The sequence below is a fragment of the Bactrocera neohumeralis genome, chromosome 4 (genome assembly GCF_024586455.1).
Source record: "Bactrocera neohumeralis isolate Rockhampton chromosome 4, APGP_CSIRO_Bneo_wtdbg2-racon-allhic-juicebox.fasta_v2, whole genome shotgun sequence".
In the NCBI taxonomy this organism is placed as follows: Eukaryota; Metazoa; Arthropoda; class Insecta; order Diptera; family Tephritidae; genus Bactrocera; species Bactrocera neohumeralis.
Window position 1 is genome coordinate 27,070,196 of NC_065921.1, and position 266,439 is coordinate 27,336,634.

General features: G+C 36.6%; 6 protein-coding genes across 16 annotated transcripts in view; 4 read left to right on the top strand and 2 right to left on the bottom strand.

Annotated features, from left to right (window-relative positions):
- The first annotated feature begins 110,968 nt into the window (after window positions 1–110,968).
- LOC126756004 (ran-binding proteins 9/10 homolog) lies at window positions 110,969–120,068 on the top strand. 6 transcript variants are annotated; one of them, XM_050468787.1, is made up of 13 exons: window positions 110,969–111,160; window positions 112,563–114,168; window positions 115,505–115,675; window positions 115,750–115,949; window positions 116,013–116,200; window positions 116,268–116,380; window positions 116,452–116,603; window positions 116,776–117,005; window positions 117,075–117,187; window positions 117,389–117,451; window positions 117,520–117,659; window positions 118,615–118,726; window positions 118,982–120,068. In XM_050468787.1, the coding sequence occupies exons 2-13, from the start codon at window positions 112,614–112,616 to the stop codon at window positions 119,116–119,118; spliced, it is 3,174 nt and encodes a 1,057-aa protein (XP_050324744.1). In that variant the 5' UTR covers window positions 110,969–111,160; window positions 112,563–112,613; the 3' UTR covers window positions 119,119–120,068. The 6 variants fall into 6 exon arrangements, with proteins under 6 accessions (XP_050324744.1, XP_050324741.1, XP_050324747.1 ...); XM_050468784.1 differs by having other exon boundaries at window positions 112,581–114,168; XM_050468790.1 differs by having other exon boundaries at window positions 112,581–114,168; window positions 116,830–117,005.
- Window positions 120,069–121,681: 1,613 nt separating this feature from the next.
- Window positions 121,682–232,083, top strand: LOC126756006 (G protein alpha o subunit). Of its 3 annotated transcripts, none has more exons than XM_050468794.1 (8): window positions 121,682–121,872; window positions 126,647–127,315; window positions 173,775–173,959; window positions 177,101–177,261; window positions 224,225–224,353; window positions 224,463–224,592; window positions 228,053–228,206; window positions 228,301–232,083. In XM_050468794.1, the coding sequence occupies exons 2-8, from the start codon at window positions 127,198–127,200 to the stop codon at window positions 228,486–228,488; spliced, it is 1,065 nt and encodes a 354-aa protein (XP_050324751.1). In that variant the 5' UTR covers window positions 121,682–121,872; window positions 126,647–127,197; the 3' UTR covers window positions 228,489–232,083. The 3 variants fall into 3 exon arrangements, with proteins under 3 accessions (XP_050324751.1, XP_050324750.1, XP_050324749.1); XM_050468793.1 differs by having other exon boundaries at window positions 121,682–121,854; XM_050468792.1 differs by lacking the exons at window positions 121,682–121,872; window positions 126,647–127,315 and adding exons at window positions 150,567–150,760; window positions 154,726–155,343.
- On the bottom strand, window positions 179,818–209,123 carry LOC126756005 (probable cytochrome P450 49a1). Its single transcript, XM_050468791.1, has 14 exons — window positions 208,246–209,123; window positions 197,506–197,682; window positions 197,339–197,433; window positions 197,099–197,264; window positions 191,873–191,953; window positions 191,608–191,724; window positions 189,791–189,867; window positions 189,456–189,651; window positions 189,118–189,286; window positions 187,200–187,369; window positions 186,976–187,054; window positions 183,169–183,271; window positions 182,779–182,903; window positions 179,818–180,410 (listed from the first exon to the last, which is right to left on the bottom strand). Exons 2-14 carry the CDS (start codon window positions 197,673–197,675, stop codon window positions 180,297–180,299), a joined length of 1,662 nt encoding a protein of 553 aa, XP_050324748.1. The 5' UTR covers window positions 197,676–197,682; window positions 208,246–209,123; the 3' UTR covers window positions 179,818–180,296.
- An 11,699-nt stretch (window positions 232,084–243,782) lies between the features above and the next one.
- On the bottom strand, window positions 243,783–253,006 carry LOC126755133 (flotillin-1). 2 transcript variants are annotated; one of them, XM_050467481.1, is made up of 8 exons: window positions 252,821–253,006; window positions 251,825–251,900; window positions 251,402–251,756; window positions 250,404–250,415; window positions 247,889–248,359; window positions 247,676–247,819; window positions 247,447–247,611; window positions 243,783–244,867 (listed from the first exon to the last, which is right to left on the bottom strand). In XM_050467481.1, the coding sequence occupies exons 1-8, from the start codon at window positions 252,870–252,872 to the stop codon at window positions 244,850–244,852; spliced, it is 1,293 nt and encodes a 430-aa protein (XP_050323438.1). In that variant the 5' UTR covers window positions 252,873–253,006; the 3' UTR covers window positions 243,783–244,849. The 2 variants fall into 2 exon arrangements, with proteins under 2 accessions (XP_050323438.1, XP_050323439.1); XM_050467482.1 differs by lacking the exon at window positions 250,404–250,415.
- A 359-nt stretch (window positions 253,007–253,365) lies between these two features.
- Window positions 253,366–261,901, top strand: LOC126755149 (mediator of RNA polymerase II transcription subunit 23). Its single transcript, XM_050467523.1, has 22 exons — window positions 253,366–253,545; window positions 253,631–253,724; window positions 253,806–253,956; window positions 254,021–254,153; window positions 254,211–254,378; window positions 254,441–254,956; window positions 255,024–255,110; window positions 255,177–255,278; window positions 255,345–255,445; window positions 255,506–255,754; window positions 255,822–255,949; window positions 256,018–256,186; window positions 256,249–256,424; window positions 256,489–256,801; window positions 256,876–257,199; window positions 257,294–257,517; window positions 257,605–257,687; window positions 258,833–258,980; window positions 259,051–259,495; window positions 259,577–259,783; window positions 259,857–259,997; window positions 261,079–261,901. The coding sequence occupies exons 1-22, from the start codon at window positions 253,507–253,509 to the stop codon at window positions 261,545–261,547; spliced, it is 4,467 nt and encodes a 1,488-aa protein (XP_050323480.1). The 5' UTR covers window positions 253,366–253,506; the 3' UTR covers window positions 261,548–261,901.
- A 253-nt stretch (window positions 261,902–262,154) lies between these two features.
- Window positions 262,155–266,439, top strand: part of LOC126755150 (uncharacterized) — a 4,999-nt gene continuing 714 nt past the window's right edge. Inside the window, exons 1-3 of one of the 3 annotated variants that reach the window (XM_050467525.1) lie at window positions 262,155–263,738; window positions 263,783–264,731; window positions 266,028–266,245. In XM_050467525.1, the coding sequence (XP_050323482.1) occupies window positions 264,687–264,731; window positions 266,028–266,245 (263 nt within the window). In that variant the 5' untranslated portion in view covers window positions 262,155–263,738; window positions 263,783–264,686. Of the gene's footprint in view, window positions 264,732–266,027; window positions 266,246–266,439 lie in introns of all 3 variants that reach the window. The other 2 variants (XM_050467524.1, XM_050467526.1) reach the window with 2 other exon arrangements.

Sequence of the window (266,439 nt, forward strand, 5' to 3'; positions counted from 1 at the left end):
TATTATATTTTAAAAAATTTTGAAATTTGTTCTTTTTAAATCTCTAATTCTTAAAAACATTTTTTTTTTCAAATTCAATATAAAATATCTGCTGTGCTAATTTTTTATGCATTTGTAATATTTTTTTGAATGTATTTTAAGAAATTTAAAAATTTTTTTCTATCAAGTTTTAATTATTTTTTTCTTTATTTTTTTACTTTTTTTAAATTAAAAAAAAAAAATTATTTTTTATTTTCATTATAAAATATATGCTGTGCTGACTTTATATGAATTTGTAATATTCGTTTATTAATTTTAAAAAATTTTAAATTTTTGTCTTTAATTTTTTTAATTTTTAAGTTTTAAAGACATTTTTCATTATTATGTTATGTTATTTTATTCAAACATTTTTAAAATTTTTTCTTTAATTTTTTTTTTAATTTTAACTCTTAAATTTTTTTTCACTTTCATTTTCTAATGAAGCTGTTGTGCTGATTTTATATAAATTTATATAATCAATATAATTAAATTAATTTAAAATTTTTTTCAATTTTTTCCTTTCAATTTTTTATTATTATTCTAATTTTTTTGTTTTTTTGTAATTTATAATATCATATATAAATCTTTCGCAATTTTTTCGCGTGTTTACAATTACGCTAGCTCCTTTTACTACCTTTTCTCCGCACTTTTTGCGCAATATTCGTTTCTTATTTCACCAAAATAAGCTCATTTGCGAAAATTTTAATTTTTCTTTGCTATTTCGCCATTTTGGCTGCTTTCACACGCAACTTTTGCGTTTTTCTGCACTTTTTCACGTCTTCAACGCACTTAAACACACTAAACAGGCAAGTAACGGTACACAACGCACGGAGTGAGTGAATATTTTCACTACAAAAAACTGCTTACGCATTCACCGTCAACTAGTGTATAGCTTTAAATGAAATTCGTTCATTTTTTTCGACTAAACGCCCATGGTGAGACCCCACCCTTCCAACAGAGCCACCAACCACATGTGGCCAAGCCACTTTGTCACTTTATACAAAGCACAGGTTCACCATTAGCTAAAAAAAAAAACGCACACAAAAAATCATACACTTCTTAATGCGTGTATGTATGTGTGTGAGCGTGTATTGGAGCGCCCTCAGCGCTTTCGTTCCAACTGTAATTCGCTTGGTCGCACGCTGATTTTCACTTTCGCTCCGCGTTTGTGTGCGCATAGCGCGTTTGCTAAGGACCTACTGCTACTCGCTGCTGCGCCGACTAGCTACCAAAGTGGCAGCTGCCGTTGCCACGGCTACTCAGCGCGCTACACGGTGAGCACATTTTGGCCACTGTGCGTGTGTCTGTTTGTTTGTTTGTGTGTGTGTGTGAGCGCCTTGTTCCTTTCACGACTTCACTTGGCATTGACACGGACGTTGGCTGCGAGGCATGCTGATTCCTGCTGCCTGCGTTTCTTCGCTGCTTCACAGCATTTTGTCCGGCCTTCACTTGTGCACAAAAAGTTACTCATACGCATTGGCACACTCACACACGCAGTTAATACAGCGCGCTTTCACTGCGCTGCCCTTCTTCAGGCAAACACTGTTTCAGTTTTGTTTTGCAGTTTTCAACTACTTTTTGAGTAGTTATTTTGCCATTTTAAATACTCTCCTCTTATTTTTTCATAACATCTTCATATTCATGTTTCTCCATTTGTTTGTCTGCCAACTCGCTGGCAATGAAATAGTTTCTGTTATTTATTGCAGCATATAAAGTTAAAAGTGGCTGTATGTGTGCTACTTTTCTAAAAATGTTGTGTGTATGAGTGTGTGTGTGTGTGTGGCTTTATCCCATTAACATTGTGTGCATAGTTGTTGTTGTTGTAGTTGTACATTTTTGTGTACGCTGTTCTCTTATCAGTATCTGTCTTATTTCCTTATTCGTTACTCTGGCATTTTGAGCAGAGCAGCGCAGCTGATTGCTATTCAGCGTGAGCAACTGCCATTGAACGGCATTGCCAGCATGGAAATTTGGGAAACTTAAATTTTAAAATTAACAGGTTATGTCAGTGTCAGTACTACAACTTTATTTGGATGCAGTATTAAAAGTACTGTTAAACTACTTTGACTTTCTTATAAATGCGAAATTGGCGTCTAAAATATGCTGGATACCGGTCCAGGTGAAAGTTATCAGTATAACAAGGCAGAATCGGCTTCATCTCGTATGAATTCACACATATTAAGGGAACCGAGTTAGCAAGGCATTTAGAAAAGTGGTAGCCATTATCCGTTAGAATTCCAACCAGTTTTTATAGTGGATCTACACACCACCTTAAAAAGTATCGTTATGGCTACAAATGATCGGAATTCGGCAAGCGGAAGGTTTGACTACTTAAAGTCTAGTTCTTGCCTGCTTGCATAACAAGAGTTAGTCCTAATATCCGCTTAGCTATCCACTATAAGGTTTATGAACTTACTGCGGCCTTAAAGTCTGAATTGTAGCCATTTAGTTCGAAATTACCTTCTGTGTATGAATTACTACAGAGGAAGTCCATTCCTGCTTCACTTTTTGATCCGTCGATGAACATCTAGATTTCTCTAGAACTCTCGATCACAGAAACATTAATTCATTCTTCCCTATTGGCGAATGAAAACGTTGTGTTTGTCGCATTTCCAATTTAGCTCGAGTTAATTAACAATATCAAGTTTGATAGCATGCCCGTAGTGACTCCAAGTTTGACTCGAAAGGTCAAAAATAATGAGCCAACTAACCGTCATACTTCACTTATATATGTATTGGACGGATGTCGTGGAACTTTTTGGCAAAAAAATCGGCCCTGTCGTGGATGATCCCCACTGTGTTCACGTAGGTTTCTTTTCCGTAATCATCAACAAACAAGCCATGTTGTATTAGTACGTTGAAATACTAATGTTTGAATTGATTGCTTTATTGAAAAGAATAAAAATGGTTCGAAGCTTTCCTGGAACTGTTTTCCTTTTAAAGTGAAAATCAAAAAACTGAAGGTGAAGAGAAAAAGTTGGATGTGATTGGGAACTACTAACTGGCTAACTTATGACTTTGTTGTTCTGAAAAAAATTAACAGGTCAACTGCCGAATGTCCCAAGACGCTGAACGCAGTCAAAGAGGTTTCGATTACAATAGGTGTACATTTTGGAATTTTTAGGGAGAATTACTTAGTTATTAAAATCTAGAAGCCGGAATCCGTCTGTAGTTAATTTATTAGTTGGAACTATATATGAATCGAATTTAACATTTATAAAATCTGAAGCGAATTTACCGACGAAAGTGCCCAAAAAGTCCACAAAATAAATTTGGATGACCGTAAAGTGAAGTTGTTCGAGGTGTACTGCATTCACATATATGTGAATATATATTTGGGTATGAGAAGGCTCTGTGCAAAGTGGGCGACGCGCAAGCTAACCTCTGACCAAAAATAACAGCATGATGATGATTCAGAGCAGTTTCTAGAGATGTTCAAGTGGAATTTTTGCATCGATATGAAACAACGGATGAAACAAGGCTCCATCATTTCACCCCGTGGTACAATCGACTGTCATCCAAGTGGACTGCACACGATGAACCCATTCCAATGGGTCGAAAAACGATACAGTCGGCTGACAAGGTTATAGCTTCTGTAATTGGAATCCCCATGCAATAAGTTTTATTGACTAAAAAAGGAAAGGAAGGTCAAAATTGCAACTATTACATGGCGTTATTGGACCGTTAGAAGCACGAAATCGCCGAAAAAAGCAGCTTTGGGAAAAAAAGAAAGTGCTGTTTCAGCAAATCAATGCACCGTATCACAATACTGTGAAAACTAACTAAAACTATTTCTTCTGCATTCACCGTGTTCCCTAGACCTGGCCAGCGACTACTTTCTGTTCTCAGATCTGAAAAGAATACTCGCTGGGAAGAAATTTCCGTCGAATAAAGAGATAAGCGCCGACACAACGGCCTATTTTGAAGCAAAGAAAAATCGTAGAACAGAAATGGTAGCGAATTGTTGGGGGGTCGCTGTAATCAGTGTATCAACCTTGAAAGGGAACTATTTGGAATAAAAAATAGGATTTTTTTCCAAAAAAAAGTATTTTTCTATGGTAGGCCGGGGACTCTTCAATTATTTAGTTACTGTAATTTTATCTTTGGACATAAATAAATATTTAAGAACTTTCAAAACACATTTGTAACCCACATTTTAGGAAGAGTTATTGAACTTAAGCACAAAAATTGTATGAAATATCCTAATTTCTAAAATCGTTTCCAATTAAATGAAAAAATTCAATGCCAACTCAAAGCACAACATCAATCCAACTATCGCTCATATGCTTCACAGCATCACAACCAACTGCTTACTACAAAGAACACGTGTTATATAACACAACAAAAACTACCAGCCAAAAAAAAAAACAAAAAGTTCCCACAGATAAGCTCAATGAAAAGCAAAAACGGATTGATGGAGACCCAGTAACCCAGAAAAGAGTATGTAGAGTCGAAAGTAAAACCCACAAATACAAACACACACACACTCATATGAATGCTCGTGACAGTGTGACTCAATGCGAAGCGAATATTGAGAGAAAAGTGTAAAAGCATTTTGGCGGGAAAATCTTACAACGCAAATACACAGAAACTTTCTACTATGAAATGAAAACAAGATGCAACAGCAACAACAACAACAAGAAACACTAAAAACTGACAGAGTCAGGCCAACAACAACAAATATATTTACGCATAAAAAACTTGTGATTTGTGTGACTGAGAGCGGTAAAGAGTTAAAGTGTGAGCCAGAGAGAGATGGTGTTGCCTTAATGGCGGTGGGACAAAGAGAGCGCACGCAAGCTTTTCTATGACGTCATTGATTTCCAGCGCACGCAACAGTGGGTGTGCACAGAAGGACATCGCACTGGAAGCAAAACATTTTCAAGGACTCGCGGAGAGAGAGAGCGAGTGAAGGTGTTTGGAAAGAGCGTTAACGCTTTGACAGGCTGTGAGCGACATCTGTTGCTAGATTTTGGACTATGTTTTGATGCACTTTCAAACAGACGCGAGTTACACAAAATTGAATTTGAAATTGCAAACGTGTGGAGTTGATGGGCGCCAGTTGAGGTTTACAATCTAGTGAAAACATTGCCTGAAAGACAAGCCTTTATGAACATGAGACTCCAATGCCAACACGTGTGAATAAATTAATTATTTATTTCGATATTCACGTATATTATTCGAAGCTATTTTTAGACTTTCTACACGAATATCAGGCAGACAGTCAAACACGTCAAACATATTCAAAGAAACTAACGGTATCTTCTATGTGCGTAAGTGTTGCTGACGCGTAAACTTTATCAACTATGAGTAATGTACGACAAAAGCAAAAAAAAATCGAAGAAAACAACAAAAAATACATATTTATATATATTTTCGATATCCCATTGCCTAGCAAAGGTGACTGATGGCTGTACCTGTTTTCTGTTTCTCGCTATCGTGGTGCTAATATGATTGATAGCGGCGATTAGTTTAATGATTTTTGTATGGACTGCCTTTGTTCGGCATTTCCGTTGATTAGACAGTCTATTTGTTCATATAAACAATGCTTTTGTGAGTTCAAAAATAGATACTTCTTCGTCTTTACTGGCGTAGATACCGCTTAAGCGGTTATAGCCGAAAACAAAAATAGGTTAGCGTCAGCTAATTCCAAATATCGCTGAAAATATGTCTAAATTAGATATGCTCCTAAATGTAGGCAACCATATACATTGGCACCAAAAAGCTTCCGGAAATTGTATTTAAAATCCTCGGGTAAATGACATCTCAAAAAAATTAATTTTGTTAATTACTATGCCAAATATGAGCGCGATCTGTCGGCCAGTTTGTTTACAACAGCTGCTTAAGTCGGTACGCATCAGTAGTGCGTTGCGATTTTTACAATGAATAAAAATAGCGAACAAAGATTTTGTCTGAAATTTTGTATTTTCTAACCAAATTCCGTCCGAGGAATCATTGCGAATGTTGGAAAAAGTTTACGGTGACTAAGTTAGTTACAAGCACAAGTCTACGAGTGGTACAAAAGCCTTCAAAGACGATCGACAGAATGTTGAAGATATGCCTCGTTTTGGAGGACCTTTGACACCTTCAACTGATGAAATTATTAGAAAAGTGCAGAATATGGTGCTTGAAACTCGTCAGGCAAGCGTTAGAGAGATGGCAAGAGAACTCGGCATCTCTCGCAAGTCCGTTCAAATGATTTGGGTGGATAATGCTCAGAACATACTGAAATTATGGCGAAAACACTTCTCCAACTTGCTGAATTGCAGTGAAAGCATAACACCAGAAGATGTCGAATCCGATTCCGCAATCGATGACGACCACTGCCTCACCTTGAAGAAGTTCGACGAGCAATTACACGTCTGAAGAATAACTAAGCGGCTGAATGGACCCTATCAATTTCTTTATGCGCAAAATCCTGGAAAAAATCCGTGAAAGGAAGATCGACACATACCACCGCTTCGTCGATTTCAAAACTCATTTTGATAGCACAAAAAGAGCTAACTTTATGCCGCTGTGTCTGAGTTTGGTATCCTCATAACAGCGAAGGAATTGATGAGTTCGTCTATCTTGGAAACAAGCTTTAGCACCAACAAAAATGTCATCTTCGAAACCAATTGCAAACAAGTGCTCCTTCGGACTGACTAGGCAATTGAGAAGTAAAGTCCTCTCTCGACGAACAAATGCCAAATTGTACAAGTCTCATCCCCGTCTTTCTATATGGTGCAGAGACATGGACGATGACAACATCTGATGAGCCGACAGTACGAGTTTTCGAGAGAAAGGTAGATTTCTGCTGAAGATTTATGATCATTTCCGCATTGCCAACGGTGAGTATCGCATTCGATGGAATGATGAGCTGTACGAGATCTACGACGACATTGACATAGTCCAGCAAATCAAAATATATCGGCAGCGCTGGCTAGGTTATGTTATCTGGATGGAAGAGAACACTCCAGCTTTGAGATTATCCGACACAGTACCCGCCGGGGGAAGCAGAAGAAGAGATCCACTCCATGTGAAAGACCAAGCCAGGTACATCGGCTGCACATGGTAACCCGAAATGGCGCCAATTGTGAAAAGAGGAAACGATTGCCGCGCTCTTGTAAACTCGGCTATAACCGCGTACGTGAAAGACGTAGCTATTGTGAAAACTTTTCCTTCGTGAAAGTGAAAAGTAGGGGTGAGAAAAATAAGGATAAATTATACACGCCAAGGGCACTGAATGATACAAATGTGTAAGTTTTGGGGAGTCCAAGTGAAACACGTATTTCTGCCGCCACAATGTAATCAAAGCAAATAATATCAAAATGGTTAAAGCAGCCGAAACCACGCCCATTAAACGAACAAACTGTCAGTCAATCAATCAATCAAGCAGTTATTCAACGTTGCTGCTAAATTCTCAATTTTTCCAACTGAACGATTCACACAGAAAACTTTGAGTGATGTGTCTAGATCTGGAAACCAAATGTGTAATAATTATTATGATTTGCTATTGATTTATTTTACGAGCGCTACTACACTTAACCCAGAAATTTACGTAAATCTTATATACGCCAAACAAGTTACATACATTCGACAATAGTCAATGAAACAGTGACCTGATTTCTTTCCCCGTGTCACTGCCAATTCTCTAACGGATAATGGCAAAACCTCAAAGTTCTTTGCACTCTTAGAAAAGGCAACTCAGAAAGCTTAATTTGGTATTTTAGTGATACAGTATTATGACTAACGGTATTCAAGCGCAACACGATGAATATTTGAACTTAGCTATTATGTATGTTTACTTAATATTAAGCATTTGATAGCAATTTGAATTTGATAGTATCTGAAATTTGTTTGAAATTTTGCCAATTACAATTTTCCTGCATAGTAACGGGTGACCCAAGCAGAGCTACATTTTTCAATAGCCTTTTTTCGACAGATGATGCGGGAGTCGTTTGAAGCTGTGATGTTATTTTTGTTCAGTATTGTTTGGCATTTGATCATGGAAAGACTCACGTCTTCAACAACGTTTACAAATCGTTCAACTTTATTACGAAAATTCATGTTCTGCAAAAAATGTGTTTTGCGTGCTTCATAAACATATTGAGACCAAGCATTCATTATTGGATAATATTCGGCGAAATAAACCACGTCCAGCACGCAGTGAAAAAAATATAGCAGCCGTAGCTGAGAGTGTACACGAAGACCGTGTGGAGTCGATTCGCCGCCGTTCGCAATAACTCAAACTGAACTGTGGAAAAGGCTTTTTAAAAAGTTACCTCTTCTGAGATCACCCGTTAGCTTCAGAGGTTCTCATATTCAGTATCTTTCCATATAACATCTGAACTAGTTTTTACAGCTATGTAAGGTTTCACACCCTAAGAGAAGTGTTTTTATTTTTTCCATATCTTAACTGGTGCTTTACTTGTCTGCTGTTAAGTGAGAGAATCAGATAAAACTTTTAATTTTGTTATAAGTTAAGTAAGTTGTCTGATATCATACTGTAACGTAAAGAGATGTAGATAATATTATGCAAATGTTCGCTCAGATTGGTTGAGTTACTGAGATATGAGGTTTCACCTAATATTTATATATTTGTTGTCAAATATCTCCCTTCCGCCTTTTTGTCTTTTGAATTTCACGGCTATGTATAAAGCGCTACAAAGCTCGTATCTGGCAATACTATACATCTTTGAAAGGTCTTGACATAACCTACAAAACGACGCTATGCATGATTAGTTTGGATATTGCGTTCAACAGTTATAGACGTGTAAACATGGAGTTCACTAACGCCGAAATTCGCGCTATTTTAAAGTTTTCTTTCGTTAAAGGCAAATCCGCTGGAGAAACGTTCCGTGAGATTAATGGTGTTTTGAGGGATGGTACTCTATCACTTCAAACTGCGGAGGAATGGTTTCGACGATTCAGAGCGGGTGAAAACGACACCATGGATAAGCCAGCCGGCGGAAGACCTGTGACGATGAATACCGATCAAATCATGGAAGACATTGAGTTAGACCGACATGTGGCATCTCGTGACATCGCCCAGAAGATGGTACTTAGTCACCAAACCATTTGAAACCATCTGCAGAAGGTTGGATACACAATAAAGCTTGCTGTTTGGGTGCCGCATGGTTTGACGCAAAAAACCTTCTGGACCGAATCAACGACTGCGATATGCTACTGAAATGGAACGAACTCGACCCATTTTTGAAGCGGATGGTGACTGGCAACGAAAAATGGATCACATACGACAATATCAAGCGAAAACGGTTGTGGTCAAAGGCCGTAAATCGTCCTAAACAGGAAGATTTTGCTGTGTTTGGTGATATTGAGAGGGAATCATCCACTGTGAGCCAGACACATATGGCCAGACGTTTAATTCTATATTCTATTCTTCTGGACCGCTTGAAACAGGCGAGTGACCAGAAGCGTTCAGAATTGGCCAACAGAAAGGGTGTAGTGTTCCACCAGGACAACGCCAGACCACACACTTCGTTGATGACTCATCAGAAACTAAGGCAGCTCGGATGGGAGGTTTTATCGCATAAACCATATAGCCGGGACATAGCGCCAAATGATTACCACCTGTTCCTGTCCATGGCGAACGCTCTTGTTGGTGTAAAATTGAACTCAAAAGAGGCTTGTGAAAAGTGGCTGTCCGAGTTCTTCGCAAATAAGGAGGTGGGCTTCTACGAGGGGGGTATTATGAAGTTGCCGTCTAGATGGAAACAACTTGTGAGCATTTTAAGCTTGTGAAAAAACCAATAAACCGAGTCTTAACCTAAAACCCTAAAATAATTTACTTGTGTTATTTTTTTTTTTCTTTTAAGGAAACTTACACAACGGTTACACTATTGTTTTAAGATGGGTTTATTCCACTCTAAGCAGACACACCTACCGATAATCTCGACGTTGCTTTTTTAGGTAAGGCTGAGCGCGAAGAGAGGTACTTCGGTCTCCATAACTACGAAATGGGTACGGATGGAAGCTCTAAACGCTTCAGAAAGCGTTGGTCAGCAAACCAGTAGCTGTGCAGTCACAATGTATTCGCTTTCTGCACGGTGCAGATTTGTGATATGTTCAGAACGTTTTTGCCGATAGCTGATATCCGACTACAGGAGTTTTTCGTGTGGCTACGCAAAGGATTATATGTACATAGCAGTCTAAGTGTGATAGACCGCCTTATTAAGGGATCAGCCTGCTAACCTAATTTCTAGTATGTATTTAGCTTCTTCTAAAAGGGATAACAAGAGTTAGAACATTAACCATAGACTCAGCTGACCCTACCTGCTGAGTTATGTAAGGTGGACTTTTACATCGTATACTCGTATCTCGCTATAAACCCTATAATCGGATCTCCTCTAAAAAAATATGTTTGGCCATTTTGGCATACCTCAATATTTAACCCTTCCTTTTGAGAAGCAATATCCATAAGTACATTTATTTTTCAAAATTTTCATTTTTATTAATTAATCAAAAATACGTCATATATACTATATACATATGTGTATATAGTAGGTATTACAATTATTTACTTAAATTAGACTTGGCTAAGCTCCTCCTCCGAATGGCTTTGGCGGTGTCGGCACACTTCATGGTGATGGCCTTCCGGATTTTGTGTTCGGGAAAACTTTTTTCAGTTTTAAGAAAATATATAATATCAAACACTTTCAGTGGGTCTAGTTGCGCCTTCAGCGGGAGATCGCGGTCCAGAAAAGCGGACGAGGGTTTGCCACTGAGAGTATGTGTGGCTAGAGTTTTACGATCGAAGATCAAGCTCATAAGTTGTCGTGTGGCAATTGATACTTCAGTCTCATTTATGTTGGCCAAATCCTTTTCGGATACACGTGTGCCATGTGGTCCGATTTGGACACCAGACAACTCCTCTAATGCTGGAGTTGCATTATGATGATCTATGTTAAAATCTATGGAAGATATGTTTTCCTGATCGGTCGGTTCCTGTTTAATATTGACGCCCTCACTGCCATCTGAAGTATGAGCTGTAGCTGACACCGAATGTGCTGATGAAGAGGATGGTGGCTGGATGAGCGAGTTGCCTGTAGTTATGGTATCTGGTGCGACTAAATTCTCATGAACCGCTGGCTCCTTTTTAATAGCTGGAAATCGTATTACTCTATAAGAGCTCTTAACACTTAAGGGACGTCTTCGATAAGATACCACTGATCTAAGATTAGTGGAAACGGGAACTTTCATCATACGTAGTAGTAGTCGTACATGTCTATCAAGTGTGGCAATATTAGGTGGTGTCTGTGCCTGTGATATTTCTACCATAGGTCGTGGTGCTTCTTCTCTCGCTGCCAATATGGGATCGTTCAATTTTAATTTTTTCACTTCACCATTGAATTTTATTTCAAATTCTCGTCGGCGTTTTAATTGCAGATCTGCTGCCGAAGATCGCTCGGTCGCTTCTTGTTGGTGATTTCTAAATTCGGGCAGATCTTGTATTGCCTTTCGTTCAACACTTACAGTTGAATTTGTCGTAGAATGACTTAAATCAAGTGCGCTTTCTGTCAATTCGTTCACGTTTTCTAAATTCATATTACTGTTCCTGGATAAGTCCATAATTGTAAGATGTTCTGAGAGTAGATGTTTCAGAGTCGGTAACTTGTACTGTTATGATGATGGCAAGAAAATTTCGCCATATTTATACTAGTTTTCGTCAGACAAAGGATACTAGTCGAGCAGGTAGAATATTTAAGATTTTTTCAGCTTTTATTATTTTTACCTAGGTAGAGTTCGCGGGCCTATTATTTGTTAAGGTTTGAATGTTGTACCTTTATTGTGGGTTATTGTATGGTTCTGTATTAAGTAGTTTGTTAGAGTGCTTTCTTACGCCCCGTTTATTATCATCCTTTTACTAATGAGGTTTGCTCATTTTACTTAGTACTTTCTTTGTTCGAAAAGGATTTCCATTTTTACAACAAGGCAATTCATTAGCGCATTTTAAAAGTTATACAAAATGGGAAACAATAAGAAAACTAACGCGACAGTTGACGCAACCGACTGAATTCAATCATATGTTGTTGTTTTCTGGGAATATTGAACGATAAAAACGTTCATCCCATGATATATTATACCGTATAAATAGCTACAAGATCGTTTTTCATTCGCATACGCCAATGTTGGAAAAGTTTTCTTCTAGAAAGCCCTGCATCACATTCAGAACTTTGGGAGAACTCTCAAGGCCATTTCTACAGCATTGCATTAAAGCAATTGCAGATCAGGACCTTCCCCCAAATAATTAGATTTTTTTTCGTTTTCTCTTTTAACAAATTCATATATACTTATGTATGTAGGTTACATAGAATGCGAGGAAATCGAAGAGATGCGGACAATGTATAACGTTAAATTATACGACCTTGAAAATAGGAGTGCCCTGCTATATTATCGAAATTCATGAAGGTTTCCAAAATGAAGAATTGAAGGAAGGCTTTTTACCAGCGTAGCTAAAAGATGAAGGTTATTTTCCCAGCATCTACACTCGTGGCCACGCAAACCGTACCACTATACTTTCTTAAATTTTAACAGTTGAAAATTTTGAGTGGTAAGGTTTGCGTGGCCACGAGTGTAGACAACAGCTAATTCAGCTTTCTAAGTAAGGATGGTTATTTAAAGAATTTCAGACTACTTAGAAAAGAGAGGCTTTAGGGGTATTCATCATAATGAAATAATTAGTTGTAGGGCTGATAAGATCAAAAATATTTGCATATATACATATAAGTATGTAAGAACCATTCGCCGTTACATCCTCAAAACGTTATTGTTTGCTCTGATCTCTATCATTTATCCATATTTCTTCAAAAGTGAAGCCGCCCATACTGTTACAGTCAATGGAAACGCTATAGAGCCAGTATTAGAGAATTTTATTTTCTGATTTGGACGACTTTTGATTCCATCAAGCCGGCACCAAATGCTAGACAGGCAACAAAACAATCAATTTATTGAGGGAAATTTTGGTGTATGCATTATCTGATTATTGCTGAAACCCGGCCCCAATTGCTGCAAAAAGTGATCGATAGTTGTGACTCTTGCCTGGATATTTGAGCCAGGCACAGCGGAACTTGCCCTAAATCATTTTTTCTGACTAATTATGCATTCTTTGGAAATTTAGTTCCAATCCTTTGTTACAAAATGTTTGACGGAAATGCCTGAGGCAAGTCTAAAAAGTTTTCCATGCAAGTAAAAATATTTTGAGCAGTGAGTTTGTATCGCAGGCAAAAAGGGCGTCCGCAAATTTTCAACAAAAAAGTGCGATAATGCACCATTTCATACTACATTGGTTATTCATGATCCTTCCGCCACATTTTCAACTAATATCGTACCGCAATAACCACATTCACCTGATTTACCATTGGGTAACTTCTGGCGTTTTTTTTGACTCAAGGATATAAAAGCTGAATCGAAGAAGACTCTGATGGCCATCACGACGGAGGTTTCTTCCTATGCTATGATAACTGGAAAATTCATAAAATGTATTGCAGTGGAAGGTATACTACTGTGATCAAGTTGAAAGGTGAATTTTGTCCATTTAATTTCCTTCAAAGTAATCCCATCCCGCTGCAATACATTTATGCCAATGAATTTTCCAGTCATCATAGCACTTGGAAAAATCCTCCGTCGTGATGTCCATCAGAGCCTACTTTACATGGCCTCCGATGTGCTCTTACGGGCCTTACAAAAATAAGCTAAGCTTAAGATACCCTGTTCAGGGTATAATCACATTACTCGCAGTATATTAAATAATCTTTAAGGCCTCACTATACACACACCAATTGCTTACTCCTTGCTATCTAACTTTTCTACAAAGAAACACACATATACCCTCAAATATATATTTACTGATATTCATTGTCAATTTGGCTTACAATAACAATTCAATTGAAATAAATGAAGACTATTTACTTTTTATGTATACCATTATGAATGAATCACCCTTTTCTTCTTACTCTCTGTCTCTCACTTAATTTCGGCAAATTTGCAACATTTCAGCTTGGTCCTGCAGCTTAAAGTGGTTAGCTGATTAGAAAATGTCTTATACGAAAAGAAAATTGTATGTGTGTGGTTCTCTAGGTAATTTCTTCTAAGGTTCCAAAACTCGATAATTGAATTTCAATTCATTTTTTTATGATTAAAGCTAAATGTCAGTATTTCTATGAGTGTTTTGCGTCCAAGGAAATAGTCTTTAGAAATAAATATTTTTTTGGTAACAGTCACATTTGACAAATCAATATAAAATGTGCTGAAACGGTTCTTTTATAAGCGGCTACCTTAGATAATCTTATATACTACTTATAAAGCACTGCTTTGACCGTCAAATCACCTATTTCAATCATCAATATCAATTTAATTTTTCACTGTAAGTGAGCCCATAGCAGTGATCCTCTCACCAAAAATAACACAGGTTAGCAAGAGCTGTGAACTTTGCTTCTTTGTGATTTTCAAAACTGCTAGAAATATGAAACACCAGACCCTTAAAGACCAATGAGTTACTTGAGCTTATCTGAAATCTGTTTAGGCCACTTACCTATATGTATAAAACTTCCCTACTAAGAAGCTATACACTACTATACATGTGTAATATATGTATATGTATTCTTTCGACAATTTAATATTTTTTTATAATCCTGCAACAATCATTTCCATGTATCATATCTTACAAATATTTAAGGTATTACTACTATTTAACTAAATTAGCTTGGCGTAAGCTCTTCCTTCGGATAGCTTTTGCGGTGTCAGCACACTTCATTGTGATTGCACTATGGATTGCATTTTCTGAACAATTGAAAAGCAGTTTGAAGAAATACAGCACATCAGCCACTTTGTGGACATCTAATTGGCCCTTGAGTGGGAGATTATGGTCCAAAAAAGCGGCCGAGGACTTACCACTTAGAGTGTGTGTCGCAAGTGTTTCACGGTCAAAGATCCATAATTGTAAGTTTTTCAAAGCGTCGATGTTTCAGTGGCGGAAACTGATAATGTTATGGAGATGAGTGGAAACATTCGCGGTATTTATACTGGAGCGTGAGGTGAGCAGGTATTACGCGATTACTTATTTATACTCAGTTCGATTTGACATTTCATAATGAGTGGACTTACTCCGAAGACATTGTTGCTGGTGTGGAGTATAGTATCGAAGACGTCCGTCATCTTATCGCAGCAATTGGAGCTGTGCCCATCAACTTTATGGCAAATTTTGTGGAAGGATCTTGGTTTGCGGGCTTTAAAAACTCAGCTTGTGCAAGAATTGAAGTAACACCATTGATGAATAAATCCATAACGAGATGGACGCCGATCCCACCTTTCACAAGAAAATTTTGTTCAGCCATGAAGCTCACTTTTAGTTGAATGGATGTATAGGACTGATTTTCTCCCGCCTCGGCTGTACTTCGGAACTTGCGCGCACCGACTGGATTCAGTAGAGGGCGTTCCTGGCTAATGAACGAGCGGCTGGTCAGTTGTCTACGAGAACCTAGATAGTCAGGACAAACATTTTCGCGAGACGTGTTTCTCTGAGTGGTGCAAGCCGAAAATGTAGCGTTCGTTGGAGCAGAGGTACGCGTTTAAATTCTGTGTGAAACTCGGGAAATCTGCGACAGAGATCAAGCAGGCTTACCCAGATGTTGCTTTAGGTGTGTTTCGGTGGCACCAGGCCTTTTTGGAGGGCCGGGTGGAGGTCGCTGATGAAGACCGGAAGAATGAGCAAATCCAAAGTGAAAACGATGCCCATTGTCTCCAAGAGTCTCAAGCGAAGGGACAATCCACCGTGAATTTGTTCCTCCAGACAAACGCAACGCCGAAGTTTTACGTGGAAGTCCCGGCTTCAAGAGTCTTCCATGCTTGGAAATCTCGGGCAACGAAGGAGGAGTCTATTTTGAAAATTTCTAAAGAATTGTAACGATTGGTTCAATAAATTTTTTTAAATCGACTCAGCAGCTGATAGCCTCTGAAGCTAGCGCTGCATGTTTTAGGTTGTAGATATGTTATTAACATTGTATAAGCTTTTATAAATAAAAAAATAAAAAAAATCGACTCAGTTCTATTACTTTCCGGACAAACCCTGTACAGCCAACCACATAATCAATTTATTGAAGAAAACTTTTGGTGGTCGCATTATCTTGCCTCATAGGCCTGTGGCGTGATCTAAAAATTCTTGCGATTTAACACAGCTGTAGTATTTTTTGTGAGGTTATGTGAAGTTTCTTGTCCAGACAAATAAGCTCGAAACGATTGACTACTTGAAAGCGAATATTCGTTCCCTGACATAAGTCCGCAAAAAGCGATCGAGAATTATGCCTCACGCCCGGAATTTATTCGACCCAACGGCAACGGTCTCTTGCACATTACTCTAAATGCATTTTATTTCTTCTCAAAAACCACATATCTTAAAAAAAACACCCTTTATATGTGCAAATCCACAGGCCAGCATTGTAGGCAATTAAGCGATTTAAAAATTTACACATTTTTATGAACCCTCACCGGCATTCGCATACATCTAGAGAGCACAAATCAAAGCGAGCAGCCAATTTACCAACACCAGCAACAACAACGTAACGCTTGATTGCCTCCAAAATGAAATTAATACATAACATAGCTGCAATGGCTGGCCCTCGACACAATTTAATAACAAAATGCCGATGCTTTGCTTTACGGGGGCTTTTAAAATTGATTAGTTGTGGCTGAAAATGTGTGTGTGTGTGTGTGTGTGTGTGTGTGTGTGTGTGAAGTGAGTAAGCAAATTTGTGAAGGAAGAAGGAAGCAGGTAACCATATATGTATGTGAAATTGAAAACCTAACTGTTCTGTTATTTCCAAAAGCTGACTGCGGGCACCAACACACACAAGCCAACATACACACACACACGAGAAATGAGTAAGCGAAATGAAAACAAATCAAATAATGACGGAAATATAAGCGAATAAAGGTAAATACAAACACAAAACAGCGAAATAACTGTAATTTGTTTCGCTTTAAATTAACAAGACCGACTGAATTTGTGCGTGAGTGGCGGTGGGTGAGCATGGCGTATACGCAACAATTGTTTTCATGCATTTAAAATGAACAATGGTCTTGAAAGACTGGAAAGAGTGGAAGATGCGAGGGTGTACATATGTATGCTTGGGTCCTTTTATGTACGCGTGTACATATTTGGGTGAAAATATGATTTTCCAAAACCAGCGCAATTTCTGGCTGCTACAAGCTGATATTTTATGAAAAAATATTCACATGACAGCGAAAGACTTCGCTCTTTTCAAGGCTACATTTGTAATCATGCATGCTCACATGTCAGTGTCCGAAAGCAGGTAGTTCTTAGATATGAAATTTATTGAAAATATGTATAATTCGAAAATATCAAATATTTTAATTATTTATAATTGAGTTTGAACGTTCAGTTTGTATGGCTGCTATATGTTATAGTAGTCCGATTTGAATAATTTGTTTGGAGTTAATACTATTTTTTTAGGGAATGATCTGTACTAAATTTCGTAAAGATGTCTCGTCTTGTAAGAAGCTTTTCCATACAAGGACTTGATTTTGAGCGGTCAGTTTGTATGACAGCTATATGCTATAGTGGTCCGATCTAAACAATTTTTGTGGAGATTGTAGCGAAGCCTTAAAAAATAATCTGTGCCAAATTTCCTGAAGATTTCTCGTCAAATAAAAGACTTTTGCATATAAGGACTTGATTTTGAGCGGTCAGTTTATATGGCAGCTATATGCTATAGAGGTCCGATTTGAACAATTTTTGTGGAGATTGTAGCGAAGCCTTAAATAATAATCTGTGCCAAATTTTCTGAAGATATCTCGTCAAATAAGAAACTTCTCCATAGAAGGACTTGAGTTTGGTCGGTCAGTTTGTATGACAGCTATATGCTATGGTGATCTGATATCAGCGATTCCGACAAATTAACAGCTACTTGGTGAGAAAAGATCGTGTGAAATATTTCAGATCGATATCTCCAACACTAAGTGACTAATATATACATAGTGGGTGTTCAAGGTAATAAAATAAATTACAATTTTTGCTTTTATATAATATAATTTTTTTCACCACCCTAGTGTGCATAATAGATATTCATAAATAATGTATTTTTTGTTAGCAATTTCATGACGGAAATGTGATTTGTGCGCCGCTAATCGGCATATGTAGAAAGTTAACTCCTTCCTTGATGAACGTCACAAAGCGCAAATGTGTGCGTGAGTGACATCACTTTCGGTTACAAATTATTTTTCATCAACTTAAGAGTTGTAAAATTCCATAAAAACGAAACAAAGGCAGCTCTGGACAAACACATATACACAGATATATACATACACACATACATATGTACATGCCCATCAACGTAATTTATGTATACGTCAAGCTCTTTTTTTGCCCCCCCACTCGCTGCACGCAACGCAAATGAAATCTGTTGTAGTGAGATTACCGCAAATAAAAAAGGTCATGACCCTCAAAGGTTCAAAAGGTAAAGCTTAAAGGTCTTAATGGCAGCTTGAACGCCAACAACGCCCTTGAACTGACACGCCTACACACATGTCTTTTGGTTAAGCGCATACGCTTTATTATTGTTATTATGTAAAGTAATTCTATAACGGTCTTTGTAGTTGTAAAAAAAGATTTGTGAATGGCATTTGCGAAAACTTACTTCAATAGTTTGACAGCAAGACTTTATTTTAAGAGAAAGCAGACAAAAAATGGATTTAACCCTTTTCACTCTAGAATACATACATACATATTTACACATGTGATAACAACAAAACAAAGTTGTTTTTCAATTCATGCTATTTGCGACTTATTTCAATGGAAAGACATTTCAACAACTTTTCACATACTCGAAATATGAAGTCTGTATATTTCTTTTGATCTTTTAATTTAATTTAATTTACAAGTCAGATGTAAACAAAGCTATGAACATATGGCAGCTTCGCGAAAAATCACTTTACCGTCTATTCAAGCTGTAAATTAAGTAAAAATTACGATATCAAAAATATTATTAGACGAAAACGTAGTTACAAAGTTACTATAAAGTTTGACAAGCTGGCCGACAGGGATAATGCTCGAAAATTATATGAAAGTTTCAAGACCAGAACATACTCTTTTAGAACCCCCAGAGGTGATCTAGTCACTGATTCCTAGAGCATAATGGATTTATGGAGGGAACCCTTCTCCAGCCTGCTGAATGGCAGTGAAAGCATAGTACCATAGGAGATGGTAAGTCCGATTCTGCACTCGATGACGATAAAGCAGACGCTCCATTGGTCGAGCATGAAAAAGTTCGAATAGCAATTACCAGTCGGAAGAACAACAAAGCGGCGGGGATCGATGGATTGCCGGCCAAGCTATTAAAATACGGCGACGAAGAACTGTGTGCAAGTGTGCTCTGAACAAGCCACAAAAAGGGAGACCCTACGATCTGCGCCAAATACCGTGGGATAAGCCTCCTCAACATCAACTTAAGGTTCTATCGAGCGTACTGTGTGAAAGACTAAAGCCCACGGTCAACAAACTTAGAAGTGTGGCTTCAGGACGGGAAAATAAACAACTGATCAGATATTCACTAAACGTCAACTCTTGGGAAAGACTCATGAAAAGAGGATCATCGAATTTGGTATCCCCGCAAAACTAATACGGCTGTGTAAACTAACGTTGAGCAAAACCAAAAGCTCCGTCAAGATCAGGATGACCTCTCCGAGCCGTTCGATACCAAACGAGGTTTCAGACAAGGTGAATCCTTATCGTGCGACTTCCTCACTGTACTGCGACTCCCTCACTGTACTGCTAGAGCAAATTACAATCCTTTACAAGAGTGTACTACTTCGGACTGAGTAGGCTATAGAGAAGTAAGCTCGTCTCTTGACGAACAAAGACCAAATTCTTCAGGTCACTCATCATCCCTGTCCTGCTATATAGCGCAGAGGCGTAGCCGATGACCAAATTTCATGAGTCGACGTTGCGAGTTTTCAAGAGAAGAGTTCTGCGGAAGATTTATGGCACATTGACAATGAAGAATGGCAGTCGATCGAGCAGTGAGCTGTACGAGATATACGACGATATTGACATAGTTCAGCTAATAAAGAGACATTGATTACGCTGGCTAGATCATGCCGTCTGAATGGATGAAAACATTCCAGCTCTGAGAGTATTCGGCGCAGTACCCACCGGAGGAAGCAGAAGAAGAGGAAGACCTCCACTCCGTTGGAAGGACCAGGTGGAGAAGGACCTGGCTACGCTTGGAATATCCAATTGGCGCCAAACAGCGGGAAGGAATAACGAGAGGTGCGCTGTTGTAAACTCGGCTATAACCGATAAACGGTGTATGCCTATAAATAAGAAGAAGAAGTTACAAAGTACAAGCCTAAGGTCCCCCATAAGCTAAAAACGCTATTATTTGATTCAACGAATCGCGTTAGAAAGGGCTTCTGAGGATTGGAAATTTTATTGATCCCGGAACCATTCCTTAACAAGTCTATGGGTAAAACAGTCTTATTACGATATCGAATCAAAATGTCATTAAATATTTGGTATCTGGCTCTTTCCTGCTCCCTTTTCCCGTAGTGTCTTTAAAATGAAATGGAGAAAACAGTTTTTTTGCAGAGCAGTGCATCAATTCAACGATTTCCCTTAAATTTTTTCCTCCGTGTTTACTTTTTTTATAATATTCCATTCTACAGTGCACTCCGCGACACACTCTGAAAATAAAAGTGGAAATATGTAAAGTATTCATTACGAAAATTTACGTTCTGTAAAGAATAATCGGCCTACTGAGCGTACTCTCCACAACACCATCATCCATCTTGAGATGCAGCATTCATAATTGGATAATATTCGACCGGATCGATCACGAAGACCGTTTGTCTGACATATAAAAAGCCAGATTGTACGTCGAGATCTTAAATTAAAAGCGTAGAAAATACGGCTTGTGCAAGAACTGAAGCTGCTCGATCTGCCCAAGCGACATCGCTTCGCTCTATGGGCTCTTGAAAACTTCCAAACAGATCCGACGTTTTCGAGCTAAATTTTGTTCAACGATGACGCCTATTTCTGACTCAATTGGTATATAAATAAGCAAAATTGCCACATTTGAAACCAATAGCAACCTGAAAAGAATCAAGACTTGCCATTTCATCCAGAAAAAACAACGGTTTGGTGTAGTTTGTAGGCCACTGGAATCAACGGTTCATATTTCTTCAAAAATTATGCCGTTGGGAACGTAACCGTCAATGGAGATCGTTATCGCGCCATAATAACCGACTATTTTATGCGTGAAATTGAATCTCGTCATCTCTGTGACACTTGGTTTCAACAAGGCGACACCACTTTCCACACCACGCAGCAATCAATGAATTTATTGAGAGAACACTTCGGTGAGCAGATAATTTCACGTTATGGGCCGTTCGATTGCCCAACAAGGTCGTGTGATATGATATGTGAAGTCTTAAGTATATGCGGAAAATCTCGCTTCAAATCAAACAAAATGCTAGAACAACCATCTGAGACGTAGCCGCGGCCAACTTGTGAAAGAGATAATCTTTAAAAAATAAATGCCAAAGAATGTGCTTTCGAATGATGATAAACATTCGCCATTAAATTTGAAGTCTCTGTGTTTTTTCTTTAAAAAAGTAGGAAACCTCAAAATGGATCACCTTTTAAAAAGCGATATCGACAAAAAAGGAGAGCAGATTAAAGCATCATTATCAGGGCTTTATATAATGTATGTATATAATTTTCATACATAATTAACGATTTTGTTTTAAGCACAGGAGTGGATGTTATTTCTATTAATTTTTCCAACATTGTATATTCACAGCAAGTATTATATTCAGAGCAAAGTCGCAAAACTAATGGAAAAGTTAGCCATATTTCAAAAAAAAAAAAAAATACTGCAAGCCTGTAATTAGCGCGTACACTACCATACCCCGTTAAATTGACTCTTACCTATCGGTATTTGCACATTTCCACGGCTCTTTCGCGCTGGCTTTTCCAGGTTGAGATTTATCTTAGTTAAATAAATCCCAGCACACGCTAATGGCTTTTATATGCTATGCACATACAGATGTTACGGTTTTTTTTATTGCAACTGTTATTTGTTGTTATTGCTTTCTAATACATGCCCATACCACACACGCCTCACCGGTGTGGTACTAACTTATTGGCCTTTTCTGTTTTCATTGTTTCCCTTGCCAATACAACTTTATCTTCAATCTTTGGCAAATGCATATGATAACTGTTGCTATTATGTAGTTATTGTTGTTGTAACTGTTATTTCATTGTTTAGCGCTGGCAGTGCTTAAGACAAAAGCCTTCAGCTTCAGTTTCACGTGTACTCGTATCTCTCCATTTGTCTTCAGTGAAGTGGAATCCCTTTGTGCTAAGCCGTCTTATGTTCAAACAGTGCGCTTGTGTTTGAGTGCGTTTGCATGTGGCTGACAAACGTTAATATGACGGTAGCGTACGTCTTTTGCTTTAATTAAATGTTAAAGTTCCTTTATTGTTCGCTGTGGGAATCTATTAGTTGAAGGTGTTTCTTAGTGAGCGCAAATCAGATTTAATTTCGAAGTTTTGCGCGTGAGTACGAAGTCGGTAGGGGAGCCAAGTATTACCAGACATATTTATTGTTAATGTGAAATATGAACTCAGATTGAATATAAATTCGATTACGTAACATTTTGCCAACAAACAACGTTTCATATGTGGTCAGTGAGAATTTTGGAAAACACTAACCGACGAGTTGAAAGTGTAGTTGCCACCTATCTTGAAAATTAAACTCAACAAATTTTCTAATTCTAAATTGATTAAATGAAAAAAAAATTTACAAATATAATTTACAGTTATTCGTAAAACAGGGTTGCCACCTTTTTTAATTTATTGAGATATTCTATATAATTTTATGATATATTACATTATCACAAGAACTTCAATAATTAAATTTATTTAATATAAATTCATATATGTATTTCATAATAAATTCAGCTACATATTTAAATAGAGTTGCCACTTATTCTTAGGCAATCAAATCAAACGCAATCAGTTATATAACATACATAGCACAGTATTATACCAGAGTTATTTTAAGATTACAGTAAAACATATATTATTCGCGAATAGGGTTGCCAAGTTTTCAAAATTTACTATTAAACAAGTAAGCAAGGGCTAAGTTCGAGTGTAACCGAACATTTTATAATCTTGCAACTTACAAGAATCAAAGTCCGAGAAATTCCTTCAGGAAAAGATGGGGTTGGGGGTAGTATTGACACGATTTTAACTATTTTTGCCAGTAACAATGTTATTGAAAGGATTTCATTAAATCATAGAGTATGAAGTCATATGGAGTAAAGTCAACCGGATGCTCGAAAATCCTGATATTCGTTATACGGGGCCCGAATCAAATTGTCTCCACATTTTATTTATTTAAGGTACAATGATACACTGTTATGAGTAAAACACGTTCTCTCAATTTCATTGAGTTAACTCACATATTGGCCGATATATTCGGTGCAAAGTTACCCCGAAGTTCGAAAATCTTTATATTCGCCATATGGGTCTAAAAGAAGTATTGACTCGATTCAAGCCATTTTTATACACAGAATTATTATTGCCAGGGAATGAGTATCCCTGAATTTCAATTGTATATCTCACACATTGACATAGGTTTTCAGTCAAAAGTCATCTATATATACTGGTCACATTTCCATGCTAAAAAAACAGAGTTGCCACCATGTTTCAAATTTTAAAAATATATATTTCTGAAAAAACTTTGACATAATGTTAATAATTTGTACTTTCTGACATTCCTTTCAAAAAAATATGTAAAAAAATAGAAAAATAAAAAAGAGTTGCCAACTATTATTGCTTTATTTACAGTTCATAAAATTTTGATTTTTTAAATTTTGAAAATTCAAATATTACAGCTAAGCGAGCATGTTTTAACAACATATTCGTAGTATAGCCACCATTTTTTAAACTATAATATAATTTGACATTTCAGTTATCATAAATACTTCTTAAAAAAATGTCTTCATAATGATATTATTGGCATTATGAAAGAAATGATAAAGGGATTATGATCACAAAAACAGCTCAGGTATACATACATTGAGTATTTCGGTACTCAAATCTAAGTCATGATTAAACCTTATCGGGCATTGTTAGTAAAGGGAGTATTTTCATTTTACTCCATTGTAGAAATTATTGCCTACATTTGGGCTCATTATCAAATAGTTATCCAAGTCACATACCTATTACTATTATAAATATGCGTAAATGGCCCATATTTATTTTTAGAATATATAATAGAAAGAAAATGTAAGCTAAGCAAACTCATCAAAGTTTAGAAATTAAATTGAAGACTACTACCACTTCAAATATTCTGCTGGTAACCCAGTAAAAGAAAATGAATAAAAAACTTAACAATTCAAGCAATCATAAAAATTTTATTTTATAAACTGGCAAGTTGAAAACATGCATTTTTATCTTTCTCCATACATATTGACTACCATTTTTGCCTACATTTAGATACATCTCACTTTCCATTCTTTTTATGAACCCGGCAAGTTGGAGCGAGTAGATATTAGCCGCTTCAATAAATTTGTGACAGGCTCTAAGCGTTTTGTCAATATCCGACGGTCCTTTTGATTCATACCTAGAAGTTCTAGGCATCTCAACGGACAGGCGTCAATTGCAGAGCAAATGGAGCTACCCGTGGTCTGCCGTCTAAGCAGTATATTTACCTAACCTAACCATACCTGGATACACAAACAAAAAAATTTTCGAACACCCACATCTAATTCAAAATAATAGACCTGGATTATGGATAAAAATACTATTTCTAAATGCATACTGATAGAAAGTTACCGAGTTCAAGATCATTCCAAACGTTGTCAGTTGCATTTAGGCATTTGATGTGACCAATCAAAACGACTAGTCATCGAAAGTGAGACTTGAAAGCGTATTAATATTCAATAAGCATTTAACTTTTATCACAACCATTTTTATTTAAAATTAACATATTAACGTTGCCTACATTTAAGCGCGTTGCATATATATTATCCAAGTCACACACTTGGCCTCTATTTTCTGCTTAAGCGAATTTTTTACCAAGAAATCTTCAGTTTTCGTGCTTTACCACCATTACAGTTCATTTGATTTTCCATTTTCTTCACTTCAACTAATTTTTTTTATTTCTTTGCTTTGCATGAAACCTACAAACTTTACAACTGACTAAAATATTCAATAGGCAAAAGCTGCAGCAATTTTATGCTAATTTGCTATAAAATTATTTAACAGACTTGACAAGAAAACCTCTACTTCCCTTACATTTCCTTGCCGGTAGTCGAAAACTTAAAATATTTTCCAGTGATTGCTTTAACGGGCTCTGCCGGAATTTCGAACTAAACAAAAGTGATTTGCCAGCAAAGTGAAGAAAATAGAAAATAAATGTAGAATGAAGCAGACGGTAACAATAAAGTTGATGAGTAATTTTAATTGCAAAACTCAACAAGTGCAAATGTCGAACTCAAATAGAATGCGCTTGAATATGCTTGAAATAAGTGAAAACTGTAGTTGGTTGAACCGCACTTCAGCCAACATATGCACACTGCCAGCTGCCCAGCAATTTCATTGGTATATATGTATATTAAGCCTAGAAACTGTGTGTGGAGGCGAAACTCTGACGAGAGTTAGTTGTTTTAACCGGCGGGAAGCCGAAAAGCATGAAGGTTATGTGAGAATATTTGCATTTCGTGGTGATAAGATGCTTTAGCTGTACTTTCAAGTAGTTTTACTTATCCGCTTTCGTTCGCATATTGAGACATACTTTTTGGCTGGAGAGCGAACTACATTTTCTGGCGATCGATAATTAAATTGATATGGTTGTAGCAAGTATTTTAAGGTTATGTTGCATTTGAAATTGTGTCTATCACATAAATTTAGTTCGATGCTGTACAGAGATTCTCAGTGCATTTTTTTGCACAAAATTAATATTTTGAATATTTAATGGATATTTTAATTCAGTATTCTATACGAACTACAGGAAACGATACTGAGTTCCTTGCATCAATGTTGAAATTTAGAGTAGAAACTAACTGACATAAAACTCCAGAAGTATTAAAGAATTCCTGTAAAATAAGAATACCAAGCCATCTGAGAATGACTATATAAACTACTAATTTCTCAGCGGTTTTGTCATTACACCCGGTAAAGTACTACAACTTGTTGCCTACAATTAGGCGCAATTTTAATATTATCAAAGACATACACCAATGTTGGAAAATATTTTTAGCGCTTATAAAAACATTTCGATATTAACTAAACTTTTTTTCTTGAATTCTAGACCGATTTAAATGAACTTTTCGAAGAATATGTGCTTTTCAATAATATTTTTATATTCTATTTTTCAAATACAAGGATGCTCTAAAGAATACAGTATCAATATACTATTAACTACCTCAAACTGTTAATGTCTTTCGGTTTGGCTAGCGGTTCTTTGATATATCTTGAACTCGCTATAGCCAAAGTAGCTCTTTGATTAACATCTCTAGAATATCGAAGCATACAAGAGTATTTTAAAGAACAGTTTGTTACTTAATATCCGAAAGGCATATGTATAGCGGGCGATTCGAGTAGAGGTACTTTTTTCAATAGCCCATTTGACAGATTACGCGTGAGTCGTATCAAGCTGCTATGTTATTTTGTTCAGTATTGTTTGGCACTTCTTCATGGAAAGACTTACGACTGAACAACGTTTACAAATCGTTCAACCTTATTACGCAAATTCTCTTTATATACGAAATACAGATTGTGCATGAACTGAAGCCGCTCGACCTTCCCAAACAACATCGCTTCGCCCTATGGGCTCTTGAAAAGTTCCAAGAAGATCCGACGTTTTCGAGCCAAATTTTGTTTAGCGATGAGGCCCATTTCTGGGTCGATGGGTAAGTAAACAAGCAAAATTGCCGCCTTTGGTACGAAAAGCAACCTGAAGAGATTCAAGAGCTACCATTTCATTCAGACAAAACAACGGTTTGGTGTGGTTTGTGACCCGGTTTGAACGTAACCGTCAATGGCGACCCTTATCACACCATGATAACCAACTATTTCATGCCTGAAATTGAAGCTCGCGATCTCGATGACATTTGTTTTCAACAAGACGGCGCCATTTCCTACATATCGCATCAGTCATTGGATTTATTGAGAGAACATTTCGGTGAGCAGATGATTTCACGTTATGGGCCGGTCGATTGCCCACCAAAATCGTGTGATATCACACCGTTAAACTTTTTCCTGTGGGGATATGTAAAATCTAAAGTCTATGCGGACAACCATAGGCCTTGGAGCAAAACATCACGCTTATCGTTCGCCAGGACCATCTGAGTCGTAGTCGCGCCCAACATTTGAATGAGATAATCTTCAAAATATAAAAGCCAATGAATGATTTTCGAATGATAATAAACATTCCCCATTCAGTTTGAAGATTAAGTATGTGTTTTTTCTCAAAGAAAATTAGGCAACGAAATGGATCAGATTAAATTAGTTTAGAGTTTCAGTTTCAGTCAGAAGGTCACACAATTCAAAAACATGGCCACGTGACCAGAGATGATTTGGACCTTTCGAACCCACCACAAACTTGCTAAGGCAATTCATTCCGACTCCCGCTAGTTTACCTCAATGAGAGATCAAGCATTTAATCTGAATCTTATGAATGCAGTGCTATCAAAAAGAAGGCACTGAATTGATTCTGCATCGCATTCTTTCGGATAAAGTCTATAGTTGGCTTCTGACCAGATATTTTGCCTTAGAGAATAGGGGACAATGAACAACGACCAGTCAGTTTAGCTAAAACTTGAAATAAGTAAATGCTAATGAGAGCAAAAGTTGCTTGGGGTTCATTTTATGCCACTCTGAGACAGCAAAAGCTTGCGACCGCACAAATACTGTCGCCGGACCAGCGCTCGCTGAGCTCGGGCGAAAATCAATGGTCTAGCAGTAAATAAAAAGCTCAAGGCCTCCACCAATTAATTTTCTTAAAATAAGTATCATACAAATATACACGGTCTTAAGATTCACTTAGTAGAACACTGCAAAAGTTATTGTTTTTTCTCATCCAAATAGAATCCTGATTTACGCCTCCATTCACCTACATACAGTAAAAGTTTCCCAAGCCATACAGTATGCTACATTTTATATCGACGAAGAACTTTTCTCATTTCTTAATTATCCGTTAATGCATCCCTACACACGTTCAAACCAAATACTTTATTTTGTTTTCAGAGAGAGCGCATTTCAATTTGGTTTCTTCTTGCTCCTCTTTGTTTTTCTTTCTCAGATTTTTCAACCAACTTTTTGTTCCATTTGTTATTGCACTACTTTGCCATGCAAGCATTTGAAGTAGATTTTTCGCTTTCGCTGCAGAAAAACTTTATCGACGAAACTAATGAGTGGAGGGCTATTGGTGAGCCAGTAAAAGGATGGTGGTGTAAGAATAATATATAGATAGAAGGAAAGAGAAAAGAGTTGAAGAAGCAGACATTGGTTCCAAGAGCGAAAAACTAGAAGAGGGAAGCAAAGGAGAAAAGTGCAAATGCAGCGGGAGAGTGGTGTTTTGCATATGTTTGTCTATTCAATCGGAATCCGAGTAAACAACGAATAAAATTGAAATGAAGTTTCAACAAATTAAGCATGCATCTTTAGTAATCGTTATTAAGCAAAATATTAATATTTTCAAAAAGTCCGAGTAGCACGAGCGCCGTGCCGAAATATGTTCAAAAAGAGCTAACCGTGCAATTGTTTCGTCCAACAGCAATTTTTGTCACGATAGATCGGAAATACTCAAAAGAGCATTAGCCGAACTTCTCGTCATTTTCACTCATTACTTAAACCTCTTTGCTGAGCCTTTACACTTATTACTTAACTTACTAAAAGATCTCCAGATCTTCCCGAGTTGGATCTTCGTTTCATAATAGTACTGGATCTAAGAACGCTTAGCAGGTTGACGACGATAGAATGCCTAAATACATGGCAATAAAGCTCGTAAATAATCAATACGCAGCAACTAAATGATCTTAAATAAAGCCATTCGTCTGCAAGTTTAAGTGTTGCCCAAAGAACTTTTGAATTTAGCTTAAAACTAGGGGAAGCGAGACATTCAATGTGAAGACTACGAAAAACAAACATCATGTGAGCAAATAAATTTCCGCTAATATTGAGTATATAACTAACTACATATATAACCATGCAGTTTAAAATGAAACTGGAAGCATTACCCGATAAAGATAGTTGCAGAATATTAAGTAATCATTCAATCAGCCACTTCAAAACGTTTAAAATGATTCAAAAGCTAGGAAATCGGCTGTCTTATGAATTAAAGTCAAGAGACCTTGAAAGGCAATTTTTCATATCGGAAATGCTGCTTGAATACCTGGCAAAGCACAAAATGCAATGGCAAAGCTGAATATCCATGACGGCAAGTTAAAGCTTTGTTTGGACGTGCTATATTATGAGCTTTGAATCCAATAATGGAGAACTCTACCGAAAACAATTTATCAAATTGCAACAAGCGATTGCCAAAAACAACCGAAACACGCCAACGTTCCGCCTCACGACCTGTGAAAAAGTGCTTGGAACAGCGGTTGGAAAGTTTTGCCCCACCCGCCTTGTAGGCGATACCTTTTCCGCTTTTGACTACTATTTGTTCCGATAGATGTAGACCGTCCTCATTGACAGACGGTTCACAACAAAACAGGGTATCAAAAATTTTCGCGTTTCACTTTTTTGGAATAGTATCCACAAATTGTGCAATATCTAGATACAATTTATATATTCTTGCAACATGCTGCTCCAGTTTTCTTCACCTGACTGTTGTATGTATTACCTAAAACTAATTGAGATAGATATATAAATGATCAGGAGTTGAAATGTGGGTGACTGTCGGTCTGTACGACCGTCCGTCCGTCCGTCCGTGCAAGCTGCAACTTATTGAAAAAGTGTGCCTGGCCTCACCCCCTAACAAGTTTAATATACATATCTCCTACACCACTAAAGTTAGTACCCATATAACGGTACCATTAAAAACTACTAAAAGCGCGTTAAATCAATAATTCAATACGCCAGAGACCCGAAATAGTATGGGAAGGTTTTATAGCAACTGGGGTCCAAATAAGACGATAGGCACGGCACTGCCCACATTTAGGTTAAATTACATATATCGGGACCTACCCGACCGATGTCAACCAAATATGGTACGTCACATTCTTCTGACATTCCTTTGTTACAATGGAAATGGACAAAATCGGTCTTCAACCACGCCTACTTCCCTTATAGCATATATATATAGAAATAATTAATAGAAGGGGATAAAATTTTGCTTTAATAATTCTTATAAAGTATGCCACCTTATGACCGGAAATTATTCAAATCGAAACGAACAATGTTCAAGCCCCAAGGTTCCGAATATGTGGATCCCATTGCCTATACTTGACTTTTGAACGAAAATATCGGTCAATGCGGGAAATATGCAATTGAAATTCGGAGAGAATCCTTTCCTGATAATAGATTGTCTGTGTATCAAAAATGGGTTGCATCGGGTCAATACTTCCTTTAGCTCCCATATACCTAATAATAGGTTGTTATAAAGATTTTCGAACTTCGGGGTGGCTTTATACCGCATATTTCGACCAACATAAGAGTTTTTTCAATGAAAATGAGGGATCGGTATTCACTAATAACAATGTATCTTTGTGTCTAGAACGGATATAATCGGATAAAAGCTTGTCCTAGCCCCCACATAACTAACATCAGAATTTTCAAACATTGAATGACTTTATATTAATGATAAGTTTACTATAGTGAAACTCAGGGAATATATTATTAGTATGTGGTATTAGATTAAATCAGGTCAATACATCATTTGGGCTTCATATACCTAATTTATAATTTTCAAACTTCCGATTTGCCTTATACAATATATACAGTTAACCCCACTCTCATGTACCCCATATAATGAACATCGTTTTTCTAACAAGCCTTGTGAGGAATATGTCGATTGGTGTGTCATAGAATCACCCTTATCGTATACTTGAATGGCATTTCTTTCTCTCGACCAACCGACACGAGCCTTTTTTGAGCGATTCAAAAATTGTGTGATAAAAAAGTTTTCCGCAATCGAATGCCTTTCGATTTTTCTTTTCATTCAGCAACATTATTTGTGAAGATAGATCAAAATCTATCAAAATATCATTAGCAACACTTTGTCCAAGCTGTTTCTTCTTCATTACTTTGGATCAAATCGTTGAGCTTTTACTTCTATTACTTAGCTTAACATAAGCTTGGATATGATCAATTGTAGATGCTTCATGATTCTATGAACAAAGGGAATGGGTAAACCAGATTTTTTTTTTGTTAAACCAAATGTCTTCTGCTAGAACTTAATATACCATATGTACATACATACATGTCATATAACATCTGAAATATTTAAGTCTCCTTCAAAACGTCGGAGGTCCTGTAAGAGACTCATATAAACGATCAGCGTTTAGGATCCTCAGTTGTTAAGATATTGCTCTAAAATTTTGCACACGCCCTTTCCTCACGTAGAAGGTGTTTAATTATGGGAACCGCCGATATCGAACCACTGTATCATATAGCTATCATACAAACTAAACGAATAAAAGTAAGTACTTGTATGAAACACTTCTTTGTTTGTTAAGATATCTTCACGAAATTTAGTCATATTCAAGTCATTAACTTCTAAAAAATTATTGAAATTCTATAACATATAGCTGTCATACAAAATGAACGATTAAAATTAAGTACTTGTATGAAACATTCTAAAAATCTTCATTATTGAAATCGGCCAACTATAACATATAGCTGTCATACAAAATGAACGATCAAAATTAAGTACTTGTATGAAAAACTTTTTTATTTGTTAAGATATCTTTACGAAATTTGGTCTAGGTCATTATTCAAGCTATCGCCGCAACAATTTCTAAAAAATTATTGAAATCGGCCAACTATAACATATAGCTGTCATACAAAATGAACGATAAAAAGTAAGTACTTGTATGAAACACTTTTTTGTTTGTAAAGATATCTTCACGAAATATGGTCTAGGTCATTATTCAAACTAGCGCCGCAACATTTTAAAAAATTATTGAAATCGGCCAACTATAACATATAGCTGTCATACAAACTGAACGATCAAGATCAAGTTTTTTATAGAAACCTTTTCATTTGTGAAGGATATTCGACTTCGGTGCAACCGCAGCTAACGTCTTTTCTTGTTTTTATAAATTTTTTACACTAAAATACAAAACATATCTCTTATTTGTATCAAAACGCTTAATAAAGCGATGGTCATTAAAAGTTATCCAATTTAATTTTCTTCAGATACAAGAAAACTTCGTTTGCACCTTAGTTGAGCATTCCCAAAAGTTGTCTTTACAACACTTTTCTTCCATAACTCTTTTTCATACACACATACACACACAAAACACATTTACTGGCAACGAAATGTCATTACCGCGCACACACTTCAACGGTGTAAAGTGCCGTTAATGGCAGGTCTCAAATATATACAATATGTTGCAGCAACATACATACATAATATCTTACGTACATATACATACACATATGACTTGCTTTTGTTGCTCATTTTTATTGAGTGCCAATATATGCGCTATGGTCATTGATTACTCAAGTTGCCATGCACTTGCGTTTGCTTGCAATTTCTCAAACTCACCACATGAGTGACACCACTACATACTTATTTACAGCACACGCACACATACACACATGCGCTGGCCATACAAAAGCAGCGCGCTATCATTTTATGCTCCTTTACTTACACCTTTCCCTCTTTCACTTACCTTCCTCTACTGACCGCTTCTTCTTTATGTTTTTTCTTTGTCAATTTCTACTTCTTTCCTCCACGCTTAGGTACTTACTGCACTAAAATATATTATTATCGATCGTTCAATCAATTTCATTTGCTCTATGTCAAATACTTTAACGATTACTTATGGTTTGGACGCTATTTTAGTCGGTCGCTGTCTCCTCAGTCTCACTTGCGGGCCGCCCGCAACTACGTATGTGTGAGAGCGCGGTGGCATGACCTCGAAAGTAAATAAAAACCGGGCACAAAAGAGGTAAAGAATGCGCGCACGAAGAATACTTCGGGAAAGCTATCGCCTAAGTAAATAAATAAATAATTAAGTTTGCGTACACTTTCGGTAATCGAAAGTTGAAAAACTTGTTCTATCGACCAACTACGCCCACAATCCGCGCACGCGACACTCTCACACATAAATGGACAAATACTTTTGTGTATATTTTTACCTGTGCACTTGTCATGGCTTATGGTCAGCAGAGGGGAGGAGAGTTGGTCGTCGTAAGCAAAATGTTTAAGGAAAATATTTATTTATACCCGAGCACAATGTGGTTATGTACAGGCATATTTTTTTATCAACTAACGGCTTTTTAAAGTAACGTTAGTTCTTAGATAAATTCTTAAATGCAGTTATTTTAGTTATGTAGATCGCTGGTGAAGACCAGATAACTCCCAAATACCATAAAGTCATACCATCGTTAACTCCTAAAAACCATAAACTCAGAACCCGAGTATCATACACTCGGTACCTCCTAAGAATACTAAACTCAGAACCCAAGTAAGCTTCAAACGAAACAAGATATGAAAATATCAGATGAGCCATCGGTCGCTAAACTCTCTCGCAGTCAAAATATGCACAAGAGCTAGAAGCTAATCATATCTCATATACATAGCTATTTTTCATTTTTGATTTCTCCAGAGATAGATAGCCTCTGGCAGTCTTATTCAGAAATGATTATGCTACAAAGTCCTGGCACTCATAAAATTTCAGCTCTGAAGACTTTGGGAACAACTTAAAGTAAGTTTTGCATCATCTGACTGCACTGAATGTGGTCTGAGATCTATTTAAGGCCGGGTTCCCGGAGTAAAAGTATATCTCAGTTCTACAGATAAGATCTACAGAATTTGTTTCTGATGCAGCTCGAAAACAATTAAAAACAAAACAAGCAAGCTCGGACTACACTCGCTCTCTCTTGAAACTCTTTTTGACTCTTTTAGTTTATAGATCATTCTTAATATTATACAACCCTTTAATAACATCTTCTAATCTTCATTCATTAGTAGGTTAAGTCAAAAAGTCAATCCAAAAAAGGATACCTTTTGAACTGTTAGAATAGAGACATGTGTCAATTATCGTGTTTGTAAAATGATATACCTTATAAGGACTTTTAAAGAGAAGAACGTAAAGAATTTTAGAATCGATGGTATTCCTGAGATCCCAGACATATTAGTCACCTATTGTGACTCGAGTTCGCGATATAACGATGAACGTATTTCTACAGATCTCAGTTCTACAGGTAAAATCCAGACAAGTAGGATCTTTGGAAGCACGGAAGCAATCAAAAACAAAACAAGCGGGCTTTGACTACACCCGAGCTCTGTAGGCACTTTTTTTGACTCCCTAAGTTTATAGAACCTTTCTAAATATAGCCCTTTGGTGAACATTTCCTAGACTTCATTCATTAGTAGGTTAAGTCAAAAGGTCGATCCAGAAACGGATCCCGTTTTAACTGCTGAAAACGCCGGTTCATTCTAATAAGGACCGTTGAAAATGGGGACGGTGGAATAATGGCATATATCAGTTATCGTGATTCCAAGCAAATCTGCCTTAAAAGGAATGAAGGATCTGGATGATTTTAGAATCGATGGGTTTCAGTGATCCCAAAGTGCCATCCGACATGCTCTGGTAGTATTCGACGCAGTACCCGCCGGGGGAATAAGAGGCAGAGAAAGACCTCCACTCCATTGGAAAGACCAAGTGGAGAGGGACCTGTCTACGCTTGGAATCTGCAATTGGCCCGCTGTTTAAAACTCGGCTATAATCGGAGAGGTGGAAGAATTTTCAACGAAAACTTGAACTGAAAGATGTTTGCCTTTTTTCTTTCAATTTATACAACAATTATTGTACAGTGGTTATAAAACTTTCGACTCTATGCATAATTAACCATCCTTACGTCTATTGTTTTTTACTTCTACCCACTTGTCCTTCATTTCCATACATATACATAAATTTCTGCCTTATCTCTGCATTTAACCGCACTGTTTTCCCCCTTTCTTATTTCCATTGTTCAATGTTGATGTTTGTTTGATGTTTTTGTTAATTATCCCTTTTATGCCTTATTTGCTGTAATTTGTTTTCTTTCTTTTTCTCCATTTCTTATTTATTTGCATATTATTACACTTAAACAAGTTATATTTTTTTCGGTATTCCTTTCAGGTAAATAATCTACTTAAGCACGTGGTAAATTGGTGTTTCTCGGCGGAATTAAAGGAAAAAGTATTGTGGCGTCGCGCAAACATTACTTCTTGGCGATTTCTTATTAAATAAGTTCAATTGAGCAACTTATTGCCTTGGTGGGCTTAATTGCGGCACATAAAAGTAATTTACCGATTGAAATGATATTGTGGGAAATGAATTTACTTTATGGATCAATTGCTGAAACGTTCAGGTGATGTGACTGGCATATGTGGAAAGTGTTCGACGTAGCTACAAATTTATTCTCACAAAAGCATCAATATATTTTCATATATAAAAGGTGTCTTCAAACCCTTAACAGTATTTATTTTTAGCAATAATTTAGTAAAAAGTAATAAACCTTCCTTTTAAGTTCTAAAATACGGAGAGTATATTCACTGCAACTGCACTTCACTTCATTAACCTGAAATATAAAGAGAACTCTAGACCATAAAGAATATGTCCTGATCGTCTCTCTTGATATAAGTGGACACAACCTTTAATGTGTACTCTGAAAACAGCCGGAAAAGAGCCTCCCATTATAACATAACAGCAATGAAGCTGCAGGAAGATTAATGCAGAATAGAATAAAGTCAGATTGTTCAGATTGGTGCAAACAGGAACTTCTCAGGAAATTATAACGTGTCTTCTCCTATGGTCACTCCATGAGCTTCTAGGGAAACTTGAAAGAAGACCACCCAATCTGACAATACAGACAACATAGCTACAGAGTTTGTTCGGAAATTAAGAGGACTGATTTTCTTCCGCCGCGATTATACTTCGGAGCGCGCGCGCATCGACTGGATTCGGTAAAGAGCGTTCCTAGCTAACGAACGAACTGGTCAGTTGTCTCCGAGCACCTGGAGAGTCAGGACAAACATTTTCTCTCGACGTGTTTCTGTGAGTGGTGAAACTCGGTAAATCTGCGACAAAGACTTTAATTTGAACAAGCAAGCTTACCCAGATGTTGCTTTAGCAAGAAGTGATGTGTTTCGGTGGCACCAGGCCTTTTTGGAGGGCCGATACGTGCGACCTTGACACACACCGACAAAGTGACTCGAGTGCACAAAGTTATGAACTCAGACCGTCGATTAAGTATTCGTTAGTCGGGCAATCCCAGATGTTAAATTTATCAAAATCTATGGTTCATGACATTGTGACGGAGCACTTTAGCATGCGCAAGGTATACACGAAGATGGTCCCAAAAGTGCTCACTGACGACCAGAAATTGCGGCGAGTGGAACTGTGCCAAGAAAATTTGAACATGTGTGAAAGTGACCCCCAGTTTTTGAATAACGTAATTTCAGGTTTTGTTTGTTTCCTTGCCTGAAAAGGCCGATGAAAGGCAAACATTTTGAGACGACAGAGGGGATCCAAGCAGCATACTCCTCGGCTCTCAAGGCAATTCCGGAGAATGTCTTCCGTGATGCCTTCAATGCTTGGAAATCGCGCTGGCAGCGCTGCATCGACGCAGAAGAAGTCTATTTTGAAAGTTTTTAAAGAATTATAACGATTGGTTCAATAAATTTTTAAATCGACTCAGTTCTATTACTTTCCGGTCAAACCCTGTATTCATATTTCCACTCATTTACTTATAAGACTATAAGTATTACACCATATCAATATTTTCATTCGTTTTTATACGACTATGTACATATGTACGCGGGTATTGAGACATCCATTTGTAGGCAGTAAAAACTTTTCAATGCTTTTCATGACCCAATTTTAATTACGACCACATCAACATCCATAAAATAAGAGCATTCAAATGTACGAACATAAATTCTGCGCCATTTGAGAGTCACGACTCCTTAACATATTGCCCCTTTATAATAACAAAAACACACACATAGTATAGCCTCCCATATAAGCTCATTTGAATACAAATTTAAGTAGTTAAAGAGTAAAGTAAATTTAGAGCAACAGGCAGCACAGGAACACAGCTGAGCACATATATAATGGCGGCATATGTATGTACATAGAAGGGAGCGTAAAATGTGAGTGACTACCAGGAAGGATGATTTATTATAAAAAAACGAAAGAAAATATTTACCACACCACACAGAAAATGTATAAACTGGTAACAAAAGTAACTAGTTGTGGACTAGTTGTGGACTAGTTGTGGACTAGTTGTGGACCAGTTGCACCAAAACTGGTATATAAGTGAAAAATGAATAAGATTTCAAAAATAAATGTTTATTATATAAATAGAGCTAAATGAGGTTATATTGACATCATTAAAAATAAAGAAAATATTGTACCACACCACACAGAACTGGTAACAAAAGTAACTATTTTTGAACTAGTTGCACAAATATTAGTATATAATTAAAAATTAATAGGATTTGAAAAATAAATATATAGTATAAAAGTAACTAGTTTTGGACTAGTTGCACAAATATTAGTATATAATTAAAAATTAATAGGATTTGAAAAATTAAATATTTATTATAAAAAATGAAGCTGAATAAGGTTATATTAAACACTTTTTATAATAGAATAGTCTTTACCAATTTGTTATCTGAAATATTGAAATTATTCTACCACACTTCTTGAAGAAACGCCGTTAAAGTACTAGCCGGGCTCGGATACGGAAACAGTTTCGTTTGAAAGTACAAAGCAGTGTTTAAAATAATATAAAGCACAAGGACTACAAATAATATGTTTACTTCTTAAAGCGTAATCTCTCAGTAGCTAATGATAAGCCACTTGAGTTTTTGACTTTGAAAAGCCTCTCATAAATACTTCTACCAACCTTCGATTAGCAAATTTCATTATTTTTCGGATAAAATCTGAACTACTGAAATAGTTTTACAAAAACCCAAACTCGGAACTTCTAATCAAATTTTTTTTTGCACGCTATAACACAAATTTTTATGTTTTAACAAAGACTTTAATAAAAATCAACTAGTTACAAATGTAACTAGTATGTAACTAGTTAAATATATATTTACTGAAAATAGTACAAATAAGTTGTTTGTTTTAACAAAGACTTTAATAAAAATTAACTGGTTACAAATGTAACTAGTATGTAACTAGTTAAATAGATTTACTTAAAACATATAAAATAATTTAAAGTGCAAAAAACTTTATATCTTAGACATAATCCATATTAACTGACACATATGCTCCTGCAAACGTCTATACATATGTAATTTATATATACGATACTGTTTAATATAGTATACGGGGATATTCGTATGTATGTATATAATATAGTATATGTTATATGTATTTACTTCTCGCAAAGAGATTTGTCATTTTGGGTTGCCTTTAAAAGGGACTGAAAAGGATTTCTTTGCAAATCTTTTGAAATTGACACGCCAAAAGACGGCACTTCAAAGCGAGTAGCAAAAGAGGGTAAACAAAATATTAAAGGTGTCACTAAAATATTCACTCTCAAAGAAGCTTACTAGCTTCAAATAAATAATTAAACACAAAACCTTTTGAATAGAAAGATTTTAATACTTTCAAATGCGAGTTAGAAATTATAGTGTAGCAAAAAGCATAGAAAATCAAAAAGAATACAGTAAAAGATTTAAAAATACTTTTCTCAGAAGAAATAACCAAGGACTTTGCGGAAGTCATAAGAAAATAAAGTCTATTGAAAGTCGCTAAATTAGTTGAAATCAGGTCAAATTTTCATATTTAAATAGCAACTCATAGCACTATCCTCTTCCAACCTACCTAACGAGTTAACCTTGTTAATATTTTTTGGGTATTGGGCCATGTTTGTTCACGGACTTATGTCAAAATTTGTCAGTGTATTCGCAAATTCACGCTCTCCGGAAAATCCTCCGGAAAATCATCTTCTCAGATGAGGCCTATTTCTGCCTTATTGCTATTTGGGATGAGTCTCCGACGAATCCTCCCAAGTTTAAATTTCAATTGTCATTTTGAGATGAGGATTCTCTCTATCCGTGAATAGAGAAGAGCTATAGGAAAGGAATAAGATTCTGACACCTTTATTTTTATCCGCCTAACTCAGCTCGTATCCTTCAAGCTAAAGTACTAGGTATAGAGAATGCCTGTAAAGTTCTATTGAATGACTGCGGGAGGATACAGAAAGCAAACATATAAAAGGGCAGACAAGAAGCATTGTTCGTCTTGTCGACACCGTAGGAAGAGGACTTTGAGCTCACTGCCAAGTCAATTCCAATTGTCTAAAACTTGGATTCCCGGCCACAGGAAGATTGTCAACAAACGAAAAGGCAGACGAATTAGCAAAGCTAATAGCCTTTTTAGGCGAATACGAGACGGAGCCAATACTATGCCCACTAGGAACGATCAAAAGAATGCTTTATATGCATTATGAACAAAACGCACAGAGTAAGTGGAACACAACAACAAATACACACAACGATAACAAAGCAGACATGGCCGAAAGATGACAGAAATAGAACAAAGGATCTAAGTATACAAATAGCATACAGTTACTAAAACGGAGCGCTGTCTTATTGCTGCCAGCAAGAAAGGAATAAGGAAACGGTTTTACACTTTTTCTGTGAAACTTCATTTCGAGAAATAACCCGGTCAAATGGCTGCCAAGATTATGCGATTTAATACCTCTGGATTTCCTTTAAAGATTCAAGCGGAACTATTTCTGAAAATTTATGTTAAGTTTAATAAATAGTTTTTTAATGCTAGATTTCTTTGGATGATGATCATGGCTGAACGATGACGTGTTGATGATTCGGAGCAGTGTTTGGAGATGTTTAGGCGCAATAAACTCGAGGTTTCTTACCCTGATATGTGACAATGAATGAAACATGGCTCCATCATTTCACTGCGAAGTCTAATCAACAGTCATCCGAGGCACCCGCTCCAAAGCATGGAAAAATGCAGCAATCGGCTGACAAGGTTATGGCGTCTGTATTTTGAGATGCGCATTTTTTATTGATTATCTTCAGAAAGAAGCCACCATCAACTGCGGCTATTAAAAGCGACGGTCTAACTATTTGGCGACTATTTATTGTGCTAAGATCGCAAAAGCATGCTCGCTGGGAAGAAATTATCGTCGAATGAAGATGTGATCGCCGAAACTAAGCCCTTTTTGCAGCAAACAAAAATCCTACTAAAACAAGTAAGGAAAGGCTAAGTTCGGGTGCATCCTAATATTTTATATACTTGAAACTTGCAAAAATCAAAGCCAGGAAAATACTTTAAGGCGTAAAACGAATCATATAGAGTAAAGTCACCCGGAATATCGAAAATATTTACATATATGACCGATTCAACCCATTTTCGATATACAGACATACCATTGTAAGAGAAAGATTATCCCTTAATTTCAGTTATATACCGACATTTTCGATCAAAAGACAACTGTAGGTACCGGAGTCTATTGGGGCATATTTCCTTAGAAAATTTTTGTTCCATGGAATTTAGTTATTGGTTTTTTTATATTTAAATAGATTCTAAATATATACATACGAGTATTCTAAATAGAGAATCAAATTACGTCTGTTATCAAAAGAGTCCATAACCGTCAGGATCTATTTAGTACTAAAAAAGCGTCACAAGCACAAGCATTAGCATTTTTTTCCATAAACCAAACAGACATTTCACTATTTCCATAACGTCAAAAATCATTTCCGAGAATTCGAAATTGCGCACCAAATTCAAAAGCGGAAACAAACACGCCGCTCACACACATATGCACATAGCTAGCTGCAAATAAAAGCATTAGCGCAGTCATTTGTGCTATATGCAACGAACTGCTGGTATCAGACGCCGCCAAGCCGTTTAAATCAAGCGGAATGCGCGGATAAAAAGCCAGTACTTTTGTGGCAGCCAGCACAGAAAATCGAAAAAAAAACTCAAAAGCGAGCAAAAAGAAGAGAAAATTATTTATAATGTATTTGCCAAGCATAAATTGAATTTAAAAGCCGTTTAGAGCCGGCTAAAGCTAGTTGGATATAAGAGATGTGTGGATTCGTTGGAAGGAGACGGTGCGTATGAGTAACAAAAATTAAAAGGGGTGAGAAGTGAACGCTGAGCAACTGGTAAGCATTTAGATATATGGTTGTGTATATATATATTTATTTATATATACATATATACACAGCCCGAAAGGCAATTGCTTTTAAGTAAATTATTTACAAAGCCAACCCTCGTACTCCGTCATGCTGCCGTAATTTAATAAGAACGATAAATTATATATAATTGTATATAATTTTCCGGCCTTAGGCATTTTAATTACACGTTTTCAAGTGACTACAAATATAATAAAGACATGAGCATAAGTTTGGCTTTGAAATCAATTTGCTAATGCGGCGTGTGGCTTTAAGTAATTTTCAGTAATTAATTTAATGCTGGCTTACGTATTATTAAATTTAATGCCGGCATTGGCGAAAAGCCAACGGAATTTTAATGTAAGACAGTTAAGCAATAACTGCGGCAACTTAAATATTTAACAGTACCGACGCTCGCTAATAGACTGATAACATTCACCCGCAAGCTTAACTCAATTAAAGTCATACGAGTGCATATATATTATAATAAATACCAGCAGAACGGAAGTAACTAATAAAAAAGCGGGCCTTTGCTACTCCGCCGCTGCCACAATGCGTATTTATAAGTCCCACAAGCGCATTGCGGCTCATTCGTTATTGATTAATTCCGCTTTCAGTTCATCCATTATTTTCACTTTTCACCGTTACAAAGTTGTACACACACACATACAAACAAACATATGTGTAATTTGACTCTGTTGTACTGTGCATATTTTATTTATTTATTTCATTTCTTTCGCTTTTATGTCAGTCAAGTGGCTTTGGCATGTCGGTGGCAAAAGAGCACCGTTGCGTATGAGTAACTTCGCTGGATGAAAAGCGCAATTCGAAACAGAAATATTTATGCGCGCTAAAGCAGAAGTTACAAATATAAGCGTGTGTGTTAAGAGTGCATTTGTAGTATCTGCATTGCGCGACGTTGCTGCGGAGCGACAGGTGGGCGGAAAATGCTTAAGCCTCTGTTTATGTAGACTGATTTACAAGAACTGATTTACAAAAAACCTTATTTCGGTAAATTACGAGATATATGAGTTAGGTTTGATGAGTAAATAGTCAAAGTTAGTACGGCGCTCTGAACCTGATTTTTCCACGAAATTCGCATTTTTTTGTGTATATCTCGTAAATGACAAGAGCTATAGAAAAAATGTATATGCCAAACTTGTAGGAAATTTTATTTGCTACAAAAAAGATCTGAGGTCAAAATCGCTATCATTAATACTTCTCGAGATATTCGGCATTTTCATAGATGGTATGTAATAAAAAAGCTATGAAAATTCCATGCAGCCTTAATTAAAAATTCGCCACGAATGTGCAAACTTTAAACACAAGATAGTCTTCACAATATATTAGAAAAAAGGTTTTAACCACATTTTGAAAATTTAACTACTTTCAACAGTGCCTTATACATGTAAAGAGATCTTTCGATGAAGTTAATGTGGGCAAAAAATAGTAATACTTTTTAATTTAAATTTCGCTCGAAAATCTAATGGTCGCAATAGTATTTTTTCTACGTTGGTACGACTGTTAGTAACATCGGTGCCAAAAATAATCATTAATGTTAAGTATACGCTTGTCTTTCCGACGAACATGAAGTGCATTCGGCGAACGCTACAGTTGAATGCAATTATTCAACAAGGCAGTTCCATGAAATTTTCATCATGTGTCAACACACGATTTTCTAACGGAACTAACACCCAAAACAGATGGCATAATTTTTCATTATCATACTTGAAATCATCATATGGACCAATCTGTTAATAGCTGCTTACCTTAAAAAATGTATACCAATTTAATTTTTTGAAATTCGTACATACCTGAAAGAGAAAGAAAATTATTATGAAATAGAGGCATTTCAATTATTTTGATTACTATTAAATGCATTGATATAGTTTTAGATTGACGTTGCATATAAAATATGAGTAAGTTGGGAAACTGCAATCACAACAGACAGCCGAACGATTTTCTACTCGGCTTGTACTCCTGCTCTCTGAGAGCACTCGTCAACAACTCGGTATAAGGGAACTGTGGGACGCCATTTCAAACTCCTTACGTACAGCTGCTACCGAAACCATTGGTCTTCGGAAAATGCAAAAGAACAACTGGTACGACGAGAAGTGTCGTGTCGCAGCGGAGAGAAAACTCTTGTTTTGCCGTCTACCTCGCAACGTTACGATCGACCACTACACGTGCGGGATGGGATAGATTTACCGAGAATTGAAGAGGACAAACAAAACGAGACGCATTTGTAGACAGAAGAAGAAAGAGGCTGAAATGCGTGAGTACGAAGAGCTTGATAAGCTGGCCGTCAGAGATAATGCTCGAAAATTTACTTTGAGGAGGAAAAAAATGCGGCGGCTTTTTGCTCACAAGGTTTCAAGACCGGAGCAATTTTAAAAAATTATTTAGTAGAACTTAAAATGGTTTCTTCATCTAATATAAAGAGATACTTAAATTATGCAGGGAACATATCTCCAGCCTGCAGATGGCAGTGAACGTTCAACGCCAGGAGAAGGCGATCATCGATTCCCCAATCGATGACGATGGAGCAGACGTTCCTATTTTCACCTTGAAGAAGTTCGTTTTTATTACCCGCCTGAAGAACAACAAAGCGGCGGGATTGATGGATTTAGCCGGCCGTTTTTATTCAAATACGGCGGCGAAATAGAAAAATTTATTGATAAAATTAATGCATCAGCTTTATTTGTAAAATATGGTCGGACGAAAGCATTCCCAACGATTGGAATCTAAGACATGTGCTCTGCCCAATCCACAAAAGGGAGACTCCACAATCTGGCCAACTTTGGGATTAGCCTCCTCAACATTAGCATATAAGGTTCTATCGAGCGTATTGTGTGAGAGATTAAAGCCCACCGTCAACAAACTGATTGGACCTTATCAGTGTGGCTTTAGACCTGGCAAATCAACAATATTGATATCATCGGCCTCAACATCCGCGCCGTTAGTGCTGCTTTCTACACACTGGACAAGGAAGCAAAGCAAATGGGTCTGGCAGTGAACGAGGGCAAGAAGAAATATCTCCTGTCATCAAACAAACAGCCGTCGCATTCGCGACTTGGCACTCACGTCACTGTTGACAGTCATAACTTTGAAGTGGTAGAAGTTTCGTATATTTGGGAAATAAAGACATTTCAATTATTTTGATTACTATTAAATGCATTGATATAGTTTCAGATTGACGTTGCCTATAAAATATGAGTAAGCTGGGGGCAAGTTTTCATTTGAAATATTACAAAAGTGTATGTTGTATAGTTATAACGTCCAAGATACTTTCAAACACTAAAAATTATGTATATAACCTTGGAGGATCTCCTCTTGGTCATAAATTAAAAAAACAATAAATTAAAATAAAATATGGAAAATATATAATCCTCCAAACCTTCTATTAAATTAACACTTTATGTGAGGCTATAACCATACGGTTTGCCAAGAGATGACGTCATTTGATTATTATTCCATTGTGGCGCTACACCGAGCTTGCGTTGAGGAGCTATTGTGCCTATGCGACATTATTAGTATAGAAGGTCAGTTGAAAAGTCCACGCCCTGACGCACAGACAGCGCGTCTAGTATCAATTGACCTGTTATTCTTTCAAACAGCGTAAATAACTTAATCGCCTGATCTGACAGCATTTTTTTTTTTTGCATCCTCATCAAATCTTATCTGAAAACAAATCGAAAAAACCATCCTTGAGCAAGACTTAACAAATAATGCTAATCCATTAAATCTCTTATACAATTCTAAATCGATTCGAGCTTTGCAATTACTCTAGTACTGTCTGCAATGCCACTCATAATTGAAATATTCGAATCACTATTTACATATTTTCTCTTTGCCATTTTATATGTATTTACTTTACAAATGAAGAAATATTTAATTAAGAATATTCATAACCGATATATATGCGGAATTCCAGCTGCTCCGCAGCTTTGTTACGCGCTAAACCTCATTAAGCTGAGAATTTTATTGTCTTGTCACCTGCAGACAATGGCTTCATGCACTCAAAAGCGCGAACAAAACTCGCGAATAATAAGAAATGAGTGCGAATAAATAAGAGACAATTTCTGTAAATGTGCCGCGTCGCTGTCAATCAACAACAACAACAGCAACAACAATATACCGAATTCGCTTTCCCATCGTTTTCAATTGTCACTGAACTTTATTGGAAATGCAAATATTGACGCGACAAATGGCACACATACACACACACGAACACTTTGGTATTAATTCTTGTGAATGTTGGAAAAATATGAGATGTTTGTGTGTTTGAGTATTTGCTGGAGCTTAATAAATAAATAAGTGCTTGTTCATACATACACAACGCTGACTGAATGATTGCTGAAAATATTAAAATTAACAAGTAAGGAAGGGCTATATTCGGGTGTAACCGAACATTTTATACTCTTGCAACTTGTGAGAATCAAAAACTTCTCCGATCCGATCGAACAATACCGTTATATAGAGAGTGAGTGGGATTATCTTTCGACTGTATTCATTTCCACACCGTCGGTAAAGGTTTTTATAGGTTTTACCACAAGCAAATTTAGTTATTTTGGCTTATGCGGCTTGATATATACAATAAACCTATCAGAAGGCAGGGACACGCCTATTTTCTCATAATTTTTAGCCCACAAGTATCTTTACTAATAGGTAATGTTAATAGGTTTTCTTTAATGGCGTTTTGTGGGCGTGTCAGTGGTGCGATTACACATTTACTCGACCTTTCTTTATAGCCAATGAACATGTGTGCCAAGGAGCCATCAAGATCTCTCAATTCCCATCTCAAACACGGACGGACAGACAGACAGTCACCCGGATTTCAACTCGTCTCGTCATCCTGATTATTCATATACATATTTAAGCCGTAAATTGCTATGGACTTTTATTATAGCTCACAGGCCATAATAGACGCCGACTTCCTCGGACACCATAGTCTATTTATAGACTTATAAAGGAGCTGCCTTGTCGATCGCACCACTCTGCTTAATACATAGTGCCCAATAACATTTCCGACTTCCTTAAAGAGTTTACTGAAATTATATGTCCGATGTCTACTTATACGACGTTTGTATTACACCAACGTCCCTTGACGAGCCTAAGCTACATTTTCTTTAAGTCTTCAGCCGTTTGAGAGACTACAACTTAAGCATCAACGTCTTGAAATCAAAGTTTGAAGTTTCCGAGCTTGAATTCTTGGAATCACGAAAGATGGGATCTGCCCAATTCGTAGGCTCATGGAAGCCTTAACGCAGATTCCACTTCCGATTGTCGCCAAGGAACTTAAGCGTTTTTTAGTTATGCTGAAGTTTCGGTTATTATCGACGAAAACATCAAAACAGTCCAGAAAATAATTTTGGAACACCGTAAAGTAAAGTCCACTCGATGAAATCACAAAAGAATGATCATCAACAGCCATAAAACTGTCGCATTTGAAGAAAACGAAAGCGCTGTTTCTTCAAGACAATACACCGTGTCAAAAGTCAATGCAAAAATTCATGAATTGAGCTTCAAATTGCTTCCGCATCCACCATATTCTCCAGATCTGGCCCCCCGCGATTATTTCTTTTTTCCAAATTTTAAAAGAATGCTCGCTGGGAAAAAATGTATCGTCCAATGAAGAGTTGATCACCGCAACTGAAGAAAACAAATCAAAAAATCGTACTAATACACTCGTGGCCACGCAAAGCTTACCACTATACTTTCTTAAAATTTTTTCGGACTTTTTCGTTCCTTCGGCATTTTCTTCAATTTTGTTTTTTTTTTAGTTTTTGGTAAGCATAAGTAAACTAAATTATATTATCTATAATAATAATTTTGCTTATGTATAGGGTAAGAGAAAATTGAGATATTCTGAGCAGCATGTGTCACAGGAAAATATAAGAATAATGGTAACAAAAACTAGTCCTAACTGGAGTCTTCTACGATTATCCCGGTCATTTCAAACATCTCGGAAGAGAAATATGCCTAGTAAAATATTCACCTCCATATTTCTTAATTTTAAAACCAGTTTTCGGCTTTGAAAACTTTTATTGTTATATATATTTATATTATTGGATCCCAAGTGGCACCATTTCGGAGAAACTACGATCACGACCTATCTTTTAGGCATAGAAGAAATTACATTATTTATTATACCCTGTGGTATACCATTCCAAGCAATTTGTACCGCTTCAAAAAGTTGATCCTTGGTTTTACAGTTTTCCTTATTTATTTTAGAATTGACGATCTCCCATTAGTTCTCAATAGGGTTGAGATCAGGTGATTGCGCCGGCCGAAACATCAACTCTGTTTCTTCGCAACCAAGTTTTGCAATACCTTGCGGTATGCTTAGGATCATTGTACTGTTGAAAACTCCAGTTTAGTGGCATTTTTTCTTCAGCAACAACATTTTTTCTTCGGTAACATCACGTTTTTTAAAATGTCTGTGTAAACAAAGCGGTCAATTATTCCGTCTATTTTATGAATAGGTCCAATCCCGAGCCCAGAGAAACAGCCTCAGACCATAACATTACCACCGCCATATTGAATGGTCACAACACAATATTTAGGATTGAGTCTCTGCCATTTCGGCATTCTCACACGCCTTACGCCATCCGAATCTTTGATGTTATATTTTGATTCGTCTGAGAATTAAATTGTATTCCATTTTGGAATGCTCCAATCGAGATGAGTTGGCGCAAAGTCGAGTTTGGCCTTTCTAGTTTTTGCTGAAATAAAAGGTTCTCTAGCTGGACGTCGACAGAACAACCCGACCTCAACAGCTCGTCTTCTTATTGTTCGTTCACTAACTGGTAAACAAAACTCTTTCTTTATTTTACTGGAAGAGGCTGTGGGATCAATTTGGATGGCGCTTTTGGTCAGCGAATCATCTGATCTATTCACTGAATACTTTTCACTTATTTTATGTCGAGATAAACCGTTTTGCCAATCACTTATTATTTTATTTTTAAAGTCAGATGAATAAGTTTTTCTCGCCATTTTTGATTCTTGAACCCTAAATAGCTTCATAGATCGTTTCCGTTTCCGTTTTATTTAAGTAATGTTCGATATCTCGCGAGAGTACGTTCGAATGCTTTTGGTGGATATTTTTAAAATGAAACGCGTTTTAGTCGACTCGTCCCAAAAAGCCGTTTTGTTTTTTTTTTAAGTGTAGCGTAATGGACATGCTTGATCAACATTAATCGGAATCGAGGGAAAGAACGAGCCAAAAAAAAAAAACAAAACAAGCCAAAGCCGCTCAAATATTGTTTGTTTTTTTCGATATTCGTGATTTGCTGCATCATGAATTTTTTCCGCAGAGGCAGACGGTCAAGAGTTCTCTTTGGTCGCACTATGGCGTTTCCTGGTTCCATCGAAGAGGTATTGTATATCAAATGTTGGGACCAACTTAGAGAAGTGGTTTTCACAATACACTGTGATAGCTTTTTTCAAAAAAAAAAAAAGACAAGACCAAATTCGACGGTTTCCCCCTATTTCGGGTCCTACGAATCGAACTGCATCATTACTTTTTTGAGTTACAATCATGGTTTCATACAAAAATTTTTGTTGAAGTTTTTCATCAAAGGTGCCCATTGTAAGAGAAAGGCACATTTTTCTTCGGTCTCTAACTTTTTTAATGTTGACTTTTTTGGTAAACTGTCTTTGGCAAAGCTTCTCATAATAAGTCCGTCTTTAAGTTCTTTGATGACTGTAAACCCCAAAATCAATGTTTTTTGTGTCCTTATAGCCAATATGTCGAAAAAACTGAAATTTAATCCATTTTTTTTAATGTTTTTCCCTCACGTTTCGTCAATATTTTAATTTACATTGACATCTTGTAATACTAAGAAATTTAAGCGAAGACAACGTTCTGAGCAAACTACCCATTAGAAAAAAACTTAACAAAATTTGTATTTTTTAAAAAGGTACACTAACTATGTTTGTGTGCTGTTTTATTTTTTTGTATCTTATAAGTGTTATCAATAAGTATCATAAATTTGTTCACAATATTTAAATTAAATTTAATAAGACTCATCTATCAATGTCCAACACAAATCAGCAAGCAACGAGTCAAGCTTTTTGCCGCTGTACCAATGCTCAAGGGGGGCGGCGACACACATGCCACATTTAAATGAAATTCTGTGCGAAGCTTCCAATCACGCATTCTATATTGGTCTCGCGGTACCTTGTGTCCCAATGACAAATGAAGCACATATTTTTTGTGTATCCTGTCTGCAAACCAGTAAGCAAGGCGATACTTTTAACTCCGCACATATCTTCCATTGATGCTGCTGATACTGAACTCTGTCCAAAATTAATTTCATTTCTTCGTATGTTTCCTTTGTGTTGGAGCTTATGGCGATTGGAACCGAATTTTTTGTGTTATCCACATATAGCAATACTGCTTTTAAACTATTTTTCGACGAGTCAATAAACAAGCGCCATTGCTCTGGTTTGTACTCACAGTTCATAAGACCAGGAATATTTTTACTATACGAAAAAGTATTGTCGCCATTAACCTCAAAGAAATCTAAAAGCTCCTCCTGTCTTTTGCGGTATCCATACACCTTCACATCTTTAGACAATATATTTACCGATCGAAGATGATGTGCTAGGCAAATCGCTTGTCTTTGCGATAATTTCAGCTGTCGTACCATCGTATTCAAACAGGCTTGGGAAATCTCCAAGTGACGACATGGGCTTTCAACTTCGGTTGGGTTATACATTGAGAGTAGATCTGTAGGTCGGAGTGAGATACTGGTAGCTGTGCAGATTGAACACTTTTGTATACTGTGTTTTTTTTGTTGAGTCTTTCAAATTTTTTCTTGCACGCGTAGCAGTTACTAGTATGATGCCCTTGTGGATCTATCCAAATCATTAGGATGCCGAACCCCATTTTTAGGCACAGTCTTCCAATATAGAATGCGTGACTGGAAGCTTCGCACAGAATTTCATTTAAATGTGGCATGTGTGTCGCCGCCCCCCTTGAGCATTGGTACAGCGGCAAAAAGCTTGACTCGTTGCTTGCTGATTTGTGTTGGACATTGATAGATGAGTCTTATTAAATTTAATTTAAATATTGTGAACAAATTTATGATACTTATTGATAACACTTATAAGATACAAAAAAATAAAACAGCACACAAACATAGTTAGTGTACCTTTTTAAAAAATACAAATTTTGTTAAGTTTTTTTCTAATGGTTAGTTTGCTCAGAACGTTGTCTTCGCTTAAATTTCTTAGTATTACAAGATGTCAATGTAAATTAAAATATTGACGAAACGTGAGGGAAAAACATTAAAAAAAATGGATTAAATTTCAGTTTTTTCGACATATTGGCTATAAGGACACAAAAAACATTGATTTTGGGGTTTACAGTCATCAAAGAACTTAAAGACGGACTTATTATGAGAAGCTTTGCCAAAGACAGTTTACCAAAAAAGTCAACATTAAAAAAGTTAGAGACCGAAGAAAAAAATGTGCCTTTCTCTTACAATGGGCACCTTTGATGAAAAACTTCAACAAAAATTTTTGTATGAAACCATGATTGTAACTCAAAAAAGTAATGATGCAGTTCGATTCGTAGGACCCGAAATAGGGGGAAACCGTCGAATTTGGTCTTGTCTTTTTTTTTGACTATCACAGTGATATCAGGAGTATTACCAGATTCTACCGGAGTCTCACTTAATCAGCAAAATATCAAAGAAAATCAAGGAGTAATATCGGATATCTTCAATTTAATTAATTGGTTTGTTAAAATCCAGCTAAAATTCAAAAGAAACCACACAGTACAATTGTTGCGCTCGTCGCAAATTCAAGGTATTCTCGCCGACTTAAAAGCGTCGAAGTGTGAATAAACACGCCCAGCCAACCTAACCAAACCGAATAGTGTTTCTACAACTATATTTTTATTAATGAACGAATAGGAATGACAGCAAGCAGTTGCTACAGCAGTTGCTCATTAGAAGTTCTCAGCGGCAGCACAGAAGGTGACCGGCGCACAGGCACTTGTAGCGCCATTAATGTCACTCAAGCTAAACGAAATCTTCTGCGTGGCACGAACACACACCGACAGCGCTAAAATCTAAAATTAAACAAGACAGTATCTGCTAAATTGTGCTTCATGGCATTACGTTTGCTAATGCTGCTGACGGGCGGCACACAATTGGCCGGCAGAGCTTCCTGGCGCCGTCTTACCGCGATCTACTCCGCCCCGTCTTCCTGCCAGCAATTGTCGGCCGCAGTAACATTTCTACGACAGCCACAATTGGCATGGCTGGTGACGCAAATGGATTTAGTGCACTGTTATGGGGCGGGCAATACCGTTATTCACAATGTACGTTAGAGGAAAGGTGTGTGTCCGCTTGCCGCTTAATTGAATCCAATAAATTAAATGTTTATTTCGCTCGACCATATTTTAATTCGTTTGCGCCGGTGAAACAATGAAATTTTAATCAAAAACACGAATTTTAAACAAATTACCAGCTAAGAAGATGGCCAGCAGAAATATGTCTGTGGGAAGATAAAGCGAAGGCAGGAAGAATAAAATGTGTAGCATACTACAAGGCGCAATGAGTAAAGCAGCATTTAAGTTATTTACCTTAGGCGCCAAGCGGAGGCAATTTCCAAGAGTCACAAGAACAAAGTGATAACTGCAGGCGAAAACAAAATAAGCGTGAGTGAAACAACCACAACAACAACACTAAACGCCACAATGATAGTGCAAAACATGCAAAATCAGGCGCATATTTGTGGTTGGCGCAAATTAGATGCCCCACTCGCCAAGAGCCAACGTTAATTTGCCACAACTAGGGGATGAGCGAGCAGCGTGTTGCAATTTCTGGGCGCGTGGCTGTAATTTAAACTGCCACTTTTACACTTCCGCGAATTTCGAATTCGTACAACACCTGGCAGCTTAGCGGCTGACTGCGAGATCCGAGCACGTAAATAGATGTGTGTATGTGTAAATACGTGTCAGTGCATGTGTATGTGTTTGTGTGTGTACACAGACCTTGCAGGGCACACAAATCGGCTTATCAAGATACAAAATTAAATCTAAAATTCAAATTGACAAACAAGCGCGTACTACAAATAAAGCTATACAAATGGCGCGGACTCCCCTGTAGACATGCAGGCAGGCATGTAATTGTACTCTCGCAACATGTTGTAGAGAGTATTTAATTTTTTTTTTGTTGCACCTAAGATTATATAGATATATAAAATATATACACATATATATATATATATATAGAATAATATATCCTGTTGTCGCTCTGTAAGCACTTCCTTCTGACATTTCATCATACGATGTGAAAATTATTGGAATCAGATGATACACATTTCGGAACTATTGAAAACAGTATAACTTTTTTTATTCTTCTTCTTCTTCTTTTTCTTCATCCTCTTCTTCTTTTGCACTGCAACCGTGGATCGACCAAAACCAGTCGCCAGTTGCCTCTATCCTTTTCGAGGTCACGCCAGTTGTACATAACAAGCACAGACAGATCGCTATATATTTGGTCCTTCCATTAAGTGCTTGAAATCCTTGTTTACATTATCAATCCATAATGCTCGAACCGAAGAGGCTTTTCGCTAGAACAAAATCTTCCATGTAGACAACTTGGCCTAACGAGCACATTCGTTTGATTTTTATGTCCTCGCCGTAGAACTCTTGGTTCGTGTTTCCATCTTTTTCGATATTAAACTCTTCAAATGGATGGCTCTAAAGACCTTGCGAAAAACAATTACCTCCAGTGCCACACATGCTTTGTCATCTCGGTTCAATATCGTCCATGATTCTCCGCAGTTTAATAATTCGGAAATAATGGCAGACTTATAGAACGCCTTTTTATCGTCGAGAGCGGAAACTGCTTCTCAATTGCCTACCGATCCCAAAGTAGCACCTGTTGGCAAAAGTTATTTTGCGTTTGATTCCCAGGCTTGTTGTTGGTGTGCGCTGTGTCCGAGATATAGAAAGTCCTTAACATTTTCAAATTTATGGCTGCCAACAGTGATGTAATTCAAGACGAGAGAAATCTTTGTGTGTAGCCTCCAGGTACTTTGTCTTGTTAAGGTTTCCCACAAGATAAACCTAGGTCACCTCTTTTTTAGACAAAGATGCCTCCTTCGGTATCGAACGGCTCTTTTAGAATAGATAGTGCAAGGTCTTTCCCCAGATTTTGACAGAACTGAGGGTTGTGCTCAATGTAGTGCTGCACAAGCTTAAGAGCTTCACAGGAAAACCAAATTACGACATGACATCGACCGGAGCTTCGTCTTATCAGTGCTGTCGAAATGGTGTCATACAAGGTTTTTCGGGAAAGTAATAGGGCTAAGTCGATTAAAAAAAATGATTGAACCAATCGTTCTAGTTCTTTAGAAACTTTCAAAATAGGCTCCTTCTGCGTCGAGACAGCGCTGCCAGCGCGATTTCCAAGCATTGAAGACGTCACGGAAGGCATTCTGCGAAATAGCCTTAATAGCTGAGCTGCATGCTGCTTGGATACCCTTTCATCTAGAAAGAAAGACGATGTGAGCCGGGGCGTTTTCGTGGTGCAACTTCCAATCCGCTGCCATGTCTTTTCGGACCCGATGGACCCTTCGTTTGAGTCTCTTGAGGGCGTCCACGTAAAACTTGAGGTTGACGGTTTGTCTAGGAGGAACAAATTAATGGTGGATGTTTTTCACGGTCTTCATCAGCGACCTCTTCCCGGCCCTCCAAGAAGGCCTGGTGCCACCGAAACACACCACTTCTTACTAAAGCAATATCTGGGTAAGCCTGCTTGATCATATCAAACGTCTCTGTTGCAGATTTACCGAGTATCACTCAGAATTTAATCGCATGTCCAATTGTTGATAGTACAGGGAGAGTTTTGTAGTATGTATGTTATTAGGCAAATCGAAAATTCAGCATAGTCTTAGACTTTGAATGAGATGCCTTCTCATGAAAAAATCTGAAGTTTATGCAACAAATGTCACCAGTCATTGAGTTTGATGGTTGCTCAATAGAAAAGCTAAAAGGTCTGATCGGAGGCTTAAATTTGATACTACAGTGAGCAGATAGCTTTTGGATTTCGCTCCAATCTTTAATGAGCAGATTTGGCCTTTTGGGGAGATACGTGGTGGCTGTAATTTAAACCTAAAGGCAGTTAGAATTCAAAATTCAGTTCCGTGTGGAGTCGCACTGCGGTCGTTTGCCGAACCCACAGCACGGCAAAGGTTTTAGGTCGGCCTCGAACTCGACCAAGCTGGAAAATATGTCTCTTCCACATGACCAATTGGAATCAAATAAAACTTGCAAAAAGCATACATGTATTATTTGGGGCGCTGATCATTTTGATATGTGTGCTTTTAAACACCGTGGGGTAAGGCCGTCGTCGCCAAATACTCACATTGTTTGTGAATTATTTCATATTGAGTGAAGCAACTTAAATTAAACAAAAAATATTAAAAAGGAACTTGGGAATCAGAAACTGAGGCCTATTTTAAAGTCAAGGCAGACTAAAATTTTTCCGTTATTTACTATTTTGTCAATAACTTAGCCAAAGCATTTTCATGTCCTCGCAGAAAAAAAGTTATTTCTACTTTGTAAAATTGCGAGAGCATAAAATTTTCCGTTAGCACCGAACTTTGCTCTCCCTTACTTCTTCTATATTTGCATAAGTTTGCGTGGCGTAAAAGTAATGCAAATGTGCATGTAATGCTAAAAATAAATAAATAAGTGAATTAAAAAGGAACAATTGCTAAATAAATAATAATAAAAAAATTCCAAATAAGAGATACGCTGACTTTGCCTTACCCTTATTGACGACACAAACAAATATACACACATTTATTTGATATGTAAATAACAAATAAAATTTGTATGCAACACCGCACACGTGCTGCGCCGAAAAGTATACCTCATTCACATAGATATGCTACTAATATGGTTATATAAGGATTTGTGCGTAAATATTCACGCCACAAACGTATTTCCTCGCATTTATTGAAAACTAAGGCTGCCGCCTTTAATTTTACGTCTAAATGCTCGCTCGTACGCGCAAAAATTCTAAAACGGCTTATTTACAAGTTAACAGCTGTATGTAGCATACATCTGTGAGCAGAAAAGCCAAGAAAACGTGTGAGGTTGCATACTTTTAGGTGTGATAATGTGAATGTTTGATTATCACACATTCGTAGCTGAAATGTTTAGTTTATTATGTTATACTATTATACTGTAAAAAATAATTTTGTTACTGAAAACATATGTCTCAAAATGAAAGCAAGATTTGAATTTGCACCTAAGCTAGAATACCCTTCACAAATGAAAACCTTTTTATACAAAAACTTGATTTATTCGGTCGGTTTGTATGACAACTATATGTTCACAAATTATTCGAATATGATTACATTGCCCTGGGTAAAAATCTGTACTAAATTTCGTGAAGATACCTCATCAAATGAATGAGCAGTTCGGAACAGTTTCAAATACCAGGATTTGATTCCGATCGTTCAGTTTGAATGGCAGCTATAAACACTTCTCCATAAAATGAACTCCTTAGAGTTTTTTGAGAGTTTGAAGTTTACATAAATGCTGTAGAGAAGTAGAAAATCGATAAAATTTAAAAATTCTGTTGTGTGACGAAACATGCGACAAGAACTGAAAACAATCGTATGTATCCTTTGTGAATACTCTTTCGGTTCGTTTAAGCTTCCAATCCAATAAAAACACTATTCTAATTGTATATGGAAATTACCAGTTAGGGAAATCCAGATCTTTCTCGACAGTGGGAAAACGTAGCCAGCATTTTTTACAAGAGGGACTAAGTTATACCGAAAGGTTGATCCATAGCAAACAAAATCGTCTTGTCAGTTGTATATTCTTGTGAGAGCCGGAAGCTCCAGAGGTAATGAAATCATAATAATAGAAAAGAAACCCAACAGGTTGGTTGAGAAGTTCCCAGCCTGACTTATAGATAACGCTAATAGAACTAGAAATTTAGATAATTTTTAGTTAAATCATCGCATCATTAGTTTGTGAATTATATAATTTGGAGTGAAGCAACTTTTGTCGTTGTGAACAAAGTGGGTAAACAGGAATTTCGAGTGTTGTTAAAAAATTACATTTTGAAGATAAAATATTCAGTTGAAACAAAAACTTGGATTGAAGACGAGTTTCCGAACACTGTTCTAGGAAAATCAACCATCAAGGATTGGTATGCTAAGTTTAGACGTGGGGAAATGAACATCGAAGATGGTGAATGCATTGGACGCCCAAAACAGGTTGTTACCGACGAAAACATCAAAAAAGTCCCCAAAATAATTTAGATGACCGTAATGTGAAGTTGTTTGAGATAGCAGGCACCCTAAAGATATCAACTGAATGTGTACAACATATCATTCATGAATATTTGGGTGTGAGAAAGCTCTGTGCAAAGTGGGTGCCGCAGCAAGCCCCCTTTTGACCAAAAACAACAACGACTTGATAATTCCAAGCAGTGTTTGGAGATATTCAAACGTAATAAGCCCTAGTTTTTTCATCATATGTGATTATGAATAAAATATGGCTCCATCATTTCACTCCGAAGTTCAATCGACCATCAACAACGACTATTGCATAGCGTTATTGGAACGTTTATGTAAATGACGAAATCGTCGAAAAACGGCGTAGTTTGAAGAAGAAGAAAACGATATTTCACCAAGACAATGCATCGTGTTACTAGTCACAAAACGATGGGAAAAATCCATGAATTGGGCTTAGATTTGCTTTCTCATTCCCCGTAGTCTATGTATAAATCTGGCCCCAGTATTTCAAAAGAAAGCGCGCTGGGAAACAAATTGCCTCGAATGAAGAGATGCTCGCCGAAACTGAGGTCTATTTTAAAGAGAAGGACAAATCGTACTACAAAAACGGTATGGAAAAGTTGTTAGCTGTAATCAATGTATCCCCTTTGAAAAGAATTAAATTGAATAAAGAAAAGAAAATAATTTTATTTATGGTAGACCGGGGACATTTCAATTGACCTGTAAGTAGGAGGGAACTATATCATTTTGTACTTGATTTTAAACATGTGCAACTGTAGGCTACAGCTTTATTTTTGATACATATTTCAGCAGTTATTTTACAGTAAGTAAAGTAAAGTCAATACGGTGTTTGCTCATTTTAATAACATTCAAGTCAACAAATCTAAAATTCACTGGAAATAATGTATAACTTTTAACTTTTGCGGTGGGGAACTCTACCGCAGATCCCCCCCGTTGGATCCGCGCCTGCTCTGCTGCTTCACTAACGTTACCTCTTCCAGTGTATCATACCGTGGGGATCCCAGACGCTTACATCATAGTCTTGCCAATGCGGAACAAGTGCACAAGAGATTCTCCACTGTTTCCCTGGTGCCATTTTCCGATCTGTTATCCCCATTCTGCGGGCGTGTGCCACCACCAGACAGTTAGCATTCCGATAATGTTTCTATCTCTCTTCTATCGAGTGCCAATAGCAATTTTGCGTACTCAAGTTTTACTTAAGAAAGTGTAACTTAAGAAACCTTCCTCTTGAAAGAAGTGACATGTCCACAGTGAAGTCAAACATGTTCAAAAGTAATTTTGCATATTAAGACCGCGATATTGGCCTGGAAAAGCAACAACTGACCTAACTTCACCAGGCGCCAAATCTCGGAAAATATCCGTGAAAAGAGGATCGACACATACCACCTCTTTGTCGGTGTCAAATTCCTATCGTGCGTTTTTTTCAATCTGTTGCTAGAAAAAATTATTCGAGCTGCAGAACTAAACAGAGAAGGTACCATCTTCTATAAGAGTGTACAGCTGCTGGCGAATGCCGATGATATTGATATCTTCGGCCTCAACACCCGCGCCGTTAGTTCTGCTTTCTCCAGACTGGACAAGGAAGCAAAGCAAATGGTTTTGGCAGAGAACGTGGGCAAGACGAAATATCTCCTGTCAATAAACACACAGTCGTTGCACTTGCGACTAGGCCCTTAAGTCACGGTTTGCAGTCATAACTTCGAAGTCGTAGATAATTTCGTCTATCTTGGAACAAGTACTACCAACAACAATTTCAGCCTCGTAATTCATCACTAAATATCTCTTGCCAATAGATACTACTTCAGACTAAGTAGGCAATTGAAAAGTTAAATTCTCTCTCAACGAACAAAAACCTAACTCACAAGTCACTCATCACCTTCGTCCTGCCATGTGTATGGTGCAGAGGCATGGACCAAGACAACTTCTGATGAGTCGGCGCTACAAGTTTGGGAGAGAAAGAGTCTGCGGAAGATTTATGGTTCTTTGCGCATTGGCCACGGCGAATCGGCAGTCAATGAAACGAGATATACGACGAAACTGACATAGTTCAGCAAATTAAGAGACAGCGGCCTGCGCTGGCTAGTTCAATGGATGAAAACACTCCAGCTCTGAGAGTATTCGACGTGGTATTCCGTGGTATCCGAAGAAACACAACAATAAAAGAAATGAAAACAACTTGTAGTTGAAGCAACAGTAGAAAGGTAAAACAAAACGCGAACTGATGAATTAAACCAAATAGAAATGATAACGGTGATTATTTCTGGTGAAGGTTGCTCGCATTATTTTAGTATGCATATTTGCTCAGCAATTGAACCCGTGTTGGACAACGTAAAGCTTCTAAAATGACAGTTAAAGCTGTGGCTTACATATTTTCCCTTCGATATTTGTTTTTTTTTGTAATGTAATTTCGCATTTAATGCCAATAATACGGCGTTGCCAAAACCTCAGCGCAATAAAAAGAGAATTACAAAAAAAGCGAATTTTTTAATCGATGGCGGAAGATACGAAAATTATTCCACGCACGCAATGACTGCGTGACATTGAGATGCACGAGTGCTTGTGAAAATATATATATATGGCTGTGTGTGTACTCGTATATGTGTCTAAATAAAAGTGTCAATTATCGCACATCTAAATACCATTGACATTATTTTCGATAGATATTCATGCATTAGGGTGTACTCAACTTACGTAACAGAAAACAAAGTTCCGATTATTCTCCGGGAATTCTCTAGAAAATCTGTAGACTCAAGCATAGAAAACTCACCGACGAAGACAGCCTAAAAAATTCAATTTTTTTGCATTTTTTTTAATTGAGTCATATTGTGCAACAGAGTTGCCATTGAATAAAAAGTTTAATATATAACCAAATATATTATATATAACTATACAAGAGTTCTAAAAAAACTTCGGAACTTTTTTTGTTTTTGTTACAGGGGATTTAAATTCCACAAGTAAGTATCAATAATCATTAGTAAACACTGCTTACCCTAATCCAAATATACATTTACATACATTTACATAATATACTTATGTAACTAACCTGAATTACCTTTTTGACACCGGTCTTCGTTTATTTATTATAAAATCGCCGAATTTGATCAATACCTTTTCACTTTGTTTTCGGCAAAATTCACAAAAAAGTTATTACTCTTTTTTCAGGGTTCTTCTTCCACCTGCTGACATGCCGCACCACTTTTGACGTAAAAAATTATTCAAACGAAGCAGAAAATATTTATTAAGCTGTCAAGACTTTTTATACTCTCGCAGCATTTTGCTATAGAGTGTAATAGTTTTGTTCACTTAACGGTTGTTTGTATCACCGAACAAGAATAGAGGTAGATATAGGGTTATGTATATATAACAAAAATGATCAGGTTGACGAGACGAGTGGATATCCGGGTGACTGTCTGTTTATTTGTTCTTCCGTCCATCCGTAAAGTTGAGATATCCTAATGACACATTATATGTATATTAGAGTGATTCAAAAAAAATTTTTTTTTCGTTTGGTACTCAGAAAAATAGGTTCCTAGACACCTCTAAGAAAGCCTCTCCAAACATGAGTTTTTACTTGTAACATAATAATTTTTTTTCATTGAGTTATAAAATTCATAAGAAATAAAAAATTTTTCCAAAAATAATCAAACTTTAACTGTTAATATCTTTTAAACGACCTTTTTTGTAGAGCATTCAATTTCCTACAAAATCTAAGGAACAAGATATTTTTTTAAGTAGTTGGAAGCGAGATATAAATTTTTCTATCAGATAATAAGAAAAAATAGAAAAATGTATGTAGGAGGATCTTCCCGTTACAAATAAAAACTCATGTTTGGAGAGGCTTTCTTAGAGGTGTCTAGGAACCTTTTTTTCCGAGTACCAAACGAATAAAAAAAATTTGTTTTGAATCATTCTAATATATGTATATACATATGTATATCGCCGCACAAAGGGGCGCCTGTGTGCGAAAAATTTTGAAAAAGTGGGCTTCGCCCCTCATTTTAAATAACATTCTTTGGCATATGTTTTATGAAGATTATGTCTTTCAAATCTTGGCCGCAGTTCCGCCTCAGATGGTCCATCCTTTAAGTCTTATTTTCGATGACTCGTTCAAGCATTTCGATTGGTAACTGGCGAAGACAACCGTGATGTTTTGTTGCAAGGCCTGAAACTAAGCGGGACTGTCCGCATAGGCTTTGGACTTTACATATCCCCATAGGAAAAAGTCAAACGGCTCGAAATTATCTGCTCACTGCATGTGTTTCCTCCCAATAAGTATTTTGATTTATTGATTTATTTGTGGGCAATGGCGGCGTCTTATTGAAACCAAATGTCTTTGAGTTCGCGAGCTACAATTTCAGGCACCAAATAGTCGGATATTATGGCGCGATAACGGTCGCCATTGACGGTTACGTTTCACCGGAATCATTTTTGAAGAACTATGGACCGATCATTCCGCCGGCTCAGAAACCACACCAAGCCGTTTTTTTTTTTTTTTTTGAATGAAATGGCAGCTATTGATTCTCTTCATGTTACCTTCGTCCCATATGCGGCAATTTTGGTTATTTACATGCCCATTGAGACAGAAATGGCACTCATCGCTACACAAAATTTGGCTCAAAAACGTCGGGTCTTCTTGGAACTTTTCAAAAGCCCAAAGAGCGAAGCGATGTCGCTTAGGAAGGTCGAGCGGTTTCAGTTCTTGTACAAGCTCTACTTTAGACGCATTCAATATAAGATCTCGACGTAAATTGTGCCATAGCGTTCCATACGTCAGTCCAAGTTGCTGCGAACGGCACCGAATCGACTCTCCACGGTCTTCGTGTACACTCTCAGCTCTGGCTGCTATATTTTCTTCACTGCGTGCTGGACGTGGTCTATTCGGACGAATATGATCCAATAATGAATGCTGTGTCTCAAGATGGGTGATGGTGTTGCGAATAGTACGCTGACTAGGCCGATTATGAGGACGATAAGTTGGGCGAAGTGCGCGAAACACATTCTTTACGTGAATTTTGGTGCAATAAAGTTGAACGATTTATGAACGTTGTTCAGGCGTATGCAAGTCTTTCCATGATGAAATGCCAAACTATACTGTACAAAAATAACATGACATATTGACAAGACTCACGCGTGATCTGTCAAAATAGGCTACAAAAAAGAAACTCTACTTGGATCACCCGTTATAATTTAGCCTCTTGGGTAAAGTTAATATCACATATGTATATCAAATTTGAAGATGTTTCTAATATAATTTATATGACGCGAACTAAATTATAGCAATTAAACTAAGTCTGAATTTATGACTTTCAATATTAGTCGAGAAGACACCAAGTTTGATTGTAATTTATTCGCGTTTCCTTCGAATAATGAAAGCTGAATTTTTTGGCAACATGTTTTAATATACCATAATTTTCCTGGCTTTGGTTCTTGCATGTTGCAAGAGTATAAAATATTCGGTTACACCCTAACTTAGCCCTTCCTTACTTGTTTTTATTTTACTTTTACGCTTGTCCTTTTAAAGTATTATTTTGATTCTGGCATTTGAGTGATTAAAAGGTATTTCGGTTTTCCCAAAACACAACGGTAAAAGGTGAAAGTTTTCAGCATTCATAAGCTCGTAGATTTTTCGCTCATTGACCAGTTGACGGTGTAGTTGTTTGTGAAAGAGTTTTTTTCGCCTATTTTCACATTTGTTAATGTTCAACATTAAATTCGGCCAAATTTCTAAAAACTTAATTAAGAGCACAGTTAAAGTTTTTAATTTGTAATTATCGAAGAGAGAAAGCAGCTTTCCTGCTAAGCAATTATAGGTGGAGCATGGAATATTATTCTCATACTTTTATACATTTTTGTATATGCTTTGGTTTTTTTGTGTTCATGACTTTCAACAGTATGGGTTTGGTATATAATTACTCCAAAATTTTGCCGAAAGCGGGCTTCGAATAGGTTTGGCAGAAGACATAGCAATCGTGACGGACCCCACAAAGCGGTCATGGCTGTTAATTATCTTCTAGAAAAGCTTGAGGAAGTCAACTACCGCGTGTTTGCCTACGCGGACGACGTAGCTCTCATGGTTAGCGGGAAATTTCTGAATGTTTATGAGTTACTCCGGGGTACCTTAAAATCATAGGCTGTTGTACTGTTGAAAATGTCCTCTCCACAAATCCTGGCGAGACCGAACTGGTTTAATTCCCAAGAAAGTACGAAAACCCGGAGGCGCATTCACCGTCAATGGTAGGAACACGACTTCGGCCTGCTGACAGAGTTAATTACCTAGTGCTCATGCTAGACAGGAACTATGCCGCTGAACGCTTTGCCACATATAGCATCGTTGGATGTAACCGCAAGGTGTATCGCCATAAAAGCTGCCCTCAGACTCAGACGATCCGGATACTGAAATGACTACCGCCCTGAACACTCTGAAATCCCCTAACACTTTGATTTCATTTCAAAATACTTGGACTACCAAATCGCCGAATCTAGCTCAGGTTGTCGTTTCTCTACTCATATACCTTCGAGGTAGGCTTGGTGTGAGAGGACTCGTTGGAGGTGAGGAGCAGTGAGGTTTTTTAGGGATGAATCAAAACTTGCGTGGAGGATCGGAGGAGTATACTGTCGGAAACTTTGCAAAAACTCAAGGTTTAAGCTTTTTGATCACTGCTGCATCTTCCAAGCAGAGGTAGCTACCGTAAAGACTACTGCGGAGCTTAGTCTCATTCCAAGTAATGACTATTCACTACAATGGTACGGCAGGGATGCCTATCAGTGGATATATAGGATGTCAAGTCTCCTTATCTCTATCATTAAGTTATTTTACCATTAGACCAGCTTGGGTGCCTGGCCACAATGGTATTGCAGGAAACTGTAAGGCTGATGACCTTGCCAACACGGGTAGGAGCAACTTTGGCATCTTGTGGTTCACTACTGTACTGTTGGCCCTCAGACCAAATCTGCCAGCGCTGGACGACTACCAGTACTACTGGCTCAGCATAATACTTAAGATGTCAAGGGAACTTTTCGCTCTCAGCAAGGTTGTATGGTTGTAAGACTTCTAAATGGTCACTGTGTAATCGGCACTGTTTAGTAAAAGATGAGACAGAGTCCTCGCAACACTTCCACCTTGAATGTCCCGCTTTTGCTAGATCATGATAAAATGACCATGGATCTTCCATGAGACATCCAGGTTAAATACAATTTTCGGGTGCGCCTTTGTCACAATATACATTTCTGCGGTGAAATATTTCATGACATTAAAGAATGAAATTATGTTCAAAAAACGTTGCCATACATAAAAATGCAATCCACCTTTCCGGCCTGATTACATTTTTATTGAATTTTATTAGCTCGCATTGTGATGTCAAAGTATTAAGATTATGGAGGAAAGCACTCCAACCTCGCAAAAGAGCATAATAAACTAACTCACTAAATCAGTCCAAATACTTCCACGGAAATGGAAAACAAAGGTAATTAAGCTGAAGCGTGATGGAATAGAATATTTACCTAATATCCGGGCATAATAATGTGACAGAATTATTTATTAACAAAAGCAGACGAAAATGAGAAACTTCTGCCGAAACACAGGAATGTCATTAGAGGAAAAATTCATAGCACCGTAACAAGTATAAATACAACAAAAAAGAGAATAGTTAAGCTAAACTCTAATGGCACATTATTTTGCGCGCCTTCAATAATTTATGTAGCATACAAACAGGCGCATAAACCTGCATTGTGAGCGCTTACGCACGTTGCATAACGATTAATAGTAGATAAAGCAAGTGAAATAATAAAGGTGAACAGGCAAAAGGACACTATTTTAGAATTTTTGTTTCGTATTTCTTTACTGTTACTCCGCTTTTAAGTTTCTTCTTGGGAAACACGATTTTCTACGCCATTAAAATAGCTGAGCGCACAGCATTTAATTGCAAGCAATTAACAGTTGTAAATCGTTGGTTAGCAACGTAGGCGTGACGACTAAAGTCAACCGCAATTACCAGCCTACAAATGAAGATTCACTTTTACGCAACTGTAACGGTATACCCATGCCTATACACAGGTATTTAAATCGTATGTATGTATGTATGTATGTAGATGCTTAGAAGCATGTGCCTACTGTGCCAACGTTAAAACATGCAAACCACTTCCAAAATTGCAGATGCGTTCAAATATTCGCGAACCCTGTCAGTACCGAAATTTCGGGATTTACAAAATAAATTTTCGGGATCCCGAACTAAAAAATATATATGAAAATTAATATTTCAAAATTAAACTAAACAGTATAGAGTGTCGAGTTTTCGGGATTTATAATTAAATTTTCGGGATCCCGAAATACGAAATACATAATAACACCTAATATTTTAAAGTCGATATAAACTAACAAGCGTCACACGTTTAAAAAATAAATTTCGGTATCTGCAAAATGTACGTTTGCATTTTTTGGTGAAACTCGAAAACGCTTAACTGTATAGTATTTTTATATTAATTGATTAATATTTTTGCATTAATAAAAAATAGAGTTACCAACTTTTAAAAATTAACTTCGCATGCATTGTCAACACAAATTAATTATTGTAATATGCGCTTGGAGCAGTAAGTCTTGGAAAACACTGCAATAGTCAGGAAGCCAGAAGCGGCAGTTGATAGAGAACTGCTGACAGTAAACTCCTCCAACAACCTTCCCCCCAAGCATTGGCCCATTCGTAAAGAAGCTCATTACCCCTCTCCTCCAACGGCTTCTTCCCACCCACAAATCCCTCGCCGGTATATGGCAGAGAAGGAGCCGCCAGAGTTCGATTTTTCAAATCCATGATACAAGGGATCCGATATGAAGTCAAAGGGTGTTAGGATTTCCGACACGTGTTTTTTTAGGAACCCAGATTCTCTGAGACTGATTGCAACTTTCGCAGCCATACACCTCCCGCCGATGTCTACTATGTGCATGATGCCATTAAGTGCCATCTTTGGAGTAAACCATAGTGTACCACACATGCTGATGAGCGCAACTCGTTGAACCCTCTCGAGTTTCTTTGCAAGTGTGGTTTTTTCTAGAGCCCATCATCACATAAATACTCCATAAAATGGGCTTTACTATGGTGTCATAGAACCAGAGGAGCACTTTCGGTGAAAGACACCACCTTTTGTCAATAGCTCCTCTACAGTAGTATAGGCAATCGATGCCTTTTTTGTTCTCTCAAAGATGAGACCTAGATATTTCACTGTTTCCGCCGGTTTGCGGCAACGGTGCCATCGGGATCTTGAATCTTCTGTAAAAAAAACCATCTCGGTTTTATTTGGGTTAATGGCAAGACTACTTTCCAATCACTCTGCCGTCCAGAAGACTGAAAATGAGGTGTTTAAGGTCCAGACCGTCCAGAGCAGACCTTGGTTAGATGTAAATCCCATTTTTCGTGTTTAATCGGAACCGCTGTAAATGTTTTTCTAATATGAAAATAGCTTTAACTTCTTTTTTTGGTAAATGCAACCCTGCAATACCATATATTGAAAAGAGTATTTAAAGTCGCAAAAGTATGTGAAAGGCAAAGAGTGAAAAAAGACCCAAAGACCAAGTAAAAGCTTCAAGAATAACTTCTATATAAGTTCAACTACAAATCGGATATGATCCCGAACTTTCATATTGATGCGACTAAAATACGGGATCTCGCAACCACATTCCGGTGCCACAACGACTACACACCGCGGGCATGCTCGATTGTTTTACACCGCCATACAAACAGCTGAACGCAAAGCACTTGCAACACCTGCCAAGTGCACAGCAGGAAACGTTTGCACGTGTACTCGGGCGTAGTGAATGAAGAAATTCAATTTTTTCCGCCACGTTTAGCCCGAGAAGTGAATGTGCCCAAAGCTCATGCCCATTCATGAACATTCCTATGCAACAACAAACGCATGCCAACATATTCCCGGTACACGCGCTGTGATGGCATTGAATATACTCTACCATACTTCGATAATGTATAGTATGTATGTTTGTTTATGTGCCTATACAACTCTGAGACAAAAAAAAAACTAAAGCCAGCAGCGGCACAGGTTTGAGTTGCCTCAATGCCATCCGCTTCGGCAGTGCGATTTTCATACCATATGCGTTCTACATGCGTGACATAACTGCACCGCAGGGATTCTCTACTCAACAATTCATACACCTGAACATGTGGAACAGTTGTTGAGCAAATTTTGGCGTGGAATTTTGTGTGTTTGGGTTAAGGAAATTAAATTCTTATTGCTTTTTGTGGCATACAAATAAATCAAACTTTCTACTCATATGTTAAGCGCCCAATTTATATTGGTTTATTCAAGTCGAGAATGTTCTCGAAGAAGTTATTTATATTACACGTTTTTTTGAGAATGTTACATCTGTGCAGGATTTCTTATAGATTTTGAGAAGGTATGTCAAAGGTACTACGCATAAGTGTGCACAGTTGTTGGCGTACGCCTATAATATTGATATCATTGGCCTCAACAACTGCGCCCTTTGTTCTGCCTTCTCCAGAATTGGTTAAGGAAGCGAAGCAAATGGGTCTAGTAATGAAGGAGTGCAAGGCGAAATATCTCCTGTCATCAACAAACAGTCGTCGCACCCGTGACTTAACCCTCACGTCACTATTGACAGTCTTAACTTCGAAGTCATAGATAATTTCGCCTCGAAATCCAACGACCTGTCTTGCCAACAGGTGCTACTTCGGTACCCGCTGATGGAAGCAGAGGAATACCTCCATTCCGTTGCGCTGTTGTATATATGCCGCGTTAACGGTGTTTACGCCAATAAAGTAGAAGAACCTGTTTACCAGAGTTCTTGACTTTATGACAAAAGGTCAATTGAAAAGTCCTCCGGCTGTTACATAGATGGCGCTACTAGAACTAAATGCATATTATTTAGGTAGTTAGTCCTAATCTCGGTATAAGAGCACTGTGGCATTTTAAGCCCCTTACGTACAGCTGCCGACGAAACCATTGGTTTTCGGAAAAGGCAACAGAACAGCGGGTACGATGAGTAGTACCATGTCGCAGCGGAGAGAAAACAGACTGCCTACCTCGCAACATTACAATCGACCACAACAAATGCGGGATGGGATAGACATCGAGAGCTGAATAGAGAAGCGAGACGCGTTTGCAGACAGAAAAAGAGAGATTATGCGTGAATATGAAGAGCTTGACAAGCTAGCCGACAAGGATAATGTTTGAAAACTCTACGAAAAGATGCGGTGACTGTTTCCGTGAAAATAGAATCAACCTCTTCGTCGATTTGAAAGCTGTAGCACGAAAAGGAACTGGTTTTATGCCGCGATATCTGAATTTGGTATCTCCGCAAAACTAATACGGCTGTTGCCAAAAAAAAATTGTATTACTAGGATAACCCGGTAACTTTTCATTTGACCGTTACAATGTAAAAATTGTATTCAGCTCTTTGGAGTAAATGTTACAACATCCACTTTTCTATCTGCAAACTTATGAACCTGCCTTTTTTCGCTTTCAAATCACTTACGCGTCGTGTTACAATTGTCATCCATCAAAACAATGAAATTCGAATACAAAAATAATCCCCAAGTGTGACATTACGCATAAGCTTCAATTCCTCTATCCTCATACCATACTCTCGATACGAAACTAATCGGTGGATCTGTAAATAAAGCAATTGCCGCAATCGTGACTGACACATGCCCGGCTCTATGACAGTAAACCCACAGTATATGTACATATATCGAAGCTCACCAATCAAAACCATCGAAAATTGACGCAACGCACGCGACGACGACAACAACAAAAATAATTGCATATAACAAAATTTTCCAACGAAATTCCTTATGTGATTTTTATTTTTGATCGCCTTAATTGTTGTTATTGTATTATGACAGATGCGTGTCTCGACTGCGAAACATGAGCAACATTTGAAAAATAGCCATACATATATTGAAAAAATGGTCACTAATCGAATTCCAATAAAGCAACAAAAACATGAACAGTTATTATTTGCAGCTATTTTTATAGCAGACATAACGGTTATATGTACATATTATACATGATATTGATTTCTGGCGTTATAATTGCATCAAATCAAGCTTTTGAGTGCTCTGGAATAAAGTTTTTCAGCATTAAACAAACACTATTATATCACGAAACTAAGTCGAGTACAGAAAGCAGCCTGTGGGTCCAAAATGGACTGCCGAACATGAACGATTGGATATTCCGATAATCTCGAAATCTCTCCCTTTCTAACCGACTACCGACTACCAAACTTAACCAGCATCTTCCAAGCGGAAGTATATTTTATAGAGAATCTGTACTGAATAACTACGGGAGGATGCAGAAAGCATATTCAGGGACATTCAAAATGCACAGCTGGCCTTGTCGACGCCACTTATTAATTTCAGCGTATTTAACAAATGTAGAAAGGCAAAAACACTCACTGGCTAGTCAATTCCACTTGTCCTTCATTTAAGTTTCCGGCCACATGAACTTTTTCGATGACTCCGAAGCGGTATTAATACCATGTCCGCTGGGAACGATCAAAAGGGAGCTTTATATTCATGGTGATCAAATAGCTCTCTGCATATGAAGATCACTAACCAAGTACATGATAACGAAGCAGATATGGCCCAAGTATGATAAGACCTGGACCAAGAACTTATTACATAGGTTCAGAAATAATATGTTCAGAGCTAATATAATGGGGTACTGTCCATTCAGAGAACATACGCCATAAATGGGTTTACGCTATAACAATATTTGCCGCAGCTCTAAGCAAGAAGGGAACAATGAATGTCCAGCTCTAACACAAACTGGACACAGTATACTTGGAACATCAGTCATCAAACCTTGAATGACTGTCCACAAAACACATAGGGAACATAAGTAGCTCCATTGAAAGCACCAAATGGTTTGAGCACAAAGATGAAACAAAATACCAGAATTATAGAAGTCTAACGATAGTGCATCAAAATGCCGCATCCAGCGCTAATTGAGCCCGAAGGTGCAGCACTCCTACCTACTTGGAGGTGTAAAGTTGTAAGAAATAATCGCGCGAATATGATTGATTTCATTTTTTTGGCCGTGATGAATAATTTAAGTTACTGTAAACAACGCAAATAGCGCTCGTATATCATCTGAGTATGTACAACATCAAAATGTTAAACTTTAAGATCAAGTCATAAGTTACCAGATTGCAACAATACGATTTCCAAATCCCAAGCGTACTTAATAAGGCTATGGTCGTCCCATCTGAGCAATATGTTCGGAGATTTTAGTGATGCCTTGGATAATAATTTACCTTTAATTTGAACTGCAAAAATTTCTCTTAGCTGTATCCTCCTCCTGGTGTCGACTGGGCAATGTGTGTCGCTGCTGACTATGTCATGACTTCAAGCTGGCTCCAGTCAAAGTCATTACATTGCAAGCAGGCGGCTCCTAGCGAAAGCTGACGTATTTTCCCAATCATCCCTTTATGATGGACTGCTTTATATGCATCCTCAGAAGTAGGTGAATGGGTAATACAACGGCACAAATGAGGTATCTGACGGTAGGTCTAAAACGCTAGGGGTAGATACCCCCGAGTCATGAAACTCCATATAGAGATCAATAAAGGAACGAAACGGACTGGGATATCACTCTAAACCTTGATGGGAGACGAGGCTGCTACCACCACCTTGAACAGCGATCCTATGAACTGTGTCGCCAGTGGCCACACCTCAACTGCAACGGGAGCAGGTTCCGGCGGTTGTAGTACTACTGCCAAACCCGCTTTACAGCATGCGTGTGCCGCACTCCATAAAAGCTCAGACCAAGAGAGCGCCGTAAGCATAAACGCTGAAAAGGAAGAAGAACTTATTCGTTCTCCTGAGCAAGCGACCGAGGGTCCCAACTCTGGCAACAAGAGAGGGCCCCAAAATAAGCCAGGCAAGGAAGGGTTGAAAACAAAAGGGAGGTACAAGGCAGCGGTGGGAATATGCAACCGTCTCGAAGCTGAAACGGCTGACTTGGGCTAGAGAGGAGGTGAAGAACCGCCGGGCACACCTCGCCACTCGTAATTGATGAAATTCTTCGAATGCGGCGTCTGCTAATAGCATTGAGGAGCATATCGCTGGAAAAAGTCGGAAAAAACGAAACTGGATGTAATGAACCGCAGCAGTATCGCCATCGGTACCCAAAGCGAAGTTAACCATACCTCGCGTGGTGGACCCGGTGCATGATATGCGGCTGCTACAACGACAGAATCCGCGGATGGCAACCAAAACACGTTGAAGATGGGTGAAATCAAAAAAGGTCTCGGCATAGAAGAGATCATGGCAACTTCACTGGTCCTACAGGAAGTGGAGGTGGAGAAAGAACCCAGTCAGCAGTCTGATACTTCAAAACCAAAAGCTGAGGGTACTCTAAATAAACTCCACAAAAGTAAGATTTAATAAGCATCGATGAAGGCAGATATTCTTTATTGTAGTTCATTATTTTTTAGAGAGTCATTAATAAGTGTACGTCTTCTATGAGTTATTTGATATTCTCCACACTATAATTCCAAATTAGCTTAAGCAATTCTCCTTTACCCCTCGCTGACAAATCATATTGTATAATTGCTTGATATGTGCCAATCGGATGAAATTGTGGCAACGTGAAAAAATCTGGGTCTTTGGATTTTAGCAGATATTTGCCCTTCCGCATCGGGCATGATAATGACGACGAGTTAAGGTATGCCTTCCGATACATATTTCGAATGAAAGTACTTGGAGTGGTGCCCGACATTAGAACACAAATATTCATTTGATCTATTTTAACGGTTACACGATTGTTTCGCGGATCATAGGCACGGATCCGAGCATACATTGTGGGTATGCTTTCGATCACTTCGATTTGCCATACATTTTTATTTGGTATTGGGCTCACATTGCTGATATACTTTAGACTATAGTTCATAATCTCTAGCGATTCCACTTTGATGCGAATGGAACTTAAAAATGTGGATTTCTACAAGAATTAGATGCTCGGTTTTATTGTAAACTAAAAAACTATGTATTACTTACTCCGGTTTGGACACCACAAAAACAGCAGGAAATAAGGCAAAGGAACTGGAAACTACCGCGACTAAAAGCCATTTATTGTGGTATCGGATAGTCGTATTAAAAACGAGCAAATTCTTGCTCACTCTGCTTTGAAGTGATTTTATTAGAAATAAATATGAAATTTCAAAATTATACTTAAATTAATAATTAGCTGCACAGAAATACGTATTAAACAATAATTTAGTATTGCATTGAACCAAAGCTAATTACCTCGTATGAAGCGTCAAGGTTATAGTACGGGATTAGGGATGAACTGATTTATGTTCAGAAGTCAACTCGGAGGTGACACAGGCAATAACATCGACTCATTCTGGTACATAGAGATGGCTCTGAACACACTTCCCACACTTATTAAGTATGGGGACACAGAATCACAGTTAATACGAAAAATCAGAAATCTGTTTGGAACCGCAGGTCCATTACCCCAAAGTGAGAGCTTCGTGCTTAGACAGTAAAAAAACTTCTCGCAAGTGTTGTTCGATTCATGTTAAAATGTGAAGCATGCATAGGGGCAAGATTTTTCTAGATTCCTCCTTTCAGGCCAAGATTATGAGATTTGCTGGAGACACTAACTGAGTTCCTTAAATACTTTGTGAATAGCCAAGTAATATTTAGGGCGAGACTGAAACCCCATTAACTGCGACTTATTGGAACGAATATTTGCAGACCGAATAAGAAGGAGATTTTGGACGTGTTAATAGGGTGTATAGGTCATGTGATTTGGCTTTGTTACGTTACTTTGTATGGATCAAACAAAATAATATGTGGATCAAACAGATGCTCAGTGCTGATAGACCTGCTAAGATTGACCAACTAGAAATCAACAATCGGAGTGTTAGTGGCGAGATAAGCACAGCTATGCTTGAAAATGCACCACTCAAGACTATCTTCGAATACAACCACCAGAGCCGTAGAGAAAAAACTAAAGCTCGGAAATAATACTAATGAATTTTTTAAGAAAAAATCTGCAAAACATATTTACACAATACCGGATCCCTCTGAGAACTTCCAGTCCGGGAGGAATTGCCACCGATCTCTCTTCTCCTATCCTTCTCTGACTACTGCTCAATTGGCGCTTCAAATGGTTTGTCAGCTTCAGTTCTTGTGTCAACAAAATTTTTTATGGATGCAGAACCTGATCCAACCGCAAAGTTTTCTGGGTTTGGGACGCGCACTTAAAAAAACAACCCCAATAAAAGGAACAAAACCGCCTGGCATGGAGGCCTTCCTTTCGATGACGAGCACTGCAAACTAGATTACGATGCACCTGGAATGACCAGTTCCTTAATTGGGAAGGTGCCGCTGCCCAGTTGGTTGATAAGAGTAAAGTCTAACAAATATGGTGTGTGATTCGTGGTGAAAGAGAGACTCCGTCAGCGAATCCTGGCATTCACCCCGGTGGGTAAACGTCCAACCACAATCTGCATCAAAGCGAAGTCCTTCAACTTATCACTGATTTTCGCCCACGCTCCGACGGAAGAGAGGGACGTGTGATCAAAGATGTCTACTATGAGCGCTTGGAACCAGTTAGTTATTTTATCAAAATCGTACTTGGCGACTTTAACGACAGGGTGGGCAAAGATGGTACCTTTGGCACAACGGTTGGTAAATTCAACCTCCACGTTGAAACATCCCAAAATGAGTTGAGGCTGATCGACTTGGCCGGTGACCGAAATTTGATTATCTGAAGTACTAATAATGAAGTACTAAGAAAGAATAAGTGCTTTTCTTTGTTGAGAAGATGGCACACTGGTGTCGAGATTATAATCATGTTCAACTTTTATAATTATGCGTTGAGTAGCGCGCTCAGAAGGAGTATTAAAACGACCGTGTTTTTGCGCGAAAAGCTCTTACAGTAGCCACGAGAGAACGTGAATTTGCGTTATAATCTTGAATAATTTCCAAAATTCGTTGTACCAAAAAGCAAAATGAAATGACAAATGGCATATTTTAATGAACACACTGAGAAATTTTGCGAGCTGTTAAAATCACGTCATCCCTATTGGTAGTCGCTGATTCTGACCCGATAAAAGAAATTCTAATTGTATGAATTTATAACTTTATTGTTATACAAGTATTTATTTCCCAAATTTTGAATAATTTGTATTCGTCAAAATTGTATTATTTTATCTACTTCCGCAGGTTATACTGCCACACAAATCCATAGATCGGTTTGCTTTCCCTGTTCAGCTTAATATTCACTTCCATCTTAAAACTGCCCGCACCATAGTAAGGTATCGCGTCATAAGTGGAAATAACTTCGCGCAGAAAATACACCTTCGCCTGAAATGGACACTGAAATTGTTTGGCATCGACCACGGTCTGTCGAAATATTTGAAAAATCCACTTATGGGATGAAATCGACTTCAATACAGCACATCCGTCCATATTAGTAATATTGTAAGAGAAGGAGTTCCCACGCCTGCCGTTTATTGAAAGATCTACAAGAAAATATGGCAATGGCTTTGCCAACTCAACGGAATAAATGTGTGGCTTCGCTGAGTCACGGGAAAAGTTCCGTAAATATCCGGGTTGGTAGATTTTAACATCAAACGGTTTATTAGAGTCGTTTACCGTAACAGCTGATGTGCTTGAATGCTATGAAAGGAAAGGTATATTTTAGAAATATTTATATATTCTTTTTAATTTTGTAAAAAAATTATCATAGTTATTTTTTGATTTAAATATTTGCATTCTTAATTAATTTTTTTATATCTATTTTATTTTTTTTTATTTTTTTATTATTTTATTTTATATTGCTTTATATAATTGTGGCTTTATTATTCGCAAAATTCATTATTCACTGAAATATTTTTATTATTGTTTACTTGTTACTACACACATATTTCAGCGTCAGGGCCAGGAGCTACAAGAATTTTTGGAAGACAGAATCGTGCTCTATAAAACCTCTGAGAAACCACGACACTTAAAGGTCTCGTGAGAAGCTGCGCAGGGATCAATCCTCGACCCAGAACCCTGTAACGTCAGTTCCGATGGGATATATGTATCAAATGTGAATTGATACCCGACGATACTTACCTTGTTGGGCACGCAGACGACATCGGCGCTACGAACACTGCGAGAGACACCGAATGTGTGAGCAGAAAGTTAAACCAGGTGATGATCAGAGCATAAATGTAGTTTGACGCTCGTGGTCTTAAGCTTGCTACTGCAAAAATCGAGCTGGTATTGCTAACAAAAAAGCATATTCCGACTACATAATAGACAAGAAGACAACAATTCAGACTCTGAAAGGCGCAAAAGGTTGTTGACGTCAGGTTAGATGGATGGTCGGACTAACCGGAAACATAAAAGCGTGGTCCAACTGGAAACATTGTAAGATGGATTTTTGTACTAAACAGATGTTATACGGGCACGGATATTTTTGGAAATAACCCATATACAAACTGGTAAAAATCGAACAACTCTTTTTTATGTACAAAGATGCGATCGTGGATGACACTGAGTACACGTTTTTCTAATGCACACGCTGACAAACACAGCGAAATAAGCTCCACACTTTGGTCGGCTCCTTGAATGCGGAATGTGAAAAATGACACATAGAAAATGTATTACAGTTAAAAAAAAACGGGACCTAGATGCAGGAAATGACTTGAAAGTCTTAAGACGAGAAATATGAAACGCTACCCAGAAATAATGCGTAAACGATCCCAATGTACACGAACTAAAATGGGTAAGCCTCCTCAACATCGCATATAAAGTTATATCGCTGCTTTTGACGGCACAAAAAAGAAACTGCCTTTATGGCGCTATGTCTAAATTTGGTACTCCCGCAATACTAATACGACTGTGTAAACTAACGTTGAGAAATATCAAAAGCTAAGTCAGCGTCAGGATCGGTAATGACCACTCCGAGCCGTTCGATATCAAACGAGGTTTCTTACAAGACGAATCTCTATCGTGCGACTTCTTCAATCTACCGCTGGAGAAAATAATTCGAGCTGCAGAGCTGAATAGAAGAGGTACAATCTTCTGCAAGAGTGCACAAGTGCTGTCGTACGCCAATGACATCCATACCATTGGCCATAACAACCACGTCGTTAGTGCCGTTTTTTCCAGGTTGGACAAAGAAGCGAAACAAATGGGTCTGGAAGTGAACGAGGGCAAGACGAAATATCACAAGAACAACGTCAGCCTCGAAATCCAACACAGAATAACTCTTGCCAGCAGGTGTTACTTCGGACTGAGTAGGCTTTTGAGAAGTAAAGTTCTCTCTCGACGAACAAAGACCAAATTCTACAAGTAACTCATCATTCCCTTCCTGCTATATGGTGCAGAGGCATGGACGATGACAACATCTGATGAGCCAAAGTTACGAGTTTTCGAGAAAAGGTTCTGAGGAAGACTTATGGTACTTTGCGCATTGGCAACCGCGAATATCACAGACGATGGAACAATGAGCTTTACGAAACATATGATGACATTGAACTAGTTCAAACTAGTTGAAATTTACTTTTAGTCTTACTTTATACAAGTTTGTATTATATATATATTTATATTATAATATATACAAGGTGCTTTCCAAAGTAAACAGGACTTAAAAAAAGGAGAACAAATGGTTTTTTCGGCAAAATTAATTTATTTTATTCAAAATAGTTTCCTTCTGCTTCAATACAGCTTTTTGCATGGTCCGAAAGCTGTCGAACGAGTGTTTTAGCTTGTTCGCGGGTATGGCCGCCAGAATGCCGGTGCAAGCCTTTTGAATGGCCTCAACGTCTGCATAACGCTTTCCTTTCATGGGCAAATGCATTTTTCCGAAAAGAAAGAAGTCGCACGGTGCCATATCAGGTGAATACGGGGAGTGGTTAATGTGATTTTTGGTCAAATAATCGGTCAGAATGATGTCCTTCGAATGTTGTATTCTGAGCAATTTTTGGTCGTCAGTCAATTTGTGCGGAACAAACCGTGCACACACCTTTCGTAAGCCCAAATGTTTGGTCAAAATGCGATAAATCGATGTTTTGGAGATGTTCAATTCCATTTCCATGAATTTCAATGAAGATTTCGGCTGATTTTTGATGAATTCATGCACAGTTTCGATGGAAATTCCGGTGATCACGGATTTTGATTGGCCCACATGTTGATCGTCATTTATGTCTTCACGACCACTTTGAAAACGTTGAAACCACTCGTGCACTCTGCTACGGTATAAGCAATCATCGCCATAAACTTGTTTCATCAATTGAAACGTTTCGGTAAAAGTTTTATCAATTTTAAAACAAAATTAAATGTTGGCTCTTTGTTCGAAGCTCATTTTCGCACCGATAACACAAACATACTGACTCTTAAAACGCAATAACTTCACTTCCAATATATGAAATGTCATGAAGTTCTCACTAGACAATCCATAAAGATAGCAGATTTTAACGCACCAGTCGACATATAGATGGCGCCACCATGGGGCGCTAGATTCAAAAAGTCCTGTCTACTTTGGAATGCACCTTGTATTTATGTATTATTATAATGCTTATTTTTAGAACTTGTTTTTATATAGTTTTTATTTCATATTAACTAAATTATTTTATTTTATAAATTTTTTAAATTTAATTTTATTATTAGTAAATATAATACAATGTTTTTAAATGTGATATATGTTTTTATAAAGTTATCAGTTGAAAAAATTTTTTTAATTTGTTATTTTATTTTTAATGATTTTTAAACAAATCATAAATTCTTTTTTCAGGATTTCTATTATTATGTTTTCAATAATTTTACGTTTTTTAACTCACCCACATTATTTCAGTTCCAAAAACCAACAACAAAGAATATAAAAAGCAGCGTATAATACCGTTGCAATGCATAGCGTAAAACTAATTTCTCAAATTTCTGTGGTTATAGTTTTGGTGTAAAATTATTCCAGTTTATTACATAATTTTTTCAAATTTTATCTTTGTTTAATTTTGGTAATTTTATAAATTGTTTTTTTTTTTTTATCTCTGTAATAGTCGTAATTATGAAATCTTAATTGACTTTAAAATATGTATGTTTGATGCTTTGAAAAGGCTTATCACAAAAATATACAAGTACACATGCACATCATAATAACTGTGGTGAAAAATTTAAGCAATTATAGCATAATTTGGAACCAATTACTTCACTTAAACTTAATTATTGTTTTTAACTTCTTTCACTTTAAAATCAGCACAACATGTCTTTCTGAAGTACACAAAGTGCATTCGGCGATTTTTACGATGAGTGAAATTATTCAACAAAGAAGTTCCATTAAATTTTAGAAGCGGAATCAAGTTGCTGGTGCCGAAACGTTCGGAATTTTGCAAAACGCCTTCGGTGATAATTGTTTGTCGCGAGCAAGTCTTTTTGATTGGTACAAATATTCAAAGAAGGTCGAGAACAGGTTGACGGCAAACCATGACAGGCCGCCCATCATCATCAACTGATGATCAACACGTCAATAAAGTAACGGAATTGGTGCTTGAGAATCAACGATTAAGATCTTACTGACATCATTAGAATATCAGAAGGATCAGTGAAAGTGATTTCGAAAGATAATTCGGGCCTAAGAAAAATTAAAGCACGATTGGTTCCAAAATCACTAATTTTTTCGAAAACAAGCGTCACGTTAACGTCTAAGAAACAGTGCTTTCCGACTACCACGATGTCATGAAACATATTATTACTAGCGATGAGTCTTAGATCTATGCTTACGACCCTGTCAATCGGCCGTGGCAAAGGTGAGCCGAAGTCGAAAAAACACATCAAAGCAGGTCAAAAATAAAAGTTGCTATATGTTGATAGTTTTCTTCGACTATCGAATTCCTTTCGATAGACCTACCTATCAACTAGGAAAACTATTTAAGTGTTATGCGTCGTTTGCGCGAAGCTATTTGAAAAAGGAGAGTTCCGGCTTCCTCCGAGCCGCCAACTCTTGGTTTTGACACCACGATAATGCCCCGTCGCATACTGCATTGATGCATCGCGAGTTTTTCGCCAAATTTTCAACCGATATCGTACGGCAACCACCGTATTCACCTGATTTAGTTACGTGTGATTTCTGGCTATTCAGCAAACTCAAAAGACCGCTTCGGGGAAACCGTTTTGAGGCAACTGAAAACTGTAAACGTGAATTGGTACGCGCATTGAAGACTATTCTGGAAATTGACTTTAAGAATTGTTTCGAGGATTGAAAAAACGTTGGCGCAAGTGTATTGGGATCAAAGGGGATTACTTTAAGGGGACGACATAGATGCTCATAATAGTAATAATTTGTCTAATGGCAGTCATTTCGCAGTTAGCATCGGTGTCTTAAAAATACCGCCGCTACTGTTTAACCTTTACATTTCGAAACTCCCACATCCACCAGAAGGAGTGGTATACATAACTGATGACATAAAGTGAATGCCTATCTCTTAGCACTAACCTGCCTCAATGTGGTCGCCTGTCACCTGATGTCTGCCGTTGAGCATATTCATAATCAAGCCTGCATGCACTCTGAAAACGAGTCTCCCAGCAGCTTCTGTTCGGGTATTGTCACAGAAACCATGCTTGCAATCCGAAGAACATCATTTCTTCAACATGTTGACGAATTCAAACAATATACCCACCAAATTTCGGAAGCGACCAATTTCCGACGAGTGCAGCACGCTATTAACAGTAGAGCTCCTAATACTTTTATTGATTCCCTCCCAATCAATGGCGTACTTGGAGTCCAAATACCACCCATAGCGGAACAAGAGCTCGAATTGCAGCATGAAACAAGAGTGAACCAGGCGCAACCTGGTTCTGGGTATTGAAGCAGATTAAACGCCTACTTATCCTCACATACAAAAGTTACGATGAGTCTCCGCATGACACTAATCATCGCTGTGGGTACCCATTGAAACCAACTCACTTAACTCCCTTCTCCCTAAACTCGGATACCATTACGGTAAAACTGTCTATCTTGTGATGATATCCAAGAATCAAGCCGTTTTTCGATATTATCTTGTCATTGGAACATAGGGGAGGAGATAGGACTTCCCATTTAAGCGTTTCCAGGTAAATTTTAACGGGTTCGGCAAAGTAATGCTCTACTAGCATTGAGGTCATAAGGAACCCAAGTTACTTGTTTCTGATTCATTTCCAACGCATTTAGTCACTTTTAAATGGCTTAGATAGTGAGTCCCAACGCTGTAGCTCTTATTGCGTTCGATACAGCTTCTCATCGAGCAACGTCTTCAATTCACCGTTTTCGAAGGTTTTTGGACTTCCTTCACGCAGTCGGTCGTTAGTATCCAAATCGGCGACTTTAAAACGACGAAACTAACCGCGACTGGTTGTCTTACCTCCGTAAATTTTTTGGAGTTCACAATGTGCTTCAGCCGCCGACTTCTTTGACTGATGGAGGAAAATCGTCACTTCCCTCAAATTTGGCCAAAAAGACGGACATATTCGGACAACCGAAAGTATATGACACATAAACAAAGTCACTAAAGTGGAAATGCAGTTTACTTTTCAAATGTCTAGGTTAAGTTTATTGCGTTTTGGAGAACCTCATACTGTTTTTGTAAAAAGAGGAGAGAGCGAAAATGCAATGTTAAATTAATTGCATTTTTTCTAAAGAAATCACACTATGTTATAACCCATTTGAGCCAAAAGGAATGCGAAACGCTGTCCTACAGTGTCAGCAAAGGCCTCAAACACACACACACACACCCCTCATAGCTAAGTGAAAAAGTCGGTCAATTACTACTTATGCTTGTCATTTGTGAGGGCAATGTGTGATCGACCATTACAGCTGCCATTATGACAAGCTAAGCAAATCAATATTTGTATGTATGAATGTATGTATGTATGTGTGGATGTATGTATGGATGTATGTGTTCATGTAATAATTTAACATTTCTGCGGGGGAGGATGACAAGACAGCGCTCATATTTAATATCCTTCCTAAATTATCGATCACTGTCAATTGATTAAGAGCTCCAAGTAATTGTGCGCACATTTACATACACACCTATACATATACAAACATACAATCCAACGGTATACAAGTAGAAATGCCTACGTCGTGGCAATTTTAAATGGATTACGGCACAGATGACTTGAAAATGACAAATTACCAAGCCGATAATTAAGTTGCTCAATTTGCGAAAATTAAAAATGTCCATTAAGTTAAGTTATCTAACGGTAGCGGAATGTAGAAGTACGAACATACATTAAAATAGTATTTATTTTGAGTTTTCAATTGAATTTCGGCGCTAAAATTTCGTTTAAGCTTTCATATTATAAATGAATTTCCAAAAATATTTTAATAGATATTCAAAAAACTAATCTCCTATAAATTATTAATTAAAAGCATGCCCACTCACCTCTCGCCATCATCGTTGAATGAGAAATCGCCGAGCAATAAATCGCGAAAACGATAGCGTGGTGCAATCATTTTGGTTGTTGTGGTTGTTGTTGCTGTTGAAGATGTACTAGCTGCCGCTGCCGCATTGGCGTTTGTTGTTAGTGGCGCCACAGCTGCGCGTGCAATCGCCTCCAACGAACTGCGGCCACGTCCGCCCTTGATGACATACTCTTCGGTGGCCGAGTGTACGCCGCCTGTCGTTTCCACGGCATTCCAGTGTGAGGTGCCGGTGAGAAAGTAGCCGCCACCAGCCCGGTTGGGCCGTGGCGAACGTAGACGCTGCCACAGATTGGCCAGAATAGTGGTTTAACGCGCGCGATTGTAAGAGAAAAGAAAATAATTAAATGGGGAGAGGCACTGCGGCCGCGGCGGTAGGAAACACTAAGACTAATTTTATATTTTACTTTAATTTTTTTTTTTTTTACTTTCAATTATTTATTCAATTGCTCAACTCCAGAAATAAAACAAGCAAGCACTAACGGGATATTTTTTGAACTTGCGACAAATTTTTATACACAAATCGCGTCATTTTCACAATTTACTACGCACAATACTTTTTTTCATGAATATCACTAAGGTGAAGGAAAAGTGAGGTTAGCTGAAATGAAAAAATATATTTTATATTTATTATTACTTTTAGTTATTTTCTTTGCAAAAAGTATACCTAATTAAATACATAAATATGAAATAGCATAAGATATAAAGAAGAATTCAATAATAAGTAAAAGCCTCAACAATTTCTTCGGAGATTGTGGCAATGCCTTGCAGAATTATTTATGTCAAAATTCATCAATCGTCGCTTGCTGCCATAGACCATAGACTTGACGTAGCCCCACAGGAAATAGTCTACCGACGTCAAAACGCACGATCACTGGCACGGGAACATTTTGTACTGTGCATGTGGATTCAAATTTTTCCAATAGACACTCAATTGTTAATCTGACAGTACGATTATGACGACCATAATTTGGACGTAGCGCTCTTAAAGAGGAGGCCACTGACTCCGAATTTCGGTAGAAAATTTTTTTAATTTTCACTCGTTGGATCGTATATCTTTCCATGAAGAAATTGCGAAACTTACTAAAGAGAAATATCAAAAAAGCGTGGAAATATATGGCGTCTTTTACTGCTTCTCTCGGTATACTTTTGTAGCGTCCCTATTGGAAAACCCGCTATTATAAGGTCTCCGACAACAAACTTTGTAGCCCTATTGAGGCTTTATCAGTATGGTATGTAACTTAGCATTAGAATGACGTAAATATCTCTCGTTATATTATATACCGCTCGCCATAAGATCTCTTTTAATCGCCTACTATAGCTCGCTTTGCGAAGTCAACTATTTCCTGAACGTGAGGAAATACAATCATTTCATTCTATAAGAAAGGGAGCTCCGAAATTCGACTAACAAGATTTAAGAGTTGAGACTCCACGTCTATTCGGAAGAATTTTGAAACTTACTTAAAATCCCATATCCAACTTTCCTTGGAGATTAATTCGTAACAAATACAATACGAAAACATTCATTGAAATACTTTGTTGTAACCCTGGAAATTAAACAATAAAGATACATGGACGTACCTAATTCCAAGGTACTCCCTGATAGGATTACACATATTGTTGTCATACATTACGTTGAGTAAAAAACGAGAAGAAATGATATATCTACCCATTTAAGATACTAATCATCGAATTTTTTCATGGTCGCAATAACGAAACTTGAACATAAGGACAACAAATGTAACTTCAGATAAATTATTGGTTCCTACATTTAAATTCCAAAAACTCGTTAAAAATATATAGGTAGAATACCTGAAAAATGTCCAAAAACGGCTGCTTAATTACCTTGTAAAAATATCCAAAAATGAACGAGAAAAAATCTATTAAACTATCGGCTAATATCAGTTCCATGACTGCTTGTGAAAGTTAAGGTATTCTTCTTAGATATTTATATATAGTATATATATATTATAGAATTTTTTAGATCGATTGGTCTTCTGGATGAGGCCAAATAATATACTACCAATACTACTTATATCAAAGCTGAATTTTGGGGAGTATTAAAATATTTAAACATCTGATAGTTGAGTTGAAGAAAGTCGTTACTGCTGGCTAACCAACACACCATTAACCGATTAAACCACTTGTTCCATCTACTTTAAGAGGGGTTTAGAGAAACTTGACATTTTCTTATATATAATTGTATAAAACTACTAACTATATAAATGAACGATATCAATACAAGAAGACAGGATTGTTTTGCTAGGATAATTGTAAAAATTGGTAACTCAAAGCCCAGAAAAATCCGGCGAAATGTTATCCGGTGTACATGGGACATATTCTTAAAAAATATTTGGAATGAGGTTCTGCTAATAGAAGAGCAAAATATGTATATAAAATAACTTAGAATATAAGTTCCACCTATTCGCTCAACCTAAGACATTTGTTCAGACTGGCAGAAGTGAAGTTTACCCACAACTCAAACAGTCAGTTACTTGACGTAGGTTGCCTTTATATATCGGGATTTAGCAACCCTAGTGCTGCAATCAGGCAAGTCACAACTTGATCGACGTTTTAACATACGAGGCCAAAAAATGGACAACTGAACTTAATTTAATTTTCGGTATGGTCAATTCACTCGAGGTCGGAGACAAAACGAGTTTCGTGAAGGTCGTCTAAAATCAGTTATTGTTCCGGAAGCTATTGATGCTGTGTGCAAACTGATATTGCAATATCGTCGTGTGACCTATTGTGAGATTTAGACAACTATAGGCATTGGTGGGATCAGCATGCATTCATTATTGCATGAACATTTAACTGTAAAAAAATATTTGTTCACATTGGATCCCACACAATTTGTCGATTATTTAAAAACAAGCTCATATTGGTTGATCGAGAGAAAAGTTAAAAAATACGATAATGGTGCTTTGAAACATATCTAGGACAACGTAACAGGTGAGGAAACATGGATTTATACGAATGAGCCCGAAACAGCAGTCGATTGTATAGGTATTTCCAGAAGAGCTGAATCCATGAACGAAGCTCCTTCAAGCGAATGGTTGCCTGCTTTTTTGGAAATACTGAACATTCTGTAAACGTACTACTACAACAATGCAAAAATTTTTAGTGGAAGAATATTATTTGTTTGCCAGTTGTCATTCATGAAATCAGAAAAACCAACCACCGAAATTTTGTCAGTCCTCACACATTGACTAAAGCAACTGCATTTTTGAGCACTTAAAACATCGATTGAATGAGCCATCCGCCTTGTGGTCCGGACTTGACACTCAATGACTTCTTTTTATTTCCGAACGTTAAGGTTTAACTAACTGGTCAACGTTTTTCGACACCTGAACAGGGGATTGGTGCATTCAGAACGCATGTTTTGGCGTTACCTCAATCAGAGTGGCAAAAGCGCTTCGACAATTGGTTCACACACATTCCAAAGTGTATAGATCTTAATGAAGAATATTTTGAAAAACAATAAAGCAATGGAGCGACTTGGAACATTTTACGTCGAACTGAAAGCGTACAAAATACAACTTGTGCAAGAACTATGGGCTCTTGAAAAGTTCCAAAAAGATCCGACGTTTTCGATTCAAAATTTTCTTTAGCGATGAGTTCCATTTCTGGCTCATTGAGTATAAAAACAAGCAGCATTAGGGAGGAAGAGCATCTTGAAGAGATTCAAAAGCTGTCATTTCATCAAGAAAAAACAATGGTTTGGTGTGATTTGTGAACCGGTGGAATCATCGTTTAAAATTTCTTCAATAATGCTGCTGGTGAAAACGTAACCGTCAATGGCGACCGTTATCGCACCATGATAACTGACTTCTTCTTAATTGGCGTAGAAACCGCTTACGCGATTATAGCCGAGTTTTCGTCCATCCGGACAACATGACCTAGCCAGCGTGCCGCTGTCTTTTAATTCGCTGAAAACTGACTATTTAACAGAAATTGAAGCTCGTGATCTCTGCGACACTGCAGTCAATGCATATTAGATAGATGCGCGTGGCGGCTTTTTAAACACTCCCATTCTTTCTATAAACCCTATTTACTATATATATGCAAAATTTCAAAACTATATTACAGTTATTTGAATTTTGGCCAGAAAATGTGGTCTTAGGAACCATAGTGCAATGGATTTATTGAGAGAACACTGCGGTAGGCAGATAACTTCACGTTATTGTGTCATATCACACCGTTAGACTTTTTCCAGTGGGAAAATGTAAATTTTAAAACCTACGCGGACAATCCTGCTTTGATGCAGGCCTTGGAACAAAACATCACGCGTGTCAATCGCCAGTTACCAGTCGAAATGCTCGAACGAGTCATCGAAAATTGAACTCAATGGTTGGACCATCTGAGATGGAGCCGCGGCCAACATTTGAAAGAGATAATCTTCAAAAAATAAATGCCAAAGAAATGTCCTTTCGAATGATAATAAACATTCCCCATTAAACTTAAAGTTTCTGTGTTTTTTCTTTAAAAAAAGTAGGGAACCTCGAAGTGAATCTGCCTTTATAACTGTCGTATTCCCTACTACAATAAATATTGCAATCGAATTCAGCATATTGATACACCAGCAAATATAAACATTACAATCACATTGTAACTGAAATATGCCCGTATATACCGTTATTTTTATTATCCAATACTCTTTAAAAAAACAATTGCTGACATTTTAAACCCAAGCAGACATATTTAAATGAATATGTGTATAAGTTGAAAAGCCATTTGTTCTCCATTTACAGGCGTATGTCAACATATTTGCATTGCTTTCCATATCATCATCATATGTACACCGCTTTCAATGGTTAATCAATTACGAATTGTTGCAAATTAATTATGCCATACGTCAGCCGCTGATACGGTCTGAGCGCCAGGCAGGCCTGGATAGCGCAGAAGGAGAAGAAGGAAGAAACGAAAAACAAGGAGTGTCGGTAGCAAAAAATACCGTTCTTATTTGAAAAAAAGAAAATAAACAACGGCAATAATTCCCAAAGCGCAGTGCATGCTACACACCCTTCATCCGCTCACTATAAAGGGCAGTCGGAAGCAATGCCCTCATACTTGTTCGTATAAATTATTGTTATATTTGTGAAAACCGCTCTGCGCTCATAGCAGTATTTACATTGTATCATTTATGCATTTACTATCCACCGAAGATAGTTATTTATACTTGGCCGACCCATCTTGCCGGCCAACGGTCAATTGGCGTAAGCTTAAATGTTTAAGCGCTTTATTAAGCACTTGGTGCCGGCTATTTGATGACTTCGGGGCATGGCTTACGTATTTTATAGCTTGAACAATTTTTTAGAATATGGATAATTCCCAACCTTAGGACATTAGTCATCAACTCAATAAAAACAACTTTACATTACATAATATTTGAAAGAACGAGAAGAAATTTTAATACAGAAAAAAGATAATCTTAATTCGGTGAAAATTGTTTTGTGGCGGGGAAGTGTTTTGATTGATACAAGTATTCAAAGAGGGTCGAGAACTGGTTGACGGTGAACCACGTCCAGGACGTTCATCAACATCAACTAATGGTCAACACGTCAATAAAGTAAAAGAAATATTGCTTGAGAATCGACGATTAACAGTCAGAGGTCTTACCGGCATCGTTAGAATATTGGAAAGATCAATTAAAACCATTTTGAAAGATCATTTGGGCCTAAGAAAAGTGAAAGCACGATTGATTCCATAATCACTCAATTTTTTCAAAAAATAGCGTCGCGTTAATGTCGGTGAAGCAATGCTTTCCGATGACTAGGATGTCACGAAACGTATTATTACTGGCCACTTGTCTTGGATCTATGCTTACGACCCGGAAATGAACGATCAATCGGCCGAATGTCGTGACAAAGGTGAGCCGAAGCCGAAAAACCACGTCAAAAATCACGGTTATGTTGACAGTTTTCTTCGATTATCGCAGTGTTGTGTACTCCGAACTCCTTCCGACCGCACAAACTTTCAACAAGGAATTCTACTTGAGTGTTATGCGTCATTTGCGCGAAGCTATTCGTAAGAAGAGAACGGAATTAAGGGCCGAAAACTCTTGGTTTTTGCACCACGATAATGCATCTTCGCATACTGCATTGATTCTTTGTGAGTTTTTTGCCATATTTTCAACCAATATTGTACCGCACCCACCGTATTCACCTGATTTAGCTCCTTGTGACTTATGGTTGTTCAGCAAACTCAAACGACCGCTCCGGGAAAACCGTTTTGAGTCAATCGAAGACATTAAACGTGAATCGCCAAGCGCATTGAAGGCTATTCCGGAAATTGACTTTAACAACTGTTTCGAGGATTGGAAAAAATGTAGGCACAAGTATATTGGGGCCAAGATGATTTTTTTATGGGGGCGACATAGGTTTTTAAGAATAAATTAAGAACTTTAAAATTATAAACAAAGCCTTACCATTTTTTGCTCGCAGTAGTAAATACTCTAAAGGCAGATATAAAGTCAAAATTAACGGAAATATTATAGCTGGAGCAAGGTCTGGAGTTATTGCATTAACTATTGAAATAACTCAAAGATATTCGGGAATATGTTTTTTTATTTTAGGAAGATAACTCACACATTGACCAATATATGCGGTATAAAGACATACGGAAGGTCGAAAATATTTATATTAGGTGTACGAGTATAAGGGGCTAGGGAAAGTATTGGCCAGATTTTAACTATTTTTGACATAAAGACATATCTTTACCAGAAAAAGATGATCCTTTAGTTTCATTAAGCCAACTCAAATACTAACCGATATATTAGAATAAAGTCAACTGAAATTTAAGAAAACCATCTGTTAAGTATATGAAGGTTATGGGAACCAATCAGCCGATTTTACTCATTTTTAGCGCCAGGACACAATATTACCAGGAAAAGATGTAGTCTAAGTTTTATTGTTTATCCTAAAGGTTGAGCACAATTTTTGACAGAAAGTCAGCCATAGACACTCAGATAAAAATATTTGGTATTTGTGAGCTTGAAAGTTATGATTCGATTTCGACCGTTTTCGGACATTAGATGTCAAATCTTAAGGCAACGATTTGTACAAATTTTTCCCAATAACTTATTGGTATTAGATTTGCTTACTGTATGGTAAAATTAAGGAATTATGGTAGATCGTCAAATTTTTTTTATAAACTCTTGGTTAAAAAAGGTTATTTACCGAAAGAAAGAGTGGTTAAATTAACCAGAACCTAACTGACAGATGGCTGCTAACCAGACATTGAGAGGACGGCTCTAAATCATTTTCGATGCTTTGCGATTCTAAATGCCTATCTTCTTCTTGTTCTTGTTATGAGACGGGATAGTGGTTCTTAAGTCTAGAATGTCCTGAGTAGCACCACAGAACTCCCACATTCCCTCATTAGCTTACTCCGTTTTTAAAACGTTCTCCAAGTCAAGCATCGTTTTCAATTCCGTTAGAGAAACTCAATTTTCTATGGTTGACTCGACAGGTAAAATATAAAATCCTAACTTTGAGGCTCATCAAGAAACATTTCCAGCAGAGCATATGAAGTTTAATTTGTTTCTTGAAAAACAAAAACTTAACTTTCGGGTCTTGGAGTTGACCCAGATTATAAGCTGACGCCTCCTCCTGAGCTCTCTCATCAGATTTTTAAGCACAACTATTACACATTTCTTGACCTTCGAAACTAACGCAACTCACATGGACATTATCTCCATCGTTTTTTTTTTTATTGTTGTTCTGACAGTTTTATCCAACTTACGCTTTGTCAATGTGATATGCGTAATCTTTTCTACGGGCACCGCCTCCTGAGGTTACTTTTGTCAAATTCTATTCCATTTTTCAACTGCATTTCTGAATTTAATGCTTTTGCTTTTGCTGCTGCTGGTGCTGCAGCCGACAGCAATGCCATTGATATTTGAATTTCACTTTTGAAATCACTTTTGGAAAATCTCTGCATTTGCAAACTGAGATCACGTACATTTATACCACTTGTTCAGCTGAAGTGTTTGTTGAGCGGAGATAAATAGATGGATAGACAGTGTTGGTTGTCTGCTTAGTGCAGTGACATGTGAGATGCCAAATCGACGCAAAAAACACAAAATTGCAAATGGAAATTATTTGAGTTTACTCCTTTGTGTGAATGCATTAAGGTGATACTTAAGTGAAGGAAGAAATATTTTACGAAAAAATATCGAAATTCCATTACTTAATGCGATGATATACTAGTGTATGGTTAGGTAAGGTAAATTGGCTGATTTTCCATGATATATAATCCCATTTGGACTGCTAGAGATGCCTGTCCAGTGAGTCCCAGAATTCGTAGGTAAGCACCTTTCACTTATCGACAAAATGCCTAGAGCCCGCCAAAAATTTATTTAATATAATTTCCAGCCAATTTACCGGTTTTTTAGAAAGTATGGCAACCAAGATGCTTCAACTTTATTCTAGCAACAGCTGAACAGTGAAGGAAGAAGTGTCTAAATGCTTTCATCTAATCTTCTTCATTGCAACTTTGACAAAATGAGGCCGTGAAATCTTTAGTCTCACCGTTTAATGGGTAGTTCTATTGACCATTTATGTTCCACTGTGAGCCAGAAGGCTTTCGCAATCCCACAAGTGCCGGTTGCTGACCGACACTGGCTGAGCTCGATCGAGGCACATAGATCCAGCGTCTGAATGCACGAATACAGATAAACCCCTGCTCGTTCACATCCTGATGGAGTTCTGATAAGGTTATATTTTCTTACAATACCATCGGTTTTCCAACATTCAATGATTTCCTATGAGCAGGCTCCCAACCAAGTTTAATATGGTAGTAGCTTTATGCTACTGCTAGTGAAAGCATACACATAGCCGGCGAGCTCAAGATCTTGGTAACAGCTCTACAACAGGAGTGAACCTCATAAAAGCAGCTACACTTCGGTAATGTACATCTGATACTACAAAATATCCTGGTGGACACTATTGAGGCAATTAAGTTACGTGGATCCAAGAGCCTTGATCCTGCGTCCACAGACTGCAGGGTAAGCTAGCATCAGCTGCTCAAAAGTTTCTGGCTATTTGTCACATCACACGAAGTTTGCACAAGTGGCTATTTCCATGTTAAAAAGGTGATTCTTGAGCCTTGTGAAACCTAGTGAGGTCTTAACCAGCCATTAGGATCTCTGCTTGGCGCATGCCTGTGAATTGTGCCCAATATTTTCCAAGCCACACTCTCTCTTTTCTTCCTGGAGCAGCTCTGTGAAGATATGGGGATCAACCAAAATGCACGGTTCCAATCCTAACATCCTGGAAACAGTTGCGGAACGGCAAGCTCGTCAACCAATTCATTCCTGACTACACCCTTGTGTTCTGACACCCAGATGAGGGTTGAGACGGCTATTCAGCCGTTTTATGCACCATTACATCAATTGCGAGGAATCTCGTAAGCTGGTATCGCTTTTAAGTGCCACTCGCCTATCACTAAGTATGAGAAGTATGGGAGAGATAGTTGCGTTGGATATTTATCTCTACACACCGACTTACAGCAAGGGCTACTGCTTGAAAAATGCTCGCAAAATGTCCCACTGGGATAAAGGGTTACTGCATTCAGCCTTACTGCCGAGGGTGAGAAGGCTATAACTCAGAAACTCTTTGAATATTGATTTAAAATTTTCATTTAAAGATATAAGCTATCGATATATGTATGTATATAAGAAATCGATTTTTTTTCAATAGAACTTCACTTTAGGTGTACCCTTTAACGGGCTCTATTGGTGACCAATTTATATATTTTCCCTTTTCGACTCACTCAGGGAACCATTCTGAATATTATCGCTTATTTAAGTGCCACCCTAATACACATACATTAATAAAAGCTTAAAAATAAAAATTGAGAGAGTGAAAAGTTCAATTCCATCAACTTGAGCTGGGAATTCATGTAAGCGCAATGTTTACAAATTAGCACATACATGAGTATTTATCTATGTATATACATATGTATGTCTGTAGGTGTATATATTAGAACGGGTTGATTTACGAGGAGCCAAAAAAAAGAATAAATCGCGTGGGCAAGAAATATTCTACGGATCAATTTGAGCAACTTTGCTCAAGAGACTATGGGTCCCAAACCGATTTCGAGCCAACGACTTTTAAGGCGAATTTTATAGGGTCCACAGAAGTTTGTTGGTCAGTTTTTGTGATATTCGAATGAAATTTATTATGTAGATATATTTTGATATTATATTGATCATTTGTTGGAATCTGTAAAATCAGATAACTAAATCACATATGTCCCATACAACCGATTATTGGAATTTTTTTTAACTTCGCCTTAAAAACGCTGGCTCGATATTTTTGTAGGTTACAGTCTCTCAGACAAAGTTATTCAGAATGATCCGTAGAACATTTCCCGTACACGCAATTTTATAGAAAAAAAGTCGGCCCGCTCTAATATATACAAATGCATTTGCGAATAAGTATGTGTTTTTCCACTCGAGAATAACAGTTAGGATGCTATATGTAGCTTGTTCTAATTTGATTGCAAGGAACATTTTTGTACTTTTATGCACAAAAATGCTGCACAAAGCTGAAATGATTTAGACAGCTTTGTTTATCTAACCGTTATTTGGTTGAAACTGAATTATGCTAGTCTACTTGAGGTCAAAGTAGGTCGGTTTATTTCATACGCTGATGACGTTGCTCTCATGGTAAGAGAAATTTTTCAAACTACTGTCTAAAAACTAAACGAAGGGTATTCATAGGTCCAAACAGGGCCACCCTGAAATTCTCCCCTTCTTTAACTGCATCCCACACATACCAACGAGGGATATGTAGATAGGGAGATGTCTCTGCAGAAGAACTGAACTTTTACACGGAGGAGTCGAAGCTAAGAGTACCCAGTTTTACTCTTAGCTTCGACTGTGAGTGGAACTTTTCTGCAAGCTTAGTATAAAGCTACCGGACCACTATAGTGTTTTTCAGACAGTAATATTTATTATTAAGACAACAGTGCCTTTTTTGCCGAACTGCAGCCTATTTCAGGGGAGTAAACATTCACTCCGACAGCAGGGTGGCAATACTAGCCTGGAGCTCACTAACTGTGCTGTATTCCCAAGAAAAAGCATGATGTTAATACATTATCTGGATCTATAGACCGTGCGTTAACTTAGCAGACGTCGGCCGACGGCTAGCTTCTATGCGACTGCTTAGAGTAATCGCAGGAGATCTACTGAATTACCGGCCCTTAGCAAACGGTAAGCCTAAAAATCTTGTCGAACCGGAAAATTCTTGTCGAACGTAAGTTTTCAAAGTTGTTTGGAAGACAGTGATTTAAAAATGTCCTGTCACTTTCTCCTCCATTTTCCAGACTTGGCAAAATTGAGTTAGAAACATCTCGGCAGTCATACCTTGGGCAAGCCAGGAGACAAAGCTGAAAGACATCAAAAAATGTCTGAAAGGATAAAGGCGCTTTGTCGCTTTAAGATGGCCTTTGTGAGTTTTTCGCCAAATGTTTAACTTATATCGTGCCGCAACCACCACATTCACCTAAGTTAGCTCCGTGTGACTTCTGGCTATTCAGCAAGCTCAAACGAAACTGTTCTGAGTCAATTGAAGACATTAAACGAGAATCGCTATGCCCATTGAAGGGTTTTCCGGAAACTGACTTAAACAACTGTTTCGATGATTGGAAAAACGTTGGCACTAGTGTATTGGGGCCAAAAAGGATTACTTTGAAGGGAACGATATAGATTTTGAAAGCAAAATTATGAATTTTAAAATTATGAATCCGTTCAATTATTTTCCCGAAATGTTCAGAGATTCCCAGATCTTTGAGTATGCTCAGTATGACCGTAGGCTGAATGCTATTGAAAGCGCCTTCAATCTAGGAAGGTCACGCTGATGTACTTTTAATCTTTCCAACGTTTTAAAAATAAGTGAGCTTTTATCAATAGCCTTTTTATGACAAATCATGCGTGTGTCGTGTCAAGCTGTCCTGTTATTGTTGTTCACTATTGTTTGGCATTTCATCTTGGAAAGTCTTACGCCTGAACAACGTTTACAAATCATTCAATTTTATTACGAAATTTCACGTTCCGTAAATAATTTTTTTTTCGCGCTTCGCTCAATTTATGGTCAACATAATCGGCCTACAGTGAAGAAAATATAGCAGCCGTAGCTGAGAGTGTACACGAAGACCGTGGAGAGTCGATTCGGTGCCGTTCGCAGCAACTCGGACTGACGTATGGAACGACTTGGCACATTTTACGTCGAGATTTTAAGTTGAAAGCGTGCAAAATGTAGCTTGTGCAAGAACTGAAGCCGTTCAACCTTCTCAAGTGACATCGTTGGGTTCTTGAAAAGTTCCAAGATGATCCGACCGAGCCAAATTTTCTTCAGCGATAAGGCTCAATGGCTATGTAAACAAGCAGAATTACTGCATTGAGATTCAAGAACAGTCATTTCTTCCAAAAGTAACGATTTGGTTTGTGGGCTGGTAGAATCATCGGTCCATAACTCTTTAAAAATGATGCCCATAAGAATGTAACTGTCAATGGCGACCGTTATTGCGCCATGATAACCAATAATTTGATGCCTGAAGTTGAAGCTCGTGATCTCGTCGATATTTGGTTTCAACTTCCCACAATCAATGGATTTATTGAGGGAGCACTTCGGTAAGCAGATAAATTCACGTTTGGGCCGGTCGATTGACCACCAAGATCATGTAATATCATACCGTTAGACTCTGTCCTGTGGGGATATGTAAAGTCTAAAGCCTATGCGGACAATCCCGCTTCAATTCAGGCCTTGGAGCAAAACATCACGTGTGCCATTCCATTAACCAGTCCAAATGCTCGAACGAGTCATAGAAAATTGGACTCAACGGATATACCATCTGAGACATAGCCGCGCAATATTTGGAAGAAATAATCTTCAAAAAGTAAATGCCAAAGAATGTTCTTTCGAATGATAACAAACACTCGACATTAAATTTGTAGTTTCTGAGTTTTTTATTTAAAAAAGTAGATTGTTAGTATTTCCAACGTTCTAAAAGACTGTGAGCTACATATGTATATGTATGTATATTAAGGTGGGCCAAAAAAAAAATTTTATTTTTTTTTTCTTAGTTACCATGAAAATCTCGTCCGACATGACTAAAAACAAGTTCTGGTAAAATCTTAGCTCTTAATATTAATATTAAGAGGTGCCTCATCGACATTTTCGATTTCCCATATAAATTACACAGGAAATTTTGCTTTTTTTGTTTGGATTTTTAATGTACACAAACAAATAATCGGTAAGCGATAATCAACACTTATTCTTATAGGAAATTTAACGATCTACAAAAATGGTCTAGAACATTTTTTTGCTGAGTCAACTCATTCGAAGTTATTCGTAGTTAAAGTCCAACAAAAAATTATAAAAAATAATCTCCTCAATTTTTCATCTTATATTACAAATTGATGGCTAAGAAACATAATAAATCATATTTTTTCGATTTATCTCATTATAAAATATATATATAAATAATTCATAAAAGAAATTCATGCAATCTTTTCATGCTGAACTTAATTGTTCATTTTCATTACTATTTTTGTATTATTATTATTGTATAGTAAATATAGATCTTAGCGACACCTATATGGCAATATAAGTAAATATTATTCAAGCTTACGTCAATCTCTCTGGAGCTATCGCTGATTTTTTTGGGAGAAAAGCCAAAACCTAACTTTACGTTTAAATATCCAGGTCCAGTTCATCATGCTCGTTGGATGGCGAAAGCCATTTATTCGTAAAAAATGTTTCTCTTTAGAGAAGAATTTAAACTAACTAACAACTAACGAATTCAATGGCTTACGTGAAGTTTGTATTTTTCTCGTTAAAATTTATTTAAAAGCTTGGTACACTGCTCCATCTGCGATTCTGGCACCATACAATGACCTGACCTTCATGCAAGACTTAGTTGAGTATAAAACTGTGAACAGCTCCGTATCGACAGCAGCTTGTTCAAAAATGATAAATCACCTGTGGTATTTGAGTGAACAGTTGGCCATTATTTCTCTTTTTGATGATAATGTGCCTCTACCCATTAAAGAGAAAATGATTCAAGCTTTGAATAAAAAAGAAATAAACACTAATCCAAAAAAAAAAAAAAATTTGAAATTGAACCAGGAAATTCAGACCAATTCTTATCACTAGATCTGAGTGACTTTATTTCGAAAAAGTCAATGACTATATTTCCAACATTCGATTTACCTACTGACTTCATTGACAAAAATGTGGAATCTTGGTCACAGGATGAAAGCTATCAAGAGAATCAGACATTTTTTAAGCGTATCAGCGTGGTCAATGATGTAGCATAAAGAAGTGTTGCTTTAATAGAGGAGTACAACAAATGTCTTACTAAAAATGAAGAACAATTGCAATATTTATTGCAAGTTGTTAAAAATCACCGACAAAAATTTCCCGATTGTAAGAAAAAGATTTTAGTTTTATTTTGATATAATGAATATGTAAGAAATATGAAATAAAAAGTTGTGTTGCAATCGAAAAATTACTGAAAAATGGTAAAATAAGTACTTAAAAAATTAATTTTATTAAACGATTATCGATATTTTGTGAAAATTCTATGGTTACATCGCTAAACACTCGATAAGTTTTACGAAAAATATGATTTATTATGTTTCTTAGCCATCAATTTGTAATATTAGATGAAAAATTGAGGAGATTATTTTTTATAATTTTTTGTTGGACTTTAACTACGAATAACTTCGAATGAGTTGACTCAGCAAAAAAATGTTCTAGACCATTTTTGTAGATCGTTAAATTTCCTATAAGAATAAGTGTTGATTATCGCTTACCGATTATTTGTTTGTGTACATTAAAAATCCAAACAAAAAAAGCAAAATTTCCTGTGTAATTTATATGGGAAATCGAAAATGTCGATGAGGCACCTCTTAATATTAATATTAAGAGCTAAGATTTTACCAGAACTTGTTTTTAGTCATGTCGGACGAGATTTTCATGGTAACTAAGAAAAAAAAATAATTTTTTTTTTGGCCCACCTGGTATGTATATATTACCTTGACTTTCCTCCATAACGAAGGAATATAGTTTAATTGCATTGCTCCTCTATGAATGCTAACATTTTATCAAACAGAAACAAATTTTAAGTGACTCTTCTCTCACAACTTCTGAGACATACATGTATATCGAATGTAAATTATTATATCAGAGACAGCTTTATAATAGATCACTCATATAAAAATTCGGACTTTCATTTACGGACCATTAGCACACAGATTGCTATACTTAGGGATCTTGTAAATGTTTTAGACAGGATATACATAGCTGGCAGAGAGTATGTACACATCCGTGTCGCCATATATTTGCAACCAAGTAAGCTATGACCTTGAGAATTACAATGCAATACTTCTGCTGCAAATATTAGAGCACAATTCTCAAAGTGAGAAGTTAAGTCTCCAGGTATTACAACCATATGAGTAAGTCGTATGTAGACTGCACAGCAAAAAGCGAAATTTCCTGTCAAGGCAAAGCCGACAAGCTCGACGCTCAAGAATTTTGCGTTGACAAATTTTTCACGCGCCATTGTTTATCACTGCCGTAAACTCATACATCATTTCCGACTAAAAATCAAGCGCGGAAACTTTATTTCAATCAGCCGAGTTGCATAGCATTTGCATACATTTCCTGCACGCCGTCCACACACCTCCCCACGAAGCGCGGCTAAAAATTCGCGAATTTGCTATTATTTTTGCTCATCGTCGAGTCAAGCATACCGCGGCAAATGAATGCCATCCTTTGAGACTCGACAAATATTAAATCAGACACTCAGATATTCACTCAGTCTGTCCGTCTGTCGTGCAGTCTTTCCGTTAGACAGTCGGCATTTCAGCAATGTCAAAACATTCATTTGCATTTATGCAATTTTTAACTGGATTTATGTATACAACTTGGAATATATGTGCATATGTGTGTATATATGTATGTATGTATGTTTTGTTAGTTTGTATGTATGTAAGAGGGTGTGAGTGTTTGCACACAACACAACAGCCAACGCAGACAGATTATTATATGTGTTTATATGCGCGCAGGCAGCTCACGGCGTCGACTAACGAAGTACATTCAGTTTCTCAAAACTTAAACCAATCTCACAACGGTTTTTGGGTTGCCTTTGTTACCGTTAGTTTGGCTTTTCTGCGTTTTAGCGTGCAAGTCTGCTTTCACTTTTCCGCCTTGAGAATATGCAACTTAAACGAGTAATTCATGCAGCGCCTCAGCGCGCAGTGAAGAACACACAAACATAAGTACACACATACATACGTACATATAATTTGCATGACTGTGGCTGAGAAGAATAGTGTCGACTTGACCCACTAACTACAAATTTCAACCGGTTGGCGCGTAGCAAGCTCATTCACACACACACATACAGCTACTCATACATATACATACATACAAATAGCCGAACAAGCTGTTGTGCCCCCAAGTCATTAGAAGAACTTCTTCAAGCGTTTTTCGCTCTTATACATTCTATTGTTTGACGCTTTTCATTCTTTTAACACTCAACGCTGTTGTTGTTGTTTATGATTTTTGTTGTGTTTTTCATACTCGCGCAACATGTTGCAAGGAGTATAACGGTTTTGTGAACCCAAGTGTTGATTTAACACCTAAAACTAGTAAATCTAGATACCGAAATGACCGAAAAGTCCACGGTCTGACAGATAGATGGCGCTACTACCATTAAATCCATATGATTATTAGTTAGCCCTAACCTTCAAAAGGAGTATTGATTTGACAGCTGTCAGATCATTAGTTTGAGAATTATATAATTTTGTGTGAAGCAACTTTTGTTATTGTAAAAAAAGGAGAAAAAGAAATTCCGCGGGTTGATAATATATTTCTTTTTGAAAGGGAAAAATACAGTTGAGGCAAAAACTTGGCTTGATGGCGAGTTTCCGGACACCGTCCCAGGAAAATCAATCATCAAGAATTGTTAAGCTAAGTTTAGATGTGGTGAAATGAACACCAAAGGCGGTGAATGTAGTGGAAGACCAAAAAAAATTGTTACTGACGAAAACGTCAAAAAAGTCCACAAAATAATTTTGGATGACGGTAAAGTGAAGTTGTTCGGCATAGCAGACACTCTAAAGATATCAACTGAACGAATATTTGAGTATGAGAAAGCTCTGTGCACAGGGAGTGCCGTGCGAGCTCAAATTTGACCAAAGACAACAACGAGTTGATGATTCGGAACAGTATTTGGAGATGTTCAACCGCAATAAACCCGATATGTGACTATGAATGAAACATGGCTCCATCATTTCACTCCGAAGTCAATGGTCATCCGAGTGGATTGCACACGATAAAACCACTCCAAAGCGTGTAAAAACGCAACAGTCGACTGGCAATTGGACCGTTTCAAGGACGAATCCCCGAAAACTGGCCGGTATTTGAAGAAAAAGAAAGTGATATTTCACCAAAACAATGAAGCGTGTTACAAGTTAGTGAAAAAGATGACGAAATTCCATAAATTGAGCTGCGAATTGCTTCCGCATCCATCGTATTCTCCAGAACTGGCCCCAGCGACTATTACCTGATCTCAAAAGAATAGTCACTGGAAAGAGATTTTTGTCGAATGAAGCGGTAATCGCCGAAATTGTATTTTGAAGGCAAGTACAAATTATACTACCAACATGATATCGAAAAGTTAGACGATCGTTAGGATCAATGTATAGTATAACCCTTGGAAGGAATTATGTTGAATAAAAAGGCGAATTTTTCGGTCAATGTAAGCGATCAATAATTTACGGAACAACAACTGATTTTGGACGACCTTGGACTTGAAGTGAACTACTATCTCTTTAGAATTCACTATACCATCGATAAACATTGTTCATTGGTGGAGCTTCATAGCCAAAACTTCTAGTTCCTCGATGCAATGGTGCTGAGTTAATCTACGCGGAAAGTTGTAAAAAACAATCGCGGAAAATTATCGCGACTTAATACCATTTTTTGGCTGAGTTGAATATTTAAAGTAACTGTAAATAACACAAATAGTGCTCGTATGTCAAAACGTTCTGAGTATGTTTAACATCAAAAATGTTAAACTTTGCGTTCAAATTGTGAGGTGTCAGGGGTTGCCAAATCTCGAAAAATACAAGAGTATCATTTCCTGGTTACTGATGCTAAAAATGAATAAAATCCATTTAATAGTTCCCTAGCCTATATACATATGTACATATGTATACCATATACCTAATATATGAATTTCAAGCTTGTGCTTGATTTTACGTCGAATATATCGGTCAAACTGTGACGTATCTTAATGAAACCTAAAAGACATCTTTTTCTGGTAAGAATATGTCGTGATCTCGAAAATGGATAAAATCGGATCAATACGACTAGCCATGTTATTATATTTTCGAACTGCGAGTGCCAAGCTTTCATTATTTTTGAAATATTGTTCAAAATGAAGACATGTTCTAAGTACCACGTAACGCTCCACATTTTTCTAAGCCTAAAGTTTCAGCTGTCGATTTGATTTTTTTTTTTGTTACCTATGTACTTAAATTTACGTGGAAACATGTTCTCGAATATACTTGAGCAGTGCCAGAAGTTAATGCAATCACTCCAGATCTGCCGCTAGTCCTAATATACCCGATATAGTGCTTTCCAACCTTCTATCTGACCTTAGAACGTTTATGTTGGTCAAAATGTGTTTTCTTAGTTTCCTCAAGCGCTATATGGTTGAAGGGTGATTGATCGAAAAGATGCGCCCTCGTTGGCAGAATAATTCTTTACACGAACATCTAAAGTGAAAAATATGTGTTTTAGTTAAAAACTTAGCTTAGAACTTGGACGAAGGATAAAAAACTGAAAATTGGATTTTTGCAGACACTTTTGCAAAAAAATTAAATATTTTCAAATAGTTGTAATCGAAAAAAAGTCTTTCGGCCAAGTCTTTAGGAATTGTATCTCAAAAAGTTGTGTAAAATTTCATGAAGATCGGTTGAATAGTTCTCGAGAAAAGACGTCGCACTTAGCCCAGCTAGCCTCGGGCGCACAAGTTCTCAGCGCTGTATCTCCGAAACTTTTACTTGGGTCAACTTGAAACTTTAGGACAATATTCTAGTGGTGTTGTAGAATTTAATAAAAATAAAAAATTGCAACAAAAAATCGATTTTTTTAAACCCATGTAACCCCTTGAAGAGTGAAATCGGTAAAGCCTACATATGTATATCTCAAAAAATGATTTTCGTCTTTCTGGTTGATTGTCATCGATTCAGAATGTCAACATAACAAGCGTATCACAAATGCGATTTCGCCCGTATTTAGTGCTTGCTTACTTGTGTTTTTCTGATTTAATTTTATTGTTATTGTCTTAGTTGGACATTGTAGTCCTGTTATTGTTTTCGGTTTTCAGTTTTCTGTTTTCTTGTTGCCTTTGTATTTAGTATAGTTCTTAATTAACATTAACATTTTGTGAAGAAGCAGAAAATATGTTTGCACGTTTGTGTGTCTGCGTGTGTTCGCGTCAAGGGCGCGGAAGTGAATGTTACAAGTATATTAAGAGCTTTTTCTTCGTTTTTTATTCATTCAACGGCGACGCGCTTTCAAGTGTCCGCTTGTTATGTCCGCAGCACACTTGTCTTTATGCTTGTACTTGGATTGGTACGTTGCCACTGGCTTATTTAAGAGGGTAAAAATACATATGTATATACACTTATAAATATATATGTATATCTATACATAAGTATATCCGTGAGAAGTCCTTTAATTATTCATGTGGTTAAATTTATAAATTGTATTAGTATATGTATGTTTGAGCGTTTGAATGTATGTGTATGCTAAAATTTTATGCAGCAAACCTTTTACAACTTTTATTATCACATAAATAAATATGTGTAGTACATGCTCTTCTGCATTTAAGTAATATTTGAAGGCTTGAGTTAAAGTGTAGGCAGGACACTGACCGCACTTGATGAGTTTTAAGCGGATAGACTGGCTCGAATCTTTTAATGTTCTTTATCAAATATTAATAAGATGGATGGAAAAATTCTATAAAGCAAACCTAAAGATAGAAGACCAGTAAATCCAATAAATGGAAAGTATTTGTGGCTAAAATGAATACTAGACAAAACTGTGGGCAAAAAATAGTAAGACTTTAAAATTTCGCACGAAAACCCATTCATCGAAATATTTTTTTCTGGATTGGTATGACTGTCAGTGACATCTGTACCAATTATCACGTCAAAATAATCATTAGTGTTTAGTAAATGTCTTGTCTTTTTGAAGTACTTAAGGTGCGATGTGTGAAATTATTCAACAAAGAAGTGCCGTTAAATTCCGAGTGTTGAATCAAATTTCTGGCTCCGAAACGTTGAAAATGTTGCAAAAGGCCTTCTGTGATAATTTTTTGTCACGAACAAGTGTTTTCGTTTGGTACAAATTATTCAAAGAGGGTCGAGAACGCGTTGACGACGAACCAGGACGGCCGTCAACATCAAATGATTATCAATATGTCAATGAAGTAAAGGATTTGGTGCTTGAGAATCGACGATTAAAAACTCAGACTGGCACCGTTGGAATATCGGAAGGATCAGTGAAAATCATTTTAAAAGATCTTAGGACCTAAGAAAAAGGAAAACACGATTGGTTCCAAAATCACTAAATTTTTTCGAAAAACAACATCGCGTATACGTCGGTGAAACAATGCTTTCCGACTACTAGGATGAGATGAAAGATATTATTACTGGCGATGAGTCTTGGTTCTATGCTTACGACCTGGAAACAGATGTTCACTTAGCCAAATAACGTGACAAAAGTAAGCCGGAAAAACAGTTTTTTTCGATTATCGAGGTGTGGTGCATTCCGAATTCCTTCCGATCATCCATTATGTCAAAAAGGAATACTATTTCAGTGTTATCCGTCGTTTGCGCAAAGCTATTCGTAAAAGGAGGCCGGAATTATGGACCTACAACTCTTGGTTTTTGCACTACGAAATTAAGAAAGAAAAATTATGGACAAGGTCTTACTATTTTTTGCCCACAGTACGCTGAAGATTTCCGTTTTTATTGGTTATAAAATTTCAGCAGAAAAGAGAACATGTGTTACGCCCAGAGTCACATGTTGTAACTGCATGTAATCAAATTCGAACCGGACTGACAAAAAATGCATTTTTACGTATTTTAATACAAGTTTTGATTATCGCCTTCAAAATAAGCTTCTGAACTAAAGCTTGATCCAATTTTACATGCTACACACTTGCTGTAAGCCTCGGTTGGTATAGCCTTCAGTGTCTTCAGCGAATGATGTTCGGTGCTTCACTGGAGCCACATTATCCGAAGTGGTTTTTTCAGTTTTGAAAACTGAAAGGAGTCACCTGAAACCGAATCTGCACATATGATGGCTGAGCAATGATTCCCTTTTGGCCAAGGCAGTCACAATCATGCTGTTGTGCATAGCCTTATCGTTGTGAAAAATCCATGAATTTTCTGCCCACAAATCCGACCTTTTAAGACGAACTTCACTGTTTTACTTAAACGCCTAAAAAAGATCAAGTGGTATTCCTTATTGACCGTTTGACCACATGGAATGTATTCACGGTGAATCACAGCACAGTAATCGAAGAAAACGATAAATATAAACTTGATTTTTTGACATATTTTTATATGAATTTTCTGCTTTCAGCTAATTTTTGAAGCGCCATTCGCTAGATTGCTGAACAGTTTCGACCTCATATTCATAAAGATTCATCACCAGTAATGATGCAACTGATGAATGTAGGGTTCTCAACTTATTTGTCAAGATCGTTTTCAAAGTCGGTGGTCACGATTTCTCAGAAACTAGTGTGGCGATCATGTTTTGAAAATTTTCACAGTTCTTCTAAATAGGATGGCCTCGTGATTGTTCGAAGGAATCGAATTTTTTCAATGCAATTTGTGGTAAAAATTAAACCTAAAATCATACTGTTCTGTTCTCAACTGTGTGAAGAATTTATTTTGTTCCAAATTCATAGATTAATCACGACCTATACTCCTCTATTAACCGATAGAATTTGATTTTAGATGAATCATGACTTCGGAAACCTGCTACTAATGGCAGAATTTCGGAATTTTTATTGCAAAATTTTCACAAAATATTATTCAAATGTTGCTCTTTGATATGTAATAAATAAACGAATTTATTATATGAAGAAAAATTTAGGAAAATAGTCATTTTTTTCGGCCGTCAAACCTAACTTAACACATTAATGAAACCTATGCTATCAACAATTGAACTGTCTAAAGAATGCAAGCGTCCAGAACGGCCAACTGTGATCAAAAGGAGAATTACTGTATTCCATCAAAACAGCGAAAGACCCCAAACGCGCCAGAAGAATTAATAATTGGTTACATTGCCTTTCGCAACAATAACTGCCTCTCATCTGCTTGGAATTCATTCAACTAAATTGTGTACAAAATCAACTGGAAGCGCAACTAGGTTTGTTTCATTTAAAAGTTTCATAGATAACCATCCTTTATGACATGAAGCGTTGTCGTATTGTAAAATCCAGTCGACAGTTGGAAAAAGCCGATTGTTACTCGGTCCGATTTCAAGAGCCCTCAATTGGTATCAAATCCAAAGCATCAGATCCAAAGCCGTAGTAAGACAAACATCCCCAAAACATCACCGAGCCACCTCGAAGTCTGAACTGCATCTTTATTTTTTTCACTTGTTAAATTCATAAAGCGTCTAGTAAATGAGCCCTCGAACTGAAATGCAGCCTAATCTGGCCACAGTACATTAAACCAAAAGTGTGTAGGCTTTTGGATGTACCAAAGGGTCTTGCTTTATTAATTTCAGAAATGTCGATCACTTTTCGTACTACGTTAGTGTTTATATTATTTTCTTTTAATCTCCGGCGAATTGATAACAATCTCCGAGCGAGTTTCAATCGACAACTCATTTGCTTTCGACATTATATTTAAAATTCTTACGTTTTGAAGCACGTTCAGCTTATTACGAGCACAATAGATGTGAACTACCGCTTTGACTCAAACCAAATTAAAGAATAAATGATAATTTGAAATGTGTTATACTTTTGACTGCCGTTAATCTTCAGTTCACTTGCTCCGTCTTTGATCCTTAACAATTGACTTCAACCGCTTGCGCATAGATCAAGGTCTACAACAACATACAAACTAAGCAATAAAAGTCAAGGTCTTGTATGGAAGCTTTTTTAGTTATGAAGGCTACTCTCCTCTACCCTAGATTATATACATACTTGTACGTAAAATATAATACCATTTGTCGAATTACGTATTTGTAAAGTAAAATCCAATATTAGCTTAAAGCACATACATACATACAGGCAGGTAGAGGTATGCTAATGGGTGTGAAATGTAGAAACCCACCTTAATACAATTAAATATATACATACATACTATATGTATGAGCATACGTGAGCATATCTATGGGAAATGCACCAAATTGTATTGTGACAACCGAAAGTTTCGTTCAAACAAAAACGCACGTAACTCCAAATGAAATAAAAAGCAGAGCTAATACATGTTTAATGCTCGCGATGGTCAACTAATGGATGATAATATTGCATGCGAAAGCGGCTAAATAATTAAAGAAAAATATAGATATATTGAAGAGAGCAATAAAATTGCAGAATAATTTTTTTTTTTCAAATTTGGGCAAATGCTTTCGTTTTTTTATGAGAAGTTGCAGTAAAAATTATTCCAAAAAGGATTGGATCACCTCATTATTAATAGATTTCCCTTGTTTAAAAATTTTCTTTTGTTAAAAATAATTTTTGTTTAAAAATTTTCTTCTGTTAAAAATAATTTTTGTTGAAAATTGAATCTCTTTGAAAAATAAATTTCATGTTATGCCTGCATTACCTGAATCACTGCCATTAAATTTAAAGGTAATCGACCATAGGCACATTTCTACCTGAAATTGTGGTCACAGACCTAACTAGTGACCTCTGCAGAACCGCCGCACTTCTTTTACCTGCTCCTAAGAGTATAAGTTCGGTGCAACTGACAACTTAAACTCAGTTGCAGTTTAGAACTAGAAGTAGCTACTGGAGAAGTTATAGCAAAACAGCCGCTAAGTAATTATTTCACGAGGTCTATAAAGTATAGAATAATAATATAACTAACGACAATGTTGAGAATGAGAATACAAAGTAATATCTCTACGAACTCGCCACATCAACGGCCAATCCGAAGCTCCTTCAATTTTCCAATATACACGGACCAAATGCGAGAAAAAGAGGATCGTAGGAAAGAAGAGAAGAAAGCATTAGCAGCGACGCCTATAAAAGTAAGGCGGGAAGTCAGAAATCTAGTGAATGGCATTCGAAAGGAGAGCGAGAGAACACTTAGACTTTAGCATATACTTAGATACATACATATATTATATATAGTTTTGATTTAAGTTATTTCTAATGTCAGCTAACAAAATAAATTTAAATTAAAGAAGATAAATTCATTAAATTTTTTTAAACAAATGGGAAAAACTAACATCATATTCATCATTCATATTTCATTATGTTAGGAATATGAGGTTTAGACCAACTCGATTCATATTCAGCGCTAAGCTATTAATAATATAATTTTATAATACCAGGTTTTCCATTTCTAAGTGTTATTTTAAACATTTTTAATAGTATTGCTGAAGTCTGAATTTGTCGATTCCAGGAAGTTTCAAAGAATTGGGACCATCTCAAACCCCCAATCTGGTGTATTTCTAAAAAGGATGTCATCTTGCATCCGCATAAAATAGTGGCGAATTTGCTGATTTTGCCTTGGAACAACTTGAAAACGATAACGATTTTTTAATCATCTTTTCCGATGAAGCTCAATTTCAGTGGTGCGGTAAATAAACAAAACTGACGTTTCTGGTGCGAAGGAAATCCACAAATTATTCATGAAAACCCCATTACAATCACTTAAATTGAATGGTCTGCTGGAATCATCGGTCCGTGCTCCTTTCGAAATGTAGCTGGTGACACCGTTACTGTCAAGGCAGGGAGGTATAAATAGATGATAACCTTCTTTATATGGCCGCAATTGGAAGAAGTTGATCTTGACAACATCTGGTTCCAACAAGACGGTGCTACGGGCCACGCAGCATTCGCAAGAACCGAATAATTGCGAGAAAAGTTTGGAGATTCGATTATTTCAAAAAATTCAATGTCACGAAAGGCCTCCGAGAAGTTGTGATTTAATACCTTTAGGCTACTTCTTGTGGGATTATTTGAAGATATTGGTCTTCAGCAAAAAACCAGCGTATCTTCAATCTGTAGAAGTCAATATTGAACGTACTATTCATGACATACGACTTGATTTTGTGGAAAAAGTACACGAAAATTGGCAAAAGACATTACCATGTCCAGCGAAAGTTCTCTTTTGTGTGAAGAATTTATTTCAGAAAGTGAAGTTGGAGAAGAATCCTATGAGGACGAAGCTGAATTAATCGAGTACATTTTGAAAGATGAAACTGAAGCATATGAGGATAAAGAAGACGTACAAGGACCAGTTTTGCCGAAAAAGCACAAAGATTTTTTAGTTGAGCCAAATCCAAATCACCAAAACAGAAGAAGATTTAGTAGACTGTGGAAAGCAGCCAACAAGTATAGCTCGCGAAGCTGCTAAAATGTAGAATCAAGTTGAAGAAAACAAATATCTGTGTATATATCGGACCATGTCATTGCCCCAAAGGGTTTTATATCGATTACTTTGGAGTTAAACACACAGTGTGGAGAAGCAACACTGGACTCTGATCCACCTGATGAAAAGCCAAATGACGAAACGTGAAATTTAAAGTATCCGACGTTGGTGGTATAACAGCAGAAGAATGAATGATTCTGCAACTAACGGGGTTTTCAATGGCGACGCTGAAAAAGTAGAGCGATAGGTACAGCAAACGAAACCATATTTTTCCAGCTCTTTTGGAAAGATAAACCGAAATTCGGAGTCAGTGGCCTCAACTTTAAGAGCGGGTTTTTCAATAAGAACAAAAACGGTTTAGGATATCAATGAAATTATTTATTCTGGTGAAAGAACATTCGTACGTATTCCATGAGTCACCATTGCATGCCGAAAAAAATAAGGTTTGGTACGGTTTATGGGCCGGCGGCGTCATTGGGCCGTACTTCTTCCGTCATGATAAAGACCGACACACTTCTGTGAATGGGAATCGCTACCGTGGTGGGCACTGTAAAAGAAACCGAGTTCCATACAGAATGGCATCGAATGTACTTTCACAGGAATAAAGAATTTCATTGATATCCCAAATTTTTTTTCGTAGCACTCTTATTGAAAAACCCGTTACAACCAAAAGGAAAGGTCCTCGACGTGGTGCTGGTGGTAGACGAGATAGATGCAAACCAACGGCAATATCGGGCACAAAAGTCAAATAATGAAAATATTCTCAGCTCAACGAAGATTTTTATTTTCCCCCCACCAGCGGTAGGAGTTTAAAGATCCTTCATTGAGTTTAAACAAATATTAAACCTAAACATTTTGCCAAAATTATTTTGACTTTAAAAAAGAAAATGTATATTTTTTTTTAATTTTTCTAATATTATATTTTTGTTTGCTTCTTTTATTTTTTTTTTTTTTTTTTTAATTTTTTTTTAATTTTTTTAATTTTTTTTTAAATTTTTTTTTAATTTTTTTTTAATTTTTTTTTTAAATTTTTTTTTTTTTTTTTTTTTTTTTTTTTTTTTTTTTTTTTGTATTGCGCCCAAAAAAATTACATATTTTACCTTTTAATCCACTAAATCATTTCATGTCTGTTCATGTCCAGTCAAGAACAGCACTGCTGTTATTATTACTTTGATTGTTGTTGTTGTTTATAGTTGTCGCCGAACTGCACAAAATAACTTTGATTACTTTTACACAGAAACTCTCACTCTCTTTAAGAAATCTTGAGCCCAAGTGATACACTAACCTGTCAAGAACACAGAGACACACTCAAAAAAAGGCATGAATCAGTTATTTGAACATATGTATGCACATACATACATACATACATATGCTTACACACTGAGCATATGTAATAAAACACTTCACTTTTTTCTTTTTTGGGAAAATTGGATTGCAGAAACTACCGCATGTCTGCCGATTCTCCTGTCAATCACTGAAGACAGCGCCACAGAAACTTTCGAAACTTTCACGCGTGAAACTCGCAAGAACAAACAGATAAAGACAAACGCGAAACCGACGCGTCAACGCACAACCAGAGCCAATCACTTGCAAATCACCAGCAAATCACTTTGAAAATTGCATGCCGTTAGAGCACTTGAAGCGCTTGGAGTGACACACAGAATCTGCGGCGCTGCAAAAACGCACGAAATTCACGGCGGTAAGTGCAACAACAAAAAATAATTATATAAAAAACAGCAAAAACTGCAACAAATTACGCTACAAGAACACACAATGCACTTGAGCGGTGAAAATTTGCTTGAATGACTGCGCGAAAAAAAAAAACGAAAAACACTAAAACACCGAAATAACCGTACACTTTGTTTATCAGTTGTTGTTATTGTACCACAAACTCCACTCCAACTTGTTAAACACGCGTCTTACGCACCGCAAATAACAACAGCGCATTCAACCAACCATTCGAAGAGGCCGAAATAGTAACGGCAAAGCCATTTTGTCGCTGAGCAAACCAAACAGCCGAACCGTACGATAACAACTGAAGTAGGACTCAGCTCGTGGCGATGCAATTACCCGCCAAACAGCGGCGCTACACACATGCATACACACACACACACACATGTGAACACGGCGCCACCACCTGCCCAAACAGCCGCCCACGCCAACCAATTGACAAGCCGAAACCAACAAACTGTGCCTAGTGTGCCTTCTAAGCGCACAACAACAACAGCAAACACAAAAACGTTGGAGATGCGACCCACTAATGACAGACCATCGCATATTTGTGCAGGCAATGTTAATAACAGCAGTCATTCTGTAAGCTTGCATAGCGTAAAGATTGTGGAAAAAGTTACTCGCTTTTTTTCGACGTCAACAAAGTGGAGAAACCAATATTGCTCAATACTTCGCAAACTTTGTTGTTTAATTTAATTTCCGTGGCAGTTAACGAGAAGCTATAAGCCATTGCCAAGCTTTTGAAAGTTATTTCCTTTATTTTATTGCAATGTACAGCTTTTGCGAAAGCTTTGCTATATAAAAATGTGTTTGCTTGGAAAGCGAATGTTTAATTTTTGGTGAAACCGTGCTCAGTATGTTAAAGACAATTTTTTTTTCTAATAACGGTTTTTTTGAAAAAATATGTTGTGATACCATACTGATGTCGCATATATTCGTCTCAAATCAGTTTGTGCTACAAGAAAAAAACCCATTTAATTGCACAAAGAAAAGGGTCTACCAACAAGAACTATGCGAGGCTAAAATTAATGAAACACTTAAAATTGGTCAAATTGGGTTCTTCATTTGCCCATCGCACAACTCTGTGGAGGGGATGTTTCGCCTTCTCACTTTAGCTCGCCTTCAAACGTATGTTCTTTGGCTACCCAGAGGATACTTGGTCTAGGACCGGAAGTCGTGAGCTGCTCCCAAATTAATAGCGCTCAGAGAACTTTCCACACTTGCGTGAACTTCTACACAAGACTAATGTACATATATATATACTGTGACGAAAAGTACCCTGAAATCTTAACTAAAACGCAAAATATTTAATTATTCATCAATATTTATTTTGTCGCCTTCAAAGTAATTACCATCAGATGTAATACACGTATGACAATGATTTTTCCAGTCCTCGAAGCACTTTTCATGAGTACTTTTTGAGATGGGCTTCAGCTCCTTCAGCGAATTTGGTTTTATCTCTTCGGTGGCCTGAAAACGGGTTCCACGGAGCGGCAATTTCAGTTTGGGAAACAATCAAAAATCACACGTAGTCAAATCTGGTGAATGCGGTGGTTGATCGATGGAATTCATTGCTTGATGCTATGGTGCGTTATCGCCGTGTAAAATTCATGAATTGTTCTTCATCGGCAGTTATAAAGATCTCCATGAACGTGGGATCGGAATTCGTCGGTTAAGCGTGTCCAAAGAAACTTGTTTACGGTATTATTTTTGAAAAAATTTCAGTTTTATCGGGACGACTCCAGCAAGAATGCGTTTCATACCCAAAATATCCACCAAAATCATTCGAACAGACTCGCGAGAGATGTCGAGCTCTCTTGCCATATCTGTAATACTTGTCGGACGATTTTCAAGCACCATATGCTTCACTCTTTTAATAATTTCAGTTGAAGTGGTCGAAGGTCGTCCAGAAAGAGGCATATCTTCTGAATGCTTCCTAACACTCGTAGGCTTGTGTTTTTTGATAAAACTGAACAACAACAACTTTTCCAACATTCACAACGATTCCTAAACGAAATTTGGTTCATCCTCTTCTTCAAATTCAACCGCGTCCATCCTTACTTTTCCCGAACTCAGCTCGGCCGTAAATTATTTTTCCCTTAATTTTTGTTATTTTATTTTTCTTTTCCGATGGGTTCAACTTGATACGATTTATTTTCTTTATTTCAAGTTGGCTAAGTTAGCTGTTGGCATTTCGATCCAGCCATTTTAAAGATTTGCCGGAACAAACAGACCAGACAATAAGTCATAAATACATATTTTATTTGGTATATGCATGTAAAAATATTTTAATATTATAAAAAGACACACCAATTTTAAATATTACGATTTTTCATATGTATGTATATCGGAATTAAAATCTTAACAAATATCAAAATATTACATGGTGTGGCATGCCATTGTTATCGATAATTACGAATATGGCGAGAAAAGCAGTTGATAAATTCATTGGCAGCACTGTGTCATTTCTGCTGCGACAGTCGACAGTCGAAGTAGAGTTTGTGTTTTCTCGGGGAAGGATAAATATAAATAAGAAAGGAAGGATTAAAAATTATCACAAAAATTAAACTTGTGATTATAAAAGTTCAAGTGGAGCGCAATAGCCAGCGTGTGTTGCTGAAAAGTGAAGAAAAATCGATCGTGCTTTTATTATTAACGCACTAAGGTGAATAATGTGGCGAAATGTAGCAGATAAAGCAATTTGTGACAGCGCAATGCGTGGGATCACAATTGCAGCGTTTTCAATGCATACTATTTATTTAGAGTGAGGTCATAAATGCGAAAGTGCACGGAATTCGATGTGCAAGTTGAAATTTCTTCCAGTTACCCAACGAAAAAGATGATAATATATACAGCTAGTCGAGCAACTCCATTGTTCATCAATTTTACTTTATACCTTTAATGCATGAATTTCGCTTTTATGCATATATACATATATATGTTTAGATTGTTGTTGTTAAATTGAAACGAACGTGCGATCAAAGCGCAGAATACAAGAAAAACACCAGAAGTTGCAGAAGAAGAAGACTTTGACAATGTCCAAAGAACCAAAACGAAATGCATAAATGTCGCACATAGATACAGAACAGAACAGTCGAAAAGAAATTAATGAAGAGCAAGAGGAGTTGTGTATTTGTGTGTGTGTGTCGTATCTTTTCGTGTGATTGTCGTTTTATCAAGAGGGCAAAACAAAGAAAAATCAGTGAAACGTAGTAAAAAAGTGAAAACTTCGTACATTAATTGAAATAATTTTTAACTAAACAAATCGTAAGCATCTATGTGACAAAATGTGCAATATATAGAATGAGTTTGTCGAAAATCTAGTTTAAGCGCTGACGTGCATAAAGGTGATATATTGATTTTATACAAATCATTGTTGCTTTCACTTGCCACTTCACAGCTGTTGTTTAACAAAAACGAAAAGTAAAATACATAAATACAGCGCAATAGATAGGAAAAGTCATATCATAATCAGCACCTGGTGTCTTCAGGATTACTTGATACTATGGAGTTATTTTCTTTAACTACCAATTGTATAGCTGTTGCATTTAGTGGGTGCAACGTAATTGCAGTTTTTGGAATTGCATATATTTCTATTATTTGCCGTTGGTAGACATTCCAAGTGTGTCCCTACGCGTTGATTAAGTTGAAATCATAGAAATATTTAAAGAAGATATGTTACAAGCTTCTTTCCATGCCAGGGTCAGCATAGATTTAGGGCAGTGCAACCTTGACCGCTTTTACAAGCAATGTGCTATATTGCATTTTCTACGAAATAATTATGTTAAATGCGTCACTGGAATTCATTTTATAGCTACGACTTGGTCGAAACGTCTTCCAATTGAGTTTCCAAAAATTATTTAACAAACAAATGCAGTTATTTTTTTAATCGGAAATATTTTTATGTATTGTACTATATAATTTTAAGTACGCATTAGCAGTGATGTTGCGACGATGATGTTGATGATGGTAACCAATAACAGCAGACCCAAGTCTATTCCCACAAAATTCTGTTGTCTATAATTATTTAATGCGCACACTTGAATAGAAGCTATTTAAAAAAAAAGTGTTGCCCATATTTTCAGTTGACTAAATTCAACATTTTTAAGTCATAAAAAATGGATACTGATAACGATAATGAACAGCTGAACTCTTCGTCGACGAGCAGCAGTAACAATAGCAGCAGCAGCAATTTGCTCGCAAATTTACCTATGCTCCCAATATTGCAGTCAACTGATAATGATGGTGGCGGGCACTTCGTAGAGCCCGAGGCGCTACCGGAGCCCTTAGACGAGCGCATCGGTGCAGTTGGATTGCCACAACCGCCATCACCATCACCACCGCCACCACCAACACCACCACAGCAACAACTTCATACGGCAGGTCATTTGCCGGACAATTCAGTTTTCGCTTCACCCCTCTTATTCAATAACAATACCACCCCACCTCCTTCATCCTCCTCATCATCATCGTCGCCAACATCATCGTCACACAATCTTCAACTATATCATCATCAGCAAGAACCACAACAATTACAACAAGAACAACTACACTCTGAACATGCGCTTCATTTTGAACATTCTCCCTCTCCCTCCCTCCAGCAACACGCACTACTACCACCACCGCCATCACCACCACCACCACTCGAACAAGAGCAGCAGCAGCAACAACAACAACAACACCTGATTCCGGAAGCAGCAGCCACAGCACAGCACCAGCAAGCACTTGAGCAACAGGACATACAAGAAGAACTCCAATTAACGCATCCATGTGCTTTTGTAGACAATAGTCCGATTGCCGATACGATTGATGCATCTGCATTAGAATCAGCTGCGAGTGAAGCTATTGGACTGAGCGCTGACATTGCATCAACTAGTCAACAGCAGCAGCAGACGCAGCCACAACGCCAGTGTCTACAGCAGCAAGAACAGCCGGTGGAAAGTTTGAGCGGTGCTCAACGCTCGACACTGAGCGTAATAGGAGAAGGTGCAGCTGGTAGCAGCGCATCTAATATACGTAACCAAACACCTCCAATATCACTGCCATTGCTGTTGCAAGAAGAGGACGACGAAGACGAGGACGCCGACGCTGACGACGAAGAAAATCTTAGTGGCGAACAACAACGCGTTCGAGCACCGAAGTCACCTGCTGCACTATCGTACGCTTCGCATTTTACACACCATCCATTCACGCACCCACTAAACCACCACCACCATCATCATTATTATCCCAATTTTGGTGGCTGTATAAATAATTCACCATTTGCGTTTGACATACCTGCTTTGTCCGGTGGGGGCGACAGCATCAGCATCAGCAGCAATAATAACAATAATAGCGGTATTAGCTTTGTCAGCCAAATAAATCCCAGTAACGGCGCAAATACAAACGCAATACTAACAGCAAGCATGCTTGGGAGCAGCAGCAATAGCGACAACCCGTCCGGCGGCGGCGGCGGTGCCACTGCCCTATCAAGCACCATCACTTGCGCTGGCGCTGGTGCCCACAGCAGTAGCAATCATAATCATCATTCGCGTCAGCAAGTGACCGATCGCCTAAAAATGCTCTATCCAAATGTGAACGAAGCTGAAACTCCACTGCCACGCTGCTGGAGTCCACACGACAAATGTCTATCGATTGGACTATCGCAGAATAATCTACATGTACACTATAAAGGTGAGTGAAACTTTAATAAATGCATTACTTTTAGTTATTCCCATAAAACACAAACGATCGAAGAAATACTAGACTAGCACGCACCATATAGAAATGAAAACTAAAATCAACCCGACAGATTTTAAGCGCGAAATATGCGCGTCTCTAAAAAGGAAACGAAATTAACAATACAAGCAATTAGAAATTAAGGTGCAAGCGGAAATGCAGAAATCGCTTCCATAGTGTTAAAGCTGTGCATAAGTGTGGGTGTACGGGGGAAATTGAAATTCATTGAAAGAAAGTACTCGGTTTTTTTCTTAAATAATATTTATAATTATTGCTAGTATATTAAAATCTAAAAATAAATAAATTTAATAACTGTTATGCGGCTTGATCGTAACTCAACCCATTTCAAGCAGTTTTTCGTTATATTCTTACGCATATCGTACATGCATATGCATGCATGCAATCTCTTCTCCTCACTTCATTTATTTCGTTTAATTTTCCATGCCCAACACTCTTTATTGCGTTTCCCATACACGCTTTATTTACCTTTGTCATCACTACAGTGGAGTGCAATCTGTTCTGCCATTTTATGTACCAAATCGGGAGAGAAAAAAATAGAAAACGACTTTATACACAACAACGGAACAAACGGAAGGAAAGCAAACACGAAGTTGTCCAGCACGACTACAATTCGGTTGTTCTCGCTTCATCGCCCTCTGTCATTGGCCTGGTTATTTGTTGTGTGTTTGTTTTTGTATTTCATTTGGACTTTTTTACGCACGCTTTTTATTGTCCGTACTCCTTTTGACATTTATAAACATATGTGCCTGTGCTGCTGTTTACTGTTGTTGTTCGTGAGATTGTCGTGTAGTTGGTGCATAATCATAATACCATCAGCTGATATGTGGTTATCAAGCGCATTGTTGTTGTTTATATTTAAACTAGTTGCCCTTTGTGCATGAAGATGCGTTCAAATTAATATTGCATCTGATTAATGTAAATATGTGTGTATGTGCATATGTGGGTACTTATGTCTATTTATACATCAATCGGTCGTGCGTAAGTTACAGTAACAAAGATCCGGTTATATATAATTTAACTAAAAATATTAAAAGCGCAAACAGCGCAGCGCAGTTACAGAAAAGACAACTGCTGTATGTTGTCTGAATGAATAAAATCGTTTTAAATTACTTATTATAATTACATATGTACATAAAAAATTAATTTGCAAGATATTTTAAAATCAGTTTATTTTTGATAGCGCCTAAGCGCAGCCTTTTTCAGATGCTCATGTCCTTGATCTGGACACTTGTATTACGCCATATATTCATTTTACGCCATTTATTTGCAGGCGTAGGTAATAAGCACGACGGTCCTGCCTCTGTGCGCACAGCTCATCCGATTCCACCCGCCTGTGGCCTATACTATTTTGAAGTGAAAATCATATCGAAAGGTAAAGATGGCTACATGGGTATCGGTTTGACAGCTCAGCAATTTCGCATGAATCGTTTACCAGGTAAAGGCAGCGCGTTTTGTGTCCACCAACAAATGCAAATAATATTATTTTCGGTTTCCATTCGCCATTTTCTCTTTCAGGTTGGGACAAGCATACGTATGGTTACCATGGTGACGATGGCAATTCATATGCCCAATCCAATACTGGTCAATCGTATGGACCGACATTCACAACTGGCGATGTAATCGGTTGCTGTGTGAATTTTGTGGATAATTCATGTTTTTACACAAAGAATGGCATTGATCTGGGTGTCGCGTTCAGAGATTTACCGGTACATAAAGTTAGTACTATATACAAATGTGTTGTGACTATGTGGTACATGTGTGTATTTTAATATTATTAGTGTAAATTATATCCAACGGTGGGCCTACAAACGCCTGGTGAGGAGATCGATGCCAATTTTGGCCAGGAGCCATTCAAATTTGATCAAATCGAAGATATGATGAAGCAAATGCGTGCTCAAATGAGGACCGCCATCTATGATTTCCCCATGACACTCGATCAGGGTGATCCAACGACACTGCTACACAAGTGAGTTGCGCGACTAAGCGTGTAAATAATTCTTAAGTAAACTTTTACTCATTGTTTACATTTTCAGAATGGTATCATCATATCTCTTGCACAATGGTTATAGTCAAACTGCAGAGGCATTCGCTCGAACCACTGGGCAAACGTTTCAAGAGGATATTTCATCTATTCGAAATCGTCAAAGTATGTTTGCATCATGTCCTAAATAACTGTTACTTATCGCAATTAATTTATTTTCCCAATTTGCATTATAGAAATATTAAAACTTGTATTATCCGGCAAAATGGGTCACGCCATTGAGCACACGCTGCGCTCTTATCCGGGTCTATTAGAGAATAACAAAAGTCTTTGGTTCATGCTGAAGTGCAGACAGTTCATAGAAATGGTGAATGGTTCAGATATTGAGGTAAAGCGCAGATATCGATAAACAAATCTTAGCTTAGTGTCACTTAACCTAAAAACCAATACAGCAGAATAAAATCTCTACTAATACATGTGCATGTAATTATTTATGTTTTGTTTTTTTTTTTTTTGCTTTTCTGTGTCCTTATTTTTATTTTGTGTGTCTGTTGATTCAGTATTGCCCTACTACTAATAATAAATTAACAAATTCGATCACAACACAAACGCAGACAACGCCACCGAATCAAACATCGGTCATACAGTCAACCAAATCGTATCAGAATGGTAAGAGCACAGTAGCACATAATAATGCACAGACTATGGTGACAACATCAACTACAACAACAAATTCAGCTGTGATAAATGCCGATAATCATGCGCATCAACAGGAACTGAAAAACACATCGTGAGTGCAAAGCATTTATTTTTTTACTTAAAAATGTTTAATTGTGTTTAATCTGCTTTCAACACACAGTGTTTCGGATGAGAACTGCTCTGGTGATGCGATTTCAATTAGTAACAAAAACAATAGCACCAATATCGATTATTTGAATGATGTAGAAATGGAATTAAATATGCACACCAATGGTAAGAAGTTTAAGAAAGCTGAATTAAATGTTGAGATGTAATATTTATGCCCTGAACAGAGCATATTAAGTATGCACACTGAAGTTAACGGGTTTTCCATATGCTATATATTTACATATGTATGTCTATACATTTCACTTTCAAATTTTTATCTCAGTCTTCATCTTTATATCTAATATATTATAATGTTTATCTACCCAGGCAACTCATGCAAAAACGGCAGTTCTAATTTCAATAGTTCTTTAGACGTTGATGAGGAAATGGGTTTGTATACACACAATCTTATTTAAAACTAAATATGGTAAAATAAATATACTCTTTTATTACTCTAGACATCGACGTATCACCTTCCGCACAGAAATATAGTCATGGCATCGAACGGATATTGGAATTCGGCAAAGAGCTATCTCAAATGGGACAGCAATTGGAGAAGGAGAACAAATTGAACGATGAGGATCGACAAATGTTGGAAGTAAGTATAATATATGAGCACATCCGCTGTTCCCTTTCTTCACGGGAGTCAAGCTGCTAAAGTCCATGATAAACTTATTTTAATTATGGGAAACACATGCATTGTCTATACGACGTTCTCGACAGAAGCATGTTAAAGAAAATCAAAACACGATAGGACGAGCTACCTGGGTGCAAGACTGCAAAAGTCATGTGCAAAACAGTAAATCGGAAGTACACACGCCCGCAGAATGGGGCTGAAAGATCGGAAAGACTGCAAGAAATATTTAGAGCAGGGTACCAGGAAAACAATGGGGCATCTCTTGTGCGCTTGTCCCGCTTTGGCAAGACTACGCTGTAAGCATCTGGGGTCCCCACAGTGTATCATAATACACTGGAGGAGGTATCGACAGTGAGGCCACAGAGCCTGTTAAAATTCGCGTCAAGCGCAGGCATCTTAAAGGTTGACTACTCGTCTTGGTCTTTTTAGATCAAACGAAGAGCTCTAGTTGCCGCGAGAATGAGAGTGACCCTTTCGTATTATCGTGCTGGCTACTGTAGCAGATTGAACTCCTACTTATCCAGAATCGACTTTGACATATCAAATATATGTATGTCCAACGAGTCCCCCCATGACACTAACCATCTCTGCAAACCCTGCCAACCCTACACATCTGATACTTCGCTCCTTATGGACCGACCACGTCGAAACAGCATGTTTCGATGACTACATATCTAATACTTACCATCCTAAGGGGGAATAGGTAACCGTTACAACAATAATCAAAAAAGGTTTTTCTATATCCTTTGATGCTATTAAAATGAACCTGTGAAAGGTATTATAGCTTTGGTTAACACTTTTTTTTTTGTTTTTTTGCCAGATTCGATTATTATTGTTATTCACACATTATATTACTAATTAATCTGTTGAAAACCACATTATATTGCTATAATAATATTTAAATTTTCTCCAACAGGATGCATTTAGTTTAATCGCTTATTCAAATCCCTGGTCCAGCCCGTTGGGTTGGCAACTTTGTCCCACGAAACGAGAAAACGTATGCACAGCACTTAATTCCGCTATTTTAGGTAAGATTAACATTATATTATATTATGTCAAAACGAGTTAGGTATAATTTATCATTTGCTTTTTTGTATTTATAATTCTTTGTTTTCTTTTGTTGTTAAATAGAATATTAAACATTTTTTCTTCTATAAAAAAATGCTTTATATTCAACGAACTCAGATTGATGAAAATTTTTTTCAACACCAAAAATTATTTTTTAATTATATTGCAGTTTTTCTCCTAAAATATCTAATTTTCATATATCTGTTATCTTCCAGAATCGATGAACTATCCACGTCGCCCGCCACTTGACGTGTGCGTAGCGCACGCCGCTGAATTGCTTAAGGTGATGGCTCGGGAATCGCTCGGTGCTTGTGCGTTCGTAAATATCGAAGATGTCTTTCCACAAAATTGACCCACTCTGCGCTTGAAGATGTTTGAAACGTCGTAGCTAACGTCGTCGTCGTCGTCGTGTCCCACAGCATGGTGGTGGTTGGTGTGTTCCCCATCGTTCGACGCCAACATGCGCTCCGATTGTGCTCCTTATTGCACTTATTTAGATTTTTTCTAATTATCGTATTTAAAACAAAAAACATAGAAGAGCGAACGCAAATTATTCATTTATAATCAACTAAACTTGTTTAAACCATAATTTCAAGAATCAACGATAATTATTAAAATTTTCAGTTTTCTAGTAACACCAAGATCCACTTATTATACATATGTGGTTCAATGTAGCGGTAGTAGTCATAATTTCCCCTCCTCTCAAGTACTCCAAAATAAAATGGCCGCGTAAATTATACAAAATATATCTATATACATACAAAACAAAAACAAACATTTAACAACAAACAGTAAATTGAATTCGTTCATTAGTTTAATTTTCAAGCACATACACACACGCATATACATATACACACACACTATTGCCTTTAACATTTAATCAAAAGTTTTGTTTTTGTTCAAAATATCCAACAATCATCGATTAAGTAAATTAAAATTGAAAAACAAAATTCTGTGCTTAAATTTGTATACAAACACCTCTCATGAAATAATAATAATAATAAATAAAATCACATTTAAGCGCAACGTATGTACTTTTGCACGAAAAACGTCGTGTCTTCAACAGTTACGTGTTTAAAGCGGAAGAAGTGAGATTTAAATGCAGATTTTTTTCGTGCTCTTTACGAAACTCTATATTGTTAGTTATAATTACCGATTAGTGGTTAAGTTAAGCGAATAGCGTTTATATAATTTTCTTCTTTTCTGTTTTCGTATATTATTATGCTTCCAAACTTTAATTGAGCAGTTGAAGTTTTATTCTTTAATAATAAATAATTTTCGTCGAAATGAATGCAGAAAGAATTCAACTTATCTCAATAAATATATATATATATATATACATATATATAAATAAATCTGTTGTGAGTTTGTCTTTCAATAAATCAGTCACGACTTAAACTATGTCCTTCGCTGCGACATTGGAAGCACCTTTAGATTAGCTATACATATATGTAAATGGTGACCGCACTTACTTCAATATTTCACTTAACTACGATTTAACCATGGCCGGTCATCGTTATTTTCTTGCTGTTAGCCAAGCATGATGATTGTTAGTCGAATCGACCTGCAAAGCACGTCCAGGGTTGAAGCAGCAGTTACATCTCTCAGATTTCAAATATTACTTTTTACAAAGGCATTACTTTCCAAACACACGGCAAAATACGTTTGTTAATGTTATTTATGTGGCATAAAACATTTCGAAATGGAATGCATCATCACAACATTCCTGAAGTGATTTCGAGACATTGTGCCGAGTCGGCGGTCGTTGGTCGGTTAAAAATCCGGGTAATTGACGCTTACTCAGACCCAGCTGCTGTGAGAACGAACGGGAATGCATACTAATAATCCGTGGTCACGGAAAAAACTGGGTTTGCTTCAATCACTTAGGAGTTCGCATATATGCACATTATTTAAGGGGAGATGGTCCGTAAAAGAAGCTATGACTTTTTGTAACTCGAACATATTCTCAAAGATGTTTTGATTTATCTTTTCAGATCTCACGATAATTTTTAACAGCTATTACCTATATATGAATATATATGTACATGTATGTATGTATATACATATATACATTGATGCATTAACTGCATTCAGTGGTTACCTTTGGACAGTTACATATTGTGAACTGTAAATGCGATGGTTCGTTTCAAATGACAGTGTCGAAGTTTTTCTTAACTTATTCTGGAAACGAAGAGATATACAAAAAAACTAAGTATATTCGCTAAAAAAATTTGCATTTCCGCGGTTGTTGCAAATTTAACAGTTCGGAAATGTCCAACATACAAATCAGTCAAGTGTTGCCACAATGGTAAGCTAAGGCCGGATGTAAAAGAGGTTGAATTTGGATGAAAGACATTTTCGAACAACTTGGAGTATTGATTTTCTTTTTTTGTTGTAACAACAGTAAACATTAAATATAAATGAACGATTATTCAAATCTGATTTTTATTATTTAAATAAATTATGCAATTTGCAGCAACTTTGGTTGCACCAAGTATGGCAGCACCCATCGTCTAATAAGGAAATATTGATTTCGAAGTTTCGAAAATAAAGAGTGACAAACGGTGTTGGTAAATGACTGTATACAAATTGGTTTTTAATTATCAGCAATTTAACGGCAAAGGGGAACTAAACATTAACGCAGTTGATGAATTTTACAACAAACTACTTATATACTGATGAAAACATAACAAAATTGCTTTTTACGTTTATCGAATAAATAATAATAGAAAAACTGCACGTTTAGCGCGTTGACAACTGAAATTTCCAAAAATTTGCTGCATTGCCATCACTGGCAACGAAATGTCAAGCGCCCATTGCTGGAGAGCGAGAGAGCACCCAAAAAAGAATTGGAAAAAAGTTGAATGAACAAGCGCCGCCGCGCCGCATATAGAGAGAGAGGAACACCAAATACAAAGGAGCAATCGCATTCGCAGCAGCAGCAGTGGCAGCAGAGTTGAAAAAGTTTGCGGGCGGGTTACACAAAAAAGTCGAGTGCTCGAAGAAATTTGTGAATAACTCCAGCAAAACGAATTTTATTAATTGGAATTTATCAATAGAAATTGGAAAAAAGTGCATGTGCATTGTGGTAATTGAAGAAAATGTTGTTAGTGTTATGATAACTTATGTGGAAGTGCTTAAAAAAAGACCAAGTGACCAGCGAAGCACCAGCCGCAAAATCGTGTACCAACCACACACACACACACACACACACACGAACACAAATCGCAACATTCTGGGCGAGGTAGAAACGCCAGATGTGTATTCAGTGAAAATCGCATATGCCTTTTTCCAAATGATGAAAAGTTTTTTTTCGCACAGTGTTTGACAGAATGAAAATTTGATAAATATACAATAAGAATTTTTTTGGTTTTTAATGCACAAAATCGATGCAAAAGCATTGTTTCCATATATGTCTCATTAAATATGTTAGTATGTGTAGCTTGAGAGGCGGCACCGGGCGGCAGCAGTCATTGTGTAGAAAGACTGCTAGCGGCGCGTTTACGTTCGAAAAGTGTATTTTACCACCATTGCGCATCAACGGGCGGGGCGGTGGCAAAAAAACTACACACTTTCCGATAGTGTAGTGTAATATGAAAAGTTTACTATCAGTTGCTGTCAAGATCGGGTTTAAATAAATTCAATGCCATATTCATACATAAATAATTAACTGCTAGATACATAAACGCAAGAAACTGCAATATATAAATTTTTGTAATTATGTATACTAAATTGTATATTCGTTTAAGCAAAGCAAGTGCGCTTAGCAGCTTGGTGGTGTGTGGGTGGCAGTGGGCGCATGTGAATATGTGAGTGCATACGCTAGGATAGCATACGTACAAACAAATATACATACATATATTCAAAAGACATTGATATTCACAGAGAGTGTTTGTTAAGCAAAAAATAATAATTATAACTAATTCTAATAAAGACACTTCAGTATACTACCCAATCCGCCAATGTTCGGCGCACAAACATTTTACTCAGTAAATTACCGCATTTACGCACGATAAACATTTGTGTATATGCACACATATTAATCTAATGTTTTCAACACAATTCCATATGCCATAAATTTTGTGGAGAACTTGCAAATGTTGGCGCTGAAGCTATTGGCAGTTTGTAGCTTCCGTTTATCATTGCTTTTTTAACTGGAAATGTTCACATGTGTACATATGTACATTCACACATATGTACATATACATACATATATGTACTTATATATGAACCATACTACTGTGAATATAACAAATTATTGTAGAAAGCGACTGCAATGAGGCAAAGGGGAACTGAGTGGAGGAACATTATTTTATCACAGCGTATCGATTGATCTGATCGCTAATATATACTGACTTACATACTTACATATGTATGTACTAGCCTATATCGATAAGATAAACTCAAGCTTGCAACCTACTTACTTGCGTATACACAATACATTATGGTATATACGATCATATATGGATGTACATATATATGTTTGACTAATTTTATTTGTTTATTCATTTGTGGATATTTTATTGCCATTTCGTATAGACTGAGCATATCGCTTCCATGTGCAATGGCTTTGGAATGCATAGCCTTTCACAACGCCACATATTCGTACATAAACAAATATAAATACATCCAAACATTATGTGTATGTAAGTATATGTTCACATTGTTACTGAAAACTTACTGACTTTGTTTGTTGTCGGGTGTTCAACCCTTCAAGCTTTTCGGTATGGGGAGGCTAAAGCCGCCAATTGCAAATAAACTAATCGACCGCATGGAGCATGGTAAAAAGCTGATAAGCGTCTCGCCTCCATTTGGTTGGAATTTTATGTTGATACAAGCATACATGTGTATGTGTAACTTATACATACATACAAATGTATTTACTCAATATCAAAGTTGAGATAAGTGTAAAAATTTGCATAAAATGTGTATAAATACTCGTGTATACACAGATACACACATGCTTATGTACATATGTATGTACTTAATCCCGCCATAAGTTCTGTTACAAGTTCAACCCGTTATAGAAATGATATTATAATATATTTCTTAACGCACGTACAATCAAAAGATTCGGCCTTTGGTCAATCACCATCCCTCGACTATCGGGTCCACTTCAGAAATGTTTTTTGTCATTACAACAACAACACTGATCGCACCAAACCTTTTTTGAATATTTCCAATTTTCTGTCGGCTTTACCACGCCTTCCGAAGCATCCTGCTGGTATACGTTTGTCCAGTTTTTACACCTTTACTCGGAAGATATGAGGTCTAATGCCTTTTCACGAGATTTCCCACCAAACCATTATAACAGCTGGATGATGACCACTTCTACGAAAGTTTTTGCGTAGATTTTGTCGTTTTGCTTAATAAAACCTTCCACCATATTCACAAACTGGACGAAAGGGTACAGATTTGACCATAAGATTGCAGCCGAAGGCGTTATAATTCCGACTGTCAATAATTCCAAGATTTTAGGTGTGACAATCAACAGCCTGCGCTCCTTCACTCCTCACACAAGCGCGATTATTGCCAAAGTACACAACCGCAATAAAAGCCTCAAGTCGCGAGCCGGAAGCACATGGCTAAAAGACAAAGAATCGTTGACAACATAACATAAAGCAATCATCCAGCTGGTGCTTAACTATGTCCAGCATGCAACGAATCCCGCACGACTCTAACCACCTTTTTGCATGCCTAGCTAAACCTACACATCTGACACCCCTCTCCCTGTGGTCCGAACCCGTCGAAACAGCAACCGTTGGTTGAATGAATGACCACTTATCTGAACCTTACCACCCTAACGAGTACTAGGTAACCGTTAACACAACAACAACAACATGCCTGAAGTAGTTATGTAGAATGCTGCCGAGTTGACAGTCCTTGACCGGATAAATATCCGGGTCCGTTCCGGTTACTTAGACCCGACTATCTTGGGAACGGGCAAATGTAATGGTGTCAAAACAAATACCGTCGAACTCGATAGCTTGAAAATTTAACCAATGACCATTTTAAATTAATTTTGTAAAACTACTCAAGTCAACATTCATACAGCTAAAGGAGCATAATAACTCTGCGACACTTTATCAGTTATTTGTCGATCAGAGGAACTGTAGACCATTTATATTAAATTGCTAAGGTTTAAATTTACTACCCTCGGAATACTTCGATATTTTCAACTTGCAAAATTTTGAATTCAACTGCCTCCAAGGCATCGCCTTTATGCCATTTGTGCTTTTTTAGACTCCATCTGAGAAGTCATTTGACGCACATGCTTGGGTCTAAGCCTTATATCCCAAAGATATTTAAGTACTTAGTGGCGGTATCAACGGTTTCATGCATAAATTGATAAATTTCGTGTATTATTTGACAACCTAGAGCACCATTAATCAGTTCTTATTAAAAATAATGCCAAGGAGTAATATCTATGCGCGTTTTGTGCGTACTCGAGTTTATATATTAAAAGGTAAAACTATGTATTGAGAGCATCACAGGTGCAATGCGCACTTGTTCCACTGTTCATTGTCAAGCAATCTGTCTCAATTGATGCCGCTCATAGTCACAGCCGCACCCAAAGCCGCGTAAGCGGCATTAATTAATCATACTCGAGCAAATATTCAAAATAATTAATGTCAACTGGATGCCATACATACATATTTGTACATCTGTATATGCATGAAAGTGTGTATGTATGTACATATATGGAAGTGTCGTCACTTTTGATCAGTTCTCGATGAGCGTGTGCGCCACTCAGCCAATGCGCCAGCTGCGACAATCAAAGTGACTCAGCTAACGGCCAGTAAGCGCGAGTTGAAATATCAAAAACAATAATTTCGCAATGCAAGCCTCGCTTGAATGCTATCCATGTAAATGCTTTTAGACAATTGAATTTGAATGAAATTAAAAAACAAAGCTAAAATACCGTTCACAGGTGCATTTCTATAGCATAAAAAAGTATAAAAATACTTTTATCTTGAGTTTGATCGTTCAGTTTATATGGCTGATATATGCCATAGTTGTCCGATCTGTACAATTTCTTCGGAGATTGTAGCGATGTCTTAAAAAATAATCTGTGAGAAGTTTCGTGAAGATATCTCATCAAATTAAAAAGTTTTCCATACAACGTACAGATTTTGATCGTTAAGTTTATATGGCAGCTATATGCCATAGATGTCCGATCTGAACAATTTCTTCGGAGATTTTAGCGACTCCTTAAATAATAATCTGTGTAAAATTTCGTGAAGATATCGTGCCAAATAAAAAAGTTTTCCATACAAGGATAAGATTTTGATCGTTTAGTTTATTTGACAGCTATATGCTATAGTTGCCCGATCTAAACAATTTCTTCGGAGATTGTAGAGATGCCTTAAAAAATAATCATTGCCAAATTTCGTGAAGACATCTCTTCAAATTAAAAAGTTTTCCATACAAGGACTTGAGTTTTATCCTTCAGTTTGTATGATAGCTATGTGCTATAATTGTCCGATCTAAACAATTTCTTCGGAGATTTTAGCGAAGCCTTAAATAATAATCTGTGTAAAATTTCGTGAAGATATCTCGTCAAATTAAACCTAATATACCCTATTCAGGGTATAAAAGTAACACTACTAAACAATAAGTTTAAAACATATAATATGTGCATGTGTGAGTGCGTGTAAATCGAATGAAGTCGAAACGTCAATACTTGTACGAATTACACACATTAACGCAAATATTTATGTATGACAGTTTGTAATTTATGGATATCAACGCCATAAAACCATATGCCCGTCGGCCTGTGTGTGTGTGTTGTTGTTGATGTTATTCTATAATTTTACATTTATTCCATTTTAAAGTGAATTTTTTTCAATACAATCATTGTTTACTCATTTTTCGCATAGTGATTTAATGATATGTCCATGAAACGACCCAACGATATTTGAATATAAACATATGTACACGCATACAAACATACATGTACATACATATATGAAAGTAGCGAAAAGTGCGAGCAAAATAAAGCCGAATGAAAGTAAGAAAAATTAAGTAGTGCAGCCGATTTGTGTATGTGTTCTTAACGATAAAAATAATAAAAAATAAAATATAATTACAACAGAACGCAGAACAAACCGCACAAAACGTTTAAAAAATAAGTGAAATACATACATACATAAATTTCGTAAGAAAAACCCACAATTACATAAGTGAGTTTTTGCGAACATATTTCAATCGCTACAACAAAAATAATTAAAGTGAACAGCAGCATCCGTTAATCGGCAAACTAAAAAAGAAAATCCAAACAACAACAAAATATCACAACAACTTGTGTTCAACAAAAAACGCGCTTTACACCAACAATTGCATTGCAATAAATTCGCCGTAATCGAAGCCATTTGATTATTTCACTTCGCTAACCGCATAAAAGGAAACAAAAACAAAAACATAAAAGAAAATGGGTTGCACAACATCAGCCGAGGAACGTGCAGCGCTCCAGCGTTCAAAGCAAATCGAAAAGAATCTCAAAGAGGATGGCATTCAGGCGGCAAAAGACATCAAACTCTTGCTACTGGGTAAGTCTCAATAAAAATAAAAAATATGTATAAGCTTAAAGAGTCATCCAAAAAACTAAAATCAAAGATTTCCACATGCTTGGTGACTCCATCTACAGGTTGATAAGTATTTTTTCCCACCTCTCTGATTATTTGCTCTAGTGACATTAAGTTCTTTTCACGTTTAGTTTTCTACAAAACATGTCTTTAGAACCCGACTACTTGGAACTACTCTGACCGCGCATACCATTTGTGTCAACTTATTGTTCCGATTTCCACCTTTTAACAGTTATTCTTCGCCCTAACATGCAAAGTCCACACATATTTCAAAAACAAAGGCACCCTAAAACTGTAGAATAGCAACGGGTCGGTGCTCCCGCATCCTCTTGTGTTCTACTACGAGATAGTTGGGTTTCGCGGAAGCTTGGTCAGCGCTGGGCCATCACTAATACATGCGGTGTCGCAAATCCTTTTGGCACAAGGTCGAACGCCAAAGATCTGGCGATCTCTTTGCTATCAGTAAGACTAGCCTCTCCCTAGTTTTGGGGCTTTTAACGGGCCATTACTCTATTGGCGTCCACGCAGTAAGGCTGGGAATCCTACCAGACGCCGTCTGCAGAAGCTGTATGAAAGAAAATTAGGTGGAAACAACACAGCACTTCCTTCTTGACTGTCCCGCGTTTGAGAGGTCAAGACTTGGGAGCGCATACCTTCAGACATCCCACCGAGCTGGCGGGAACGGAAATAAAACTCCTGTGCAAATTGTATTGGGAGATGGTGCCTTTTTAGGAACCGTCCGCCAGTTTATTGCGGTGTCTTCCAAGCCGGGATCACAGCATTAAAAAATAATAATGTGCTCACAACAAGAAATATATTAACCAAACGGTTTGGGGGTCTCTCATCCAGAGCTGTTGTTTAGTTTTCATTGGGGTCGTTCTTTACGTGGCGGACCCAAACCCACCGCAAAACCCTGAACACGCCTTCAAACGGATGTTCTTTGACTACCAAGGGGATACCTTGTCTGAGACTGGAAGTCATGAGATACTTGAGCCATATGTAAAAGAATCATTTCTGGCCACTCCCTAGCGAATGGCGATCAGAAAACTTTCCTCACTTGCGTGAACTTCTACACATGACTCTTGAGATGTTGTAGGACGGGGATGATGAGTGACTTGTAGCATTTGGTCTTCCAAAAAGGACTTAACTTCTCAATTGCCTACTCATTTCGTAATACCTATTGGCTAAAATTATTCTGCGTTGGATTTCGAGGCTGACGCTGTTGTTGGTCTTAATGCTGGTTTCAATATAGAGGAAAGTATCTACGACTTCGATGTTATGACCGTCAACAGTGACGTAGGAGCCAAGTCGCGAATGCGACAACTGTTTCTTTGATTACAAAAGATATTACGTCTTACCCCCATTTACTATGAGATTCATTTGCGTCACTTTTTTGTCCAAACTTTAGAAAGCACAACTAACAGCGCGGTTGTTATGGCTACAGATATCGACCTTGAAATCACTTGAGGAAAGTGCCGCTATAACAATAACGATTCCTCAACAGCAGCCGATTGCCACCAACCAAATTCTTCTCCTTAAAATAGTTTTTATCTCTATAGCTTCTCCCTAGTTCTGACCTAACATGGTTCTGTCCTTTATTCCAGAGTGTAGTTTTCGTTGTAGTTGAAGTAGCGTTGTTAAAAATTATACAAATATTTTTGTAGTACGTAGAGTTGACGGTCCTTCATCGTATAAATTCCGTATCTGTTCCGTTTACCCATTTCCACTACAGCCAGTAATATATTACTTTTTACTCGGCCAAGGTTTGTTATTTTGAAGATCTAATTCTGTTTGAATCGTTGAAACAACCAACCTTGTTCAAATGAGACCACACCTATAATTCTTCACCTTAAAATAGTTTTATTCCGTTATCGATAGCATAACTCTGGTTCTGATCTTCAGGAGAGTAAAAATAGTTATGTTGAAAACACTCGTTTTTCGTCGTTGTTGTTGGTGTAGCGGCAAAATTGTGGCAAGTTAACTGTCTTCGGCCGGATAAAAATCCGGGTCCAATTCGTTTACTTAGACCCGACTGCCGTGGGAACAGTCTCGTTTTTGTCGTTGTGGGTAGCGGCAAAGGTCACCGAATTAAACGAAATACACGATTATCGAGTCATTCTATCATCAATTGATAATATTCAATTATCCTTGATCCACTTCTCTTGTTTCGCCAACAAAACTGTACGCCATAAAAAATTTTCCGGAAAAATATGCTTTTGAAGCTTTAAGCTAAAAATACGTTTACAATATTTTGCCTCTATTCAAATGCATAGCAACGTTTCTTCGCAAAATTCCGATTATTGTGGTTCATTGTTGTAGTAAGCCCCCTCCCCCCTCTCCATTGTATCGTACATCGTGTTTATGTTTGAAAGGAACGTGTAATTGCTAGAAAAGTAATAACATACTCAGTAAATTTGATGTTGTTTCTATTTTTGCCATTTTCGTTGACAACGTGGTTGTTGCTATTGTGCTTTTCTAGTAGTTTTCCACCAGTAAATCGCTTTTAATCCTCCGCTCCATGAATGTCATTTGACAAGCCAACGAAAATACCGTTATATATATGTAAGTACTTTTGTGTGTGTGTGTGTATGTTTGATTGAAGGAGCACTTGTTTGAATATTTCGTTCGTGCCGATGTGTGTGTGTGTGTATGGTGTCTACGATTGTCTATATTATGCCCTAAACTGCAGCAAATACGAGCCTACTATCGGCCCACTTCCTCTGTTGCTTTCATTTTGTCTATTTTTTGTGTGCAACTCTGGCAGGCAAAATCGTTGTCTGGCGTTCCGACAACATTGTAGAAAGTTGCTGCAACACACACACACGCCCACAGCTAAACACACACGTGCTTGTTCAACAGAAGGAAATTCCTTCCACTTGCCTGATTGCAATGCAACTCACTTCCGCTCACTCACCACCGACCAGTCGCCAAAATCGCCTGCATTTTGTGCAAAAATACACATATATGTATATACATGTGTGTGTATGTGTGAGTGTGTTTACTAAGGCATACGGTAACTCCCACTTGTCGAACTCTAAGTACTCGTTGCACTCGGCGAACTGTCGTCTTTAATGCGAGCGACTTGTTTCCGCGCGTGTGGGTGAGTGCAGCAATATCCAACCCAATTGGAAATTTGACATTTCTGGTTCAAAAAGTTATCGTGAGAGTAAAATTGTATTTACGCGGTTACATGGAGTTCACGGCTCCAAAAAAAAACGATTTTCTTATTGTCTTATTCTAGTTCTATAACATCTCTAGATGTCTTGTCCTCAATGATCAAGTTGATCCGTGGAATAGTTTTCGAGTTACAGGCTTGAAAAGTAGCGAGCTCGAGGTCAGCTTTATAGTCAAAACCTTTCTCGAAACTGTGTTTTCAACTTCTGTTGACAAGATTGTCCGCAGACACTGCTCCAAATGACAGCAGAAGGGTGTGGCAGAGGTAAGGTAATCTCTTACCAGCGAATGAAAGAATTAAGAGATGTAATACCAATGACTCTTCTCCCAAGAGACAGCATTGCCAAAAGGGTAAACTTCACCAAGAAGTTCAAGGCTATCCTTAGCAGTAAGGCTGAATGGAATGATTCCACTCTCAAGCTACTTATGCTTAGGGATAGTACTATCCAGTGGTACACCGACGGCTTGTAAACGTCGGCGCGATTGGTGCAGGAGTCGCAGGACCACACACTAAACTCTCTATACTTATTGGAAGTTTTCCGAGCACTTTTCAAACAAAAGTCTTTGCCATAAGTCGAAGCTTTAAAATAAACATCCAACGCAATTAACGCATAACCATACTTAGCGACAGTCAAGCGGCACTTAAAGCAATGCCTGCCTATGAGATCAAATCGACTGAATAGTATAGTCGGAACGTAACCAAGTATAACAGGAAATGAACTGACTAATGAGATCGCTGCCTTCGCAGCATCCACCAATATGGTATGACCTGAACTCTTCATCGCGGTGGGTCCTCATACCATAAAGGAGCTGCTCCGCAAGGAAGAAGTAGGTAGGTGTTATTGATGGGATATAACCTCAGTAGGTTTAAATATATAATCAATCTCCCTAGGGACAAACTCGGGCTACTTGTCGCATTCTAAACTGGCCCCTCTATAAGCTCAAAGAAGCATTATATAACATAGAGAAAAGGAAGCTTCAATTATGCAAATTGACGGTTCTGCGAAAAAGTTAAGAGAAGCCTGAATGGAACTTCAGAAAAAAATACTAATTGAAAAGCAAGCAGATGCAGATAGGAAGCCCTGGGATCCATCTTTCCAAATAGAGATCACATCGCCTTACTAGCACCTAGCAGTATTTTGGAATTTATCAATATGCTGGGGCTAGGTGGGTCTTTAAGAGAGGCCACAATAGACCCAAGGTCTGATACCATACGTGACCTATTCTTCAACTAATGTTAATAGCAGACCGTTACTTGGATTTTGACTAAGCGTCAGCTGTCAATTGTCAATTGTTAGCTGTAATTTTTCTAAAAAAAATCAACAATGATGCCATATTTGTCCCATTCTTCTTAATTGTTATTATTCACACCGCCACCATATTCCAACAGGGTTAATTATCATGCATACTGCATTCAACGGTGTGTACATATTTAAATGGAAATCACTGTAGCGGAGACTAAATTCTAAATTGCACAACCGAGACGACGACGACGTATCGTTAAATAGGCATCTACCAACGGCAGCAGAGCAAAATCGAGTTCACAACAACAACGAACACTCAACTGTCTCGTTACAACTACCGGTGTTACCTGCATATGCACATGGCTACCCTCTTGAGTGGGCGGCACTGGTTGCTTCTCTTGCACGTACACCAAATTGTGGCGCTCTCCACCCTCTCCTTCAGGCTTGTTTGCTTACGTTGTTTGTTTTAACTGTTGCAACTGAATTTTTTTAATGTCATTTCTTGTTGTTGACGTTGCTGCTGCATTGTAACCTTCTTGACAACAACAACAACCATTACATACATTATAAATGTATAGGGCTTTACTACGCCTAGTAATTGTTCGCGCTCGAACAGGGTAAAACTTATCGGCGACGATGACTGAAATAAAAACAAAAACAATAACGACAAAAAAGAAATAACAAAAACAAGTGTTAAATAGTGCAGATGAGGCAGGATAAGCAACTTATTTTTTTTTTTTGGTGCTTTTGCTTTATAGTTTGTCACATAGTCGTCTTCTCCTCGATGTTGAAGTGTTGGACCCGAGGCGCGTTAAGCGCTCTTCACGCTATTTTGAATGATTTACATGTACCTAAGTATGATATTTACAAGGGCGGTCAGATAAATTGCAAGATGAGATAGATCTTCTGTGGTATTCTCTTTATTTAATACAGAACTCTTAGCTCAGTTCGGTCTTTAAAGTAGAAATAGCTCTTCAAAGTATTGTAATCTGAGATAAAATGATGATATTTATAACCTAATACCGCTTGTGAACTTCAAAAATAAAGTCGAAGTGCACATATGTACCTGTTTTCTCTTTGTGAGCGGCCCATATTTCTTTAACTATTACAAAAAATCACAAAGGACGTCTATTTTACATGAAACCGAAACAGTTAAAAAGTCATGGTTTTTCCTATTTTTTCGGCCAAGTGTCTTAGATTTTGTTGTTTAGTATTGTATGTGTTTGTGTGAAGTCTTTTACCTAGAAAAAATGGCACGATGACTTGACGCAGGATCATCCAAGAAGATGAGATCGTTTATTTGCGAAAAGTACTCTTCAAATGAGGGTGTTAAATATTCCGCCAGCATTTGCTGAAACTTAATTGCGTTTACTGTTCCATCTAATAGAGCCAGTCTTCCAAGTACATGGTAAGAAAAGCATCCCCAAACAATTCGGCTACCTCCCTGCTTAACCGTTCTTCGGACGCATTCTTCGCTTTAGCGTTCATCAGTTTCTCTCCTTACGTACGATATTCCACATAATCTGTTGAACTTGAACTCGTCAGAGAAGATTACTTTCTGCCAATCGACTTCAGTCTAGCTTTGGTGCTTTTTAGCTCACCGGAGGCGTTGTTGAAGCAATTTCTTGATCAAAAGTGGTTTTTTGCGGGTCGTCGAGCGTTCAAACCAGTATCCCAGAGCCTGTTTCGTACAGTTCTAGCAGTGATATCGGTTTTAATATCTTCTATGATCTTCATCCTGATGTCCTCAGTGGTTTTGAATCGATCATTTAAGCTAATGTGTTCTATTTGCCGATCCTTCCCAGAAGATGTTTTCTTTGCTGCTCCTGAGCCCGGTTTTTTACTTAGAGACCGACTCTTTTGATATTTGAGTTGTCGGATCATAATTCCGGCCTCTTTTTACGAATAGCTTAGCGCAAACGACACATAACACTCAAATAGTATTTCTTGTTGACAGTTTGGCCGGTCGGAAGGGATTCGGAGTGCAACACAGCTCGATAATCGAAGAAAACTGTCACCATAACCTTGACTTTCGACCTGCTTGACGTGGTGTTTTCGGCTTCGGCTCACCTTTGTCACGATATTCGTCCGATTGAACTTCTGTTTTCGGGTCATAAGCATAGATCCAAGATTCATCGCTAGTAATAACACGTTTGATGGCATCCTGGTAGTCGGAGAGCATTGTTTTACAGACGTTAACGCGACACTGTTTTCCGAAAAAACTGAGTCATTTTGGAACTAATCGTGTTTTCACTTTTGTTGGTCCCAAATAATCTTTCAAATGGTTTTCACTGATACTTCGGATTTTTTCAAAATGCCAGTAAGATATCTGTCTGCTAATCGTCGATGCTCAAGCACCAATTCCTTTATTTTATTGACGTCTTGATCATCAGTTAACGTTGATGACCGGCCTGGTCATGGCTCGTCGTCAACGTGTTCCAAAAACACTTGCTCGCGACAAAGAATTATCACCGAAGGCCTTTTCCAACATTCTGAACGTTTCGGCACCAGCCAGAAATTTGATTCCGCCCACCAAAAAATTAATCGAACTTCTTTGTAGAATAATTTCAGTTGTTAAAGCTGAATAGAACAACCGCGAGTCGAACTAACCTGGTCTGCCGCTTTATAAAAAGATATATACATATATATTTATTTGCCTGTATGTGCGGCGCTTACTTTGAGAGCAATTACCGCTAAATCGGTACAGCTTTGTTCTAAGCATAAATAAATTATGTAACAATGGCTTCCATGTGTCAGTATGTGTGTTGTAGCTACCAACACAGCAAATGTAAATGCCAAGGATAGGTCTGCCAGCAATTTTTTTGCATGTTAATGCAATCAATAAATTAAATTAATTTGGCTTAGATGAGCAATTTGCCTTTCTCATTTGGTAAGCATGTCGTTAGGCGGAAGAAATAGTGCTTATGCTTGCCTTAATATGCCGTTAGAGGCTTTGCTGTGGAAATAGTAGTAGAGTTTATGTATGGATGAATATTACCGTAAGGGCACACTGCATTGGTTTGTGTATAATCTATAAACTGACATAACTAAGCCGTAATCTAAGATACAAAACTGTTATTTGGTACAACGAATCGCAATAATGAGAGGCACCTGTGGTTTGAGAATTTTTATAAAGTAGGCGTGGACGGAGGATATCCAATAGGTTTTATGTATGTATACTATCTCCCGACAATTCAAGCTATATCACCCAAATTTTCACAAGACAAATCATTTTGGACAGCTCTTGCGACAGCGTGAAAATAGGTGAAATCGAATGATAACCACGCCCATCTCAATCCACATATAATGTTAAAAACTACTAAAAGCGCGATAAATAAATAACTAAATAAGCCAAAGGCATGAAATTTCACACCGAGGATTATGCAAGAGGTCCTTAAATCCGAAATTCCACACCGAGGATTATGCAAGAGGTCCTTAAATCCAAAATTGTACAATGGGCGTGACACCTCCAACCCTTCTTTGAAATCACATATATCCGGATCTACTTTACTTTAGGTTTATTTTCAAATTTCCATTTTACTTTGCTAAAGTGGCCGAAATCGGATAAGAACCACGCCTACTTCCCATATAACACAATTTTAAATTCCATCTTATTCATTCACTTTCTCGAATACAAATCAAGAACCAATCAATATATCCGTCTAATATTACAGTATCGCCTTTGTGGTATGTGCTAACTTATAACTAAAAATTGTGCAACAGTTGACTTTTTGCCCAAAAATCGATCAATATGTGAGAAATATAATTGAATTGTATATCAAAAATGGTTTGAATCGGGTCAATATTTCTTTTAGCCCCCATATACCTAATAGAAAGTTCTTCGAATTTCTGACTGACTTTATACCGCATATATCGGCAAATATGTGAGTTATCTTAATAAAATTGAGAGATTGTTTTTTAATAACGGCGGATCCTTGCGTCTAAAATGGATAAAATCGGGTAAAAACTTGCCCTAGCCCCCATATAGCTAAAATTAGGATTTTCAAACATCTGGGTGGACTTTACTGGTGTTGTTGTTGTTGTAAATGGTACCTAATCTCCGTTTGAATGGTAAAGACTAGAAAAGTTGTCATCGAGGTCATCTAACGGTAGGCAGAAGAAACGCACTGTCGGTGGTCGGACCATAGGGAGAGAGGTTTAAGATGAGTAGGGTTAGCAGGGCATGCAAAAAGAGGTGGCTGCGTGATGTCGTGCGGGGCTCGTTGCACGGTGTACATATGTTTGATATGTCGAGGTCCAGAACGAGGCTGCGCAAGGGTTACTCTCGATTCTGGCGGCAACTCGAGCTCGTCGTCTGCAATGGGTGGTAGTTTGACACCAAGTACGCCATTCACTGAGAGGGAGCCGGTAAAGGTGTTAAGGGGGTATTCTGATCCAGAAGCATAAATTTCAGGTAGTTTTTAAAGTGTCGTCAAAAAAAAGCAATTAATATTTTTACCATCCATTTTTTTATTAGTTATTTGTTAATTTTAGAAGAGTACAGAAAAAAATTAAAAACTAAAAAAAGTAAAAAATTTCAAAAGTTATGAGCTGACGAAGTGGGGGGCCTCTAAAAATTTCCACGTGACCATACCCATGATTTCAACCCTCCTAGTTATCTGAAACCAAAAAAAAAAAGATTATTAATCTAAAAAGTGGAAAAGCGAAAAGTGGAAAATTTTTTTTTCACAAAATGGCGACTGCCTGAAAAAAAGTTTTTTCGATCAATTTTTCTGACTATTTCGAATTTTTTAAAAATAATAAAAATAATTTGGGGAACGGGCTAGTTCCAACCATAGACAAGCATATAAAGAAGACTCTTTAAAAATTTCAAGTAAATCGGTCCAGTAGAACCTGAGAAATCGTGGGTAACGTTCCGAAAAAAGTCAGCTTTGAGAAAAACGCGTTTAAAGTTTAGAAGACAATTCTAGTGAACACGGACGCCACGTCACAAAATCGGCTATATCTCCGAAAATAAGTCGAATTTTGAAAAATCCTTCCAAGGTCATATTTTTGAAAGTCCAAACTTTCGAGATATCCATAAAAAAATCGATTTTTTCAAAATCCTAGACAAGAATATCACCTTAATGGTCCACTGTGAATGAGGGTCAATGCATTTCTGAAGTTAGTTGCGCCCGAAGTCTGGTCAGCGTATTGTTTTATGTTATCGACGTAGTTGAGGAAAGCCCTTTTGATGCTCTATGAGGGATTCCTAGGAGGTGCGAAAGCACCCCAGCAGAAACTGCATGAAGAGGAGTTCATTATGCTTCTTAACTGGAAGCATACCAGCCTCAATATGCAAGTGTTCGATGGGAGACATCTGGAGGATGTCCGGAGCGCAGTGTTCTGATATGCCTCTAGCTTCCTCGTCTGTGTTTCACTGCATCCAGGTGGCAATATTGGTGAAAATTTGCTTGTTTGATAATCGGGGAAAACTTCTGGCTACCAGAATTAACGGCCTATTATTTTGGAAAAACATTGTATGACGCTTTCTTTCACAGATCTCTGGTTTATTTAATTCGTTTTCTAATTAATAACAATAACAATAATATTAAGTATTTATTAATTTACAAAATTTTTGTCTATGAAATAATCTATTTACGAGAATAATTTTTCTCCTAACTAGACAAATATCAAATAATACAAACTTACTCATTTCTACACTTGATACAGCTACACAAAGCACTAGCCATAAACGTATGTACATGTGTGTGTATGTATGTATCTATGTACGGTCACCCCATGTGACTGTGTTCATTCAACGTTATATATCTACAATTTGGCAGCATTTTCATTCAATATTTCAGCATTTGGCAAAGCAACTGCGCACTGCGCCGAAAACTAGGCTAATAAAAGCAATGTGTGGGTGTGTGTGCTGTCTAAAGCTTTCGCCACTCTGACAATAGTGCTCACACAATTAACTGTTATATCATGCACACACGCACACACATACATACACACTCACCGAGCGTTTTGCAACTAATGCTTACATAGCAACCTTTTATATGTAAATGAAGTAATATTCCAATGTTGACTGGAATTCACAAGGGAGGCGAGTTGGAAGTAACGAGTTTTCCATGAGCGAGATAGCGTCTGCGACAGCGAGGGATGGAGACTAATCAAATGAGAACTTTGCTTTTGTTGTTGCTTTGGTGGCTTTGTGTTGGCAATGCCACACAGGATATTACGTTGTTTATCCTCTTCTTTTTCTTCTGCTACTTTCGGAAGTTTGATAGTGTGTGTGTGTAAAAATGTCACATTGCTTTTGATGATTTATCCGGGCATACATCCACTCATGATGATTTTAAGATGTCAAACAAAATACATTTTATTACAAGGTTTAAGATTTTGAGAAAGAAAAGTAGAAATATGAGAGTCTTGCTCCAAGCGCCAATTATTTACAGTAAGTTGTGACAGACATTTGTGTTTATTTTTACCGTAATTTTTGTTTACCGTCTCTTTATCTGTAACTCGGTTAACTTTATGTTACAATTGTGTAAGGTTTTTAGAAGGAAGCATCGTAGACCTTATAAAATATAAAGGGTTATCCATTTCAAAGTTTCCTACATGTCTAAAGAAAAAACACAGAAACTTCAAATTTCATGGGGAATGTTTATTATCATTCGAAAACACATTCTTTGGCATTTATTTTTTGAAGATTAACTCTTTCAAATATTGGCCGCGGCTACGTCTCAGATGGTCTATCTGTTGAGTCCGATTTTCGATGACTTATTCGAGCATTTCAACTGGTAACTGACGAATGACACGAATGATGTTGTGCTCCAAGACTTAAATCAAATCGGGATTGTCCGCAAAGACTTTAGACTTTACATTTTCCGAGAGGAAGAAGTCTAGCGGTATGATATCACACGATCTTGGTGGCCAATCGACCGGCCCAAAACGTGAAATTATCTGCTCAGCGAAGTGTTCTCTCAATAAATCCATTGATTGTTGCGATGTGTGGGAAGTGGCGCCGTTTTGCTGAAATCAAATGTCGCCAAAATCACGAGCTTCAGTTTCCATTGACGGTTTTGTTCTCACCAGCATCATTTTTAAAGAAATATTCCACCGCCTCACTAACCACACCACACCTTTTTTTTGGATAAAATGGAAGCTCTTGAATCTTTTCAGTATGGCTCTTCGTCCCAAATGCCGCAATTTTGCTTGTTTACATACCCATTGAACCAGAAATGGGCCTTATGTTTTCAAAAAGAAATAAAATACATATAATTTAATGTTATCGCCAAAAATTTAGTCTTACTATAAAGATACTGGTTTGCCTTTATGTTTTAAAATATCTTGCGCGCTGGCTCGAGAAAGTCCCAACCGAAAGACCCCATTTTCGACAACTATATGCAACAATTGTGGCTATATCAGCAATAACGCACCGAATATTATCTTCCAAGGCGCAATCGTCTCGGGCTATCTGCGTAGACAAGCAACTTCACATAACCCCACAAAAAATGTCCAGCGGTGTTAAATCGCACGATCTTGGAATGCAAGAAACAAACCAAAGAAACAAGATCACTAAAAGTTGCCTTCAATAAAGTGATTGTACCGTATTGTTGGAACCAAAGTCATTCACATCAAACTCCTCCAATTCAGCTATGAAACCGTATTAATGATAGCATTGACAGTAATATTTTGGAAAGCTTCAGGTTTGAATAAATAGGGACCAATGACTTCCGCTACCCAAGAGCCTTCCCAAAATTTTTAATAAAACGAATGAGCACAGCTTCAATTGTTGCGCGGATGAATTCATTCGGGTAGTCTTCGATACTATGCTTCACAACAGCAATAACGTCTTCCTTGCGCACTGTATCGTCGCTAAGGATGCGCATTATCAACTAGAGTAAACGTTGTTTCGGTGTAAGTTTTTTTTTATTAAAAAATATCAAACCAAACTGAGTATAACAGCTGTCAACTTGTCAACGATCACATCGAAAATTGTGTCTTTGAAAACCACATATCTAAAGACAAAAGCCTCTATAAGGTGTGTGTCTTTGCTAAAAATGTTGGCCTACATTTAGGAGCAAGATTAATTTTGTGGGACTATCGAGTAAGGGAGGTATACAAAAAGTTTGAGTGATAAACTATTGGATTTTTTTATAAAAATATTTTTATATAGGTTGTGTAGTAGACATATACATATTTACATATGTATATTCACAAGTATGTGTGTATGTACATTAAAACGGATTGCCGAAAAGACGGAAAAATCGCGTATGCCGAAAATGTTCTACGGATCACTCTGAACTACTTTGCTTAAGGGGCTATAGGTCCCCAGTATAGCTGCCCCAACTTTGATCTTAGTGAGTTGATCTCTGGAAAGTCTAAAGAATGCAGGGCACAGGGGCGCGTATACTGCCTTGGGGCAAGCCAGCACGAACAGCTCTCAAATCCGAGTTTTCAAGTGTTCTACCCTATTACATCGTTCAATTGTGCCATAACATTTTCTGAAGCCAAACTGATGACTCGGAATGAGCTGTTTGTCTTCCAACACCGGCAAAAAAATACGTAAAAATGTTCTTACGAATACTTTTGAGATAATTACCAGTAGACTAATTGATCGACAAGAATTAACCAGATGTTCAGGTTTTCCGGGTTTAAGAATTAAAATAACCTCAGCACATTTCCATTGCGCACCATGAGCATTCCGCATCATCAGCATGATTGTCAGGTTTAGTATTTGGACTAGAAATTTTTTGATTGAAATTTAGGGATTTTTTCGATATTATGTAAGGAAAAGAAATAAATGTTTTTGGTTAAAAAACAAATAAATAAATTTGGGACAAAAGAAGCTAAGTTTCAATAGAATTTCCTGAAAGGACTATGTTTTGTACAATATAAAAATAAAAATTTAGTTATGGGAATTTTTCATATAAATTTTGAGGTTATGTGGAAAAGTTCATAAACAAAAGTTGTAGATCTTTTCATTATCTACGACATTACCATATAACTTTTTTCATAGTTTCGCCGTAATTGGCATAATCTATCAATCAACTATGAATTTCTCATTTTTACCCTGGTCTAATACAAGTGCGTTCCAAAGTAAACAGGACTTCAAAAAAAAAACAGAACAAATGGTTTTTTACGCAAAATCAATTTATTTTATTCAAAATAGTCTCCTTCTGCTTCAATACAGCTTTTTGCACGGTCCAAAAGCATGTCGAACGAGTGTTTTAGCTCGTTGGCCGGTATGGCCGCCAGTATGCCGGTGCAAGCCTTTTGAATGACCTCTACGTCTGCATAACGCTTTCCTTTCATGAGCAAATGCATTTTTCCGAAAAGCGGGGAGTGGTTAATGATTAAAATGTAATTTTTGGTCAAATAATTGGTCACAAGCGTCGATCGATGAGATGGATTCTGAGCAATTTTTGATCGTCAGTCAATTTGTGCGGAACAAACCGTGCACACACCTTTCGTAAGCCCAAATGTTCGGTCAAAATGCGATAAATCGATGTTTAGGAGATGTTCAATTCCATTTCCATGAATTTCCATGATGATTTCGGCTGATTTTTGATGAATTCACGCACAGTTTCGATGGAATTTCCGGTGTCCACGGATTTTGATTGGCCCACATGTTGATAGTCATTTATGTCCTCACTTTGAAAACATTTAAACCTCTCGTGCACTCTGCTATGGGATAAGCAATCATCGCCATAAACTTGTTTCAGCAATTGAAACGTTTCGGTAAAAGTTTCACCAATTTTAAAACAAAATTTAATGTTGGCTCTTTGTTCGAAGCTCATTTTCGCACCGATAACACAAACATACTGACACTTAAAACGCAGTAACTTCACTTCCAATGTCATGACGAAATGTCATGAAATTCTCACTGGACAATCGATAAAGTTAGCAAATTGTAACGCACCAGTCGACATATAGATGACGCCACTAGGGGTCGCTAGATTCAGAAAGTCCTGTTTACTTTGAAATACACCTTGTATAAGAGGTTTCTATTATAAATATTTTCTTCCTTTTTCTATAAACTTATGAAAAATAAAGTTACGTTATTTTGCATTTTAGTTGACGATTTGTATGTTGGTAGATTTATTATTATTTTTTTCGATATCGAATTATTACCCATAAAAATAAATAACATTTTACGCTCAATGAAATTACCTCCAATTTGCTTAAATGCCAATATTTCTTGGTTCTATCTATGAATGTATTGTAAATGCAACGTTTCCTAGCAAACTGTGCCACAGATGTGGAGACAAACACACACAAATTGCATAATTTAGCAAAGCCAAAGATCAACTAAATAAAAACAAAGTCAAAGTGATGAAAAAATTGAGAAAAAAGCTAGCTAAATTAATAAACGTACTTTGTAAATATGAAAAAAAAAATGAAAATAATAAATGGAAATCAACGAGTAGAATTTAATTGAAAAGTCAAGTAGATCTGTCCCGGTTATGGCATCAATTGTGTGCACGCATAGAGCTCGTAAACGAATGGGCAACCCCTTCGCACTCGACCGGTCGGACACAGACACACACACACACGCACACCTACAAATGTAAAATTACGCTGGCCACGGCGGTTAAACGCTGCGGCACTGAGTTGTCAATTCTCCACTTGATTGCATTGCAGTTTTGCCGTTATTGCCGTTCCCTTTTATTGTTGTCAGTATGACACTTTGCAAACGTTTTGCTGTTGTTGTTATATTTGTTATTGGTGTTGTTATATATATTCTTCTTGTTGTTGTTGTTATGATGGTGTTTCTTGTTGTTGTTGTCACTCATCAGCGCCATCGACAGCGGCAGCGCTGGTCGCTTGACTTTTGTGTTTTGCTCACCAAATCAATTTAGTAAGATTTAAAACAAAAAATATGAAAAAATACACTCACACATACATTTACGAACACACACCGAGCAGTTTTGAGGCGAAATTGACTGTTTGGTGGCATCACACGACATTTGAAGTAAGTCAATTGAGCGCCATTTTTGTTTTGTTGAATTAAATATTTCGATTTTGGAGCAGTATATATGTAGATAACGGCACACTTGCATAGATACAAACATATGCGAGTACACATACATGCACACACACATACATATGTATGTATGTGCATATTTATTTCGCTTGTTAGATTAGAAAAACTATTTTCAACCTTAATGGCCCGATATACCGCAATTTTTTGCAAGCACTCACCGGAAATGGTTATGTGTACCGTTATGTGTGTATATACATACATATGTATGTTTGCTTTCACAACTATGAATGCATGTACATACATACGTAGTTTGTTGTTGTTGGCAGCTATTTTTGTCTGACATTGTTCGCCGCTTCCGCACTCTATGGTTATCTGCCACCATATGGATTATCGATATTAAACAGCGCGATAACAATAAAATTGCCGAAATTGATAAAAGGAAAATTGCTAATGAGATTTCGGATGAAACTGTGCGCAATGACAAAAATAATTGAATTTTTGCGAAAATTGTTAAATATCAAAGTTATATTCAGCTTGTTAGCTGCACAATTTGTTTCGGTAGTTGCCACATTTTAATGCGAAATTACATTAATTGTGATTCTCAAAACCAACTGAATTTTGGTATTATCATTTGCAACCATTTTCATTGGTCAGCCATGGGTGAGAAGGATGGATTTGTAGAAATCTTAGGATAGGTTGTCCAATTTCTTCTCCATTATTGACTTAGCCACCACTTACGCGCTCCAGTCGTTCTTCCTTTTCACTGTTTGGCGCCAATTGGAGATACCAAGTGTAGTCTCGTCTTTCTCTAACTGGTCTTTCCAACTGAGTGGATGTCTTCCTTTTCCTCTGCTTCCACCGGCGGGTACTAAATCGAATACTTTCAGAGATGGAGTGTGCTCTTCCATCCGAACTATATGACGTAGTCAGCGCAACTGTTCCTCGATTCGCTGAACTATGTACATATATCAATGTCGTCATATATCTCGTGCAGCTCATCGTTCCATTGACTGCGGTATTCGCCGCTGCCAATGCGCAAAGGACCATAAATATTCCGCAGAACCTTTCTCACGAAAACTAGTAACGTCGACTCATCGGATGTTGTCACCGTGCCTCTACACCATACAGCAGGACGGAGATGATGAGTGACTTGTAGAATTTGGTGTTTGTTCGTCGGCAGAGGACTTTGCCTACTCAGTCCGAAGTAGCACCTATTGGCAAGAGTAATTCTGTTGTTGATGTTAATTTGGTGTTATTGGTGCCAAGATAAACGAAATTATCTATGACTTCGAAGTTGTGACGGTCAGCAGTGATGTGGGAGCTAAGACTGTTTGTTTGATGACAGGAGATATTTCGTCTTGTCCTCGTTTACTACCAGACCCATTTGCTTCACTTCGTTATCCAACCTGGAAAAATCAGATCTAACGGAGCGGTTGTTATGTTCAATGATATCGATGTCCTCAGCGTACTCCAGCAGCTGTACACTCTTTTAGAGGATTGTTCCTTTTATATTCAGCTCTGCAGCTCGAATTATTTTCTCCAGAAGTAGATTGAAGTCGATTGAGTCGCCTTGTCTGAAACCTCGTTTGGTATTGAACGACTCGGAGAGGTTCTTCCCGATCCTGACGTAGCTTCTTGTATTGCCCAACGTCAGTTTACACAGCCATATTAGTTTTGCGGGGATACCAAATTCAGACATCGCAACATAAAGGCAGCTCCTTGTGTGCGAATCTCTTTTCAGGGGTCTTTTCCAAGACTCGGCGCATGGTGACTATCTGGTTAGTTTTTAATTTTCTAGGCCTGACGCCACACTGATAAGGTCCAATGAGTTAGTTGACGATAGGCTATAATCTTTCACACAATATGCTCGATAGAACCTTATATACGATGTTAAGGTTAAGGTTATCTATCCCACGGTAGTTGGCGCTGATTGTGGGGTCTTCCTTTTTGTGGATTGGGCAGAGTAAATTCCAATCGTTGGGCAAGCTTTCGTCCGACTATATTCTACAAAGAAGCTAATGCATGCTCATTATCAGTTCCTCGCCGCCCTGTTTGAATAGCTCGGCCGGCAATCCATCGGCCCCGGCAGCTTTGTTGTTCTTCAGACTGGTAATTACTATTCGAACTTTTTCATGTTCAGGCAATGGAACGTCTGCTCTCATCGATTGGTAATCAACTATTTAAATTTTTCATGTTCAGCAGGCTGGATGATAACAATCTCTGCTCTATTGTTACTTCGACTGGAAAGGTGTTCCCTCCATAATTTCAATATACTCTGGGCATCAATCACTAGATCACTTCTGGAGACTCCGCAAGAGTAAAAAATTGTTAATTGATATCGAATGTGTCGAAAGTTTTTTGAAATATCACAACTATATATTTTGCTATTAAAAGATCCTTTCTAGGATCTGCTGTACAAATTTGTATAACAAAAAGCTCCAATAAACTAGCCTATTATACTCTTAGTTGTCTGCATCCAACAGTTCAGTCAGTAGGTCGTCGACTTAGAAGGCTTGGTCACTTGGGTATCTCAATGTTGCTTCTTAACCAAGTTTTCAAAGGTCAACTTTTTTGGTTCACATTAATGCTTGAGAAGACAGGTGACTCTGTTGCCAGCCTACAATATTTATTTTCAAAGCCGTCTAAGCTGTTCACACTCAGTTTCTTCTTACGTTATCTTTGTGGTTTTATAATGATATCAGTATTTCGAGCAGAGCTCGCAAAAGCCCTTCGTACTCTGTCCACTAGCTAGTTGCCTTGAAACTTGGATGTGCTCATTTCAATCCACCGCCGCCGTTATTGGACCACTATTGCATATAGCTGCCATACAAGCGGACGGATCAGAATCTGGGAAAAGATCTTTTTATACCTTTTATGGTATCAGAAATGCATCAGTGAAGGGTCTTGTAGCTAAGGACTAATCGAAGCTAAGTTTTTTTATTGTTATGCTTTAAATTTTTTTAGTAGAACTTTATTCTTCATTAATAAAACCTTTTATCTGCAACACGAATTTTTAGTAAAAAAAAAATTGAATTTGTTGCCTTAACCAAAACAGTTTCATGGGAATTGCCTTCTGCCGCACGTGCCAGCCAAATGTATACCGCTCGTGTGCAGCAGCGCAATCGATTTCGATGGAACTTAATTAATTCGTTGAGGCCATTTGTACCTGATGGCCGCACTTGAGATTTCAATGTCCCTTCTGTCATCAACTTTTGCAATTAAAGACAAATCTTTCTGTCTTCCTTACAAGTGCAAAGTGTTTTCCTGGAATTCAAGCATCTCTTTCATACGCAGATTCGCCTCTGATGGATTGGCTTGGTTAATTTTTTATGACATGCGAACAATTTACAGCTTCAGAAGCAGAAACGATTGGACATGCATGCTTTTAAAAATATTTATTAACCCCACTCGTTCGCAATTCTCCCTCACTGTACACGCAATTCACAAAAGTACACAGACAACGCATACATACCAATGCATATATGAACCTACTTTCAAGTTCGTAAGAACAAATCGCTGCTGTCAGTAAATATTGTGTTGTCTGAACCTGCCAGAGAGCCTCAACCAACAACCAAATCAATCACAACGCACGGAGGCACCGGGCAACTAAGTCGCCGCAGCTTTTAGTGCCAAACATACAAACATATATTTGTAGGCATTAAATAGCGAATTGTAATGAGTACAATTCGTCAAATGTGCCGTTGCGTTCACTCAAACGATGGGCATAAAAATTAGTAAGGCAGCGCCGTGCTCGTGTACACCGGCTTTGAAAAGTTGTCTCTCTTTGACGTTAAGTGACACTCTAGAAATCTTCAATTTCAGGCATCAAATAGTTGGTTACCATGGCGTGATCACCTGCATCATTTTTGAAGAAATATGGACCGACGATTCCACGGCTCACAAGCCCCACCAAAGCGTTGATTCTTCTGGATGAAACGGCAGCTCTTGAATATCTTCAGATTGCTCTTCATACCAAGTGCTGTAATTTGTCTCGTTTACATGCCCATTGAGCAAGAAATGGGTCTCAGCGCTGAAAAAAATTTGGCTCGAAAACCTCGGATCCTCTTGGAACTCAAGAGCCCATAGAGCTTTGTCGCTTGGGAAGGTCGAGCGGCTTCAGTTCTTGTACAAGCTGTATTTTGTACGCTTTCAATTTAGGATCCCAACATAAAATGCGTCAAGTCGTTCCATACGTCAGTCCGGGTTGCTGCGAACGGCGCCGAATCGACTCTCCACGGTCTTCGTGTATACTCTCAGCTCTGGCTGCTATATTTTCTTCACTGCGTGCTGGACGTGGTCTATTCGGACGAATATGATCCAATAATGAATGTTGGGTCTCAAGATGATTGATGGTGTTGCGAATAGTTACTCAGTAGTCCGATTATGTTGACCATAAGTAAAGCGAAATGCTCGAAACGCATTCTTTACAGAACGTGAATTTTCGCAATAAAGTTGAACGATTTGTAAAAGTTGTTCAGGCGTAAGTCCTTCCATGATGAAATGACCAGGAAATACTGAAAAAAAAAACATGACAGCCTGGCAATACTCACACGTGATCTGTTAAGAAAGTTTATTGAAAAAAGTATCTCCACTTCGAATACCCGTTACTTCGGGACGATTTTGTGAAACGTACTCTGGTTTGTGGACCCAACGCCTTTTGGTCAATACAATATGTACACATATACCAATTTTCTTCTGAAATTTTAGTCAAAATAACCTGGTTGAAAGGAAGGAGACTTAGAAGAGCTACCCAACTATCCTGAACACCGTTTTAAACAACCACTGGGTTTATACACCCAGTATATGACCTCAGGCTATACGAGTATGGTGCTCGGGTATAACTTAAGCAATTAAATAAATAAAGTAATACAACCCTCAAGTTATACCATATCAGCCTTATCGTATGCCCACGTCAACGAATAATCCCGTTTGAAAGACACGAACTCTCCTGCTTTGATAGATGACCAAATGATAAATTGACCAACTAATGCTAAGGCTCCACCACGAGCGAAACACATGGGCAGAGCTGAGGCATAACCGTTTTGAATTTCCGCGAAAAAAAAAAAAATTATTTCAAAAAAACAGTTGAATATGGAATAAGAACCACAATAAATAAACAAAAATCAGCAATAAAATAATCGGTGAATGCGTAAAAATAGCGAAAATCATATTTGTGTACTATGTTCTTTGCGTCCCATAATCTCCGAAACTTCGTTTGCTGATGAGTTATTCTTCTATTCGTGCGTGTGCTTACGCACTTCCAAACACTCAGGTCCATACATACTCGCATTATCCATATGTTGGTACAGACATATAGACATACATATGTATGTATATCCAGCGTGTAAGGTACACAACCTGCTGCTGCTGGCATATCCAGCATTCCAGCTGGGAGTGTTTATCACTGCACATGCGCAATTCCAAAAGCATCAACAGCGCGAGTTGTCATCAGTGTACTCACTTGGGTAGTGAGAACTACTTCGCTCAGCAATTGTTTTCTACCAACACCACCGTGGCGAATTGCTTTCATGGAACACCCTTCAGATTGCGGGTTGCCAACTCAAAGTGTTTTAATGATTTCAGAGAAACTTTCTCATATGTTGAGAGATCTCTGAGAGTTTATTTTCAATTCTTAACTGAAGTTGTAAATTGTTGTTAGTTTGGTAAACGGTATTCTAAGTAAATATTAAGTTGTGTTAGTTTAAAAAGGTTCCGCTTGTTTGTTTACTGGTAAAGTTCTGGCACTTTTTCATCACCGAACTGAAGAGTCGTTCGAACGTATAAAGCATTAGTCTGCCGGTGGCATAAAATCTATGCTAAAAAGAAGTTTTAAGACGAGTCCACCTCATTCGTAATGCAGTACCCAGATGTTGAGCAACACCAAAAGCTCCGTCAGGTTCGGGGGGGACCGCTTCGAGACGTTCAATAACACGCAATATTTCAGACAAAGGGACTACCTATCGTGTTACTTCTTTAACCTATTGCATGCGTAAACCGATATCAATATCATTGGTCTCAGCAACTGCGCCGATATATGCGGTGGCTCTGACATATGTATGTGCTTAGTATAGAGAATCAAGAGACAGTGGCTGCGGCGACTAGGTCATGTTGTCCGGATGAAAGAGAACACTCCAGCTTTGAACATTTTTGATTCAGTAGCCGCCGGTGGAACCAGGGGAAGAAGAACATCTCCACTATGTTGGAGAGATCAGGTGGAGAAGAACCCGGCTGAATTTGATATCGTGAATCGGCGTGAAACGACTCGCGATCTGTTGTTAACTCGGCTATAGACGAGTAAGCGATGTCTATAAAGAAGAAGAAAAGGAAAGCCGCATTGACTACCATTGTCATTTCTACAGTATCTAAACTTTCACAATCAAAATGAGAAAATTAAAAATTTGGAAACTCACCATTTCGGGATTTTGAAAACTCATTTTCGAGATCCAGAAAACTTTCGGTATAAAAACATGAAAATTGACAAACTGGGAAATTAAAAATTTGCAAATTAGGATTTCGGGATTTTGAAAACTCAATTTCGGGAGCTCGAAAATTTCCAGTATGAAAACATTAAAAAAGACAAAATGTTAAAAACTTGTAATTTCGGGATTAAAAAAATTCCTTTTCGGGATCCCGAAAGCTTTCGGTATGGGAACATTAAAATGGACGAAATGATCTAACACTCGAAATTTCGAGATTAAAAAACTTCCATTTCGGGATCCCGAAAACTTTCGAGACTTATTGAGGTAGTAAACATAATTCATATGAAGATATGAAGGCACAAAGTACGTACAATTCAAACGCAACAACTGTCTGAAGTTCTAACACCAACAACATGTACTACTAGGCTTTGGAACTTCGTTCGGATAGCTTATTTTCTAGGTTTTCTTTACTAAAAGTAATTTTTTAATGTTTTTAAAACATAATACATAGTAAAATGTATATACCGAACTCTAGCATGAGAGTTCTACCATAATGCCGAACTACGGTCTTGGACAAAAGTGCGTAACTTGTTTCAATTAAACCAAATTAATTGAGCATGACGAGCGCACTTTTGCTTCGTTGAGCTTTCGGCTTTCGAATTTCCAATTTTCCAGCGTCAAACAGCGGAGCGAAGCGACAAACCGCCACACAGCCGAACTGTAGCACATCAGCAAATACGAAATGTGGCAGCTGTTATAGCTGGCTCTAGGGGCTGTTTATGAGCCGCAACCGAATTTGTACATATGTGTGACTATGACTATTCATATGTTAAAGTGTGTGTGGGTGTGTGTGTCGTATTTATTGCTGTTCTGGTACTTCTCAGCGCTCTTCAAGTAAACGCCACTTTGGTCGGATGTTTATGCGATTACGTGCCAATACATGAATGTATACAAGCACGTCTGTATATATATATTTTTTTTTGTTGTATATGTGTTGTTGTACGTATGTGTGTGCTCATATGTATGCAGTTTTGTATGGCCATTGAGTAAATGGGGAAAATGTGAAAATGTAGTTGTAGTTTTTGTACTTTTTCTCCAGCGTTTCCCCGCCTGCCGTAGCCAGCTTCGTCTTTACGCCTTCGTGTCTTCGTGCCTACCTACATTTCGTTCATGCGCCGTTTGCATGCATATGTGTGTATATTTGTATTTTTCTATGTTCCGTATACGCACTGTTAACCCGCTAGTGAGACAATACGCTGCCTGTTAAGAGAATTTTCCACTTGTCTGTAATGTGTTGTATCCAAACACACACACACACATACACAGACGCAAATGCTTATGCATATGTGTTGTGTATGCCATATGTGCCTGTCGAACAGGGCGGCTCCACATAAATTTCTACACTACACCACTCAGCGCTGCTCGGCTGCTCCGCAACGTCGCTTGTCGTCGCAGCCATCGTTTAACGAAACATACAATTTTCACTTCGTTCTCGGTCAATCGCTCGCTGTCAATTTAGTGTAAAGCGTGTATGACGATGTTTGAAAAAAATCTGTGAAAAAGTGTAGCAATGCGGAAAAATTCTATTTGAAATAAATAAATAAAAAAAAATTATTTCATTGAAAATTAAAAGGTTGGCGTTAAATAAAAATAAATTTTCACCGTTATTTTATGTGCATGCAATTGTGTGGCAAACGGCAGGACATGTGAAATGTGTGTGGGCTCGCTGTGGCCAGACCATGAAGTCCTTTGCAGCTGCTTTCAATCTTCTTCAAACGAAAAACTGACAGAAGTGCTGCCAAATATCAATGAAAATATATGAAAAATATTAAAGCAAAATATTTGTGTTAATTTTTTGTGCAATTAATAATAATAATCAACGAAAAAAAGCAAATTTTAACAGCGTATATGTGAAAACTCAAATAACACTCCTTTTTTTTGCATTACAATTTCTCTATACGCGTTATGTTTGAGTGATTCATGATTTGTGGAAATTATACAGTGTCATTGTGCTGCTGCTGCTGCTGGTGCTTCTGTTGCTGGTGCCCATAATGCTGTGCGGCGCAAGCGAAACGAACGCCCAACCGCCCAAATGTCCAGCAAACACTCGCCCATACATAGCTGTAGTGCTAGCTGACTTGCTCGTCTCTACCAACCCCTAGACTCTCATTGCGTGTCTACTACGCCAACTCACCACCCTCCAGTGTGTTCACACGCATTCGCACTCCTTGAGTTCTCCAATGCGCTCCAACTTTGACACTCACTTAACAGTGAACCAGTCAAGCAGTCAGTTAGCTGGAGTGAGCCATATGTTTGTTTGTTTTCATGTGTGTGTTGGCCACAGAGTTGCTCGGGCAAGGAGCGTACTTCGAAGAAAGCAAAGCATAACAAGTGTGCAAATTTCATTTCAATATACTCACATATGTATGTTTCTAAACCCAGTGGTACCTGAGTTCATTGCTTCATTACTCCGGTAGTACTCGATTGTGTGTGTTGAATAGTGGTCAGTTTTCATTGGTTGTCTTTTACGCTTTCAGATTTGCATGGTGAAAGTTTTTCCCCCAACAACATAATATCTCCAATTGCTTGAACGCTCAGTAAGCGGGAATTATAATCTATTTTATTTTTTAGAAGTCAGGACCAATAATTTTTATGTGGAAAATCTACAGACAGCCAGTCATACATATGTATGTTGACTATTTTTCGAAAACTAGTATGAACTGGCCTCCAACAAATCTCTCATAAAGAGTTTAGAATTTAATTGGGGTTTGCACCATGACCTAAGGTGTGCGCTTAAATAGATTGTTTCAAAAACTAAAAAATTATTTTAATCATTCTCTAATCCTTCGCTGAGGAAATTTTCATATTTTGTTCTGGAACAAATTTAAGCGAAGATCAAAACCCATACATCTCTTTTATTCGCTCAAAACCATGTCAGAGCGTTAAAAGTTAAAGACCTTGCTACAAAGAGACAATGAAAAGCACGGTTCTCATATGTATGGAAATATAATCGTATAAAAAAGCTTTCTTGTTGACTATTTTTTCCGAAACTAGTAGAAACTGACCTCCAACAAATCTTTCCTAGACATCCACAGTGTATAGAAAGTTCAGAATTTAATTAAGATTTGCACCGCAACCTAAGCAGTACTGTGCCCTTATAGAGCGAGTTTTGAAAATTAAAAAATATATTACTCACTTTTTAATACTTCGCTGAAGAAATATTCATTTTTTGTTCTTCAAAAAGGTTAAGCAAAGACCGAAACCCATACGTCTCTTTTATTCGCTCAGAAGCATGTCAGAGAGTTAAAAGTACAGAAAAAACAACTTAAATTCTCTTTCTTAGTTATGATCATATCGAGAGAGGTAGAGTGTTATTATTATTTTTGGGAAACTCCTCTTTTTTCTTAGTACAAGTATTAGCTAAGGCTAAAAACCACAAACTTCACACATGACTCCATATTAATGAATCGTCAAAGTGTACCCGCTGTCTCATAATTCGCTGAACAATATCGTATATCTCGTAAAGCTCATCATGCCATCGAATGCCATATTCGCTGTTGCCAATGCACAAAGGATCCTAAATCTTCCGCAGAATCTTTCTCTCTAAAACTTACAGCGCCGACTCATCAGATGTTGTCATCGTCCATGTCTCTGCACAATATAGCAGGACGGGGATGATGAGTGACTTCTGGAGTTTGATCGTTAGATTTCGAAGCTGACTAATGCTTATGCTGGTTCCAAGACGAAATTATCTACGACTTCGAAGTTATGACTGTCAACAGTGTCGTGAGAGCCAAGTCGCGAGTGAGACGATTGTTTGTTTGATGACAGGAGATATTTCGTCTTGCCCTCGTTTACTATCAGACCCCTTTGCTTCGCGTCTTTGTCCCACCTGGAGAAGGCAAACTAACGGCGGTGTTAAGGCCAATCATATCAATGTCAACGCCAGTAGTTGTACACTCTTGTGGAAAATTGTACCTCCTCAATTCAGCTCTGCAGCTCAAATAATTTTCTTCAAAAGTAGGTTGAAGAAATCGCACAATAGTGAGTCGCCTTGTCTGAAAATTTTCGTATCGAACGGCTCGGTGAGGTCCTTCCCGATCATGACGGAGCTTTTGGTATTGCTCAACGTCAGTTTACACAGCTGTATTAGTTTTGCGGGGATACCAAAATCAGATATAGCAAAATAAAGGCCGGAAGAGGTGATGTGTGTCGATACTTCTTTTCATTGGGGGGTGTTTTTTTACGTGGCGGGTCCCAAAACCCAGCGCACAACCCTTTGAACGGATGTTTCGTCTTCTCACTTTAGCTCGCCTGCAAACGGATGTTTGATACTTGGTCTAAGAGCGGAAGTCGTGAGCTGCTTGAACCACATGTAAAGGAATCTTCTCCCAAGTGAATGGCGCTTAGAGAACTTTCCTCACTTATGTGAACTGCTACATATGACTCCATCCTTCTAGTACTACCTTAACTAAATTATTTTCTTTAATTACTTGACGAAAGGTACCTGAAACTAACTGAATTCCTAACCTATAATTCGCTAAACATTATCACTAATTTTCATACTTCACATCAGCAGTTCCCACTTCACTTTATGCTGGGTGTTTACATGCAAATCTGTAGTGGTGATTTCGACTCTCTCGCCGTGCGCGCTATTCCGACTGCTGTCAGTCACGCGAAGTGCCGACATTGCTATTCGTTTATTCGCTTATTGTTCGCTCGTATGTACCGTAATTAGTAGTAGTACGCCATTGCATGGCAACTTGTATGCGAAAGAGTCTTACAGCGCTACTCTCTTCACTGAAGCACCCCTGTGTGTGTAGGAGCTGCAGTCCTGTGTGGAGTAGTAACCTTCACGCTGAATGGACTGAGCTGGAGCACTGTGGAAGATGAGTAGTAATGTGATTGCGATTGATTTTTTGTTGCTTTGCTGCTTCACAATGGTAGCTGTTGCATTGCTGGAGACTTCGCTTGGAAACATACACATGCTTGGGAGAGTTATACATATATATGAAGGTTGCGTTTACCGTTAGGTTGGATTTTAAATAGGATGACTAATTTTTTTACTTATAATTTTTTTATTGTTTTAATTATTTTGGTAATGGGAAAATTATTGTTTTTATGAAAGAAAGAAATACTCAAATTCTCCAGAGCAACAAAAACAAAACACTTCCAAAACTTAAATGACCCTACCATTTTGCTCTGCCCGACATTCCAGCGAATTTAACAGTGTTTGCTGTTAACATATGTAGCTCCAAACACTTGGTTTACGCTCAAAAACATATTTGTACTCAATTTTTGCGAACATTTTTGGGGTTTGCGAAAATTACTCTTCTTCTAACGTGGCTCCACGCATAGGTTTGTTTATATGTATATATGATCCCCAAAAACGCACACACTTTGAACTGTGCCTTCCAGCGCGCTCTCAACCTTAATTTCGAATTCGAGTTCGAAAATTCGAAGATACCCCACCGTAGCAATCTTGCGCCTGAGTCGACTGGAAATGTTCCTGCGTACTCATACAGCATTCTTGGCGTAGCAGCAGTGGCTATTTCCACATTCAAACTCACAGTTCAGTTTATTTGTCAACAATTTTAGCGCTGAAAAACAACGGTAACGCAGCAAATGTGCCGAAAATGCTGTCAGCAACGGTTTGACAGCAAAAATTTTGAAAGGAAATCTTCAAATAAAAATATATAAAACCAGTTTGTGCAGTTTATTACGAAGTGAATAATTTGCATTAAAATACAACAACAAAGTGCGACATGTGAGTGATGCTTGACAACGTTTTGAACCCCCAAAAGTGTTTGCTATAAACCCAGATCTGCCATAACTCACCAAAACAAAAAAAAGCAACTGTCCAAAGCAGAAAAATAAAATAAAAACATAAAATTAATCATATAAAGTCAAGCAAATCAGCAATAAACAAATAGTGTAGTGTGCTTTTAGGCGTCGAAAGAGAATTGCATGCAATCTGCTTGCATTTAATTCGTGCCCACGCATTGTATATATATATATATCTGTTGTATTGTGTTTTCGGCCGCTCACGGCCGATTTAAACGACCTTCAAAACGTTTTGCGTGGAAGCAATACGCACGATGGGCTGCGCACAGTCTGCCGAGGAGAGGGCCGCAGCCGCCAGAAGTCGCCTGATTGAAAGGAATCTCAAAGAGGATGGCATACAGGCAGCCAAAGATATCAAACTACTGCTACTGGGTGAGTTCGTCACATAAAAAACACACAACCATACAAATAAGTGTGATTGGGACAAAAAAAAAAGACGAGCGGATAATATGTAAAGTGGCAGAGTAGGGAACTACAAATAAGTAACCAAATTATATTATAGTTTGTGAATTGTTTGGGGTTTGCATAAATTTTAGCTCGCAATTGCGTGTCAAAACAAAATGTCAGCGGCAAAACGGAGCTGCGACCACTTTGGTGTTGTGCGTTTTAGAAATATGAAGAATTTAGTAACAAGGAAAGGGTGTCATGTAGTTAAGCCGACAAGTTGTAAGCAAACTGTTTTTGTTTTGTTCAAATTTGGTAAAATATGAAGAATTTTGTATGCGCATTGCTTTTGGTTTAGTTTCCTTTTTGCTGCTAAAAGTTGGGAAGAGTGGGTTGTCAATAACATCAGAAGCATGTTTTGAAAGATTTTCTCAGCTTGTAGCATTTTGCTTCTGTAGCGTAGCATCTAAATGCTACTGGATTGTTTGGAAATGTCTCATATAAGCGATTTCAGCAGTAGTCTGCTCAAATTTCAAGATTCGTATAGACGGTTGGTTATGATAGGTCTTAGGTTGGTCCAAAATCGATGGTTCTCACTTGGACAGATATTTGTCCTCAACATTAATACTTAGGTTAGGTTATGATAGGTCCTAGGGTTGGTTCAAAATCGATGGATTTCACATGGACAGATATTTGTCCTCAACATTCGTACTTAGGTTAGGTTATGATAGGTCCTAGGGTTGGTCCAAAATCGATGGTTCTCACTCGGACAGATATTTGTCCTCAACATTAGTACTTAGGTTAGGTTATGATAGGTCCTAGTGTTGGTCCAAAATCGATGGTTCTCACTTGGACAGATATTTGTCCTTTGCATTAGCCAAAAACTTCTTAAAGTGCATCACCTCATACACCGACGAAACGTTTTAAGCTTCCTAAAAATTTATTAAAACGGTTAATATCAACCCTAGTCACTACGCTGGGTTCTTCAAAGTTGTGCCTACCCAGTTATTTCAATCTCAGTCGTGCAGAATCCGGGCAATTGAGGAGACAAGAAGATTCCACCTCGCCTCCTGCATACAGCTTTGGTAAACAACGTCCGACAAAATATTTAGTCGCAAGGCGTCTGTACTTATTGAACAGTGCCCAGACAGAATACCTACAATAGCGGCGAGATTGAATTTGCTAAGTGCAAGTGGTTCTGTGGACCTCTTACCGTTCACTTTGAACCAGAAAGAACTCGCAAGTTCTCGTTATTGATCAACCAAGCTCACTGGATGTCCATAGGTCTAACGCCAGAACGAAAGAGAACATCTCACAGCCGGCTCGCTTCCAATCGGAGGAAATTGTGTTTCCGTAGCAAGCTCATAGACTTTGCAATTTATCGCCATTCCGCAGTGGCCGGGCTCCCATACAATTCTAATGTGGAAAAAGCTTGAAGCCCCGTTTCTTATTAGATCATGCACTCCTTGACTAGTTTAGAGCGCACAGTCAACGAGCTCAAAGTCAGTATAGCCGCTCGGCTAACGGATTGTATGCACATGGCTCTAAAGGAGGCTGCATTTCGGTGCGGTCTGCGTTGATGGCAGCCACCTAGGCTGGAAAGACGCTACAGTGATATGGTAGCCTAAAACTAAATAGTTGGATGAGTTTCCGATAGAAAAGTCAGACTCGACAGAAGATGCGTACTTAGTTGCATAATAATTTTATTCGAATTTATTTCAAATTGGTCCTAAACTGGTTTTAATGAGAGTTTTTCAGGATCAGTGGAAAGTACATATACCAAAATTTTCAATTGCATCGAAGTTTTCAACAAAAAACAACCTGGTAACTCTGGATTCCTCTATTACATCCATTCATAACATTATAATTTTGACAACATATTTGTTCAAACCCTGTAACATATCACGAATTCTGCAATGTTTCTACTGGACTTACTTTTCCGCCACATTTTCTTTATTTATTATCGTTGAACCAAACTTGCAACGCTTCTTCGTTCCATTTTGATTCTACTGCGAAGCCGAATGAAGTGAAACATTGGTCCTACAACGTTAAGTTTCTCACAGTCTTTCTTTAGAACTATTTATGCGTCTCAATATTTGATGCTCATTTTGTCAGCTTTTGATGTCAAAGCAGTCTGATTTCATATTATTGGACAATATCTATTTCGTGAAAAACCCTAAAATGTGTTTTGCTGATTTTTTCTCTCGAACATTTGGCTCATATATCCGCCTTATTTTCATTGGAAGCCGATTTAACTTCTGTATCATCTTTTTTTTCAGTAGTTAAGTAAGCTCTAAAGAATTTCCAAAACGCGTATCCCAGTAATATTTTAGAGCACCGAATAAAATTGAAGCCAATATCATACTAAACTTCAACATTAAAGCCGATTTTAAATCATGTGTCGTCTTATCAATTTTAAACTCTTTTTTTTTTTGAGCGCCGTGTGTCTGCTATTTTATCACCAAAATATAATTCAACCTTGGTAATTTATATTAAAAAGATTTCAAAGGAAAGCCATCGGCCTACGAAGAGCATTCTATTTCAATTTTAATCTTTGAGCATTGGTTTTGCCGAAACAAAAGTTACGAGGGCGAAGATATCCAATGAAATTAGTGACCGAATGAAAGAGATTAATTCTTGCGCTTATGAAGCAGAGAATAGTTGAAAATAGATCAAAAGTCAGGCTCAGACGTCTAATACGAATCACTGACTAGCAGCCGTAGCTCTGAGTGTACATGAAAACCGTGGCGTCGTTCGCAGCAACCCGGACTGATGTATGGAACGAACTGGCGCATTTTTACGTTGAGAACTCAAATTGAAAACGTACAAAATACAGGTTGTGCTAGCACTGAAACCCGCTCGACCTTTCCAAGCGACATCGCTTCGCTCTATAGACTCTTAAAATGTTCCAAGAATATCCTAAGTTTTCAAGCTAAATTTTGTTAAACGATGAGCCCCATTTCTGTGATGTAAACAAGCCAATTTGCCCAATTTGGGACAAAGAGCAATCTCAAAAGATTCATCCAGAAAAAACAACGGTTTGGTTATGCTGGTTATAACGTAACCGCCATGATAACCAACTACTTGACGCTTAAAATTGAAGCTCGTGATCTTGTTAGACTTTTTCCTGTGAGGGTATGTATGTACATAAAGTCTAAGGTCTATGCGGACAATTGCGCTTTGATTCAGGCCTCAGAGCAAAACATCACGCGTGTCATTCGTCTGTTAAAAGTCGAAATGCCCGAATGAGTCTCAACGGATGGACCATCTGAGACGTAGCCGCGACCAACATTAGAAGGATATAATCTTCAAAAAATATGTGCCAAAGAATGTTCTTTGGATTTATAATAAACATTTCCTGGTTAAATTTGAAGATTCTGTGTTTTTTCTTTAAAAGAGTAGGTAAACTCAAAGTGGACCACCCTTTATCTCTTCTATAAAAACCTAAATGATATGAAAAAATGGATAAATTTAATATTTATAGAGTTCAAAATCGAAGTGCTGATTTTTAGTCATATTTTAAGTTTATATAGGGTGCAATTTGAATCATGCAAAGGCTTGAAGAGACAATTTGTGAATTATGGTAGCCACCTATCTGAAGAAGTGGAATGAGAAAAATAATACGAAATGTGTGCTAAAATTATTAAAAAAAAAACTAATAGTAGACTATTAGTCAATTTTACAGAATCCTGTATCAATAATTAAAATCTACTGAAGCTTGTATTTCGCATTTAATTTCATAGTTCTAAAAATAATTTGTAGCTTAAAAAAATTTGATTTTTATGACAAATTCCTTGTATTCTGGCTACAGAAAAACAAATAATATGCTGTTTTTAATTTTTTTTTTATTTTGTGAAAAAAAGTTGTCTGCAAAAACTTAATTAAACCCATATGTAATACGCAGAACTATCTACCATATGCAACCTTCAGCTTTTTCCATTAGTTATTTTATCAACATTATGCTGCGAATAAAGTTTTACAAATAATAAATACCCAACCGAACCCAACACTCTTAATTACTTACTCCAAAACGAGCCTTACATCTAGTACAAATATTACTCATACGCCCAGGTGCACCGCTCGCTTCATAAGTGCATGATGAGCGATTTTCGATTAATTATCCATTAAATAGTAGTCAATAATGCTTGAAAGTTTAGTATCAATATGCAAACCACACACAAATAAACAACTTCACACTTACAGACAAACCCACACAAATTAATCTGCGCATGAAAGTTGAAGTGCCATTGTCTATATGGAGGAGTTTTGCATACAAGCGCACGCCTACCATTAAAAGAGGTCATGAGTCATTCGGCATAAACAACAACACGTCATTTTGTAATTATGCAAATAAATACACACACACATATATCACTTGCAGGCAGGCAATGGATAAGGAATTTATTTATTTACGCGTGAATTTTATTTATTTCAATTTGTTTTCGTGTTTTTTGCTCAACTTCCGGTTTTCGTTGAAAAGTTGCTTTGTAAATTTGATTGCATGCTTGAATATTCATGCGGCCGACAAGCAAAAGTACGAGTGTGATGTAATTAATTATAGATACGAAGACAAATTGAATATTTGCCATTGTTGCGTGGGTGCGTAGCGTCGAAGCGTTGAAACAAAAGCAAAAACAAAAAAACTAAAAGCAAATAGAAAAACAAATTTCATATTTATTAAATTTACGCACATTAATAATTAAGTGCTTTGTTGTTGTGGGAAATAATAATGACAATGATAATAATTTCTACAAGCACATATATTTAAGGTAGTCTATTTTGAGGCGTATAGCCGCTGTATTGAGGTTATAAAACAGAAATAGTAACTTGTTACCTACAACTTTAATCATAAAAGGGTGATCCAATTCGAGGTTCCCTACTTGGCGAATGACACACGTAATGTTTTGCTCCAAGAGGTTCCTACGAATATTGGGTAGTTTTTCGAGAATGACAACTCGTATATGTTTTATGAACTAAATATGCACCATTTTGGTCGACCACTTTTTGCCATTTTCCGCTAAAGGCATAATTCCATCAGTGTAAAACTTTTCTGGTTTCTCGGCGAAAAACTGCGACCAGTAATTTTCACAGGCTTCTCTTGAAGCCAACTTTACTCCATTAAGGGAGTTCTGCATTGAACGAAACAAATGGTAGTCGGATGGTGCAAAAACTTCCCAGCCAAACTCTCCCAGTTTTTGCCGAGTCATCAAAGATGTGTGTGATCTAGCATTGTCCTGATGGAAGACGAAGCCCTTTCTGTTGATCAGTTCTGGCCGTTTTTTTTCGATTGCTTACTTTATTCTCATCAGTTGTTGACTTCACTCTCATCAGTTGTTGACAGTGAAATGTAGAATCAATCCTTCGACCAGGCTGGAGCAGCTCATAGTGGATGATTCCTTTCCAAACCCACCAAACACTCAGCATAACCTTTCGAGGCGTCAATCCTGACTTTGCGACCATTTGTTGAGCTTCATCACGCTTGGACCATGATCTTTTTCGCACATTATTGTCGTATTTGATCCACTTTTCGTCTCCTGTTACCATTCGCTTCAGAAATGGTTTCATTTCATTTCGTTTCAGCAAATAATCGCAGATGTTAGTTCGGATCCATTAAATTTTTCACAGACAATTCATGTGGTACCCAAACACCGAGCTTCTTTTTGTAGCCAGCTTTTTTTTAAATGGTTCAAAACCGTTTGATGATGAATGTTAAGTTCCTTAGCGATATCATGGCTGCTTATGTGACGGTCCTGGTCAATCTTTTCCATAATTTCATCGACTTTTTCAACGATAGATCGACCAGAGCGAAGTGCATCCCTCACATCGAAAGTTCCAGAACGAAAGCGTGCAAACCATTGTTGTGCTACACGAACTGATACAGCATCGTCTCCGTAAACTTCACAAATTTCATTGGTGGCTTGCTTGGCATTCTTCCCTTTTTGATTTTCAATCCTTTTTGATCCTGTAACTTTTTGTAACTTTTTCAACTTCTCCGAATTTAATTTTTTTTTGTTAAATGAAGCTTAAAATCTCACCTTTCCAACACTATATTGTATGAGACAATGTGATTGGTAGCACTGGAGATATACGACTGCAATGACATCTATTGATAAAATACGAAAAGTCTTTTTCGACTACCCAATATTTTCTTCACTGCGTGCTGGCCATAGTCTATTGCGTCGAATATGATCCAATAATGAATTTTGGGTCTCAAAATGGTTGATGGTGTTGCGAATAGTATGCTCAGTGGTCCGATTATGTTGACCATAAGTTGAGCGAAGGGCGTGAAACGCATTCTTTACAGAACGTAAACTTTCGTAATAAAGTTGAACGATTTGTAAACGTTGTTCAGGCGTAAGTCTTTCCATGATGCAAGGCCAAACAATACCGAACAAATATAACATGGCAGCTTGACAATACTCACGCGTGATCTGTCAAAAAAAGGTTATTGAGATACCTTAAGATACCAAAGAGTTTGTGCTCTACGTACTGAATATTATATTGCCTTAGCGAACACTTACACATTTATTTAACTTAATAAATCTGAGTAAGAGCGACAAGCTTCTGCCCTTTAAAATAACAACATAAAATGTATATATACATATATGTATGTATATGTACACATATACATGCAAGCAAGTGCATTTCGTAATCCAGGTTAATTGCATATTAAGAAAAATGCATTTTCGCACTTAATTTACAGCAACTGATTATGCAAATTTTCGCATTTTCCACGTACGGACAATCAAAACAATTCGCTTAAAAGTTGCATTAATGCTTCGAACTGTAATTTGCTGAAATTAGACAGCCAACAATGGACAGCGGGCCCTGCCAAGCCGTCAGTTAGCCAGTGCACAGTGTGCAGACGTTTTGTTTATAAAGAAAAGCGTTCCGAATGAACTTTGCTCGCCACTGCTACGTGAAGCTTATATAAGCTAATATTTTTACTTGCATTAAATTTGAACTCTGTAAATTATAATTTGCATTGTTGTAGAAAAAACTTGGTGCAATGCTTTTCATCGCCAGAAAATGTGAAATTAAATCGGAGAGTGGATTTGCTTATTGCGCTGAACGGGGTATATTAAGTTTACTACACCCAAAAGGAAACGTCGCAGACACCATACAATAATCAAATAGATAATGATCAGACTTTTTTGAGATACCGTTCTAAAATCTTGTATTCGTTCTTCTCTCTGCAATAAGCTACTCATTTGTCCGAACCGCCATTATCGGACCACTACAGTATTTAGCTGTCATACAAACTGATCGATCAGATCAATTCCTTGTATGGAGAACTTCTTTATTTTACGGGATATCGTCACGAAATTTGACACGGATTATTGTTCAAGACCTGGCTACAAGCTCCGAATATATTGTTCAGATCGGACTACTACAGCGTATGGCTGCCATACAAATTGAGCGATCAGAATAAAATCCTTGTATGGAAAACTTCTTTATTTTACGAGATATCGTCTCGAAATTTGACATAGCATATTCTTCAAGGCAACGCTGCAATATCTCAACATACATATATTAAGATCGGACTACTATAGCAAATGGCTGCCATACAAACTGATCGATAAGAATCAAGTCCTTGTATGGAAATCTTTTTTATTTTATGAGATATCTTTATGAAACTCTGCACAGATTATTGCTTAAGGCTAGGCTACAAGCTCCGAATATAAGGTTCAGATCGGATTATTATAGCGCATGGCTGCCATACAAACTGATCGATCAGAAGCAAGTCCTTGTATGGAAAACTTTTTTATTTTACGAGATATCCTCACGAAATTTGGTACGGATTAATGTCCAAGGCCTGCCTACAAGCACCGAATATATTCTTCAGATCGGGCAACTATAGCGTATGGCTGCCATACAAATTGAGCGATCTGAATCAAGTCTTTGTATGGAAACTTTTTTATTTTATGAGATATCTTCACGAAATTTGGCACGAATAATTTTCCAAGGCTAGGTTACAAGCTCCAAATATATGGTTCGGATCGGATCACTATAACGTATAGCTGCCTTACAAAGTAACCGAAAAGCAATATAAAAATATCTTTTTATAGCCTTTTGATAACATATAAAATGCACCTGTGAAGGATATTCGCGCTTCAGTGCAGCTGAAATAATGATTTTTTCTTTGTTTCACATTTTTTATATGCAAAAAATATATAATTTTGATGCTGTGATATTTAATTTTTACCTTCTTTAATAAATTTTTAGTTTTAAATTTTTAATTTATGTAATTTAATTTTTTTTGCATTAAATTTAATTATTTTAATTTATTTTTTTATTTTTTTTTTTTTTTTTATTTATTTTTTTATTTTTTTTTTTTTTTTTTTTTTTTTTTTTTTTTTTTTTTTTTTATTTTTTTTTTTTTTTTTTTACTTTATTTTTTTTTTTTATTTTATTTTACAAATTTTTTGATTTCATATTTTTCTCTTTTCATGTGCTGCCACTTTTCTTTCTTCGGATGGCGAAGCTATCCACTTATCTACACAGTATCCCTTACAAAGAAAAACTCATATTCATAATCTGCTATGTATGTATGTATGTGTGTGTGTTTGAATGCTTCTTTAATAACTAAATATAGGCACACGCGTTCAATTATACATTTTCTAAGCGTTTATTGTTCTTGACGTTGGCAAAAGGCGTAGCCGCTATGCGTTGTCGGCGTCGTCGTTGCCAACTCATTGCTCCATGACAGCAGCGCCGCAGCAACGCATTCTCCACACTTTATCCGCACAAATCGCGCTGCCATCACCTTTCCATTGACGTTGGTTCTACTTATTATTTACATACACACTTACACACATATACATACACATATTTTGTTGATTGTAGCTTAGTTTACTTTGCGCACTTTGCCTTATCTTGCCGCAAACCCCGCCCTGCCACATACAAATTTTGCTCCGCCGCGCTATGGTTGAGCTCATCGCACTTTTTGTTTACATTTCATTCAATTAAATTTTCTCAGCTAACAACGAACTCTATACAATGTTCAGTAATTTTTGGCCATATCAATATTTGGAACACACGTCTGCAGTTACTTGTCTACACACACATACACACATATATATATTTACATCAGAAGGCATGTGACCGAGGAATGCATAGTTACGTCTGTTGATTGGAGATATAAACTATCCTATCTTTTAAGTGGGATCAAACTGAAGAAAGTGCGCTAAATTTTACTCAAATACGTTCAGTAGTTTAGGAGCTTACCCCGGACAAAACCTTACACGTAATTTCTATATATGTCGATATACATAAAAAAAGAAGAAAACATACATATTGAATGGGATTCCCCTTGAACACTTTCTTAATTTGAATATCATATGTTTAATTTTTAAAAATTCGCAAACTCGCCATTGTTTTCACTATTATTAAGCACCCACCGGTATTGTAGCTTCTTCCAAGTTGCTTAACAATCTCATTTTCACTCTAGCGACTTCTCGATCTCTGAGCGTTCTTATTCATACCGGATCGTCTGAAAAGTTTGGCAGGCTTACGTCTTGATATCAGCTTCGTTCCAATAGAACAAAAGGTTTGTGATTTCTTATGTCTTATGGCAAAGAGAGAACCTCTATCTGAAAAAAGACCGCAAGCAGTAACGTTTTTGTTTCACTTCCTAACGTTGTAGAAGCAAGGAATCTTTCGAGATCGGCTCCGACTCGTTTAGAAGTCTTAGCATCTGAAATCTGATACTTGATATCTTAGTAGCTTCATTCCTATAGAACAAAAGGTTTGTGATTGCTTATGTTTTTTCATCCAATCTATCAAATGCCAAAGAGAGAACCTCTATCTGAAGAAAAGAGACTGCAAGCAGTACAGTTTTTGTTTCACTTCCTAACGTTCTAAAAGCAAGGTAGCTTTCGAGATCGGCTCCGACGCCTTTAGAAGTCAAAGCATCTGAAACCGGATATTAGAGTTCTCTGGCTATGGTTTTCCACATCTATTGAGAACTCTCACAGTTCTAATCGAACTTTTCCACATCTAATGAGAACTCTCAGTGTTTTAACCGAACCTTCATGATGTGTATTCGTCGGCAGTAGAAAAAAAAACTTTCCATGTTTTGCCAAAAAATTGCATTAGGCCGTTCAAATGTTCCTTAACCATAAACGATTTTAGTTCACTGAGTTCTAATATTGTAATTATGATCCAATACACTTTTAGGCTTTGCTTTTGGAACTTTTTCACAGTTTTCTTTATTCCTTTATAACGATCTCAAGAATCCTTCTTCTTTAATAAATAATTCAAGCAAGTGTTCCACAGAAATATTGAAGGTGTAATTGGCATTATCGGACATTTCCTCCCTCTTGGCTGTTCGCTATCATTTAACCACGACTAGCTTCCCTCGCCACAGCCTCGGAAAACCTACGGCTTCGTGGTGTCTGAAGGAAAAAGTGGATATTGTTGAAGAAATGCTCCTCCAAAACACTTGGGTCGACACACCCAGTGGGTTAGGCAGCGTTCTTTGCAATGAAGTCTTACATTATTCCATCATAAATATTTTCTCTGCATATCGCGCATTCGCTTGTTATTGTTGCTGTTATAAACAAGACTTTTCACTTGTATTCAGACGTCAAATTCATACCCGAATACTGGTGTATGAGTAATCGCAAAATAATTTATTTATGTTTAATTTTGATAATGTAGACAAATAGATTTGCGTAAATGCCAAAATTTAAGAGCCCGCAAATTGCTGAAAATTTTTAACATGGACGGACGCGTGTATATTAAAATGTTTGCGAAACTATCGCCCTCATCGAATTTAGTTATTATAGTATAGAGTCTTAGGTATTGAACTCATCTGAGTACGCGCGCCTGTAAAGTTATTTATATGCCTAATGTAAACATAATTCGTGACAATAAACCTGTCTGGAATATTAGATTTGACGTTTGAAAAGTTTTTGCATTTGTATTTGCTAATGTAACTGATATACATACATATGTACTTACATACATTATATAGCGTGTTTTTTTCTGAGGTATGTGGATTACTTGAAGGATAGCTGTCAAACTAAACGCATGTGTTTGATAATTCTGAACTTTGCCAAATGAGACAGATAAAAGGTCAATTGAAAAGTCGCCGGCCTGAGGCATATGTAGATGGCGCTACTAGAACTAAATGCATATGACTTTTAGTTAACCTTAACCTTCAAAAGACACGTGCATAAATTTGACAGCTGTCGGATCATTAGTTTGTCATTTATATCATTTTGAGTGAAGCAACTTTTGTTATTGTGAAAAAAATGGATAAAAAGGAATTTCGCGTGTTGCTAAAATATTGCTTTTTGAAAGAAAAAAATACAGTTGATGCAAAAACTTGGATTGATGACGAGTTACCGGACACTGCCACAGGAATATCAACCATCAAGGATTGGTATGCTAAGTTTAAACGTGTTGAAATGAGCAGCGAATATAGTGAAGGCAGTGGACGCCCAAAAGAGGTTGTTACCGACGAAAACATCAAAAAAGTTCACAAAATAATTTTGGATGACCGTAGAAAGCTCTGTGCAAAGTGTGTGTTGCGCGAGCTCACCTTTGACCAAAAACAACGGCGAGTTGATGATTCGGAACAGTGTTTGGAGATGTTCAAGCGTAATAAACCCGAGTTTTTGCGTCGATATGTGAGAATGGATAAACTAGCTCCATCATTTCACTTCGAAGTCCAATCGACAGTCATCCGAGTGAACTGCATACGATAAACGCGCTCCAAAGCGTGTAAAAACGCAACAGTCGTCTGATAAGGTTATGACGTCTTTAGTTTCGAATGCACATGGAATAATTTTTATTGACTACCTTGAATAAGATGGATCAACAGCGACTAGCGTTATTGGATTGGACAAAATCGCCGAAAAACGGCCGCATTTGAAGAAAAAGAAGGTGTTGTTTCTTCAAGACAATGTGTCCGGTCACAAGTCAGTAAAAACGATGGCAAAAATCTGCGATTTGGGCATCAAATTGCTTGCGCATCTACCTTGTTTTCCAGACCTGGCTCACAGCTACTATTTTCTGTTCTCAGATCTCAAAAAATACTCGTTGGGAAGAAATTTTCGTCGAATGAAAAGCTGATCGCCGAAACTGAGGTCTATTTTGAAGCAAAAACCAATCGTACTACAAAACTGGTATCGAGAAGTTGGAGGGTCGCTGTAGTCAGTATATCACCATGCCGGCCAAAAAATATTGTTTTTATGAAGGGTCGACGACTTTTCAATTGATCTATTATAACACCGAAATTATATGAAATGCTAACTTATATCATGTTCGAACTAATAACTCGAAAATAATGGCCATTTCAGTAACTTTTTGAAAACATTTGGAGTAAAACCCACCATATGTCAAGTAAAAAACGCATTTTATTAGATATTTGAAGAGTAACGGTTGAAAAATATGAAATATTGACTTCAGCGCCATCTATTGGCTTAAATTTAAATTCAGAAATTTTCAACCAAGCACGTACATATGTAAGTATATCAAAAATGGATGCTGGCAAAGAGTTGTCATTAAATTGAACAAAACCTTGCCTACATTTAGGCGCAGTTTACATATTTCGGTTTTCTAACTGACAGTCGTTTCGAATACTTGATTAGTAAACCAAAAATTGGTTTATCGGGAACTAGGTACTGGAATTGAATCATTAAATTGAACAAAACCTTGCCTACATTTAGGCGCAGTTTACATATTTTGGCTTTCTAACTGACAATCGTTTCGGATACGCTCGAAAGCTTTAGCAGTGAGGCAACAAACATAGCAGTTAACAAGGAAAAAGCCAAAAAGCAAGTGTCGGAGCCAGAGGAAGACGACGATATGGGTTTCGGTCCCTTCGACTATACAGCTCAACACTAAAGTTACCGGGAACTAGATATTTGCATTGCTAATATTATGAACTTATACCGTTATACCTATATGTAGAAGCTATGTATATCAATGCCTTAAATTGAAAAAATAATTGCGCTGCAGTGCTAGTATCTAGTATTATTATTGTAATATTCTATTTAAATTGATAGTAATTTCTTGCATCTCTCACCACCAACGCATGTCAATACGTTGGCAAATGAGTGCATTTTTCGAAAGTTCAAAAATTCATACGCCACCCACTCGAACGTCAATCTAATGCCTAGTTGTTGTAGCTGACGCTGACTTCCATAAAGTAAACATAGAAATATACAAATGAGCATGTGTGTGTGTGCGTCTAACTGCATGTTTACATGATCCATATGAACCCTGGGCCGCCGTTGAAGCACCTTTGATTGTGTATGTATGTATGAATGCATGAGTATGTGTGTGAGTATCTTTCTCGCTTGCTCTGTTTATTTATTACACTTACGCATTTCACTTGAGTTTCGTTAAAGTGTTGCATTCAAAAATAAATTCATAATAACAATGTGTTGCGTGTTCGTGCGCTTATACGTAATACATTTAGAAAAGTTTTCAAATCGATTTCCTAGAAAATAAAGGAAAACGTTAATGAGCAAGAAATTTATGGTGTGTATTGGAAATGTTTTTCAACAGGACACGCACGCATCATTCTGCAGCAAATCCATTTGTGGCACGAGTGCGTTTTGTGTTATTTTTTTTTTTAATTTTTTGTAGGAAAAAAAATTTGTCTAATTTTTTTAATTATATTTAGTTATATTTTGCTTTATTTTTGTAATATTGAGATAATACTGATTTGTAAGTACATTTTCTTTTTTAATTTTATTTTTTTCTATTTTATTATGATACCTTGAACAGGGTATATTAAGTGTGCCACGAAGTTTGCAGCACCCATGTATGTATGTGACGTGCTTGATGCGCAGTCTCTCAGTTTTTGACATATCAATCTGAAATTTTACACACGTTATTTTCTCTTCAGAAAGTTGTTAATATGTCGGAACCGCCAATATGGCACCACGCATATGCATACATAGGTGCCGTACAAACTGAACTTTCAAACTCAAGTTCTTGTATGGAAAACTCTTTTATTTGAAGAGATATCTTCACGAAATTAGGTATGCATTATTGTCCAAAGCAACGTTGCAATATCCAAAGAAATTGTTCAGATCGGACCGCTGTAGCATATAGCTGCCATACAAACTGAACCAACAAAATCAAATTCTTGTATGGAAAACTATTTTATTTGTTGAAATATCTTCACAAAATTTGGCATGAATTATTGTCCAAAGCAACGTTACAATATCCGAAAAAAATTTTCTTCATCACACCACTATAGCATATAGCTGCCATACAAACTGAACTATCAAAATCAAGTTCTTGTATGGAAAACTATTTTTTTTGTTGAGATATATTCACGAAATTTGGCATGCTTTATTTTCCAAGACAACAGCAACATATCCGAAGAAATAGTTCAGATCGAACAACTATAGCATATAGCTGCCATACAAACTGAACTATCAAAATCAAGTTCTTCTATGGAAAACTTTTTTATTTGACGAGATATATTCACGAAATTAGGTATGCATTATTGTCCAAAGCAACGTTGCAATATCCAAAGAAATTGTTCAGATCGGACCACTATAGCATATAGCTGCCATACAAACTGAACTATCAAAATCAAGTTCTTGTATGGAAAACTTTTTTATTTGACGAGATATATTCACGAAATTAGGTATGCATTATTGTCCAAAGCAACGTTGCAATATCCAAAGAAATTGTTCAGATCGGACCACTATAATTTATATCTGTCATACAAACTGAACAATAAAAATCAAGTTCTTGTATGTAAAACTCTTTTATTTCTCGAGATATCTTCACGAAATTTGGCGAAGAAATTTTCTAAATCGAACCATTATATCATATATCATTACCATTATTTATTTTTTTTTTGCAATTAATGTGTACTTTTGCATATCCAAATATTGCTATCCACTCTTTACTATTCCCTAAGTGGGATTTCGTCAAATCAACAACGTCACAATGCACAGCGTCATAATAAATACCAGCTCCATTACAAAAAAAACATCTCTATATTGTTTTATACGCCAATTTGTAAATTGAAGCTGTCTTTATATATATATCACTTGTGTTTGTATGTATGTATGTGCAATCATTTTAGTCATCAAAGCAACTAATTGCTGACATCTTCAAGATCACAATTTGCCATCAGCGCCGCCAGTGTCAGCAACAGCAGCAGGACTGGCTTATACATGGCCATAGGCTTATACTGGTTGCATTGTGATAATAAGTACTCATACACATCTGCACATGCATTGCATGTGTATGTGCTAACAATAAATCCATTGTTTAGTTAGTAGTTTCACTGGCATTCTTTTTACGTGAAAGCGCACTAAGTATCTATATAAGTATGTACAGAGTAATGTGTATATATATAAGTGTGTATATGTATACTATATGTATGCATATAAAGTTTTTATGCTTTTTATTGTTGTTGTTTCTTGTTTAATTTTTCCTTTGTGGTTCTGTTTCATGCACTTTGCCACCACAATGACGTTTTATCTCTGCTATTTGTGAAAGATTCTACACATTACACACACACATATACACACAAACACGCAACCACATCTCGCATGTGTTGCCAATCAACAACACGAACTCAAGTGTTTGTACTCGAGCATATTTGTACTGTATTCGTGCCGGGTACTTGGCTATTTGAAAGGGAAAACATTATTATCAATGCATAATTAGTGCATTTAAGCGTCCATAAAAATTGCATTGACTGCTTGCTGCTTGATGTACGGTTAATTTGTTGTGATAATTATGTGATGAGTATATGATGAGCGATTTATTGATATGAGTGGACTCGAGAGTGTTGTTGCAGCAAGCAAATTATTTATCAATCAGCGTAATTATTTATGAGTTATAAAGCGAAATTGTAATTTTTCGGTAATGCCATTTGTCATAGTACCCTTAAACCTTATGTGACTGCTTAGGCAATTTGTCATAATTGCAAATTAAGGGACATATCGATTTTTTCGGTGTTGAAATTGTTTCAGCGGTCGGTTTGCGAATGTCAAAACTCTCAATAGAAAGACCTAACATAAACATATAATCATATATTGTGACAAAAAAGTACACTGTAATTGTAAATAAAATACAAAATGTTTAATTATTCATCAATATTTATATTGCTACCTTTCCTACCTACTACCAAAGTAATCCCCACAAAATGTACTACTCTTATTCCAGTCCTCGAAACACTTTTATAAGCCCTTTTTGGGATGGCCCTCAGCTCCTTCAGCGATTTTGGTTGTATCTCTTCGATCGAACGTGTTCCGCGAAGCGGCAATTTCCGTTTGGAGAACGAAACAAAAAAATCGCACAGTGCTAAATCTGGGGAATATGGTGGTTGATGGATGGTATTCATTGCGTTTTAATCATGATGCATCAAACCACGAATATCGAAAAACCCTTGATGTTTGAGAGGCTTTGGCGATGATTGTTCACTTGTTTGCATGTCAAACTCATAAACCTATGCCTCGTCGGCAGTTACAATGCTCTCCATTAATGTGGGATCGGAATTCGCACGATCAAACACGTCCAAAAAGATCTGTTCACGGTACTCTTTAAAAAAAAAAGAAAACAGTTTCAAAGAAACGAGTCAAGCAAGAATGTAATTCATACCCGAATTATCCACCAAAATCATTCGAACGGACTCTCGAGATATATCGAGCTTTCTTGTCATCAAGTGTTAACTGAGGATTTTCAAGCACCATGTCCTTCACTTTTTTAATGTTTTCATTAGTTGAAAAGGTCGAAGGTCGTCGAGAACGAGGCACGTCTATAACGATCTCTAGTCCGTCCTTGTAACACTCGTAGGCTTGTGTTTTTGATAAAACTGAATTACCGAAAGCCCTTTCCAACATTCACATTAATTCTTCTTCTTCTTAATTGGCGTAGACACCGCTTACGCGATTATAGCCGATATATATATATTCACAATAATTATACACACGAAATTTGGTTAAAAAATCAACATTTTAGACAAATTCTTTGTTCTACTACTGAGGTATACCGACTTAAGCAGCTGCTATAAACTAACTGGTTGACAATGGCGCTCATATTTGGCATAGTGATTGACGACATTCCTACCAACTTAGCGAGATATTACAATTTGTTGTTTTGTCACAAAGTAAAAAGCGCATCAGACGACCGGCGGTAGTCGGAGTCGGCTTTTTTGCTAAACAAGATTTAACGAGTGCATAATCTTCGTCAAACTTTGCTTTGATTTATGCTCAATTTACCAATGCCATTTGTTTTTAATTAATGAAATTAATGAAAACATTTCCAGCGGTTGTTAGGATCCAAGTGCTCTGACGCTGTGAAAGCTTTGTGAAGTTGCCGATAAGGTTGATCTCTCCATTAATCGAGAGCATCAAGACGAGATAAAAATTCGTTTTTGGTTCTTCTGAACCGATCTGGTCTAAATTTTATAGCTGCTGTATTCAAAGCTTAAACAAATAAAATAGTGGTCTGCACAATTTTTTTAGATGTGTTATTACTGCATTATTTTGAGTGAGAATATGTGCTTAGTGACGATACCCTGTCAAATAAAAAGTTTTCTACAAGAACTTGATTCCGATAGTGCAGTTTGTATGGCAGCTACATGTCTTAGTCTTCGAGAAGAAACCTCGCCACTGACGGCTACATATATGCTATAGTGGTACGATATCGGCGGTTTCGAAATGAGCTTTCTTGAGGAGGAAAGAACGTATGTAAAATTTTAGATCGATATCTCAACAAATTCGTTTTTTTTATTCCACATAGTTCCATTTAAGTTTATCACCCACACTGATTATAGCGACCCTCAAACTTTTCGATATCATTTTTGCAGTGTGATTTGTTTTTGGCTTCAAAATAAGTATCAGTTTCGGCGATCAGTTTTTCGTTCGACGAAAATTTCTTCCCAGCTAGCCATCCTTTTCACTGACTTGTTACACGGTGAATTAACTTGGTGAAACAGCAATTTCTTTTTCTTCAAATGTGGCATTTTTCGGCAATATCGTCCTTCAAACAGTCCAATGACGCTATTAATAGTCGATGTTGATGGCACTTCTTTTTTCAAGGTAGTCAGTGATAATTATTCCATACCGATTCCAAAATACAGACGCCAAAACCTTGCCAGCCGAGTGTTGCGTTCTCACATGCCTTGAAGCCGATTCATCGTGTGCAGTCCACTCGGAGGATTGCCGATTGGTCTTCGGAGTAAAATGATGAAGTCATGTTTCATCCAATGTTTTTTATCGACCTATAAATTCGGTTTTATTACGCTTAAACATCTCCAAACACTTCTTCGAAACATGAACTGATCGTTGCCTTTGGTCAAAGTCCCATAAAGTATTTTATCATTTTTGCCATGATTTACAGTTTTTTCTCGAAAACATATAAAAACAAAGAAACACGAATTAAGTTGTTATCTTAATGCTTTACCCTTTTGTTTTCTTTCCTTTCAGGTGCTGGTGAATCGGGTAAAAGCACAATTGTCAAACAAATGAAAATTATTCACGAAAGCGGGTTCACCCCAGAGGATTTCAAACAATATCGGCCGGTTGTATACAGCAACACAATACAATCATTAGTTGCAATACTTAGAGCGATGCCAATACTCGGTATTGCGTATCACAATAATGAACGGGAGGTAAGTACAGCCACTTATAGTAAAGAATGTGCAAATTTTCAGCCTCGTACAGGGTGCTGTGGTGATTTTCAATAAATTGTTAACCATGAATAGCTTTTCAAACACAATTCAAATAAGAGGCACAAGCTACACAAGCCGCATACACAACCTGTATGAACTCAAATCCTTCACATATTTTGCATTATTTGATTTGTTTTGAAGTATAATCGAGGTCTGTTCCTATTTAAAATGTACTATATAAGAAGTGTATTTTTTATTTCCATTTGTCTCTAGTGGCTCCGTCCACCTTCTTACCCAACCGTCTTGGCCTGTCTGGAAAATTATGTCAAGCCTTAAAGGCTTTTATGTCGTATTACTGCTGCCCACATTAAGCTTGGTCTTGTGTCATTCAAAGTTCTATGTAAAACTTTAAAGCTTATGTTGTGAATAGTACTCCGACATTTTCAACGCCTATCAGATTTTAATTGGAAGATAAAAACAACAGATACTATTAAGAGCAATACGAGCATTTCTCTTCTTCTCCTGCGGTAATAGAAACCCAACGTAGCCTAATACATGAAATCTTATCTAGCCCAAAATGTCTTAGTTCCAATATAATACAGTAGTAGGTAAATTGATATTTTCGATCAATAATAATAAGTATTTAGTTAGTACAATGGACCGGCACTCTCAAGCTGCCCAAGTGCGATCCGGTTTTGCATGGACCCTTATCGTTAGATAAGGATTCCAGTCATTACCAGCACTAAGAATCAGAAGAGGTGATAGACAGGTTAACCTTTTTAACACCTTCTTGAGTATAGCAAATGTCAAAATAAAAAATTTTGAATTTCTGTTTTTAACAAAATCTAACCTAGTAGCCTGTAGAACTCCCAGAGGTGCTGAATGGCAGTGAAAGTATAACACCAGGAGATTGTGAACCCGATTTCCCAATCAAAGACGATGGAGCGGACGTTCCATTGCCCGACCATGAAGATGTTCGAATAGCAATTACCCATCTGAAGAACAACAAAGCGGCGCGGACCGATAAATTGCCGGCCGAGCTATTCAAATACGGTGGGGAAGAACTGATAAGGTGCATTCATCAGCTTCTTTGTAAAATATGGTCGTATGAAAGCATGCCCGACGATTGGAATTTAAGTGTGCTCTGCCCAATCCACAAAAAGGGAGGCCCCACAATCTGCGCCAACTACCGTGGGATAAGCCTCCTCAACATCGCATATAAGGTTCTATCGAGCGTATTGTGTGAAAGATTAAACCTAAACGTCAACAAACTGATTGGACCTTATCACTGTGGCTTTAGGCGTGGAAAATCAACAACTGACCAGATATTCACCATTCCCCAAATCTTGGAAAAGACCCGTGAAAAGGTCACCGACACACACGAAAAAGAGCTGCCTTTATACCGCTATGTCTGTATTTGGTGACCTGCCAAACTAATACGGATGTGTAAACTGACGTACAGCAATACCAAAAGCTCCGTCCGCATCGAAAGGAACCTGTACAAGCCATTCGATACCAAACAAAGTTTCAGACAAGACGACTCGCTATCGTGCGACTTCTTCAATCTACTGCTGGAGAAAATATTTCGAGCTGCAGAGCTTAATCGAGCAGGTACAATCTTCTATAAGAGTGTAGACCTGATGGCATCGCCGATCATATTGATATCATTGGCCTCAACAACCGCGCCGTTAGTTCTGCTTTCTCCAGAATGGATAAAGAAGCGAAGCAAATGGGTCTGGTGGTGAACGAGGGCAAGTCCAAATACCCTTTGTCACTCCCATGTCACTGTTGACAGTCATAACTTCGAAGTTGTAGATAATTTCGTCTATCTTGGAACCAGTACCAACAACAATGTCAGCCTCAAAATCCAACATAGAATAACACTTGCCAACAAGTGCTACTTCGGACTGAGTAGACAATTGAGCAGTAAAGTCCTCTCTCGACGAACAAAGACCAACCTCTATAAGTCACTCATTATGCCCCGTCCTGTTATATGACGCTGAGGCATGGACGATGACAACATCTGATGAGTCGACGTAGCAAGTTCCCGAGAGAAAGGTTCTGCGAAAAATGTATGGTCCTTTGCGCATTGGCAACGGCAAATATCGTATTCGATGGAACGATGAGCTGAATGAGTTATACGACGACATTGACAGAGTGCAGCGAATTAACAGACAGCGGCTCCGCGTCGTCCGAATGGACGAAAACACTCGTGCTCTGAAAGTATTCGACGCAGTACCCGCCGGGAAAAGCAGAGGAAGACCTCCACTCCGTTGGAAAGACCTGGCTACACTTGGAATCTAAAATTTGCGCCACACTACGAAAAAGAAACTCTTCCAATAAAGAAGATGAAGAGATTGGTGCTCCTTACAGAAAATCAAGGAAAGGATGAAAATGAACCAGTTATAGACGGCGTATAACGTTGAACTCAGTTAATCTAAAGCACAATAAACTCGTTGTACTACTTCATTGAGCTTAAAAGCTTACTTGCTCCTTCAGCTCACCATGTATACTCGTAGAACGAGTGATCTTGACTCAATCTTTGTTAAATATCCACGTGTGTATATGTATTAATACGCTAAAGAGCCGAAGTCTAAGTGTGTAAATGTGGGCTGAGGTTGTGGCTTGTGGGTATTGATGCAGCCATAGCTCAAACACACAACCAAACAAAGCCACACGTATGCATATCTTAACTGTTATGGCTTTAGGGATGCTGTCTGTGGCAAGTGGCGTTGAGAGTAACTACGAATGCACATACACACACATGCATGCGTGGTAACATTTTGTGGCAACTATACATGTCTGTGCCTGTGTGAGTATGCGTTGACGTTATTACATTCGATGTCCTTTGCGAATTGCAGCTGCCATTACATTTTCCGTTTGTCATACTCTCACATTCCGCTTGCCATGTTTTAATATCCCAACAGGCCAACATACACACAATACAATATACATACATTTGTATGTATGTATATAAGAAAGTTAATCTACACAGTTTTAGTGTCTTGCCAGTTGGTACATATGTCTGCATACATATCCTTATTTCTAAGGACATTAATAAACTTACGTTGGTGTATATAAATATATATGTATATGTGTGTTTGTGTATGTGCTCTTATGTATTTCCTTTATTGCTTTCAGAATGATGCAAAAATGGTATTTGATGTTTGCCAACGCATGCACGACACGGAACCATTCTCAGAGGAGCTTTTGGCTGCCATGAAACGATTGTGGCAGGAAGTTGGCGTTCAAGAGTGCTTCTCACGTAGCAACGAATATCAATTGAATGATTCAGCTAAATAGTGAGTACATTATTTTTATAACCATTTAATTTGATTTACAAATACAACAACTAGTCGACTAAATGACTTAATTCAAATATATGCGTTAGTAAAGGGTCGTTTTTTGGGCATACAATTTAAAGTTGTGGCCAAGAATTTAGCTTCATTTTAACAAAAATTTCCGACAAGAGTCCTCCACGGCTAGCTCGAGTACATACCAGCCGAGATGTTCAATTTTCGACCATTTTTTGCAGCAATTGTTGCCGTATAACGCACCGAGTAATCTTTTCCAAGTCGTCAACTGTCGCGGCCTTATCTGCGTATGCAAGCGATTTTTATAATCCCATAAAAATAGTTCACGGGCGTAAGATGGTGCTGTCACCAAAAAGTTCCTTCAATAAATTGATTGTTTCGTTGGCTGTATAGCGCCGTCTTTTTGGAACCTAAGGTCACGAAAAATGGCTTTATAGCGTTCTTTATTGGCTTCAAAATTACGACCGACTTCATTTTTGAAGAAATTTGGACCAATGCTCCCCTTCGCCCATAGAGCACATCGAAGAGTCACCTTTTTAGGATGTAACGGCGTCTCAACAATAGCGTGCAGTTGATCATCACTCAAACTTCGAAAATTTTGTTTATTAACGTATCAATTCAACCAAAAGTGAGCTTCATGTCATGACGAACCAAATTTCTTAGGCCCATTAGGCCCAATACAATGGGCAATCTCGTCAGCTATTTCGTTGCCCAGAATTCTTTTGTGACCTCGTATCCAGTATATATGGAGCCGCTTTCCGGCAGCCACTACATATACTGTCTCCCTGTTAAGGAAGTTCTCTTGCGTAATGCGATCTGAGATTATTGCCTTAATTGCTGCCTCTCTGTCGACATATATATCGAACTTCTTTAAGTTGTTTCCTGCTGGTTAGCTATCTCAGCCGCTTTTTTGACCGCAAATACTTGCTTCTAGAAAATATCGAAGTATTCAGTAAGCTTTCCTAAGTTACGGCCCCGAGAAATAGACTCGGGCTTGCAGTAGTTCTGTTCCCAATACTGATTATCTGGGCTAGTATTGATACCGACCGCGAGTACACACACGGGTTCTGCGGGCTCATACAACCAAATCGAATTCTTATGGATGTAAGTAATGAAAAGCATAATGTCTAATCAAGGTAGGTGACCGTAGACACCTTGTAACCCATGGGTAACTCATTGACTTTACACTGTAGTTGTAAGGCCGATTATGGCATAAGGTATATTGATGTGGTGGCCAATAATAAACACTACTCGACATTTTACATTTACTGCCGTCTCGAATTAGGTTAGGTTAGATTAATCTGGTAGTGCAATGATTCTTTGCGATACCTGATGGATTTCAGTTACTAGGTCCATGAGGATCCCACCGCTTGACGCGGATTTCAACAAACTCTGTGGCCTCACTATCGATACCTCCTCCAGTGTATCATACCGTAGGGACCCCAGATGCTTACAGCGTAGTCGAGCTAATACAGGACAAGTACACAACGGATGCTTCATTGTTTCCCTGGTGCCTTGCTCTAGACATTTCCTGCAGTCTTCTCGATTTATCTATCGACCAGACAGTGACTAGTTAGTATTCCGATCATGGTCCTACAGTCTCTACAATCTCTTTTATCGAGAGCCAATAGGAATTTTGTGTTATTCCGATCTATCGTTTCGCACATGACTTTTGCAGTTTTGCAACCAGATAGCTCGTTCCATCGGGTTTTGATTTTCTTTACCATGCCTCTGTTCAAATCGTCGTATAGACAATACATGGGTTTCCCAATGTTGATCACGTTTTCGGTGGTTAGCCTTACACCATTATTGGCAATCTCGTCCACTATTTCATTGCCCTCGATGTCTGCCACCCATTAGAAGGCAAGTTGCTTGCTTCTGGCAACAATTTCTACTGCTGCCCTGCTTCCCAAGACCCTTCTGGCCGATATGCGATACGAGGTTATTGCCTTGATTGTTGCTTGACTGTCTACGAAGATGTTGACCCTGGAATTGCCTGCAGGTACATTAGAGGCCAGCTCTGCGGCTGTCGCAATAGCAAAGACCTCAGTTTGAAATATACTTGAGTTGCCTTATGCCTAACTCTGAACAGTATATACCCGCACCAACTCCATCTCTACTTTCGAGCCATCTAGCTAGCATACCTTTACGCCAACCATCTTTTTCTATGTTTACTTTGAACTTCCTTTCCCTGTTGAAAAGTGGAATCATGTAGTCGATGTTTGCCAAGCGCCGTTACCCACCGGGCTATGTTCGAAGGTTCCATATGTAAATTTTCTTGCAGCCAGTGTCGTCCCTCCGATTTTGACGCGCAGTTTTTGGCGAAGAGGGTGGCAGGTTTAGTACGAGTTCAAGAGCCGTCGTTGAAGTTGTTCTTAAAGCTCCCATTATGCACAGCCCAACGAGCCTTTGAACGTCTCGATTTAAGCTTATACATATATCAACTTTTTTGTAACACTTAGACCAACCAAAAGCTTCAAAAGAATATAGCGCCACCTATTGACAAACATTTTTTAAGCTTTTTAATATATCTTGTGAGCTTTATCAAAATTGTTATATAATTATTATTTTTATATGAGATTTCCATTAATTTTAGATATGTAAAAAACTAAACTACACGTACCAGAAATATATAATATAATATAATACATGTGTATATATAACTATAACTAAATATGATACGACCATAAGCTCCATAATTTATACAAAGCATTGGCATAATTTGCATTTGCGCTGAGCAAATATTGTACGAGCAGCACGTATTACAACCATATTGGCGAGACTAAAGTATAATATTGAACGATAATAATAACAGCAGCAACAACAACAGCAACGTACTAACAGTGCAAATATTGAAAATGCAAACTCATACGCTCCCACGCTCACATTATGCTGCGCTGCAACGCCGCTGGCTAGTGATTTTGGCAAATTCTACACCAACACTGTTGAACCTGCTGCCTGCCTGCCTGCCTGCCTTACCCTCTGCGCATCGGCACCGCCTCTCCAACAAAGCAGCTCGTGCGTTACTCAGCCCTTAGCGTCAATTTGAAATTAAGTGGCGACTCTGGAATGTAGGTTGAATTCACTTTGTACACTAATTCGCCGGAATTGTATTCCACTTTGTATTTTCGAAATATCTGCAACGAAAACAAGCATAAACAAAATGAGATGACACATGTGTGATGCGAGCGTTTGCCTTAAAATGGCCAAGTGGCTTAAGTGCATATACTAGATATGCTTAGATAAGTGCAAACCATTTCACAACGCAGCATTGCAATGTGATTAACAACGAGTTGTTTTTATTGTTTTTGCGTGCATTATTTTTCGTAGAGTTCAACCCTGACGTTGCATTTCCAAAAGCATGAAGCTTGTGCACATTTTGCTGGGCAATAAAGATGTTTTTGGGCCTACAATCACGACCATCTGAGTAAAGCGGCTTCCGATTGCGAAGCGTCGCTGTTGTTGCTATAACGCCATAAAATATTCCTGACTTAATTTCTAGGAATACCTCCGAGTTAACGGTCCTTGGTCAGTTAGAAATCCGGGTCCATTCTGTTTACTTAGAAACGACTGCCGCGAGAACAGAAAAGTGTCGGTGTCGTTGAGGACGCATTTTTACTGTCTCTATTGCTTGAAACATTTCTCAAATAGTTTTTGGGATTGCGTTGCATTGAGATTCCCGTACCGGTTTTGAATTCACGTACTTTTGTGGAAATTCATAATCTGCAACGATATTCTGTTATCTCACGTTTGGTCACGATCGAGCATGATTGAGTCAATTCTTCAGTGGTAAAACTGGTGTCGTTTAACAGTTGATTTGTCGAAGTTTACAAGAACTTGACCGTTTGAGCCTGGAAATTATTATATCAGGACTTTGTACTGTATCCAAGATCTGTAAAACGTCCGGGGAGTTTAACGTGGGTATCTGCTAACGACAGCCTTACTCCACGGGGTTCAAAGCACAAATCAATGCGGATCAAAATGCTCAATTGACAGTGTGGAATACACACTAATCACCTTGGTAGTGTTCGAGGCCCATCTAAAACCTCTGCCGTACTTTAGCTCCAGCACACGGGTGCGATGTCACTCCACATTCAACTGACAAAGTGTCAGTACTTCCCGCATTCGGCTTTTAACCAGCACGATACTCATCGAGGGTCCAGCCCGCTTGAGCAGGTTGGAGCCAACTCCAAGGGCTCAAGATCTGACTAGTCCAAAACCTTGCAAACAAAGCCTGCTGATGAGACTGCATTTGAACACATATCGGTCAAAGCGACTCCAATTCGTTAGAGAATTTCGCCGTTGTCTATGAAAGTTAAACGGATAACCAGCAAGGCTCAAATGCTCGATATGCATCCGAACTCTAAATGGAGTGGGCTGTGCTTTACAGTTTTTGATGTCGCATCAAAATGTTGGTAGCTTCCAATCACTTAGAAGCGGTACGGTTTTAGACTCGATGCTATTCTAGTTCCAAAATATGTGGTATGGTTTCGATGATACAAGGTTTCAGAGGTCCAAAAAAGTTCAAAACTCGGTTTTCACAACTCGATTTGAAGTTAATAACATAAGGTTATGGTTATGTCGCACAGCTGTCCAATCAGCGATCCTTAAGCTGCAACTTCACTCAAGCCTATAGTCCTTTTCGTAGAGGTTTATTGACATGCACTTATATTCGAATAGATCTATAGTGTGCTAGTAACTAGTATTTTTAAGCCGATTGCCTAGGGGCGTATAGAGGCTCGTTACTTATGCAAATTATTTGTTTGTTCTTATGAATTCGTACGATTTACTCTTTCAGGTCAATGTCCAGCTATGAAGCGGAACGATTTTCAGTTTGTTTGAAATCATTTTTTACTACTTCAGACTTACTTCTCGGGGTTTCGGAAATCATTTTTCGTACTTTCATAAATTTTACGACAATTCGTACGATTTACTCTTACAGGCCAATATCCTGATGTGAATTGGAATGATTTTCGATTTGTTTTAAATCATTTTTTACTACTTCGGACTTATTTTTCGGAGTTTCGGAAATCATTTTTCGGACTTCCATAAATTTACGAATAGCCTCACGCTTCGGAATGTTATTGCGTTATTTCGTAATGATTTTAATGTTGCACGAATTTCTCCGGTTCGGCTTTCGTAAATAGGTTCCACTTCATCTAAGTTAATTTTTTGGTTCGCTGATTTAGTTAGGCCCCTTGGATCCATGTTTCCTAATAGGATCACACGCCTCACTAGCTTCTAGCAGTGTATTGGAATATATCAATATGCTGGGGCTTGGTGGGTCTTCATCTATTTATCTTAGGAAACCGGTTCTTTTGTGCCCCATACGTCACTATTCCACACCAAAGGCCTCCAAGTGGCTTGCCAATGCTTAAAAATGAAATGAGCTCTCAAAGAGTACCATCTGTTTGCCTCGAGCTTTGATATGACCTTAGTGAAACCCCTCTTTCATGTTTGTGCATTCGCGCATTCATTCATTTGCACATTGTGCGCGATACTCACCTTCGCCAACAGCATATTCAATTCAATTTCGGCAAACCGACGTCCCACACACATGCGTCGGCCATAGCCAAACGGTAAACTGACAAAGGGATGAATTTTACGTCCGGCATGTGGGCATTCGGCACCTACGGATTGTAATGAAAATGTAAGGCATGACTAGATTGCAATACACGCGCATACACACACACACACGCGCGCGCACACTGCCTGGAGGCGTTTCGTGCGCGAAATTTGCACCGACATTTAATTTGTTTTTATTTTTTTTAACTTTTCTTTTATTTTACACTCTGCGGTTGAGTGGGGCTAGCGTGTGTGTGTGTGTATTTTGTTTTTGTCTTCTGTGTCAATTGGCATTGACACATGCAATGAATGCTCGGCATGGCAACTCACTCGTTTCGCCTCGCTTCAGCCAACGTTCGGGCAGAAAACGTTTCGGTTCTGGAAAGTACGCGGGATCATTGGACACCACCAGATGCGGGAATATGACATGTGTCTGAAAAAAAAGAAAGAAAAAAAACAACACCAATAAACATTTGTGCATACGCAAGTCCATGGTGGGAGTGGGTAAATAAATAGAACGAAAGAAAATACCGTTAAAGTGATATTTGATTTATGTGTTTATGGGCACTTGTCGCCCAGCGTTTGGTTAGTAGGTGCTAAGCAATTAAGATTATTAAAATTTAGACATTCAGAGGGGAGCTCGTCGGCACCAGGTCTTTGAATGTTTTGTGTGAGTGTGTGTGTGTGTGTGTGTGTGTGTGTGTACCCTGGGTGTGGCAGTGTAACGGCTATGGCTTGTTGTTCTAATATTTGTAAAGTGGTACATTTTCAATGATTTCGAAAGATATAATTTATCTCCGACCTGCTTTATTTAATAGACTCACAAAAAAATTGCTGTTTTTTAGATGCAGAAGTAACGAATTATTTTTAAAGCAGAACGATATGTAAAAAATAACCAACATTTTACTTAAAAAACTTTAATTTTTCGCATATTTTTGTCTACGAAGATTTTGTTGTTTTTGTAGTGACATAAAACATTCGTTAAATAGTTTTAGCGAATGTTGTCCTTGACCGGATATGTACTTTGCGCTGATACAGACATTCTTTGGTGACAACGATGTCTACGAAGAACTAGTATAATGAACAAGCTCTTTCAAACGAACCTCATTCGGTCCTTTGAACTTTCTATGAATAACCACCGAAAGTGCTACTTTGAAATTTTAAAAAGTGATCAGATTGAGCTTTAAAGAATACATTTTTACCGCAGAGTTCGAAGACGAAATGCCTTCAAATATAGGAAAATAATAAATACTGCTTATGAAACTCGTCAGTGTTGCATAAGAATCATCAAAACAAATCTTATCTAAACCTGAAATATAATAAGGAAAGATTCCAAATTTTATCTACGGAACCTGAGACAGGACAGATTCCAAAGCTCCGTTTTATAAATATAAATTGTATTGGACAAAGAGCAGTCTGCGGATTCCTTTTATCGTCATTGAGAAATTATTTCAGTGGGGTAGGTTAGGTAAATAGGCAGATTTCTCGTAAGACCACGAAAAATCTCACTTGGCCAACTGGAGATGCTTGTCCGTTGTGATACCTAGAACTTCTCCTGAAAAGTTTGGCGACCGAGATCTTTCAATCTTAGTCATGCAACAGCTGGACAGTAGACGAGAAAGAGTCTATTTGTTTCCAACACATTTTTGACAAATTGTGTCCACCTTCATCGCATGAGTGCAAATGGGACAGTGTTAAGTTAGGACGCCTATCATTGCGTCGATGTGAGCCTTACAAAGAGCTAGCAGTTCAATGGACCTTTTACGTTTCACTCTGGGCAAGACGGGTTACTGGTTGCTGACCCACGCTTGCTGAACTCGCGCAAAGCCCATAGGTCCATTTTCCATAAGTCCGGTTTTACAATTCCGATGATTCCGAAGCGGCCAGACACCCAAACAAGTTTAATATGGAAGTAGCTTGATGCTACTGCTAGTGAGGTCATACATTCCTTGAAACTTAACTTAGAGCAGTCAGCGAGCTCAAGGCCTGGATGCTTACCTCCCTAAACGAGGTTACACTTTGGAAGAGTACATCTGCTGCTACCTTTATGACTGCCACTTTTGTAAGGACACTATAGTAGTTTGGCAGTCTGAAACAAAAGGTGATTGAGAGCTCCCGAAGACTCTCCCTCCAACCGTACCCATGAGCTTCGATCTTTCCGTAAAAAAGCTCACTGCACCGCTTCTCTAACGACTCCGCCCGCCACACTCACATATGTTTTGAAGGTATCTGCGCGGAGAAGGTGCCGCTAAGAGTAGACTCCGCGTCGCAGTGATCCAAGTTAATTTCAGTAAAATAAGGTAAAATGTTCACACCAAAGTTGTAACTGTTATTTAGTTATACTCAAAGGATCTGCAGTCCTTTGTTGCTCCATTCAAAGAAGTAAGGAAATTATAATATAAAGGGTTGGGGAGATACTCCTTTCACTAAAGAAGAAAACGCATATGCCTCATGAAACTCCTCGACTGAATAAAAACCATTTCTTAAAATCTTGATAGGCGAACACGTAGAATCAAACCCAACATTAGTTGAACCGAGACTGTTGTTTGTTGAAATATTTTGAGCGCTGAAATGGTTAGTTTTTTTCTCGTCTTCGAATAGTTAATTCAGTAAAAGTCAGCACCATTGGAAAATAAAGAATGAATAGGGACCTAGATTACGATTTGATTAACCCAACAACAACTGTTAAGCGTTTTCATCTAACAGCAGCCATAGGAATTTCACAGTACTGCATTTCTTGTACTGGCTCTAAGCTTATAACGGACACTTAATCTCTACAAATTAAAAAATAGATCACTCGGGTATTATCAACACGGTTTACTTAAGATCTTTATGAATCATTAAGGAATAATGCTTTATAATCCTGACAGGGGATATATTGCTTACCATGTCATATGTGATGATTGTAAACTCTGCCTTAAAGGTATGGAAACATATGTTTTATGTTCAGGGAAAACTCCCAATTTCTGTCTTCTTTAATAATTTACATTTTCTTTGAATGATGCCAAAATATTTAGGAATTTCCTAGTATTTTAAGGTAGAAGTTGACCATTACTCGAGGAAATCTGATAAAAGGTGCGTGTCCGTGCTAAACAAAATATTAATAAATCGAATATGTACAAATAGCTTCTCAAATAGTAGGCAGGTGCTGCAGAATGGCAATTGAAAAGCATCGTTAAATTCAAGAAATTTTAATGACTTTACCATAACAGTTACCACAACAGTTCCCCAGATAGTTCCATATAACGGAAAATAGCCTAAACTTTAAGATCACGTGCTGTACTAACTTGTTCGCATTCTTATTAAAATATTAAGGAACTGTTTTATTTCACTGCAACAACAACAACAGAAATTTAATACTTCTTCATAAGAAATTTAGTGACAATCATAGCTAAGTTCCAAACCAGTCGAATGAACTAGTGGTATGGTTAAACTGACACGAAGACTAAGTACTTGTATTATCGACTGATTGAAATTTCTTTAAGCATCAAGACTAAATTATGCGGCATATATGGGGATTATTGCAAATCTTCTTTTAGTCTATCTTTTAATAAGTGTACATATGTTATCCTCCGAATATTTTCTATTTATAGCATGCAGCCTACCTGCATATAACATACACCTACGTAAAAACATCTTGATATATACTATGTATAGTATACTTACATACACATTATGGTGAGCCAAAAAAAAAACCATAAAATCGAAGTTATGGCCTGCTTTTTTCTTAGTATATAATAGGTCAACTGAAAAGTCTCCGTCCTACCATAGTGAAACACATTTTTTGACAAAATTCGGCAAATTCCTTGCAAGGTTGATATACGAATTATAGCGACCCTCCAACTTCTATTGCTTCAAAATAGGCCTCCGTTTCGGCGATCACTTCTTCATTCAACGAAAATTTCCTCCCAGCGAACATTCTTTTGAGATCTGAGTACGGAAATAGTCGCTGGGAACCAGATCTGCAGAATTCAGTGGATGCGGCAGCAATTCCTAGCCTAATTCATGGATTTTTTCAAATATTCGTGAATGATATGATATCCTGTTGAATGCCTGTTTATGTTCAGTTTAACCCATAAATTCGATATAAGTTTCTTTTGCCTCACCCTTATACACATTTATTATTTATATACTTACACCTTTGGGTATGTGATAGCCAGCAATTACAGCGTCTGTTTGCAAACTTCTGCCATTCGCAATGACAACTGGATACATTCTGCAAATAACAAGCACAACAACAATAAAATATAATTCGTTTTGCATTAAATATAATACTTGTTGCTTTCATATATGTTTTTACATACATACATATGTATGTATGTAGATACGCATACACTTGATAGTGTTTAAAAATAGCGCACCTCAAAGTCTCTTTTATGCAGGCTCTCAAATAAGGTATTTGCTCCAAAGCGCTTTGATCGATTTCTGCTTCACGCGTTGAAAATACACTTCGCAATTCTTCGTAAAGCTTCTGCTGCTTATCGGGATTTTTCGCTAATTGATAAATGGTCGACGAAACGGCAACGGAGGTCTGCAATGGCCAATTAATACATGTAATAATTCTGAATGAGGCGCATAAAATTCAATTAATTGGCAAGAAAATAATAAATATAATGAAATGCATGAGACAAAAAAAAAAAAATTATCATAAAATAAAATTGCATTAATTTATTAAAAATGGAGAAAAACCAGTGAACTCAATAAAAAATGCGGAAAATCCATTAATTATTGTAATTATTAAATTAAAAGAATACATGAAAAATATTGAAAATATTAATCGATTATTTTAGGAAATTTTCATTAAATTTTAAAATATTTTAAAGTACCAAAAAATAATTAAAAATAATTAATAAATGTATAATTAATTATTATTTATATAATTAAACCATTAATATCGTTATTTTAGCAGAATTTAAGATACTTTAATAAGCGTAGACCTCCGAAAAAAAGTGTGTAAGTGAAAATAATTTTCAGCTTAAAATTATCTCTAATCCAAAACTTAAAAATAATATTATTAGTCGTAGGACTGGTGAATATTTTTTTCCCGAAAAATTTGTTTTTTTTTTTTTTGTGAAAAAATGTCTAGTGCAAATTGGCTTAAAAATCAAAGTTATTAACGAAAATCTTATTCCTTCGATCATTTCCTGCTAAATATATCTAAAAATGTTCTACCGACTCTCAATACAGTGTTCGGAGAAGAACGAATTTAAAGTTTAGGGAGCCGATTACGAATTACGAAGTTAAAAGATCTTACGTATACTTAGTTGTAATACACGACTTATGCCAACGACTTTTCCAGTCCACAAAACACTTTTAATAACGACTTTTTGGAATGGCCTTCAGCTCCTTCAGGGAATTTTGTTTTATCTCTCCGATCGACTAAAACCGGGTTCCATTCCGATGATTGTTGACTTGTTTGCATGTCAAACTCATAAATTCATGTCTCATCGGCAGTTATAATGCTCTCCAAGAATGTGGGATCGGAGTTCGAATGATCAAACATCTCCAAAGAGAACTGTTTACGGTACTCTTTTTAAAAAACAAAATTCAGCTTTATCGGTACGATCCATCAAAACCATTCGAACGGACTAACGAGAGATGTCGACGAGCTCTCTTTCCATTTCTCTAATACTAGCCTGACGATCTTCAAGCACTAAATCTTTTATTTTTTTGTTCAATATTTTCATCAGTTGAAGTGCACGAAGTACTTCTAAGCAAATGGTTTCCTGTTTTCTGGAAAAATTGCACTGCCGTAACAATGCAGGGCAGTAAATTCTGTTTCCCAATTGTCTTTCCAGAAATAAGAAAAATCAACCGTCTAAGACGCATCATTCTTCACCAAAACAATACAAACTTTCACACATCGACTGAGACAACTGTATTTTTGAGCACTCAAAAGAGCGATTTTATGAGTACTTAAAAAATAAACTGAAAGGTCGACGTTTCTCGACACCTGAAGAGGTAGTAGCTGGGTTCAGAACTTATGTTCTGGAGATACCTCAATAAAAGTGGCAAAAGCGCTTCGACAATTGGTTCAAACGCTTGCAAAATATATTTAATGGAATATATTTATAAAAATGATATGATTTTCCATAATTAATATTCGTTTTTGTTCTCTAATACCGAAATTAAAAGGCAAACCTCGTATATATGTATATACATGTGTAAATATATTTTATAAGTTGAGTATCTGCATATCGGCTTATATTTATATAATTAATATTCCTTACTCATCATTAAAAAAAGCATACACTTTTCATTAAATTTATAAAAGCTCACCGTATCCACGCCAACCAAGAATAAATCCAACGCCAACACAGCTGCCAATTTGCGGTTGCCGGTTTTGCGCACAATGCGTCCCACAATCGAATCAGCGCCGGCGGAATGCGGCAACGCCAGCGCAGCATCTTCGCGATCCATTGTGCGACTTATGTTTCGCATGCAAATTCTATGGAGTGAAATGAAATACGCCACTTAATTAAACGTTATGCCATTTATACTAATCTATAGTACTATAAATAGGCTCTATAGTACTATAGTAACAACTAATTATTATAAAAATATATCAAGAACAATAACAACAACAACAACAACCATCACCTTGACCATCAACTTACTCGGTAAACTGATCCAACGCCTTGACGAAACTGCGATACGCCTTGGTCGGATAGAAACGCCACAGTGGCATGCGCAGCTCCAATTCCGGCACGGCCCAGAAGAAAGTGTTTATGGCGTTTATGATTTGTTGCGACTCCTCACTGCCATCTGGCGACAAGCAGCCAAGGCGTGTGTCCAATGCCACGCGTCCCACAGCTGTCAGGCGAGAGCAACACGTACAAAATGATATTTTCAGTTAAAGCTTGGGCTCCATACACATATACATATACATAGATATATAAAACATTAGTGTCCTGCCAGACATTTTACATTTATTACAATTTATTTTACTCACATTCCAACGCCCATTTGTGTAATTCGTGCAGAAAATTCGCTGGCAGCTCATGCTTTTCATTGCGCATTTCATGTACTCTGTAATTTATAATTTACACGCAAAAAGATTAGCAAGTAACGGTATTATGTTACATACAAGTTTACTTTGTATTTTCTTGTCTCTTTTTTGACGCCTCATTTAACTAAAATTTGAAAAATTGTGCTACATAATATATTTTGGTGCTGTTAGTATATACAGTGGTGGTCATATTATTAGGAATGCTAATAATTTTTGCCAATTCTAGCGCTTATTTTCGTAAATCTGCTTTATTTTCAGCACTTACTATGTATTTGATCTGAGTCGGTTTTACAATGTTCGTCTGTCTGTTTGTAACGGTGATTTCAATAAGAGGTTTACAAAAACGGTTTGGGATATCAATGAAATTCTCTCTGCCTGTGAACGGTCATTCGGTGCCATTATGTTTGGGACTCGATTTCTTTTGCCACCACGGGCACGCTTGCAGAAGTTCAGATTCAGACCCAATTTTCTACGGTTTTCAAGCATAAATCGGCCGACTGCTGCAATTTCATGTTCGATATTCGTACGAAGTTCATCAATCGTCGCTGGCTTGTTAGCATAGATCATAGACTTGACGCACGACTGAGCCATTTCGTGAGATAACACGTTCACCAAACATGGTTTTCAATAAATCGATTGTGACATTTGCTGTGTGGCTTGTGGCGGCGTCCTGTTGGAATCACTATTGTCCAAGTCCATATCATCCAATTCGGGCTAAAAAAATTTGGTTCCCATTCACAGTCATGTGCCGGTCTTGATCATCACAGAAAAAGTACGGCCCAATGACGCCGCCGGCCCATAAACCGCACCAAACTGTAATTTTTTCGGGATGTAATGGTGACTCATGGAGTATGTGTGGATTGCTGCCTGACCAATAACGCATATTTTGCTTATTGACGAAGCCATTCAGCCAGAAATGAGCCTCATCGCTGAAAGATGATTTTTCGATGAAAATCCGGATCATTTTCAAGTTGTTGCTCAGCCCAATTCACGCACATACGACGATTCTGGTGGTCAAGCGGCTTCAGTTCTTGCGTCAATTTGATATTGTAAGGATGTAGGTCAAGATCTTTTCGCAAAATTCGCCACAACGACGTCACAAAGATGCCCAACGCTTGAGAACGAGGTGTGAGAGACTGATTTGGGTCTTCCTCAATTGATGCGCCAGCGGCAGCAATATTATCGAAACTACGGGCACTTTTTTGTCACACTGGCACGGGAACATTTTGTGTTGTGCCTGTGAATTCAAATTTTTCCACTAGACGCTCAATTGTTCATCTGACAGGACGATTATGACGACCATAAATTGGGCGTAGCGCTCTTAAAGCGAACACCGAATTTCGGTATTTTAATAATTTCGACTCGTTGTTGCGTCGTATATCTTTCCATGATGAAATGGCAAATCTTACTGAAGAGAAATGTCAAAAGAGCGGGAAAAAATATGGCTTCGTTTGCTGTCCCTATCGGTCTACTTTTGTAGCGCCCTTATTGAAAACCCCATTACCCCGTTATAAGAAATGCACTTTTGAATGTTATTGTAGAAATCGTCGCCTAACGGTACTTCTTAATATATCTACAACTTGGTGGCTGCTCTCTTTAACCTTATTTTTCCGTACTGCAAATCAATTGTGCTCAATTATTAAAACAAAAAAATATAATTTCTAACATTTCTTAGAATCTGTCCTAATAATCTGGCGACCACTGCATATACATAAATAACAAAAGTTAAACTAAACATTTATTTATCCATAAGACCTCACCTTTGCATAAATTCACTGGCAATTTCATTTAATGGCGGCACATACTGTTTAGCCGTTTGCGGTTGTAGTAGTATTTGTTGTACCTCTTGACGGAACAGCGCCCAGTTTTTGCCATGTCTAAAGTGAGTATACAAGCATAAATTCATTACATTGACATTACACTTCGCTGCATGCGCAAGTGTCTGCATATATGTATGTATGTATGTATGAGTGTGTGTGGAAAAGTAATCGCCTTTCTTTTCTTGCTTTGCCTTCCAATACTTACACACCAATGAGACCGGCGATGTCGCCGAAGAAATCGCGTCGCAATTTTCCCTTATAATGTTTGAGTGATGGCATTGAGGGTCTGCAAAAGATACACACTCATAAATTAATTTACAACATTTAATTGCATGTTTATAAAAAAAAAATCGTTAGTAATGAGAGAGCAGAGGATTTGAGGTTTAAAAAAATGTATATATGTTTTATATGTAGTAAAGGTACGTGATTAAAGAACAAAAACAAATTTTAATCATCGAAAATCTCTCTATTGTTTTAAAAAAATATCCTCCTTTAAGATCTAGACACTGTGGCATGCTTTTGAACCAATGTTCTAAGCTTTTTTTTTGGGGATAGAGTTATCCCCAAAACTTGCGTTCTAAGCGCATCACCCGCCTCTTTAGGTGTCGAAGCACGTTTATCTCTTAGTTTATGTTTTACGTACGGGAGTAAAAAGTAGTCCGTTTCCAGAACAACAAATAATTTTGGCCGCCTTCACGAAATTCATCTTGGTAGTGATCTACGCTCTCGTTTGAATTCATTACACCATCGATAAACATTGTTCATTGATAGAGCTTCTTTGCTAAAAACTGAATTGGTACACTGTTGCTGTGTTAATTCACGTCGAGGGTTGTAAAAAAAATATTCGTTCAGAAATTATCACGCTTTGATTCCATTTTTGGCCGATATGAATATTTTAAGTTACTGTCAATAACACAAATATTGTCCGTATGCCAAAACGTTCTAAGTATGTATAACATCTTATTCTTCTTTATTGACGTAGACAGCGCTTATGCTGTTGTAGCCGAGTTTACAACAGCGAGTCAGACATTTTTCCTTAAAAAAACGGCGCATACACCTAGAGAACTTCCAAGAACTCGAAAAGGTGAGAACTACTCCTGACAGTTGAGTTTACTGAATAGTTTACAGAATATTTTCGAATCCCCCTCGTCATAACATCTTCAATGCAATGTTATAGAAAAGCTAAAAAAATTTCGCATGAAAATCACAGCCGAAAATACTTAGACTTAACGGCCTCCTATGAGTGCGAGCATTATAAAATTATGAAAAGAAAAAGTTCTAGACGAGCGCTGTCGTCAATGACGCAGCAAACTTCATCACTGAATTTTTACACGTCCCAACCAACCTGCCCAAAGTTGGTAACAGTGACGACGGCTCATCTCAAAGCTGAATGAACTATCACATTATAGTATATAGAGAGTATATATGATGGTATATGCTATTGTTGTAGCTAAAGATGTATGTATGTACGTGGGCATGTAAGCTTATCATGCGCCTCAAGACATGCGTGATGGAGCGAGCATAAACAAGCAAAATAGTTACATAAATAAAAATGCAGCAACAACAATTTTTGTAGTAATAAAATACGGAAAAACAAATATAATATATATATTTATATATATATATATATATATATGTCAGTATATAGTTGCCACATTCATAGTTCCGGTGAGCCCACAAGCCAACTTAAGGTTTCCACACGCAGTGACACAATTCATAAAAAATATGCGTGCGTGAAAAGCACATATATCCACTACATATGTATACACCTTTACATAATTACTTGCGTGTGAATTTCTATCAACCAACACAATTGTGCACCGCTGGCTGCAAGTAACTCCATTAGAATCGTAAATCTTGAGGCGAAGGTGCTACGTTACATGCTTTGCTTTATACTGGCATACATACATAACTACAATATATTATACAATATATGTATATGATATTATATTTGTTATTTATAGTATATTCATACATATGTATATAGCGGCATAACAAATAGCGCGTCGCACATGCGCAGACGTCACTTCAAATGTGCATATCACAAGCGTGTATTTTCGCACGTCGATCGCTCGTCTAGGCCTAGTCACTCCACAGACTGCAGCTTCTGGCTATTAAAGCGAGCGAGCAATCTACAAAAATAGTTTTTTAATATTCGATTTTATTGATTTCGTTTCTTTTTGTTGATTATGGCCTTAAGTTCAGTTGTCAATTGGTTTTAATAGAGTATCAATATCGACTTTGAACGTGACCTCATTGTGCTTGAAAGACAAGCAATTGTATTTGTTTACTTTATTATTTATTTTTGTTATATATGCTGAACAAATATGAAATCGAGAAAAATTATTTTTTGTGAAGCGACATTACAAATTTGTGTGGAGCCCATGTATAATATTTCTTATTCTTCTTTATTGGCGTAAAGATCGCTTACACAGTTATAGCCGATCTCGGCTTTGCTCACGGTTACAAAATGTTTAAGGTAATACCAAGTGCCATATTTCAGGATCTCCAAAATATCCAAGCGCAGTTTTTATCACTGAAATAGTCTCAGAGAAAAGCAAACGCAAGGATTCGCGCGGTGATAAGGCGAGCACAAGATATGGAATAGGGACGCAACTCAAATATATTCCAACATACATAATTAGCATTCAGCATCCTAGAATATTTTTTTAAGTAAACAAATTTTTTTGTAATAATTCTTTTTTTTTTATTCCAACTTTTCGATGCCACTTTTGTAGTATGATATGATCTTTGCTTCTAAATATGTCTCAATTTCGGCGTTCACCACTTCATTCGACGAAAATTTCTTTCAAGCATTCGTTAGAGATCTAGGAACAGGAAATAGTTGCTGGAGGCCAGATCTGGAGAATACGGTGAATGCGGAAACAATCCAAAGCCCAATTCATAGATTTTTGCCATCGTTTTCACTGATTTTGACACGGTCTGGCGGAAACAGCTCTTTTTTTCTTCAAATGCGTCCGTTTTTCGGCCCTCAAACTGTCCAATAACGCTTGTCGCTGTTGATGGTTCTTCCTTTTTCAAGGCAGTCAATAAAAGCTATTCAATGTGCATCCCAAAATACAGACGCCGTAACCTTCAAACTCTGCTCCGAATCATCAACTCGCCGTTGGTCAAAACTGAACTCGCGCGGCAACCACTTTTCGCAAACCTTTCTCATATCCAAATGTTCGTGAATGATATGATGTACTTGTTCAGTTGATATCTTTCGGGCGCATGCAAGCTCGAACAACTTCACTTTACGGTTATCCAAAATAATTTTGTGGATTTTTTTTTTGATGTTTTCGTCGTTAAGGATCTCGTTTGGGCGTTCACTACGTTCACTGGCTTCGGTGATTATTTCACCACGTCTAAACTTAGCATACCAATCCTTGATGGTTGGTTTTTCTGGGCCGGTGTCAGGAAACTCGCCATCAAGCCGAGTTTTCGCTTCAACTGTATTTTTTTCCTTCAAAAAGCAATATTTTATCATCAAATCACAGTTCTCTCAAGCAGCCCTCGTATGTATGCATTTTTATTATTTTTGTCATGCCGCCAGCTATGTTCAACATCACCAGCCGATAGTTTTTGTTTACATATATACATATGTAAGATAACATTCGTTTTCAAGAAATTATGTCTGAAGTTTACATAAATATTTAGCACCTCTTTGTGTGTTGAACTTCGGTTATCGACTAGCTTTGTATTGTTGTTTTTTATGATCAAAGTGTGACGATGGATCTTAGGATTTCGCACTTTCGATTTCTTTTTTAATACTTTACGTTTTATATTATGCTCTCACGTCTTCAAAATATTCAAGAGTAAAGAATACAAATAAATGAGTAGAGAGTGAATACAAATTTTGACCGCAAATAGACGGTTGTATGTTTTTATTGTAGTTTCAGCGCAACGTAGATCACGTTTTGGCAATCACAAAAAACTTATGATACGTCTTTACCATAGAAGCTGTAAACCTACAGAGGACTTTGCTGGTGTTTGTAGAGAAACCAACTTCGAAGTCTCGTGTGATTTTAACTTGTCTCGCTCTAGCTCTATCATCATTTCAATAAACTTCCAGAAATTACAAATTCTTCTTCTTCTTAATTGGCGTAGAAACCGCTTAAGCGAAGCCAGGTCCTTCTCCACTTGGTCCTTCCAACGGAGTGGAGGTCTTCCTCTTCCTCTGCTTCCCCGACGGGTACTATGTCGAATACTTTCAGAGCTGGAGTATCACAACGGAGAGAGATCGCCATTCACTTGGGAATGGCCAGAAACGATTCTTTTACACATGGCTCAAGCAGCTCACTACTTCCGGTCTTTGACCAAGTATCCTCTGGGTAGCCTAAGAACATCCGTTCGAAGGCGAGCTAAAGTGAGAAGGCGAAACATTCCGTACCCGCCATAAAATGAAGAGCTATCATCGGATGAGAAATTACAAATTAAGAACAAAAATTAATGTTTAAGTGACCAGAACAAAACTTTGCATAACCCTTATGTAAACCCTTTTAATATGTACTCAAAGGGCTTTAAATAATATGAAGAGGGGCGGAATACTTATAGCCATACTTATAAAGATTGGTACTTGTATACTAAATGACTGTTCTACAGCGATAGTCTCGACAAAGTTGTCCATATTCACAGTGGAATCATAAACACTTTTACCGACTCTCTCTCAAAGAATGACGTACTAGAAGTGAACCACCACCCATTGCAGACTTGAGCTTCTTGTGGTTCACTGCTGGACTGTTGGGATTCAAATCAGCTCAGCAAACGTTGGTTCACTATCAGCAAGAGTGCAGTCAACCAGTGCAAGGTTCGTCTGACCCAGAGTTAATCGCAAGAGGTCTAGTGAACTCTTCGCTCTCAGCAAGCTCCATCTTTCGATGGTTGTAGTGTTCTAACTGGATATTGTCCAAACGGAATTCATGCAGTAATTGAATATCTTACCGAATGCCCGCTGCAACAGCTGTTTAGACGAAGATAAGATAAAATCGCTTCAACACTTCAACAAGGCAATAACACCTCGGATCTCATACTTTCAGAGAATTAGGTGAAATAGCAAAAATAGAAATACAAGACTTATGATACATAAACAGATTTGTGCTTTGTCGACAGCTAATATCCAAACAGTAGTCTTTCGTCTGGCTTCACAAAGGACTGAACACAATAGTCTAAATGAGATCCCGCCGCCATACTGCGGGAGGCATCTAACCTAACCAACTATCTGCTATTAACAATTAAAATTATATTTAATAATAGTTTACGGATTGAAACTACGCAATTAAAGTGGTATAATTTCTTGTTGTTTTATCTCGCTTTGTTTATGCCAGCTTATTGCATTTATACCAGTTATCTGTTCGTTTCGCTACTATCCACGATTTGAATCAGAAGATGCCGCCGTATTGGCATTATCAAAAATATTTATTTAAATTACCTGTGTGGCATGGTTTCCTCTTTTTTGAAAATATTTCGAATCTCATCACCATCGAAGATAAACAACAAATCCGGATGTCCTATTAACCCGCCAACCTTAACTATTTTGCCGTAGTTGATGTGCAACTCCTTCATGACCTTATCCAAATCCTGTATGCGATATTGGCCTGCAGTAAATCAAAGAACACATAAATATGTATATTTAATATGAAATATAATATGTATTTGCGCTCAAACTCACCAACTAACGGCGCAAAGCGCCATGAATTGCCCAGCACTGGCATACCCCAGGGACCCGGCACGGCTGTATAGGGGCGTGCATGCGACACCGGAGCGCTGCCATATAAAGAAAAATAAATAAACAAAATGCTGAATATTCGTTGTTTTTTTTCTGCACGCCTTACTCACCTCTCCTTTGCTTTGGTTGTTGCTACGGTTGGTGCTTTTGTTGTATTTATTCTTGGTGGCTCATGCGTTAGCGCCTCGGGCAAGGTTACAGCGTTTGGCATTGCCGTGGCAGCAGCCGAAAAAGAGGCGCGCTTCACCAACGCAGTTGTTGTTTTATGTAGTTGGGACATATTTCTGCTGGAAAATTGCAGAAAGGGATTTCATTACAAATTTCACATACATTTTCATGTGCTTCTATGGAAAATTAGGCAAAGAGAATTCTCGTTTTTACTGTTTCTCAGTACGTTTGGTAGCCACGTTTGATTATTGGAAGCCATACATTGTTTTACTATTTTGTCAAGCTTTATTGCAATTTTTGGAAACTACTATTAAGTGAAACCCACATTTTCAAGCTAAAAGCTTTGCTAGGAATTACATATGCGATAGATTAATTTTAGATTTCGCTAGAATACACTAACGAATGTATCAGTTCTGCTTCTTGCAGTAGCAAGGAGCACCTGTGGGCTGAAAATTTTGAAAAATGGGCATGGCCCTGCCTTATAATAGATTTCATGGACATATCTCCCAGACCACCAAAGCTGCAATAGCCAAATTCGCTACGGACAATTCTTATAAGATTTCCTACCGACAGTGTAAAAATGGATGAAATCGGATGATAATCCCTATACAACGGTACTATTAAAAATTACTAAACGTGCGATAAAATAATAACTAAATACGCCAGAGACATTAAATTTTACATCCATGATGGTACGATGGGCGTGGCATCGCCCAATATTAGGTAAAATTACATATCTCAGGACCTGGTCAACCGAACTCGATACAAAACATTCACAGAGCGAAAATGGGCAAAATCGAACTGCATCCAAGCCCATTTCCCATATAACACAATTTCAAATTCCATCTGGCTCTTTTCTTTCCAGTGTACAAACCAATAAACAATTAAAATAACGGGATAAAACTTTGCACGAATAATGCCTTTAGCGTATGCCATCTTATGACTATAAATTGTCCAAAACTAACAAAAACAGTTCGAAACCTATAGTTGAATTTTTACCGCAAAATCAATCAATGTGCGAGATATATAATTGAAATTCAGGGACAACCATTTTTTGACAATAGTTTGTCTGTGTGTCGAAAATGGGATGAATCGTGTCAATACTTCTCTTAGCTCCCATATAACTAGTATAAAGGCTTTCGAACTTTTCGAACGAAAATGAGAGAGCGTAATTTACTAATAATCTTTGTGCCTAAAATGTATAAAATTGGGCGAGAACTAGACCCAGCGCCCATATAACAAACATAGAACATCCGAGTCACTTTACTCCATATGATTGGTTATTGTATGTAAGGTACCTTAATGAATTTCAGGGAACATTTTATTAGTATCTGGCTTAAAATTGTTTTAAACCCCCTCAAATATGTACAACAGCAAAGATAAAATTCTTGTAATTTTTAAGGGGTCAGTAGGGTAATCTGGCCTATTTTTTTTACTTTTTTTCATAGAAATTTTTATTCTACAATAGAACTTTTTTCACATATCATGAGGTATAACGTGGAGTGTATAAACAAATTTTTTTTTCGGAATTTTTTGATGACATCTGTCGGAGAAATGGTTGGGTGAATGAGATGCGTTTTTTCACTGGCGGACACGATTTCTCATGTTTGGATCATCTGAAACACAAAAACCCAATTTATTCTTAAAAAGTACCTGAATGGTTATCGTCCCTACTAGAATCATGAAAAAATGTTGATAAATAAAAAAGTAATTAAGGTTTTTGGTTTTTTGTTTTTTGTTTTGATTTTCCCCATGTTTTTTTTACATAAATTTTGTTATGTATAACATTGACAATAAATTATAAAAAATGTAGGGACGATAGCCAGGCGTTTTGTCAACATTAAAAAAAAAATTAAGCAAATCGGTTGAGTAGTTCGACCGGAATCATGTCCGCCAGTTTAAAAAAGTGTGTTTTGAGAAAAACGCGTTTAAAGTTTGAGGTACTGAAAAAGCATACAAAGATGGACATAAACGTTGAAAAATTGACATACCCCTAATTATTATTTTTGGGCCTTTTTCGAAACCTTCCAATGGTAAAGTGGGTTTCTACATTAATTCTAAGGGTATAAGGAAACAGAAAATGCAAAAAAAAAAAAACAAAAAATGCAAAAAAAAAAATGGAAAAAAGATTACCCTACTGACTCCTTAATGGCCACTGTTTGAAGTTTATGTTCCCACAAGACAACGCCAAGCCAAACGCATCGTTAGTGGCTCACCAAAAGCTCGTGGAACTTCAGTGGTGGGTTGGCAGATACGTTACCTTATAGTTCGAATAAATTTGATAAAATACCCTGTTCCATTTTGTTTCTTTTTTTTTGCAAAATGGGAAAAAAAGAAGCTTCCATTAGAGTGACATTATGAAATTATCATCAAAAGAAAAGAAGGCAAAAAGTTACGGAATAAAATGGTGAATATTCAACTTAAGGGGCTATACCAATGTGACGCATGAAAAATTAGGCGATTTCCGTGAATTTTTTTAAAAGAAAGTACTAGATTGAATGTTTCGACGTAATGAAGTATATTTTTAGCTCTATTAAACATTTTTTTTTTTACAAAAATATTGAAAAATTACGGAGTTATGTGCTGTCTGCGGAAGTGCCGAAAAAAAAGTGCCTCAACTGCTGGCATGATTCCGGTCGAATGAGTAGCTAAACAAAAAAATTCGAAATGTTTATTAAACTTAAATATATTTTCTATACAATGAACTACGATCTTTGAAAAATATCAAAAATTAAGAAAATGACGTAGTTTTGAAAAAAAAAATCTTTTTTTTTGCCAAAAAAATGGTCTTTTTTTAATGCCAAATTGACAATTTTCAACCAATCAAAAAGACCGTAGTCTATTGTATAGCAAATGTATTCAACTATGATCGATCGGTCAATTTCTCGTTGAGTTATGATGTCAGCATTTTTGAAAAATGTCGTTTCGAGAAAAACGCGTTTAAAGTTGCACTTATATATGTTTGCACCTCTGAGCGGTCGCTGTTTAGAACGCTGCCATTCAAAAACTATTCAAGATACGACCTTGCCGATTTCACAGGATATTTCTGAATATACTCGTATAAACTATCTAAAAACCAAAAAAAAAGTGTCACACTGGTATGGCCCCTTAAATCGGATCATTACAGTGCAAATTTATAGCTGAAATTTAATGCAAAAATAATTTTTTTTTTACTAGACCCATTAACATCATACACGCTATATAACCAAACCTAACCTCACTTTGTAACTAAAAATAAAAACTAATATTTACTTAGTGCATATTTTCAATCTGCAATTTCCTTTAAAAGTTCAACACAAACACTTCTTTCGTGCAAATATTTATGCGTTAATCTCAGCCAATTCGTGTATTCACAGAGCTAACAGCAGATGAGTGCAATTATAAATATGTACATACGAAAATATTTATTTTTACACACACTTTTCAAACTACTGATTAAAAATTCGCAAGCTAAATACAAGAAAAATAAAAAAAGACGTTAACTTCGATTGTATCGAAGCCATCATACCCTTCACAAGTGAAAAAAGATTGCTTGCACGAACTTGATTCCGATCGTTCAGTTCGTATGGCAGCTGTTTGGTATATAAATATATTCGATGTAAACAATTTCTGCGGAGATTATATAGTACGGAAATCCACCTACCGGAAGCCAATGGAAAGGGTTCAGAGGCTCTGTGCATAACGGTTTAAGAAGAACTCCAACGGCGGCTCTTGAACCTGTCACCTATAGATCTCTTCGCTGAAAACTGTGCAGCGGAATCGGCGGGACGACTACTGGCTTATCATATAAAATCTACAAATAGAACCTTCGAGCATAGCTCGGTGGGTAATGGTGGTTGGGCAAACACCGACTACATCACCACTTTTCAATTGGGAAAGAAGGTTCAAAGTAAACATAGAAAAAGGTGGTTGGCGTAAAGGAATGTTAGTTAGGCGCAACACTCTAAACATTTATACGAAAGGCTCGAAAATGGACGATGGAGTTGATGCGGGGATATACTGCTCAAAGCTAGACATAAGGCAGCCTTTTAAGTTGCCGGACCACTGCAGTATATTTCAAGCTGAGGTCTCTGCTATTGCGAAAGCAACGGAGCTGGCCTTTAATGCATCTGCAGGCAATTCCAGAATCAACATCTACGTAGACAACCAAACAGCAATCATGGCAGTAACCTCGTATCGCATATCGGCCAGAAGTGTCTTGGGAAGCAGAGCAGCAGTAGAAAGTGTTGCCAGGAGCAAGCAACGTGACTTCTACTGTGTGCCAGGCCACAAAGGCATCGAGGGCAATGAAATAGTGAGGAGGAAACGTCTAGAGCGGGGTACCAGGGAAACAATGGAGCATCTCTTGTGCATTTGTCCCGCATTGGCAAGACTACTCTGTAAGCATCTGGGGTCCCCATGGCCTAATACACTGGAGGAGGCATCGATAGTGAGGCCACAGAGTTTGTTCAAATTCGCGTCAAGCGCAAGGATCCTAAGGGATGACTACTCCTCATGGACCTAGTAACTAAACTCCTTGGCATCGCAAAGTACCAAACTGGTCTATGCGTGCCTTATTGGCCTAACCTCACCTAACCTATATAGTGTCTTTGCCTTTAATAATAATAGTTGCCAAATTTCGTGAAGATATCTCGTTAAATATAATCAAAAAATTGTCCACTTTATTGTTATCGTTAAGTTTGTATGACAGCTATTTGCTAAAGTACACCGATATCAGCGATTCCGATAAATGAGCTGTTCCTTGAAGAGTAAAGGACATATGCGTGATTTTAGATCGATATCTCAGAAACCAACGGGCTAGTTCGCTTATATACCAGATATATAAACAGGCGTTCAGACATGTGGACATGGCTGAATCGACTCAGCTTGTCACGCTGATCGTATACCATATACACTTTCCATATATCCTTTCTCTGACGTTTGTTTTTGGGTATTGAAAACTTCGTGGCTAACTTAATATACTCTGTTCAGGATATAAAGTCGGAACCCAAGGCCTATCAAAAACCCATAGTGAGTGCATGGTAGGCAGGCACTTCAGAGTTCGAAATTCTCCAAGTTCTTCTAAGTTCAGGGTATAAAAATGTATATTAACTCTGAAGATACATTGTTGCACTGAATAAACAGTCAGTTGGCAACATTAGTCTAAGCCATCATTAGTGCAACATTTGTTGACAGCATAAATTTACATTCGACGCACTCAACCGAAAATATGTGTAAGTGTGTTAGAAGTTGCTATTAAATATTAAAATGTAATTTTATATGCCAAGCTGTGCCAGTAACACAACAGCACTTAAAAAAATTGTTACGTTATTATTTGTTGTTGCTGCTGACACTTAATGAAACTAACTTTATGCGAGAATAGGCCATTAAGTTGCATTTATTTTCTTCAACCTTGACTGGAATGAGTCGCACGCTTGTTGTTGCTATCAGAAGGCGGTTATGCACAATTTGCTTATGTAATTATATACATAGCTATTATATACCTATATATTTATATATATGCAACAAATCAATTGAAAAGTCTCCGGTCTGACACAGATGGCGCTACTTGAATTTAATCCATAGGATTTTTAGTTAGTCCTAACCTTCAAAAGGCGTGTATAAATTTAACAGCTGTCGGCTTTTTAATTTATGAGTTACAAGGTGCGTTCCAAAGTAAACAGAATCTAGCGCCCCCTGTTGGCGCCATCTGTCAGTCGACTGGTGCGTTAGAATCTGCTATCTTTATCGATTGTCCAGTAAGAATTTCATGACTTTTCATCGATTGTAAGTGAAGTTATTGCGTTTTAAGTGTCAGTATGTTTGTGTTAACGGTGCGAAAATGAGCTTCGAACAAAGAGCCAACATTAAATTTTGTTTTAAAATTAGTAAAACTTTTACCGAAACGTTTCAATTGATGAAACAAGTTTATGGCGATGATTGCCTATCCCGTAGCAGAGTGCACGAGTGGTTTCCACGTTTTCAAAGTGGTCGTGAGGACATAAATGACTATCAACATGTGGGCTAATCAAAATCCATGATCATCGGAAATTTTATCGAAACTGTGCGCGAATTCACTTTGGAGTTTTGAAGCGTTTGGTGCGCCGTATTCGACGTGTTCGGCCCGAATATCGCGAAGATGAAAGTTGGTGTTTGTTGCACGATAATGCGCCGTCTCATCGATCGCCGCTTGTGACCGATTATTTGAGCAAAAATCACATTTTAACCATTAACCACTCCCCGTATTCACCTGATATGGCACCGTGCGACTTCTTTCTTTTCGGAAAAATGCATTTGCCCGTGAAAGGAAAGCGTTATGCAGACGTAGAGGCTTGCACCGCCATACTGGCGAACATGATTTGCACCGTGCAAAAAGTTGTATTGAAGCAGAAGGAGACTATTTTGAATAAAATAAATTGATTTTGCCGAAAAAACCATTTGTTCTGTTTTTTTTTTTTAAGTCCTGTTTACTTTGGAACGCACCTTGTATATAATTTTGAGTGAAGCAACTTTTGTTTTTGTGGAAAAATCGATAAAAAGGAATTTCTCAGTTTGATAGAATATTGTTTTTTGAAAAAAAAAAATACAGTTGAAGCAAAACCTTAGCTTGATGATGAGTTTTCGAACACTGCCCCAGGAAAATCAAACATCAAGGATGTTAAGTTTAGACGTTTTGAAATGAGCATCGAATACGGTGAACGCAGAGGACGCTCAAAAGAGATTGTCACCGCCGAAAACATAAAAAAAAGTCCACAAAATAATTTTGGATGACCTATTTCTTGTTCTAAGACCTCAAAAGAATGCTCACTGGGAAGAAATATTTGGCGAATGAAGAGGTGACCGCCGAAATTGAGGCTTGAAGCACAGGTCAAATCATGCTACAAAAATCGTATCGAAACAAAGGAGGGTTGGTTGTATCAACCTTAAAGGAAACTATGTTGAATAAAAAAAAAAGGAACAAATATTTTACTATGATAGGCTGAGGAATTTTCACTAATCCTGTTATTTATATACATATACCTACAAAAGCTGCTAAATTATTTGCCAAAACACTTCGAACATTATCAAGCAAAGTCTAATCCCGGGTTTCCCTTTCGTGTTCGGCTTTATCATTAGCTGATGCTCATCCACAGCCTATACCTCGCCTAGTGTGAAACTGGATATTTTTTTAAATGCTTGGCACATTTATAATATAATATATTCATCTGCATTCTCGTACTTTTGATATGGAAATTACTTGGATTTAGTTGCCAAACAAACTAATTTGTCTGCTCAACCTATTTTTTTGCATTCATAACTTTATTCTTCTCTTTCTCTCTCTCTTTATTTATTATTTTCTGTTATAATGAACCACTTCACATAAATTCCATATTTAACACTTCTTGTTATTGTTGTGATCTCTGTTATTTATCTAATCATCTAGCCAAGTGATATTGACCTAGAGCTTATTGTGTCAATATTGATGGCTGTGATGACTGTTAATATGAAGAGCCACAAGTTGAAACTGCATACTCACTGTTAACTGTCCGTTAATGTGTATGTATGTGTCTAGACGTGCACTTAGCTGTGGTTGTTATGATAAACTTTGAATGATTGCTACAAATTTAATAAAATGTAAACAAACTGCACGGACTGGAACGAGACAAAATCTGTTTATCATTTGAAGGCCACTTATTGCTTGTAAGTAGCTCCAATCACCAAGCAACATTTTCTAATAGTAGCAAAAGACAGCCAAATATCTAACAGTGGTAGAAACGTCAAATATTTAAAAGTACAAAATTATATACTTCTATAATGAATGAAGTATTTTCACCGAAATGTGGATACCACACCGCCTGTTCGTCCATAGATACTTCTGATGAGATCGAAAAGCCATGTGTAGCGTACATAAAGAAAAAAAATTAACATTTCTTAAAATAAGCTCTTCTTTAAAACTACATACAAGTATAATTGATTCTTTTGACTGAACCGAAAAGTTCGATTTGCCATTGTCGGGCTAAGAGAGCATTTTTATGCCACAAGGGTGACGTTTCTTCGCAAATTAGTTTACCTATAACAAAAACCATTTGAAAATTTCAGTTCTCAATAGATCCTAATATAACATAGAGCTCTTTAGATATATATATAATTTAAATATGTCTATCATATTTTTCAGTGCTTCGGATATTAGGCACACTACATTGTAAAAAAAATGGATTATTCGGCAAGCTTTGTCAAATTCCGAAAATACCGTGCTTAACACGTGAACGGGGTCCTTATACCAACAGACCGTGATGGCTACTGACTTAAAAAAAATTATTTGACTTGAAATTTTTTGATTGAAATTCAAGGCTTTTTTTGATATTACGTCAATGTAAGGAAAAATAATATATATTTTAAATTAAAAAAACACAGTGCGTTTGGAAGATAAGCAGGTACATTTTCACCAAATTTCGTGAAAGAATAAAATTTTTGAGATTTTGAGATTGAGATGAAAATAAAAAAAATCCCAAAAATTGTGTTTTTGAATTTTTCAAATAAATTTTTGAGATTATGTTGAAAAATTCTTTATAAAAAAATTATAGACCTTTTCTTTCCCTACAACATTGCAATATAACTCGTTTCTATAGGACTCGTAGTTTTGCCGGAAATCGCGATAAACCATTCCTAATCCTTACAAATTCAACTAAACCTCTCCCCTTTCGTTTTCCCGACCGCAGATCGGTCGTAAATAACTTTTCCCTTAATATTTGTTATTTTATCTTTCGTTTCCGTTGGGTTTCATCCTGCTAGTATTTTTTTTTTTTTTTTTTTTTTTTTGAAAAATTATCTACCCTGTTCTATTTTATGCATTCTTCACAAATACTCTAAATTTTTTGAAGAAAAAAATTAAATATTTTTCGAGTTACACGCGATCTCCGACGGCGCTAAAAGAGGTCGTCCTTCATTGGATCCTTTTTCTTAGCTTAAATCTTAAAAATAAATAATCGCTCTTTAAAAAAGATGCTCAAAAAAATTACGAAATGGCGGCCTTTAAAAAAAGTTGGAATTTATCCAAAATTTTGGTCGCTTTTCGCCTGCCAAATGAAACGATTAGATCAAGAAACTGACAGATCATTGTATGGGAAACTATATGACCGCATAATATGTATCATAGTAATGACTGCAGCATTTTCGAAAAATGTTTTTTGTTGAAATCGATGGCGCTGATTGTATTGAGCGGCTAATCTTTAGCTGCCTGTGCCTCAAAAAATATCTTAACTTCTGGTATGATAGTTTTTAGGGTATAAACTATCAAAATATGCAAACCAAAATAATAAAAAAAATTTCAAAATTTTACGCTAGTGGGCACACTAAGGCTCACGGCTTGCTCATCACTTTTTAAGCGAAAGTTTTATAAATTAAGATCCGAAGCGTTAAATCTATGAGCGAATATTTATTTTTCTGATTTATCCGATCTTCTGGTTAGAGATGTGCTTTGTTAGATTTTACAAAAATTTTCTCAAATTCCAAAAAAATTTTTTCCTAATTCAAAAACTTGAGTCCACAACTCAAGGAGTTTCATGGGTTTTCGGGTTTCAAAAAATCGATTTTTTATTGTCTTCCTAAATTCTATAACACTAGAATATTGTCCTAAATTTTTAAGTTGATCTGAGTAATAGTTCCGGAGGTACCGCCTTAAGAACTTGTGCGCTCAAAGCTAGCTAAGCTAAGTGCGTTGTCTTTAAACCCGTTTTTCTCGAAACTCTGGTTTTGAAGTCGGTTGGCAAGATCACGACCGATCTTCATGAAATTTTACACAGATCTTTGAGATACAATTCTTAAAGACTTGGACGGGGGATTTTTTCGATTAAAACTATTTGAAGAAAAAATGTCGCGAAATTTTTACTTTTATTTTTGAAACTTTCATTTTTTTTTTTTTGGAAAAATGTCTGCCAAAAATCCAATTTTCAGTTTTTTTCTCTTCGTCTAAGTTGTAAGTTAAAGTTTTAACCAAAACACATATTTTTTCACTTTAGATGATCATGTAAGGAGTTATCCTGCCAACGCGTTCGCATCTTTTTTACGAGCGGTCACCGGAAATGACGTCGCAATGGCCGAGTTTAAAATTTTTTTTCCAAAAATTTGAAAACTTCTTTGTGAATACGGATAGTGTATGTTTGTAACAATTAAACAATTTTTACCCGAGGAAACCCATGCAACCCCTTAATGAGTCATAGTTTCGCCCTCATGCATACTAGTTTAGAGTTTTGGTTCGGAATAGTATCAGTGCAAAGAATGTTAAGCAGTTGTAAGAAAAAAATTGTGGCTTGACTCTAAGCCTTTGCGTTCGACCTCGTTAACTGTCGATTTCACTCATTCGACTTCGTTTAACTTGAAGCATAACCATTTTAGAAGACACTGCAAGTTTCTTTATAATACTTTCGACACTAAATGCCTGCTCACGTCAAGTTTTCCATTCAAAATCTTATCCTTAAATGGTGCTTCTGTCAATACCACTTAAACTTGCACGGCACACGCAACTGAATGGCCACTTGTACACTACGCGGACAACTTGTCAAGGCTCTCCAGCTGAATATTTTTTCTAGTAACAAAACTTTAAATTCTTTACGCGGCATTAGCGACAGACATGGCAAGCTGTCTAATGCATATTTGTGGAGACGATAACCTTGTAGAGCACTCAAAAGTCGAGCGCACATAAAGATTTGGCAGCGGTTCCTTACCTTTTGTTGGCGTGACACTTGTAATTTGCAGTTTTTTATATATTTGCTTTTGTGTTTTTTTTTTTTATATTTTTGTTGTCGTTGCCTGTTTTCCTTATTCTTCTTTGTTGTAAGCGGCCAGGTGCCTCGTTGCTTTTATAGCATTCGTTCAAGTGCAACGAAGTTGATATCAAAAGAATTGCATTTAAACACAAAACACAAAACAATATAATAAATACAACAACAACAACTTTGAGACTTCGAGCAGCAACTGTTGCAAATGTTTTCACACTCGAGTGCACCGGCGACGGCGGACGACAGAGGCGTACAAAGACCTTATTCGTCGCTGATTGCAAAGTGAGCTTTGATTGCGATTTGGAATGCTACAAGAAACACACACACACACACACGCGCGCGCGCGAGCTATTTGCAACAACAATGGTAACAAGCCATGCGGTAATATTTTTGACAAATTACACTTTAGCAATTTGCCACACGAAATCGGATTTTTTGAATTAAAATTGTATTTGCTTGTGTTAGTGTTGGTGATGCCGTTACAACAGCGTCAAATAATTTCACATTAGCAAACAAAGTAGAAGCGAACGCCAATTGCACGGCTGCACTGACAACAACATGTGGCACGTTAGCACTTGACTGAGTCCCAACCGAATAACCCAGAAACACTTGTCTTCACGAAACGCGCACGCCAAACTAAACTTTGCCGTGGCTGCGCGCGCGATCTTATATGGAGTTCAGGAAAGCTGACGTGCAGTGCTCTGCAAACTGTATTAACAACGCTCAACGCTAGTCTTTATGGCCTATAGAGTGGCTAACGTAAGCTCAGCTCAGCGGCGCACCAGCGCGGTTCCACTTGTGGCATTGCAGTAGTGAGCGCCGGCATTGAGCAATACTAGCCAACTGATATATGACGATAAGCTACTCAGTTCAGGTTGCTTGTATGTGTGTGTTTTCGCCGTTCGTGCAGCTCTTCGCCGATTTCGTATGCGAGCGGAAGCGATCGTCGTGTATTTCACACCTTTTCCGTTTCCTCTTCTACAGATCTTTCGCACATTTGACGCATATTGCTTCATTTCAAGTTGTTTGCTTTTTGATATGTAACTACGGAGACGGCGTTTTGTAAAGAAATTATTGAACTAAAATGTGTTTTTGAGACATATTGTTTTCAAATAAGAAATAAAATTGATGGCTTCGTTTTCGAATACCGAATCTGCTGGGCGATTATGTCGGCCGAATATTGGACGCAGCGCGTGATGAGTCGCGAGAACAGAACTATTATTTTGGTAATAAATTTACGTGAGTTGCAAACGTTGAACAAATGGACATGGACCTTGGGTGTGCTTAGCATACGCCGGTCGAAGACCAGCACCTGCGTGACTGCAAGATTCTTTAAGCCTGCAAAAGGAAGCAGAAAATCTACTGAACTACCAGTCTGTGGCAGTATTCACCTTGCCGCAATCATACAGGTTCTTACTGCACACTGCCCAGTAGGCATTCATGCGGTAAGGTTAAAAACTTGTTGGACGTTAGTTGTCAAAGTCGTTTGGAGAAGTCTGAGGTATTTCATCCAGGCACCATCTTCCCCGTTGTCCAGCCTTTGCAAGACTGAGGATGAAAAATCTCGGTAGTCTTAATTTCGGCGAAGCAGAAAACCAAGTCGGGATTGATATTAGTCGTCTCAACAAATTTGTGATAGACTCAAGGCGCTTAGTCGATTTGTAATAGTCTTATTACCCAGTAGGAGGTATAGGAGTTTTTAGGAACCACAAAGACTACCTCTTAGACTAAGTTGCACCAAGACCTTTACTACTTTTCAGAAATTATGTTAACCTGCTTATGAAAGAGTAGTAAATTTGTAGCAAAGAGTGTACACAGTGTTTCCAAATATGCAAAAGTACTTCGATAATATAAAATTATATCTAAGTTTTTGTTCAGATTTTCCAGTCGACATTATTATTTAATAAGAAATCTGTAAAAGTTGTATTATATCAACACTAATCCCAGAATTATATATTCACTTATTTCCTACTTATTCCCCTATTCTCCAGTCATTTCAATGAATTTTATTTGTATGCAATATCTATTATGTAAAAAGGTCGTTAATTTGCTTCAATACTCTTCCCATCTCTTCACAGTTGGTCGACAGTTTTGCTCTAGCTTCGTCAGAGCAGTTTGCCTAAGTACTGTTATTAAGTTGTGCATAGTTAAATTGCCTACCAACTCTGTCATTTGCTCAGACATACTAACAGCACTTGCTTAGAAAGTTATGTAATGTTTATACGGGTCGTTATATGTATTCCTGTTTTGCTTGGTCAGACATAAATATTTATGTAATTTCCGCCCTAAGTTATGTGAACTAAATTATCCATGCCAACGAAATGTAATTTAAAAGAGGAAATTTAATTACATTTGGAAGACAAGAACTATGCCCACAAAGCTTAACCTTTAAAAATAGTTAAGACAAAATATAGTAGTTGCAAATTTATTTATGTAATTCGTCAAGTAAACATATCAGAAGATATCCTTAACTAGTTTTAAGCTCACTGAGCAGCTGACTGCACAGTACATCTGTTGCTACCTTACTAGCTGCCACTTCCGCTTGAAAGACACTGCAATGGTCTGACACTTTGGAACAAAAGTTGATAGAGAGCTGCCGTGAGAATACTGTTCCTCCAAACTTACGATTGAGCTTCGGTTCATCCATGAAAAAGGCACGGTTTCATATAGTCTAAGCACAACTTGTGTAGTAAACAACTTTTCCAGTAGCACCCTGTATGAACTTGAACTCTAACAATCTAGCCCTTCCATTTTCACAAAAAAAAAAAACAGATTCGTCCTCAAGCACAATCAGATAGAATATACGATTTTTGTTAAGATCATAACAGTCCGTTTCATCGTTGCGCTCAAAGCATTTGATGCTCTCAATGAAACTACTTATATTCGTCATTCTTTTTGTGAACAGCTATTCAAAACTTGGTGGGTTCCAAGTATTTTGATCCGGTTGGAGATAGGCTGGGCATTCACAAGTAAAGTGGAAAACAGTTTGCGTGCAGTTCCCTTCTTGCTTGCAGCTGCTTCAAATATTGTTATAAGGCAAGCTCATTTTTAGTACATGTTCAAGGCCAGTGTCTCGTTATAGTCGTTGTAAGTCGGCATATACTATTTTTGCGTCTATTTAAAAAGTTCTTACTTCTTTTCCTGTCGTTTTTGGGCCATATCTGCTTTGTCTTGCAGCTTGTTCTTGATCTGTTTTGCATTTAAAGCTCTCTTTTTATCGTTCACAGCTTGGTATTAACTCCGTCTCGGAATCGTCTAAAAAAGCTTCTTGCTTTGCTATTTCAACTGTTTTGCATTGCTAAAGGTGTTGCTGTGAGCGGGAAGTCAAATTATGAACAAGTGGAGTTGACAAGCCAGTGAGCTGGAGTCAATCTGTGGCGTCGACAAAGCCAACAATATTGCCTGACCTTCTCTATACCCGGTACTTCCGCTTGCTGACTGAGTTTAAATGCTCAGCTGAGTCAATTTAGCCAAGTCCGTATGCGAATTGGTCCATTAGCATTAATGCTGCACAAGTTTTCTCCCCAAAAAACTACCAATTTGTCGTAACCGTCGAGGTCGGTTCACTAGGATGATCTGATCTATTTAACATATTTTTTTGTTCATCTAACGGTTGTTTTTATCACCTAAAACTAAGCGAGATATAATTAGAAAACTAGCCTTGCCCTCTAATTAGTTTAATGAACATACATATATCTTAAACCACTAAAGCTACCACAACCAAATTTGCCTAGAGCAATTCTTGTAAGAACTCCTACCAACAGTGTGAGGATGGATGAAATTGGATGATAACCCCGTCCACTTCCCATATGACGGTTCCGTTAAAAACTACTAAAAGCGCGATAAATCAATAAATAAATACTCCACAAATATTAAATTTTATACCCGGGATGATAGAGAGAGCTTTATAGGACCCCGGGCTAAAATTGGACAATGGGTGTGGCACCGTTCACATTTAGATGAAATAACATATCTCGGAACCTGCTCCATCGATTTCAACCAAATTTGGTATATAACATTATTCTGACCCCTCTATGTTATCTGGAGACCTGCTCGACCGATTTCAACCAAATTTGGTATATGACATTATTCTGACATTCCTATGTTACAATGTGAAATTGAGCGAAATCGAAACACGCCTACTACCCATATAGCACAATTGTAAATTTTATTTGCTTCTTTCACCTTCCGGTATACAAATCAAGAAGAAATTTATATAATCATTACATATTATGACAAAAAAATGTCGAAATCGAACCAAAACTGTTCAAACCTATTTTTCAATTATTTGCTTATTTTTAACCCACCCTAATATATGTACATAGTATGTTTGGGAAAACTAGTACATAATGCAATAACTATTTTTGAAGTGATTGCAACAGTTGCATTTCATACTGTTTCAACACAAATGTGAAACTTCAATTAGCGTTCAATTGCCATACACACTTTAGATATATTTAAGTTAGATATTATCGGAGCCCGATTACCGGTATGTTGGGGCAATAGTCAGTTGCGCGCTCTAATAAATCTAAATACGAGTACATGCGTGTAATTTTTGGCTGTAACTGCATGCCCACTGCCAGTATATCACTACTAGTATCTGTGTATATGTTTGTGGGGGTATGTTTGTGAGCGTGGCTTTGTGCATTCAACCACGCACCAGCAGCTAATTCCTCAGTTAGCCACAAAATTAGCCAGCAAATATGCACTAAAATGCTTTTACACCTACACAGCGGTGAATGTGTGTGTATATGTATATGTTATATGTATGTATATGTATATCAGTATGTATGTATGTGTGCTTGTGCTAATAGGGCAACAGATTGTTATTAAATTACCTTAAAAAGAGTCTACGAACAAATAAAATCGCAAAACAATTGAAGTTGTCCAGTACAAGTGTCGAGTTCGAAACGTTACAATGGGCAACAAGCATACAGGGTCCGGCACTCGAAGTGTAACCAATTAAAAAAGCCATAAATTCGGTTTGGAAAATTATTTTTATTTATTTTAAAGTACAAAATGTGTGAAAATAATCATAAATTCAGGACCAATTCACTTTTGCTCGATATGACCACCTTTTGCCTTAACTATGGCCTTGAGACGGTCAAAAAACGAATCGCAAGCTGCCCGAATGTGACTTACCGGTATTTTGGCCCACTCATGGACAATGGCTTTCTTCAGCATCTCGAGACTGGTGTCATTTTTCAATATGCGTCGGATGTTGCGGTCGGATATTTTCAGTTCTTTAGCCATTTGATTCGCACTTCCTTCAAGTCGCTTCTTCACTTTCCGAACCATCTCACGTGGCGTTGAAGTCTTTTGATAACCACCTCCATGGCGTTTTGCGATGCTACCAGTATCATTGTAACGAGTGATGGTGCGATAAACAAAACCTTTATTCACATTAAGGTGTATGAGCTCACGAACAATTGCTGGCTGTGATTTTCCAGCTAAATATAAAGCAATCACACTATTACGTTTGAATTCCATCGCTGATCACTTTTTTTGCGTTCACTTTTGGCAAAACGCTTTTGTACACTTGTGAACAATACTCCGAACTGTCATTCAGCAAATTTATAAACAGCTGATTCCAATGCGACAGCTGCCAGAACAGTCTGAAGTTGGTTACACTCGAGTTCCGGACCCTGTATATACATGCATACATACTTACAATTACATAATATATGTGCATAAATGCAAGTATGAAAGCAAACTGCTGTACCATAGTGCAAGGGTTTTTTCTCCTCATGCCTCTTATATGCCCTTGTATGCCAACCATTATGACCCAGCACCTGTCCACCACTCAACTAGGGCCACATTAAATCTAAATTACGATCAACGATAGAGAATCGCAAATTGCATGTTTACTTCGAAATGCTTTACTCGTATTTGGTGGGGATTCGGCAATTGCCATCAAAGTGGAAATTGTGTTGAATTGTGTTTTTTCCGTTTTCGTCTTCTTCTTCTGGTTGAGTTTTGTTGTTGGTAAATTGCATGTTGCATGCTAGCTATTGGCAATAGCTCTCTTGTTTTTCAATTGTTGTTGGTAAGCTTTGTCAAATTAACTGTGAAGTTTGGTGGCGGCAAGAAGTCAATCAAATGTAAATTGGAAGCAAACAAAAGAGACAACGGATGTTTTTTTACAGTGATTATTACAAAAACAAAGCATGTCGTTAACATCGAGTAACGAATTGCTGTTGAAAAATATTTTTAATAATTTTTAAATGCCTTAAATCCCAATTTGTTATTATTTTTTAGGTTAATCGAAAAAATTGGAAAATTTTTCTTCAGTTAACCGGTTATTTCGGATAAAAAAAAGGCATTATCAAAATTATAAAATTCAATCAATTTTTGGCAGTCAAGTTTACAACAACGGAGATTCCAAGTGTAGCCAGGTCCTTCTCCACCTGGTCTTTCCAACGGAGTAGAGGTATTCCTCTTCTTCTGCTTCCCCCGGCGGGTACTGCATCGAATACTCTCGGACCTGGAGTATTTTCATCCATTCAGACGACATGATCTAGCCAGCGCAGCCGCTGTCTATTGATTCGCTGACAATGTTGTCGTATATCTTGTACAGCTCATCATTCCATCGACTGTGGTATTCGCCGCTGCCGATGTGCAAAGGACCGTAAATCTCCAATTAGATTAATATCACTAATTCCATGACTACAATCGTAGTAGCTATGTGGGATAAGAATCATCGAGTAGCCGGACGAGACATTTAGTTTTCGAGATATTCGCATTTAAAGTTGAAAGACTCATAAATGAAAGTATGCAATTTCTCATGTGGCGAAAAGGTCGTGTGCAAAATTTCAGATCAATATCTCAAGAACTTTATCATTTATACTACTTGTATATATGATTTATGGTATCACCGACGTTTCCTTCTGCGAGTTAATTACTTTCTGGCAAACTCTGTTCAACGTATTAAAATCGTTTTTAAATGGGCAATGTAAAGCCTTCCAGTATATAACTGGCATGAACGGACCATTCATGGAAATCCAAAACAAATCCCATACATTTTTAAACTTATTGGAACCACCATTGGTCAGATATTATCAAGCCACATAGCACCAACCATATTAAAGATGTGCACAGTGTATGGTATATACAGGGTTTGTCCGGAAAGTAATAAGACTGAGTCGATTTAAAATAATTTATTGAACCAATTGTTACAATTCTATAAAAACTTAAAAAAAATTTCCTTCTGCGTCGATGCAGCGCTGCCAGCGCGATTTCCAAGCATTGAAGGCGTCATAGAAGGCATTCTCCGGAATAGTCTTGAGAGCCGAGGTGCACGCTGATTGGATCCCCTCTATCGTCTCAAAATGCTTGCCTTTCATCGGCCATTTCAGGCAAGGAAACAAAAAAGTCCGGGAGCCACATCTGGGCTGTAGGACAGCTGCGGAATCGTTAGGATGCCGCCCTTGGTTAGGTAGCTGTTCACAAGAAAGACGATGTGAGTCGGGGCGTTGTCGTAGTGCAACTTCCAATCGGCTGCGATGTTTTGTCGGACCCGACTGCCCCTTCGTTTGAATCTCTTGAGAACTTCCACGTAAAACTTGGCATTGATGGTTTGTCCAGGAGGAAGAAATTCATGGTGGACGATGCCTTTGATGTCAAAAAAAAAAAAAAAAACAATAAGCATCGTTTTCACTTTGGATTTGCTCATTCTTCCCTTTTTTGGGCGAGCAGACGCCAGCTTGTGCCACTCGGAAGATTGCCTCTTCATCTCGGGATCATACTTAAAGATCCATGACTCATCACCTGTGATAACGTTATTCAAAAATTGACGTTCATTTTCACACAAAATTTAATCGCGTACCTCTGCTCTAACTAACGCTGTATTTTCGGCTTGCACCCTTCAAAATGTTTGTCCTGACTCTCCAGGTGCTCGGAGACAACTGACCAGCCGCTCGCTCGTTAGCTAGGAACGCCCTCTACCGGATCCAATCGATGCGCGCACGCTCCGAAATACAATCGCTGCGGAAGAAATACAGTCCTATTACTTTCCAAACAACACCTGTAATATATAGTTTAGTTGAATAAGGCCTTACTACAAAATCCAGTTAAAATGTGGTTCTAAAAATCAAAAAATGTTAACCCTCCATGAACACAACAAATATTCCATATCCTTAATCTGATTATAAAAGTAACAATTTGATAGATTTTGTAGTATATTTTAAGGAAATTAAATCCACTCCTAGCGAAGCAGATCTACCAAACCAGAGCTCTTTCAGTGCTCTAAACCGGCGTCAAGTGACAATCGAAACTCCGGAGAAAATTATTCATTTTGGAGACGATAACATAAAGAGTACAAAATGTCCTGTGAGCAAGTGAACACAACGTTCTCATTCCCTAATAGAGAAGAATCGACCAATGGTTCGTAATCGGCTGTTCCAACGCCGAAATCTGCACATTATTTATGCGAAAAACCAGCCTTCAATCGGATGAGACGGCACATATTCCACGACGACCATTGCTACAACTTAAGAGCCATTGAAAGAATCAGATTTTTACCAAACCCACTGAGTTGATGGATTAGGCTTAGTTTGGTTACCACGAGGAAAGCACAATAGGCTTAAGTGCGGCCGTTACAGATCAGGCACTCACTCTCCTATTTCAGCCAGCCAACCAAGACCTAAAATATTGTACTTTTAGGTATTTTCCTAAACATGATATTTAGAAATTATTCGCAATTAAAAATACTTACATGTGGGTATAAGGAGGTTAGCTTAATTACTTTCTTGTTAGCTACCATAGATTTGCAAAACCAGGCGAGTGGCGAATAGAACAAACAACTGGTATAAAGCAACCTTACTGGCATAATCAAATAGATATGGAATATCTAGCGGTTATGCTACTTCAATAAGCTGACCACATACTCTCCTATAAAGCATTTGATGGGATAGGAGCATAGAGCTCAAACCCAGCGTGTAAAGAAGGAGCAAATTCGAAACAACTTATTTTAAGTTATTTCATTCTCATTACTTTTTAAGTCCAAATATAAACAAGGGATGTATATTTTAGTACCACATGTTATAGGTAGTAGGCTCAGTCTGTTTAAGTTACGATGTCAAAACAGCGTGACGCCGCAATTGTCATGATAGTGCAAATTGATTTCAGTTATTTTCCCCCACTCATTTATTCACCCACTTAGGCCATGCAATGCGGCTATTGCTCAAGTGTAATGTGTATTAACATTAAAAGTGTGTTAAGAAATGGTAATAGCAATAGTCAATTGCAGCAATGTGCAGACGCAAAGTTTAACGAGCTTGCGATAGGGTGTAAGAAAGACATTTAAACATACACACATACATATATGTACATAGTTACATATTTGCACGCGACTAAGCTAGTATGTACCAATATATTGGACTTTCGCAGTACAATTTCGGTGTTATTTAATCTTAATAAAACTTTCCGCTTACTTCACTTCACTTTTACTTTCATAGTCACCAAAGCGAGTTGCCTTTAATTTTATTTTGGGTACCACTGCAGACATTTGTGGGCTTAACGGCATTTGTATTTTGTATTTTTGGGAGAAGCATTAAATGTTAGTTCTTTTTTTATGGCGTAAGGAGGATTTAAAATGCCTTTGCACCCTGTAGGGATTGCCATCCTGCGTGAGTGGTACCGCTTTCGCATTCTAAACAAGGTTTCCAAGATGGACCTATTGCAGGTCAGTTTCTACTCTCTGTCTCCGTCCAGGAATGCCTACAGCTTTGTAGCCAGCATTAAGCTCTTTGGCTCACCTTCTCGAATTCTCCGGGGTTGATGATGCAAAGTCTGCGTCCATGTACCTTCTTTTTAGTGCGTACTATTTACATAACAGAAAATATTAAGACTTTGTTCATAATTTAAAAATTCTTAATTTATTCTTCAAAATCTATGACCGCCCCTCAAAGTAATCCCGCTTGGCCGTAATACACTTGTGCCACTGTCAACATAACCTTGTTTTTTACCTGATTTGACGTTTTTTTTTTTGGCTGCCACTCACCTTTTCCACGATATTCGACCGATTGATCGTCAGTTTGCAGATCGTAAAGATAGATTCAAGACTCATCGCCGGTAATAATACATTTTATGACATTCTGTTAGTCGGAAAACATTGTTTCACAGACATTAACGCGACGGTGTTTTTTCGAAAAAATTAAGCGATTTTGGAACCAATCGTGCTTTCACTTTACTTAGGTCCCAGTGATCTTTCAAAATGGTTTTCACTGACCCTGCCGATATTCCAATGATGCCAGTGAGATCTCTGACTTTTAATCGTCGATTCTCTAGCACTAATTGCTTTATTGTATTGACGTGTTGATCATCAGTTGATGTTAATGCCGTCCTGGACGTGGTTCGTTGTCAACCCTTTCCCGACCTTCTTTGAATAATTTGTACCAATCAAAAACACTTGTTCGCGATGTATGTGTATATCTCCTAAATCACTGAAGCTACAACGACCAAATCGCCCAGCACGAATATTACAAGAATCCAAAGAAAACCCCGCTCACTCCCCATATAACGGTACTGTTCAAAACTACTAAAAGCACAATCAATCGATAACTGAATACGCCAGAAATGTAAAAATTTGCCGTCGGGATAGTATGACAAGGCGTTATAGGAACCGTGGTAAAATTTGGACGATGGGCGTGGCACCGCACACTTTAAGGTGTAATCCCATCACTCGGAACTCGACTGACCGATTTCCATTAAATTTGGAACGTGACATTCCTTTCATATTCTTATATCAAAATGAGCGAAATCGGGCAATAACCACGCCTACTTCCCATATAACACAATTTTAAATTCCAATTGATTCTTTTACTTTACAGTACAGAAATCAAAAAGCAATTGAAATAATGAGATTAAACTTTGCACGAATTATACCTTTAGTGTATGCCAATTTATGACAAAAAATTGTTCAAATCCAACCAAAGTTGTTCAAGACCTTAGGTACCCAATATGTGGACCACAGTATCTATAGTTGACTTTTGTTTGAAATTATCGGCCAATTTGTGAAATATGCAATAGAAATTCAGATGGAATCCTTTTCCTGCAGTAGTAATTCTGTGTATCCAAAATGGGTGGAATCGGGTCAATACTTCCATTAGCCCCCATATACCTAATATAAAGATTTTCGAACTTCCTGGTGACTTTATGCTGGATATATCGGCCAATATTTGAATTATGTCAATGAATATTTCAGCACGTATTTGACTCATAACAGTATATCATTGTGCCTAAAATGAATACAATTGGGAGAAAACTTTACCTAGCCTCCTTATGAATCCTCCAGGATTTTCGAACATCCGGCTGATTTTGTATAATGACTATGTATAATGATTTTGTAGTTTTTAAACAAATCTTATGCCGAATATATCGGGTGATTTTTAAAGCTTGATAACTTTTTAAAAAAAAACGCATAAAATTTGCAAAATTTTTTTTGGTTCATGACATTTACTTTTTGAAGATAATTTCATTTAAATGTTGACCGCGGCTGCGTCTTAGGTGGTCCATTCGGAAAGTCCAATTTTGGGCAACTTTTTCGAGCATTTCGGCCGGAATAGCCCGAATTTCTTCGGAAATGTTGTCTTCCAAAGCTGGATAGTTGCTGGCTTCATTTCTGTAAACTTTAGACTCGTACTGCCCCACAAAAAATAGATAAAGGCGTTAAATCGCATGATCTTGGTGGCCAACTTACGGGTCCATTTCTAGAGATGAATTGTTCTCCGAAGTTTTCCCTCAAAATGGCCATAGAATCGCGAGCTGTGTGGCATTTAGCGCCATCTTGTTGAAACCACATGAGTCAACATTTAAATGAAATTATCTTCAAAAAGTAAATGTCATGAACCAATCTAACGTTTCAAATAAAGAACCGATGAGATTTTGCAAATTTTATGCGAAAAAAAATTATCAAGCTCTTAAAAAATCACCCGATATATAGGTCAGTGTATAAGTTATATATGGTATATGTATATATAAAATTGCTTAGTTTCGATCCTCTGGTTGACGTTTTACATTGTAAGATATTTCCCTGGCTTTGATTCCTGCAAGTTGCAGGAGTATAAAATGTTCGGTTCCACCCGAACTTAGCCCTTTCTTACTCGTTAATTTAAATATTGGCCTCATAACTATAACATAAAATAATTCACCATGTTATTCTCCAATTGCTTTCGAAATAAACTGACCACCTGTTGATTTTCGTGGTGTTAATTTTTTAGGTATACACACCAATACAATTTATGTAGCACTCATGTACTCATACGCTTGAGAATTCTACAGAATTTTATTGTTTTAGACGGAGCAAAAATTTTAATAAACTTAAAAATTAGCACCAGTTCGTTACTAGTAGATAGCAAATAGTTCTAGGTTAATTAATATTCAAGGTTCTTAATGTTTTGTTTCGTTTATATTTGGGCCGAATTCACACCTTTAGTAATAACTATATTGTAAACTAAAATAAATTTAGAAGAAAATAAAAATAAAACAAAAGAAGAACAAATAAAAGCAACAGTGAAAAATGTGTTAGAGTAAATATTAAATTTTTAAGTTGTCCAAAATCAAACAAGCAATTTTAACACAAAACAATTACAGAAGGGCAAAGTTCGAGTGAAGCTCCGAACAGTTTATACTCTCGCAAGGTAAAGTGGTATACAAGATTTTGGTATATAAATTGGGACAAGAAAGTACCCGGAAATCGTAACTAAAATGCAAAATATTCAATTCATTAATATTTATTTTGTCGCCTTCAAAGTAATCCCCACCAGATGCAATATAATATACTTATGCCAACGATTTTTCCAGTCCTCAAAACACTTCTTCAGCGAATTTTGTTTTATCTCTTTGATCGACTGAAAACGGGTTCCAAAGAGCGACAATTTCACTTTGAAGAATAAGAAAAAATAACAAGGATCTGGTAAATACAGTGGTTGATTGATGATATTAATTGCGTTTTTTGGCTTCAAATACAGTCAAAATTGTACTGCTTTTGAAAAAAAATGCAGCTTTGTCGGGGCGAGTCAAACCAGAACGCGTTTCATACACAAAATATCCACCAAAATCATTCGAATGGACTCGTTAGAGATGTCGAGCTCTCTTGCCATCTCTTTAACCCTTGCCTGACAATTTTCAAGCACCATATCATTCACTTTTTTAATATGTGACCTGGTCAATCAAAAAAAAAGGAGATAACGAGAAACTGCTTTTCCCAGAAAACTAGTTTTCGCACGTTAGCTCCCTTTTCGTAGACCAGGTCACATTTCATCAGTCACGAACGAGGAATGTCTCTAACGATCCCCCTCGAGCGTTTTTGAAGGCTTTATGCCACTCGTAGGCTTGTATGTTTTACAAAACTGAATCACCGTAAGCTTTTTTCCAACAATCGCATCGATTCCGCACACGAAATTTGTTTAGAAATACAAATATTTGACACAAATTCTATCTTCGATATTTTTATGCATTGCAAAAATTGCAACACACTACTGAGGTGTTTCGAATTAATCAGCTGCTGTAAACTGGTTCACCAGAACGCTCATACTGGGCATAGTAATAATGGACAGTCCTACCAACTTAGCAAACTAAATTTTTTTGAAATCTCATTTACCCGAGTAATTTAATTACAATTTCCGAGTACTTTTTATCACAATGTATGAGGAGTGGGCGTGATTTTACCGCTTTTGCGGTATGCATGAAGAAGTGCCAAAAAGATTTCGTCACAGCAAGTTTAGTTGAGTTATCTTCAGTTCAGTATCTTGTATCAAGTTTCATCTAGATGTCTCAATTGTTATCGTCTGGCAGTTAATTAGTCCTCAACCTAATAACTAACCAATAGGGGGGATGTATGTGTTTTTTAGAGGTTGTGGATAAACGAAGTCAGCTTGTTAGAGAAATCCTATTATTTTACAGCTTCTATCCTACCTTATATAATCACTTATATAATTTCCTTGCAAAGAGTCTCAACTGGGTCAAGTAAAATATTTTTCTGATTGTTTTAGGAGGAGTATTTTCTGGTCAATTCCTTTATTTCCTCTGAATAAGTGAGATGATGTGGGTGCTAATGATCCTGACACATGCCATACTCCCTAAAACCTCACACAACCTCTAAACGAAGTCCGATTGTCATAGAAATTTTACTACTTATTTTATAGGTTCTATCCTACCTTATTTAATCACCTATATTATTTCCAAAAAGTCTCAACTGGGTCAAGTTGAAGGACGAATGAGGAGTATTTTATGTTCAGTTCATCTGCGAACGCAATTATTTCCCAAAGGGTTCTTTACTTTCTCAGAATAAGTGAGCTGATATAGGCGCTAATGATCCTAAAACATGTCATTCTACCGAAAATCTAGATCTAAAATACCATCGGCCAGCGCTTTTTTCTGCTCAAATTTTTAGATGAATAATTCTTGAATTAGAGAACAGTTTCTATTTACAGTTACCTTACTATCCTTAGAAAGAATTTGACTTTAAACGGTCTTATTATTGTACGGTGTCAAAAAAGTCGCTATAGAATCTTGCTCTTTCTTTAGATTATCTCACATTACTCGCGGTAGTGTTCAATAGACACTTAAAGCTTAAGACTTATGCTGTTTAAATACAATTTTAGAGATTGCATGTGTTGTTCTTCTTTTCTGGCGTAGACACCGCTTGCACTATTATAGCCGAGTTAACAACAGTGCGCCAGTCGTTCTTCCTTTTCGCAATTTGGCGCCAATTCGAGATACCAAGTGCAGCCAGGTACTTTTCCACCTGATCTCTGCAACGGAGTAAAGCTCTTCCTATTTCTCTGCTTCTGTCGGCGGGTACTGTGTCGAATACTTTCAGAACTGGAGTGTGTTCATCCATATGGATGGCAGATGGAGTCAAGTGTAGAAGTTCACGCAAGTGAGGAAAGTTCTCTTAGCGCCATTCAGTTGGGAGTGGCCAGAAATGATTGTTTTACATATGGCTCAAGCAGCTTACGACTTTTGGCCCTAGACTAAGTATCCTCTGGGTAGCCAAAGAACATCCGTTTGAAGACAAGCTAAAGTGAGAAGGAAAACCATCCCTCCCCAGGGTTGACCACTGAGTTTGGAACCCGCCACGTAAAGGAAACAACAGACTCGGATGAAATTGCATGTAACCTATATTTTTTGGTCTCTTCTATTCTTGAGAAGGAAAACCATCCCTCCCCAGGGTTGACCACTGAGTTTGGAACCCGCCACGCAAAGGAAACAAAGACTCGGATGAGATTGCATGTAATCTATATTTTTTTGGTCTCTTCCATTCTGATTTGATATACTTCTCTCATAGTATAACCAGGATACATAAATTCTACTTTTTGTCCAAATATATGTACTCTCGGCATGCTCAACACAAGTAGCTATGTAGTATACGTATAACCACACGCGTTTCAACTTCGTAGCTAACTGTAAAATATATCCATGGATTTGTAATTGCATCCCCACAAGTGCTGGCACCGCCTTCATCCAGTGTTATTAGCAACATTGTGGTCTCGCTGTTGTGGCGCCAGGGCGGTGCACACATACATAAATACATACATATGTATGTGTGTGCATAGCATTATGTGTCCAACACCAGCACACACCATTCACCATTATGGCAAACGCTACTAATTGCGAAATATGTTTGCTTAGCAGCGCTGTGCTGGCTTGATTCATCATTAAAGCCACTTTAGGTCTGACACTTATTGAATTTGTGGCTTTGATTTGGTTTTGCACTTAACTCCACGACACGTGCAAGGACTCGGACGCATGTTGCAAATGCTGAAATTTAATTTAAATCCACTTGATAAGAGGAGAGGGAAAAATAATTCCTTCCCCTAGCACTGGAACTAATTAGATAGAGTGTATACATATTTAAAAATATCAACAACAATTTTTAAATTTTTACTAAACACTTTCTTTCATTTTCTTTTAATGCTTGCAGTTTCCTCGACGATTTGGATCGGTTAGGTGCCAAGGATTATCAACCGACCGAACAGGATATTCTACGCACGCGTGTCAAGACGACCGGTATTGTTGAAGTGCATTTCTCATTTAAAAATCTCAATTTCAAGTGAGTAACCCGCTCCTCTAGTATCTACAAAAACATTTTACTAAAAACAATGGTTTTCGCTCTCTCTCTCTCTCTCTCTCTCTCTCTCTCTCTCTCTCTCCTTAAATAGACTATTTGACGTTGGCGGCCAGCGTTCGGAGCGAAAGAAGTGGATCCATTGTTTCGAAGATGTGACAGCGATCATTTTCTGTGTCGCCATGTCTGAGTATGATCAGGTCTTGCATGAGGATGAGACTACGGTGAGTTGGTATATCACTTAAAATTTGTATATGGTTTTTTCTAAAGTAGGTAGGTAGTAATAGGGCAATGTCTATGTCGTAGTGTCTTTCACAAATGCGCTTTACGACGTTTGAAATATTATAGTTCAAACTTCAGCGGAGCGTTATTACGGTTCCAATGACAATTAGGTCTGTGTAAACGAACCAATTTTTTCCAGCCGATAATTAGCTTCTTTCATTCTTCAACAAGTAAGGAAGTGCTAAGTTCGGGTGTAACCGACCATACTCATACTCTTGCAACTTGCCAGGATCGAACGCACTTTCAATTTTATTAAGATAACTCACAGGGACCATTTATCAGGACCGCATCATGCTTATTGTAAAGACAAGTCAATGGATATTGCCCTGCGTACTATCGTGTCATGATTTGAGGAAGCCATTATTCTTCTTTACTGGCTTGGACACCGCTTACGCGATTATAGCCGAGTTAAGAACAGTGCGCCAGTCGTTTCTTCTTTTCGCTACGTGGCGCCAATTGGATATTCCAAGCGAAGCCAGGTTCTTCTCCTCTTGGTCCTGGAGGTCTTCCTCTTCCTCTGCTTCCCCCGGGGGGTACTGTGTCGAATACTTTCAGAGCTGAAGTGTTTTCGTCCATTCGGACAACATGACCTAGCCAGCGTAGCCGCTGTCTCTTAATTCGCTGAACTATGTCAATGTCGTCGTATAACTCATACAGCTCATCGTTCCATCGAATGCGATATTCGCCGTGGCCAACGCGTAAAGGACCATAAACTTTTCTCTCGAAAACTCGCAACTCATCAGTTGTTGTTATCGTCCAAGCCTCTGCACCATATAACAAGACGGGAATTATGAGTGACTTATAGAGTTTGGTTTTTTTGGAAGCCATTAGGGTTAAGGAATTCGCTGCTAGGACCTTCCTTGGTACTGAAGGTGCTTTTGGGATTGAAGCAAACCGCAAACACCTCATTTTCAATTTTTTGTGCGATAGAGAGATTGAAACGGAATGGGGCAAAACACGTGTTCGACAAAATGTGAGTAGGGGAACGCCACAAGTTGGAGTTCTCTCTCCTCTTCTATAGGTCCTGGTCGTTAACGGTCTGGTTAAAAAACTTGAGAATCGTGTAGCACTTATGGTCAAAGAAAAGATCCTGAGGACCGTGTACGAGTCGACTCAGGTGTATCTCAGCGTCGTAACAAATTGGGCAGTCGGAAGTGGTATCATCATCAACCCCAAATAAAAACGAGATGGTTTTATTTACTAGAAGATACAAGATCCCATGGAATCGATGTCGCAAATGGGAGACATCCTTCTGCATCTGCGGATACAGTGAAATATCTAGGGCTCTTCCTAGATAGGAAGCTTTCATGGAAGCCGAATATCGAAGAGAGAGCAAAAAATTCATCGATTGCCTTATACTGCTGTAGATGCTCTCACCGAAAATGGTCCTCTGGCTCTACGAGACCAAAGTCAAGCCCATTATGTTCTTTGGAGACTTTATGTGGTGGAGGGCTCTAGAAAAGACCACACTTGCAAAGAAAATCTAGAGCGTTCAACGGGCGGCGCTTAACGCCATCTTGTACATAGTGAGGGGCATTGAGCTTCTTTACGGATTGGTAAAACTTGGGGAGAAAGTTGGATGGGGTTTACTATCAGATGAACTCTATCAAGTGCAGCTTCAGACTTCCTGACTATTGCAATGTCTTCCAAGCCAAGGTTGCAGCCATTAAAGTAGCAGTAGATTTACTGTTCCGGAGTGCAGTCTCCTTCAGAGAAGTGACCATCCTATCGGATAGCAGAGCGGCGATATTAGCCTTGAACTCATAAGCAGTGCCTCCAGGGTTGGTCAAGGACTGCCTAACCTCGCTTTCCATAGCATCGAGTGCATTTGTGATAAGACTGATATGGGTACCAGGCCACAGCGTCATCGCAGGAAATTGTAAAGCTGAAGAGCTACTACTAGCCTTATGCACTCAGTAAGGCTAGCCTCTCCCTGGTTGTGGGGCTTTTAACAGGCCATTGCCCTATTGGCGTCCATGCTCTAAGGTTGGGAATCTTGCCAGACGCCATCTGCAGAAGCTGTATGGAAGAAGATTAGGTGGAAACAACTCAATACTTCCTTCTGGACTGTCCCGCGTAAGAAGGAGTCAAGCCCTAAGCACTTGGGAACGCGTAAATTTGTATTGGCTAGTCACGCCCAATTTTTCAAAAATTTTAATCCACTGGTGTCCCATGTCACTGCGATACCTTGTGCCAAATTAAAGTTATATATCTTATTTTGGTGCGTAATTATGGCATGTAGGATTTTTAGAACAAGCAAACAAAACAGTCACCCGGATTTCAACTCGATGATCAACATGTGGGCCAATCAAAATCCGTGAACACCGGAAATTCCATCGAAACTGTGCGTGAATTCATCAAAAATCAGCCGAAATCATCATTGAAATTCATGGAAATGGAATTGAACATCTCCAAAACATCGATTCATCGCATTTTGACCCAACATTTGGGCTTACGAAAGGTCTGTGCACGGTTAGTTCCGCACAAAATGACTGACGACCAAAAATTGCTCAGAATCCAACATTCGAAGGACATCATTAAAGAGGTCAAAAAGGACAAAAACTTCCTCTACAATATTGTGACTGGTGACGAGACGTGGTGTTTCCAATATGATCCCGAAACGAAACGCCAGAGTGCTGAATGGAAGTGAAGACAATGCAGATTTGTTTTTATGATTCAAAGGGTATTTTCCACAAAGAATTTGTTCCACACGGCCAAAACGTTAATGCGGTATTCTACCTTGGAGTTTTGAAGCGTTTGGTGCGCCGTATTCGACATGTTCGACCCGAATATCGCCAAGATGAAAGTTGGCGTTTGTTGCACGATAATGCGCCGTCTCATCGATTGCCGCTTGTGACCGATTATTTGGGCAAAAATCACATTTTAACCATTAACCACTCCCCGTATTCACCTGATATGGCATCCTGCGACTTCTTCCTTTTCGGAAAAATGTATTTCTTTGCCCATGAAAGGAAAGCGTTATGCAGACGTAGAGGCCATGCAAAAGGCTTGCACCGGCATATTGGCGGCCATACCGGCCAACGAGCTAAAACACGCGTTCGACATGCCTTTGGACCGTGCAAAAAGCTGTATTGAAGCAGAAGGAGACTATTTTGAATAAAATAAATTGATTTTGCCGAAAAAACAATTTGTTTTTTTTTTTTTTTTAGTCCTGTTTACTTTGGAACCCACCATGTATATAACCCTATATCTATCTTGATTAGTTTGAGTTGTTTCAAACAACCGTAAGGTGAACGAAAATATGTTGACAGTTCCTTTTTTATAGGTTATATTTCAAAAGTCTAAAATCTCACTAATGTCAAGTACATAACGCGTAAATTTTTCCAAAATTTTTAGCTCTTTACCAACTTGTAACTTTTTTACTGTTATTTCTCATTACAGAATCGTATGCAAGAGTCATTGAAGCTCTTCGATTCGATTTGCAACAACAAATGGTTCACCGATACATCCATCATTTTGTTCTTGAATAAGAAGGATTTGTTTGAGGAGAAGATTCGAAAGAGTCCATTGACAATCTGCTTCCCTGAATATACAGGTAAGCTGCAAAAGGTTTAAATAACCGCAAAGAATTATTACGTAGAATATATATGTATTTCTATTATTTTTAACAACAATATTTCTACTTGTAGGAGGTCAAGAATACAGCGAAGCTGCTGCTTACATTCAAGCTCAATTCGAAGCGAAAAACAAATCAACCTCAAAGGAAATCTACTGCCACATGACGTGCGCCACAGATACAAATAATATACAGTTTGTTTTCGATGCTGTTACCGATGTCATTATTGCCAACAATCTGCGCGGCTGCGGTTTGTATTAAGCAGAAACAACAACAGCATCAACAGCAGCAGCAGTTAAGTCCAGCGCAGCAAACGAACCAAACAACGCATGGCGAAAAATCATTGTCGGACTCCATCACCACCGCTTCAGTTACAACAACTACAATTATGATAACAACAACAACAATTATGTTAACATAACAACAAATGTCACAAGTGCAGCCAGCACTAAAGCGACTACTAAAAAATTTTCAACAGAAAATGTCGTTCGAATATTCGAACATTTTTCGAAAACTAAGAGCACTAACCTCAACTACTGAGCTCATGTCAGTATTTTTGCCGAATATAATGTTCTGATGAACAGTTAATTTAATTTAAAAGTATTGTAAAAATTATTTTTGATGCCAATATTTTACTGTTATCTTCATAAAATAATCGATAGCATTGGAAATGCCAGAAATTTATGTACATACATACATGTAAATGCCAACGATAGCGGTGAGTGATGGATAACTGATTAAATGATTTGTTAAGGCGTTGCACTAAACAAATTGGCGCTGAAAGCGAAGGCTAAAGCAGTTGCCGCAGCGGTAACACACAGCAGTGGAGGAGTGAAATGTACATTTTAGTCAAGCAAATTGAACAAAAACCAACGCACACATACAAACACGCACGTACATACACACAAACACACACACACACCAGAAACATTATTACTAATTAAGCTTACAAAAAAAAACAAAACAAAAAACCAACCGATGAAGAAGTGAAGTGGTAGACACAGAGAAATCAGTAAAAGAAGCAAGAAAACTCTCTAATAATACAGAAAATTTAATTAATTAAATCATAACTGAGATTAAAAACTGGCAACACAAAACCAAAAACAAAAAAGTATAAATTTATTTAGAATTATATAAAGCGTAAAAACCAGGTCATTGTAATGTAAAATTCCGAAACACTGTAAAAAGCCGTTTACTAAGTACATATACACATACATACATGTATAAATATGTATGTATGTATGAACATATTAGAGCAACAGTAAACCGTACAGAATTTGAAGTAAATCAAAAGCAAAAAAACTCAATTTAGAGAAAACGCACCACTACTTCTACACTAGTTTACTGTATATGTATAAACTACATTAGGCTGATACTTAGACGATACAACAACAACAAGAACAAAACAACGGACCGTTTGCTATACTATTGACATACAATATACAAGTACATACATGCATAGAGTTTAAATAAATTGATTGAATTTGTGAATTTCTTAGTGAGTACGCTGTTTGGGGTGAACACACGGCGCACATTGTAACACATACATACATACATGCGTAATTGCATAACCTAAAATTAGCACAAAGATAAACGAACACACAAAGTTATAATTTATAGATTATTTATGATAAATTTTTAATACAAAAAGAATATATGAAATATGTTGTTATGTTATAGTAGACGATACAAGCTGACTTGTGCTGGGAAATTTTTAAGTTTCGTAAAAAAATTATACATTTTTTACTATCTTTTAATGTTTTTTTTCTACTCTTTATTAGTTCTATTTTTTAGTTTTTTTTTTTTAATTTTTCTTTAAAATAATTTTTTTTTAATTTTTTCTTGGAGGTATTTTCTTTTTTAATTTTTTCTTAATTTTTTTTTTAATTTTTTCTGTAAAATATTTTTTTTCTTTTATTAATTTTTTTCTATTCTATTTTTTTGATTATGTTCAAAAACTGTTGACTGTTTCAATTATTATGTTTAAGACTTTATATTACCATAAACTTGTTTTAATGAGATTAATTTTATTTTGCGTTCTCTCGCTCTCAAATTGTGTTGAAAATCGTTGGCTGCTAATGCAACTGTATGACATGGAAAAATTAAAAAAAACTAATTTTTTTTTTTAAAATCTAGAACTTTTTTTAATATAATTTCTAAACAATGTATTTTTTTTATTTTTATTATTTTTTTTTAATTTTAAATTTTTTTAAAATATTTTTCTAGTTTTTTTTTTTAATTTTTTTCTATTTTTTTTATACAAAAAAAATTTTAATTTAAAATTAATTACCGTTATGTAAAAAAAAATGTGAGAGCCAAAGCAACACACGCAACACGTTTTTTTCTGTATTTATTGCGCTTCAAGAGCCTACCTTTCAGTCAAAATCTTGTTTTATTTGTTTTAAATAATTTTTTGTTACATACATACATATATACAAATAGCACGCACAAACACACGCACATACATAAACACAGGCGTACAATAACGTACAATACAATTACATAACATACGAACCGTTATAAAAACCATAAAAAATACATTAAAAAAAATATGTAAAATAAACGAGAGATTTATACTAAAATGCATATTCAACCATTAAAATAAAAATGTATAATAAATTAAAATAAATAAATATTTATGTATTTAGTGAAATGGCATTTAACACAATTTGTGTGTAATTGTTTATACTATGATTACTACTATTATTATTAATGATTATAATTATTATTGTTTATGATATATATGTATGTATAATGTATTATGATAAATGTATATGTATTGCGTATGAGCCGCCAGCTCGTTATAATTGAATTTATATTTTAATTTAATAACTAATTATTTATATATAATAATTTTTTTTTAATTTTTAATTTTTTACTTTTTTATAATTTTAATCATACACGCTTACAGACATGCATTTTTAATTGCATTTGACCTTTTGTTTTGCAAAATAAATTACAATAAAACGTTTTTTAGTTTAATTTATTAAATAAAATTAAAAAATGTTCTAAAAAATAAGAAAATTATATAAAAGATTAAGCAACTACATAACATCACACAAATGCCATGTCAAATATTTAACTTTAAAAAAATTTTGTCTAGTAAAATGTTACGATTTTCTGCTCCGAGCAATTGTTTTGCTCTCTTACTTACTTATTTTCATTGCTTACCGACAGTTATGCACCAACTGTTAAAACTAACCTCATTTTTTTTTTTAATTTTTTCTTGTTTTTTAGTTTATAAATTTGCATCGAAGTTTATACACTTTTTCTTTGTATTTTTATGACAATTTAACCTTAAGTTGCCAACGCTCTCGCGAGTTTCTTCAAAATTGCGCGCGCTTCATTGTTGAAAGCGCGTTCTTCTCATTTTGTTAACCAACGCTTATCGAATATTTTATAGACTACTTCATTTTCTTTAATTTTGTATAAAATATTTAAAACTGTCTTTGCCCCTATTTTACTCTCTGTCTCTCTTATTCTCCTAAATATACATATTTATATATAGATTCGATGCTATCGTAATTAAGTTATTTTAAATAAATAAAATGTACACTGTTACGCACAGATATACTTACTCTTACGTATTATCCACATACTCGTAAGTTGCAATTGTACCAAAAATCAGTTTTAAATAAAGCCTAAATAAATATGTATTTAAACAAATATTATCATTTAAGTGTGCAACAAGTATTTTGCAAATGTTCCGCTTGCAATAAAGTTTAGTTATAGTAGGAAATAGATGAAAATGGTGTGAACACACAATTTTACCGTAATATTAATGAGTTCCACAACCATATGCTGAGCGTAGTAGTTAATGTTTATGGGTTAATAATAAACGTGTTTACGCCAACTATTCGAGTGTTTCAATATTTTGTAAATATTGCGTCTTTTTATTTAAGGAGAAATGTGTTTTTTTTATTTAAAAATTGTTTTCTAAAAAAAATATTTTCGAAAAATAAATTTATTAATTTTTCAATAATTGTAATAATAAACTAATTAATTTTTTCAATAATTGTTACATAATAAACAACTCATTTTACAAAATTTAATGAACTATTTTTTTTTTAATTCAGTTATAGATTTTTTAATTTTATTAAACTAATTAATTTTCTTATTAAATTTTTTCAATAATTGTTACATAACAAAATAAATAATTTCACAAAACTAAATTAATTATTATTTTTTAATTTAATTAATTTTTTTAATTTAATTCAATTATTTAAATTTTTTTATTTAATTTTCCAATAATTGTTAGATAATAAAAAAATCATTTCACAAAATTAAATTAATTAATTTTTAATTTAGTTATATTTTTTTAATTTAATAAATAAATAAATTACTTTTTAATTTTATTATTTTTTTATTTAATTAAATTGATTAATTTTTCAAAAATTTTAATAATATGAGAATAATATAAAATAAAGAATTTCAGTTTTACCTTAAAAATAAAAATTTTCTCGTTGTTTTTTTTTTATTAAAAATTTTTAAAAATGATATCCCGTATTATATTAGTTCTTTAAATGCGAGAATTAATAATAATGATACAAATTTATTTTGTAACACAATATTTTACACGCTCGATTTGAAAAATTAATACTAAATGGAATGACATTTTTTGTAAATTTTTACCAAATCAAAAAATAATGAATTACTTTTTTCAAAATAAAACAACTCTTTTAATACTTTTTTAATTTTATTTTATTCTTAATTTTTTAAATATTTTTTTACTAAGTTCTTCGTTATACTGTTTAAAAATATTATTGATATTATTGAGAGACTTCGATTTATGGAAGGAAATTTGTATGAAATTTGACTTCTACTGCCAATTCAAGAGTTCGAGTTATGGATTGAGAAATTTTCTTTTCGGAAACACAATAAAAATTTTCAACACAACCCAAATTCATAAATGAAAAGTCAACTGAAATAAGTATTAAATATTTTTTGTTAACAACTACAACTAGATACCACAATTTTTCAAGAGATTAAACTTTCTTTCACTTACAAATACAACCCTGCTCTTTGCGCCACTAATACAAAAAGCCCTTGAAAAAATTCCATCAAAAATTCAATAAAGTTATTTCAAATAAATTTTTTTACTCAGTTTATTTTGTCCAGGTGTAATAAATAAGTTTTGTTTAAATTTTTTCACTTCGAATTTTTATTAAAAATTCATTTAAAATTATTAGAATTTATTAGAATTTGAAAAGTATTTTTCGATTGGGAAAATTTTCATTTTATCAAAAATTCAATAAAATTAATTTATTTTTAAAATTTATAAAATATTTTAAATATTTTGAAAATGAAGAAAAAGAATACAAAGAGCTTCCTTATCGAGTTGAACTGAAGAAGTATGGCACTCTCCTCTCTTAGACAATTTTACTTTGCTTTAATTGAAAATGTTTACTTCCCTAAAGGCATTTCATGACACCGCGAATTGACGAAACAGTCTTTTAACAATATTCCAGACACTCCACTACACACTACTACTTACATTTGTACGTATGTATATGGTTTTTAATTTTTTATCTCAACTTCGTACCATAATAACAAAGAGCTTATATGTGAACAAGTCACAAGCTTGCACTATCTCACTGCATTACAACAGCAACAACAAATTATGATTTGCCGAATTGAAATTTGATTGAAATCACACGCATAACATTACGTGAAATTTACATATGCTACAAGTAAAAACAACAACAACAATGTGTGCCACACTTTAGTGAGTTACAAACTATAATCGGTCAACGTCCATCTCGATCTTCACAAAATTTTAGTAAAAAACTTGATGCAAGCGCAAGAGCTCTCTCAAAAGAAAAAAATTTGTTGGATGTCATGTCGTATACGCAACTTGCAGCCTGGTATGAAACAGCACACAGCGAACTCAAACACTTTGGAGGTTCATCATACGCCATGTCGTACATATAACTATTTGTACATAATTAATGTGTGGTTAGGACAAAACTGATATCTTTTTTTTCAATTTCATAATAACAAGAAAAAATAAAATAACAAAATAAGAATAATCAACGACACACAGCTGCGTATACACATAAACACACACACATATACACAAATATTGAACAAATTATTGTATTTAATTATCTTCGAACTTAAAATTGCATTTTCTGCATTTTCACTCAGCGAACGTAGAAGGTAGTTTATACATGAAATAAATTCATAGCAAAAAAGCTGTTAGCAAAGAAAGTGAATAAAAGTCGACAGAATCAGCCTAAAACTTGAACTGTAATTATTTATAAAAAATTCCAAATAAATTTGGAAAAAGCATTTGTAATAATAGAAATCTTTGGAAAATTATAGTATGTAATAGTATTAAATAAACACACACACACAAATACATTAAAGAGAGAGTAAAAAAGAGAATCACTTAACTTCAAATTTAGTAATAATAATAATAATAAAATGTGTGTGAAGTAAAATTAATTTGCATGAAAATGCAACGTGTAATGAAAAAATATATATTAAAATTAATATATTGAATAATTTAATAGGTAGACAAAGTATAGATGTTAAATCTAATTTGTAGCCTAGAATAATTCACTTTAGTTGTTTACTAAATACACAGACACACACATACACGAAATTCGTCTAAGTATTTACAACTAAACATGTATGTACACACATGCAAACATATGTGAGTGCATTTTTGCGTCGTTGAAGCCAGCGATTTCCCTATCATAAGTAAACAGTTCAGACCCAAATTTGTTTATTATAAACTATTCGTTGCAGCGAAGTATGAAAATCACATAAACAAGTGTTGAAAACGACGTAAATGAGAAATTGCTTAAACACACAGACATACACACACTTACATAAAATTATTTAAACTTATATTGTGGGTGTGAAGTGCTTTACGAGCAGCATGCATAATTACAACGTAAATCAACAAATTAGAACAAACATTAGCACACAGATGCATACTTACATTCATACAAGTACGTAGGTACATACATATGTACATACACACAAAAAATTACAAATAAAATTTTGCAAGAGTTTCTTCTCAATTAACTGATTTACTGATTGATCTAGTGTGCATAAATATAAAATTATTTAGATATACATATATACATATATATATGTACATACACTCATTCATACGAGTATATATAGAACTTGTTGATTATGATTATTGAACTAAGTCGATTTACTTTGCATTTAAAAAAAAGTTGAAAGTGTAATCAGCATAATTAGTAGAATAGCGTAGGCGTCTTTAAAAAGTGAAAGCAAAAATTTATGTTTGCTTGAAACCTATTTGTAATTATTACCGTTAAATGCATTAAATGACATTATACTGTTATGTATGTTGCTGTAGGCGGACAAATTTTTTTGGATATGATTTGCAAACAAAAAATAGTTATAATTTTTATTAATGTGATTAAAAAATTATAATTTTTAAATTTAATTAAGAAGAATATATTTAAACAGATTAATGAATAAAAATTATAAAATAATATAATTAATAATAATTATGATTTTTTAAATAAAATTTAAAAATAATAATATTTTTTTAATAAGTCGCATAAAATAATAAATCATATTTAAAAAAAAATGTGTTTAATATTATGTAGAATAAAATAATTAATAAAAACTAAAAATTATTTAAAATAATAAAATATTTAAACATTATCAAATATTTAAAAATAATTTGTTTCTTTTAATTAAATTTAAAAAATTATAAAATTTTCTCTTTTAGTCACATTTTTTGATTAAAAATTGTTATTTATTAAAAAAACAGGTTTTTCAATAAAAAATGTAATTTAAAAAAAATTGACTTAAAAAGAATAAATAATTAATTTTAAATTTAAATTTAATTAAGAAAACATATAATTGAAAAAAATTAATTAATAAAAATTATACAATAAGATCGTTAATAAAAATTAATACGAATTTTGATTTTTTGAATTGAATTTAAAAATAATAGTTTTTTTTTCAAGTCGCTTAAATAATAAATCTTATTTTTTAATAATATACATTAATTAAAAATAATGTAGAATAATATAATTAATAACAATTAAAAAACTATAAAATTAATAAAAATAATTTTTTTCTTAACTAAGCTTACAAGCTATAATTTTTTCCCTTTAAGCCACATTTTTTTTTTTAGAAAATTGCATTATTTATTTAAAAAATACCTACTGTTTTTTCTAAATTTTTTAATAAAAAAATTACAATGAATTACAACAAAAATTATTATTTTCGGAGACAAAATAAAAATTTTCTACACAGCACAACTTCATACAGGCAAAGTCAACTGGGATAAATTATATAATTATTTAAGAGATTCAATTTTTTTCACTTGCAAATACAACCCTGCTGTTTGCGCAACTATTACAAAAGAAATGCTTGAAAAAAACTAAAATTCAATATTTTCAAAAATTATATATTTTTAATTTAATTGAAATTATAGTTAAATTAACTAATTAATAATTTTAATTAAATTAATTAATTATTAAAATAAAATTATTAATTATTTAAAATATTATTTTTTAATTATTATAATTTTTTAACTCTTAATTTTTTTAAAATTAAATTAATATATAATTATGTTTTATTTAATTTAATTAATTGAAAAAGAATAATTTAAAAATAATTAAATGAAACTAAAAAGAATTCTACACACATGGAATCAAAATAACAAAAAGGAAAAATGGAAACAGAAAAAAATCGAAGAAATCGCAAAGAAAAGACAAAAATTGTTTAAAAATTGATATTGAAATTGAAGAAAAATTAAAGGTGTTCAATGAGAACACATACATAAATAACGGTAAACTAGCAATTTGTCTGCATAATCTGTATGAACAAATAACTCTTCTAGTCTGCAACTCTCATACAAATTAGACTATTTCTATTGATAAAACATTGACGCAAACAAACACACACACAGATACATGCATACACGCACACACACTTATACACGATTGTACATAATCCCATGTACATACTATTTATATACATATTTCTTAGTTTAGTTACAAGAAAGCTAAAAAAGAAAAAATAATTTTATTAAAGAGGAAAAAGTTTTTGAGAAGCGCTAGACTAGCACGTCTCTACATACACACATACATGCAAGAAATATTGAAATAGGTAAATAAATAATATATATGTATATGTACTTTATTACACCATCATTGCATTTGCTTATGCTTACATATGAACATAACGAAATTGAGAATGAAAATGAAAAGGTAAAAGGTAAAACAACAACAAAAACATATTGTAATATACAAACATACAAACAAAGCATAAAACTTAAATATACATACATATTTTTACTAATTCAATAATGAATTCTTTTTTGCCCTTTGCGCTCTATTTATCTACTACTTAGTACCAAAGAAAAAAGGTTAAGACAAATGCTAAATAAATGGAAACAAACATATTTATATAATAAAAAAAGTATAAAAATAATTAAGTGAAGTAAGTCAATAAAGCAAACTACTGAGCTACTCAAATATGAATTTTATTTTTTATTTATTTTTTATTTGTTTTATAAATTAAAAATTAAATTAAAAAGCTTTTTTTCAATAAACTAATTTTAGATCCTCTGAGTCTTCTTTCCGTTATGAAAACAAATTTTTGATTACAAAAAGCTTTGCAAATTCGAAAGCTTTTTCAAGCTTTTTTTTAATAAACTAATTTTATATCCTCTGAGTCTTCTTAACATTATAAAAGGCTTATCATATAAAGCTAGCAACCGTTTGAAGACGTCTTTATATATTAAGCGTGTATTTCAGAACCGCAGAGCTTTTTTTATTATAATATGGATACTAGAAAGATAATAGCCGATTGGAGGCGGCTTAAGATTGTAAAACACGTAACTGTTTTGTTGAGTAAATATGAAACATAATTTTCTTTGAAGTGTATATTTACATATGGGTATCCATCACGTAAACGGCTCGGAATACTGTGGAGTCTATTATCAGACACCGTCGAGGAGGGTTTTGCGGGGTATTTTTACAAACCCTCTGGTAACTCGGCAAGTTACAATAATGGTAATATTATCCTTTCGAAGTAAAGGCTGTTTAGAAACGGCAAAAAGCTTATGCGCCTAAAAGTATGCAACATCATAATAATTCTAACTAATTCAATAGAAATTGTGTAATTTACGGATTCCAAACGGGTCAGCATACCAAAAGCGAACTTTTTAATTAATTAAAAACTAATTTTTGAATTAATTAATTAAATTGAAATCATAATTGATTATTTAATTTAAATGATTAGTTATTTAATTAATTGAAATAGTACTTTATCTAATTCAAATAATTAATTATTTAATTAATTCAATTAAATTTAATTTAATTGGAAATTAATTTTATTAATTAATTAATTTAAATGTTATCTTTTAATTATTATTATTATTATTAATTGTATTTCCTAATTTTTTAAATTAAATTAATTTATAATTATATTTTGTTTAATTTAATTAATTAAAAATTAAAAATTTAAAAATATTTAAATGAATAGCAGCATACCAAAAATATAGTTTTTAAATGTATTTTTTATTTACAAAAATATATTGTTAACTTAGGTTTCAACTCAACTCAAATTAAAATTAATTACTTAATTAACTTCGGGCAGTTGATTTTTAATGCCGCAACATTATTGCATTGATTCACTAACTAATTAACAAATACATACACACAAACATAAATATCAACTACAACAACTATATTTTCACACAACAACAACAACACTAAATGTAAACAAACCGGACCGTTAAGTAATGAAATGAGTGTCATACAAACATATGTACATCATCTTCATAAAAACAAAAATTAATTAAATACAAAAACAAACAATGCAAATCCGATTGCTAACAAATTTATTTCTTACTAAAAAAACTAATAAGAACTTAAGAATTATACAGTAATATTAAAACAGTACATAAGCAAAAATATTAATAAAAAATTATTATGTAATAAAAATAATAACAATAAAATATAATCGATACTTTTTTGGCATTACTTGCATAATAAAATGAAAATATTTACCAAAAAATTTAAATAAAAAACAAAAAAAAAATTAAACAAAAAAAACCAAAATTAAGTAAAACTGCAGAGAATGTATGTATGTCTATAAGAGAACACACAAATGAATTAAGAGTAAAATAAATAATTAATAAATAGCCATAAAATTTAATTGGTCAACGCGAGCTGCAGCTACACTCACAACAACAACAATTGAGAGTGTAATACAACAGATAACAAATAAAAAAATACACAAAAAGTGAAACAAGTAAACAAATGTAATGAGAAAATGAAACTAAACATGTTTGTATGTAAAAGAAAATAAAACAAAAATCACAGTGTTAGATCATCTTGAATTATATATAATAAATAAAAATTACAAAAAATCATAATTGTGCATTTTTCTTAATTGCTCTAAATACTTTACTATCCATAGAGATGTAGAGAGGAAAAATTCTTAGGAAAAAGTGCCGTTTTTTTTATTATAATTTGAACGTACTACTTACCTACATATACTAATAAAGGGTTTCGGGGTTCCATACTTGTTTAAAGAAAACTTCAAATTTAATGAACAGCGTTTATTATCATTCGAAAGAACCTTCTTTATTTTTTGATGATTATCCCTTTCAAATGTTGGCTGGGTACGTCTCAGACGGTCCATTCGTTGAGTTCAATTTCAATCACTCGTTTGAGTATTTCGACTGGTAACTGGCGAATGACACGCGTGCTGTTTCGTTTCAAGGCCTGAATCAAAGCGGGATTGTCCGTATAGACTTTAGACTTTACATATCACTACAGGAAAAAGTCTAACGGTGTGATATCACACTATAACGTGAAGTTATCTGCTTACCGAAGTGTTCTCTCAATAAAACCATTGATTGAAGTATCGCCAAGATGACGAGCTTCAATTTCAGTTAGTCAGTTAACATGGCGCGATAACGGTAGCCATTGATTGGTTACGTTCTTACCGGCATCAATTTTGAAGAAATATGGAGTGATGATTCCACCGGCACGAAATCACATCACACGAAACCGTTGTTTTTTCTGAATGAAATAGCGGCTCTTGAATCTTTTTAGGTTGTTCTTCGTCCCAAATGTGGCAATTTTGCTTGTTTAAATGCCCATTGAGCCAGAAAGCGGCCTCATCGCTGAACAAAATATGGCTCGAAAACATCGGATTTTCTTGGAACTTTTCAAAGGCCCATAAAGCGAAGCGATGTAGCTTGGGAAGGTCGAGCGGCTTCAGTTCTTGCACAAGCTGTATTTTGGACGCTATCAATTTAAGATCTTCTATTGAAAAAAGTACCTCAACTTGGATCACCCGATATTTTGGAGAAGAACGATATGATTTATTTGTTTGAATGGAATAGGTTCTGAAACCGTGTCTCTCCACTCTCAAGTGAGTGGCGATCAGAGTACTTTCTCACTTGTGTGAACTTCTACACATGGCTACATTCTCTTACAGTTTGCATACGGCTATGACAACAATGTAATTTGCCATTACAACCACACCGTTAGTTCTGCTTTCTCCAGGTTGGACAAATAAGCGAAGCATATGGGTCTTGGGTTGAACGGAGGGCAAGGCGAAATATCTCTTGTCGTCAAACAAACAGTCGTCGCACTCGCGACTTGGCTCTCACATCACTGTTGACAGTCATAACTTCGCAGTCGTGGGTAATTTCGTCTATCTTAGAACCAGCAACAACGTCAGTCTCGAAATCCAACGCAGAATAACTCTTGCCAACGGATCCTGGTCCTCTGTGCATTGGCAACGGCGAATATCGCAGTTGATGGAACGATAAGCTGTACGAGATATACAAGTACATTGACATAGTTGAGGGAATTAAGATACAGCGGCTACTCTGGCTAGGTTATATCATCCGAATAGATGAAAACAATCCAGCTCTAAGAGTATTCAACGCAATATTCAACGCAATACAGGCCGGGGGGGAAGCAGAGGAAGACCTCCACTCCTTTGGAAAGACCAGGTGGAGAAGAATCTGGCTACCCTTGACGCTAAACAGCGAAATGAAAAAATGACTGGCGCGCTGTTGTGAACTCGGCTATAAACGTAGCGGTTTCTATGCCAATAAAGAAGAAGAATTACCAAACTAGAGTCCACATAACAGATGGGCTGAAAAGTTCGTTGGCTAACATAAAATTTTTTTTATATAATTTTATTTTATTATTCAATATAGTTATCTTCGAGGCGATACAACGATTATAGCGGTCATAACATTTTTCAATACAATTTTTATAACCGACCGGCGACCGGTTATCACATACGGAGCGGTGATTTGGGCCTCGAAAACATCGCAGACTTCGGTAGGACTTCAACTATCGAAGCCATGCGCACACGCCCGACAACTGCACTTGAAGTCATACTGAATCTCACACCGCTTCACCTAGTAACCGGTCCGGTAGCCAAACACAGACTGCTCCAAATGACAGCAGAAGGGTTTGGCAGAGGTAAGGTAATCTCTTCCCAGCGCATGAAGGACTTCAGTGGCGAAACATTGTACCACTGATGCTTCTCCCAAGGGATAGCATTACCAAAAGTGTAAACTTAATTAAGAAGTTCAAAGTTACCCTCAGCAGTAGGGCTGAATAGAATGATTCCGATCTCGAGCTACTGCTTAGGAATAGTACATTGAAGTAGTACACCGACGGCTTGAAAACGTCGAAGGGAACTAGCGCAGAAGTCGCAGGACCACGCACCAAATTCAGTATACCTATGGGAAGTTTTCCAAAGGTATTCCAAGCGGTGGTCTTTGCTATAAGTCGGTGCGTCTATCGGATCGTAACCAGGTACGCATTATCTTGGTGCCCGGCCACAAAGGAATAGGCGGGAATGAACTGGCCGACGAGCTTGCCCGCTCCGCAGCATCCAACAACATGATAGGACCCGAACCTTTCATTGCGGTTGGTATCTATGCCATAAAGGAGCTGATCCGAATGTATTCCAAGCGGTGGTCTTTGCCATAAGTCAGATCGTAACCAAGTACACCTTATCTGGGTGCCCGGCCATTAAGAAATAGGCGGGAATGAACTGGCTGATGAGCTTGCCCGCTCCGCAGCATCCAACAACATGGTAGGACCCGAACCTTTCATTGCGGTTGGTCTCTATGCCATAAAGGAGCTGATCCGCAAAGATGAAGGAGTGGGCGGCCAATACCCCTCGGCAACAACTCCAAGCATGCGCCATTCCAAGTTGCTAATGGGTGGCTATAACCTTAAAAACATTTTAATATACAAGTATGACCAACAGTTCACGAACAAACTCAGGCTCAAGCAGCACTTATATAAAATTTGCCGGTTCTGAAACATAGAGCCTGACACTCCAGAATACCTGCTAATTGACTGCACAGCAGTCTGTAGGCGCAATATAAAGGCGTTTGATACCATATTTCCAAATAGGGATCACATCGCCTCAATAGCACCTATCCTCATTTATTTATCTAATCTGTCTAATCTAATCTTTGATATCTATAAAGTCACAGTTCTCTTGCGGACATCCAAAATTATTTTGGAGACTTTTTTGATGTTTTCGTCGGTAACAGCCCCTTTGCGACGTCCACTGGCTGCATCGTTTTCGGTGCTCATTTCGTTTCTTTTAAACTTAGAAACCATTACCAACGGTTGATTTTTCTGTTGCAGTAACCGAATAATGTTCATCAATCCATATCCTGTGAAGGTCTATGTATCAGACTATGCTCACCTGTCAATATGACCTACAAATAGTAGTAACATCTATGATATTTGGATAACGAAAATTTCTTAATGGATTAATAAAAAGCCGGAATTTCGGAAAACATCTTTATTAAAATATAGAAAGTTTTTTTTTATGAATACATAGATAGAATTATTGAAATCAGAAAGTTGTGACTATAAATTCGTTTAATTTAAAAAAGTGTTACGGCATTTTATTACACATACGTACATACAATGTTAAATGCAAGAATGTCTAGTTTTATAAACATTAATTTTTCGTGAAATTTGCGTCGTTCACAACTCCAACGGCGTAGAGTGGCGCGAAAAGTACAAAGTAAGTTTTTCATAACATTTTTTTGCGCGAAAATAAAAAATAATTGAACTTTTAGGCATAAAATTATATAAATTAAAATACATACACATAAAATGCAAAATAAGTATATATATTTTTTGGTTGAAACTGGTTCATTACATATGTAATTTTTAATTGCAATTTTTTTTTCGAATTTTTTGATGATACGTTACTTTTAGGTGACGATAATATATGTATATTTTTTGTAATTATTATTTTTAATTGCAATTTTTTTGTGATTTACTCAAAATTTACTCAAAACAAAAATTTGTGCTAAAAAGCGTTCTTACTCTGCGTTTGTGTGGTTTAAATTTTCATACATTTTTTTTTGTAATTTTCAAAAAATGTAAAAATTTTCGTTATGAAACCGAAATTATACAAAATATGTACTTGTGGCGAAAAATGTAATGAAATTTCAACTAAAAACAATTATATATTTACAGAAAAAAAATATATATTTTTTTTTAATTTTTTTACTTGAAAATTTATAAATTTTTGTGAAAAAAGTATTGCAATCATTTAATTTAATTTTTAATATTTTTTCTACTTTTGTGAAAATTTTCTTATTTTGAAAAATAATGCACTAAACTCGCCCGACTTCAGAAAAAAAGTTTCCACTTCGCTTAGACGCGCTCACACTGGCGCCTAAGCTGATTGCGTTTATCTCTAATGCTTACAACCAATGTTTTTTCCTCGTCATATGGCACACATGCATACATATGTATGTATTTATATAAAAAACTAGTTTATAGCAGTTGCGTTTGGCAGCTTTACTCGGCTGAGTCATTTGAAATTATATTGAATTGAGGCTGACTTTTCTGGTAATTATTTTATCAGCGTGTTCGATACCCAGAAAACAAATTCTCGGCAATTCCCATTGTTTATTGTAGCATATATGCATGTGGCTGTGTGTGTGTGTGTGTGTTTGTTGTTGCAAATATAGAAAAAGCGCATTACAAGTGTACAATCGAGTATATTTATGTAAGCATATATTGAAATTTGTAAATATAATAAAGTTTCACAATAAATATATGCAATTCACGCAGCAATACAGTGGCTGCAAATAGTTTGTGGCATGCATAGCACTTTATGCTTTACATTTACATACATACATTTCAAATTTGTGTGTTATCTTTTTTTTTATATTTTATTTCACTTTTTTAATGTTTTCTTTCAGTTTTTGTTCTGATTTTCAAGAATTTGTGCTTAAATTTACCGTTACGTAATGCCAAATTCCCTAACTCCATAAAATTTTTATGAATTTCAATTTAGAAAATTTTGGTATTTTTGACCTTAGTGTTTGAAATGATTTTTAGTTGTTTTTTCGAAATTTTTTAATTTTTCTGAAATTTATCGTTGTTTTAGGCCAAATATACATTTTTGATAGTAAATAATTTAATATGGCAACTTTAATTTAATTAAAATTATTTGTTAATTTTTGAAATTCTTTGGTTTAAGGATTTGACACAGTTCTTTCATAATTTGTCTCTTATTTTCTTTTGCCGTCAATTTGTTCGTACATGTGTTGTTGTTTTATTTTGTTGTAGTAGCTTAGTGTTGATAGTTTAGCCAGCATGCATGGACTGAAATGAACAAAACAGAAAGCATGTGTTTATAAATTAAGTTAAGCGTTGTAATAAAGTGTGTATAAATATGTTACAAATAAGGGCATTATTTAGATTTACGACCGTTTTCTCAATGTAAACATTTTAAAATTAAATTTCTTCTGAAATCTGCTAGAAACTCTATAAATGCCTCAATGTCTAGTTAGCAGCCATCTGTAAGTTAAGTTCTGCTCAAAAAAGGTTCTTTACCGAAAGCAGGAGTCTTGGTTAAGTTAACCAGAACTTAACTGGCAGACGACTGCTAACCAGTTATATTGTATAACAACAGAGTATAGAAAAGCTTTTTAGCACAGAAAAGAATTGTCAATAAGATATTAAAAAATATATGAACACTTTACTAAAAAGTAGTATAATATCCATATGTATATAATGACAGAAGAATACCCTGCGTTAAGAAGATATATTGCAATTGAAAATATCTTATACAAATTCTAATAATTACTGCTATAATATACATATGTATTTATGTATGATTTCTAGCGCATTTTTCTCTGCGTATACATACATATGTGACAAACATTTGGTGGGTTCGTTACTAAAGGGGCACACCTAGTGCGAAATTAAAAAAAAATCGATTAACATGAACTTTTTTCTTTTAATAATTCTATACACAATTTTTTAATCTGATCAAAAATCGAATTTTAGCAGGTCAAAAACGACCAGAACAATTTACTTCTGCAACTTTTTTTTTGTCGCGGCCATTTTGTCAATTTTTTATAATAATTATTTTTTTTATCGGATTTGATTTGTATGGAGAATATTTTCTATTTTAAAGGAAAAAATCGTTGAAAATCTCGTATAACTCAAATAGTATTTAATTTTTTCTAATAAAAAATTTCGCTGTGTATTTTTTAAACATGTGTAAATATATACTAAAAACAGTCGATAGTTTCAAAAAATATTTTTTTGTTTTTCAAAACTTTCGCTTTATATTCTTGAAGGATGTATAAATATATACCGAAAATAATAAATACTTATACTGTCAAAAAATTTAAATTTTTTTTTTTCAAATCTCTATGTTTTTTCTTGAAACATGAAATATACGCATTGAAAACGATCGACACAGTTTCAAAAAATATTATTTTTCAAAACTTTCACTGTGTATTCTTGAAACATGTGTAAATATGCATTGAAAACGATCGATGCAGTTTCAAAAAATATTATTTTTCAAAACTTTTACTGTGTATTCTTGAAACATGTGTAAATATATACTAAAAACAGTCGATACAGTTTCAAAAAATATTTTTTTGTTTTTCAAAACTTTCACTGTGTATTCTTTAAACATGTGTCAAAAAAAACATGTTTCAAAATATATATTTTTTTTCAAAATTTCACTGTGTGTTTTTGAAAAATGTATAAATATGCATTGAAAACGATCAATATAGGTTTTTTTATTCCCAAAAATCGACGTCATACTAGGTGTGCCTCTTAGATTGTAAATTTTAACCATATTCTGATAAATAAGTTAATGCTCAATTAATTTTTAGTTTTTTTTTTTTTGAAAATTCGGCAGATTCAATTGTTTTGACGGTAAAAAAACTTAAATATTTTCCATTTATGGAAATTATTCGTTGGTAAAAATATTAAATATTTTCATATAAGAAAAATTACTAATTGATACAAACAAAAAATAGCATGATAGTTTAAAGTTCAATAGAAGTCTTTTTTGATTATAAAAACTGAACTTTGTTGCAATTTTTTTTTTGACTCGGAGCAATTTTTTTTCAGTGTAGCCTTAAGCAATTATTTCTGTAACCATTAATATTTTATTTTGTTTTTTAGATAACTTTGCTATTTTTAGATGTTAAATTACTTAAAAAAAATAGGAAATACTTAAAGGAAATAAAATTTCAATTCAAAATTATTTTTTCACGCAAGCGTAAAGCAAGCCAAAACAATTAAAATTAATATATGTAGTCGTATGTGCAATTTTTATATTAAATCTTGCTATTTTTATACAGTTATTTAGATTTACATTCAAATTTTAAGTTGCGCAATAAGCGTTTGTATCATTTTTAATATGAATATTTTAGTACAAGTTATTTAAAAACTGCGTTTAATCATTGAAATCAAGACAAATTGAAAAGCAGAGTTGCAATTTTAATATTTTAAAAATCGATAAGTTGGAAATCCATTTTTTTGTATTTAGTTATAGAATTGTCAAACATATTGTTTTTTGTTTTGTTTTTATTTGTTGACACTTGTCAGGCCAAAAGCAAAACCAAAAGTGTATTAGTTTTTTCTTTCCATTTTCTTTACTTGCAAGCTGCCTTTAATATACACATGTAATTATTGAATTCAAATACCAAATTATAAACATTCCCCGAAAAATTTACTAAACACAGTATTTAACGCTGAGCTGCTGTATATAAATGCACAATTATTTTCATTGAGTTCTTTAAGTCTTTTGGTTCCACGTTTCTGTACACAACGCCATTAACATTAGCAAAAGCTGTTATTTTCTCTTAATACACACTAAAATATTTCGCGTTCAAATAATTGACGCGCTTTTATATAAATTCAGAGTTTGAACGTACCCGGGCAATGTCGACCCCAGTTATGTTTTTCACCAATTCCGGCACTTTGTTAACTATCTGCAATACCTCGCCGGTCAACTTGGCGGCACCAATTTCACCCTGTCCGCTCGAGACCATGGTGATCTTCTTGGCCTGCGACAATGGTGCGGCAACTTCAGCGGCCACCTAACGCCAAAGAAATATTTCAATTAATTGGTAACATAAAGTAAGTAAAAGAAAACAATTTTACCTTTGGTAATGTGTCCAGCAACATCTCGACCATTGCTGCTTCGCGATATTCACGCCAAGCTTCGGCTTTTTGTGCCATTTGCTCGGCCTCTGCTTTGGCTTTGGCTTCAATGGCGAAGGCCTCGGCTTCACCACGGATTTTGATCTGCAAAAGCATATGTATTTAATGTATTTTAATATTATTTATATAAATATATGTGAATGTCAAACACACCGATTCGGCTTCGGCTTCAGCCTCCATGACCACACGTAACTTGTTGGCCTCAGCCAATTTCTCCAATCTGAATTTCTCCGCTTCAGCTGGTCGGCGCACAGTGGCCTCCAGTTCACGTTCGCGACGTTGTATCTCCTGCTCCTGCACGGCAATCTCCTGTGTGCGTTCAATCACTTTGACTTGCATTTGTTCCTCCTTGATGCGTTGTTTCGTCTTGGCCGCTTGCAATTCGTAAGCCATTTCAGCTTCGGCTTTCTTCGTTTGCACCTCCACATCGTAGGCGGCTTTTTTCAATTCGAAGTCACGTTGCGCTTTGGCAATTTCGATGTCATTGAGGAAACGCGATGCCATACGTTGCTCCTCGGCAATGGCTTCCTTGATGTGCGCATCACAACGCGCCTCAGCTTCACCGATACGTGCATCGCGTTTGACCTCGGCAGTGCGTGCCATACCCAAAGATTTTAGATAGCCCTGAAAAGTTTAAATATACCGTTAAAATTACAGTGGAAGCGCAAGTTTTTTGGTTAAGTTGGAGTGTGGACAAAAGGAAGAAATAATAAAAGAGGAAAACATGCTTACATTCTTCGCATAACGGGTGACAAATCTATACGATAAATATTACAATTTTGAGGTTATGTTATATGCAAACATGCTTTGTGTAAATATATTTATTTATATGTACTTAATTTAATGGGTACGAAAGCAGCTTTCATTACAAAATAAAGATACTTAGAATTTATACAACATTTTACAGAATTTATACTTATTTATTTTCATAATTACAACACAAAAAACAATGAGTGCACAAACTACCTGATATAAATCTTAAGTATTATAAAAATTATTTGAAGCTAGTCCTTAATTATTTAAGTATAAAGCATTAAGAGGTTATATTCATATGTATGTCATAAAAATCGTGTTTTAGTTTTTAATTTGTTCAAAGAGACAAATTAATTTATTAAATAAATAAAATTAAAAAAACGAAAAAGACCGATGACTGCGGTTGCGAATACCGAAGCTATAAAACCCTTCCCCTACCCCACAAATACAAAAGATTCATTACAACAAATTCATTCCGATCGTTCAGTTTGTATGACAGCTATATGCTATAGTGATCTGATCTGGCCAATTTCTTTGGAGTTTGTATTATTTGTCTGAGATAATAAGCCATGTAAAATTTCGTGAAGATATCTCGTCAAATGTAAAAGTTTTCCATACAAAGACTTCATTCCGATCGTTCATATCTGTATGTTCGTGTATGCTAAAGTGTTACGATATCGGCAGTTTCAACAAATGAGCAGCTTCTTTGGGAGAAAAGAATCGATATCTCTAAAACTGAAGGACTAGTTCGCATATATGCAGACAGATATAGATATATAGTATATTCCTGTATATTCTGTGTGTTACAAACATCGCGCCAAACTTGGTATACTCAGTTCAGGGCATAATAATACACATTTACTAAATTTAATGTACTTTAATAACGGGTGATTCATTTCGGATTCGGATTCTCTGGATTCCGTAGCCGATCACGAGGCGAACCTCCAAAACAAGGTAAGGAAATTTTTTCTGTCAGTAATCCAAAAAAAAATGTATTACTCAATAGACGAATATAGGTAATGTTCGAAGGCCTAGTCAAAATTCTTAATTTAGTCAAAATATAAACAGTTGTGAAAAAATTTACACTTCAGAGTGGCTTCGATCGTTATCGGGCAATATACATATGTAGAAGATCGTGAGAAATTTTCAAGTCGATGTTGTTGTTGTTGTTGTAGCGGCAGAATTCTACCGAGTTAACAGTCCTTATCCAGATAAAAAAATCCGAGTCCATTTCGGTTACGTAATCGTTTTTAAGTCGATCGGTCCCCTACATAGGGTTGTGCGCTGGGTTTGGGACCCGCCACGTAAAAAAACCACTCCAATGAAAAAGAAAAAAAAAATTATCCGTCCAACCACTTCATAAAAATTGTGCTCGCCGACACTGGAAACCCAGTTTCGAGAAGAAGTTGGGGAGCTAATTACACTAAGTTAAAAAATGTTTACAAATACGTCCATATCTCCGAAACTATATTCTGGATCCAAGACCGTAGAGAAAAAACTGGTGACCGGGAATGACTGCAGGGAATTCTTGAAGGATAAAATGTGCAAAACATTGCTGTAAAGCACCAGTCCGCCTAAGAAGAAGGAATTGGTCCCAATCTCCTCCTCTCGCCTTCACTGACTGACAAATTTTATAAGTATATTTTCAAATATAATGTATAATATGTCATTCCACATGTCGTATGTGCAAATGAAAACTTCGATTTTTTGAAATTCATAAGTGGATATAGCCCCTTAATTTACAGTTACATACATATTTGTTTATGTATATTATATATTTTGGCTTAAAAACAAAGATCAGTATTAATAATTAATTAAATAATTTAGAAATAAATTTGAAGTATAGCTTACACATACGATTTACAAAAGCAACTACTGCACAAAAAAGTGTAATATGTACTTATATTAAACATACCTTTGAGTCACCCTTCATTACGAATAACGTAATTTGTAAAAAATTACATTAAGTATGTATGTATGCATTCACCATTCCGAAAAAAGAAAAGATTAATTTGAGCTGAAATTCAATCAAACTAGACTACTTTATACAATTTGTTATCAATTACTGAAATACGCTAGAGCTGTAATTGAATTATAACAAATGCCTACATATATAGTATATTATAAAAGAAAAATTAAAAAAAAAAAATAAAGCAACTTTGCATTTAAAAAAAAAAAATAAAATAAAATAATAACAATAATAATAAAAATTTAAGAAATAGCAAACAAATTATTTATTATTAAATTAACTTTTTTCAGCAATGATAGCTGCCTAGAAAGGGCAGGGCAGAAAGGAAAGCGGGAGAGGTGCAGAAAATAAGATTTAAGAGAGAATAATTATTTCTATAAATTATAAAATTAAATTAAAAAGATATTAAAAATAAATAAGAATATTTTAATATTAAAAAACTAATAATATTACATTTTATAATTTTTGAAAATATTTTCTTTACATGGACATTATAAGTCCGAATTAACAAAAAAAAAATAAATAAATAAAAAAAAGTAAATAATTACAGTAAAAATCAAATAATTAAAAAATTAAATTAAAATAAAAATATTTAAAAATTGTAAATAAAATAACCACAATTTCATTACATAAATAAAAAAAATTAAAATGCATAATTAAATAAATTTAAAGCGAACATAAAACTGTATTAAAATTAATAAAAAATATATATGTATATAAATAAAAACAGCTAAAATGTGTGATTAGTATAAATAAATTGTATATTACAAAATATTGCAATTCTTACGTAAAAAAACTAAAAAATGTTGGAATAAATGGTATGTATAATCGATCTTCATTGCTACATATAATATATTTGTTAGTATTTAAGGTGCAAGTATTTATGGGTATACTTTGACATATATAACAATAAACTGATGACACTTTTGCCCCCACAAACTCACCTCTTCATCGCGTATATCTTTAATAGTGTAAGATACTACAGTTATGCCCATGTTAGCTAAATCCGATGAAGCCACTTCAAATACTTGTTTGCTGAACTTCTTGCGGTCTTTATAAATTTCCTCAACCGTCATGGAGCCCATAATAGCACGCTGATGTCCTTCCAGCGTTACCAATGCTATATGCTGGATTTCAGATTCACCCTTACCGAGGAATTGTTCGCATGCCGTCAGCAACATATCCTCATTTTGCCCCTGAATTTTAACTTGTGCAATACCGGTTACCGAAATGGGCACACCCTGACTGGTGTAGACACATGGACTCTCTACTTGCAGGGTCATGGTGTTGAGTGAAATTCTATATGATGTATACAGATTATTTATAATATAATCATTTATATAATATAATTCAAATTGAAATCTTACCTTTGCACCTGTTGTATAGTAGGCCACACAAAGGCACGGCCACCGGGTACCAGTAGGGGTTTCATATAACAGCATCCTTTAAATTTGTAAAGAGGAATAAATTTTTATTTATAAATATGTGTTAAAACATTAAAAGAAATGCTGAGTAATTTTATATAAAATTTATGAAATTAGTCCCATGCGTAGGAAGACTGTTCATACCTAAATCCTATTCATAGGAGAAGGTTCTCCGCCTTTTCAAAGAATACCAATGAAATGAGCCGTCTCTGTGGGTGATTCACATGACTGCTAAGTTTTACATGTATACTATGCATATACTTTATATGATCTCCGATATTTCCTAACACACAGGGTCTAAAAAGTCATTATGTGAATTTGCCTTTAATTAAATAGTTTATATTTAAAGCTCTAAAGAAATATTTTACTCAGAAATAATCATGATAAACGACTGTTTTATCGTTGCGGTAAGGGCCAGATATATTTATAACAAAGCAATACACACAAGCCCATATAAATATTGCATTTATTTTATTGTGAAACGTATTTATGGCTTATCTCGGCAATGTAGGTACTCCCCGTGACTTAGGAACCACTTGTTAGGCACCGCTTGTTGCAAAGAACTTGTATATGCACGCACATTTTTTTTTAATATATCATATATACAGACATATGTTTGAATTTAAAAACGATTTCAATAACCACTGGCCACATTGACGCCCTAAGCGAGCGGTTCTAATTTCTGAAGGTCATTTTCACTAACATCGAAGACAATACACAAATGTATATGCAAAAACTGCTTAATTATAAATTCTAATAACCATAAATACTTGTACACACATATAAAAATCTAAAGAATTTAATTGGCACTTTTGGGCAGCAAATCCTCAAATACACAAAAAATCAATAACACCAAATGACGTCACTTATAAATTCACTTTCTTTGCACCCATTAGAATTCCAATTAGAATTTAAATTTTACCGAGAAAAAAAGCTTACCTGAAACCACAAGCGCCTCGTTCGGGCCACAAGTCACAAATCCCCACACCATGCTAAATTTTCGATAGTAATACAAAATTTATTAATCTTTACGGATGCTGTGAAAATAATTCAAACGCCAAACGCAATAAAAATTCACAAGTTTCTCCGGCAATGATAAATTTACACTAGCGCAGACAAAAACAAACACCGAGTTGACAGCATTAAAAATAAAGAGAAAACGGGAGTAATAAAGAGATATGTATTGAGGGTTGCATAGCCAAACAAACATTAGGGCTGCCATTTGCTGAGCAGTTTGCAATTTTTGAGGTTTTCCCCAGCTAATAATCAATTAATAGGTGCTGATTTATATTTATATATTAGATAATATAAGTATGTGCATAAAAATTAATCATAAAAAAACTATTTAAACTGATATTTTCACATTTGTCATAAGCTCAAACAATTAAGCCTTTTTTATGTAAGTATTGATGGGGTTAATGATTTAAAAATTACTTAATCTAACAATCTGGCAACCTCTACAAGTCAACAAAACATTTGTTTGGTAGACAACATCTGCAAATGCAATTTCTCTGCATTGCCGGTCCACAGTAAATACTTATATATTCTGCCTTCATTTAGCAATTTTTTCAGTAGACTAAAGTTTGGTTTAATAAAAAGTCCATAAATAACTTAAAACATATAAAATGGACACGGAAATATTGGAAGCAGTAAACAGTTTTCTGGTAAGTGAATTGCTTTTGCAGCTACATATAAAACAACAAGTGTTTGCGTATATATTTATATATTGTATGTATATGTGTTTTACAGAAGGTGGAACCAATCGAGGAAGCGTTCCTCAGTGTTATTGTATATAAACCAAATGGCGAGGAGGATAAATCCGCCTCATTTACCGACAGTATTTGTAAGTAAAGGAAAAGAAATGAATATAATTAATAATAATAATTTTCTTTCATTGATTTACCATATGTACATACATATGTAGTGAGCAAGTTTAAGGAGGTACCACAGGATAACAAAGAGGGCTTAGTGCGGCAGTATTTGCAACGCACTGCAAACGCAACTAATATTTCGCACCTGCGTGTGCTTATGAATACATTAGGAAAACTCGCCGAGACTAATGTTATAACTGCAAGGTAAGTTAGAATGATACACGATTTTCTTAGTCTATAAAAAACGTTTTTGATGTTCGCTTTTCAGAATGCTTTGTGATAAGATTTTTCTTTGCGATCGTTTGGTTTACGAGAATGCAAGTTTTTGGATTGAAAGTTTCAAAATAATTAAACGCGTCTTACCGCTGGTGGACTACAAGGGCGTGCGGGAAATAATGAAGGTACAATAATATGCATTTTTTATTTGGAAACTTGGCTTATAATTGTTATATTTACAGATGTGCCGTGATAAAGCGCAAACATTTCCGGTGAATATAAACGTTAGCTTCTTGCCGCAGCTGCAGGCATTGAAGGATACGCTAAATTACATATTTGATCGTAATAATTGCCTGTTGCCAGGGTATTTTATCGCTAACGAAATCATGAAGCCACCACCATACCACTGGGTAAGTTTTTAAGGAAATATAATTTTTCAACTATATTAATTATTAATTTTTGTAACATGCAGACTATTAACAAAATGATGACCGATTTCATGGAGGAATTCCGCAGAACCGCGCAAATGGTGTCAATCATTGGTCATTCACATATGTTGCCCATTGTGGAGAGTTTTGGTTATGCAGATCATATGATGAATTCGTGGAAATTAGATCCGAATACATTGCGTTTCGTATTTAAAGGCAGTCTACCTTATGATTCCGATTTGCTCGAAGAGCAAACAAAACTTTTACGTTATGTGCTGGATCAACCGTATTCCAAGGAAATGGTATCGGTAATGATGAGTTTACAGAAACAGCAAAAGCAACGTTGCTATAAACTCGAAGATCAATTAGTTAATTTAATCATTTCGGCAATGGAAATGACTGAAAACAATGACTCTATGATGGGTAGCAGTTTTAGTGTTTATGAAGAACAGAACTCCATGAATGAATGGGTATGGTTGCATCTGTCGTCGCAACTGATATATTTTGTGCTCTTTCAGTTTGTCAGTTTTGCACACATAGTGTCGGCTTTATATGAAAAGGTGAGAAACGGTTGGATTTTTTTCAAAAACTGACAAAACATATATTTTTATGTATTGCTTATTGCAGCTTTCAAAAAAAGAGCTGCGTAAAGGTCGCGATCAACTTATGTGGATACTGTTGCAATTTATATCAGGCAGCATACAAAAAAATCCGGTAAGTAGCTTGAAAATTTATTGAAAACAAGTTAACTACAATTTCCTTTTATATACACACGCATAGATTGCCAATTTTCTGCCAACCTTCAAGCTCTTCGACTTGCTCTATCCCGAGCAGGAGCCTTTGAAGTTGCCAGACTGCACTAAATCTTCGTTATTGCGTCAGGTAAGAGAATTTATTTAAGGAAAATAAAATATATTTAATAATGAAATATGGATTTGAAAATTTTAGATGGCACCCATATGCATTTGGATACACCTGATGAAGAAAGCTAGGTTGGAGAATATGAGCATTAATAGACCATTGCCGATTGCGCTGAAAAATCATCATGAGTATGTTAAACCACTTAAAAAAAAACATTGTATATCACTAATTACACTGCTTTTTCACAGTTTCTTGCAACATTTGGTTATGCCCAATACACTGATGTCCATGAGTTTGGGCAATGATTTTCGTATCATACTGATTTGTAATGCATATTCTACAAATCAAGAATATTTCTCACGTCCCATGAATATACTCACCGAAACGTTAAATGGCAATGCCAAAACTGCAGCTGGTGGTCAAGTGCCACCCGCGCCATTCTCTATGGTTGTGTTGGATAGTTTAACGGTGCACAGCAAGATGTCGCTTATACACAGGTGGGGAATACGCGTGCATACTAACAATTTCTTTGAATCATGTTTTTTTGTTTTTGTACTTTTGTAGCTTTTTTACGCAGATGATAAAGCAAGCGCAAGCTAAGAGCTCCATACCAACACCGGCTTTGGTTGAAACTTATGCACGTCTTTTAGTTTATACAGAAATCGAATCGCTAGGCATCAAAGGTTTCTTGCGTAGGTTTCTCTATACAATAAATTTATCTTCAATATTTTTGAAATCATTTAATATTTCCACCTTATAGAGCAATTGCTGCCCGCTGTTTTCAAGCACCAGGCCTGGGGTATTCTTCATACGCTGCTGGAAATGTTTCTTTATCGCCTCCATCACATACCGACGCAATATCGCTTGCAATTGCTCTCACACTGCACAGTCGTTTCGCCGCAAACCAATAAAATGCAATTGAATTTGTGGTAAATATTTCCAAAAAAAAACTTGAAAATTATAAATTAAAAAATATATCTTTCCATTACAGCTTTGAATCAACCGCTTTGCGTCTCATCACTGGTTTGGGCTCTGTTGAGATGCAGCCACAAATGTCACGCTATTTCAGCGAGAAACCACCTGGCTCTGTCGCTTCCAGCGAAAGTGAGGAGCTGAATCGCGTGCTCATACTAACGCTAGCACGTTCAATGCATATGACTGGCCTAGGTTTGTTAGCTTATATCAATTTTAATGCTATATTCACTATATATTTTTACTTTCCCATTCGTAGGCGATGAATTGCAACCCTGGTGCAAGGAGCTGCTCAACGTTATCATGCAAAATACGCCACACTCTTGGGCCTCGCACTCGTTAGCCTGCTTTCCGCCCGCTTTGAATGAGTTCTTCGTGCAAAATAATCATCCGCTGGAGAATAAACAATTGCTGAAGAAATCTGTTGAAGAGGAATATCGTAACTGGACTTCCATGTCGAACGATAATGATATTATGAATCATTTTATACGCCCGAGCACCAATCCACTTTTCCTCTGTCTGCTTTTCAAAATGATCTGGGAAACGGAGAACGTCAGTCCGGTCGCCTACAAGTAAATTAACAAAAACAAGATTTTTTTTTTTTTGCAAAAAATGAGGTTATAATTATTGTATATTTTCTTTGCAGAATTTTGGAAGGCATTAGTGCACGCGCATTGTCAGCACATTTACGTAAGCTATGCGATTACTTAGTTGGTGAGGTAGCCAATAGTAATGGCAAGGATTTTATACACAAATGTGTCGACACCATAAATAACATGATTTGGAAGTATAATATTGTTACCATTGATCGCGTGGTACTCTGTTTGGCTCTGCGCACACAAGAGGGCAACGAGGCGCAAGTGTGCTTCCTCATTATACAATTGTTGTTATTGAAAACATCGGAGTTGCGCAATCGCATACAGGAGTTTTGCAAAGAGAATCATCCCGATCACTGGAAACAGAACAACTGGTGAGTTAATTCGTTGTGCGAAACTTAAAAAATATTTCTATTTTATTAAGCAAAACTTAAAAAATATATTTATTTCATTAATATACACTTTCAGGCACGAAAAGCATTTGCAATTCCATCAGAAGTATCCCGAAAAATTCGCACCCGACGAATCAGCCTCACATCCACCATTGCCGGTGTACTTCTCAAATGTATGCCTGAGATTTTTACCAGTATTGGATATAGTTGTGCATCGTTTTATTGAATTGCCCATACAACATGTGCATCAAATATGTGAGGTTATATTGGATCATCTAAGCATTCTATACAAATTCCACGGTATGTTGTTGTATATAATTAGTTTACTTTCGTTTTTTTAATTAATTTTGTATTTTGAAATAATCTTTTTTGTATTTTTCTGCTCAGATCGCCCCATTACTTATTTGTATAACACTTTGCATTTCTACGAAAGGATTTTGCGTGAACGTCCATCGCTCAAAAAAAAATTGGTAAGCACATGCTATGGTTATATTTTATTATTTTTAACCTTATTTTTATTAGTTATCTATATTTATATTATTATTATTATTTTATTCTTTATTTTTATTTTTTTATTAGTTATCTTTATTTATAGTATCATTTTATTCTATATTTTTATTATTTATGTTATTATTATTTTTATTCATTATACTTTCTATGTTTTTATAATTCACCTTTTTTAAATTTAAATTCATTTTTTTTAATATATATTTTTTATTTATCTTTTATAATTTAAAATTTAATTGTAGTTTTTAAATTTTCTCCTTTGTTATAAATTTTGGTCTATTTTTGAATTGATTAATTTTGTTAATTATTATTGTTTATTTTTTGCTTATTAATTTATTTCATTCTTTGTTTCCTTTTAGTTTTTTTATTTTATATTGCTTTTTTAACCTTTTTTTAATCTTTTTTTTAATTTTTTTCCTTTTGTTTTTTTGTTATATTTTTAATATTTTAATGTAATTTATTTTTTTATTTCATTTTTTCCTACTTTTATATTTATTTTTTATATTTTTTTTAATTTTCATTTTTCTTTAAATTTAATGAATTTATTCAATCGTTGTTTTTATTTTATATTGCTTCTTTAATCTTTATTTTTTTATTATTTTTATTTTTTATTATTATTTTTTTATTTATTATTATTATTTCCTTTTTATAATTTTGTGTATTTTTTTAATATTTTTTTATTACCTTTTTTATTTTTTCTTTAAATTTTTTCTTATTATCTTTATTAATTTTTTTTGTTGTTTTTTTTTTTGTTATTTTTTAATGTATTTAATTTTTTAATATCTAAATTTAAGTTTTTTCTTTAATTTTTTCTTAATTTTATTTATTTTTTATAATTTTTGTAGTATTGAATTTTTTTATTTTCTGTTTCTTTTTTAATTTTTTTATTTATTTTTTAAATTATTTATTAATTAATTTATTTTATTTTTTTAATTATTTATTAATTTTTTTATTTTATTTTTTTATATTTTTTTATTTTTTTTTTAATTTTTCCTTACTGTTACATTTATTTCTTATTAATTTTTTTAAATAAAAATACTTCTTATTTTCTATAAAAATCTTGGTGACTGCCTTTCTTAACACCCCTCAATTATTTTCCCACCCTCAGGTGAGCGCAATTACTGGCGCCTTTTGCGACATACGCCCACCGAATTGGTGTGTTAGTGAGCCATACAAAATGTTCTTACAAAATCAGGAGTTACTTTGGAATCCCGAACTCAATTACTATATCAATCTGGTGCGTCGCCTATCGGATAGTAAGTTCACACTTGTTTATGCGCAACTCACCACATTCAACTAATTCACTTCTTACACTTTGTTTTGCAGCAATAACGGGCAAGAATGTCTTCTTCAACACGGACTGGCGTTTCAATGAATTTCCCAATGCACCAGCACATGCGCTGTACGTAACGTGTGTGGAGTTGCTCAGCTTGCCAATTGCACCATCGATCGTCGCCAACAATGTGGTGGATGTGATTGTGAAGGGCTACTCATTGATACCGCAAAAGGAGATACACAATTACATTAATGCGGTCGGCAGTATATTGGCGGCGCTGCCTGAAACGCATTGGTCCGTTATCTACGATCGTTTGCATGATGCGCTGAACTCGCCAAAAATGATCAAGTGGAATTACCGCTTTTCGGCATTCGAATTGTTCAATTTTAAGACTGTCTGCGAATCTATGATCGAGAAGAGCTACGTGTTAATATTGGCTGTGGCGCATGCCACTTTCCATCACATGGGCGGCTTTAAGTTGGCGGCAATGACTAAGTGCGTAATTTATTTAATTTCTATACATATATTATTTATTTAATATTTATTTTTAATCCATTATTACTTTGAACATAACAGATATATAGCCGAGAAGCTGAAGCCTTGCGTACGCACCGAGCAGCAGCTTGTCTACCTGTTTCATGTGTTCGGACCATTTTTGCAGCGCATCGACTTGGAGAAACCTAACACGGTGGCCGGCATTGCGATCATGATATACGAAATGCTCGATGTGGTAGACAAGGCGCAGGGCCCACTTGAGTACTTAGATACGATTTGTGATTTTCTGTATGTATTAGTGTTTGCTTTGTCCACACATGCTTCTTCTTAATTGTTTTGTTTTTTTTTCTCTTGCCCTTAGCTATCATATCAAGTATATACATGTCGGCAATGTCATCAAAAATGAATCGGAGGTGATTATAAAGCGACTGCGGCCTGCCTTGCAGCTGCGCCTGCGCTTCATAACGCGTTTGAATATTGAGGATATAAACACCGAAAAGAAGTAAGCAATTTTTTTTTTCAACCCAAAGGTCATTGTAGTAGGTTTAATTTGTGTGAAACAAGACCCACTTTTATGATTTTATTTTTGATGAAACAGTTCATACCATGAACAGGCTATATAAAATTTGACAGAATGTGCGTAATACCCAAAAAGAAATGTCGGAGAACCTACAAAATACATATATAAACGATCACCGTGATAAGCTGAGTCGATTGAGCCTTGTACGTCTGTCCGTATGTATATACGCATAAGTCTCGCAATTTTCGAGATATTGACCTGAAATTTTGCACATATACCTTTCTCACCAAAAAGCTACTTATTTGTCGGAACCGCCGATATCGGGCCATTATAGCATATAGCTGCCATACAAACTGATCGATCGGAATAAAGTACTTGTATGAAAAACTTTTTTGTTTGACTTGATATCTGTACGAAATTTGGCATAGATTAATAACTTAAGACATAGCTATAATCTCCGAAGAAATTGTTCAGATCGGTCAACTTTAGCATATAGCTGTCACACAAACTGATCGGTCACACACAAATCCTTGTATAGCAAACTTCGTTATATAACAGGATATCTTCACGAAAGTTGGCATAAATTACTATTTCCGAATATTGCTCAGATCGGACCATTATAGCATATAGCTGCAATATAAACTGACCGATTTAAATTTAAATTTTTCACTTTTTGTGAGCACTTTGAAGAAAAAACGAAATATTTTGCAAAAAATCGGTAAATTTGTTATTGTAAAATGGAAAATATTAACAAATTTGAAAAAAATAAAACAAAATCCAATGTCACCTCGTAAATTATGCATAGAAATAGTGTTTAGAATTTCAAAATGTTCGTTGCAGTAGCTTTTGAAGCTTAGACGCTCACCGACTTAGAAAACGTGAGTTGTGTGGAAAATGTTTCAATCTTTTGAAATCTGATACGAGTATACAACATTCTTAGAACAGGTATAAAAATACGCGTAATTTTGTAAATTTTTCTTCAGTCGTCTAGAAATTCGACATAAACTTCTTTAAGATATTTAAAAACCCCATCCCTTCATACAACAATATTTCAATCTTGCAGTCTCCAAAAAGCGATCACTCCACAACAACAACAACAGCAGCAACATCAAGCACCGCTGCAACAACAGATTGCTGCCGCCGCGCAACAGCAAGCACAGCAGCAGCAGCAACAACAGCAAATACAGCAGCAACAACAACAGCAAAAGCCAAATATGCCAAGCGCACAGGCTCAACAACAGCAAATGCAAGCGAATGTCAATGTTCAGCAGCAACAGCAACAAAATGTGCAACAACAACAGCAGCAGCAGCAGAACGTGCCAATGGTTGGTGTGGTCGGCAATGTGCCAGGCAATCATATGCAAATGTCAAATTATAATTTAATGGCACAACAACAGCAACAACAGCAGCAGCAGCAGCAACAACAACAGCAGCAGCAACATCAACAACAACAACATATGTCCACAAATATGGGCCAACACCAACCGCAACAAATGCAATATTTTATGCAAAATATGCCGCCCCGTTACTAAATAACAGCCGTTATATATTACTTAACATGGAATAAGTAATAACAGTTATATATTTACAAATGTCGATGTTTTTGTCATCTCTCGATTATGTGTTTTTAATTTATAATATGATTGTGTGTTTGTACTATATACATATATAAATATAATTTACAGTAAGAAATATAATATTACGAAGTGCTACACTACAGCATTTATAAACATAATTGAGAGCATATTGAATATCGGTCGATTCAAAACGCAACATTTTAAAAATTACAATATTTATTCGTCAGTTTTTTTGACATTTTTTATACCCTGAACAGTATATATTATGTTTGTAACACCTAGAAAGTAACGTCAAATACGCTATAAAATATATATCTAAATGATCAGCATGACGAGGTGAGTCGATTTAGCCATGTCCGTATGTCTGTGTATACGCGAACTAGTTTCCTCAGTTTCCGAGATATCGGTCTGAAATTTTGTAGACTTCTTTTTCTCTCTAAGAAGCTGCACATTTGTCGAAACCGCCGATTTCGGATCACTTTACCATATAGCTGCCATACAAATTTAACGAACAGAATCAAGTCCTTGTATGACAAACTTTTTTGTTTGACGAGATATCTACACGAAATTTGGCACGGATCATTATCTAAGATAATAATGTAATATCCAAAGAAATTGTTTAGATCGGATTAAAATAGCATATAGCTGTCAAACAAACTTAACGATCGGAATCAAATGCCTTTTTATAGTAGGAGGAAGCAACGGAAGCCGGATTGCGGGACTTTAATCCGCTAAACCTAACCTACTCTCATCTCATGTCTCTCCCACGGGACCAAAGGACAAAGTATTACTGCATGGAAGAGAAGCAGACATTTAAGTTTCCTCTATTGTACGGACTGACTGATGCCTTATCTGTTGTAAATGTTTCAATCTTGTCATTAGAGCTGCCGCTTAGCTGACAGCTTTCTATTTTAAAGAGGACTCGCACATACATAAGTGCAGTAAAATTTTCCACCATGAGATTACCTCCAAGTGTAGTTCTTAGCTTTTCTCTTATACTTGAAAACCGAGGGCAATGATAGAGTACGAGTTCAGAGTCTTCTATACACGCTGTGCATGTCGGAGAATATGAATATGACGATATTTGTATAGGTAGCTTCTAAAGCAACCAGGGCCACTGAGTATTTGAGTTAGGTCCATCATGTGTCCAGGTCCCCTTGTTATCTACCTATCCACGAATGTACATATGTCCGGAATCAGTTTGTGTCCACCGTCCTTTGCATGAAGTTTACCACCGTTGCTGCCACATTGCGCTGCTTTTGATTTTCTCCTCTATTTTTGCTGCGGTAGATGTCTCTAATAAGTAACATATATGTATTATATTCTCTCGAATTTGTCTTTCTGGATGTCAATTGGCACCATACTTGCTTTAACTGTCGTATTTTCTAAGTGCTCGTTGAGTTTGAGTCTCAAGTCGACTATGACACCCAGATACTTCAACTGTGGCTGTGTAATCTCACATTCTCTTATGGTGAGCGATATCTTTTCTTAGATTTTCCTGGAGCTTATGAGCAAAACCTCTTTTTTCTGCTCAGCCAGCTTTAGACTCATGGTAGCCAACCGTCGGGGCAAACCATTTATGCAGTCATTACATTTGATGCGGAGATCATCCAGATATTTAGCCACTGCTACATACCACTATGAGGTCATCCTGAATAAAGCGACTGCAAGGAGCCTTTTGTATTTTTGAATAGTATTATTCTAGCCCTTTTTGCCATAAGAATTCATAACATGCAAAAAAATATTGAAATGACTCAATACTATTAGGGTGCGCCTTACAGAAGTAAAGTAACTTGAGCTAAACTTATGGAGACTGAAAATACTTAATTAATAATATAATGTATATATTTATTCAATAAATACCGAATTTTTGCTTGCCCAGCAGTGGATAGGTATAGATTTTCGTTTCTATAGGAGAAAGTAAAAATAATTTGAACTTTGATCCCTGAATCACACATCTCACTTAAGATCACCGTTTTGGAGCGACTAAGCAGAAAAACAAAAAATTTTCAGCTGCTTACATTGCTTACTTTGGCTGCAGTAGCCGCTAGGTAGATAGAGTGGCTGTCTAATGACGCACCTAGATGTTTAGAAGGCCCATTGTGATACCACTCTCCCATCTGTTGACTCCTCTCTGAACAACCCCGTGCACTGATAAAATTCATCAGCACGAAAAGTTTTATCTGCGAGAGGTCGGAGAGAAACTATCGACCGATAAATGCTATTAGTTTCTATATAGAGCCTTATAACCGCATGGAAGTTGTTTAATTGTCTGCTCCTCATCTACCTCCTGACAGCTTCTACAATAGTCGTTATTTGGCGTTACAATACAATAGTCGTTTGCCTGCTCGTCTCGCAAGTCAGGAATTGATTCCACTGAGACTCGTTTATATTTATAACATGTTTGTCGATTTAACATCTGCAAGTGACCACTAAGGTTGGACGAGGCTTTATGAACTTGGTGATTTTTGTTTGTTAAAAAAAAATGATCAGAGAATTTGTTCGCAAATTCCTGTCCAAAAACAATAATGTAATTATGCCCCGGGCTCCATATTCGCCAGATATGACTTTTTCCTATTTTCAAAAATTAAGTTCGCCTTAAAGACTATCGTTTTACAAGCATATATATGACATTAAAAGCGTATTACTTAAAGCGCAAAAAGAAACTCGAGTTTAAGAAGTGTTGTGACGATACTCAGAAGCGCTGTCATAAGGCATAATATCTTATGGGTACCGTTTTGAAGCCGACAACATTGATGTAGGCAAATGAGTAAATATTAAGAAAAAAACAGGCAAATTTTCGTTATTTTTGAAAACACCCCGTAACTGCTTACCAATTTAAAAAATTTTAATATCGTACACATTGTAATCCCCCAATTCCAATTGAATATCATTCGAAATTTTGTTTTTCAACTGGTTATATTCAATCAAGTTTTTGTTTACTTTTTCTTTCTGTTAACATTTTCAAACGAACAGATTTGTTATATTATTTTTTTAATACATATATATTGTTTTTGTATATTTATTTTTTAATTTCTAAAGACTTTTTTTCAATATTTTTTAACGGTTTTTCGGATCTTTTAATGCGACGAAAATGTATCGGAAAATTTGGCACAAACCTCTGCATCGTCGAAAGATTGTGAGTACTGAAAATGTATGCATGTAAATAAAGCCAATCTATTTTTTCAGCAAACCGAAGAGCGGGTCCGCAATTATTTTTGGTTCCACATTGCCGACATGTAAAGACTGATCCATTTGAGGTTCTCTACTTAAAAAAAAACACAGAAACTTCAAATTTAATGGTGAAAATTGATTATCATTCGAATGAACATTCTTTGGCATTTATTTATTTTTTGAGGATTATCTTTTTCAAATGTTGGCCGCGTCTACGTCTCAGATGGTCCATCTGTTGAGTCCAGTTTTCGATGACTCGTTCGAGCATTTCGACTGGTAACTGGCGAATGACACATGTAATGTTTTGCTCCAAGGCCTGAATCGAAGCGGGATCGTCCGCATAGACTTTAGACCTTACATATCCCTACAGGAAAAGTCTAACGGTGTGATATCACACGATCTTGGTGGCCAATCGACTGGCCCAAAACTTGAAATTATCTGCTCACTGAAGTGTTGTCTCAATAAACTTTTTGATTGTTGCGATGTGTGGAAAGTGGCGCCGTCTTGTTCAAACCAAATGGCACCAAGATCACGAGCTTCAATTTCAGACAACAAATAGTCGGTTATCTTGATACGATGCATACATTTCCATTGACGGTTACGTTCTCATTGGCATCATTTTTGAAGAAATATGGACCGATCACCGGACCACAAACCACTTTAAACCGTTTTTTTTTCTCTAGATGACATAGCAGTTCTTCAATCTCTTCAGGTTGCTCTTCGTTCCAAATGCGGCAATTTTGCTTGTTTACATACCGATTGAGCCAGAAATAGGTCTCATCGCTGAAAAAGATTTAGATCGAAAACGTCAGATCTTCCCGGAACTTTGCAAGAGCTCATACAGCGAAGCACAAGCTGTATTTTGTATGCTTTCAATTTAAGATCTTGACATAAAATGCGCCAAGTCATCCCGTACGTATGTAAGTCCGAGATGCTGCGAACGGCGCCGAATCGACTCTCTACGGTCTTCGTGTACGCTCTCAGTTACGACTGCTATATTTTCTTCACTGCGTGCTGGAAGTGGTCTATTCGGTCGAATATTAGCCAATAATGAATGATCTGCCAAAAAGAAGGTATTGAAAGAGGACCTCTACTTGAATCACTCGGTATATATTCCTGTAGTCAATTAACATAATGAGAGCCATCACATAGTTGTCTTTGCTTACAACATATATTTTATAATTAATATTCTTAAACATTTTATTATTATTTTATATAGTATTATTAATGTCAAATTTTGTTCATTGCTTTTACTTTCAAGAAACAGTGGAGGCAGCTGCCGTTCTTTAGCAAAATTATTTACTACCAACAGCCCTTTATCGATCATTTGGTTAACACTTGGCTGGAGCCATTACCTTTTCCGACAATACTCAAGGTGTTGGTCACCTTCATTTTGGCAATATTCATCCTGCTACCGATCTTATATCCAGCGGTCATATTCATTTGGTCCTACGCTGAAGTGCAGTATATCATCGAAAAGTGAGTATAACAATCTGTAATGCTTACAGTGAAAACGCTTAACACTTAACACTTAACTTTAACACTCTTTCACTTTTTCAACTTGAACCGAATATGGTTGAAATCGGTGGAGCCAGTCCGCGGATATATAGTATATTTTACTTATATGTGGACGGTCGTCCAATTCTGATACCAGCTCCTATTAAGCTCTCTTG

Bases quoted from the DNA above. Each gene is read 5' to 3' on its own strand.
- LOC126755149 (XM_050467523.1), top strand. From the start codon at position 253,507: ATGGACACGGAAATATTGGAAGCAGTAAACAGTTTTCTG. The intron at 255,446-255,505 runs GTATGTTAAACC...GCTTTTTCACAG, and splicing joins GCGCTGAAAAATCATCATGA to TTTCTTGCAACATTTGGTTA. The intron at 258,981-259,050 runs GTAAGTTCACAC...TTTGTTTTGCAG, and splicing joins GGTGCGTCGCCTATCGGATA to CAATAACGGGCAAGAATGTC.
- LOC126756005 (XM_050468791.1), bottom strand. From the start codon at position 197,675: ATGTCCCAACTACATAAAACAACAACTGCGTTGGTGAAGCGCGCCTCT. The intron at 191,725-191,872 runs GTAAGTATTGGA...TACTCACTTTAG, and splicing joins ATCGCCGGTCTCATTGGTGT to ACATGGCAAAAACTGGGCGC. The intron at 183,272-186,975 runs GTAAGTATATAA...CTTTTTTTTCAG, and splicing joins GCTATCACATACCCAAAGGT to ACACATGTCATATTCCCGCA.
- LOC126756006 (XM_050468794.1), top strand. From the start codon at position 127,198: ATGGGTTGCACAACATCAGCCGAGGAACGTGCAGCGCTCCAGCGTTCA. The intron at 177,262-224,224 runs GTGAGTACATTA...TAATGCTTGCAG, and splicing joins TTGAATGATTCAGCTAAATA to TTTCCTCGACGATTTGGATC. The intron at 224,593-228,052 runs GTGAGTTGGTAT...TTCTCATTACAG, and splicing joins TGCATGAGGATGAGACTACG to AATCGTATGCAAGAGTCATT.
- LOC126756004 (XM_050468787.1), top strand. From the start codon at position 112,614: ATGGATACTGATAACGATAATGAACAGCTGAACTCTTCGTCGACGAGC. The intron at 114,169-115,504 runs GTGAGTGAAACT...ATTTATTTGCAG, and splicing joins TCTACATGTACACTATAAAG to GCGTAGGTAATAAGCACGAC. The intron at 117,188-117,388 runs GTAAGAAGTTTA...TTATCTACCCAG, and splicing joins ATTAAATATGCACACCAATG to GCAACTCATGCAAAAACGGC.
- LOC126755133 (XM_050467481.1), bottom strand. From the start codon at position 252,872: ATGGTGTGGGGATTTGTGACTTGTGGCCCGAACGAGGCGCTTGTGGTT. The intron at 251,901-252,820 runs GTAAGCTTTTTT...ACAAATTTAAAG, and splicing joins CGAGGCGCTTGTGGTTTCAG to GATGCTGTTATATGAAACCC. The intron at 247,820-247,888 runs GTGTGTTTGACA...ATGCTTTTGCAG, and splicing joins CTGAAGCCGAAGCCGAATCG to ATCAAAATCCGTGGTGAAGC.